The sequence below is a fragment of the Lonchura striata genome, chromosome 9 (genome assembly GCF_050655825.1).
Source record: "Lonchura striata isolate lonStrDom1 chromosome 9, ASM5065582v1, whole genome shotgun sequence".
NCBI classification, from domain to species: Eukaryota; Metazoa; Chordata; class Aves; order Passeriformes; family Estrildidae; genus Lonchura; species Lonchura striata.
In genome coordinates this window covers 3867076-4155433 of record NC_140711.1, presented here as the reverse complement: position 1 = coordinate 4155433, position 288358 = coordinate 3867076, and the positions used below count along the sequence as shown (strand labels likewise).

Here is a 288358-nt window from a genome sequence, read left to right as displayed (position 1 = left end):
CGAGTCCCTTTGTCACCCTCAGAGAGGGAGCAGAGCAGGGAGGGGGTCTTGCTCAGGATGTGGCAAGCAGGTGACAACAGCAGGAATCTGAATTCTGGCCCCTGGAATTGACTGGGTCACAGGTGCCTCAGCCCTGGGGACAGATCCAGATCTGTGCCCTGTGTGCTGCAGGCACACCCTGGGGCAAAGGGGGATAATGAACTGAGCAGGAGGCTCCAGCAGATGGGAACAGGGGATTCCTTAGACTTTGGTTTTCTGCCTTCACCTGAGTGCCAGTGTGATGCCTTGTTGGGCTACCTAAAAGCAGAGGCCAGACAAAATTAAAGGAACAAAAAGCAGTTCTATTTACTGAGGGGCCTTCAGGTACATTTAGGGCAGACAAAGCCCCCCAGGGGCTGCACCCAAAAATGGACCACGGCTCACAGGTTTTCACACTTTTATAAATTTGGCCCATTTGCATATTGAGGGTTCATCTTCCAATTCCAGCTTCAGGCAATGAAGTATTTTATCCCCAGACTGTTCCCCCAGCTCACTTTTGTTTCCATCTCTCTGGCCTGAGGCAGTGAGGTGTCCTTGACTGCCAGGCCTGGAGAGGAATTGCTGTGTCTGCCCAAAATGGGAAAGCAGCAGCTCACACTGTGTGTGGAGTTTAGAGTTATACACGAAAGAACTGCAGGGTTACAAATACATGGAAAATAAGAGCTAAAATCCTAAGGCAGCAGTTGCTAGGAGGGCTACATTTCCAGCCTGGAAAGGCTAGGGGCTCTCAGCTTGCTTTGGTTGCTGCATGTTTTATCCCACTGTCTGCACAGGGTGTTGGAAAATCCTTGCAGCATACAGGAAGTCATGCTGAAGACTGTATTTATTATAATATTGGTTACTTTATGCCTCCTCCATTGTCAGATGGAATGTTTCTGTTCAGAGGAATTCTTGACATTGTGTTACATATTATCTCCCAGTGCTGTTTTTGTTCCAGAAGGAAGCTGTGGAAGGTGCTGATTTTGGTAATTGCACTTAGATCTTTGAGGTAGAGATTATTCCTAGAGGAAGACGGGCTTCTGTGGACATCAGCCTGGAGTGAGCACTCAGACTGGAACAAACCAGCAGGGCTGAAAGCCATGGGGCCCTGCTGCTGTATTGCTTTGAGGTGCCTCCCTGCTCACATTTAATGCTGCACTGGTGGGGTTTGCATATGGACACCCAGAAATTCCACGCAAGGACAGAGGAAGCAGCAGGACCAAGCTGTCTCACACACAACTCAAAGTAGGAAAGGCTGTGTGTGTTCCTGTTCTGCCAGTTGTTCTGATAGAAGTAGTTTCCCCAGGCTAAAACCCCCTTCATCTATGTCTCCTGGAGTCTACTGTTTTGTTTGTGCTCTTTATCTTATGTTTCTTGAGACTTTTTCTATGATCCAATTAGAAATTCCTCAGCGAGCAAAATAATATGTTTTAAGAATTACTTTCAACCTATATTCATTGGTTGCTGGATGGGTTCTTAAAATACTTTTTCTTTCTCTGGTTTTGTTTCCAAGTGTTTTAAACAAAGATTAGAGCCTCTTTCATGTGAGAAATGCTTTTCTGCTGTGAAAACTTGCACAATATTTGCTCTGAGTAGAGGTGAAGGAAGTGCCCTGGATAGTCAGTGCACCCTGGCAAGCCACTGCTCTGTAGGAGGATGAACTTTTGGCTCTGTGTGGCATCAAGTAGCAGTCAATGGCTGTGTTGCTTTCTATTTAAAAGGAAGGTAAATGAATGTTGCAAATTATTGTTTAAAAATCTGGCTTTCACATCAAGGAGCCAAGGTAAAAAGGGGATTTTATTAATATTTTATGTTGGTAGATATTAGCCAAGTGTCAGAACTACCTCTCCAGAGCTTCTTTGTATGCTAAATAACTGCAATGCCAGATTGGGCATGGAAAATTGTCTTTCGAGACAGCCATTTGAAGCAGTAGTAAAGTAGCACTGACCACACCTGAACCTCAACCTGTTCACAACCTGTAAACCTGAGCAAATAATTAGTCTCTGCAGAATTCCAGGAAGAGAAAGAAAGCTCAGATAGGGAGAAAGCATTTGGTGAGCTAGACTGTGCTTTCAGTGTGGTTACACCAGTCAGCTGAACTTTGAAATGCTCAGAGAAATATTTGCCCTGGAGTATGATACAGCTGATCTGACACAGGAAAGGGTGTCTGGAATAGGGCCAGTGACTGATTGGAAATCTCTCAATAAAGATGAGGGAGAAGGAAAGTTGCAAATCATGGGATTGTTCCACATAAAATAAGATTTTATTTATTAAGTGAAAGTTGGGAAAACTCAGCTGAGACTTTGAAGCTGGGAAATGGCTTAGTGGTAGGTATTGGATTGCTAATGAGCTATGAACTCTACTGAACACAATGTATTGATTAAGGTAGTGTTTTCCTAATCTTGTTCTTAACACTTATTTATCCTTCCTTAAACTTAAGAGAAAGTATTGCTGTAGATACATGTTTATTGGGTCTCAGAGTAGCTACATCTTCCTACTGGCCACTCCTTTTTTACTCAAACCAAGTAAAAACACATTCAGTGGTGCAGGCAGGTGTGTAAAGCCAGCTGGTGTTGTGAAGAGCCTCAAGTCTGGAGGCTGATTTATTTATTAAATATAAATCAGTATTTATTAAATACTGATTTATTTGGATGTAATGCTGGGGTTACATTAAAAAAATCAGTATTCTGTGCACATCTCCCAGAACATTGCAGCATGGAACTGAAATGGAATTTATTGCTGCTGCCTGTGGAATGGGCAGAGCTTGTCTGCCCAAAGCCTGCAGGTGCAGATGGGGTGACTGTGCTCACCAGTCCCTCTAAAGGTGCTGCAGCACAAGGTGGGAATTGCATTGTGTTCAAGCTTTAATTGATAGGGCCTCAGAAATATAAAAAAAGAAATGTTTTCCCCTGGCTAAACAGGCTGCTCTGCTGGATTGGTCTTAACCAGCAATGCCAGCAGAGCACACAGGCCCATGTGCTGTAGTCCTTAGCTCAGTGCTGCTCTGTGAAATCAGGTGTATTTCATGGGCCTTTTTTATTCCATTTGTTCTGGAAATATCAGAGTAACAGTCTCCTTGTGTTAACATGGTCCTTTTCTTTTAATCTTTTCTAAAATGCAGGCAAAACCAAAGGAGAAAAGACAGATGTTAACTAAGGATCATTTCCAAGATACTGGTTTAAGTACAGTTCTTTTGGACAAATTGACTCCTCTTTGCAGTTCTTCTGGGGTTTTGAGGTCTTCTTTTTTAAAAAAAAAAACTTCTTCCAGGATTTTTTCATCTTTCTTTCCCCTAAAAGATACTTCTTCCCTGGTTGTAAAGCCATTCCTAAGTCCTTACCTCACAGCTCAAAGAAGGAAGCAGGGGCAGGAATCAATGTCTGAATGTGCTCAAGCCTAACACTCATACCTGCATAAGGTGTTTTGCAGTATTACTTGTTTTATTTTACAATTGTCTTTTTTTTCCCCTTTCACTTGGAAAGTATTCACAGTAAAAACTTTTATTGCAACATCATAGGTTCTGGAAACATGATTAATAAAGAGCTTTCAGGAATTGAATTATCAAGGAAGAAATTGCTTGTATTGATTTACTCTATATACTAATATATGAAAAATTTCTTTTGTGACATGACTTCTCCTCTCTCCACAATTCCTGGCAGCAAGAAGAAAGCAAATTTCTACCAGATGGTATGAAGGCAGTTCAGACTCTGCTGTGAGGTGATGGCACAGGTGTGGGGCTGTAAGACCACCAAAGGACTCACTGATAAAAGCCAGTGTATTGCAAATTATGGCCAGGAACAGGAACTGACTCTTCCTTGGACTGCTACTGACACTGGAATTACTAAAAGCAGTTTTGGAGTATATTCTGTTGCTGACAGCTGTGCAACAGCAGTACAGCCTCTAAACCATGTCAGTAATGGACATAGAGAGCTTTCCTGAAAATCTTTAAAAGTAAAACTGTGATCACAAAGAAAGTTTTCTTTTATTAACTTGCCTTCCCTGACTGTGGGATTGTGAATAGCACAGTATAAACTGTGGGAAAGCTGCTCAGCAGCACAGGTCTGCAGCTTGCCAAACCCAGGCTGGACCCACTCAAACTTCCCCTCCTCTCAGGGAATGTGAGGCTGGCCTTGGGCTCACAGTGAGAGCTGCTGCAAGCAGAGAAGGTTTGCTGTGCAGTTTTGCAGAACTGATCCTGCGAATGATCTTCACTTATTTCATAGAGGAGCAGTGTCAGAACGTGGGCTAAATATACAGGGCTGCTTTTTGGACACGCATGAATTTTCACTGATTGTTTGTCTGCATGCATTCCTGCCTGATGATTTAAACTTCATGTGGCAAATGTAATGGAGGATGTAAATCTTCATCTTGCTTCTCAACTAAACCATAAAAATAAGATAATCTGGTTCATCCTATAGCTCATGCTAAAATGAGTCATATGCATGTGTATACACTTTACAGGGGTCATTACTGAAATTCCTTCTGGTAATAGGTTCAAGAAAAATCCTTCCAAGGGAAATAAGCCAAATAGCTTTGCTCTATCATCACTCCTACAGAGGCAACCACTGGGTCCCAGCAGGGATGTCAGCATCGACCAATCTGTGTTTTGAGTGAGGCACCAGGAAGCACAGCTTTCTGGGCCAGTATTTCAGGAAAACATATGGCACTGTCTGCTGCTCATGAATCAGGGCTTTCCCACTGCACAGACTGAGGGGGATCCAGTCTTCCCCACACTGGATTTTGGTGCAAAGCTGTTTTGCATTTCCTACAGTAGCCCTAGTAGAAACTTGTTTACAGCTAACCCGTGCAGGATCTGCACTCCTGAGCAACAGCATGGAAGTATTCAGGCTAACAACACCCAAGCCACCAGCCAGCCTAAGGAATAAATAAGTGGGTTTCTTGCACAAGGAACATGCCTTCTATTGTAAGCTGTATTTTAATTTCAGTGTTGTAACACACACCACATTGGATGGAGTTACTAGAGGGTGAGCACTGCTGCTCCTGATATCCTGTTAGGATGAGGAATGGGCTAACATTGCAGGAAAGGGCAGTACCCACTGTTCTGGCTTTACTGTTTGAACTGGCATTGAAGTTGGTTTTGGTTTGCCTGACCCAGCTTTGGAAACTGCTGCCTCATTGCTGTTGCCCTGAACACACTGAGCTTGTTTATAATGGACTGTTGAATTAGTAGGTGCAAATGGACCTCTAGACTTTTAGATTAAAATTAGAAGTATATAAGTTACACTAGTTGTATCAGTTATATTAGTTATACTGTGATACAGTCATGTTTCTCTGCTTGACAGGATAAATAATTTGGTCTTCTGAGAATCTCTTGATTGTATTCTTTTTCTGAAACTGGCATTATTGACATGGCTTCTAGGGACAGAGCATTCTGACTTCTTTGAGATCCTGAGCAGTTTGAGCATCAGGGGACTGTAGGACAGCAGGAACTCTACCATTAAGCACCTACCAGAATGCTATCTGATCTAGTTATTTTTCTGTCATTTGGGACCCAGTAGAAAAGCAGATTTCCCCTTTAGTGTAGAATGACTTTGTTAGGTAAGGTAATTCTTTTCTTCCTTTCATTTCAAATGAGGTTTGTGTTTTTCCAGTCTATACCCGAAGTATCAGCATGGTGTCAGCTGTAGGTGGGATTATAAGCGAGACTTGCCAAAGCATATAAAGTATGGATACCCACACAGTCAGATGTTGCATGGGGGTTCTCATCATTAAAGTACTGTATTAGTAGCTTCCATTATGTTGCTCTCCTGTGGTGCAGCATTCTGGATCAGAAGAGACCTGCTATTTCACATGCACTCCAGCTGTTCCCTTCACCCACCACAGTCAAACCTCATATTTTCTTATTTTTAATGAGTTACGTGTGTGGAAAGCCAAAGAAGAAAGAACCAAAAATGTAGCAGAGGGAGATGGTTAAGATTGTTTGCTGCATGAAGAAGCTGAGTGAGATTACCGAGGATCCAAGAAAGTTTTTCACAGCCATGTGAAATGCAGAGCTATGAGACTGACTCACTTCCTTGACCACTGTCCAAACAGACCAGCACCAGGGTGGTTGCCTTTGTCCCTGGTGCTTTTGTTTCTGGGAGCACTGATGATTTCTGTTTTCTAGTCTCCTTTTGTTCTTGCTCTTCTGTGCTCTTCACTCATTATTATTCTGTTTTGATCTTGATTTTACTGGCCATCAGGGATATTTCCCGTCCCCTTATGTCTCATCTTAAACTACATGTGGTTCAGAGCTCTGACTGAAGGCCCCAGGATGCCTGGTTGTGGCTTTGATGAATGTCATAGTCCAGGAAACTGAAATCCCAACACAAATCACCATACAACCTGACACAACTCTTTCATTTGTGAGGAAAAGCTGTGCCCAGCAAAGTCAAAGCAACAATGAGAACTGTGTCCCTCCCTCAGGAGCCCCCCCAGGACAGCACAAACTGCCTGCATGTGCCTCACCTGCCTCTGCAGCTCCAGAGGCCCCTCCTGTGTCAGTGGCACACCTGTAGCTTTTGCACACCTTCAGCTTTTGCACCTCATCTCCTGCCAGGGTAGATCGCTCCTGTAGGATGCCCCATCACTGGGGGTGATCTGTGGGTGTCACACTGATGTTCAGAACTTTCTTGGTGGTCTTTGGATCCTCTCAGCCCCTGCTGTAGCTGAGTATGCTACTCTGAAAACAAACCAGTGGGAGATTCCAAGTCAGTATAATTTGATAGAAAAATTAAAATAAAGACAGAAAACACTGGCTTAAACTGACAGAGTCAGGATACAACCTGGCACCCTGTTGGTCAGGGTGGTGGCAGCAGTCCCATTAAATGGTGGCTGCAGTCCTGTTGGAGGGGTAGATGTGGTCCTGTTGAAGTGGTGATCCTGTAGAAGGGTCTGGTCTTCCTCTGAAGGTCCAGTGGTGGTTATGTAGCTCTTGCTCCCTGGGAATGCAGTAGGTGAGGCTGGCTGTGGTGTTCCCAACCTCAGTTTATATCCAGGTAGGAATGCTTGGTTCCTTCCCCTGGTTGGAGAGTCTCCCAGTGCGATGATGGAATTTTATCAGTCATGCAATGAGACTTGATGGCCTGGTAGCAGAAGATATCCCCCTGGAAGGAAGCATCAGGGATGAGTCATGGAAGAGATCAATAACACTGCCCCACCTGGTTTTAACAGCTTAGGGAGATGGTGACAGAATCCAGACTTTTGGTTGTCTTACATTGTAACCTACCACTCGAAGGCAGGCAGGGACTTGCAGAGCAGGACTCCTACTCTCTTTTGAAAGCCTGCCCCATCATCTACAAAGAACTGACATAACCACGGCCACAGACCCGACCACTGAGCTAGTCCTGGTGCTTCACGTGCCTTGTGAATTCAAGTAGTTGCACGGCAATTTGCAGAAAGCTTGCTGACAACAACACAAACACTGGCTGGCCTCTGCAGAGGAATATCACAGCTCTTGGCATGCAACGAACACAGCACATAAGCTTCTGTCTCCTCTTTCTTTGAACCATCTTTCTGCCTCAAATAACCTTCAGAAAAAAAGGATTTAAAACCTCAGTATCAAAGTCATATACCCAGTGGTCATAAAGAACTGCAGAACAAACAAGATTTGTCTCATAGCAGAGCTGAGGGGAGGGAGTGGGTGCTGTTGCCTGTCATATTCCTGTGATGGAGCAGGGCCTGGGAAAGTGGCCCTCAGCTGGTATAGGTTAATCAGAGTGGCATTGTAAGGTCCCTACCCCCTAGCTACACTTGAGGAGCTTTTACAACATTACTTGCTTCTGTACTGCTTCAATCCCTTCTGCAAGAGACTAATCCAGCCCCTGCAGTATCTTTTGGAAAGAGGGCAGTGTTGCAGCTCTGCTGGTTTGAGAGTGGACCACCAGTACTTAAAATCTGAGAACTCTGTATAGTCTGGAGGCCTTTATAGCTCTGGTGAACTACCACTGGTCTAAAATATTGCCAGAATGCATCACTTGTGTCTGAAAGGCATTTGTTTTCATTCACTGCACAAAGTAAAACAGGCCCAGGGCTACAGACTCGGTCTGTTCTGGGGCTGTAATTCTGCTGCACTGGTAAAGGCCACCCTCACTTACCAGTGCCACTGTCTGCCACTGACATAGCACAGTAGTTCAGGTAGCTTCTCCGGAGTGGTGGCACAGCACAGGTGCTGGTGTTGCTGATTCTAGGAGCTCTTTAAACACAGACAGAGCTCTCTTACTGTGAAGATGATTAAATCCTGAAGTAGGATTGCCTAGAGAGGTTGTAGAGTCTCCAGCTTCAAATATTCAAAACTGAATGGCCACAGTCCTGAGGAACCTGCTTTAATTGACCCTGCTTTGACCCAGATGATCTCCAGGGGTGCCTTCCAACGTCAGCCCTTCACTGATTCCCTGACAAGGGGTTCAGTGCAGGCACAGGAGTTTGAGCACTGTCTTTAGCACAACAACAGAACTCCTCTCTGCTCCCATTCCAAGATGCCTATCAGCAATCTAACTTTAAAATCTGCATTTCCTGGCTTATGAGATCACCCGTGGAGGTAGATTCTCATTTCCTGAAATGATAAGAGCTCAACAGATAAGCAAAGGGCAAGAGCTCCTCAATCTGTTAGTTATATAAGCACATAAATATAACAGTCACTTTTCTTAGCATCAGGTACTTAGTCTGTAATTGGTACCACTTAATGTAAAGCGTTGTTCTCGATTTAAAGGCTGATGTAATTGCAGTTTTGCAGCCCTTGGTAGCATACCAATGCAATCACTTCTGTGCAAACTAAAGCATTTGGTGTGCTGTTCATGATATGTCAGTGTAAGACTCAGATGTCACAGAAATAGGACCAGATTTTGGATGCAGACAGCTGGTTTAATACATTAGTAGTAGTAGTAGTAGTAGTAGTAGTAGTAGTAGCAGTAGTAGTAGTAATAGTAGTAGTAGTAGTAGTTAGTTATTATTTATTATTATTATTATTATTATTATTATTATTATTATTATTATTATTATTTTCTACATTAATTACAGGTTTTATTTCAGATACAGCAATTGCTGCATTATTAACCCAACTACCTAAATTTTCTTATAGAATAGGTAGAAAATTCCACTATAAAGAGAACCTCTGCAGAGAGTGGGATGCAGAAAGGTTTCAAACTAATTCATACATTTTGTAAAACCATGACTGCGAGGTGCATGTGTCAGGGGCTTGAGCCAGCACTTGAGCTCTAGTTGTAGAGCTTGTGGAAAGTATCTGGTTTCCTTGAACATGCTCACCTGTGTCATACCTGATTCAGACATCTGTTCCACCAAACTTTGGGGCTGCTCCTGCCTCTGTTTTATTCAGGGTGGGAAATGAGCTATTTTATATAAATAGCAATCTTACTACTACTGACTCTGCAAGATTAAAATTGCTCCCTCTTCTGAGGTGCTGGCTGTAGTCCCTGGCAGCTTGCAGTGCTCTGCTGTTTCACATAAGTGCATTAAAATCTCATCTTTGTCTACTTTTTACTGAAGAGTGGCATTTCCAGTTCTGGAGTGTGAGGAAAGGAAAGGAAAGAAATTGCTGTATTCATGGTAATTTCTCAGCAGAAGAGTGAAGGGTTCTGCTTGGAAATGCAGGCAAGGTCCTCATGAGAGCTGTCCTTTGAGAACAATCCACAGAAAAATTAATCTGCTCTGGTCTGAATATTAATATGATTTGTTTTAGTAAACAAAGTAGGCTTTCATCTGCAGTGAGTTCTCAACTAAAATGCTCTTGCCAGTGCTTATACAAGCGATATTTGGAACCTCACAGTTGCTTCAGTGCTGGGACAGACACTTCCCTTCCCTGGAATTGCTTCACCATGTCTCATTTACTCAGGTTTACTGGGATGATGCCTTGGAGTGGCTTCCTAGAACAGAGGCCAGAGAAGATTAAGAAAATAAAGTGGGTATTTATTAAAGGTCTTCAAACAGGTTCACCCTGGGCAGTCAGAAACCTCTCAGAGGCTACATCCAAGGTGGACAATGGGCACCAGTTTTACAGACAATTCTAAGTTTAGTCCACTTACATATCAGGGGTTAATCCTCCAATTACAGCTTCAGCTAATGAAGTCATTTACCCCCAGTTTGCTCCCCCAACTCACTTTTGTTTTTGCTTTTGATGCCTGAGCTGTAGGGTGTCCTTAAGCTTCAGGCCTAGAGGGGTTGTTTTGTTTGACCAAAATGTGAAGACAGTTAACAATTTTAGATAGTTTTAGAATTATACACTTGAAATATACAAAAGCTAAAATCCCAAGGCATCAGGAATATGACCACAACCAAGATCTCTCCTCTCTCCTTCCTGCCCACAGTGTCTGTAACAGAGACAATCTACCACAGCTTTGAACTTCTCCCTTTCCCCCTGTGCCACTAAAATATGGTGCAGTGTGCTGCAACATCTGTGGGTGTTTCTGTGCATGCAGGAGTATATTGATACCTCTGCAAAACACAAGATTGGGTCACTTCTGAAGCATTTGGTAATAATTCTGATGAAGGGAGGAGACTGCTTTGTTAATGGCACAGGAATTTCCTTAACTTAAAATGGCTTTTTGGGAGTCTTCATTAACTGTAAAACCAGGGAGCAGGCTGGCATATGGGTTCATTAGTGTTCTGCTTATTTGTACTGGTGAAGATTTTGGCCTCTTTTGCACCATGTATTGACAAATCCAGCATTTTCAAGAGTTACCCCCACTTCCTCCACAAATTATTACTGTATTCTTGGGAGCTTTGTGTTTTTAGAAAACTGTTATCCTGTCCAACAACAAAAGAATTTCAGGATGCACAGTACATGCCACTCAAGTCAATGCAGTTATTTCCATGCCTACAATTTAGCACACAGACAGAGATGAAATAATGGAAATATTTCTGGATTTTGTTTTTGTGGCGAGGACAAAGAAAGCACCAAAAAATTATTTTTCTGCTAAACTGAAATATACCCATCCCCGTGTTTTGCATGCATGGGTTGAATGTGAGGTTTTCTATTGCAATTACATAAGGAAAACACATCTTAGCCTGACTGAGCATAAGTGCATAGCTTTATCAGCAATTAGTTCCACTGGTAGGTTATCTGAACAGCTGTCAGAGGTATCGATCAGCACAAAACCTGATTTGGAACAGTGACATCTGAAACAATTGGTTTTAAAACAGTCAGAAATACAGCTATTGATTGCACTCAAGAGAATTCTTCTGGTCTTTATGTGTACAGTTTTGCTTTAACTCAGCAGGATGCTGTGGTGTGAACTTTGGGAATAATCTTTCAAGAAAGTTTTGGGGAAAAAAATAATGTTGGGTTGATGGAATATCTTTCAGAAAAGTTATGGAGGAGTTTAGGAAGTCAGGGCTCTTTTCCTGATTATTTCTCAGCCATCTGAATCTGAAATTGAAAGTATTGCCTAAATTTAATGAGGAAGATGTAAAAAGGGCCAGAATAAGTCTGGAAAGGCCGTACACACATCATATTCCTGGGAACGGGGACTTTTTTGGGACTGAGAGATGGCTAAGTCACATCTACAAACTGAGGCACACAGAAATTGCAAGTGGTTTGTGATGCTGAGCAGCTGATTGAGAAATCATGACTAGGATTTGTTCCAGATCCAGGCAAACAGTCCTATGCTGGTAGGAGGGATCTTTTCCTGGATGTGTTTTCTTCAGGCCTCTCATCACCCTGCACATGCAGGTTGAGAACAATCCACATGCCATCCCATGGCATTATACTGAACTTGCACATCAGGAGAAATTTCTGGTAGTGAAATGGCGACCTCATTATTTTCCAGGGTAGTTAAAGAACAACTGTGTCTCCCTTTTCCCCCTTGTCAGCCAGTCATTGCAAAAGCACATAAAGTACTGGAAAGACTCAAGTTCCAGACAATCAATTAATGTACTCAGAATCATGCAAGGTCTGATGTGCACAACACAATTGCATCTCCATCTGCTGCGCTCGGCAGCGGTTTGAAAGATGGCAATGTAAGTGAAATGCTGATGTTGCTTATGCTGCTGTGAATTGAAGGGAAACACTTTCTAAATTGATCCTTCCTGTCTAGATAGCTAAAGTGAGCTTGAAACATAGATTGAAATTTAGCATTTCCTTTTAAAATATCTATCTAAGAACAATTCTGTTTCTTTACTTTTCCTCCCCCACTTTGGAATAATGCTCAGTCTGGCTGGCCCTGTCTGCCTGCATCAGGGGGAGACTGTGCACCATGGACCATAATGGGGCTTGGGATTCTGAGTTTCCTGCAAGTGCTGCAAGGTGATGTAACTGAGCCTGCTTTAGATCAGGAAGGGTTAAAATCTCTTCCAGCCCTCATGTCATATATTCTGTGTGTAAAAAAGCATGGGCTGTTCTTGAATTGCCAGCCCTTGCCCTAGTATTCTAGGCTGTTTCTAATTCAAACACTGTTAATTGTTGTTCTTTATGATCATATCAAAGGCCTCTGAAAATGTCAGCCCAGGCTGATATCACTGTGTCCTCAGTACCTGCACAGAGTGGAACAGCTTACAGCTTTTCGTGAACTTGTCTGTTCCTTTTGCATCGCTGTGTCTCTTTTGGGAAAGTGAGAAGTGAGATGTGACAGGGTAAAGTGGCTCTTCCCAACATCGCACAAACTGCCTGTGACAGAGCTGGGAAAACTGACCCAGAGCATCCTAATCCCAGGCCAGGGCTCCTAACCCACCTTCTTCTGTTAAAGCACAGGCAGGGAAAAGCCAGATTCCCCATCGTCAATCACCAGCTTTCGTTCACCTCCTGCGCTCTGCCAGCAGCCCCTGCCAGGCTGCTCGAGGCCTGCCTGCACCTACCAGCGCCACGGGGCTGCTCCTGTTTGGGGCTGCTCCTGTTTTTTAGGGGGCTGTTCCTGTTTGGGGGCTGCTCCTGTGTATTTGGGGGCTGCTCCTATTTTTGGGGGGCTGCTCCTGTTTAGGAGCTGCTCCTCTTTGGGGGCTGCTCTTGTTTTTTAGGGAGCTGCTTTTATTTGGGGGCTGCTCCTCCTTTTTGGGGGGCTGCTTCTGTTTTTTGGGAGGCTGCTCCTGTTTTATTTGGGGCTGCTCCTGCTTTTTGGGGGGCTGCTCTGTTTTTTGGGGGGCTCCTCCTGTTTTTTGGGGGGCTCCTCCTGTTTTTTGGGGAACTGGTCCTGTTTTTTGGGGGGCTCCTCCTGTTTTTTGGGGGGCTGTTCCTGTTTTTTTGGGGGCTGCTCCTGTTTTTGGGGGGCTCCTCCTGTTTTTTGGGGGCCTGCTCCTGCTTTTTGGGGGGCTGCTCTGTTTTTTGGGGGGCTGCTCCTGCTTTTTGGGGGGCTGCTCTGTTTTTTGGGGGGCTGCTTCTGTTTTTTGGGAGGCTGCTCCTGTTTTTTGGGAGGCTGCTCCTGTTTTTTGGGGGGCTGCTCCTGTTTAGGGGCTGCTCTGGGCGGCTCGGACCTGTCATCTGCTGGCCTGGCAGAACAGGCAGGACAGCCCAAGTACCCCTGCACCTCCAGCGAGAGAAAAACGCCATCACTTTATCATAAACAGCTCTTCAGCTGAAGCAGCTGGGGACTTTAGCATGGAAATCTGGCATGGAAATGCCGTTCATTGCACTCGTGTGCCTGAGCGTTGCCACGAAAAGCTGCTTTTGATGAAGGCCGCGCCGCGCTGCGGCGCCGGGCGGGCCGGGGCCGCCATCGCCGGGGCCGCAGCGCCACCTACGGGCGGAGCCGCGCGAGGCCGCGCTCGCACAGCCCCGGCTCTCCGCCGCCCCGCGGCGTCCCACTGTCCGGTGAACCTTTCGGAAATAAACTCCTCCAATGTCCAACCTGAGCCTCCAGCCATGTCCTCTCACGCTGTGCTGTTCCCTGAGAGCAGGGCCGGCCCCAGCTGGCTGCAGCCTCCTGGTCAGGAGCTGTGCAGAGCCGTGAGCCCCCTGAGCCTCCTTTGCTCAGGCTGGACACCCCCAGCTCCCCCAGCTGCTCCTCGCAGCACTTGTGCTCAGCCCCTTCCCCGGCTCCATTCCCCTCTCTACACTGGTCACAGCATTTCGGTGCTGAATTCTGGGGCTCAGAGCGGGACGCAGCACACGAGGTGTGGCCTCATCACTGCCCTGGTCCTGCTGGCCACACCATTGCTGACACAGGCCAGGTGCCTTTGGCCGTCTTGGCCACCTGGGCTCATTCAGCCACTACTGACCAGCACCCCCAGGACCTTTTCCTCTGGGCCAATTTCCAGCCTCCCTGTGCCCAGCCTGTAGTGCTGCAGGGGGTAAGAGCAGAACTTGGCACTTCACCTTATTGAACCTCATACAGCTGGCCTCAGTTGATGGATCTAAGCTGCCCAGATCCTTCTGCAGAACCTTCCTGCCCTCCAGCAGATCTACAGTCCCAACCAGCTTGGTGTCATCCATGAGCTCAGGAAGGGTAGACTCAGTTAGGAACAGGGCTTTCCGCTGGCCTCCAAACCTGGGAGGTGGCTGTGGCCTGCCCAGCTGGGAGCACCCAGGGGCACAGCTGATGGATGGCAGGAGATGCAGCCACTGCTTAGGATAAACTCACCTCAGCCCCACGCACCTGGCCCCACAAAGCTCAGGGGGCTTATCAGGAGTCACTCTTTTTGACTTTGCCTGTCATAATTTGCAAAATGCATGGCTAGTTTTGGTACACAAAGTACACAGATGATTGGGTAGACTGACTATCCACCACAGTCAGATTAAGCTCAGTATTGTTGCTCTGAAACTTTCCCAGTCTGCACCTTAAAAATCATCACATGGCTCTTAAACTTGAAATTATTAATGCAGATACACTGGAGTTTTTATGTGCCCTGTGAGTCCTGAAGCCTTTTAGAGATACATCAAAAACTCTGAAATCCAGTGAGATGCTCTGTGGCACCTGTGAGGCTCCAAACCAGCTGGGTCTGTGACAGCCAGCTGGGACCAGCTCTGGTTTGTGGTTAGTGACTGCTCACAGCATACACGGTGTGGGGACACTCTCAGCTCCACCGAAATTCAGGGAACACTGAGCTCACTGCAATGCAGTGCAGTAGAACTGCAACAGGAGAGAGGGACAAATACAGGTACTTTTAGGAATACAACTCGAGTTAATTATGGCAGTCGCATTTTACAACCACAAAAAGGAGAAGGAATAAACTGTTGGAAGCTCAGGAAGGTGTGGAGCTGCTAAGCCTGGCACAGCAAATCTAGTTCCCTGACTTGTTCTGGTGCAGAGAATTTTAGTAAAAGTGAGCTTGGGCAGGTAGGGTTCAGTATACGTGATGTCCTGCTTAGTCTAGTAAATCCATCACATGGAACTGCTGACTGGCAAAACAGGCACAGTCAGCATAGTGTGCTTGGGAGAAAAGCAATGCATACTCTGACACTAGCTGATGGGTTGAAATAGCAGTTTTGTTTTCATTCCTTCCCCGGTCTGGAGGCTAAAAACCCACTACCCCTCAGCAGTAAAAACTATATGGGCACAAAGCAGGGATACTGTTTTACAAAATGTACTGTGGTCCTTTGGACTAGGAAGTTTAATTCCCTGCAAATATGCAAGATTGTCTGCCTTTAGGAGGCAGAGCTAGCTGTGGTCATTTAGTGTCTTTGTCAAAACAAACTTATTGATTGTACCCAACTGGTCTTAGCAATTCATAAACAGGAAATACCAGTAAAGCAACCAGTAGCATTTTGCTCAGAGCAACATCTGTGCTCCAAGCAGCTTAGTCTTACACTAAACAGTACAAATCTGATGATAACACAATGTAAAATAGTAAATCTGGATCAGTGTTGCATATATCCAAGATTAAGCACTTCTGAGTCAAAGCCTTCAACTCCATTAGAAAGAAATAAGTCTTAATTCTAATCTTGGTATAGTGGTGTTAGTGTGGAGTTGCTTTGCTGATTTCACAGACCTTACATCACACTTATTAAATGGTAACTGAGATGCTCAAGGTATGTCAGCCTGAGCTGTCTACACTCCAGCTAAATGAGAAGTGTTGAATAAAGGCTAGCAAACATGTCAAGACAAAATAATTACACTAAATATGAATTTTATTGCTATGGTTATTTTGCTATAAATGAATAAGGAGAATGAGGACATACAGTAAAAGCTACAGTAAAGACAGGGAGTGCACAAGAACATAAAGGTTCTGGAGGAGAAATTTGTTGCATGCTACCCTCCATGACTTACACAGTCTTATGCTGAGGAGGAAAACCACAAACACATCTGAGGAACACGCGTGTGAATTTTCTCCTCCACTCCACTTGTGTAGCTGGTTCCATCACCTACTGAATCTTCACTGAAGAACAAAGTAAGCCAGGGCTGGATGACATGCAGGGTAGCTCCATCTGGACACTGCTCAGAATGTGCTCCAGCACTGGGGAATATGTGTCTTTGCTGGAAGTCAGTGCAGTTGTTCTGTACAGAAACACTGCCCACCCCTCCTCCCTAGTCCATAAGCCTGTACCCACTCACTAGAAGAGACTGGCTTTCTCTGAAATTCATGCAAAAGGAGCCAACAGCTTTGTCTTCACATGTAACTAAGAATAACCACCAATAACCCTGGTTGATCTCTTTAATGTGGTCAGACTTACCAGAAGGCTGAGCATTCCTACCCCACTCTGAGGAAGCCTGGCTCTGTCCAGCTGTCCACAACTGCAAGCCCAAAAATAACAAGTCCCAGACAAACATGTGGACTTGTGACCTCCTCAATTCTGAACAGACTGGCACTGCTGTATAACAGATTTATCCTTCCCTGACAGTGTGCACTGCACAAAAACAGGGCCATTGTGCTACTTGTGAACCTCCCATTGCTTTAGGGGGCTTAAGCGTTGGGCCCAAAGCAGGAATGTGTGCTTGAGTACAAAGCAAACATTTGTACTCAATGTATTGTTATTACAATACATTGTAATAACAATGGAATTATAGTCATGAATAGCACTGTTCAGAAACAAACTATCATTTCAATCTGCTTGGAAAATGATCTTGCAACACCTGCTGCCTCTTCCCATCACTATGGTATCAGTGGTCTGCAGAACCTGGCATGGCTGTCCCTCCAAGCCCCAGAAGCCATCTCCTTCAGCTCACAGCAGCCTCCACACCAACTGCAGGTACATTAAATGCAGAGCTGGGCAGAGAAAGGCTATTGAGTCACGACTGTGCATCCAGCCAGACATTCCTGTGGATCTGACCAAAGCTCTGCTGTTTCTGAGCAACAGGAGACACAGGCACATCTTCAGGAAGCAAGTCTGAGCTTCAACAACCAGGGACTTCAGGTGGCAATGCCCATGCTGCTGCTTTGTGCACTAGGATGTTGCTACTTCTGTCTCTGCAGTGAGATCAGAAAAGCTACAAGCACCTACAGGAAGATAACTGTGCTCTTGATTTCAGGCTCTAGCACAAGTTTGTACACTTGCTTTCTAGGTTCTAAATGCCTGTGCTTCTGAGATGGAAGACAGTTCATCATTTTTGTATAAAAGCAGCCTATTGTTTCCAAGACAAAACTACGATCTTTGGCTTCAATTTGTAGTGTATTTTTCCATTGAGAAGTGTAAGGTTATTTTCTTAATGAAGAATTATTTCCATTTGAACTTTTTAAAAGATCATTTCTTTTTAATTACAACCCAGGAATGTTTTGCAATCAACAATCTTTATTTTATAGCCTTCACTTGAAGATACTAGGGACCTAGACAGAGTTATCTCCTGAAAACACAAAAGACATGTTCCCCTGCTATGACTAACAGTTCTTCTGAAAAAATAAAAAAGCCCAAACCAAAACAAAAAACCCAGCTGATTTACCTTTTGTTATCCTTTCCCAATCATTAGGAAATTTAAAAAAAACCATGCAATGCCTAGTGGTTTTATTCTCCCCTACTCCTTACAAGTTAAGAATCATAGAGGAAGAAGAGGAGATGGATGCATTCTGCAGAACTCACTATTGCACAGCACAAACCAAACAGCAGCATAGACCTGTATTCAAATTCACCTTTTAGAGGGCTTTTAAAAAGGGCAGACACGTTTGTTCACTTACATTCCATCCCTTTCTGACCCCAAGGTCTCTAAGAGAGCTTCAGTAATTTCAGTAATTCAGCTTCTGCAATTTATTTTGGTTTGGACTAGCAACAGGAAACTTTCACTGTAGTCCTCTTTTGCACTTCCAGAATGTCCTTCCTGACTGGCAGAACATGTGCAGCTTGTGTTAACCTGTGACAGGACATGCTGGCAACATTGGTGTACAGCTCAGAGCCAGCTTCCTGAAAGCAGTTTACCTTCCCTGGATTAGGCCACTCTTAGTAAAGCAGCCACAATTCCATCTGTCTGTTTACTTCCAGTGATTCCACTTGGTTGAGTTATTCCTAAGGCTCATGAAAGCCTTGTGCTTCCCCTGGCTGCTCCCAAAACTCCTGTCCAGGACCTGTATTGCTTAAATACATAGGACAGAGCCAGGAGAATTTTAGGATGAAATGGAGAAGATTGGGGCTTCAGCTAAATTTATATAGGTTCAAGTTCTCATCTGTTTTCATCTTTCCTGACATGAAACTCTGTGAACCATAAGGAAATTAACCTTCTTCTAAATGGAAGCATAATGGAAGCATAAGTAAGACTTAACATTAAAACAGTATGCAAATACAGGAAGCTAAAAGTGGAAGTATAAAAATAAGTCCTCTTACTATAAGAACTCAACTTATGCACCCTGCCTCATTTACCTGAACAAGAAAGCCCTTGCATTTCTTCAGAGCTTGCTTTCTGTGCCAAGCACAGCTCAGCATGGATTAGAACAGGCCACGTAACACACAGAACAGCTGCACTCCAGGGCACAGCACACTCTAGAGAAACCACGCATACAAGCAAAAACACTTGGAGTGTTTTTCTCAACAAGTCATGGAGGGAAAGGGAAACCTGCTGAATGTGAGGGGGAAATGTACATGCAACAAACCCAGCCTCAGCTGTGCTCAAAATTAGTTGCAAATAAGGAACCTGGCTCAGAAAACCTTGGTGGCTAAGAGGCAGGCATCTTATCCTAGCCCTGGCAAGGCAGCTGATACCAAAGTGCCTGTGTGCAAGGTCTGCTTGTGTTGCTCATCTCTCCCCTCCTGTTCCTGCCTGCAGAGGGGCTGGAGGCCCAACAGAGCAAGGGCTGTTCAACTTCCTTCTCCTCCTGCAGCCTCTGCAGAGCCATGGCAGTAAGGAGCAGAGACAATGGCTGGTTCCTAACAATGCAGCTGCTGCACTGTCTGAGGCTGCTGTTCTGCAGACACCTGCAAAGCTAAAAATCCAGTACTTCCATCTGACCAGAGAAGAGTCATCCAGGATAAAGAGGGAGCTAGAACAACAAACACTGCTCTTCCTTGCCACTGGTCATTCACATTCTGGGAGAATAAAAGAATTGAGGAGTGCTGCTGCTTCTAGTGTTTGCTCATACATTCTCAGACAGCTCACCTGGATGGTGTGTGAGGCAGGTACAGGGCTCCACCTAAGAAAACACACTACCATCTACAGGCAAGTTTGAAAACAAAAAAAAACTCAAGCATGGCAGACTGCCTAATGCCAAGGAATCTCTGCTGAGCTCTATATTTTTCCAGGGAATGTTTAAAAGCCAGTAGTATGTGTATACTAATGCAGGACTCCTGTTAATCTCTTATTTGAACTAGATCTTAGACCCTTCCCCCCAAAAAAAAATCTTTTTTTCCTATGGTGTTTATAGTAACAGTCTGTTCATAAAGCAGGTAACTGCTACCAAGTGACACTGGTGCTCATATTGATCCTTATAATTCTGAACATCAGACCAGAATTCAAGAGCAGCACATGCCATTTCAAACCACTTAACTAAATGGTGCCTTTAAACTCTCATTAAGACAGTTAAGAATCAGTTATTAAGATGTCACTACTGAAAAATAACTATTGCATTTTTCAAAGTTTAACAGTAAACAACATTGCCAATATATTATTGCACACAATAAAGGGGTTTGGAACTACAGAGATAAGGAAAGGGTAATCTAGAAGACCCAAAAGAGTGATCCCAGAGCCATTCCAGTTGCTGCTCCAGCCAGCATGCCCAGTGCCAGATCTCCATCGCTGTCACGGTAACGCTCTCGAATGATGACATGGTTTGCAGGGGGCTGGCCATAAGGTCCTAGGAAATAAGAGGTTGTTGGGAGGAGGGCAAAAGAAATGTGCATCTTAATACCATACTCTGCAATTTCAAAACAGGCCGTTCTTTCACCTTTTTCCTTCAAATGAATACTAATACTTTGTCAGCTGCACAGGTAGAATACATTTCTGCTTTGGACTCAGCCTCCACATTAATTAAATCCAAGGGCAATCCTAACAACACTTCTAGCCTTGTAACAATTTAACATCTGTGAGGAAAACTCATCACAAATGTAAAAGTGAACATTGTTCTGCAAAGAACTTATGAATTACTTGTATTCACTTTGTGGATTTAATGTAAGAAACGGGTCTAAAAATTGATTCAGCCTTAAAGTTAAGGCAAATAGTTTAGTTCTTCCCCCTTATCCCCTCCCCATGAAAAAATCTTCAGCAGGTCTCAAGCCAGTCATTTGTCTGAAACTGTGCATCAGTTATTTACATTTACTGTCTACTGCAATTCTGCCTTCACATCTTGATCTGTGGGGTGGTGACAGGTGCTACATTTCTGTTCAAATGAAAATTGGCCAGCAGTAATAAATTAACCTTAGACTCAAGAGGCCACTGACTGACCCTTGCTCTGTAACAGACTTGTACCAGCTTCACCTGTCATGTTTTCTGATTAGCTCCTAGCTGCAAAGCAAACGTAACAGTACTCATTTCCCTTCCAGACATTTCAGGGAGATTAAATATTCTTGAAAATCCCACAATGGTGTTTTGTAACAGATTCTTAGGTAATGCAACTAAATACAGCTAGCAAAGGCTTTCACTGACTCTCAGCAATGCACTCTCCCCCCTGAGAAGGACTATGTCACTGCAGAGAAGGGGCAATGGAGCTGAAGGTAGAGGGGTTAAGTGAGAAGCTGTGGTGAATCTGAACCCTAAGGTTTAGCTGCAGTGACTCTGCTGAAGGAAAACATTGAGCCTTGGCTACTATGCCCAACCAGTAACCAGCATCTTAACACACTGACTTGCAAACTGCTCAGGGGAGTTACTGTCTGATGCTGCATTGTTGTCATATGGGTTTGGCTTGAGTTCCAGGGCCTGCTGGAATGTTTTAAAAATAGTTCTTGGGTTTTTAAAAAGCTACTGCTTTTCAGAACCAACATAACACACATTTCTCTGTGTTTGGATGTGTATCATTTGTATCTTAGGACTTCAGTAACTTATATGAAGAAAACTTAAAAAGCTTTAAAGGCTTATAACAAAAAATGGAAAGGGCAAGTGAAATAACCTAAAAAATGTCAAATGGAAAACAAAATCTCCCTCAAAACTGAAATAAAAAATTCTCAGTAGAGATTCTTGTTTGCAGAGCTAGATCATAAACAATTAGTTTTCTCATTTTTCTTATCATACAAATCTAAAGCCCCAGTTCTGTAGCACTGAGGCTCTGTGCAAAACTAACTTTAAATTAAGGTGACTGTGATCAAAAGCACACCCTACAATTTTACTCTTTGCTTCCTGTTTTTGAGACTGAAAGCTATATAAACCTGAACAGAGCAACAGATTTTATGTGGCTAAAATGCTACCTTACAGCAATTCCAGCACACAGGGAAGGAACCACCTACAGCCTTGTTCTGGGAGTGGATTTACCTTTGAAACTTGCATTTAAATAATTAAACTAGGTTTAAGAGCAGCAGATGAATGAACAGCTCAATCAATGTCCAATATGAAATACTGAATCACAAAATTCCATCTTCTTCTGGCTGTTGTACCTTTCCTTAGAAAACAGGCTGTAGATAGAGTTCTGTATGGTTCAAAAGGAGTTCATTAAGCAATGTAACCATGCTGAGATCACATTGGGAAGGTTAAATCCCTTAATATCAATTTCACTTCAGTCCCCTTTTTTGTGAAAGGGTGAGTGGACTGGGTTCCAGTTACAGGTCAGGTTTCTTTCTCTGTGTGCAGGAGTGGTGGCTGGTAAAGGATGGTGATGAATAGAGCTAAAGCCAGAAAGATTGACTCAAATAGCTTCTGTGGGAATGTGGAGGATGTGGCTGATTACCTTGGTATGGATACTGATAGGGCAGAGCATAAGCTTGTCCATTGGAGGCATAGAAGACCTGAGGGCCCACTGGGGGGTATGCACCATTGTACTGGTCATAGCCATAGCCATAAACCTGGGGAGATTAAAAAGCTCTGTTACACAAGTACACTTTGCTATGCATCCAGTCAAGCACACTGTTCAATTTGCCTTCATTTCTAATGTAATTAAAGTTTCACTGAAGTATCCAGGATGTCCTGCTATAGCCAATCTACTTTCTGGAATGGATTCAGAACAGCTGCTTGGAAAAAAGGGCACTCCTAAGCAGCATCTGCTCTCTTCTTTTCCTGGATAGGCAATGGCAGAGGCAGGGCCTGGATCATCAGGCTGAGGCACAGCAGCCCTGCCAGCTTCTATTCTCTGCCCTCATGCCAACAACAGCTCTCTGGGGAGCTCAGAAGCGCCAGGAAGGCAGCAGCTGATCCCAAAAATCTCCAGCCAGCCCTCCAAGAGGGTATGCTGCAAGCAAATATCAGATTAAAGACAAATTATCTACAGCTGTATGTTTTAGAATTTTTTTTTTTCTCCAAAAGAGGAGGCTGTACAGAGGAAGATTCCAGCAGCACAACTCTTTCTTAACAAGAGTGAGAGTCTGGAGCAGATAGTGCAACAAGCAATAGTGCTCCAAACTATCCTCTCACATATCACTGCACACCACTAAGCACATCCAGAAATCCCCAACATATCCTGGTTTGGTCCCAAAGCTGCTCCTTCACTGCAAAAAAACTGTGCATCCAGGAACTAGAGTTATTGTGTTGCTGTGACCTCTTGGTACAACAAAATCATTATTTGTTAGAAGTGTGTCAAAAGTCACTACACCCTATTTCAAACACTCCTGATCTTACATCTTTCCAGTGCTTGCACAACATGGAAGTGTAGTTACACCTCCTTATGTTAGAAGCTGCATGACCAATATATTTGAGGATCAACCAAATAAATTCTGCCCTGTCTCTCAGAACCTTTATTTTTCAAGTTCACTGAGCAGCCACCCTTTATACACCTCCAAACCAAATATGCCTCATCCCTTTCAAATGAAATCCATCTCAAATAAGAGCAGCAACAGACTGCTAGTGCCTTACTCTCTGCTAAAAAAGCTTTAAAGCTCAGTACAAGAGTACAATGCAGCACTCTGTGAGTGCTTGAAGGAGGCTGTTCCTGCTGCCTGGTTCATGTTGATGCTTCCTGACTGCAACTCTTACCTCAGGTGATGGTGTGGCATAAGCTGTGTAGGGAGGAGGGGCCGAGGAAATGGCTGTCTCATCATACATCACATCCGATCCCACATAGCCCTAAACACCAAGGATAAAGAGCAGTTATCACCTGTTCCTATAGACAGACAGAGCAGTCTAAGGATTAAAACATAACGACCCCAAAGAAAAAGTAACCTTTAGCCACACTGGGTGTTAAGAAAGCAGTGAGTACCTTGTGAAGTCTGCAGAAAGAAAGTACCTGGAGACTAGACCTGGGAGAATACAAATTCCTCATCAGCCACAGAAAGAAGACATCAAATTTTTCCCTGTGTGTGTGCCACAGATAGGGAAATGTGTATGTGCAAGCACCCTGGCTCCTTCCACCATTCCAGAGCCTCAGATATAGAAATTACCCTCCTGCTCATTTTCTGTCTTCAGTTTAAGAAATCTTCACAACTAAGCTGGCTGCTTCCTGGCCCCCTAGAGTGGTATCACCAAGTTCTGCAGAAGTGGGTAAAGGAAACAAATGCAGTAGCCAAAACTAGTACCCGAGTCCATTTAGAGTAAGTTCCCAAAGACAATTAAGATTTCTTACACTACCTTTGTATTCTTGCCCATAATATCCAACATCTACAGCGATGCTCTTATTCCTTTTTCCAAGGCGAAAGCCAGTTCCCATTCTTTAATTCACAAGGGAACATTTTAATAAATGAACAGCAAATGTTGTATTATCTCTTGGACTGATGAAATCATGGCATCTGAGGACATAATACGGCTATATCCCAAGTCAAACTCATGGTGAAGGAGGATTGCTTGAAACACTGTTAAAATACTATATGAAGTGGTATTTCCATCACCTGAGAAATCTGCTCACATCTCAGCAGTAAATGTGTTCTGCCCTGCCACAGGGATCTCAGAACAAGCAATGCACAAGCCTACAAACACCTGTAAATGATACAGTTCTCAAAGCTAAGGAGATCATCCTACTATTCCAGTGAAGTTAGGAGGCACTGCTGGATGCTTGAATTTTTGAAAAGTGTGTCACACATGTACAGACTCAAACCCACTTCCTCAGTTAGTCCAAGTTAGCTATTAAAGGTGTCATTGGACACCTTTAATAGCTTTGGAAAATGTTAATTTATGCATCTACTTGTGTAGAGTGCTACCTGCTCTACTTTGAGTAGCCTTGGGGTCTGTCTTGGCTGACCAAGGTCAGCACTGCCACGTTCTGAGCCATCTATCAAGGCTGGCAGCAGTGTCAGAAGCATGAAAACAGCAGTTCCCATTTCCTGAAACCAGGAGTCACCATCTCACACACAGGCAGGGTAAATCCCCTAAAACTAGAGCAGACAGACCATGAGTGCTGTGTCCTCTGCATGAGGACAAATCCTTCACTTCTCATTTAAGGCCACAGGCAGTGTAGCATGGCTGCAGTCAGAGGCAGTCATGTCTGGGGTAGTTTTGCCATGACAAGTGTTTGCTTTGGGTATCTACAAATCTAAGTTATATCATCTGACAGATGCCCCAGTACAGTGGTAATGTTAATGTGACCCATCAGAAACTGAGATAAGCTTCTACAAAACACAGCATTTCCCCTGGACAGAAACACCTCGGGTTGCTTCAGCCTAGTCATCCAAGGAAAGCTAGTGCTGCAGAGTTGTCTGGAAAGCAGTCTAAAGGAAAAACAAATTGCAGAAAATGCAGAGGCAATACACTCCTCCTCAGCATGCCTGCACTCCCCTCCAAGCATCTCACTCTTCCCCATGTCTCTGCCAAGAAGCATCCCACAGTGGGATGGATCTACATTAACAAACAGCTGCTGTGTAGTAAGCTTCCTTTAGCACTGCACCCACCTGGGGCAACAAACACTAGGAGTGAAAAGTTCATTTCTGCTGGTTGCAGAAGATTTGCTTGTTGCCCACAGCCTCAGTGCCCAGAGACCAGCTTTCCAAACATTCCCTTCCACCCAGTGAAATGATTCCTTAAAATCATTATTTTCCACACAGTATGTATTTGCCTGGACTTGGCTGCAAGGATGTGTTTGTGATCCAGAGAATCATTCTTCTCCCCACCCACAAGCTTTACTATCATGCTCATGACCCTGTTTTTCTCTAGCAGAGAAGGATGGAACACGATTTCAGAACTAAACTGCTGGACTACCCAGAACACTGATGTGCTGCTTCTCTATCAGTATAAAGTCTAGGTAGGACACTCACTGTGTTTGTTCTGGCATCCTGGAGAGCAATTTTCCATGCCCTGCAAAAAAACCCCATCGGTTAGTGGAACACGGATAAAAATTAATGGCACATTTTTCTTTCAGGTCAATGAAACAAACAAGGTTAGCAACGAGAGGCACTGCAGGAGCAGAGTTTAATATACTGCATGTGTCAAAGCAGAATGAGACGCTCAAATGCACAAGTGTTATACCAAGTCTAAGAAATAATTACTTTCTTTGTAGAGCTGAGAAAGAACAAGGAGGAACAAGAGGAGGAATGGATGCAGTTTTGGAGGTCCTTGCTGCAAGCACAACAGGTAGGAAATATGCAGTCATGCTTAGGATGAGGTAATGGGAAGATATGCACCCCAGCAGAAAAGCTCATCTGTGCTGATTACAGCAAGGGCCTTGGTGCTACTGCACCTCCCAGGAGGGAGGTACACCTCACCCAGCTCCTCCCCTGCCACGGGGCTGGGAGCATGCTCCCTGGAACACACGTCTTGGCAAACAGTGATCACACAAGTTATCTAATTCTACAGCCCAGCTCAGCTCAGAGTTCACAATAATGCAATATTCCTCCTACTGCCACTGGGGTGTCCTTGGGCTCATGCCACATCATGTGCTATTGAAGAATTGCAAAAGTTTTAAAAAATCTGTTTAAGAAAGTCTTGCATTGATCATGTTAGTCAGATTCTTCTACTCCTCCTCACCCTTGAGTGTTTTCAGTGACTTAACTTGCAGTTAGTTTGCATGAGCTAGACAACTTCTAGGAAAGATATTGGTTTTTTGCCACTGCAAACCTGCTTTTATTTGCTTGAAAACTTTCTTAAAATGTATCTCTGAAAGTTAGAAGGAAGGAAAATAACTAGGGAGAGGGATAAAAGAGGAAGAAGCAGCAAAACCGTTATTCTCTGGCTTTCTTACAGGCAGTCATCTGCACTCTCTGCACAGAGGTTGACTGTCTTCCCATCACGGCAAACAATCTGCAGTAAACAGTCTCTCTGCTTCCCCTCTGGAGGCTGGAAATCTGAGTGAGAAAAACAAGAGTTGAGTTATGAGTATAAACAGCATTACACAAGCACATCTACAAGAAGGGAGTCAGTTTATGCAAGTCTGGACAAAATAAACAAGGGCCAGTTGTAGCTGCCTTCCATGGCATCAGAACGAGTCCCAGAAGGAAATAACCTGTTCTTAATCTTCAGAGTATCCTGAAAGTAAGCAGCTTTGAACACCTTTTCTACAAAATCCAAGTGTCTCACAGCAGAACCAATCCATACTTAGCAATGGTACTGTCCAGCACTTGTGTCCTTCCCTTGTGTCAGCAGCAAGTGGAGCACTAACAAATGCCAGAGGTGAACTTAGGAAAAACATCTGCTGAGGTTTCCCATTTCTAGCCGTGCCTCTCTGTCCAGCCAGCACTGTGGTTACACCAGGAACGCTCTGACTGGGACACACAGTCCTGCTGGGAACATCCCATCCTCCTGCATGCATTGTACACTGTTCTGAGTTTTAACAGGAAGTATCAAACCTAACCTAACCTATCACATGGTGATACCACACCCTGAGTGTCTCCAAAGCAATTTAGGAGTTGGTGGGGTTGGGTTTTTTTTGGAAGGTGGGGGATTCAAGAACAGTGAAGTTGCACACACTTTGGACACGTTTAAATCTTCAGGAGTACTGTATGTGCTATGCTGGGCAGGCACTGAAGTTGTAAAGAATCTCTGGATACACAAATCCTGAAGGTTTCATGATTACCTCGACATTCATTCCCCACTCTGAGGTTGATGCAGTGGATTCGCATGTGGATTTTATCTTCTAGGTCATGGCGATTTTGATCATCATAGAATATTAAGCGGCCATCAGACCATAGATCAAACCAGTTCTTCTTCCAGCGTCGTAAAATAGTACCTTAAAAATCAGACAATCACTTTTGAGGACACATATCGGGAAATATTTCTGTCCTAAAGTTAATAAAAAATAAACCAAGAAATCCTTCACAGTTGCCTCAAACAACATTCCAAAGTGCCAAGCAAAATCCTGTATTACAACATCCCCACTTGGGAACATTAGAGAATTGGGTGCCATATTTCATCTAGAATTCAAAGCAAAACTGGTTTTATTTTAAGTGCATGACCTGATGCTTGTGTTATAGCTTGCTGCAGGAACAAGCAGAGGACATGATTAACTGAAAGACACTAAGTTGAGGTGTCAGGTAAAGTTTCCAAGACCCCACTTATACAGCACTAATTACAGAGCAGCATCTGAAGCTGAATGCCAGTCAGACATCTCAGATATGTTTATATCCTGTTTCCCATTAGAGTACCCAAAGGTCATGTGGGAATGCCATCACAACACGTCATTATGTGACGTGTCCTAAAAGTAAAAAGGAAAAAACCCAACAAAAACAACCCACAGAACTACTTGTTTTAAGAAAACCTGGGAATTACTCAGCTGCTCTGATGTTTTCTGAGGAAATCCCAGTGAACAGGGAGAGAAGGAAAAGAGACCCATGACTTACTTTGCCGGAGCAGCCATCCGCTCTTCACAAATGCCATTGTTGCTTAATCTCGTGAGCTGAAGAGGAAGGGGGAGGAGGGAGAAAAGCAGCTGTCAGTATTTCACAATAATAAATTAGAAATATGCATCTCAGTACCATCTATTAGAGCTGCATGTACCCAGCTCATGTGTCAGACGCAGCAGATCCCAGCTGAAGATACCCAGTAAGCACAACTGGTGGTGTAGGACAGAACAAATGTGCAACTGCTGCGATCCAGCACGACTGTCAGAGACCACCTTGATGATGAACTGGCAAACAAAACCCTACAGCTACTGCTCTTACAAAATGGGGAACAGACTGCAATGACTGCTTCCTGACTCACCACCAGTTCCTTAAAGTCCTTCTCTCTGCATACGTGTACATCCTGTATTCTGCAGTCTCAAGTTACCAAGCAGCCTCACTTCTACCTGCCTCTCTTTTTTTTTTTTCTGTACTTCCTCTTCTGTGTTTTTCATTCACTGGCTCAAAGTCCAGTCAAAACAAAAGCTGAAACAGTTTAATCTTAAACAGGAAGGAGAAAGCTGTTTTTATTACTTGTATTTCTTTCTTTCAAATCATCACTAGCTCACTCTAAGGATTAAAGTAAGTAAAAGATGAGCCTATAAAGTAAGATTCTGAGTTCTCCTCAGCTTTTAAATGAAGCTTGAAATAGCATAGCAAGGACTCTGTGTTAAATTCAAGTTATCACACGTGACATTAAGTACTCGGCCACTGCATTCTGGTTTATGAGCATGCTGAAAAAAGACATCAAAGGTGGGATATATTGGAAAATTAGGTTTTATTTTATAGCCTAATGGTGTTCTGATTATTATTTTAAAAGAGATTATAAAAACTCAACTATCCAGATGCAATTGAACTAGAAGAGGAAGAACAGAAGCATTTTAAGCCTCCCCTGAGAAGGCTGCTTTTTAGAAATTATTTGTGGGGCCTGTAAGCCAATGGGAGAGACAGACACGATACTGAAACCTAACAAATAACATTCTATTTGTAGCAGCATAAAGGGGTGGGAGGGCATGGAGGGGTGAAAGGTGCAATAGAAGATTTGATAGACAGAGGAACTCCTCCCCAGCAAACCTCAGCAGAATGTGTTTAAAGCTGAGAAGGGAGAAAAAGAAGAGTTTTGTAATCTTCTAGTAAAATATGAAGTTACTAAGGATCCATGTGTTTCCTGACCTAAGGGGTATTACTTGTAACTGTGTCCTCTTCAGACAACTGAACAAATACTGTAGCACACAAGATTTATAACCATCAGGATTTCATATTTAAGGAATGCCACATCCTGTACAGGCTTGGATATGATGGTGAGAACCACCTGCAGGTAAAGTCTGAACTCCAGCATAAACCCCATTTTTGACTTTTGTACCAGCTTGCAGGGAAAAGAAAGATTCTGCTGAGAGCCCACTTCTGAAAGGGAGCACCAGATTCCTGTTCTGCTTTAATTGTTGTCATCTGGTCCTGCTCTGGGGTCTGAGAATGCTCTTGTCACCCTACACAGACAGAGAGCTCCAGAAAGAGAGGCCAATTAATTCTTCCAGAATAACAAAGTACAAAGGACCTGAGGCTCATTCTGCCACCACCCCAACACAGGCTTCTTCCCCTTGATTCTCCTTTACAAGGAAACAGCCTATTTGCTCTTCATTTTCACAGGAATGAGCATCTCTAATGGTGCTTCCATGCCTTCCAGTTTGCCCAATAATGTGAAATCACTCTTTCTGGAGGCTGTTTCATAGTCTACAAGCCAGAAAAGAATTTGCATGAACTTCAGTTCTGCTGCAAGTGTTAGACAAGGCCATGGAATGTTGTTGCTACCTTTAAACCGACTCTGTTACACAATAGCATAATTAGATTTAACTTAGACACAAAAGGGGAAGAACCAAAGAAGAAAACCTCTCTCTTGACAAATTGAGTTTTGCCTGTGATTATGGACAGCTCACAAAGTCTCAGAGCTGTCTAAAGCTACAAGAGCAAATGGGGCTTCAGCAGCTGTACAGCACCTTGCACGTAACCTCAGAGGCAGCAAATACTCCTTTCCCAATTGAGTTTAAGTGCCCAAAACTTCAGCTCTGGAGTGAGAGCAAGGAATCACACAGAAAAATCTGCCAGCACTTAAAGTAGGAGGTGCAAAAAGAATTAGATATTCTTCCTTGTCCTTTTTAAGCACAGGGCTCATTTGAAGTCCTATACAGTATTCACACTCCCCCTACATGATGTTTAAAAGCATATTTGCAGAGCTAGGAGACAGCCTAGCAAGATCAGCTGCATCTGAATAGTATTTGCTTGTTAAACCATGAGACTTAACCAAAGCTAAATTAATTTATAACGAATATGAACAAAAGTGTTTTGGAGACTGAAATCTAAAAGTAGTAGCACTCTAAAGTGAACTCGAGTTAGGGGTAGATGCAGTAAAGGAGTGGGACGACTCCTTTCTGCTCCCTAGAACAGCAGTTTTCTGTACGGAATATAACGCGGAGTATCCAACAGTCTGTTCCAGTCCCTTTCTTGATAAAGCACACTTTTAAACAAATCAAGCGTTTCTCCCTGCAGCTTGCAATCACTAGAGCAATTCCGCTCAGAGCAGTTGGGCCCGGTCCTGCAGTCGGTGTAGATGGAGAGGGCGGACAGCAGCCGCAGCCGCGGCGCGGAGCCGGCGGAGAGCAGCAGCGCCCGCAGACACGGTCCCTTCGCACGGAACCGCGCTCAGACGTGACCCCACCCGCCCCTCCCGCTCCCTACAGCGCACGTTTTCTATTTCTGGAGCTCCCTGGCTCTGGCCCAGCTGCGCAGGCCCTTTCCCCGTGGGCCAGCTCCCAGCCTCTGCCGGCGGTGCTCGCTCGCACCGGGACAGCCCCACGGCAGCCCCCGGCCCTCCGCGGCGGCGGCTCCGCCCCGTGCCCGCCAGCAGCGGCCTGGCCTGGGCCGCCCCGAGAGCCGCTCTCGCCCTCCCCGCCGCCGGCAGCCGGCTCCCGGCCGGGTGTGCGCCCCGCGGGCCTCGGCGGGGCTGGCGGCTCCCCGGAGCGGCCCCCAAGCCCAGCCCAGCCCAGCCCCGCCCCGGCCGTACCTGCCGCGCCCGCGCCGCCGCCGCCCGGCCCGGCCCGGCCCGGCCCGGCCCGGCCCCTCCTGACGTCAGGCGCCGCCCGGCCCGCGGGAGCGGGGCGCGCCGCCGCCGCCTTCCCGGGGCTGTAACGCACCGCCTCCGCCCGGGCCGCGGCTCTCGGCGGTCACGCTTTGTCTTTTCTTCCGCAGCTTCTGACCTCACGCCGTGGAACCGCAACGGAGAGTAGCAGGCGCTTTGTTCAGCAGTCCCGCAAGTACGGGAGGCAGGAAAGGCCGCTGGTCTGTGACCTGTTACATAAGGCAGCCGCAGCGCCGCCCGGGCCATGCCTGCAGGAGCGCCCTGCGCTCTGCCCGGGTCGGTGCTGCCCGCTCTGCCGGGGTCGGTGCTGCCCGTCCTGCCCGGGGTCGGTGCTGCCCGCTCTGCCCGGGTCGGTGCTGCCCGCACTGCCCGGGGTCGGTCCTGCCCGGGGTCGGTGCTGCCCGTCCTGCCCGGGTCGGTGCTGCCCGCTCTGCCCGGGTCGGTGCTGCCCGTCCTGCCCGGGCTCGGTGCTGCCCGTCCTGCCCGGGGTCGGTGCTGCCCGTCCTGCCCGGGTCGGTGCTGCCCGCACACCGCTCTGCCGGGGTCGGTGCTGCCCGCACTGCCGGGGTCGGTGCTGCCCGTCCTGCCCGGGTCGGTGCTGCCCGTCCTGCCCGGGTCGGTGCTGCCCGCACACCGCTCTGCCGGGCTCGGTGCTGCCCGTCCTGCCCGGGCTCGGTGCTGCCCGTCCTGCCCGGGCTCGGTGCTGCCCGTCCTGCCCGGGGTCGGTGCTGCCCGCACACCGGCACCGGCGGGGGCACCGTCTCACTGCCTCATTAGCTCCGTCAAATTGTGTTTCCACTTCTAACGCAAAATATGTGAGATAGCTACTCTAGAAAATGAGAATAACCTCTTATGGAGATGTACTATTTCCCCTGATTGATGGGATTTCCTATTAGAACTTTCCCCAGGCTCGTTCTGGCAGCCTAGGAGGGAATACCACTATTATAACAACAAGTAAAAAGAAAAAAAAAAAATCATTAATTTGTTTGCTTCAACCTCTTTAAGCCTAGGTAATACAGAAATAATATTCATCATAGTTACAATTTGACTTAATCTGTCAACAAGCTCCTCAACTTTCTCCTACCCATCTATTATCTCTTTTTGAGCACAACAGCAGTTTTAACTAGAAATAACATAGAACGCCTGTGGCCCTGTAATTTAAGACTGTAGTGTAGCTTTTGTTTTCATGTCTCTCTGAAGGACCAGAAAAGTGGTGTAGGTAGAACAGGGGAGATAAAAAGAGATCATCTATCTGTGAACAGGACAGGTTTCAGAAAACACCAGTAAACAAGATTTGTGTAGGTCAAATTCTACTTATGTAGGAGTCCTTTCTCTAAGGCTAAACCTGTCACCATTGCTGAAAAAGTATTTTCAGAAACAGAGGTATTTGGTGGTGGAAGGCAAGCCAACCTTTACACCGGGGGAGGGAGCAGTTTTCTTCTGGAATCAAAAATACTTCTCTGGAGGATTTGGGAATTCAGCAGATCCTGCCCTGGGTGAAGAGTCACGAGGGGACAGCTGCCTTTTGGGCACGTGTCCAAAGCATTGGCTGTCTCTGTTGATGTAAAACTTTCATTTTTACATTAGGTTTAAAACCATTTTAAACTGTCAGGTGTTTCCTGGATGAATTATCTCCATGGGTGCAGAGCATCAGGACTTTGTTTTGGAGCTGTCTGGGACTCTGTTCTGTCCTGTACCCACTCTGGAAGGTCGGGCAGGGCTGTGAACCCAGCCACATAAACCTGCCCTGGATAATTCATCCAGGAAGTGAGTGCCACACAAATCCCATCTCAGGGAGCAGGACAGAGGCACAGATCCAGGAAAGATTAGATCTTCATTCTGCCAGCAATCCAAGCATATGCTGGAAGCACATGCAAACATCTCTTAGGCTTATCATTCTGAAATCTTTTGAATTAAACATGTTGGGCTCCTCTTTAGCTGAGGAAACTTTGATCAGCGAGTTTCTAATTAGCTGTGCTGCAGAGCTGAAGGCCTGAGTATTAATACCCTGAGCAAAAGAACTAGAATATTTAGGTGAATACTATTGCAACTGGGGATTTCTTTTCAAGCCATTTGCCAGTGAAGTGTGAAAGTGAAAGCTTTTGTTCAAATGTTCAGCCTGTTCATAATTGCACTGTCAGTCTGGTAACTTTCAAAGCATGATGTAAGATTCATCCCTCACTAATAATTTTTAAAAAATATTTGGAATGTTAAAGACTTACCAAACCCTGAGGTTTTTACTCCCATTCTTGTCCTGAATCAAAGCAACCAATGCTGAAGCTCAATTTCCCCATTGTAGTTACAACATACCAGTTAAAATTTGAATTGGCAAATTAAATTTCTAAACACCTTAAAAACTGCTATTTGGGAAAATGAATTTGGAAAAATTGAGCCATATGTGACTTCTAATTCTTTGTCATAATGCAGCTGACATAATACATCTCTTCGATATTTGCTAAATTTTGATTACCACCAACATAAGCATTTGAATTTTCACAGTCATTTGAGGGTCTTCAGCTGAAATTTGAATTTCAAATTTCATACTTTGACTCATAATATATAATTAGACTCTAAACCAAGCAGAATATACATTTGCATTAAGAAAAAGCATTTCAAACAAAATGCATGCCAGCATTTTAAGTATTATAATTAATGCCATTAATATTACTGCAACTAATACATGCTCAATCAGGCTTTTTTTTTTTTTTTTTTTTCAGAATCAGCATTGCTTACAAGGTAATGAAATTAAAAGTAGTAAAATTAAGAAAACTATTATTCAACTGAAGATCCCTGCTTGCAACAGAAAGATCAGGATAGCTGCTGCTGAATAACGAATTCAAAGGACTAGGACTCCAGAAGGGTTTGTGGTTATTATTTATTAGTGTTTCAAAGCTTAAATATGAAGGTTATGGGCAACTTGAAAGTAGTTAGGCATTAGGTGAGAATAGCAGAACAGAAAATAGGTCCAGAAATAAGGCAAGCTTGATTAATTGTTTGGGAAACGAAGCCAGGTTGCAATAGTTTGTACATAGCTTATAAAGCTTCCCTGACGAAAGAGAGATGGAAAATAACATATTTCTGTTTTTCCAGAAGTTTGTATTGTTTTAGCCATGTGTATAACAGTCCTGAGCAGAAAGGTGAATCATAGACTTGGAAACATCTTTCTGCAGACTGCCTTAACACACTTCCATGTCTCCAGTAGAAAAGACTCTTGGCTATAGTTCCTGCTATTTCTATGGGTAATTCACCTGCACTCATGATCAAAATTCCTTGGAAGATTTTACCCTCAAGAAATGACCCAGTGTGATCAGTTTGTGTTGTGCTGTCACATGAGAGGCGTGTCCCCAGCTGAAGGGGTTCCTGTGGAGGTGCTGGACATGATGCAGAGCACAGCTTTCCCTCCTGAGAACTCCAGGCAGGTCTCCTAGCAAGACTATTGTCTTACACATGAGGAGCTGAAGTGAAGGGTGGGGATTTTTAAATTGCTTTGGGTTTTGTTCTGCTCATATCTGCAAAATATAATGTATCCATGTAGCAAAACATAACACAGAACTGCCAAGCACAGCATGTGTATAAAGCACATGGAATGAACAATGTGTTTGCAGGCTACACAAATGCTCTGCTCCAGCTGAGCCTGCCCAGTGCTCAGACCTCAGCACCACAGACTGTAGCACGTGCTAATAATCTGGGCACTGTGATGCCTTAGGAATTTAGCTTTTATATTTTCCATGTATTTGTAACCCTGCAGTTCTTTAGTGTATAACTCTAAACTGCACACACAGTGTGAGCTGCTGCTTTCCCATTTTGGGCAGACACAGCAATTCCTCTCCAGGCCTGGCAGTCAAGGACACCTCACTGCCTCAGGCCCCCAGAGATGGAAACAAAAGTTGCGGGGAGCAAACTTGGGGTAAATTACTTCATTACTTGAAGCTGTAGTTGGAAGATTAACCTCCAATATGCAAATTATGCAAATGGACCAAATTTGTAAAAGTGTGTAAACGTGACCTGTCCTCCAGGGCTTTGTCTGCCCAAAATGCACCTGAAGGTCCTTCAATAAATAGAACTGCTTTTTCTTCCCTTAATTTTGTCTGGCCTCTGTTTTTGGTAGCCCAACAAGGCATCAACTGGAGCATCTCTCTTACATGGAAAGTTTGAAGAAGTTGGGCCTGTTCAGCCTCGAGAAGAGACCCCTGAGAGAGAACCTCATTATTGTGCATAAACTTTTAAAGGGGGGTGCCAAGAATATGGAACGAGGCTCTTCTCAGTGGTGCCAAGCCATAGGACAAGAGGCAATGGGCAGAAAAGGATGCCCAGGATGTTCTACCTGAACATGAGGAAGTGCTGGGCTGTGCAGTGCTGGCTCACGGGAACAGATTGCCCAGAGCTGGTGCAGATTCTCCCTCCCTGGGGATAATCCAGACCCCTCTGGACAAAATCTCATGCCACATGCTCTGGGATGACCCTGCTTGAACAGGGATCATGGAGGCACACAGTGACTGCAGACACACTGGAAGGGCTCTGCCTCTTCCCAGCTGCCATTAACCTTAAGAACTGGATTTTGCTAAAGGTGATGTGAGCAACAGATATGTTGACAGAATAAAGAAACAGTTTCAGAGCAATTCAAGAACTCAAATGCCTTAGGAAAAGTGTATTTTCTTAGAAAAATCTGTGAGCTAAGGCTTGAGAAGGATTAGCTCTTGAATACTGACAGCAGGAGTGAGAGACTTGCCCAAGGGCATGAGAAGGCTGTGGCAAAGGTAGAGGAGCTCCTCCTTGACCTCTAACTGATACCATGCTTTGCCTCCTCCTGGCCTGCAGTTTGTGGAGCACTCCAGACACCTCATTTCTGTAATTAAGTGATCTCTTCAGACACTTGTTACAGAGGAAACAGCACAGAGAGGTACATTCAAATAACAGGCATCTGCAGCTTCCTGGTGGCCAGTGTAGCTCTCTGGAAGCAGACTGCAGAGTACACTGAGAACAACAGACAAACAAAAAGGCCAGCCAAAAGCTGAGGAACTTTCTGGGTGAGACTCTGGGATTTCATTGTCAGATTCCATTGTTCAGATCTGATTAAAAACAAACTGGCAGGAGAAAGACCACATGCTTATCAGACATCCCTGCAGGTCACACCACTAGAAAGGCATTTCACTGTCACTGATGTGGTCTGTTTGGCAGGAAAAGAGTTTTGGATCTTGCTTTTATTCGTTGGCAGTTTTGAAAGGCATGGGATTACCAGGGATGGGTTATATCCTTTGCAACTTGCAGAAAAATTCCTGTCTTTTTGCAGCCATTCTGAAGAGGAAAAGAAAAACCTAGCACAAAACATTTCTGTTTCCATTAATAACTGTGTTTGGGCCTGCCAGCCAGCATCAGTGGGAGAATTTTCTCTGAATTACATAAGCTTTGACTCTCTACTTTACATTGGCTGTACTATTCCATTAGCATTTAAAGAGTGCTACATACACAAAGGAGATCTACAGTCATAGCCAAAAGACATGGCAAGGAAAGGAGATCAAAAGAATAATTACATTTCATTTTCACTGAGGGACTAAAGCACAGGGGCAGTAAGAATTAGATGCAGTCACCTGGAAAATCTGTGCCACTGTGATGAAATAGATTTACACCTCCCCTTGCCAAACTGTCAAATATTTGTGTTCCCTCATCAGACTGCTACAGGCCAATGGCCACCAGCAGAGAAACTCCCAATCTATATTTTGGTCTAGGACTATTTTTTAATCTTCTCTTCAGTTACATGCTCCTTGTGATTTGGACTTTGGAAGAACTGTTGGTGAGGAGGCATCTGTTTTGCCTAATTTTGTTATTTTGAAGTTTGCTGGAACTGGTAAGTTAAAAGTCAGTTCCTTCCTCTTACTCTGAAGTCCTTGTTCTATTTGTCTACAAATGCATATTGAATTCTGAACTCTTAAACCCAACCTGCCAAACATTGGAATCAGTAGAAATCACCATGTCTTCAGAGGCTTTTGCATTAGGGCCCATATTTTTTCCCTTCTCTTCCAGTAGTCAGACATTAAAACACTGACACAAAGTAAAAAATAAATATCCATTGCCTCTTGGGAATTAGCATGCTGTGTTGCATTGACATGTGTGGGACATGCTTGTGTTTGATTTCTGCTTTTCCTAGGGACAGGCTCCAATTCCTGCCTCTCCCAGAAGCCTCTTCATGCCTTTTGATTAAACAGCAGGAGAGCTGCTTGACTGATGGTTTTATATTTTACAGCTGAGAACTGCTGAGGTATTTTGGTTTTTTCCAAGTGACCATAGGAAATCCCACAGTTATTTTTCAGAACCAGGGCCCTGTAAGAGGGCCAGTGCATTCCACATACCCAAACCCAGGTACTCAGAATTCTTTGGTAAGAATAATTTCTGCCAAGCTGTGTGCTCCCACTGAGGTCCTCTGACCACATTGCAGCATAGTGCCAGTTGTTGCTAAGTCAAGCCAGGAGCAAATTATCTCCTGCCAGACAAGGAAAGAGCCAGCATGGAAATGTGTCTCACAAGTGTCTCTCTTCATCTACCCCTTTGTATTTATGTCTTCTGAATGATCATTCTCATTTATTCTTGTTCTTTTTGAACTTCCACTCTGTCACTTCTTGGACTGGACATTCTGCACATACACAGGTATTGAAGCAAAGACCTTCCAGACCTGTGGGCTGCAAGAGTTAGAACAGAGAATTCAACACAGCCCCAGCGTTCAGCTGGGGGGAGTTAGGAGGAGATGGGCACCTGAGGAAACAATCAGGAGAATTCACTCATCTGAGCATGACTACAGATTGCATATCAAGCTGCAATGTTCCATACATAAATCTGACTGCATGGTAATTCCCTTCCAGCCTGCACCTAGGTTTGCCTTTTCTAGAAAGGCACAAAGGATGGAGACTCAGCTAAGAAACATCCCTTCTCTTCCTCACCACTAACATGACAGCACAGTGTCTGGAAGTCTAAAATTTGCTAAGACTGGATTTGAATCAGAGCAGAAATGTTCTCTCTTTCTTCCTTAATGTGTCAGGTCTGGAAATGTTTGCAGGTAATTGTAAAATGCAAGCAAAATGAAGATTGAGATTTCCATTTGAAGCACATGAAGGTATTTCCCCTATGTTAATATGTCAGACCAGCACTAGAATGTAGTGAAAAACACTACAGAATGCCTGTTTCTACAGAAGTTTGTAAATCTAGGAGGATAATAGTCTCCATATCATATGTTCTTTGTATATACAAAAGCTTTGGAGACAATCACTTGACAATTCCTATGTACCTTGCAGAAAGCATTCACCAGAAAACAGTGATGGGAACAATTAAGCTCCAGGCTCAGAGCCAATATGCAGCTGATTTTAACAGTGTGTGGATCAATTGCTGAAAACCTCATCTGTATAGAAGTATAGAAAAGGCTTCTGAGCACACACTGAAAGCTCTTTACATGACTTGACCCATGATCTAACAACAACCAGAAATGGAAAGTTCTGCTGTTGTTTGTGTCACAGTAAGGACAGAGGCTTGGGCATGTCTGTGTGTGTGCACAGAGAGGCTGCCCTTCCTCCAGTCACTTATTTAACAGATCTGTACAAAAAAGGGTTAATGCAACCAATCTCTGACACCAGCTCACCAGATAAGGTGCTGTTTATTTACTTTGAACAGGTTAATAAGTTGGCTCCAAAGCAGAAAGTTGTGTTCCAAAACCATTCAAGTCAGAAAAGCAGATAGTCATTTCAGGGATTGTGGTTTCACTGTGGTTTTATTGTCAGCTGTGTCTGTATTTCAAGTGCACTGTCTGGTTTCCAACCACCATAACATTCAGGCAACACCCATGTCTTCAAAGAAATTATTTCAGCTAGACACATAAGAATGAAGGGCATATTTCAAATATTCTTTGTTCAAGTGTCACTCGACTCTAAAAAAGTTACAAACCTCCAGAAAAATGTAAAATCTGTGGGACTTGAATTTTTTCTGCTGTGTTGAGGCACTTTTCAAAGTCTTACATGGTATGAATTCATCCTATGTAACTTCAGACACTTCATTTAGGCGCTGGGACAGAGTACTTTTTTAGATTCCATCTAGAACAGAAAGGCCTTTCCAGAGATTGCTTCTACTCATCTCAGTTTCAGTTCTTTAGGAGTGTCTTGTTTTCAATTTCACTTTTTAGGGGTGCCATTGAATAAACAGAAACCCTAAAGTGATCCTTCTCCTAATGTAGGTATGTGAGGAGTTTACCACTGAGTAGAAACATCCTGGAATGTTTAGAAGTATGTGGTTCAAAATGATTGCTGAACATGGGGGTTCATGCAGTCACTCTGACTCAAAGATAGCTTTGGCTTCAACCTGGACTGTGCCTCCAGCCCTCAACACTGTGTCATTTCTCCAAAGCTTGGTTAAAGATCTGCCTGCTCATTCCTTGGGGAAGAAGGAAGGGTTGAGAACTATGTATAATACTCATTCATATTGTATTGCTTTGCAGTAACACAGAGCTCTGCCCAATAACCTAAATAATGCTTGTCCCAGGAAGAGCCTAGGTACATTAAAAAATGCTGGAAGGCTTTAATATTTGTATTACCCTTTAAATGTTCATAATCATCTTTGAGTCTCACGTGCTTTCCTTTTGCTGAGTTGATTTCCCTAGCATTTGGCATTGTAATCATCATTCCTGGAGACTTCCGTCTGAGGGCTGGCTGCTGCCATTGCCCAGCTGAGTGCCAAGTGCTTTTCTTCCTCCTTCTGTTTGTACCAGTCGACCCTCTGCATGGCATTAATGCTCTCACCTCTGTGGCATTAATGCTTTCACCCCCAGCCCTTGTGCTCTGCATGCAAGAGGCAATGATGACAGAAGGAGCAGCTTAGAGGAGCCACGGCAAAGCCCTTTCCTTATGAGAAAATATAAAGCATTCCCAACAATTTACTTAGGAACTTGACAGTTTTCCTTTGTGTTTCATTCATGAAGCTTGTGTGGGAATAAAACACATCATCTCCACAACTAACACAACTGTAACAGAAATCCAGCACAGACAACCCCATTAATTGCAAGTGGATTTTTTCTGTTGGCCTCCATGCACTTTGCTCTCATCAGAAACCTTCATTGACCTCCTGGGAGCTCTTTGGTTTCACATAAAATGGAGGCAAAAATGATGCCAAGTTGTAATAGGACTCCCATTTGTTCTTGGATCAAAAGACTGCCAGACAGGGAAGAAGGGAGTATCTGGTTCCTGGTGTCACTCTTTATACCACCAAGCTAAAGGAAACAACATCACTGCTGGAATCATCTCTGCCAGCCTCAGCTGACAGGACTGGCACGGAGCGAGGTACACGCTGCAGGGATGGAGACAGTAACCTAATTATTCTCATGTCCATGATACACTGAGTGCACTCAGTTTACCAGGGGATAAAACAGAGCTTTCAGGGGGATGGGGACAGCTGAGGAGAATTCTCTTTTGATTTACATCCTCCAGCACTCGTCACATGCAGTGCTATGAAAACAGCATGGATATGGAAGATACTTGCTGCAGCTGAGAAGACATTCCTGGTTCCTTTAAAAACTCAGTTTCCCAGGAAGAACAGATCCAGTCTGACAGAGCCCATCACGACTCGTTTGTGCAGAGAAAGGCTCTCACTGCTGGAGCTGTCAATGTGCTGAGACGTGGCTGTTACGAGCCAGCAAGACTTCAAAAGTGCCTGACTGCCTATATAAATAGAAAACTTGTGGAAACACAGCCCCCAGAGGATATGCAGCATACCAGTACGTGCTTATCAGTAGCTTGTCCATATTTACTATGGGCTTCTTTTAAAGTTATGGTTTAGGGGGATAATTGACTATTTAGCCTTGTATTTTGGTTGACTTTAAAACCTGTAACTTCTTCAGGCTCTGGTTTATTAAAGTCCTGCAAGATAAGGTACCTGTAGCATCAGGGTATTTTTGTTCTCTTTTCACCCTGCACCCCTCAATGGCTGCATCAGTTTGTGCCCTGCCATGGCCTGGAGCTGCCTCTCAGAGCTGCAGATGTGGGCACAGGAGTGCAGTTGCTGGCTGCAAAACAGGGGCTGGATTGAAGCACCAACCAAGGGCTTCAGCCACTCTGTCTGTCATGAGGATCTCACTTTTGAAGGGTTTGTTTTGTTCTTAATCTTTGCTGTGGAAAGCTTCTGCACTGGCAGAGAAAAAACCCTGTGATGCTGAGGTCAGCCAGCTGAACTGGGAGGAAAGTGCAGGGGAAATTCCATGGAACTGATCAGACTTGCACCACAAGGTCACAAACCCAGAGCTTGTTTAGAAAGGGTGTATCTGGTATTTTCTGGATACTTACAGAAAAGTAGAGAGGGAGCTCATGATACTCAGCGTTATTAATTTTCTCTGTTTATTTTATTTTCTTCCTCTTCAAACAAAATTGAAGTTTCTCAGAGATGTTTCAGAGATTTGTCCTATGTCCCATCTCAGGTATGGGTTGCATGAGGGAAGAAGGATGTTAGAAAGAGTACCAGACATAGTCCAGTTTAGAAGAGCTTTATATAGTCATTAAGAAACACCAAGTAACACAGATTCCACTCCAAACATTGTCCCTGTGCCCAAATGCAAGACTCTGAAGGGCAAGGCAATAGAGAGTTCTGAATAGCTTATTGTATCCATTTTCATTGGACTGACTGCCTTCAATTTCTTAGAAAACTGTTTACAGAAGTTTAGTGATATTTGTAAGTCACACTCCATCAATATGTGGTGTTACAGAATTGTCTTTATTTGATTATTTTTCTGTCTATCAAAAGAAATTTAATTCTTACTGTTGTATGATGAAGTTAATATTTGTAATATTTTTTGTGCCTAGATACCTTCTTAGACTGATAGCAGGAAAAGCAAGTGAAATATGTTCATCTAAAATTCAGCATCCAACCTTAAAATTTTAGAAAGCTGATTTTCTAGGAAAGGAGCAGCTGTTAAATTCTGTAAACTACCTATGCTGAAAAATAAAATTTTATTAGAGACAGGCAGGGTTGAACACATACCATTAGCCCACCAGCAAAGCAATTCTGATACTGCCACCGAAGAGTCGCCTAGTCCAGAATTCAATTTATGGAAGTCAGGTACTACTTTTATGCCAAGACCAATTTACAAAGTCTGGATATCCCAGAAAAAAAAACACGAGTATCAGAAAGTCAGAAAGAATTCAAGGTCAAGGCCCCCACAGAAAGCAGCACTTACAAACAGTGTTAAACTTGATGAGAGCACCCAGCATTTGCACACAAGTGTGAAGGATTACACCTTCTGCAGAAGTGTGCTGAAACCAGCAGCATGAGGGGAAAGGGAAAGGGAAAGGGAAAGGGAAAGGGAAAGGGAAAGGGAAAGGGAAAGGGAAAGGGAAAGGGAAAGGCTGATATCAGCATTACCTACTCCAGAGGTTTGAAAAGGTATAAAAACCCTTGGTTGATACAGAAGCTTTCTTGTTGTAATTGCAGACCTTACACATTAGTTATTCACATGAAGCCTCTGGAAAAGCAGGAATGTTCTGTTTTTATCTTGAAATGTGACATATTTTACTTGGTATGATGATTGTACTCTAGGCACTAGTGAGCTCCATAGCTGTAGGAAGAGTTTCTGCTTGAGATGTTTAACATATCTGCTAGCAAGTTCAGAAACTGGAGTGTAAAATCCAAGGCACCATGAAGACTTGAAATAGTCTTTGTTCTGTGTGGTAGTTTAACATTAAGTATCAAAGAATGCAGTTTAAATATTGCTTATATCAAGACAAGCAACACAGTATTTTTATGTAATTAATGTCTTATGGATCAGTCTCAATGAAGTGTCCCTCTCTGCTTATTCACTAAACAATGCAAAATAGCACATGGTAAACAAAGACATCAACTGAGAACTGCATTTTTCTGTAGTAGAGGGCTAGGAAACACGAGCTATTTCATTAAGAGTAGCCTAACTTCATCATAAAAAATTGTTTTCTGGACCTGAATAAATAATGAAAAATATCCCTACTGAATGGAGTTACAATATCTAGTACTTTCCTGGATATTGCTCAACAGTAAGAAAACAGCAATGCAGAATGTGGTGTGGGGAATATGCTCATCTGATAAAGGCTCCATTTAGATTGGGCAACATGAGAATAGTAATTAAAAATGAGAGGAAGGTCACTAATTTGGTGGCTCAGGCTTTGCACTGAGAAGGGAAATATATTCAATATTGCCTAAGGCAGGTTCAGTTTCCCTGTGCTTGCTTAGATCTCTGCCCTGGGGCCAATGCCCAGCCATTACCTGCTCCCTGCTGCTGGGAATGGTGTTACAGGAACAGAGGCTTGTCCCTGCATGCCACCAGGCCTGGCAGCACTGGGGACCAAAGAAAGTTTTAGGTACAAGGTTGAGAGAGATGGAAAACAAGGAAGAGCTGTTCAGCCATTTTAGTGTCAGTCATGTTCTCCTAATTCTAATAAAGTTCTGGCAGGAGTTTTGGAAGAAAACAGTTCTCTGTAGGGCCTTATTACTGTCATGGAAGTGTCAGCACTTAAGTGGATTGCCTGAACTTTCCAAGTGGAGTATATTGATCAGCAAATGGAAATCACTGCACAGAGGAGGTGGAAAGAACACTGAATGTTCACTTTCTCTTGAAAATGTCATGGAAATGTCTGGCAGATAATTGTAATTTGCTTTTCTACAATGACTACTCAAGACTTCCATCTCTCCCATTATAAGCACTTGGACTAGAAACTCACAAGCTGAGTTTATTAATCTTAGTGGATGTTTCTTCTTCAAAGTGCTTCAAATGTGTATTGGAGTGAGACAGGTACCCATCAGAGCAGAAGTGTACAATCATTGCCATTTGAAAGTGTCTCACAGTTGTTAATTTTAATATTTTGGAAGAACTCTAAAAACACTGTGAAAAGTGAAAAAGCCAAAGGAGTTCACTTGTCAAATAGCACAGCTTTTGGAAAGGAGTTCATCCCCCAAAAGAAGAAAAATACAAGTTCAACAGTTCTGCAAATATTGTTTCTTTGTAGCAAGAACAACACTTACAATTAAATAGGCAAGAATTGCAAGTGATGTAAATCTAATGATTCTGAACTGGCCTGTAAGCTGGTGTAGATAATAAAAGGAACAAACTTAGTGTATAAAAAAGAAAAGGTAATATCAGAGGAATTGAAAAACTAATCCTAAAGTTTCAGTGTCCCTGCATGTGCCTGCAGCTCTTGGTCTGCTGCCCTTCTTTAAATCCCTTTTTTAATGGCACTTCCAACCTCTGGTAACCAGCCCTGGTACTGGGTGATTTCCATGTGAGGCACACTGAACATCCCAGCTCCACTGTGTGCAGACACCTGGCTACACTCACATCCACACAGCACTGCCAGGTGCAGCAGGAGTGTCTGTCAGCAAACACTAGCCTGGCTCTGAGCATCTGGCTCAGAAGGGCTTTTTCAGCACCAGGATGATTCCCAAGAGACAGGCAGATGGTACCATCTGTGCAGTCTTCTGACTTCCAGCCTTAGTGCTCACTGCCATCTCACTGGGTACAAATTTTATTTAGGAATAACCTGTTCAGTTATTGTTATGTATATTATTTTATTAGCCAGCAATTGATTCACATTTAGAATTGTCCTAAAAATGTCCAGGGCCAGTTGCCATCTCCCTGTCTCTTTCGTGGTTCTCAGGAAGCTCATTTTGATGGAAATGAGTCACATCCTTAGAGCATGCTTCACTCATTATCTTGTCAAAGCAGAAACACAGATAATGAGAAAATGTACTTAGGGAGAATTACCAGGCCATGGACTTAGATGGGACCCAAAATCACTTGAAGTAGTCTTAGAAGAGAAAATGTTGAACAGCGAGTGTTTCAGTAAATAGAGCAGGAAAAAGAATAAATCACACTGTGCTGTGATTCCAATGACAGATGTGTCTCTTATCGGAGCCTTATCTTCTGTTGGCTGCAGGTTTAAAACTTTGTATAGTAGCTAAAAATACAGAAAAACATGCTGTACATTCTTCAAGAGGGGCGATTAGCCTCCTGCTGGAGGAATGTCAGCTATTGTTCTCCTCCCAATCAGGGCAGTTTCAAGATGAAGCTAAAGTCACTTTTTATTTTCCATCTCAAGTTTCCATGGTAACAGTATGTAATCATCATATTTGTAAATAGCAGCTACCCATTTAACTTCACAGCCACTCTGAACATTTTTTGCTACAATTTTAACATCCTTGAAATGTCCAACTCTTGTCTTCTTACAACCTTTCTGTCAGTACAGATAATTATTTGGGGATATTTCTGTTTAAGAAATTTTCAGTGATGCAGTATCACTGTAGTACATCTGTATATAATACAGATGTATATAATACAGTGTGGGGGTCTGTACATGCACAGACACATAATGAACATTCTCTGGCAATGGCACATCCCAGTATAAATCTTTATTTTTCAACTTCTTACATTGCCAAGTCCAGGCCACTCAGATTGAATGCCATTTGGCCCATTTCACATTCCAGAGATTTCTTTTGGAGTTTCAACAAACGTTTTCAGTTGTGGCCAAAAATGTGGCTATGGAAGAAAAGAACAGTTTGTCTTTACGGACTGGATCCTTACAGCTTTTTCAGCAAGTCTGGGAACAGGGCATGGCTGGCACCTTGCTGTCACAGACAGAGATTTTTCTTGTCCTACTAAGAATTATCCTGAATTGGGCCAACTTTTAATCTTCTGAGAACTTTTATCTCTCATAGACACAATCTAGATTTCCTACAATTCATAGCTGGAATTTGCTGGGGTTTCTATCTGCACTAAGCACAGTTTGGTCCATGAGAACTCCTATGTGCTGCTCCAGTGTGGAATGACACTTGATGCCTTCCTGCCTCTGCTTGGCTCCAGGGCAGACTGGGGACAAGTGATGGGGACAGACCAGAGAGCAAGAGAGCAACAGGAGGACTCTCCTGTGAGACCTGCACATCTGGTTAGCTTTAAACAGGTATTTACAGGCTTTCCAGAGTAAGGACACAGAGCATCTTTATCAAAACCATTTCCCTGAATATCTTAAATCTCATCCCTTGCAAACTTAGGCCTCTTTCCCATTCCTACCCCATCCACCTTACGTCCCCAGAACACCTCTTCCTGTGGAATTAAACATCAAGAATACAGCTTTTGGGTTTGATCGGGTCTGTACTGGAATCTTGTCAGTTGTTTTCCATTAGGAGAAATGGAGAACGAAGTGGGGAATTACTTTGATGTAGCCGTTTTCTTTTCCAAAGAAAACACCAAGGTCCATTTCCTTGGGCACAGGAGGAATTAAACAGAGTTGCTTTACTCAGCATCTAGCCCCTCCCAATTTGCACTTGGCCAGAGAAGTTCATTCTGGCCACAATCCTAAAGCTATTCCACAGAAAAACCTGTCTTTCCTACATTTCTTCTGCCTAAAAGGTCACTGGTTATACCCATGAATTCTGGAACATAGCCCTCACTCACAACTTTTTTTAAAGGACATACATTTTAAAGAAAAAATATCAACAGAAAAGTCCTTGAAGGTTTGTTTAACCCAAGTTAAATGGTTCCATTGTGCAAAAATGAATGCACTATTATTGAGAAATACCAGTTATTTGAAACATGCTTAAAATTTAGAAATACTAGACAAATATTCATATTTTCTTTTTTCCCTTCCACGTTCTAGGAAATAATCCTAATTTTTGCAGATAGACATCTGAAGAGAAGCACATTAATTTTGGGTGATTCCTGCAGGAGTCCTGTTACCTGGTTCCCAGAGGGCTGGAATACAGACAATAGAAGCTGGGATCTGTCTGCAGCAGATTCTGTAATGTTCCTAACTTCCTCCTGCTTTAAGTCATTTTTTGTTGAGGTGTCTGGAGAAATACACAGAAAAGAGGCTTGGTTACTTGAATAGTAAGTAAGATCAAATATACTCATCCACTTTAGTAGTGAACAAATGAAAAAGGAAGCATAAATTATAGATTTTTGTTTGTTTGTTTGTTTAATAGATGAAAATTATAACATTATTTTTCTTCAGAGCACTGAATTAACCTCACTTCTCTTGTCTCTTGCAAAGTGTTGGCATCAAATAAACAGCAATGAGTCTGTGACAGGGAATACAAATTAGCTTCCTTTTCTAAGTGCTATGGTTCTTACTCCTGATTCTGGCAAATACAGGAGAAAATTGAAGGTAGTATTCCATAACACTCTCTGGGAATTGTCAAATATTCTACTGATACCAGACTGAATGATGTTAAACGTTTATCTGTTGCAGTTAACTTATCTTCTGGGGGGTGGAGCTAACTAGTTTTATGTTGGAATTTTATTGTTCAATTCTAAGAAAAGGATTTGCCAGTTTTGTTTGCAGAGGCTCGTAGTGGCTCAGAGCTCTATAAAAACAGAGCAGGTGTTCACTCTGCCAGAACTGCTGATGGCCTGCAGGTCTGGGAAGGGTCTCTCTTCTGCTTTTGAAAATAATGGAGATTATTACAGTGCTGTCAACAATACTCAGCAAAGATGTAGCTGAAGATTTGCATCATTCAAATAAGTCACAACAGTAACAAACATTTGTAAAACCTCACTAAATGCCACAAGGCATTGTCCTTATAGTAAGCTCTCACAAGAGAAACATAGGAAATAACTCCTTATTATTTCCTCAACCTTTAAGCAGCCATATAGTTAGTCTGCAAAAGTTGACCACACATTTATCAATAAGACACAAGGGTTTAAAATCTGTCTCCAATTAGGGCAAAAGAAATCTAACCAGGAAATCAAGGATTTTACCTTATTGATTCATTTGTCTGTATAATAACAGAGTAGAGTTGAGCTATTTATGATACAGTGATATTTACATACACTCCAAAATCTGTTTAATTTTCTGTCTTTAATTTTGTAATTCCTGGCTTTTGGATGTTAGGGATCATTACAAAGTTCTTACCAGGTTTTCTGTCGCACATTTTCAATCCTCAGAATGATGGAACTAGTATTTTGTCTGGTGAATTAACTCCACGTATGACTTACTTTTACCATGTGTTTTGGAATTAAGAGCCAGGCTGAGTGCCTGTTAACAGCCCCTGTGCATGAAGGAGGTATGCTGAGTGAAAATACTTCTGATGCCCATAAAATAGAATCAAAAGAAATGGTTCTGTTGAGTAATAAATCATGTCTGATGTGAGTTAGAATTGTGCCACAGCTGGTGTCCACATGGACTGCTATTTTCAGAGGCTTTTGTGTACCTAACAAAGGCACCTGTGAGGACTTTACATTAGAGGAAAGTACGTGTCCCATACAGAAATTAAACTTGTATAAAAAGGGAATGTGCCCACTCCTGAGAAAGGGCAAGTTTGAGCGATAATAACACCCTGAGGCATCTTCATATGGCTGATGGGTCAGTGAGATTCTCAAAAAATCAGAACGAGTTTGCACATTTCTTTTCTATATGTCATCCTTGGAAATGTGTTTGCCACCTAAAGTGTTTGATCAAAATAAGTATTTTTGAAGATTTTTAATGAAGGAGAATGATAAAGCCTAAAGAGATGGCATTTTGAGCTTGTGGAAAAAATAAGAAGGGAAAGCATGGAAACTCCTGGGTGGTGAAGAAAGGGGTGGGAATGGGAGAAGCTAAAAATGAGAAATGCTTGTGAATATTTTTATAGCATTCACCAGTCTTATTGAGTACAATCTAAACTGCCTAAAATGTACTTTTCAATTACCTTTTTGTCAGTTCTTAGGGAAATTTTTAAAATACAGGGCCACTTGAGAGTGCTGAACAACAAGCAATGAAAATGTACCCTGAGTTAACATGACCCTCCACACATCTCCATTCCAGGTTCTTAACTGCAGGTTTTGCTTCCTTTCAAGTTTGTATCATGGGTTTGAAATACACAGACAGTACAATTTAAAACTGTTATAGATACGTGTTATAATAATATATAATATGTATTATAATATTGGCTTTTCGCAAATATTAAAAGATTCTATGAAATGTTAATGTAACTTTATTTATGTAGTGTAATGTTAAAATAACTTTATTATACAAATATAGTTTTTATTTCTATTGTTAATTAAACTTAATAAAATAGCTGATACAAGTGTACTTATATTAAAATACCTACTTAAATGAAATAACATCCAGTAAACATATAAAGAAAACACCTACTACAGATATACCAACTATCAACACTCACTGTCTAAAAGCAGTGTAGACCAAGACCCAAAAACTAGAAGTGATAAAAAATAAACTAAAACCATAACCAAAGAATGCTCTAAGAAAATAAAACCCTTTATTAAAACCCTTTATTTCTGTCTCCTACTGTCCTTTATTAAGCTTTTTAAATTTTCACAAGAAAGTAAAGTGTTTTTCACAAAAATCACCAAAAAACATGACACAAAGTACTAAGAAGACAGTAAGGATCTATTTGTTTCATGCAAGACTGTTACCTGGATAAAAATGTCCGAGTGTTGCAGTTGGTTTTATTGGCACTGGGTGGGGGATCCATGGCAGGGATCTGCCTCTTCAGGCAGCCCCCAGGGGACTGGAGATGCACAGGTTTCCAGAGCAGTCCAAGCAATTCCAAGTGAGCCAGACTCCCAGCAGTGCACAACACTGGGATGTTGGGGCTTGAAATGCTCTGGAAAATCCCACAAAACACAGGGAATCATTTTGGAGCAAGTGTCATCTCAGTGTAGATGGCACAGTTCCCTGCAGTGCCTTTGTTTTCACATCCTCATTACTGCAAATTGAGTCCCCCCAACAGACAGACTGCAGGGCCCACAGCCACACCTTTGCAAGCAGGTTTTTGGTGCCACTACAGCAGTGAGGACCTCTCATCCCCCAGGCAGGTCTCTCTCCTCTTCCACAAACAAATCACACCCAGAAGGGTTGCATGGCAGTACTGGACACTGTCTGAGCCACCCTCCTGCTCACTCCTGCTGAGGTAGTAATGGAACCATTCTTCTTGTCCTGTAGCTGCCATTTATTGCAAGATTCCTCTGCAAGTGATCAGCATGAGGGATGAATGCCAGCTCACATTTCTAGAAAGTGTATTACAATAAGAGGGAGACATTTGAGGATAATTAGAAAAGTGCAAGCTGCCCTACCTGTCATAAATGTCAGCAAGCTGAGAATCAATTTGCATTTGTCCTACTGAGAACATTATCACTTCTACATTGTACTACTGAAAACATGACACTACACAAGGGAAGTATCAGGTCTCCTGTTTTATTCATTTTTAACCATAATACCCATTTTACTGTGATTTTTTCCAACCACACCTATATGTGTGTGTTTGCCTGGTTGACAGGGGTTGGGCACCATAAAACTGATCTATAGTTAATAGATTGGACTAAAAATTGCACAAACCAGCAGAGATTGCCTTCTGAATGTGCTGCCAGGGTGTAAGAGTTCAGAGTGCTGCTTTGTCATTTCTCTGGTATCAGGTTTTTGTTTGGGCTGAAATATTTCCTGTCATGATGTAGGGAATTACACCAGGAGACAAGTTGAATTTACAGTTGAACTTACAATATTTTACAGAATTCTGTCTGGCACAAAGACCAGCACCCTGTGGTTTTAACAGTGATGCACAGTGGGATAACTCATGGGGGTGTTAATGGTGTTGCACACCCCTAAGTGAGGGAAACACCAGCGAAGCCTGAGCTCCCCTGATTTCTGAAACCCTGTAACCTCAGGGGTGTCACAGCCCTCAGGATGCCAGGCTCATCTGTGTGGGCTGTGGGCTGCCCAGGGCTCCACTGGCTGTACTGGGGACCTCCTGTAAGCAAAGCATGACCTGGCATCTTTCCCTGTCTCCCCTTGGGGTTGAAGGTGTTGATTTATCCACATCTGTTTGCTCCAGCAGCCCAGGGACATCAGCAGGGACAGGGCACAGGCCACTCAGCTCCCAGCTGTGCCTGATGGCAGTGTGACTCTCCCTGGTTTGTATTCTTGTGCAGCCCAACACCAACAATGCTGGATTTGCTGAGCTGCCAGCAGCCCCTCTTTGGTGGTTTCAGTTGTGCTGCTTGTCAGGAGCACGCCAGAACCAGCAGTGCTGTTTGCACCGACTTCTCAGGACAAATCCCCTCTGTCCAGACATTACAAATTCCTGTTTCCCCACCTGTTGTTGGGCACTGTGAGCATTGGCTTGGTTGGGCCTTTCCCACAGGTGTGTGCAGCTCCAGGTGTGTGTTTTTGAGGGGCAGCAATGTCAATCCTGCTCAGCTGTCCCTCGGCTCTTTTGTGCTGACATGTTCAGTGATGCCCACGGGCTCTGGGCTAAATTCACACTGCTGCCTTGGCCCATCCTCAGCAGGGACTTAAAAGGCCAATTTTAGATCTCTTGAGATGGGAATGCTGAGTGCTTTGACTGAGGATCACACATTGCCAGAGCCAGGCAGGTGTAACACTTGTAGGGTTGGCTTACATCCATCAACTGGAGAATGCAGAATTAGTTAGAAAACTCTCTTAAAAATCCTATCTGTTTTAATTGGCTCTGCTCTTCTGCTTCAGTTTTGTACCTACCTTGGTACAGCTCAAACCTCTAGAAAAGCTTCCTGGGTTTGCCTGCTGAGCAAACAAAAACTGCTGGGAAAGCAGGGATTTTAAGGAGGTGTCCCCACAGTGGCAGTGATTTGTGGAAAGAAACTCCACACTCATAGAACTCGTGAAGTGTGCCCAGTAAGGCAGTGACCCCATGTCTCAGCAGGAGTGCCTTACCGGGCTGCTGGCACCCTTGGAGGGGCTGGGTAATCCTGGTTTCAGGGTTAAACCCTCTTTTCCCTGTGTTTCAGCTCACACAGACCTGCAGGCTCCGGCTCTGTCTGTTTCCCCGGCAGAGGCTCCCTGACCCTCGCAGGAAGGGCGCTGCACCCCTGAAGGGGCGGCCCAAAAAGCTCTGTACAGCCCCCGAACGCCTTCGCCATAGGACTTGCAGAAGCTCTCATGGAAGCGGGATTTTTCTTTCAGAAAATAATGTGAAAACTCTATAGATGGCACTTCCAGCTTCAGTATCTGCACTGTAAAGCTGTCGTGCCACAGGGCAATGGGGTTTATGCATCTGACTGCAAGGCTGGGGATGATTTATTAAAAAATATGGATATCGATCTAGTACTGCTATCCAACTGTGAGGGACAAAAACTCTAACAGTTTAAAGTTAGAAAGTGTGTGTTTATTTGACGCCGGGCAGTGTGTGGGATAGCTCCCAAATCCACACCGGACCTTCCAGGTGATTACAGAGTCTTTTTATCCATACAAGTATTGAATACCCAAAATACAAATACATATTCATCATTTTGGTACATCCCATTTTCTGCTTCGTATGCTAATCACTCCAAAAGCCATTCAGCATGCGTGGTTTGAGCCTTGAAATGGGTTGGTGTCCCTTTCATGGGGAGGGGTCACAAAATGAGGAAGTAAATGAAGTCTTCCTCCTTCTGACCTTTCTACCTTTTCAATGCAAATATGACAAATGAACTCTTGGTAGAACTCCCCATTTCTTGTCTTCAATTGGTCTCAGAAGAGGGGAGGCCCATGACTACCTTATGTTCCTAAAAGCTATTTGTCAGTTTCTATATTCTTCATTATAAACCCAGCTAACTAAACATTGTGCTGACAAGCAACCAATTATTGGTTAACTGCTAACTCTTAACTTCATCAAGGCCTACTCACTTATTTTAATTATCTCTAGTAAGGCTTATCTCTAGCTAAAATCTTAGCTCCTCTACAATCTCTAAGTTCCTTAAAATTTACGTTTCAGGGAAGGTGACAGCGAGCTGTGCTGCCAGGCGCTCTGACGGGATTATGCAGCAGGCCACCGAGGCTGCGTGGGACACAGGTGCCGTCGGGACACCGCGCGGGCCCGTGGCTGCCCGGGGCAGCGCCTGGGCTCTCCCCGCGGCACACGAGCGGCTCTGAGGGGCCGGGCCCGCCATGGCGCCGGCCCGCGCGGTCACGTGCCCCGCCTTCCGCGCACGCGCGCGCCTCCCCGCCGCGGCCGGGCGGAAGTGACGTCAGGGCGGTCGGTGCGCAGTTGTGCGGTGCGGCCGGCGCGGAGCGGCCGCCCCCTCCCGTCCCGGCCCGTCCCGCGCCCGCGGGGCCGCGCACGCCCCCACGCACGCAACGCGCGGGCACCCGCACGCACGGCTCAGCCAGCGCCCGCCGCGCCGCCCGCACGCAGCGCCGCCGCTCACGGTGAGTGCGGGCCCGGGGCCGCGGGGGCGGGCAGGGCCGCCGGGACAGGTGCGGGCCGCGGGCCCGCCGCGCTGCGGCCCGGCCGGCGGAGCGGGACCGCGGGGCTCCGGCCGCAGCAGGTACCTGCGCAGGGCCCGCGGCCTCCCCGCCGCGGCCGCGCTCGGGGCTCGGCGCCGCTCGCTGCCGCAGCGCAGCATCGCCCGGTGCGAGCCCGCTGCGAATTGAGGCTGGCGTGTGAGGGTCCGCGCTCCCGCACGGCGGGCGGGCTGCAGTGCGTGCGGGGCACTCACGGTGCGTGCCCCGCACCTTTGTGAGCGCAGGCAGCGATCCAGGCTCGGCCCGCGGTGCTCTGCTGAGGCGGAAAGGGAGAAGCTACGAGCGGGGCTTGCGGTGCTTTTCTGCATCGTTTGGAGCCCTGTAAACACCTATCAAATAGTGAAATCGCTGCTCTGAGAAAGGTAAAAAGTCAGGGATTCGGTGAAGGCAGACACTCAGCGCTCAGGGCCAGGACGGCATTCGGTAGGTCTCATTCTGTTTCTGCACAGCTGTGAAAATCAGGAGTTAGAAAATACATGTGTTGCAAAGGAACGCGCAGTTTGTCTCACACTGATCTGTGGGGTTTTGCATTCATCTCTGTGGAACTTGATTTCTTCTTGGATGTTGAATCTCGGTGTGCATGTTCCCTCGTGTGACCAGACTTTCTGTCTGCTCTGATGTGATTTTGCTGCAGGATGTGTAATTGTCAGTGTCCTAAACCTTCCACGCTGGTAGAACGCACCCTTTCCTGCATCTTTGGGGTGGTAATTACACACCCTAACTCTGAGGTTGGAAAGGCGGAGGGCTCAGGAAGCTTTTGGAAATTCTGTGTTCGTTGTGGTTTGTGACAGTTTCATGTTATTTCAGAAAGCAGTAGGGAAAAAATTGAAAATTAATTTAATTTAAAAATGCTTTATAGGATTTTAGGAAGAAGCAGAGGTCTGGGACTTACCTAAAGAGTTCTAAATACAATTCCTTTATGTAGTGAAGTTACACTCTTCCAATTTGATTTTCTTCTCTGTTTCTCATAGTTGATTAACTTCCCCTAAATTTGGCAATAGACAGGTTTCTATGATTCTTACAGTGAGGGCTTGGTGATTTGAGGACTTGTTTGAGATGAGAATGCACACAAATTCAAAGTTACACGGGAGATGTGGGGATTGGAGCTGGCAGCTTCTCTCCTCTTACGCCATAACAACAACAGAAATTGTAGACTTTAAGAAATATTGTGCAGTTTGTTTAATGTTTCCATAAGTTAGAAGGAGGTTTTTTTTTAAGAAAATAAGGTTTTGGTAATGTTCTGGGATATTTCGAAGACTGGAGCAATGCCGCAATGTACAAATGAAGTTGGATCACAAGCAGGATCTTAATTTTGTGGGCTTTGTGTAGGTTTTCTTTTTGTGAAAGACGTGTGAAACTGTTGAGTCTTTCACATCTAATCATGTTGTCTGTCCTTACCGACACTGAGTGCAAGTAGTGTTGGTGTTAATGTAGGTGTTACATAAGAAAAAGCCCCTAACAAACCCTTGGTAAATCAGTCTTGCAGGTGAAAGTTGTGTTCACTAGAAAGGATTAAAAAGCCTGAACTGCTCCATTCCTTTTTCTAGCCTTAGGAAAAAAGAAGACATTCAAACAAAACATAGAGTGTTTGGAGGTGTCTTATTCATTCTCTGTGACAACATCCTGTAACTCAAGCAGGGGAGGAAGACTTGCATGGGAATGAGAGTTCCAGCTTTGTATTTTACTTTATGTGTGAGCTTTGAGCAAAGATGTTCACTGTCCTTTTCTAGGCTGTCATTCTGCAGCCTCAGTCTGTCCTGTCACTGTCTAGTCCTTCTCCTTCCTTGGCTGGAACTGGTCTTGGCCATTTGGGGATGTGTCACAGTTCTCTCAAGCTGATAGATGGAAAACCAGCAATCCTTTATCCAAAATTCCTCCAGCAGAGCCCAGAATCCTGGCAGCCAGCTTATCTGCTCCAGCCTAGTGAGGGGTCCCAGTGCAGGGATTGCTTGCCAGCTGCATGGCAGCTCTATGAGCTCTGATTGCAGCTGCCTGCAGTCCTGGGCTGCCATAAACCTCTGCTCTCCCCTGAACAGGCTTCTCCTCCTTCCTGGGAAAATTAAGTGACTTTTTTTTGAGGTCTTTGGATGAATGGAATGAATTAAGTACTACGTGCCAGTACCAGGACAGCATGGGATGCCTTGTCTTAGTCTTTATAGTATTATATCTCTTTTTTAAAACTAATTGTGAGAAAAGTGCCTGTTACTTGGCCTTAGATTTGCATCAAATGGTGGCTGAAGGTTTAACAGAACACAGTGTAACTGAGACTTCAATTGTCAGTTATTTGAAGAGCTGAAGTGTCATGAACTAGTTTCTTTGTTACTTAGCAGTGGAAATTACTTCTTTTGCATTACCAGGCACTTATGTATTGTATTATGCTTTGACTGGAAGTCAAATGGGTAAAATGCAGAGTGTTATTAAGATGGTAAGTAACTTAGCAAGTGCAGACTGGGTCATTTGTACAATATCATGGCAAATGGCATTCTGAAAGTGTTCCAGAATGGATCGGTGTTAAACACTGTAATGACTTAGTGTGTGTGAGTCTGCTTTAGATCCTAGAAGGGAAGTGTTACTGCACCGCAGGAGTGTGCTTTAGCCAAAGTATTTGGAGATTCCTCCCCAACTCTTGTGATGGAATTGTCATCAAAAGATCATTAAATGGCATTCGGTAGATTTATTCTGGTAGTGTGAAAATCAGGAGTGAGAAAATACATATGTTGCAAAGGAATGTGACAGTGTTTGCATTGATCTGTGGGTTCTTACATTCATCTCTGTGAAAAGATTTTTAAAAGCAGAGCTTCCTAGAAACATGCTTGTCCTGAGTGTAGCAGGAAAAGCTGTGTGCAGAAGAGATCCAATTGGGAGTGCTGGAGCTTCAGCATTAGCAGTGGTTTGCCTTTGTGCTCAGCTTCCCAAAACCTGGGTGGTTGTCCTGGTATCTGTACCAGGATGAGATCTCACAGGCCTGATGAGAGCTGAGCTTGATTGCCTGGCTTCAGCCAGAGTGGAAGGTGAAGGTTTGCACTTCCCAGCATCCTTGTGCAGTCTTTAATCAGAGCATCTTTAATAAGTATGATTGCCTTCATTTCAGCTGAAAGAGTCATTGGTATACAGTTAGCTCTGTGCAATTTATATACAGATGATGCGCTGTAGACACTTATTTGCATATTCATTAGCATGAGAATGCTTTGGAGGGAATGCCAACAAAGCAGTTGAAAGACAGGGATTCTTTGGGCTCCCTTTATACCAGTCCTCCCCAGTGTTTGATGTGGACTTGGAGCATTCCAGGGAAGTGGACTGCAAGGTTCCACATCTCAGTATAAGAGATACCCTTCCAAGTAAAATTATGGTTAGAGTGGGATGATTGCAACCACTGGGTAATACTGCATAATTATACTTACACATGTTGGGTCCTTCAGAGGAGACCTGAAAATAATTATTTTTAATTAGAAGTGGTCTGACATTTAGTCTGCATTACAGACTGTGAGCATTTTGTGTAGGCTGGTAGTTCTGACTTGTCTGTCAGTGGTGAAAGTACATCCTTGTCCCACCAAAGTTGAATTAATTTGTGTGTGTGTCCACTTGTGAAGTTGAAAGCATGGATTCATTTGAAGTGGAAGTGAACAGCTTTAGGCTACCAGTGTCACTAGGGGGTTTTTCCCCCCTTCCTTAAGTGGAGTTCCTCTCTCAGTCTGTACTTCCTTTGAGATCAAGTATGTGTTGGCTGACATTTTCTATCCATTTCGTCTACCTCTTCATTTTTGTGTGGCTTCTGTTTAAGCCATCTCCAACAGTGTATGTCCATGTGTTGTTCTGCAGTCATTGTCTACTAATATTTCTAATAGTTGGGATTATTTTGGGGTTTTGTTTTTTTTTTTTTGCCTAAATATTCACAGGAAATCTTGCTGGTTTTCCACCTGACAGTTCTCTTTTTGTTCATTGCCATTCAGAATGGTGAGAAGGTTCCATAGTCTTTTCTCCTAATTGCTGTAGGGACTGCAGGGAGGAGCAGCACATTTGTAGGATATGAGGGTGTGGGAGAGCACTGTGTTATTGGAGTGGAAAGGTTTATCCATCTCCTTAAGACTTTAACCCTATAACTGGGAAATGCTGAAACCAAAGTGAAGCTTGAGCCCCTAAGGATTTTGTAAATTTAGAGACAAAATGTGGCAAAATCAACATGGAAGAGGAGCAGAAATGCACATGAGAAGAAAGTGCAGAGAGATATAAAGGGAACAGACTGAAAGTTTTCAAGTAAGTGAGACTCATACTTTAGAGAGAAGGATGCACTGAAGTAAGTATGGGAGAAAAGAGCAGCCTTGCTAAAAGAAAATGCTGGTCCAGCAAAATACACCTGTTGATTATGGCACAGAGTTAATGCTGCTAAAACTCCACAGGGCTTCAGTGGAATATTGCACTTTATCCTTGAAGTACAGCTTGCTGTGGAAGATTTCCAAAGAGATTTGTTTCAAATGGTGCTTGATGTGGGTCAGGTGCTTAAAACATGCTGCTCTGGGGAACTTTATTCATCCTAAGTGATGTAAATGGCAGCTTGTTTAGTTTGTAACCCAGTGGACTCTGTTTTCTTGATGTGTAATATGGATCTGAATGAAAAAGGCAAGTTAGTATTGCTGGAAAGTGAGGGGAGAAAGCCCAAGAAACTGATGAATCTTGTAATTATCTTATATTGACTTGGAGTGTTTTGTGAAACCTGATTATAAACTTTCTGACAGCACTTACTGATTCCTAATTTTGCACAAATGGCAGTTTTATGTCTGTTGTGTACCAGGTGCTGCTAATTCTCTTGGCACAGAGCTGGTTTTAGTTCCTTTAAAAAGCAAACTTTATGCTTTATAGAGTCGCTTACCGTAGGTTTATCAGTGCAGCTATACTGATAAACTCCACTTGGATTCCTGCCATAACGTGTCCTGTAACTAAGGTAGTGCATGTGTAATTAAACTTCCTTGTTTCATACATTTTATTTACAAAATTTCCTTAAACTGTGTTTAACTGCTTAACACCCAGTTGATTTAAGTAAGACAGCATCTCGAGATGTAGAAGAGGAAGTTCAAGTATCAGCTATTAGCAGCTAATAAGAAAGTCTGGTTTCATAGACTGCCCGTAGAGTGTCTTGGGTGCTTGCAGGAAAAATTATAGAATGTCCTGCGTTGGAAGGGACACACAGGGACAATCAGTCCAGCTCCTGGCCCTGCACAGCACCCCAAGAATTCCACCATGTCCTGAGAGTACTGTCCAAACATTCCTTGAGCTGGGTCAGGCCTGGTGCTGTGAGCACTGCCCTGGGGAGCCTGTTCAGTGCCCAGCCACCCTGAGGGGGAAGAACCTTTTTCAAATATCCAGTGTAACCCTCCCCTGTGAAGTGGAAGATCTGTGTATGTATATCTGTCTATCTATCTGTGCAGAAAATCAGATGATTGAAGATACTGAGCTTTAAATACGAAGATTTTTTTTTCTAAAGTACTGGAATAGTAGTTGTGAACAGTATTCCTGTATGAGGCACTTGAGAAGCATCCTCAATGCAATTTTATTTTCCTTGTGTTTGCATACAAGGTTATTTTTAAAATGGGACTTAGTTTAATTGCTGTGGGTGATGCTGGCTGTAGGAGCCTGGTTTTTGTGTGAATGCATCATTCAGAAATGACTGGACACAACTGTCAGCTTGTCATAGGCTCTGAAGAACTTGGCAGGAAGTAAACAAAGACAGAGATGTGGGCTGGCTGTCTAAATGCACAGAGTCTTTTGCCACTTGCTTCTGTAGTAGTTGGATGTTTGATGATTTAATGCTGGTAAAGGACTGGAATGCCAGGTTCCAATGCCAGTAAGAATGGACCATGAGTGTTTGCATCCCTTGGCTAGAGGCTTCAGGAAAGAACTGGGAGGAAAGCAAGGCTGGTAGGTGGCAGAGAGATGCTGAGTGATTGATAAATGGTAGAGAGGTGCTGAGTGACTGACAGGTGGCAGGAGAAGTCCAGCACAGGAGAACCCCTGCAGTGGGTTTGGATCTGCACACCACAGGGGAGCTCTGGGCTATGGAAATATTTTGAAAGCGTGCTCTGCAACAGGGAATGTTTCATTCCTGAGACATTCCCTAGCTGATTGAGGGTTGGGATGCTTTGAAACTTCTTCCTGCAGTGATTCTTTCCTGCCTGTAGCTACAGCTTTCATGTTGAGAAGTAGTGGAATTGCTGCTCTTCCCTTTGTAACATTTTCTTCCAATATGTTTCCTTAGTTTCCAGTTTCACCTTAGTTGTTGTGATTTCAAGCTTTCCCTATATTTAAGTAAATACTGGTTTTCTTTTTCTCTATTTCCTGATTTAGTTACTGAAATCATGAATCCTGTGTATAGCCCTGGATCTTCTGGGGTTCCCTATGCAAATGCCAAAGGAATTGGTTATCCAGGTAAGCAGCTCTGTTTTCTGACAAGTTTCAGTTACACTGCTCTTTGCTCATGGTCAAGAAGAAATAGTCAGTTATGAATGCCTTCATGTAAATCTGCTTTGGGATTGGGATGAGGTTGCTTTTAAATTTAAAAAGTGACATTTCAAGAGCGATGTTATTTCTGTTATATTTCTAACTTCAGTATCTCTTCCAATGTAGCTTATTTTAGGAGTTCTAATAATTACGCCCTGCAAGAAGAGGAGGCAATCTATTTCTGCTGCCAGTTGACTGGCACTGTTAACCTTTCTATCCTCTAATTTTTGATCATGCTGTTTGTTCTCTGGCTGCCCAAAGCATGGCATCAAAGGTGGCACCAAGAAAATGGACAAAAATGTTTTTGAAACGGAAATACATTTAATTTCTTGTTTTATCTGCTTCTCATTGACTTAGTTTTTCATGAGGTTCCCACCCAATCTCCTAGTGTATGTGCAAGGAGGCTTCATTTCTGATGTCTCTATAGTCTAAAAGGCAAAATTAGATTTGGACAGAGCTTTCCAGGGAGACATTTCAAGCAGCATGTCTTGATACTGTCTTTTTTTATTATTATTTGTTATCTTTGACAGAAGGGATTTTCCATCCTGTGAGAGGCTGCAGGGGCTTTTCTGCTCAGCTTTGTATTTCATAAGAAGTTAAACTTCTTTAGCTTTTACAGGGAGGCAGTTTGGTGATTTAGTTGGTAGCTGTGTTGGGAGGCAGAAATTATTCTGTGCTGGTACTGTTTATATTCTTGGTAGCTGTTCTATATTTTCCTACTGGTATTTGCCATTCTTAAATCTGTTTTTCACCTTGGGTATTGCACTAGAATTCCTGTTTTCCTGTTCCACTTTTCTCTGTTCCTCCTTCTAAATAGTAGTGCATGAATGAATTCTCTTTATTGTCTTGATTGTCTCAAAAGCATTTTAATTTTTTTTTGCTTTTCATGTTCCTCAAACTAGTGTACTTTCCTTGATTTCTGCAGTATTTATAAGGGAAATGCAAAACATGTTTAATGGCTTTAGGTCTGTTGAGTGACTGGAATGGTGCAGTAATAAATTGTAAAGCTGACACTATGTAACCATAAGTCCTGCAGGATGATTTTACTCTCTGAGTTACAAAGGCTATAGTAATCTTATAAAAAGACAAGCAGCAGAGGCTTACTAATTAATATAATGTATGGGTCAGTTATTTCTGTATTTATAATAGATGGCTTTTTCCAGCTTTTCTTTTGCTTTAGATAAAGATTATTATGGATTATTTGAATATAACTTTATATATTTAACTCTATTCATTTTCTAAATTCAGATTTATATTAACCAGGTTTTGATTTGTACTTATAAGCATCTACATACTGCATTGAGGCTTTTGTCTATACTAAACTAAGTTGTACCTTAATTTATTTAGGAAAAAATACTATTGTAAATTCATAAATAGCAGTTTAAACAACATTACAATCTCTAACTTTTTATCTACTATTATTTATACTAGACTATATATTTAATTATGTAAGTACTTTGCTTGCCAGTTTGCATAACTAAAATACATGAAATTGAAATAGAATTGTTGCAGAAGTGCCTTAAATGTCATGCTACAATGTAGTTATTTAGAACTCTCCCTTGCAGCAGTTGGTTGGTCAGTTCATGCAATTTTGACCCCTAATTTCAGTTTAGTCAATAATGTGTTACACCATTAGTTTGATGAGCTGCCTGGTCCAGGCTTTAATATTGTGGGATAAATACAAAGCACATTCTCTTAAATTCAAACTAGACTTGCATTTTAGGAGTTTTTTAAAATGTTGCATGACTAAGAACCCCTTCTTTGCTTCTCCTAATTTAAAAGCTGCAGATTCTCCACTCGGAATCATTGCATTTACATGGGTTGCATGGTAATAGAAAGTGGAGAACACAGCAGTAGGTGGAATGCATACTGAAAGGCAATGTGTTTCTAAAGCTGTTGCATATTTAATAACTGTTTATATTATACTACACCTATTTTAGGCTGTTGGATAGTTTTACAGTAGCAAGAAATCAATATTCAAATGTTCTCATGTGGATGGAAGTTCCTTGTGGAAGCTAAAACTGCTGCTTGTTGTAGTTATCTTTTACACTAATGACCTGTTTCTTGAGTAACTTGGAGTGCTCCACAGTCAGCTAAAGCTGTGAAGAAATAAAGGACTGAAAATGTTTCCTACACCCACTGTTGCAGATCTGTAGTGTGTTTGAGTAAGGTAAAGCTGTACTAAAGCTTTCCACCAGCAGCTTGTGAGTTTGAAAACTGAAGAGCTATTTACACTCTGAAAAGTTGTTACGACTTGGATATGTTATTTTTAACTTTGATTTTTAAGCCTAAGGCTTTTCTTAGTCTTCTCCATGCTGACCACCTCATAGTAGTGCCAAGTGTATGTCACTTGATATGTTTACAGAGTGCTTTACAAAACTGGGTTAGCATATATAGTCCTGAGCTGAGTAATTCTCATTGTTGGGAGTAATTGCTGAGGACTCTGGGATTTATAGTGAAATAAAAACCCTTCAAATTTGAACAGCAGTTTAAAACTAAGCTCTGAGTCTGAAAGTGGATATGCAAGTATTAATTACCTTTTATCTGAAGGAGCTGAGACCTAAGTAGAGAGCAGAATGTGGTAGTAACTCCATCTTTCTGAATACAGACATTACTTGGTTTTACAGATCTGAGTAATGTAAATAGGTTCTTGGGAAAACTAATAGCTATGAGTAATTCAAAAATTTTACTTAATCTGAACAAGCTTTGTGTCTTTCAGGTAACAAGCTTTTGCTAATGCTGTGTTGTGTCTTACACAGGAGTATATCACAGTGTTCTCTGGTGCAGAAGTATTTCACTGTAATTTTGCCAGTACCTCTGTGAATCGCTCATTATTGTTGTCACAGTGTCTGAAACTGGGGAGCTTGTTTGATGCCAGTGTAGTAGTAAATATGTGTCAAATTCAGTAAACAATTTGGGCTGCTACTGCGTTGTACTTTATACTTGAGATGCCTCTGATCTGGAGAGTCAGAGTCACTCTAACTTCTAGGGATTTATTTCTGTGAAAAAGTCCATTCAGATTAGTGTTGTGTGTGAGGCCTTTTTGGGAGCTGCCTAAAAACAGAAGCCAGACTGTTAAGGCAATAAAAAGCAGTTTGATTTATTGAAGGGCCTTCAGGTACATTCAGGGCAGACAGGCCTCCCAGGGGCTACACCCAGAAATGGACTATGGGTCACAGGTTTTCACACTTTTATAAGTTTGTGCCATTTGCATATTGGGGGTTCATCTTCCATTCCAGCTTCAGGTAATGAAGTCATCTCCCCCCAGTTTGCTCCCCCCAACTCACTTTTGTTTCCATCTCTGGGGGCCTGAGGCAGTGAGGTGTCCTTGACTGCCAGGCCTGGAGAGGAATTGTTTTTTCTGATACAAATATGAGGACAGTAGCTAACACTGTATATGGAGCTTAGAGTTAGACAGTAAAGAATTGCAAGATTGGAAATATATGAAAAATACAGAAGCTAAAATCCTAAGGCATCTTTCTTATATCAGACCAGGGGGAGGAGTGCAGGACAGTTACACAAATCTTTTTTTTCCAACTAACTTAAGAGTTACTTTGCCAACAGAGATGGCTGGAAGAGGGGTGTAAGAGAGAATGGACTTGTGAAACCATAGCTGTTCTCTTCACTTAGCATTACTCTTCAGGGGGCTTTGGAGAGGAGGATTGCAGTGTGTTTTTGAGGAGGTGTGATTGAAGGCTGTTTGCTTGCCTCAGTTGAAGCATACGCAATGAGGACTTTGAGAATAAAGTCAGTTTAGAAAATAACTGTGGTGTGTTCTTTCTCCCAGCTGGCTTCCCAATGGGCTATGCAGCGGCTGCTCCTGCCTATTCCCCCAACATGTATCCTGGAGCAAATCCCACCTTCCAAACAGGTATGTGGAACTGGGGTGTCAGAGCAGGATCCTGGCCTTTGCAAGTGGTTAGAAGCAAGAACGAGGAAAAGCTGTAGGGGCTCACAATAACACTTGTATTGTGGGATAAGTTTTGTATTACCTCGAACATGACTCATAAGGAATCATCTGCTAAATTCTGAAGTATTATAATCTTAAGTGATAATGCATGCACCTTTCAAGAAGTGAACAAGTGAGGTTTTAGCTTTTTTTTCTGTATTTCCAGATTATCCTTGAGGTTTGCATTGCATTTCTCTTCACTGTTTTCTTCATGGCTCTGCTTGCTTTGCATCTTTCTAGTAATTTCCAGATTCCTGTTTTTTCTTCTGTCTATTATCCTCAAAATTATTCTTTTTCATCCCTTTCTTAAATTGTATCTTTCCAAGTTCAGCTTGATGGCTTCTCTCTGCCCTTAGGGTTGTCTTGCACAAGCTGATGGTCTGGAAAGCCTGGTTGCTGGGTAAAGCTGATTCACCATTGTGGGTGCAGGACAAGGACTTAGGTTACTGCACTTTCATGTATGTCATTTAAGGAAAGGAATGGGATGAGCCTAGGAAAAAGGGGGGGTGGGAAAACAGACATCAAAAACAAGGCACTCACCAAAGTTATTTTTGTTTAGTTCTACTTTCACTAGTAGAACACGATTTTAATGTGCTAATACTTGAAACAAAGCAGAAGCTGGTAGTGCTTAATTTCCACATAAAGCAGAATACAAGAGTACTCTCCCTATGGCTATTTTGTATAGGAAGGAATTCCTTACACTGCTTTGTTAATGTAGAGCTGGGCACCCTCAGAACTCTTCCACTTTCATGTATTATGCCAGCTTTCCAGAGATGCATTTTGCACATAACCAAGTTTGTCCCTGAATGCCCTTGTGTAATTTATGGCAGTAGGAAGGGATACTGCTTGAAATTGGGAAGCTTATACTGTAGAAGCTTGCTTGGTATTGAAGCTCAGTGTTTGTAATGGATGGACTTCATTAACTACCAGGAGGCTCTTCAGGGTGTGGCAGCAATTACTGAGACAAAAGACTCATCTAAAATGTTTGCCTGCAAAACATGTTAAAAGTATGTAACTTTCCTTGAAACGCTGTGGGATTCTGGTTGCTACAGCCTCTGTCACTGTTCAGTTTGCTGCTTAGAGGCAGAGGGCAGACTCACACTTGGTCTTGTCTTTGGCCTTGGAGAAACAGATTAATGTCAGAGGTTCCAGAAACTAAAAAAAAAAATCACTCTGGGTGATCAGTGGCTGGGTATTGCCACTGTGCCAGTATCATATCTGGGGATGCCAGCTTGCATCTGCACTGGATTTTTCCAGAATTTACCCTGAGAGTCATGTTCAAGGGAGAGCAGTTCCTATCAGGGTAGAGTTCTTGGCTCGGGCAGCACAGCCCCATGTGGGCTTTTATTATTGGCTTTATGGCTGTCAGGCCCTTCAGTTGCACTGCCTTCTGTGCTGCCCTGCATTTATCCTGCAGCTGTGCTGAGGAGAAGCTGTAGGCTTTGATCCTAGGAGCAGGTAACTGAAGGTAGCTCCAGTTTTAGTACAGGTTGATGTTTGCAAATCCTGCTGCAGGAAGCTGAGGATAAGCTGCGTGGAATCAATTTAACAAATCATGGGAATTTTGGCAAAGATTCTTGACCTGTTAGACTTAATCATGTTGTAATATTAGTTTACATTGATTAATCTTGGAATATATCTCATGCTATATAGCAAATTCAAAGAAAGAACCTTTTCACTTCTAAGAAAAAGCAATAAAGAAGCATAAAAATCATATACTGTCATTGAATGTCATTAATTTTTTAAGAACTAGTACTGTTAGTCTTTATTGCTGTTGAATAGGAAGTATACTTTTATTTCAGAACTAAGAATAGCTTTAATTTTTAGCTGCACTTCAAGCTGTGAAGAAAAGTTCAGAATGTACAGACCTCTAATTCAGGCAGATAACAACTTGGAGTGCTTTGTCCTAGCAGCTGGGGTGTTTTTATATATTTTTTTAACCTTTCTGATGTAACAGCTTGTTTGTAGAATCAAAGCTTTTGTAAATCCATAATACACAGCAGTATTTGAATGTGCTGTGCCACTGCTGTTACAAAAGGGTGCTTTTTTACAGGTAACTGTCTTAAATGGATGTGGTTTTGACTTACCCTGTCATTTACTGTTAAGGTCTTTGCTCCATATTGTGGAGAAAAAGAAATGAATAGAATGGCAGAATACCTCTTGTGCAGATTTACCACTCTGCAAGAATGAAAGAGAAATTCTGCAGCTGCATCAGTGGGTTTTTAGAATGAAAGTGGGCTTCACTGAGGACATGGTTGTAGTGATTCTTCATGTTCAGCATTTTGTAGCTGAGGTTTTCAACACAAATAGCTCTCAATACTAATAGAAGTTACTTCCTCAGCATGCTGGATCTGTGAAATACTTAGGATCTCTAAAAGCAGTTCAGAGTAAGTGCTGTGGTACAGCTTTTTTAAAGGTAAAAATTCTATTAAAAAGAAACAGCAAACTTATTTTGTTGTTAGCTAAACAACTTTTAGTTTGAAGGGTGTAATGAAATTGCAAAGAAGCCCAGACTTCTTCAAGAAGAATCAAGGTCATGTGTACTCATCATGCTGTTTGCACAGACCAATTTTTGACAGCACAAATGCAACAAATTCTGTCTGCTATACAACTTCAGATCTGTTTTCTGTATTGAAGTCAGCCCATTCCAGGCAGTTCTTAAAATCAGTCTAATCTCTACTCTTAATAGTATTTTTTTTTTCTATAATTACCAAATGTCTGTTTTTTCTTGCACTGCCCTAGTACTAGTTTATTAAATTCCAACTAACTACAAATTGTACCTGTGGATGTTGTATCTCCCAGTGTGGTAGACCTGCATGAGATCCAAGATCTTTTCACAGCAGCACAGGCAAGGGCCTTGATGCTTTCTCCAGAGTAGCCATGCCTGTTGTTTGCTACCCTGAATGTTGCTGCTCTTGGATGCTGCTGCTGAGTTGTTTGTATTCCCACTCTGGCCATAGAACAATCCCTGGGAGTGTAGCATGCAGAAACATTATATATATTATAGAAAAAATATATTTAAACATTTTAGATAGATATTTATCAATATATCACAATCTCCTCCATACCTCTTCAAGCCCTTTTTCTGACCCTGAGACCTTGCCTGATGAGGGCTGGAGAAATTATGGAAAAGCTGTCTTTTCAGGGCATGAACCAGCAGTTGCCAGTTATCCCTCCAAAAATTCCACAGTTCCAAACATTTACAAAGGCATTTTGGGCCCTTGTAACAGGAATGCCAACCACTTTCTGATGACATCTGAAGTCTTACTGTAGTATAAAAACAATTCTTAAGTGATGTTTAAGGATATGTCTACATATATAATATTCAAAAAGAAGATTTAAGGATCTTAAAGTGCCTTCCAAGTCGAATTTGCAGTTGCACTGAACTTTGCAGTGTTTGTGTTTTAAAGGTACAGCATTTTATGTTTATTTTAGCCAGTTCAGAAAATGCCAGAAAACAAATAGAAATAAAGATAAGTTGAAGTAGAGGTTGCAGATTTTGTCTCTGTTCTCCGAAAATCCATCATGAGGTCTTTAGGTGATTCTAGCTTTTGAAATTCTTGTGCTATATGATCCACTGCAGCAGGTTAGTTGACTGCTACTGTGTTTTGGCAGTATGATTTGGAGGTGTGTGGAGAATTGACTGACACATATGCCAAGTCCCCCTATGTAGGGGTGCTGGCAAATTGCCACATCCTGGTATTTAATGTGTTATTATGAAGATGTGCTTTTTGCCCCATATCCATAGACTTGAAAAATAAATTGTGCAAGTATACAGTTACCTTTTCAGGCTTAGTTGACACAGCCTAATACTATTTCCAGGCTGTTGCCAGTATTAGGTAAATGACAGACCTTGTGCTTGGATATTGGGACTAATTTACCAAGTACTCACATGAAGCTTATGGAGTTGGGGAATATGAAAATCATTGCACCTGCCTTTGGGAAGCAGGGTGCTGCTGAGTGTGTTAATGCAGATTTCCTTTTGTTGCAGGTTACACGCCAGGCACCCCGTACAAAGTGTCCTGTTCACCCACCAGTGGGGCAGTGCCGCCGTACTCGTCCTCACCCAACCCCTACCAGACTGCTGTGTACCCAGTCCGAAGTGCCTACCCCCAGCAGAACCCATATGCACAGGTGCGTGGGCAGAGCCACAAAGTGCCTCTGTGGGCACCTCTGTGGTCCCTGTAATATCTCTGTGAACGCTTAACTTCTCATCTCATTCACTTCTTTGTGCGCTGAGAGACTTTTTAGCTGCGTGCAGTAGGAATTCTTATTACAGTGATTTAGTTTGTGCTGGATTTTATGTCCTCTCTTGTGTGACAGTTACTCAGCACTTACTGGTAGTGTGTTCAACTCTTTGAAGAGACATTAAATTCAGCAGTTATTAAAACATGCTGCATCCTGTACCTACCAGTATCCTGATCTTTTCTTTTGTCAAAAATTGTCCTAATTTTTACTATGCAGTTTCTCTTGTATATTCATGGATTTACCAAGTCTCATGCTAGGGAAGCTGTTGAAAACTATTACAAAGGATAGAATTAAGACACTTCAGTAAATAGGATATTTTAGGGAAAAGTTGTCCTTCTTTGTGTTGTGGGAAGTCACCTGGCACGTAAGTAGCTGAAGAGGATTAATAAGCATGTAACAAGTTTTATTCAGTCTGCTTAGTGTACTTGGATTTGCCAAAAACACTGGATTATTTTACTAAAAGCGACTGAATAAAAAGTTGTGAAATAATGAGAAGTTCTGTCATGGATTAGTATATGAAAGGGATCAAAAGGAAGGGAATGAATGATGCATGAATCTTTATTGTTGAACTACTGAGGTCCCTACTTCCCGTGTTATCCTGAATGCCTTAAAAAGGGTTAAAATGTTAAATTGCAAGTGAAACACAATTGTAATAGTTACAGTAAATGTTTCAGCTTCTGCTCCATAAATTCTTTGCATTTAGAGTAATACTTTTATGATACAGTTGCTAAAGAAGCTATCATTTATCTTCCCCAGCAGATACACTGTAATTACTTCATGTACTGTTTTTTCTCCTACAGCAAGGCACTTACTACACACAGCCTTTGTATGCAGCACCACCCCACGTAATCCACCACACCACAGTCGTGCAGCCCAATGGAATGCCAGCAACCATGTACCCTGCTCCGATCCCGCCGCCCCGAGGGAACGGGGTCACCATGGGCATGGTGGCTGGGACCACCATGGCAATGTCAGCAGGTGGGTGTGCTCACACCATGGCTCTTCTCAGTGGGATCTCCTTGGAGCCAGCAGGGAGCACGGCTGCCTTACAAAATGTGATGCCACAGGTGCACTTGACAGATTCGTGCTAATGTCAGTTCAGAAGGACTTGTGCAAGTCGTGTGTCTTCACAGAATCACCAGGCTGGAAGAAACCTTCAAGATCATCGAGTCCAACCCAGCCCCAACACCTCAACTAAACCCTGGCACCCAGTGCCACATCCAGGCTTTGTTAAACAAACCCAGGGATGGTGACTCCACCACCTCCCCTGGCGGCCGTTCCAGAGCTTTATCACTCTTTCCATAAGAATCTTTTCCTTAACATCCAACCCAATTTTACCTTGGCACAGCTTGAGGCTGTGTGCTTTGGTTCTGTCAGTGCTGCCTGGAGAAAGAGCCCAGCCCCACCTGGCCACAGACACCTTTCAGAAGCTGTGGAGAGTGATAAGGTCACCCCTGATCTCCTTTTCTCCAGGCTGAGCACCCCCAGCTCCCTCAGTGGTTCCTCACAGGGTTTGTGTTCCCAGCCCCTCCCCAGCCTCGGTTCCTCCTCTGGATGTGCTCAAGAGTCTCAACATCCTTCCCAAACTGAGGGGCCAAAGCTGGGCACAGCACTCGAGGTGCAGCCTCATCAGTGCACTTCTGAGTGAGTCCAGCTAAGTCAGGGTTTGTTCTTGTTCAGCAGTGCCTTGATCACCTCTGAGGATGGAGGTACCACATCCTTTTCCCAGAGTTAGTATTACAGGGACAGCAGTTTTTCTTCATATCTCTGTAGAATATTACTTACTCTTGCACCCTTTGTTTCTCCTCATACCAGCGTCAAGAGTGTGACTTACTTTTCCCACTGCATTTCTCTTTGCAAGTTGAAAGCAGCAGGCTCTTAGAGCTGAGGAAAATGCAGTGTTCTGTTCTCACCCCTCGTATCACAGACCTTCCTTGTCTTGAGATACAACACTTCATGTGTTTGTACTATCTGAAGGTCCCCTGTGTCATGGGAAATGATTGGGGATATCTTCTTCCTATTGCCACAGTATTTTAGTGATAGTGTTTTGGAGAGAATGGTGTTTAATCAATAATTCAGTCTCATCTCTGAGTGTTTGCTGAGGGGGCGTCATGCTTTGTTACTCACTGGGTTTTAACTCATAAAGAAAACTCCACATTCACTCAAAGGATGATAATTAAAAAAATCTAATAAACAAGAGCCGTAAGTTTGTTTTGAGATTCTGGTTTCTGTCCTGTCAAAGTTATAATTTAATTTGAGAAACTTCTAAACTAGAGGCATTAGGTGTCACAAACTGAGCTAAGAGAGCTTTACTTGTAGGGAAAAAGCCTATCTGTAATAATGCAAACAAGAACTTATTTATTCTGATTTATCAGTCAAGTTATCTCTACCATCAAATATTCTTAATGGTATGTAAAGCCTGCTGTGGGGAGAGTTGCTTATGTGGCAGGGTTTCTGCTAGAGCTATTTTTGAGTAATGAATATCTTTGTATGCACTGGCTTAAACATCCACTGGGCTAAAATGGCCCCCTGGTATAAAGATTTGAAGAACATTGGGACTGGAATGCAAAATGATACTAGTACTTTTGAAAATGAGTAAGTTGTAATTGTCTTTAAAATTACTTCAATTTTTCTCCCCTCTCCCTTTTTTTTTTTTTTTTTAATTTATTTCCTTTTTTTTTTCCCTCTCTACTAGATTTTTTACTTACTGAAAAACTGTTCTCTTCATTTCAGGTACTTTGTTGACAACTCATTCCCCAACTCCAGTAGCCCCTCATCCAGTTACTATGCCCACGTATCGGGCTCCAGGAACACCAACCTATAGTTATGTGCCCCCACAGTGGTGATCATCCTGGCAGTCAGTGTAAGTTGCATTGAAAGCAGTTAATCTTTCTTACAAACAACAGCATTTCAGGTTCTTTGGGGGACATTTTTGCAGATGGTAAGCATTGGGGGGTGCTTCTGCAGTATTCTAATTGAGCAGGAATACTCAAAAATCCTGCTGGAGTTTCTTGAGTGATGTGTGTCTTCACAAGTCGTGAATCATTTTCACGATGTGTAATTGTCAAATATGAAAGAATGAGCCTTAAGTTGGCCTTATTAAAATACATCTGGAATTAAATATATGCAGTATTTTGGAATCATTGGTAATTGTTACATTCAATTCAGGAATCACAGTACTGCTGAGTTTATTTGACTTTGTAGTTGAATTATCTGTGATTGGATAAAGGAAAGGTGTTTTGCCTTGCTCTGAGGGTGAATATTTCTCACAAGCTGCTGAAACAGATAACCTTGAGGTAATTTCATATATTCACTCTGTTTCAGGTAAGTATCAGTTTGTACTTCATGCAGTCAGCATGGAAAAAGCAATTTTGTGTGAACCAAAATTTAGATCGTGGGTTTCAAGAAAAGGAGTTTCATTTTGAAATCTGTTATAAAGTGGGATGGATTTTGGGGGTGTAATCTGTGTCAAACTGACACAAGGACTAATGTTTTTGTGATACCCACCTCATTTCTAGTTTGTTTGGTTATTTTTAGTATAAGTTGAAAACAGCTTCATTTGAATTAATGACTTGTCAAACCAAATTAACTTGAATTTTTCATTTTCAGTCTATTTAGTTTATGACAAAAGTTTCAGCAGTTAGAAGAACAGAGTTCTGAGATTGCATGTGACCATTCCCTTTGAGTTAGTAATGTAGCAGCCATTTCTCATTTTGCTGTGATGGTACACAGCTCTCTGCAGATCTGAAATGCTTCTCATGAAGTATTTCAGCCAAGAGTCTCACACTACACATATATAAGAAGTGAAAATTAAGCTGCTAATAAACTCATGACTGCTGGTAATTAAATTTAACACAAAGTACCTTCTTAATATTCCATCTTCTGCCTTAAAAACAACGGTGGTGCTGACAGAAAGCTGGACTGGACATGACCAGAGCAAGTCCATGTAGTGTGTTCTTGCCTCAAAATGTGGCAGGATAAGTTGCTAGGGCAACATTATTTAACACTTGGCATTTGTTGGTGTATGTGGTGCATGCAATGTTAATGTGTTCTGCCACACTCAAATAGTATTTCACCTAATTGAGAGTATTTCCCACTTTTTTTCCCCTCTTAATGTAGGTTTAAAGATGGGAGATATGCAATCAAGAAATTGAGGTTTAAAAGTTGGTGCTGAAGCTCTCATGCCTCCAACCAGGACTTTCCTTCTGAATGCTTTCAACACTTGGCTAAACACTACTAATTCCTGATCACTGAAGATTTTCCAGTGCTGCATATCTTACATCTTGGAACTCCAGCAGTTAGTCTTAAAGCAAATCCTGTTTTGTGGACTGTCTTGCAATTTTTTAGCTAATTATAATGATAAAAAGGGAGTATAAATTTATTCTGATCCATATCTAGTTGAATGCATGTTAAAACACAAAAACAAAGCTTGCTCAATCTACCTGCAGTGACTGATGCAAAAATCATCATATGCAAATCCAAAGGAACCGAAAAGTATTTTACAACTTGTATCACTAATGCACTGTTGTAATGTATGCAGGGTCTGACAAGGTAGAATCATGAAAGTGAGTTTCTTTCTAGAATGCCATAACATACATTAGATGAGTACTTCAGCCTGGTTCAGGTTGATGGAGTTGCCAGTTTAAAAGGGGCATATTTTTGTTTAAGTGATGTGTTCTTTTCAAATTCAGCTAATAAATTGGAGTGATTGGAAAATGAGTCAGACAAGCTGTAGACATCCTGCACACCATTAGTTTACTTCATACCTTTTCCTTTTCATTGTATGGAATCAGTGTTATACAGATGTTCTTAAGGATCAGAATTAAATGACAAAGGTAGTGCTGTGTGTGCCAGTAAATGAGGCAAATTTCCTTGAGGCAAAACTGGCTCTTAGGAATAGTAGGAGGTGGTATCACCTGCAGAGTGAATAGCACGTCCTGGGGAGATTTCTATCCAGTACTATCTTTCAGATAATGCAAGATGTGTTAAAAGTGAGACTGCCACACAGACTGATAGAAAAACACTTCCTTTTAGTGCTCAGGTGAGCAAATTCGTGCTGTTTTTCCTAAAGAATGTTGTAGTCAGTTGAAAACATATGTGCAGTTGATCCAGCTTGCTTTCCAGAAACTTAAGAAGTGCAAGGGCTTTCTGCAACAGAGTTCAGCTGCATGTTATTCTGAGGAAAGCTTGTGTGCCTGATGAGTATGTTAAAGGGGAACAAATCATTTTAACACAATTTCCTTATTATTTACTTGCAGTATGGACTATGGATACTCTGTAGTAGGGCTGCCAGAATATAGAGGGTTTAAATAGCAGTTTCATTTTGGTTTCTTTCATGAAAATATTTGTAATTGAAGTAGGAGTCATTTGTTGGTTACAGCCTTTTGATGTGTTTTCTTAGTATTTTCTTTTTTTTACTTCCTAAATTGCACTTGGAAGCACGTAAAATAAGACTTGACTGCAGATTAGCATTTCATTGCAATGAGTCATTTGTGATATTCTTTCTTGCAACTTCAATTTTTAAAGTACCTCAAAGCAAATGCTGTGGGGATAAAGGGCTAGCCTTGGAACCCATTTGTATACCAAAATTGTTATGGGGGAGATTTTAAATTTTTAAATTTGAATATTGCACATTAAAACCGAGGTTCTTCTTAAGCCTATTTGATTTACAATTCCAGAAAGATGCAAATTTTTTTTTTTATACATTCTGCCTGCAATAAATTATGCAGTAAATGGATATAAAATGTTGTTCCCTTTTAAGCATTTACACTGAGGTATACCAGGCTGTCTTGTTCTCATAGGTTAACTTCAATTCAGAATTAAATTTTTTGACGTTGTGTATCTTAGTTAAGCTTTGTTTTGGGGTGTTCTCCTGTACAGGCTTGGCAGCTGATTTGGGATAGCATCAGTGCTGATTTAGTGCTGCCATCCCAGTACTCTGCCCTGGTGAGAGGCTTGTGTAGCTTCATACCCCATTGGTGGTTAGAGCCTTCAGTAACTTTATTTTTTACAGTAAGCACTCACTGTATTTTGTACCCTTTTTTTTTTTTTTAAATAAAGTTTAGGTTTATTTTGCATGAATCACTGTCAGTGGATGACCCCCTTATTTCTAATGCCTTGAACATAACTATGTTGTTGGAATAAGTACTTTCAACCTTACTCATGAGCACTTACTGCAGCTTAGGGATTTCCATATGTTTTTATATGGAGCAGAAAATGATCCAAGACAAACTTAGTTGAATCTGTCCTGCTTTGTTCAGTCTGTGTAACAATTCCATTTGTGTGTTAGATTTGCAGCTGTGATCAGTCAGGTGTGGCAGAGCACAGTGAGCACCAATGCAGGGCGTGGTTCGCAGGAGCTGAGGGCTGGAGCAGTGCTGTGTTGGGGAGGAGCTGTGAGGGCCAGGCTCCAAGGTTTGCTGTCTCCTGCCTCATCACCCCGAACTAAAGTCATAGGAGAGAACTTCTGCGAATGCTGCAATAGAGAAATAGTTAAGGAATTAATATAACTTCCTATATATTTGCTCTAACTTCAGATTCCTAAATGTCATCTTGGAATTGGTCTCCGTGTAGTATTCCATAACACTTAGGCAGTCTCACTTACTTGAGCACTTTTTTTTTTTAAAGTTGCATTATGGGATTCATCCAGGAGGGAGAAACTGTACCTTTTTCAAAGGTATTGCACCTTCCAGTCCTGAGCGATTCTGATCCTACTGGGAGGCTGGAGTTGTCTCCAGGAGTTCTTCTGAAAAGTAACCAAAAGCACAGTGCAGGGGGACGGGGGAATATGTGTATATATAACTATCTCAGTGGTATTTTGTTGCAAATAGTAGAAAGCATGGATATAAAACTGCAGTGGGGGAAACTGTACATCATTAAATAGGCGTTTACACAGTGAGGGTCTTATGAAACATTCTCTCCTGCTTTTTATATAACATTCCCTATTTAGAATTCCTTTATAAATGAAAACACAGTATGTGTTTGCACTAAAGCTCCTCAGCAAATTAAAAGAGCTAGTGCAGTAGATACATTTCAGATCAAGCTTCTCTTTAAAAAAAGAAAACTTTTATGGCAGCTTTATATGATTAAAAAAAAAAAGTACTACTATAAACCTGGAACTGAAAATAACTGTTGCAGCAATAACAATGAGAAGTCCAAGAATTTTTTTTTATTCAAATTTCAAGTGTTGCATCTAGATAAAATATTTTTTAAAACCAAGGTATTCCCTATGTCAGTAACAGCTGATGAAAATGTGTTTTAAATGTAGCAGCAGCAAAAGAAAAATGGCTAATTGGCACCAAAAACACATTGCCCTAGTCAGTGTGGTGGTGGTTAACTAAACACCAGGAAGGAAAAGAGACAACCTACTGCTAGATGTTGCTTATGCTTGTTGTAACCCTCTCCTTTTTGGAGTTTCTTGGAGACATGCAGGAATGCTGCTCAAGAAAGCTTCATTTTGAGTGTACTATGCAAGTTAAATGCTTAGATGCAGCTGTAGGTGGAGAAGGTCCTTTATTTTCGTTGAAGTTCTTCCTTCGCTCCATCCACTGATAAAGCTGACCAAACAACAGAAGCAGACCACCACCCGTCAGTACCACCGTGTGGGGTGGTGTCAGGAGAGCTGATGGCACAGGGCTGTGCTCCAGGGTACTCAGCAGGGCTGCTCTGTGCAGTGCCCTGCCTTCCCTGCTCCTTGGCTGGCAAGGCAAGAGCATTTCCTGCAGTCACTGCCCAGTGCTTCAGCACACTGCTCATTTGGGTTTTGATCAAATAGGTAAGCACACCAGTGACGCCACCACCTCGCTCTAGGGTCAAGCTCATACCAGGGTGGTAACTCCGTGTGTGTGACACCTCCCATCTTAGGAACGTGAGCAGTAGCGATGCTGGAGCTGGAGGCACGGATGGAGCTGTGGCTGTGCTGCTCCCTGGCTGCCTGGGCTGTGTTTGTGCCATGTTCTCAGGACACAGCCCCAGCCTGCTCCAGCTCCAGTCAGTCCAGGCAGGTTCCTCAGCCCTGCTTTGGGAAGGCTGTAAAAGACGTGGCCATTTCAGCTCCCTCGCACTGTTCTCATGAAGAAGTGCCAGTTTCTAGTCCTGTGTTGTGTCAGCTCTGGGCTTCCTGCAGAGCCCCTCACACAAGGAGGTGAAATGCAGCAGGGCAGGAGCACCTGCAGCAGGGTCGGGCAGTTTGTGCAGGGCTGGCCCAGGGCTGGTTCCCTTCTGCTGGGGGGACTCTGGGCACTCTGGAGCTTCTGCCCAGGGTGCTGAGGGCAGGCAAGGTATCCTGTAGGCAACAGAGGGAAGAGGAGCAGTGGGGACAAGAATCCTTGTGCAGGTTGCATATAACACTGAAACATCTGAATTTCACACTTAGTAAGGGTCCATTTGTGACTTATATCTGGACAATTTATGGGCCCTGAAGTTCCAACATCAAGAAAATGAACATGACTTTTCTAAACTGATTATGACTTTTGGGCACTTAGCAGGCAAACTGGGAAAGCTTTTTTTAGCTGGCTGCTGTACAGACTTGTTTTAAGTAGAAGGGATTTGTTAGTGGATTTTTTAAATTGTAATGCTATTATTGGCTGCCCTCCTGTCTTAAGATCTAAAAAAGTGAGTGCATGCAATGGAAGTACAAGAGGCCCCAGTAATAGTTCTCCATGTTTGTTATGAAATAGACACAGGTTTCCTTCTTATGACTTTTTTTTAAACTGTCTTAGGAACAGTTGTATTGGTACTTTTTCTTTAAGTTTAGGTCAATGTTGTCTTCCAGAATAAGTTTTAAGGTGTCACTCACTCCTGCATAGAACTATCGCATCAACACAAAGAGTGGAGATTCCATTCTGAGCCAGTTCAATTGTGAAAATTCATACTTTTTTTATTTTTTATGCAATTCAATGAGTAGATGAGCTCAAGTTTAAATTCTTAAAAGCACGTTTATTGTAACAAGAATTGTTATGTATTAATACTTCAGTTTTCAATAAAGATTGACTTGTGTTGCTTATTGTGGTTTCTTTCCTACTGTCTTTGGTGAAATCCTTCTAGAAAACATTCTGTGCTGGAGGAAGAGTATGATGCATTTAAACTCTTCAAGCTGATGGAATCTGGTGATTGATGGAAGCCAAGTGTTGAAATGGGATGAGTGACTGTGCTCAGTAAGGTTTCCTGATGCCTAACAGCACAGTGGCAAAGGCTCCCCAGTGGGGGATTAAGCTGCCCTAAGTTGTCCTGTCTGAGAGTACAGTAAAGGTGTTCAACCCTGCCTTGTTCCCTTTTGAGACGTTTCTGGGGTTTGAGAGGTTTTATTTTATAGCTTAAAACAAAGGAAATGGAACAGGTGTAAAATCTGACATTACTTGAGCATTTGCTTCATACCAAAGCCATGCTGTTTGATTGGAGAGGTGACAGCCCTGAGCAGAAAACTGTTAGAAATCAGTGTCTTGAGTGTTTCCCAGAAGGAAAAGAGTGGAGTAGGTGTGAAGTGTGGGTAATTATCCTATTTCTTTAGTGTGTGGGTGGTTGTAAAGCTCTGGGGGAACAACTAAGCTGCTTGAACTAACTGGCTATTTTCATTTATTGTAGGTCTCCAAAAATAACAATAACTTACCTGGTAACCTTCTGGAAAAAAAGCTACACGTGGAAGAGGAAGGTGCAACGTGACTGCATCAATCTGCAGGAATAGTGTTTCATTGTCAGGATTATTGCTGCAGGTAGTTTTGGGTAGTTCAGCTTCTAAACTTGTAGCTGAGCATAAGGGATGCCATGGAGAGAATTTTTTTTTTTTTTCTCCGTGTGTTTTCCTCAAGCTAATTTTTGGTCAGTTATCCTGGGATTGCTTTCATGTTGCAGGTAGATAAGTTTGGGAGTGTTTTTTGCAGAGCACTGCAGCTGATGAAAATTCATAATCAACCAGTGGGTTGCTGAAATCTGGGATGCTATAAAGGGAAAAAAGCTGTTCTTCAGAATGGTGCTGATCACTCTCAGGCTGGAAGGATTCTGATGTAGCTGTTCTCCTGGGAGTCTGCTGCTGTGAAACCTGACCTTGTACTCTATTCAACACCTGTAAGGACATGCTACTGAACTCTTAAGTCTCTAGATAGAGTTTCTCTCTTGGTGTTCTAAATGTATCCATGGAACTGCCAAAATGGTGGGTCAGTAATGGTTTGACTTTTCCCTCTTGCCAGACTGATTTTGCAGTGGCAGTGTAATTAATATGTGTTACCTTCCCCTCACTGACAAGTGGCTCCACTTGCTGTGGAGGCAAGAACTCCCTCATTTAGGGGCAGCTCTGAACACCTGAGAACAGCCAGAGCCCCTTCCAGTAAAGTATCTGCTCAGTTAGTGATTGGTAGAAATCAGGCAAGAAATTTTGAGTTTGAAGTTTTCCTGTAACTAATAATAGGCAGAACCAAAACTTGCTGTTTCTAACATCTTGCTTTAGAGTCTAAACTCCATGGCTTGTTGTAAACAAAGTCAGGTAACAGAAAGTTTCATTGGTGAGCTCCCTTGGAATCAGGAATGATGTACTTATTATTATTTAGATGGGATTTTTTTTGTGTAGGAAATGTCAGTGTTGCTGAATTGCATGGATAAAATGTCCGAGTCATGTGTAGGAGGCTAAGTGCACTCCAGGATTTTATTTTAGTATCCATCAGGCTATTAGCTATTCTGTCTTAATCATCCCGAATAGAATGGAGGCCGTGTGATGACTTTAGTTTTTTAATGCTTATTTTAAACAGCAGCCAGAAGTCTTTGGCAGCTGTGGGAAGTTGGGTTGTGTCACAGGGAGAATTGCAGTTGTAGAGGGGAGTGGGTACAGGGAACCCCAGTTGTAGTCCTTGGTGGGCTAAGAGATCCTTCCAATAAAAATGTGACAAAGAACTTGACAATGAGCAGCTCAGCTGTCATCTTAAATTGCCATAGCTGGACCTTCATTTTTAATCTGTAGTAATCTACTTTGTGGTGTTTTACAATGCCTTTTTATTTTCTGTGGTAAAATATATGGGCAAATTGATGCTTTGGAAAGGGGAAGGGGAACACACCTTCCCCAAGTTTTGCTTTTGCCAGCTTTGTAAGAATTGTAATCATGTGAAGTTGCCAGCTGAGCTCAAATGCAGTTCCCTCTGCCTCTGTGAGCACATGGCTGTATCTGGGGGTAAGGTTTTTGTTGATGGTGTGATTTAGATAGCAAGTTTATTATTTCAGGTAACTAGAGGTTAAAGAAAAAAGCCATAAATTATTATCAAGCCTGGGTAATGAGTGGATGCTACTTAGGAAAAAAGGGAAAGAAGTAGGTGTGGAAGGATAGAAGGAACCTGTAAGCAGAATGCTGTTACATAGCTGCTCTATAGTCAGTAGTTAATGCTTTCTGGGGGAATTACAGAAGGATCCAAGACTGAAAGTCAATAGCTTGTTTATTTCCCATCTCACAACTGTAAATGTAGGCAGTCACACACAAAGGTACACAGCTCTGGGGTAAGTACCACAGGTATTTCATTTGCACAGGCAGTGAAACAGGGAGCTGCTTTGGTAGCAAACTTGTGCAAAAGAGAAGCTCAGGACGTGCAGAGAGGAGGGGTGTAGTTGCAGGGGGAAAGAAGACAGGAGTGTTAAGCAAAAAGAAGCAGCCTGCATTTTTCCTAGAAGTGCCAGCACTGCCAAAGCCATGGGATTTTAGTCATGTAGCTCATTAAGGACATGTGTGAGACACAGGAGAAATAAGGTGTGAGGTGTTGATGGCAAGGCAGGGCGAGCTGGGATTGCTGTGTGGTTGGGAAGGAGCAGCCTTTGGCTTCTGCAGAGCCTGCAGCTGTGTGCCTGGGAGTGGAAAGGAGAGGACTCCACTGCTGCCTGGAGCTGTGGTCCCCTGGAGGCATTTCTGTCTGGTGCCAGGTCACACTGCTGGCTGCACCTTGTCCACTCTGACATCAGCTGCACTGATGGGTCACTGCAGCCTGGGTTGATTCCCTCCCCATACTGTCCAACTGAAAGAGCACCACTGTGTCTTCAGGGGGTTAAAATCAGCTGAAGATGCTACCTTTTTTTTTTTTTTCAGTTAATTTTTATGCACTATCAGAATTTTTACTCTTTAACTCATTACTTACCTGAAGACCTGACCTTTGCTTAGGCTGGGAGCTCTGGCACAGGGAGTTTCTGCTGGTAGGCTGGTACAGGACATTCTATTGATATTTTGGGTTGTACCAGTGTGGTGCTGCTGATGTCAGTAGCAGGATGAGTCTTCCCCCTTTGGTAGAGAATGAGAGCAGCAGCAGGCACAGGCTGAGGCTCCAGCACTTGAATAAGGTGTGAGTAGTTCCCTCCTTAAAGCTTGAGTTGCTGTTGTACCATATTCACTGTCCAGATGGGCTTTGCAATGCCCATAACCTCATGAGCAGGTACGTGGTGGAACTTGACAGGAGGATTAAAACAACTGAAGTAATAACAGTAAAGAAGAAATCATCACTTGCTGGGTGCTGTGGCACCTGCCAGGCACTGACAGCTCCAGAGGCTGGGAGGTGAGTGGTGCAGTACTTCTTCAAAAGACTGATGGTTGCACAGAGACTTCTTGAATGATGCTGTTACTTGAACATGTGCTTCCACTACAGTAAATCTGGAGGAGCACAGCCTGATATTTTGACACATCAGGGGAAAGGCCTTTTTATTAAAAAGAAGCTACTTTCTGTCATTCTGGCATCCCAAGCAATGAAGTGTTCTCAGTGTGAAGCCGAGATTCTTTTGCTACTCACAGGTGCCTCAGTTCTGAGTTCTCCCTGTTGGTGACAGGCCTGGTTTTCAGGTGCTTTTGGGAAGCTGTTGGGACACCCAGGTGCAGATGTTGGCACATGGTTGGCTCTGGGATGACAGCTGTGCTGGCTCTGCAGAGCAGTGTCCTGCACAGTGGGAATCTCCTGCAGGGGACTTGGTGAGCTGAGGACTCTGCTGGACACAGGTGGGGTTCCTCCCCAGCTGACACCCTACTGTCCTTCAGGGAATGGACAAAACAGCAGAGATGTTAAAGGCTGCTTTGGGGAACTCTTCTCTCCATGGGAACTGACCTAGTTCTTACTTTGAGTTAGCACAAAGGCAGTTCGTGCTGGATTTGATGCTATTAGAACTTGAACAGTGTATACACCCACAGTGTCTGAATCAGATATTCTAAACTAATAGTTTAAAGTGATATTTTTTTCCCTTTTTTTTTTTTTTTTTTGGTCAGAGCAGAGATTGTTATTTAGTAGCCACTGGTTCTCTTCACTTTACTGGTAGTTTCAGGAAATCATTCTTTCATTTGATTCACATCCTTTACTGAATTCTGTGTTTCATTTGACCAAATGAAATCTGGGCAGATATAGGTCATTAAGAATCATGGCTGTTTTTACAAGAAGTTTCCTAAATGGATGTCTACAGAAGGAGAGGAACAGATAGAACCAACACCCCTAAAGAAACCCCAAACCACCCCTGACTCAATTTCTTTGTCCTCTTTATGTAACTCAAGGCAGAATTGTTTTTCTGAGTAGTTAGCTGGTTCTACCCTAAAATCCAGAAGGACTGGTGTTGTTCAGACTCACATCAGGAGCTTCAGTTTGTTTTGTATGCAAAACTGCATTTCTGGCCCCTGTTGAAGGTTCAGCTCCAGAGAAAAGGTTGCTGATATCTCACAGCTCTGATTCTTCTTTTCAAATGGACACTTGTGGAACTGGCGTGAAGGTCTTGTCCATGTAGCCCAGAGAGCTTGTCAGAGGCTGTTCTTGACTAGCCAGAAACTCTGTTCTCACAAGCTGAGCTGATGCCCTTGCAATCTGCTCACTGTGCACACCCCCAGTCTGGCCTGCACACGTTCACCCCAGTTCTGTCCATTGGCAGAATAATGGGAGCCACTCCAGCCCAAATGCAGATGCCAGGGGGGCAGCGGGGAAATCTGGGCTTGGTTAATCTGTTACCATCTCACACACAGGTACACTTTACTATTTAATGAGTAACTTGGGGGATGAGATGACTTTGAGTGTCTAATCACTTAAACCAAAGGAGGTTACACCTGATTTGTGACAGTTTTGGTGTTCAGGAAACACAAGGTTATGGTGAGAGCTGGGAGGTGGTGGTGGCTGTTAAACAAAGGATGTATTTTGTGATGAAATCCTCTTCAGAGCAGTCTGTGGGTCGGGCGTGTTGAGCACAATGGGATTATGGGTTTGACTGTACCTGTTTTCTGTGTTGCTGCTGTAACTCCACCACTTGGTGTGATCAGTTTTTTACCCGATCTCAGTCTTGCATAGGGAATTGGATCCTAGCTCCAAATGTGGTGTACAAGACTAGAATCCCAACTGAGGACACTTCTTAGAAAGAGTACTGATAGTCAAGTGGAGAGTAGAATTCTTCCAGAAGTAATTAACTGTCCATTGACTGGGATGCTGTCTGGCCAGAGGAGTCTGGTTTGGCACTTCAGAAATTTCTGTAAAAAAAAGTGTCTCTGTAAATCCTTTGTACACACTGGTCAGAGATGCAGCCAGTTCTGGAAGAGCTGATAAATTATGTGATTATTTTAACCACTGGATGCATATTTACTGTTGAGAGTATTGCTACACAGGTAATTAATAATAGCCAATTCTTGTGTTTGTTTCAGGGGGAGGAAGGGCAGGGTTGTTGCACTTCACAGCCACTGCACTCCGGGGTCCTGTGCCATGGTCACCCCATTTCCCTTGGGAGATGAGGTGAGGATTTCTACCAGAGTGACTTCGTTATAGATGTAAAGCTGAGTATATTAAGCAACATTCTGCCTAAAACCAGATCAGACATTGCAGCAAGGGAGCTTTGAATAGATGTCAGCACTTCCATCACACTGGGGAAAGAGTGGTTTTAAGCAGAGATATAAAGAGGTTTTAGGAGAATCTCCATCCTTGAGTGAACCCCCATAGCAACTGGACAAGACTATGAGCAACCTGATGCATTGTCACAGCTGGCCATGCTCAGCGTGGGGGTGTGGGGTGTGATCCTGTACCCGTGTTGGGGAGGGCATGGTCCTCTGCCCCTCTATCCCCCTCCACTTACTACAAAAGCTGATGATAAGCTCAGAAAAGATCATTTTAGTGCCAACAAGTTTTCTTCCTGGCCAATCAAAACAAACACGCCATGGATAAGGAAAGGAGGGTGCAGACACTTAGGGTAAACACAGAAATGACAATTGCCTTGTGTTGCTGAGTGGTGCTGGCTGCAGCTGTCTGACATACCTGTGTGTGTGTGTCAGGGTCTCTTGGTCACCATTTCCCCCCATGGGTGTCTGTACACACCTGGCAGTGCCTCAGTGTGCCTGCTGGGCCACCTTTGTCTGGGTGTCTTTCAGTGTCCCCATGTCTGCGTCTCTTGGTGTCTGTGTATGTTGTGCTAATACTGCTGTAGCTGCCTGATCTCAGGGGCTTCTTGGAGAATGTTTTCTTGTTTGCTTTTTTTTTCCTTTTGCCCCCCACTCCCACCCAGCATTTGACCCAGTGTCCTCCCCAGAGCAGAGTGACCCCTCTGGTCAGGTCCCTGGGATGGCTTCTCTGAGGTCACCTTCTGGCATGGCCCCTGTGGCTGAGCAGCCCTGGTGGAGCTGCAAGAGCACAATCCCCACAGTGACTTTGGAAAGAAAGCTTCACACAGATAGACAGGCTGAAGACAAACACAGGCTGAGAGTCACTTTTACAAGTTTCTTTATGAAATTAAATGTTGCCCCTGGTCTGGGGGGAAGATATAGTGCAAGAAGGACTTTGTACATGCTACTGAATTCAGATATCCCTGGATGACCAGACTTTGGTCAGCTACAGCATCAACAAACACTGGATTTCTGAGCTCTGCAGACAGTTAGTGCTCACTCACACTTGAACTGGAATGAGCCTGTGTGTCTTCCTTCCACTGTCCCAGGATGTCTCCTAATCTAGGGAATTCAGTCAGTATGGCTTCTAACTCTTGCTATGGTAAGGCAAATCTTTCTTTTTGCTAACCAAGATTTAAATTAATTCTTTTTGGCCACCATTTGAAACTTGGGTACTTAAAGTGAGGCTCTTTATGCCAAATGTAGGCCTTTATCAAGCGGTTTTCCATTTTTAAAAGTGTCAGTAACACTCCTTGAATTTGAGGGTCTATGGGAGTTTGCATAACAATGACGTTGCAGAGTTGAACAGCAGACTCTGACTTCTGGGAGCTAGGTTTGCAAATATTGACCTTTCTTTAAAAAAAAAAAAAAAGAAAGATTAAACAGACAAAACAAGCATCAAGTTAACAACATCTGACAAGAACAATTACAGACTTACAAAATACACAGTTCTGATTTTTACCATAAATAAACACATTACAAACAATGAGCATTTTCATTGGCCAGGAAATATGGCAGAATGATGGAGAGATGAGAATCTAAAGAATTGAATATGGTATTAATTAGGCACATTTTTTTCTAACTTATGTAACTCAAACCAACTAGAGAAATTCTTTGACTTGACTCATGCTGCAGGTTGGCACAGTTTAATGTAGGACACCTTTCACGGGTGCTGTTGGAATAAAGGGAGGGAGGAGGTCACAGTGCAGTGCTCACTGTGCTCTGAGTGCCTGCAGAGGCTGCTGAGTTAGTTGGACACGTGGAGGAGGATCACAGCTCTGAGAAATGCAGGGCATGGGGTGGGCAGAGCAGAAGGGTTCATCCCTCCTCATCACGGACTCTGAACTGTTGTTCCGAGCACGGCGGTGGCCGCGGGGCCAGCGGGTCCATCGGCTGCCGTCCCCGGTGGCAGCTGCCAGCCAGCAGGGGCGGGCACAGCGAAGGAGCGAGTCCAAGTACAGCTGGCAGGGTAAATCTCTCGGGCTGCAGCCTGCCCAGCTCCCTGCTGCGCGCTCCTGGAGCTCTGCCCGCTGGGCAGTGCGGGGCTGGCTCCGTGGCACCGCTGCCCGCGGTGTGCCAGCGCCCACGCGGCCGCACCTGGGAGCCAGCGGGGCAGCCGGGCTGCCAAATAAATAGGGAAGGCAGGAGCACAGGTGCCATCCTCTGTGAGCACAGGGCTGGAGGAACCCGGCTCCGCCTGCCAGCACTGAGGGCTAAAGTGCTTTCTCAGAAGGGGTTCAGGCACAAACGGGCTGTCCCTATTTCCGGAAGGGCGTCAGCCGGCTGATGTTCTGCCAGAAGTTCGAGGGCTTGCGCTTGGGCTCTGCCAGCATGAAGACCTGCTGCTGAGGGAGCGTGCTGGGCAGCGTGGGGTGCTTCTGCCGCATCAGGAAGTCGTAGTAGGGCCTGGTGACAGCTGGGACAGGAGGAGGAGATGGGAAGCACGTTAGTTGAACACAGCTCCTTTCCCCCCCCCGCTCTGCCACTTCCCCCAGTCCCTGTTAAAGCTGCAGGGCTGTGAATTGGGTTTGTCTAACTGTTACCCTTCCTTTCATTTATCCTTACTTTCAGCAGTGCCTTTTAGGATTAGAGCTCATGTGGAAGGCCCAGAAATGTGCTGCACAACTGTCAGGTGTTCTGCCAGCACAACAGCAGGGCTAGAGAGCTGCAGCTCATGCCTGGTGACAAACTTAGCTGGTGCTTTTGGCTGTGCTGGGAGAAGCAGCTGCTGTGCAAGTGCTGCTGGTGCCTGTTACAACCTCCTGGGCTGGATTTCTGACTAGGAATGGTCAGTGCCTGCATGGAGGATGAGGCTGGTCTGTGCAGTCTCCTCTAGTGCTGTGTCCCAAGGGCTTTGCTTTGTTGGCATGGTCTGGCCTCCTTCCAAACTTTCCCCTGTTTACAGCCAAATCTAATTTCTGACCCTTTTTGACATTTAGCCAAGCTTTCTTTCAGGAGATGTGGCTGGTACCACCAAGAGGAAGTGGTTGCCTCTGTGGGTTCAGAGGAACCAAGCAACATCTCTTCCTCTGAACAGAGAGAAGGGGAAGGTGGCATCAACAGGGCTGCCTTCAGCCAACAGTGCTGTGGGCACAGGAACCTTTATTTTGCTTGACTTCACTCTCCCTGGCTGCTGCTAATGGTCCTGGTCTCTGGCAGGTTGAATGAAGAGCTCTGCTCAAGCATGGTACCTACCCCTGGCACCCTGCCCAAGGTTCAGGTTTCAGAGCATCTTCCATGGGCACAACTGCCCACCAGGAACAGTCCCTGCTGCAGAGACCTCTGTGGCCCTCTGTGCACCATGGGGATACTACAAACCCTGCCTTTAGCCAAAGGGAATGCCAGACTGCTGGGAAAGCCTGGCTCCTGGGGAGAGGCTGTGCACTGCCCCTGGAGCAGAAGCTGCTGGGTTTTGGCAGAGTGCTGAGTATGTGCAAAGTGGCTCTCCTGGAGACAGGAATAGTCTCCTGACTCCAACCATCTGAATCTACCAGGAATTGCAGTGCAAATTGTCACCATCTGGCGTTCTCAAGAGTTTGTTACTGCCACTTCATTGAAACCTCTCCCATGTAGTAAATCCAGAGCCACCTCCCATTGTCACAGTGTTCCCGTGTTCAGGTGTGACTCACCCTTGGGCTTCCCAGCGTGGTGCTGCTTGCTGGCATTCAGCATTGCCTGCTTTTTCTGCACCTCTGTGATGGAAAAACCTGGAAGATAAAGCAGATTTCTGTCAGCAGCAGGTCATCATTTGGTACCTCAGGAGAAGACAGGGAGAGGCCACAGTTACTGCCAAGGCTGGGGGGCACAGCCTGGGCTGGGCTGCACAAACCCCCATGCAGGGTTTGCTGCCTGCCCCTCAGCCCATGCTGCACTGGGGGGAGAAGCCAGTCCAGGCCAGTGCTGGCTGAAATCTTTCAGATCACACTAGGCTGAATCAAGAAGGATTTGGACAAAACAACACAAACCCTCTTGTACAGTGAGAGCCCTTGAACAGGTTCCTGTTCTATACTGTTCTGGACCCTGTATGTAATGTATTGACTCTTTTGTCAGCCCTGCTTGAATCCTTAAGACAAATCAGCCTCCCTGAGGACAAACTGCAGTGATGGGTTATGGTGGTTTGCAGTTTTTAACGGCACAGATTCATTCAGAATGTGTAATTCAGCAGCCCAGAGCTGCCCTGGAGCATGGGCTGGCTCCCCCACCCCTTCACTCCTCAGGCATTAGCCAATGGGTAAAAAAAAGATAAAATAATAATGATTAGAAGAAAATCAGTCTCCCAGCACTGCTCTTTCCATACCTGTCTCCTGGTCAAGCTGCACCTGCCTCCTTTCATTCTCAAACGCCTTCAGCCAGCGCTGTTTCTGCTCAGGCTTTTTTGCACAGAATAAATGGACTTCCTCAGTGTCCCTGCAGTGCAGCTTAAATGCATTTTTCACACTGATATTGAAGTCCTTGTCCTTGCCATCTTCTACATCCAGTATTTCCATGTCATCCATGTTGATCCGACTCTTGTAGTACAGGATGTCCCTGCGCAGGAGGTCCTGTAAGAGAGATCACAACACATGTTGCTGTTTCTTGGATGTGATGGAGAATTTAACCTTCCTGGTATCATTACAGTCCTGTAAAATAAATGAATACTGGATTTGAGTCTGTGGAACTGCAGAATGCTGAGTTGCTGTAGGGAACCACATGGCTTGTTCTGGCAGTGGGGTCAGGACAGGCTGGTGTCCGTGTTGGGGCCGATCTGCTGCCCTGAAGCTTGGATGTGACACATGATCCCAAATCCTCATTAAGCCTCTGACAAAAAGCACTATTTGAATCCTTCAGTTCCAGTTAAAAAGCAAAAATAATACTAATTATCTCTTGGGTTTTTGTTGACAATGAAAAGTAACTTTGAGATCAGTGATTTTCACACCTAAGTTACATGGAGCTACCTGCATGCCATGGAATATGCAAAAAATAATTGGCACATCCAGTTCTGAAATTCCAGAGGAAGGTACCGTTCACTGGCTCCAAGATGGAAGATTTCTTTTATTACTCAGCTTATGAAAACAGCATGAGCTGTACTTTCAGGCTTACATTTGCTGTTAGCATGGCCTTACTGACTGCCAAGGCCCACAGCTGTTCATCAAACCTGCAGTTTTTTCTGAATACAACACTAAGCTGGAAGTTCAGATGAATAACAAGGTAGTTAAAAGAACTTGTGTGACAATACTCATAGCTGAATTGTATAGAATAACCCCACACTAACCCCAGAAGCAGTGCAGTGCTTTCCTTGTTTGCTGTGAGAATTAGGCCAGTAGCTGATTGCTGTGCTCAGGTGCACAGAACACCCCAGGACCTCAGAGAAAAGAATGCACAGAGAAGGCTCAGTGCCAGGAGCACATGAGGCCAGGAGAGGGTGGAGAGGGAGTTCACTTAAATCCATCAGCACAGCAGTAGCCAGCTTTCATGGGTTACCTTCTTGCAGCAGACAAGCTGGTGATCGAAGAGGAAGAACATCCTCTGTTGGCTCTTGGCTTGAGGGTGGGAGATTTTGGCCAATTCCCCAGAATAGATGAGTTCTGAGCTTCGGACTAGGACATCTTCTCCCTGAGAACAGCAGAAAGAACAGGTTGGTCTCAGCCTCATGTGAAAGTGGGAGCTTGAATTCCTGCTGGCAGAACTCGTGTGGGAATGAGAGAGAGGCTTCTGTGCTGGAGGACAGTCCTTGGCACATCAGGGAGTGGGAGCTAAATTTGATTTGAACAATAGCTTGTTAAATTTTTAAAAATCTCCTTTTCCAGAGAGTCTGCTCAGGAAAGCTGCTCCATCCCAGACATAAAGGAGGCACAGAAGGAGGGAACTAAGAATTTAGCCTGACATCCTTGGGTGGGGAGACAGTGTGGGTTTATTGAGTCTAGGATTTAGAAAATTAGTATTTTTTTTTTATTATTTTTTTTAGTGATTTTTTTAAATGAGTCTACAGGGAGCCTTGGGTTCCTCTGTAACTACGCCAGACCTTGCCATTCTGCAACAATAATCTGGCTTGTTAAGAATTAAGGAGCAATTCTGGTCATTTGAGAGTTTGAAGTCACTCAAGATAAAATGGGGGGCAAGAGAAAAATAATAGAATTTCACTAACCTACATGCTGATTTCGTTCTGCAAGGAAAAACAGGGAAACAAAGATCCCAGGGAACATGCAAAGGCAGCTGGTCTAGCTGAGTTATATGCCAGACCTAAAAGATCATAACTGTTTAAACAAAAATCATCCTCTCCACAAAGATGGGCAGAGAGCTGAAGTGGGGCTGGACAGTGAGATATCGCTGTAGAGAGAAGCTGTTGGAAGAGCAGAAGAGGAACAAGGTGGAATTCCTTGGGCAGGGAAGTCCCCTACCTCCCAGTCCTCGATGGAGCTCTGCCACTGAGCGATTTTGTCGATGTTCTCCAGCCGCCGCTTCCTCTCGTTGATGAGCCGAGCCACGTTCTTCATGGCGTTCAAGGCAGCCTCCACATCCTTGAAATCCCTGGGGAGGGACAGAGGCTTTAGGCTTGGCAGAATGGCACGTGGGTGTTGTACCTGCACTCCAGAGGAGAGCAGCCTGGCTCAGAGCTGGGGATGGAACCAGGAGTTCCACCTGCGATCTCTCACAGCTGTTCTGTGCTGGAATCAGAGACCTGCTCCTGTGGCAGCTTCTCAGACTCTCCGTGGTTTTCAGGCACAGATTAGATATTCATTAGAACAACAGTGTGTTAAATTTTTAAAAATCTCCTTTTCCAGGGAGTTTGCTCAGGAAAGCTGCCCCATCCCAGACATCCCAGCCCTTTATGTGTAAAGGAGGCAGAGAAGCAGGGAGCTAAGAATTTAGCCTGACATTCTCGGGCAGGGAGACAGTGTGGGTTTATTGAATCTGGTAACAAATTTAGGTCACTTCTGGGGAAGGGAAGGGAAGGGAGAAAGTAATCAAATTTAGCTACAGAGGTGTAAATAGAAATTGCTGGAAGAACCTCCAGGTTCTCATTTTCTTTCTGCAACATAATACAGAACTATATATATATACAACATATTCACAATGGGCTCTGTGCCCATGCAGGGACTGGTCTGTGGTGCAGAGGTGAAGCAGTTCAACAGTAAGTGGCTTCTTTCAAACATGAGCTGGCAGGGTAGGACAGAGGCTGATCTGCCCTCCCCCACACACCATCTGTGGCCACCAGCTACTTCTGCTGAGTTCAGAGCGGCTGGGAAGGAGCTGAGCTGCACAACTTGGCTCTAAGGCAACTCTTAAAACATCTGTGCACTTTCTTAAGGAACAAGACATGCTTTAAAACACTCTGGGAAATATCAGGGCTGCAATTAGGAAGTTGAAATTAAGTTAAACCACAATGGACCAATATCAACACTTTCATACAGATTTTTCACGTTTTCAGGTACTTAATTAAGTGACAGTTATTTGAGCCAAAGGCAGTGCCTTCACCCTGAAAGTGAGCAATGGATTTGGAGGCTTTGGAGCTGGCACTGACAAGGCACCAAGTCTGTGTGGCTTGGCTGCTGCAAGGCACAACTTCCCACTGGTGAAGTGTGGCTGTATCAACATGTTGGGATATATTCAACCAATGCTTTTGGAGGCAAAGTTCTCAACACCAGCACCAGAAACATGTAGCTCCAAAGCTTGCATGTGCTGGTATCACACATATATGAGCCAAATAAAACATGAAAAGTGCCATTATAAAGTGGACCTTGTAACTCTAGATCTGTGACAGGAAAGCTCAGTGCTAACGTAGTGGAAAATTATGTAAATACACTTTTATTATATACTTATAATAAATTATAAGTTATTGTTGTTATAAGTTATATACTTATATAATATTACACGTTATATATAACTTATATTATGTAAATATACTTTATAAAATTATATAAATACACTTCTTTCCTGGCTTCTCTGAGGTAAACTGTAAGAACTCTGGTGTTGGCTGCAGTTAGCACTGCCCTCCATGCAGGATTCAGCACGAGCCCATTTCCATGGGAGCAGCCTGGCTCCCTCCCTCCCCACTCACCTGTGCTGGGGGTTGGTGTACTTGAGCAGCTCGGCCAGCTGCAGGGGGTATTTGCAGATTTTCTGCACGGGGGTGAGCAGGAAGCCATCCAGGGAGATGTCAATCATCTTCTGCAGCAGGCGGCAGGCCTCGAAGAAGTAAACGTACTTGTTCACCTTGGTGAGGCGCGACAGCTCCAGGCAGGCGTTGGGGTGGTTGTTGCAGTACTCGGAGTAGATCTGAAACTCTGTTTGCTGCAAGGCACAGGGAGGGATTTACTGCCCGTGGCCCCCAGGCCATGCCCTAGCTCAGACTCCTGTGCCTGTTTGGTGATTTGTCTCCTCTAACTGGAGCTGTTTGGTGATTTCTGTCCTCCCCAGGCTCTCTGGGGTCTGGTAGGATGCATCACGGCTTCAGCACCTGCAGCTCATCTGAGAGACCCAGACATTCCCACATATCCTGGTCTGGGCTCAGCTGAATGCTTTTAGTGCCCCCACCAACCACAGCTGATCCTTCACTGACCTGAAAATACCATTACTGTAAACTCAGTCCCGCTCGAGATTTTGGAGTCTTCCTACATTTTTCCTAAAGTATCAAGGTCTGGCAGGGATTGTAGTGTTCAGAAGATAAGGTGCTTTGAAAACGCTCTTTCCACAGCCACAAGAGCTACAGGGTATTTCTTTGGGAAGTGGTTAAAAAGGGCTGGGACAGAGGGTGGTGGCATTTATTTTGGTTGGATGGGTCTTTTTAAAGAAAGCTTCAGTTCTATCAGAATTTCTAAATCCTCTGGCTTAATCCATGCTCAGCTACCCCTTTCCCATGAAGTCAAATTTACTTACATATTCCAAGAAGCATGAGCCAACCTCACTCAAGTGGGGGTGGTCTTTGTTAAATTTCTTCTCTAGTGCTTTAACAAATTTCTTCTGGCACCTGTAGATGTCCTCAATATTTCCAAAGATTGTCTTCAGCTGTTCTTCTGTAAACATGTCTGCTCTCTTGCGGCACTGCTTAATGTAACCCTAGGAGAAAACCAAATTGGAAAGCTTCCTGGGCATCTGCTCTGTGGCAACAGAAAGCCTCAAGGACTGCACTCAGGTGTTCCTGTACTCCCTTTCTGCAGATCTGCACCCATCTGTAACTATTACTTCCTGTCATGTTACCCTAAACATGGTAGAAATAGAAGCTGCCACAAACTCATGGCAGCCCTGGGCAGTGCCGCAGCTCACACCTGAAGGAGTCACAGATCTGCTTTCTCTCTTGCTGAATGAAAAAGCCTTTCTGTGTCTGCAGGCAATGCTCTGACCCAGCACTGGTAGATTCAGACCAGTTTAGTCCAGTTGTGGACCTGGTTTGGTGCCTGTGTGAGGAGCTGCCCGACTGACTCCAGGCAGAGGAGAGCTCCGAGGGGCAGGGGGACACTGCAGCAGCAGAGGCTTGTTTGTGAGTGCCCTTTGCCCCAGCTGCCTCTGCTGGGAGCCACTTCTGTACCATGGCAGTGGAGAATTCTGTTCCTGCAAAAATTCCAACTGCCTCCACTCCCACAGTGTACACGATGGATCTCTTTTAGAAGAGGTGTCACAATATTCAGCATATTTGACAGTAAAGGATCCAATTGGCTGAGCATCCCCCAGTTGTTTTGATCTGAGCATGACTTGCCTGAAGGCTGGAGCTGCTGATTATATTACCCCAGAACATATATTAGAGTGGACAGCAGTGCTGGACATTTACTTTTCTCTGGCTTGGGAAATTCAATTAATTCCATTTAATCAGAGCACAAGTGAGTGCTCCAAATGCAGAGGCATTTGGGATTTTGCTGCAATGAATTGTCTTCTGTTTTCTGAGCATATAATGGCATTCAGCAGAACTTTTGAAAATCCAGTCTCATTTTCAGAAAAGTTATCTGCTTAGGGTCTCTTTCTAGGTAAGCATGGGACACTTCAGAGAAGTTCTTACAGTCCCTTCCCCCTTTATTCCTTACCTCACAAATGTCCTTCAGGTGCTTGATGTAGTCTCGCTCTGTGCTTATGATCTCATTGATGACATTGGTCCTCATTTGGTCTTTGGTGGTCTGGCCCATCCCAAAGCGTCGGGAGTCGTCCTCTTTGCCCCCCTCCACCTTCAGGGGATAATCTTCCATGGGCTCATCCTGGTTCACTCGCAGCTGTGAGGCACACACACAGGATGTTCACTGTCCCTGCTGCTAAACAGCTCTGCCAAGGCAGGGAGTGGATGGCAGACACAGGCTGAGCCGGGACAGGTGAGAGGAGGGTGTGTGTATTGCCTGCAAACGTTTTCCCCTCGGGGGGCTGAGGCCAGACAGTCACTTTGGGGGGGGCACTGGCAGCTGCTCCCACCGTGGCATGGGTGGTTTGAGGCAGGCATTTCTTGTGGACAGAAGTTACAGGAATAATATGGAGCCCTTCAGGAATAATACATATAAAATCAGGACCAAAATGGTTTATCGAGTGAAATTTTCTTAAATATTTGAAGGAACACTTCAGGAGGGAGGGGAGAACCAGCAAATGGCTGGGGTGTTATCTAATTTATTGTTCTCGTAGTGTGTGTGACAGATGGCCGCTCGGTCTCTGCTTCCCCAGGATTATTTAGAGACTGCATTGCTAAGGTAAAAGCAGCCCGGCTGGCAGTGGCGCTGAGGTGGGAAGGCAGGAAGGAAGGCAGGAGGGCAGATGGGAAGGGCAGGCAGGCGCTGCCCGGCCGGCCGGGCTCTCGCTCCCCATCAGGTGGCAGCACAGCACGGGCCCAGCAGCGGCCGCAGGAGCGCTCCCAGCCCCGCCGCTCGGTGCCCGTGGGAGCGCTCTGTACATGACCCAAAGGATCCAGCACAGAAAGGAATGAAAGATAGGAAGGTAAACCACACAAGATTATAGGAATTTTTAGTACAATGACACATAACTGCTTTAAACTTTTAATGTAGTTTCTTCTAGGCTCTATGACTTACCACTTGTTACAAATACACCTACATATAAAAAGGAGTGCATAACCCTCGTTTGTCAACACAGACACAGGTTATATTTACTCACTGCTGAAGCCCTCAAGATGTGCAATCCTGGTTCTCCTCCAGTGTGAGCAGGACATCGGCAGCTCTTAGTCTCAAACCTCATCCAGAAACTCATGTGGAGTGACAGAGTCCTGCACTCTGAGCCCAGCCTCCAGACAAACCAGCTCTCCCTGCAGTGAGCTTTAGAGCCAGTGGTAATTAGCAGGAACTTTTCAGCTGGATGCTTGAATAAGTGTTGTGATTCCTCTGTTAAAAGAATTTCTTACTCTGCATCCCTAAAGCCTAGTACTAGTCTGCTTTACTCTAAGATGACAAATTTTTGCCAGCCGGGACAATTCAACTTTTAAGTAACATGAAAGAAAAAAATTCTGTGTTTTCATTGAAAGAAAAATAAGTGCTGAGGTCTTGATAATCTTATTTGCATAACATTCCACTGTTTGTATTAATTATGCAGCTGAGACTATCTCCTACTACCTATAACAAAGCATTTCAAAACTGCCCCACTTCTCCAAGGACTTTTGCTATAGACACCGGCTGACCTGGTGTCACCTCCTTTCATGCTTCACCTGGTTTTGGGTCACTTGTGATCTGAAGTGACCTGGATAAAGAGCTAAAGGGCTGAGAATCTCTGCCCTTAGGCACCCCAGTGCCTTTGCAGCACTGAGGAGCCTGCCCGAGGTGCTGAGAGCTGTCAGGCACCCGCACTGACATCAGTCAGGAGAAAGGAAAAAAGCCTTTCTCCTCACAGCAGGACAGCGGAGCACAGCAGTTTCCACCCTCCCACACTCCTGGTTTCCCCCCTGCTTGCCCTGAGAGTTCAGATGTGTTTCAGAAAGCTCTGTTGGAAATGAAGCCTCTGCAGGGTGCAGTTCTGACTGTCTGGGCTGGTCTGCACAGCTCTTCTGGGTGGGTTTTGAAGCTGGCACCGGGGACAGCCTTGGCCCACAAGCACCGAGTGTCTCAGCTTGCCCCAGATGACTGCTGAGATATTTCTTGTGTTTTTCTCCTCCGCTTTTTAGTGCCTGGCACGCAGTGCTGTGTGGCAGCCCAGCAGCCCAGGGGCCGGGGCGGTGCCCGAGTCCATCCTTTGGCCGAGGCACTGCCCCGCCCCAGCACCAGCTGCAGAGAGGTGCCTTTGGTGCCATGCTCATCTCTGTTGTCCCACTGGCACTGGAATGAGGACCTCTGCCAGCTGCCTCAGGGATTCCTCCAGGAGAACGCTGCTCGCTCCTGGAAGTGGATGCCATGTGCTTGGGCACAAATCAGCCAATGTACAGATTGGTTAGCAGGAGCCAGCCTGCAAACCACCAAACAGGGCAGCCCCCCAGCTGGCACAGCTCTGCTCTGCTCCAGTCTAGAGCTGAACCTTTTGCCCTTTTACTCATGTAGAGGGAGTTCTCCACACTGATGGCTGCTCAGCCAGGAGGGCACCCTGTACTGTAGCCCCTTGTAGAGGAATACTAACAAGACATGCTGAGCCATCTCTAGCAGTGAAAGTCTTTGGAGTCACCACAGAACATTAAACATGGAGGAGAAGAACAAACACACCTGGTGCTAATGGAAAGGGCACAAAGAAACAGGAAGATCTTACCCGAACAAAGCTGGCTGGAAACCAGCCTTCACTGTCCAGAATCCTCCCCCACCACCACTCCTTGTTGGTGGCATCCATCACTTCGATGACATCGCCGGCCTTGAATCCCAGCTCCTGGTCGTCCATGGTGACGTGGTCCCAGAGGGCTTCTGCGTACACCACGCTGCCATCGCTGATGAGCTGTGGGCAGAGCAGGCACACTGTCATCCCTCCACGCCAGCAGCACCTGTGCCAGCCTGGCTGCAGCCCTGGGGCTCGTGCTGCTCACTCTGTACCCCCGTGAGCAATGAGGAGTTGCTGCAAGGCTGGCAGTTGCTTTTGCCCTGCTCTCAACAGCATTTATCCAGAATCACTTGCACACACTACGTTTACTACCATAAAAACATAAATTCTGGTATTTCATACTGCTGGCTTTGCCTCAGCCAGTAAACAAGGCTCAGTGGTACCTTGTTTGTGGAGGATGCTCTGCTGCTGCCAGTGCAGATCTGCTTTGGAAAGCCTTGAAATAAAACCTTGAGCATCAATATTTAGAGACATACTTCAGAGCAAAAAGTTCTGGAATGGTCTCTGCCCAGGGAGGTGGTGGAGTCACCATCTCTGGATGTGTTTAAAAAAAGATTGGATGTGGCACTCAGTGCCATGGTAAATTGAGGTGTTGGGACTGGGTTAGACTCAATGATCTTGAAGGTCTCTTCCAGCCCAGTGATTGTGTGAATTCTGTGAGAAAACATTCAGAGGCCTCAGATCTCCTCTGGAATGGGCAGAGCCTGAAGCCTGTAAGATGGTTAAACATAGCACTTAAGATGCTTAAAATAAGACTCCTGGAGAGCTTTAAGCATTTATACTGAGGAACAGAACTTATTTACTGCATGCCCTATAGAGGCCCCACTCTAGGAAAAACAGGACCTCCAACAACTTAAAAAACCCAAACCAAAACTGAATCCCATGTGGCTGTAAGCTGCAATTGGGCTCCTGAGCATAGTGATGCTGTGCCTGGAGCCATTGCTGACCCTTCCCACCTCAGCTGTGGGGTGGCCAGGTAACACTGGGTGCTGCTGCAGTGGTGTCTCTGTGGGCTGGTCCTGCTGGCCACCACAGCAGGAGTGCCTGACGCCACTGGTTTATCAGTCAGGGTCTCCTTTGGATTTCAACAACTCCAGAGCACACTCAAGGAGTTCCCTGGGCCTGAGTGTACCTGGGACTGTCTGAACAACACAGGTTTTCCCAAGAAGATGGAGTGCATACTGAGTTCTGGTAAAAGGACTTGGCCATTGTGGAGTGGCAGGAAAATGGTGCAATGATGAATTATGGGAAGACAGCAGGAAGACAATATGCCAGGCACATGGGAGAAAGAGAAAAGCTGTGGGAAAGCCACTGTAGGTCCCTGGTAGGTGTCCCAGCAGTGCAGCAGTGTCACCACAGCACACAGGGCACGGGCCACACACGCCCCTTGGGCATGGGTCACCCAGAGTCATCCCCTGCTCTGGGTTACTGCTGCTGCCTCTCCACAAAGGAGAGATCCACACTGGGAAAGAACGTCAGCATAATCAACTGGGTAAATCAGAAGAGGGTTAACGAGGCATTTGAAAGAAAATTGAAATGCAGTCTGCCTTTGGATAGCAAATGCCCCTTCAGTGAACCAGAAACAGCTTAATGCAGTGTTTCCATTCTGACAGAAATAATGGGATGATGGGGAAGGAGAGGGTGAGAGGTTCCCACTTATCTACACAGCCAGTGTGTAGCCACAGCTAGGTGGGATGCAATGCAGTGATGCTATGTGTATCTCCGTGAAAGTAGGGGATGGATCCATGTGGCAGCAAAAACAAAAGGGTTATTGATGTATTAAAAACAACAGAAGTGCCTCAGAATGGTCATGTAGAAATTAGAGCCTCTCCTCCCTCAAAAGGTGCTGGGATCAGCCCAACTGAAGTGCATCCACACTAATGCACACAGGATGGGAAACAAACAGGAGGAGCCCAAGGCTATGGTGTGGAAGGAAAGCTGGGATACAGCTGCCACCACAGCAGCGTGGTGGGATGGTTCCCACAAGTGGAGTGCTGCAGCAGGTGGCCATAAATCCTTCAGAAGGAGCAGGCGTGGAAGGAGAGGCAGTGGGGGATATCATCCCTGTATGTGAGGGGCGTTTTGATGATGGTGATGACAGGGTTGAGTGTTCCCCCTCTCCTTGGGGGGAGCAGAGGAGCAGGCTCTGCTCTCTGGTGCCCAGTGACAGGAGCCACAGGAACAGCCTGGAGCCGTGGCAGGGCAGGTTTAGGTTAGGTTAGGCAGGAAAATGTTCTTCCCCCAGAGGGTGGTGGGGCACTGAACAGCTCCCCAGGATCACAGCCCCAAGGCTGCCAGAGCTCAAGGAATGTTTGGACAACTTTCAGACACAGGGTGGAATTCCTGGGGTGTCTGTGCAGGGCCAGGAGTTGGACTTTGATGATCCTTGTGTGTCCCTTCCAACTCAGGATTCTCTATGATTCTCTAAATATATTCATCCATGATTTGGATGAGGGGATTGAGTGCACCCTCAGTAATTTAGAGGTTTTAGCTTTTTAGCATAAAGCAGTGACAACTAGAGTAGGAAAGAGAGTGGATGTAAAAGCGTATTTTCCCAGACTTGGCTATCAGATTTCAGCTCCAGAAAAGCAGCTGGGCCGTGGGTGAGGGCAGGTGTAGCCACTCTCACAGAGCTCTGCTGCTGCTTTGGGACTGCAGGGACTGGTGCCTGTGCAGGCCACAAGCTGCAGGGAGGGAGAGCAGAGGGTGAGGGGTGGCTGGAGCCCAGCACCTGGGCAGCCCTACGGAGGGGAGCTGATGTCACCCAGAGCTGGGACAGCCGGGGACAGCAGCAGTGCCATGCCCTGCTGAGTTACACATGGCTGTTGCTCAGGATATGGGCAGAAGCTGCAAAGCCTTCAGAAGAGTGGCACCCAGCAGGCTTTTCAACAACCAAACTGTGACCAGCACATAGAGAACATGGCTGTTTCTCAGACAAAATACCTTCTCTGTGTGTTTAAATACACCAGCCTGGATCCAGGTGTGATGTGCAGGCTGGCACACACCGTGGCCATTTCCAGAGGGAGGCTAAGTGGACTTCCTCTAGCACTGAGGTGGTCACACAAACAGAGCACTGATGATGGGAAGACATTAATACCATACAGCAGCACGCTGTCACACCTTGGTAACGTGGTGAGAAGACAGGAGACCAAGCCTGACCCAGCATTCACAGCACACAGGGCTGACACACTCAGCTCACAGAGCCACATGGTTCTACTCAGAGTCACTGAAAGCCACGGGGCTGAGAAGAGAATCCTCAGCTGGTATTTTAATCCAGCAATTAATATTAATACCTTCCATTTTCTCTATTCAACAACAGCCATACTGTAGGTATGGTCTGGAAAATACAGGAAGTCACAACTGTGGGATCACCAGCCTGGCCAAATAGGCAGGCAAGACACTGCCAGTTCTCATGCAAAGGAATAAATAAAATAGACCTGAACAACTGGCCAGGATTTGTTTAACTGACAAGAAACAACATGTTTCTGGGGAGGAATGATCCATATGGAATAAATTATGAAATAAAGAGCAAAAAATTATTTCATCTGTTCTTGGGATCATTTCAGTTAATGTAATACAGCAGGACTCAATGCACCTTCATGTGTTCAGGCTGACAGGCTCTGCCTGGCCCCCTCCCTGCCCCACCTCCTCCTGTGCTGGCACCCCAGGGTGGGCAGGGGCAGACCTGGGTGCTGAGCACTGCTCAGTGAACAGGGCTCTGTCCCCAGCTCAGGCTGTGCCTTATACTTTTATTTTCCACTGTATCCAGCCCAACCCCTAGGCTGACACAGAAGTACCCAGTCCAAGAGCCCCTTTCCCAGAGCAGGTATAGGTGGGCAGCTCAGAGCCAGGACTGGCATTTCCATGGCACAGGAGCACCCACGGTGCCACATGTCACTGCAGCAAGGAGAGCTGCCCCATCCTCCCCCAGGGCAACCTGCCACAGGCAAAGAGGGGCAGGACTCTGGTGCAGTAAGGTAGAAAAATCACAGAGAAAGGCTTCATAAAATCAGGCCTGCTCTCCTGGAATCAGTGGCTGGCCTTGTCAAAGCCAGCATTTTGCAAGTTCCCACGTGAAAGCAATCCTGGTGTGAGCAGTTCATTAACATAACAATCTATTCCTGGGTAAAATAAACCAGCTTGCACCTGTACAAACTGGTTTTGCACCATTAGATAGAAAAATGAAAACTATCTCTCACAAACAACTTTCCTGAGAGTTTGAGTGAGCAATCAATACAAAATAACAACTTGTTAATAACCAATAAAATAACTGGAAAGAAAACTACTGACCAATTGGAGTCCCACACGAGGTCTGTAACACTGTATAAAAGGAATTATGTGAATAAAGAATGGGCTTTTTAACCCTGAAGAAACTGGAGTCTGTGTGATTTATTCCCATAGGACTCTCCTACCCCAGGAAGGATAAAACACACAGCAGGTAAAAGGGTTTTGGCAAAATGTGTTTGGGGTGGTGCCACCCAGCAGCTCCGCTGAGGGAGCTCCTGGCTCCCAGGGGAGCATGCATGGAAGGGGATGCTCACCCTGCCAAGCACCTCCTTGGCTCAAAAGGCTCAGCTCACCACACTTTGATCTCTGCAATTAAAGCAAGGTTTGGAAAACAACTACCAATTTCATATGAAACAACATTTATGTGCTGGCTTTGTAATGTCAAGGACAACTCGGTACATGTTCTTGAAAAGGCCCAAACAAGTGTATAGCAAAGTTAGAGAGAATGCAAACCAGCCAGCCCACAGCTGCTCTGGCTCCTGCAGCTGGAAGCAGGGAAAACAACCAGAAATCAACTTTTCTTTGTTTATAAAAACATCTAACTTTGTAGACAGCAGCATTCCCAACCCAAAGGCAGCACAAGCCCAGATGCTTGAATCTGTAAATCGAGGGCAGCTCTGTTACTGCCCTGGCCTTTCTGTGTCCCCATTGCAGCCCCAGGCTCCTGTTCCAGCCCTCCCTGCTACAAGGGAAGGCACTGGAGCTGATGCCTTGGAGGGGCTGTAAAACAGAGAGGCTGGACAAGATTCAGAGAATAAAGTGGGTATTTATTGAAGGCCTTCAATAGCCACACCTTGGGCAGCCAAAGCCTCCCAGAGGCTGCACCCAAGGTGGACAATGGGCACCAGTTTTACAGACAATTGTAAGTTTGGTCCATTTGCATATCAGGGTTTAATCCTCCAATTACAGCTTAAGCTAATTAAGTCATTTACCCCCAGTTTGCTCCTCCCAATTCACTTTTGTTTGTACTTTTTGGGGCCTGAGGCTGTGGGGTGTCCTTGGATCTCAGGCCCAGAGGGATTGTTTTGTCTGACCAAAATGTGAAGGCAGTAATGAACACTGTATGGAGTTTGGAGTTGTGCACTAATGCAGTACAGTCTGGAAAATATAAAAGTTAAAATCCCAAGGCATCAGGGCAACTCCTCCCATGGCACAGATGGAGGGGAAGATTGATGGATGGCTCCTCTGAGCAGTGTCTGCAGAGGCTGCCAAGGAGGAGACACAGCCAGGGCTGGTGCACAGAGCTGCCCCAAATTAAGTCCATTACATGTGAGCAAGCAGACCTGGCATGCCAAGGCCCGTGGCTTGTTGGCATTGCAGCTCTCAGTCCCTGTCTGTCTCAGGCTGGACACCTTGACATAATTACCTTGTATGTCCTGGTCTTGTTTGGACAGGACCTCCAGGCAATATTAACAGAGATAAAAGATCTCAGCAATTTACAGAATGAGGGATGAAGATGCCCTTAGGAAATATTTATCTTTGAGCTACTTGTTTCTATTTGAATAAAATTTGAATAGCTTTCTCTTGACAACGCCAAGTACACTGGATCATGCAGAGACAAAAAATAAACCCAGGAGCATCAAAAGAACTGGGAAAAGGAAAGATCAGGGACAAGGTAGCAATAGAATGGAATTTATCTTTCAGCTCTGTGACCCTCAAATGGACATGTTCCACAAAGAGCACCTGAACCCAGCCCTTCCTGGTGAGCTGAAACTGTTACATGAAGCCTGTGCTCACTGCCTGCCTCCCCAAATTTGTGTGTAACGGACTGAAGTTGAACTGGTCCTGCACACCAAACATTTAAGCCCTGCAGCAGTCCTGACCCCAGAGGCAAAGCCCTCCCACAGCACCAGTTCCTTCAGCAGTCACTTGGCTTCCAGAGCTTCTCCTCTGCCTCTTTCATGCAAGCTGCTGCAGAGAAGTGGAAAAAAAAAATTACCTACATACATGCCCCAAATTTGTGCTTCATTCACACAAATACTTATTTTCTCTGAATATGAGCAGAAGCCAAAACTGGCCTCTGCCTTGAACTGAACCCATGGGATAGTTTTGAAATTGTCACAGAATTCACCAGGTTGGAAGAGACCTTCAAGATCATCGAGTCTAATCCAGCCCCAACACCTCAACCAAACCCTGGCACCCAGTGCCACATTCAGTCTTTGTTTAAACGTATCCAGGGATGGTGACTCCACCACCTCCCCAGGCCATTCCAGAACTTTATCACTCTTTCCATTAAAATCTTTTTCCTAACATCCAATCTATATTTCCCTTGGCACAGCTTGAGGCTGTGTCCTGGTTCTGTCAGTGCTGCCTGGAGAAAGAGCCCAGCCCCACCTGGCCACAGCCACCTTTCAGGAGCTGTGCAGAGTGATGGGTCACCCCTGATCTCCTTTTCTCCAGGCTGAGCACCCCCAGCTCCCTCAGGGGTTCCTCACAGGGTTTGTGTTCCCAGCCCCTCCCCAGCCTCGGTTCCTCCTCTGGATGTGCTCCAGAGTCTCAAAGCCCTTCCCAAACTGAGGGGCCAGAGCTGGGCACACCAGGACTCCACAGACTCGAGGTGTGGCCTCAGCAGTGCCCAGCACAGGGGAGGAATGACCTCCCTGCTCCTGCTGGCCACCCTATTCCTGATCCAGGCCAGGATGCCATTGGTCTTCTTAGCCACCAGGGCACACTGCTGTCCTGAGAGCTTGCTCTTGCTTCCTCTCAAAACTTTTAGCTTCACTGTCTAATGATGGGCAACAGAGATGCAATTTATCTCAGGGAGCTTTTGTCATCTGAGCAGCAGGCACTGAGTCTGAATGAATTATCTGGATTGGCTTTTCAGAGCATCTCCCCTCGTGGGCAGACAGACACCCCAGGGAAGGGCTCATCTTCAGCATCTCTCTCAGCACGATGAGCTAACCAAGCCCCTGGGCTTCCTGTCTCCCCTCACTGCCAGGCAGGAATTTGGGCTGCCTCTGCTAGACTGGACTTGCTGCTGCCTGGCTGCAGGGTGCCAGAAGCACCAACTCAGCTCTGCAGGCACAGCCAACACTTCAGTGCCTCTGCTGCTGCCCTGGCCACGCGGGCCAGGGTGACAGGAGCCCTCCCTGGCAGCGTGGCAGGGCACGTGTCCCCAGTGGGCAGTGCTCGTGCCACTGCTTCATTCACAGGCCCACTCACCCTGCCCCCTGACAAGCCATGCCCTTGGCATTTGTTGCCCTTTTGCCTGCACTGTAAGCTGCATATTTTTCAGCAGAGATTTTTGAGACTGATTAAGGGTAGTGGAGGACTCTCAGGCATTTACCAAGCACTGCAGATCTTCATTCAAAATATTTTAATTTGACAGTGATTCTCCTTAACAAATCTAAAATGTCAGTCAACAAAGATCTTAATCCAGCTAAGTGTGCTCCACTGATATTCTACAGTGCTGCTTTTTTAATCAGTGCCTGTAGTTAAACCCCTCATGTGACATCTAGTACAGCTGCCTCCATTTACCAAACATTCAACATTTGTCATCACATTTATTTGGTAAGAACTATTTTCCACAAAACCATTATGACTGGCATTAATTACATTATTCCCTTTTATTTATATCATCTGAGTCCTGATTGCCCCTCAGAAGTGATTTAAGCAGATGGGAAGAGGAGGAGGGTCCCCCTGCAGCAGGCAAGGAGAGGCTTTGAAAAGTGCCTTGATGCAGTGCTGCAGGGCAGGGAAGCAGCCCCTGTGGGAAGTGCAGGGGGCAGAGCTGTGCCCCATGTTGGGTGAACCTGTGTGTGAAGAGTTTGGCCTGAGATGCACATCCCCTGGCTGCCATTAAATGGGATCCTTCAAACCTCACGGTGATGCAAGAACCTCCAGATTCCTCACCTAAAATTGTTACAATGATTGTTACAATGCAAAAGAAAACAAGTTGAAAATTGCTTTCAGCCATTTTGCTTTTGGCTGAAATAACTCAGGAAAGTTCTTGTGAAGGAGAGAGGACAGTCACCTGCAGCTGAGGAGGAGACCTAAATTACCTGGCAGTGCCCTCAGGACTCCAGCCATCACTGTCCCATGGCCTGTCTGTCGAGGGAGCCTGCTCACTTGGGGAACTATGATCCCTAAGTTTTGGCATAAGGAAAAACCAGGAGCAAAGCCCTTCTCGAGCCTTTAGGTAACTCTGCAACAGGTTCTCTGTGTGTCACATTCTATAGCTGCACATTGCAGTAGCTGGTAACATTTACAGCAAGTAAAGCTGAAAAGCAGCTTCCATTTTAACCTATCAAACAATTTTCCAGAAGACATTTGTTGAAAATATATCACACATTTATTTTCTGGTATAAGTGAAACGTATTTTCACTCTTTCTGAACAAGTAGATAGAACGCTGAGTGACAGGGTGACAAATGGCAACAGAAATCCAAATGTAACAGGAACAATATCTAACACAAGTGACTGACTAAATCACCTGCTCCTCAGGAAGGTCTTTGCAGACCCATTTAGGAAAACACCCGCCCTCTCCATCAGGGTCAGAAGCCCAAATATCAGGAATGACTCAGAAAGAGAGGGGAGAAAGAAGCAGGCAAGGCACAAAGAACAGCATGAATCAAATGTGGGAAGAGTTTCTAGGCCAGCACAAGCTAAACAGACCTTGAAGCTGCAGCAGAGACAGGTGGATGGAGGGTGGCCATGAGCTGAGGTTATTTCTAAAAAGGTTATTTCTAATCCAGGCTGCTGGATGCCCAGACAAGAAGCCTGGGACAAAAGCAGAACATTTTCCCTGTGGTGCAGAATTAAGCTGTGGCACAGGAAGCCCCACAGCCCAAGCCAGAGATGATTTTTAAAAAGATTAAGTAAATGTAAGTCCTTCAAGGACATTTAAACACATCCTGTCTGGATACAGCCCACCAAGGACCTTAAACACACCTGGGAAGGCACACAAGGCAAAGAGCCAGGCCACGCTTGCATCTACTCCTGAGCAGATACCCAAGTCACAGGTAAAGGTGTCACAGGTAAAAGTGTCACAGGTAAAAGTGTCACTGGCTGGCTCTACAGAGCTGGGCATTAGGGTGGTAACATTTATCTCACACAGCATTAGGACATGAGGGTAGTGACAAGCACAGAAGGAAAGAAATGCTGATTATTTGTATTACCCATGGATATTTCTTAAAACCAGCAAGCCCTGGAGCTGTTAACCTGGCAGGCACAGCTACATCCCAGGAGCTACAGCAACACTGGCATTCAGGTGGAAAATCAGCAGCTGCCAGCACAGTAATTACAGGGACATTAGGATGTCCCCTGGGGCAGGGCTCTTCCTCTCCTGCCTGAGACTCCTCAGCAGTTCCACACATTCAATAGAACAGATCCCACACACTCCATCCTACACCAGCAACCTCACCAGGGACACCCATCCGGAGCAGCCATCCACTCCTACACATGGATGTCTAATTCCTGGCATGCTTTTCTTTCCTCCAGAAGGGAGGATGAAAGTGTAGCCAGGGAAATCTGGATGTCCAGATTCTGCCTGGGAGAGAGTGTCCCTGCACACAGGTCACAGGAGCAGGCACGTGCCACATCCTCACTCAAAATGTCCAGAAAGCCCTTTGCAATTAAGAGCTCAAAGGACCTCAAAACCTCCTTAAAGACACAAAACTTAAGTCATTCCAAAGCTCTAAATCAGCTTAAACAGCTTAAACTCATCTAAGGCCCTACAGTGTTTTAAGCATTTTAAACCCATCTAAAGCCTTAAAGTGGCTTAAGGAGCTTGAAATACTCTAAGGCTTAAAAGTGGTTTAAGATCTCTAACTTTTGGCTCAGCCACTCCTCTCCCACCTCTCACTCCTCACCCCAGCCACCCAGTCCCAGCTACCCCAACCAGCCCAGATGCTGCCAGAGCAGCACCTGGAAATTGTCCATGTACCCTTCTCCTACTTTCTTTGGCTTCAAAGGCTGCAAAGGTGCAAGGCCTGAGGTTGAACTCTCAGGTTGGAACAAGACTCTGACCTAGGGCTCACACATCTACAAAGTTTGTAGTTTCTGGTTCCAGTTTGGCTGTCATGAAAATTGTCTCAGACTGCCTGACTCCCCACTTGACCTCACCAAGAGTTTTGAAGTCTACACTCACTGCAGAGGATGAAGCAAAGCTAGTTACCACAATATTCTTCTGATGCTCTGATTTTAACTGTGCAACCTGGGAATGGAAATAGTCCAGGATGTTTCTGTTTGGCTGTTCACACATTTAAGAATGATTGCTGTTGCATCTTTTTTACACTGCCATTTCTCAGACACCCCAGTAAAAACTATTTTCATCAGAAAATTATATTTAATGCTACATTAACACATTTCTCTGTCACTTGTGCTTTCCCCATTTTCCTCTTGCTGCAGCTGCAGGACTACCCTTCCTCTGTGCACTCTCTGGAATATTTCCTCTCCTTTTCCCTCGCTGCAGGACAGCTCCTGCTTCTACACTTTTCTCATGACTTAATTCTGGAATTTTTCCTATCCACCTCTCTTTTGCTTTCTCTTTCATCATTATTTCTTTGCACAAATGAGGATTATACTCCACAGATCCCTCAGGATAATGTATCCAAACCAGTTCAGCTGTAGCTATTCTGCCATACAGATTTATTGAGGATAAATGCTGCATCCTGGCTCCTTGAAGAAGGAAAGGAAAAGGAGCCATGCAGGTCACAGGCTCTCTGCCTGATAATGACTCTTCCCCCAAAAGATACAGCAAGATATGGAATCACTTATAGCTTGAAGGCAAATTAACCTAAATTTGTTTTACAAATAAGGTTAAAGAAAACATTTAAAAGCAGATACAAATTGCATTGCTAACAAACCCTTCTGAATCATCCAAATGTCAGCATCAAGGCCCAAACACATGGCTTTCCTTTTCATGTGTGTGCATGAGGTAATTGCAATGGAACACACTGCAAAAAACATGCTGAAATCATTTTTATTGCTCCTATCTCCTGTCAAAACATCTCCCTTGCATTAAACTGTGCCAAGGTCTGTACAGCACTGGCAGGTGCTGCCAGGGGTCCTGGGCCAGCACAGATTGCTTATCAATTTCCATGACGTGGCTCTAAGATGTTCTCCCTGCCTCAAAAGAACCATGCACAGTTTAGTATCCATTTTCTTTCTTATTTTTTTCCTGAGAGAGAAACCCTGCAGGGACATAAAACTTATAACTTCCACCACTACCACCACCACCTATCCCCTGCCTGGGGATCTCTTTCCCATGGTACACACACAGGGCTAGATCCTTTCTTCATAGAACTAAGAACTGCTGTTTGTCCTATTGTTTGAAAATGGGACAGAAGAAAATCTGAATAACAGAGAAGAACAAAAAAGAGACCTTGCTAATGTCTCACCGTCAGGCAAAGGAGTCTGCCTAAGCCTTTGTTTTTGGTTAGTATCTGTAAATATAAAAATGAGTAATTTCTTTTGTAGTCACTGCAGAAGGTTCTTCCAGTTATGTACACCCTAGGGAAAAAACACCTTTTCCTACTGGAAGTGTCCTGTGCTAGGTAAAGGAGACATTCAGGAAGCAGCAGCTTCCTGGGACCTTCTGAGGCCCTGTACTATTCTGCTTTTGAATATATCCATTTTCTTCATTTGTCTCACATCCACATCATCTGGATGAGGAGATTCAATGGCCTAAACAAAGCTAAGGCCAAACCAGAACCACACTCCTGTTTCCAAGACCACATTGCAAACAAGTCCTCTAAGTACAGGAGAACAAAGCAGCTGCTGCTCCTCCTGCCTTTGGTGCACGTAGGAAATCCCACAGCTCCTGCTGTGCACCAGTGCTCATTCCTGTCCCCCTGACTCCCTGCACAGCCCTGGCACCAAGAGTCAAGCCTGGAGTCACCCTGGCCACAATTTCCAGCAGGACACAGTGGTTTTGCAGAGACAGCTGAATTTCAGCTGAGCACATTCTGGTAGGGCAGGCAGCAATGGGCTCCTGCCATTGCCAGCACTCCTCTCTTGGCATCCAGGGCAGTTCTTCTCACTTTGTAATTAGATTATGCTTATTATAACGAGTGCTGGCTCCTGGGCACTACAGGTGTGAACTGGGATGCTAAAAATATCAAGCCAGGACTCCTTAGCAGCCTGTCTTTCCCTAATCTCCTGCTGGAACCATTTCATCTGCTGAGGTGAGGAAAGCTGAGTTGGGCTGCTGCCGAGAGATCCCGGTGTAGCTGCTTGGATTCACCCAATGCTTACACCCAGTGTTTTTATTTCCATCTAACATTTTCCACATCACTGCAGATACTCAACATGCCAGGAAGGGACCAGATCATGGTTGAGAACAAGCACAAGCAGTGGAGCCCTGCTGTACCTGTGCTGCTTGGAGCTGTAGCACCACAAAAACTCTCAAGTACTGCCCCTGCACAGTGGCCACTGCAAACCAGCCCAGCCTAGCAGGAGACAGCAACTGATCCCATTCCTGAGCTGATATCCCAGCACTGGACAAAGACAAGGTTTTCAGGTGTGGCCCTGTGCTGTTTGCTCCATGCCCTTGGCTTTGCCCAGCTCAGGGCAGGAGGGGCTGCAGCAAGGACAGAGGGGCTGAAGGCTGCCCTTGTTGCCCCAGCTGGAGGAGGATCTACCTGCTGTGCCACCAAAGGAGAGCAGAGATGAAGGTGTCCAGTGTGAAACTGGTGCTCTCTGGAGGGGGAAGCACGCTGGAAGGAGCTGTGCTAGGGTCTTCTGCAGGGAGGGAGAAGGGGAAGGGGACAGCACCTCTGTGCTGCAGCAGGATGGATGGGACCAGAGCCCAGTACCAGCCCCTTGGTCAAGAGGGGTCTGGCAAGGGAGAGCAAACTCCCCAGTTTCCCTCTCTGTGGTCCTTCACACCTGGCTAACTCCTCTGCTGAAAGGCTGACCAACACCCTCTTGGTACTTTGGGAGAAATTTTTCTTTTAGCACCTCCAACACAGGCGAGCTATCACATTTATCAATACAAATGCAGAAAGCTTGCATGCACATCACAGGACAGGGAAAGCCACTGTGGTGTGACAGGTCCACACCACCTCTTTGAGTTCCAGTTCTGTCACTGCCAAATGCAGACACAGAGTGGGTGCACTCTATGTGACACCAAGAGTCATGCCTGGAGTAATCCTGGCCAAAGAACATATACAAAGATTCGTACAAGACATAATTTTATTCCAGTTTGCAATACACTCTGTAGTTAACAAGGCCAGTGACACAGCATCAATAACAAGTACTCTCCCTCTAGAAATCTTTCTTTAACCTGTGTAATGTGGCTTCTTTTGTCGTGTGCTAATTCTTTATTTTAAATCAAAACACTGGAAGGAGTAATTAAAAGTAATTGTTGATGGTATCATCCTAAGTGCTTACCGTGTTTCTTATCTGGCCAGCTCATGCCTTGGATTCCAAGAATAAATCACAAAGACAGCAGATACCACATATCACCACATAAATGAGTTTAGCCTGGGAGAACAAATTAAGCAAAGATACAATCTAAAGCCCAGATCTCCCTTTGGAAATGATGTCTGGGTCTTGCTCCTGTTCACAGATTCTCTTTGCTCTCACAAGGCTCAAAGCAGAGCAGTAGCAGAGCTCTTGCCTGTCAAATGTTCTGGTGGACTTGTCCCATGCAGGGGGCACAGCAGGTCCCTGTCCCTGCAGGGCTCAGCATGTCCCTGTCTCACAGAGCATGGGAAGAGTGCAGGCACAGCCTCACCCTGCACCCAGAGAAGAGGAGGAAGAGGAGGAGGAGGAGGAAGAGGAGGAGGAGGAGGAGGAGGAGATGTCCAGTGGCCACACAAAGGCCTGGCTGCCATGCCCTGCTCCACAGCAGGAGCAGGGAGCCATGGGCACCAGGGAGCCATGGGCACCAGGGAGCCATGGGCACCAGGGCAGGGGACACCAGTGGGCACAGGGCTCCCCAGCTGCCTTGCCCCCTGCCCTGGCAGTGCTGCTCCCTCCCGGGGCTGTGGCCCCAGTGCCAGGGCAGGGCCTGGTGTTCAGGTGACAGCAGGGAAGGCAGCCCCAGCCCTTCTGCAGAGCACCCAGATCTCCTGGCAAGTAAGTGCATTGAGAGCAAACTGAAAACCCACCAGAAATGTCAGAGCCTCTTCCCACCCCCCAGAGCTCTCCTTCCCCACTGTATTTCTATCACCATCTACAGCTTCTGCAAACAGTTCAGGGATCCTTCACCAGCTCTATTTTTCCTGGGCTTTATTGGCTATTGCAGCTTCTTCAGCCAAGATGTGAGGCAGGACTGAATGAGCCACAACTAACACCAGACTGATTAACAGTGGCCAACTGCAGCTTCCAGATGAATGTATACAGCTGTAGGGGAAGCTGAGGAAGGAGGAAAGCACTGATGTCTCCATAACAAAACTTGACACAGATATTTCAGCATTAGTTAGGTATTGAGAATCTAGACAAGCATTGGAAAGAGGAAATTAAAATTCACCACACATTAAGTGGAAAAGTGTTCCCAGGTTCATAGCAACCTAAGTAACACCTGTGGCAGGCAGGCAGCATTGGAACCCATATTTCCAAAGGGTTCTCTGTAATCTCGATATTTTTCTTTCCAGAATTTTTAAATGCAAGAACAGTTCTACTTTTTTGTTTTGCTCCCAACAGTTCTGGTACAAAATTGTCCTAAGCAGGAGTAATGCAAATTGCCCCAAGCAGGGAAGGGAAAGGCAATTTCACCAGAGGGCACATTACCCATTCCTATCACCTACTTTTCTTCCTCATTGTCCTGCACTCCCCAAAGCCCTTGGAAGAAACAAATCTTCCCTTTAGTTCTCTAGCAGCAAGCAGGTCTTCTCCTGCTGGGGAAAGCTTGGGCACCTTCCATCAGCAACTGCAGTGCTTCCTGCAGGAAGCAGCATGGCAGCTCTGCAATCCAGAGGCACCAACTGCCCAAACTCACAGCATTCCTAGGCTTTCCCAGGTTTGATATTCCCAACCTAGCAGAGCCCTCCAGCAAGCAGCAGGAGTAAGATATCCCCAAACTGAACATGCAGCAGTAGCAGAGGGCAAATTGCTCCAACACCACAAGACCAACTCCAGGCTAACAAATTTTACAGGACACTTAATAAAAAGAAGTTCCTGGAAAACTTCCCTGAAGTCCCTTCCCAGGCAGAGTGGAACAGGAAGCTACAGTCTCCAGTTCTATGACAAAAGGCACCCAAGGGACATTTCAGGGACATGGCACCGAGCTGAACAAGAGCATGAGTCACTTGGTGAATGCAGGCTCAGCCTAGGCTGGCAGATACGTGTGCTCAGCTTCCCAGCTGCCCCACACGGCCTCCACACACTGAGCCAAACCCTGGGATTATGAATGGAGCCCATCTCCAGCTCCTCTTCAGAGCTACACGTGCATGCAGGCCCTGTGAATAACTGCTCTTCTCATCTAACACCAGGGGTTTTGCAGTATTTCAAGATACAGAGCAGGCACGACAGCAATAACTGGCAGTCCAAACTCGGTGCAGGGGCTGCCACGATGCTGAGGCCTCTGACTGCTCCCACTGACAAGGGGTGGGAGCTTCTGAACCTCAAGCACTTTCTAAACCTGCTCAAACCTTGCATTGGATTTGCCTGCATAGGCAGCTGCCAAAAGCTTTCTGTCACTGACACCTGTGAGCCCAAAGCTGTACTCTAGTCCCTCATGTGCCATTTGAAGACTGAGGCATACATTCCCTTCACTCACTTGGCCTTTCCAAGAAAAAAATCCTTTTTCCACCTTATGCCATTTGGTTCTGATTCCAGGTGAAACTAAGACCTCAGTAAAGTTTAGAGGCAAGACAAAAGAGATTTGTTTTAAAGCCAAGTTGTAAGCTATAGTTAGCTTTTGGTTTTTTTAATAGCAACTTCAGAAAACGACATAGACTGGATGGTTTTGGTGGCTGTTATCACGATGGCCAGATAATAGAATTTGTAGCCTAGTTTGAGATTTTTAATAATTCAAAACTGTTCATTTGCATAAGAGATTCCCAGATAATTGCAGGGGGCTGGGGCCTGCTGCTGCCCCACACCCAGAACTGCAAGAGAGAGTCCTCTCTCAGGGAAAAGATGTTCTGCACCTCAGCTGTAACAGAAAGGAGCTCCACAGGTAAAAATTCCATTCTTTGCATGCTAAAGTGATGTGGTTTTGTATAACACTAATGTATTACACAATCACATAAATAACTGATACAGAGTACATCACTCATGATGACAGAGACAACAGCACCATCCAGCCTTTCTCAACACCAGATCAGACTCCAGGAGCCATAAATATTCAGATCTGAAAGAACTGCAGTAGCCTCAACCATTACTGCCAGCAAACACACTGCCCTTGTGAAAGCTGTACTTAAATTGCAGATTACCTAACACACAAAATGAAGGATCCTGCTGAATTTTAAGGGTTTGCATCTTTTGCAGTCTTCTGCACAAAAGCAAGCAGTGTCATTAAGAACAGTGCACCGTGCCTTCCTTTGCAGTCTGTCTTCCTCCAGGGACCGGTCTCCTCCAATGCCATCCAGCTGAGGGTTGTTCCACGGGGGTGCCAGTGCCAGGTGTGGATGTGGTGGGATTCGCAGGGCTGCTGATCACATCAGGGAGGTGAGCAGGCCTGCATGGGGCGGGCAGAGCAGGCCTGTGTGGGGCAGGCTGCCCCGCTGCCCTGCCCTGCCAGCCTTGCAGGAGCGCTGCTGGAGCCGCTGCCCCGCTGGGCACGGCTGCCCCACTGGCCTGCGCTCAGCGTCCTGCGCCGAGGCTGTGCCAGCCATTTTGATACATACAGCTGATAAGCACTGAGGTATCATAAAGGAAATGGGATTAAAGCCAACAAAACCCTTCTTCCACACTGCTGCAGCGTTTATTCAGCCTGAATTCCTGATGGACTCTATTAATCAACCTCTTTGGCTAATTGGGCATTACTCATGCCACAGCACAGCTCAATGCTCACAGTGACAGAGCAGCGGAGGCGTTACAGGCTTCAGCTTTTACAGCAGGTGTTTACATGTAGCTGGTCCTTGTGTAAGGGCTCCTTACAGGATGACTGTCCCTCTGCAAACAAAGCAGCATCACTTGGGCTTCTCCAGGGCTGAGAAGTGCTACGTGCAGGCACGGAATCGTCATGGCTCGGAATCAAGGCTGATTAGTGCCACGGAGAGCGGTTAGGATCGAGCAGGTTGGCTCCGTTACCTCTCTCCCTTTCTCTTGTTTACCTGGGATCCAAAGCGCAAGGCACGAGTGATGACAGGAGGAGAGCGAGGGGAGCAGGGTGGGGAAGGAGCTGACGACTGAAAAACACGGGAGCAATACTCTGAGACACACAGTCACCGTAACAGCAGACAAGCAGACCAGAGGCAGACAACGACAAGCTGACCTGCTGATTTGTTGCCCAGTCCTGGAAAGCCCCATGCACCACACCACTACCGGCAGTCCTCCTTCAGTGAAAAGCCAAAAGAAACATCAGCACCACGTTGACGATGATGAGGAAGAGCAGGATGACAAAGACCACTATCCGCTGGGTCTCCGGGTTCATGTTGCAGCGGAGGAAAGTGTGAAGCGCGCTCCATTTGTGCCTGCTTCTTTCGGGGACCTTTGCCATGGCTTCAGCCCCCAGGAGGAAAAAAAAAAAAAAAAAAAAAAAAAAGGAATAAAAAAGCCTAAGTGCCTGCCGGGGCAGGACGGGCAGAGGGCTGTGAACAAAAGCTGTCTGAAGCTCGCAAAAGCGGAAGCCTAAAGGGCTCGCAGAGCCGCAGCACGTGTGCCAGACGCCGCCTCGGCTCAGGGCGAGCTCGGCAGCAGATCCCCGCGGCTCCGCGTCTGCTGTGCCCAGGGAGCCGTGGCCACGCTCCGGCAGGCGAGGACAGCGGGTTCCCGGTGGCGGAGCTCCGCAATGCCCGCGATGTCGGCTCCCAGAGAGCGGCGCCGCGATTTGCTGCGCTCCGTCTCCAGGATACACCGGGCCTTAGCAACCCCAGCGCAGCCCGCCGAGCCTCTTAAGGAGGGTCAGCACGGGATTAGGCTGCTTTGCTAAATCCTTCTCTCGCTGCAGGCGAGTCCTGCCGGAAGGGCAGTGCCCCCTGGGCTGCGGCCGGCCCTGCGCGGGGAGGGCACGGCCGGCTCCCGCACACCTGAGCGAGCAACAGGTGCGGGTCCGGCCCCTGCCCTGCCCTGCCCTGCCCTGCCCGGGACACAGCAGCAGCAGCAGCTGCTGGACTCTGCCGTTCGCTTCCTGGCAGCATCCTGGAGCCAGAAAAGGACTTGGCTCCCTCTGCCAACTCTCCGTGGGCCTGAGTCACTGCAAATCTCCATATCTCTGCAATCAGAAAATCTCTATTCAGTGCTGCAGAGCCCTAAACCTGCTTTTATAGATTGAACTTTTGCTGCTGGACTGCAAAGTTCACCGAGCACCAAGCTGCCCTGCCTCAGGTGCACTCACAGATGCCCCGGCTAAGCATAACTCCCACCTGTGCTGGGTCAGGAACAGAAGGAAAAGGCACTCCTCCTTGGAAGGATTAGGGATAGAGCATGGAGAACACCCAGCACAGGCTTTTCCACTGCAGCCTTTTTGTTTCCTCTAGCCAGAAAAGCAGAGCCCACCTCTTACTCCACGGCCAGCAGCAATCACTTCCCAGGAGAGGAGGAGGAGGAGGACTCAGGCTCAGTATTCAGATCCTTCATTGACAGGAAGCAGCTTCACATCTTCCAGTTCTCATTTAGACTACACATTCCCCCTCAGAAACTGAGGGATACAAATCCAGCAATCCTGATACCGAAATGGGCTCAATCCAGACCTTGGATTTAGAGCTGAGTGAGTCTGGAGCTGATGGAGGATGGAGTGATCCAAGAGGATGACTCTGCACTTTACACAGACGTTTCCAACATGGCCACACACATTTCTAGGAGCAGGAACCAGAACACAAGGTTGTCCCCCTTAAACACCCCACCTGCTAAACACCTCTGGTAGCCTCCATCTCTGGGAAGGGCCATGGGGGAGCAGCCACATGATGTGGGTACAAATGGAACACTCTCACCTTCTCTCACAGCTGAGAAATAAACTAACAAAAACCCTGGGGTTTTTTCAGGTGTTAGCACATCAATGCCCATGATGTTTGTTTGGGATCTGTACAGCTCCTGGAAAGCAGCAGGTAAGATATTTAAATGGGGAAAGATTTAAGAGTTATGGGTACCAGTACTTTAATTTTGGAGAGTTTTTCCACAAATTGCACCAGCCTCAGCAGGGGCCATACAGAAACGCCAGTCAAAACTTCCACTGTCTCCTTATGCTTCTGCAATGTCTAAGATAGCTGTCTTTCTTAGTCATAATAAAATCAAATCAAGAACTATTTCAGTTTCTTGATTCTGAACACAAAGATTCTGCAGATCTCCTTGTCTTTAGCCTAAATTTAGAATAAGGAGAATGATGTGTAGGATAAGGTCTTGTGCTCTCAATGCAGCTTCAAGACCTGTGGGAAAACCCCACAAACTGCAAGCTGCTGGGATCCACAGGCTGCCCAAGCTCACTGTGCTTGAGTTTTTGGCCTGCAATGACTGATAACCAGCTTTAAAGCTGATAAGCTTTAAAAAACTATTTCTCCCTGCCATGTGCACCACAGCAGAACACTTCAAAGCTTGCAGACTTCAATTTACTGAAAGTTCTTCAAGTCCACAGTGGACTTGCATCATTGCATTGTTCAGCTCCTGGGCTTTCTGTAAATCTTGTCTGGCTCTGAAGGCTTTTTGTGCCTGATTGAGTTTGGACATAAGCCACCAAGCAGGATTTGGGTGGGATGTAGATTTTCAGGAGAAGCTAATTATGGTGAATGGAGAGCATGATCCCACCCACTTCTCTGAAACCTGCACAGCAACTACTATCTTCTGTAAGCACATAGTTACACTGAAAAGAAAGGGATAAACCCCAGTGATTCAACAAGGCTGGCAGAGCTTCACTGTTGGTATTGCAGGATATGGGGTAGTTCCTAAAATCCATGATCTAATTCTCCACTAGTGTCCTGGAATCTTTGCCAGTTATAAACATGCTAAAACATTGGGAGGTGAAAGCACAGAAAGTTTGTCTGAAGACATCTGAAAGGGGAAAGCAGTTCACTTATTGGACACTGCTCTGAGCCCCCTGGAAAAAGAAGTCCAGGGGAAACTGATGGCAAAAGAAATTGCAGGGGGAAAAAAGGTAAAAAATTATAGTGGAAGGTACATTTTCATCTAACTCTGTGGTGTCTAAGAAACAGCCCAAGTCCCAGCTATGTTCCTTTGCTCTTCTGATGTGCAGACCCAAGTGCCCCCCTGCACTGCATTGCCTGGGCACAAATAACATATATGCCTCATATACATCTTGGGGCATTGCACAGTTACTGTTGAGTGGCATTCACCCTTCTGGCCCCTCAGCCAAGAGAAACTGGACAAGGACAAAAGCTGCAGAGTGACTCTAGCTGTGACCTGGCTTTTGTTTCCCCCACACACAGTGAATCCCCTCACAAGGTCTGGGGCAGAGACTGCCTGAGGAAGTCACTTCCATGGTAGCTTCAAGTGTTTTCTGAAGTTTTACCTCGTGTCTCGTAATACAGCAGAGCTCACTTTGTATAACTATCACTGAGGGAGCATATTTCAAATAATTGTTGCACAATCTCCACTGGAATCTAATCTGCAATTGTAATAATTTCCTTTGACTCCTTCTTCTAAGAGCCATCCTCAGCCAGGACTGCAGCATGGGAATAATGCTGCCACTCAAACAGAGAAAAAGTGAGCACACCCCAGCCTCAAAGGCCTGGGCACACACAAAGCCCTGCTGCAGTCCCAGAAGCTGCTCAGTGACCAAGGCTTCAGGGAATGAGCTATTCAAGAACCCCCCAGTCTAATATTAGATAAAATAGAAAACAAAAACATGCCTTCATTTTTCATCAAAATGATACTAAATATTGCCCAGTCCTTACTCATCACCATGCAGCACATGAGGCCTAAGCTTTTGAAGAGTGCTTTAGGTGTGATTTTTAGGAGGCCAGGAGTACACAGACAAACCCACTGTTTACCAGTGAAAAAGGTGTTTCAATACTGTAACAGCTGAGCTGGGAACTGAAAGGCACACACACAAAAATGTGAAGAAAGAAGAACTGTAATAAGAGGACAGATGTGCCAGTAGAACAGGAATAAATAACTGAGGAGACAAGCAGGGAAGCTGGATCCATCTCACTGGGAAAGCAAAGAGCTCGTGTCCCACAGCAAGAGTAGAGCTGTGGGGGACCAGCCCCACCTTCAGCACCTTTCTCCTCTCTCCTGCTGGGCCCACTTGGAAAGCAAAGCTCCAAGTAGAACACTGCATACCATGCTGGAGCACATTTCCATTTCCTATTCTTGGCTTGTCACAAATAGGAATGTGTTTGCTACAAGTACCAAAAACAGCACAATTCAAGTCCTCTTAAAGGCAAGGATACATTAGTATTGTAGGCACTAGTAAACCATGCTCAGAAAAAGAGCTCTTATTGGGTCATTTATCAACACTCTCCCTCCAACAATGTGAAAAGGATATTATCTAAATATAAACAGAGACAGAAGTGCTAGAACTGAGCCTGGATTGGGCCCAGCTGACACACAGACAGCTCCCGCCCCAGCTGCCTGCTCAGGGCAGAGCTCATGGACACACCAGGCAGGCAGCTCCAGGGTTTGCTGGTTCTGTGTGTGTGCAAATCACAGCAAATGTGAACTCCTTTACAAGTTCCCCTAAGGTATTGCTACAGAGGATACCTTCTGAGGCAGCTTCCCTCTCTCTTGTTGCACCACTGAAGGCACAGACACAAATGTGAATTCCCTGTCCCTCTGAGTGGCATCACTGGCTGTTGGAATGCTGGGTATAAAACTGCAGAGGAAGAGAACACATTCAGCACATCCAGAAACATTTAATGTTGCAACAGCCCCATTCACCTGGGTCCACGTGACTGGATTTTTTTTTCCCCTTCAACTTCTCTTTGACATAAAAATCACCTAATTATTACTGCCCTTTCCATTATACAGAGCTGTTGAAGAACATCTTAGGGAAGAAGCTTCTGTTGATTTTTTTTTTAACTGGGTGATAAAAATACTTCTATCTATAACACTGGTGAGATGAACCATTTCAAATGCATCTTTTAAAAAAGAATCCAGGATGAGTGGATGTTCAGTGGATGACAGCTCAGCAGCTGAAAAGGCTGACAATTAAACTGTGAGAGGGGCAAGCATTTGTACCTGCAAATCATTCCAAGGAAACCAAGTTTCCCTAACTCCCACAATTACACTTTTCTCAGCATCCAAACGAAGCAACTCTCAACCCTGCTATGCATTGAGCTAACTATCAGGAACACTGCAGATAACACCTCCCAAAAGGACAGCACTTTTTTGAGCCACGGCCAGAAAACATCAGAATAAGTATAGCTTTTTCAGCTGCATATGATCATGTACTTCTAAAGTGGAAAACAGTCTGTCAGAGTTTGCTTTGAATTTTTACAGTGTGTAACACTGTGTTACTAGAGCACAGTTACTCCCACTGCATCTTTCTCTAGCTCTGCATGGCTTAAGCCCACTCAGCTTTTACAGCCAGTACTTCCCTGGGCAGATTCCTCATGCAGTGCTGCCAAAACTTTACAAGCTGTTCTTGTGCTTGAGTACCACGACTCACGAGATAACTCTGAATGGAAAGAAAATAGGCCTGAGCATTTTTATGCAAGAAAAGCAGCCATTCATTCTGGACAACCCTGACAAAAATTTAATATTAAATTACAAGTAATTAAATATTTAAAAAAAAAAGACAATCTGCTTAGCAACCAGTCTTTTGCTTTCAGACATTACTAAACCTAGAAAATCTTCCAAATTTTCCTAAAGCAAGTTTTATTTTCAAGAGTAGCAACAACAACTGTTTAGATGTTTGAAACATCTGAGAATTACCAGCATGACCTGGAGCTCCAGTGCCAAGGGAAGGTGTTGCTGCCATGAGCCACGTGCTGACACAACACATCCCACACACCCTGGGAGCTGAGGAGAGCTCCAGAGTGTGCTGGGATGGAGCTGGGCATGCTTTGGGGATTTTGGGGTGGCAGAGGGGGATACAGACTGCAATGGCCTGGGAAACAAAACCAAGCATGTTAGGATAGATGTGGCAGAGCAAGGAACAAGCAGGGAGAAGCAAATACAGGCTGGCACAACCCATGCAGTGGCCTAGGAAATGGATATTTTCAGTAAAAATTTGACACAGAACAAAGGGTATTATAATAATAATGCTCTGAAATAAACACAAGCTGAATGGGGTTTGTAGTAAGGCAGGTGGAAAGAAAGGAAATGCTGCATCTTGGAGACCAGCAAGATTAAGCTTGAATGCAATATCTAGAAAGGGCTCAGAACAGAAAATGACCACACCACTCTTGTTACAGGGCTGAGGAACAGACATGCTGGCAATGACATTCTTGGTGACTGAGAGAGGAGGTGTTTGGGCTCCTGAAATTACTCAAATGCTTTTTGGTTTCGTGGTATCCTGTTTTTGAGCTGAAATTTTGACAGCCATGAAAAACACAGAATGACAAGGAATGGTGATTTGGGCACTATGCGGGCTGGAACAGGGCAATAAGGGAAAAACAGTCAGAGAAACCCTCCTAGAAAAGTCAAGGAAAGAAGAGAGGAGACAGGCACAGCTAGAGTTGTGGGACCTGAAGCAGGTGAGGTCAGAGGAAGCTGCATGAAGCCAGTGAAACAGATGAGGTGGATGAGAAGGGGATGAGTAACAGTACAAGGTGAGTGACAAGGTGAGAACATGGAGTAAAGGAAGATGCCTATGTACAAAGCTGGAAAAACATTAACAGATAATTCCTGCAAAAGGTTCTACAAGAGATGGCTGGAGAGGAGAGGGGGAACAGGGCCAAGCTTTATTTTTTTGAGTGTTTCTAGACCACTAGTCCCCCTTCTTTCTGGCTGTACATGGGTTTACAAGAAAGCAATGTAGCTTTGGGCTTTCTCAGATGTTCTGTTCAGCCCACACACATTATAAAATTACAAGTACAGCATTCCTTTACCTGCTACCTTTAAAATAATGCATTTAGTTGCAGAGCAGTTTTCTGACCTTTCTCTTACTGCTCAGCATCTTCACCTCTTACAGAATATACCAGTCTTGAGGTGGCAGAAAACAGGAAAACTGCTTTCAAGTGACAGGTCTCTAAAGTTCAAAACCAGAAAAATTGTTTTCAAGTGACAGGTTTCTAAAAGTTCTTCCAGGCTGGTCTGTAGTATTGTTAATTTGGGAGTTCACCTTCATTGCCTGCTGATGTAACTAAAGAAGCCATAGGAGGGCTGGAGAAAAGAATAAGCTCCACAGATGAGAACAAGTTCCATGAGAATGAGAAAAGGAGGATAAAAGACATACATAAGCTGTGTATAAGAATTGGGCTAGGCATTCCTATGTCCTACATGACAAAAAAGCAGGGCAGAAATTTTAATTGATCAAGCAGCCTTCTGAGGTGACATTTCCCCTGGTACCTCTGTTTTAGCCAGAAGGCTGAAAAAATGCAGCAGAACAATACACTTTGAAGATCAAACCTTGATGGGCTGTTCTCCAAAAGCTGCCCCCAAAATTAGTAAGAATCTAAAACACAGCTCAGAAACAAACCTGGTAAGTGGTTGTTAAGACAATCAGAAAGGTATGAGTTATCAAGCCCCAGCAGTAAATGAACAAGGTGTCCCTCTGCTTTACTAGTAAAGCATCCATCAGGGACAAAGGAATGTGGAAAAAACAGGACATTCAGTCTGTACTGGATAGCTCACACACCCTGCCTTCATTCCGTAAAACCTGTTGACACGAAGCCTTGCCAGTGGAACAGCCAGAAACAGGATCTTCTCTGGAGATCACAGATAACATCAGTAGAAACACAACTGAAAAACACAACCCCCACAACACCTTTCTAGGTCACTGTTCCCCGTAATGCAAAACTTGAAGAAGCTGAGCTCGATGTCCCCTGAGGCCTGGGACAGCCTGAGCAGCCCTGGCACAGGAGGTGTGTGGGCCAGCCCCACTGCTGGGGACAGAGGCTGCTCTGTGCCCTGCCCGTGGAGCTTCCCGGTGGGAGCAACGGGGTCACTGCAGGAACATTCCCTCACTTTGCTGCAAGGAGGGGCTGAGTGACCTGCCTGTCCCAGGGCACCGAGGAGGGCTGGCCCCAAGTGCCCCAGAGGGAGGGGGAGCCTTCCCACGAGGAGGGCTGGCACTTGGGTATTGTTGTTGATCTTTCTGCTTTCTCCACAGCGGGAAAATAAAACTGCAAGGAAAATGGCAGTGCCTTCACTCTGTTAAACCGTGGCCAAACTTTTTGCTAACTCAGCCCTCAGCTTACCAAATGTAGGACAGGGGGCCTTGGTCCCCTACTTGATGGGAAAGATCTCTTGAGGGATTAACAGCGCTCTTTGAAGGGGCATAAGAGTCAGGAGGGATTTCATTTTTCCACCACTGGGATCAATTGTCTTTGGAGAATTAGGAAAATTCTCTGCAGAGAAAAGCTGCTCCAAAACAGGACTTGGAGAAGAGAACAAATCCAAGAAATATTCTGATATCAAAACCATGCTGAGAGGAACCTGAGACAAGTATGGTATAAAATGAGAGATATTCACTTCCCTGTCTCCATGCAAACACTTAAGCCTGGAATAACCTCTGCAATAAATTCTACACTACCAGCATTCCTACTCTCTCACATTCCTTCTTTATCCCCTGCTCTCAGTAGGTCTTTGTACTCCAATATCCACTTGGTTATTGTGCTGTTATCCTTCCCAGGTGTTTCTTGAACTGGCAAACTGGGGTATGGACATCCCCAAACCTATTTTTAAAATAAAGACATTGGCAGATCAAATCACAACACCAAGATTCTGCAAAACAGACCTGTCTTTGCACACTGTCAGGCTCCCATTTCAAGCAGTGGTAACAGCAGTTTATTACAATTCTGAACTAAAATCTTTGTAGGGCTGCAAATACTGCAGTGCTTCTAATGCTCTTCCTCCCATAAAACTGCACTGGAGGGTCAAGAGCCCTGAAAGCCAAACAGGGAGCTCCTGAGGACAGGGTAAATTCCTTCTTTGTATCAGAGAGAGGGCAGGTTTGAAAGGTTTCCTCTTTACACATGGATGGTGAAATCACTCCCCTTCACCTGCACATTTCCTTGGCTTCATGGCACAGTCCCTGATTAGCTGCAGGTGAGAGCTCTTAGCAGGTAGAACCATGAGGACCTTGAGGGGTTAGAGCCTGCCTTGCCCCATGGGAGGACCTGAAGATCTCAGTGGCACTGTGGTAAATGGCCCTCAGGAGCTAAAAGTGGCAGGCAGGAAGCCAAGACCTTCTGCAATACAGCCCTTATCCCTACAGGACACAGTGCCACTGCTACAGGTTAAAGGAGCCCTTTTAATGGGATGACAAAGCATTTATCTTCAGGACAAAGAGACCTCCTGTAAACACAACATGCTGTCTTTTAAATGGTGGGGAGCATCAGGCAGAGCTCTGGGAACCCATGGACATGCTGGATAAAATGCAGGCAGTCTTTGAGGTGATTTGGTACAAGTTACTTCAGGAGTTAAACATTCTTGGATCATTTTTTCACCAAAGGGAATACTATTTGTGGAGCCAAACCCCTCTTCATGGCCCAGTAACTGGGAACACATTTAATGCAGACAAAACCCAGACATTTTATGGAGTCCCCTAATACTCACAAGAGATCATTAACAAGCGTTAACAGAAGCTGTTAGTCTTTACAATCTAACAGCTGGCAGGGCTGATGTAAGAACTCCAAAGCCACCACACTGTCTCCAGTTATCTCCTCTGAGTGATGTATTTAGCTCTGTTTTACAGCCAGGGATGAAAGTTTGGGCAGTGCCTCCCACTCTTCAAACACGTCTGTGTGCATGTGGGGGCAAAGAGGTGGAAGCCAGAGGCTGCCTCTCCTGTTCTGCTGCTCCAGCTTGGCTCCTGGAAGGAGGAGTTAGATTCCCTGAGAGACTGAGCCCATACCCACTCACAAAATTTACAGAATTCACAGAATCACCAGGTTGGAAGAGACCTTCAAGATCATTGAGTCCAACCCAACCCCAACACCTCAACCAAACCCTGGCACCCAGTGCCACATCCAGGCTTTGTTAAACACACCCAGGGATGGTGACTCCACCACCTCCCCAGGCCATTCCAGAACTTTATCACCCTCTCAGTAAAAAACTTTTTCCTAACATCCAACCTATATTTCCCTTGGCACAGCTTGAGGCTGTGTCCTCTGGTTCTGTCAGTGCTGCCTGGAGAAAGAAGTACATTCACTAATGTACCTGCAGCACTGTCACACCACAGAGTTTTGGTTTGGGAGTTAGAACTCCAAAAGCCTCCCATTATTCTTATCCCAAAATCCAAGCTAAGCCTGGAGGATTTTTATTCGTTCCTAATGTGTATCAATTAATTGGGGTGTTCAGAAAAAGCATAGTCCAGCAAAACCAAAAAAAATTATGGAAATGCTTCTATGTGGAGTGAACTCCTAGTAGGGGAGCTACCTGCCCTCATCTCCCATGGCTGAGAACAAGCATTTGCATGGATAAGGACTCACTGCATGAGTGCAGGTGTGAAAGCACATCCCATTTCTCCCACCTTTCCAAAAAACCCCAACATTCACTCACAAGACAGCCTTTCCTCAGTGCTGAGCGAGCTACACTGGCTTCCATCACACTCTCTGCATCCTCAGCCTGCTGAGGGAGGATCCCTTGCTCAGGGGATGCCCAAGCCCCAGTGCTAAGGAGGATGTGAGAAAAGAGCTCAAACAGCCCCAGCTGCACATGGTAGAAGGCAAAAATATTGCTCTGGAAACCCCTGGGACCACTTAGCTGCTGATCCTGATGTGTGATGAGACATAATTGCTATAGAGCATTTGAATATAGTGATTTCTTTTAAATCCATTGCAAAAAGCCCTCTGAAACAACCTTCAAAGTCTTCAGACCAGAAAACTCTAAAAACTAAATCCACCAGGCAGTAAAAGAAGTTACAATTCCGACTCCATACTCTGAACATTCACATTTAAGCCCCACAAAAAGTTAAGCAAGCACTTGGGACCAAGACCCAGGATCCAGTAAAGATTTATATCCACAGGGGAACATTATTTCTTGTCCTTGACAGCACTGAGCTTTATACTGTATCCTGCAAATAAATCATATCTGCTGCTTCTGGAGCACAGCTGTCAGCCTTGGCTGCAGGAATATGTGGGACACAAAAGCAGGAATTAGGCCCTCCAGAAGGGGAAAAAAGCTCCAACAACTCAATGGGTGCTAGCAGGTGTTTGTTGACTGGTTTCTGTTTGCTTTAGCAATATACTCACATTAAGATACAAAAGTGATAATAGATCTCCCAGATTACACAAGAATGTTATATATTACTTCCATATGATCAATAATTCTAATTGGGATTTCAATCTGGAAATCTGTTGTGACCACAATCTATTGCAATCTATTCTGCACTCTTTTAAAGAAAAGGAATGGCAATATTTTGTGGCACTATATTAAAATGTTTCTGTCTTATGAAATTTGCCCTCATATAGTACACAAGAGATTTCTATTCATTAGAATAAAGATAAATGAAGTGAAAAAGACTATGAAGGGTATTATTCATGTTTAACAAAATAAAAATCAGTTGTTCTGATTTCATCTGTTTTAACATTTTATGAGTTTGGGGGTTTGATTTGGTTTTTCTGTTTTGTTTTGTTTTTTTCTTTAAAAACCCCAACAGTTCATAAGTCTGTCTTGTTTAAAATTGACTGGTCTGGGTGAGGCACTGGGTGAGCCCAGCACAGATCAAAGAGCTCAGCACCAGTCACTCAGGAAGATGGAGAGAGTACTGCCACAGTGTCTGCTGCCCTGGGTATGTGGCAGATGCAGTTTTGTGCCACTTTGAACACTTTTCTGGATTAATTACTGTGTTAAATCAGAAACATATATGATGGAACCAATTAGCTTAATTGCATCTTGTCAACAACCACGGGTTAGCTCTAACATCTGTAGGACACTATGATATTGTCACTTTAAAACACAAGGCAGCAGTGGCTACGTGTCTTAGATAAAACCCTGGCCTGCTGAAGCAATAAATTGTGCCTTTTCACATACCAAATTCCAGACTTATCAGGCACAGAGCCATAAGAGATAAGGAAAGATTGGGAGTTTTGCTGTTATTTTCTGAACACTCAGAGCTTTGGTTTCACAAGATGGGCACGGTGCTGCTCATGGAGGGCTGCAAGGGCCATGCTGAGATGCAATTGCATTTCTTGCAAGGCACAGAGCTGCACAGGCCCTTCCCACAGCAGGACACAACAAACCCTCAGGACACCTCAGATATTACCAAGCAAAGAGGTCCAAGCTTCCTCACCCAGGCCAGTTGCTTAGTGGGGAAAAGTAGACAGCTTATCATCACCTTGGCCACTCCAGAGCCAGGTTTTTGTATGCCTAATCCCTCCTGCTCTCCACTTCAGACCACATGCAACACATTTAATGAATCTTGAAGCTGGATCTGTCCTATAAATAACATGTATGGAGAACTGGAGGACAGAACCACAATGCATTTGTAGTACAAGATTTTTCTCTTGCTGTATTTTCACCCAGTGATTCCCTGGACACAATAAAATACAAGGACAGGGTCTTTATCTAGAGCAAACAGAAAGTCAACTCTACCAAGTACAATCTAAACACAGAAGTCTCTTTTTCTGAGCATCAAGAAAGCATTTGAAAGAATGTCAAACAGATGCCCTAAGAAAATTACTTCCCCTGCCTCTTTTCTCATCCCAAAATCTTATTATTACTTTTTGATTCATTTTTTTTGGCTCTTACACACTCTCATGCTGATCTTCTTAGGTGGGCTCTGTACAACTTTCCTAGTTTTCTTTCATCCCTCTAGTGTTCTTGCCAATAAATTATTCTGGTTCTATGAAAGGTTTCTTTTTTATTTCATAATAATTTTCTCTTGTTCCAAAATGAACTAAAACTCAGTGGTTGGGTGTTTTGTTCTTTAATGCAACACTTGGTCTGCCAACAGCCTTGAAAATGTATTTCAGCCTTCTCTGTTTATTTGAAAGCTGTTTCTTCCAAGAAGGCTAAGAATAATGTGGTTACCATAGTTTCCTTATCCACAACCAATAAAATGCAACTTGGAATACAATAAAACAAAGCTGAGACTACTCACAAAATGTGACTGAGGGAGCACTGAAATCTTCACCCTGCATCACTCCTAGCACTATGGAAAACACCCAGAATAATCAATAGCCACCTTTTGGTCCAGCAGGGAAGATGAGGATAAGCCTGTCCAGCTACCAGCTATTTGAGATATTTCAATTCCAACACTTAAGATGTCTGTTGCTTTGGAATTCCCATCTCACAGATTTAGTGTTTCACTGCAGAGATTTTGTACTTTTCTGTAATCTCTTGTTCCAGAAAGCTTTGCTAAGGCTCACTGGAACCAAGTGATGGATTAATTACTGCTAGGAACCAGTTGACAAAGTAAATAATGAACTGTTTGTTCTTGCAGTCTTGTTGGCTCCTGAACAGGCAAGATTCTAGGGAACAAGCCAAAAATAATCTTTTTTCTTTCAAGTTAACTGGCCAACAAAACCCCACATACGCTTCATAGATTACACAAATTACACCTGCTTTGGACACATCCATTTGCTTTCCTGATTACAAGTGAGGGGATTTTACTCTAATAAAATTAACTTTCAAGAAATGAAAGAAAAGCACATGTTCTCAATAATAATGAATAAAGAAAGAAACATCCACCACATGCACAATGGTCAACCTGCTGGCAAGTTTATTTCTTTCCTGATTTTATAAACGGGAAGGGAAGGGAAGGGAAGGGAAGGGAAGGGAAGGGAAGGGAAGGGAAGGGAAGGGAAGGGAAGGGAAGGGAAGGGAAGGGAAGGGAAGGGAAGGGAAGGGAAGGGAAGGGAAGGGAAGGGAAGGGAAGGGAAGGGAAGGTACAGAGGATATGCTATTTGATGCAAGCACCTGAGTGGGAGGGAAGCAGAATCCTCCTCCTACAGACTCAGTGCATGCTTTGGGACTGACCCCTGTAGTGCCTGGGACTCATAAACACAATCAGATAAACGTGGAAGAACACAACTCAAGATTTTCTGATGTTCTGCTCATGTTTTCTTGCCAGTGACAACAGCCCAAGACTGCTGCGTTTAAATTTAAAAGCTCTGCCCATGGTTTGATAACCCCTGGGTGTAAGCAATAGGAAAAGAAAATAAAGCAACTCCCTTCCTTAGCCCAGGCACCCAGGGCTGTAGGTGAGGATTCTGAGCAGTGGGAGCAGGAGAACTGCAGGAAGAGCATTTGCTGTTGTTGTTTTTGAAGAAAAGCTGTTACCCTCACTGTGTAGCTTTCAGGAGCATTTTCAGACCCCAGAAGCACCATCACTGGGTGTATCAAACACACACACTGAGAGCCACATAGTTTCAGTTATAGCTTAGCAAAAGAAAACATCATACTTCTTTCATCCCTGCCTTCTCCTCTTGGGAAGGTCATGTATAGGTAACAGAGTAGAAGAAAGAGAGAAACAAGGTGTAGGAGTTCAAGAGACCACTTATGTGGTGAACATGCTCCACTCTTTCAAGTTCACCTCACAGAAAAAGCATTCTGTGTGTAGCAGGATGCCAGTTCTACTGCACAAGATTAAAAAATTGTACTTTTTCAGGAAGAACATCTTAGATCAGTTAGTGTGGTGCTCATGGCATTGCTTAAAGCAAGTAGTACGTTTTTAAACTGCTGATGTCAACTTAATCAGGATCAGCACTATAAAAGAAAATAGCTAAAAACAGTGACTAAAAAGACAAGTGTTGCAGTAAGATAGAAAAATTATAAAAGGAAGGCCTCATAAAATCAGGCCTGCTCTGTTAAATGGATAGCTAGCCTGTCATTTCTTCTAAATGAAGCTACCACTTTACAAATTCCCATGTGAGAACAATCCTGGTGTGAACAGTTCCTTAACACAAGAGTCTATTTCTGGGTGAAAAACAACTAGCAGCTACAACTAGGACATTAAATCTATCCCATGAGAACCAGTGAAGAAAATATGTAAACAACTGACGAATGAAGAGATTTGATGAACAAGTAAAATACCTTTTACTAACCAATAAGGTAATTAGCAAGAAAGCTACCGACCAATTGGAGTCACACATGAGGTCTGTAAAACTGTATAAAAAGGAGTTATGTGAATAAAGAATGGACTTTTCCCACCATGAAGAAAATGGAGTCTATGTGATTTATTTTGATAGACAGGTCTTTCACCTCAGTATACTGGGGAACAGGAAGAAACAGCAAAGACCAAACATGTATTGAAGCCTTCTTACCTATGAATAAAGAAACAGGTAGATCAGGGATTTTTTCAACATTTCCCTTATGCCTTCAGTACAACACACACCAAATCTGAAGTTGTTAATTAATGTTTTTAACAAGTTCATTAATGTTTTTAAACTTTTCAATCAAAAACACCCAAGAGGAGAGACCCTGTGGCTCGGCATTGCCTGGGGGACAAGGCAACAGCCCCCGTTGTCACCTGGCTGTAAATGATGCCCACAGAAAATGACATTTAAAACCTCATTGCTGTGCCATGACCGGCTGGGCTGTGGTTCCAGAACCAGCAGCTGGGCTGGGATTACAGAACCAGCAGCCGGGCTGGGATTACAGAACCAGCCGCCGGGCTGTGGTTCCAGAACCAGCAGCCGGGCTGGGATTACAGAACCAGCAGCCGGGCTGGGATTACAGAACCAGCAGCCGGGCTGGGATTTCAGAACCAGCAGCTGGGCTGTGGTTACAGAACCAGCCGGGCTGTGGTTCCAGAACCAGCAGCCGGGCTGGGATTACAGAACCAGCAGCCGGGCTGGGATTTCAGAACCAGCAGCCGGGCTGTCATTCCAGAACCAGCCGGGCTGTGTTTCCAGAACCAGCCGGGCTGTGGTTCCAGAACCAGCCGGGCTGTGGTTCCAGAACCAGCCAGGCTGTGGCTCCAGAACCAGCCGGGCTGTCGTTCCAGAACCAGCCGGGCTGTGGTTCCAGAACCAGCCGGGCTGTCATTCCAGAACCAGCCGGGCTGTGTTTCCAGAACCAGCCGGGCTGTGGTTCCGGAACCAGCCAGGCTGTGGCTCCAGAACCAGCCGGGCTGTGGTTCCGGAACCAGCCAGGCTGTGGCTCCAGAACCAGTCGGGCTGTGTTTCCAGAACCAGCCGGGCTGTGGTTCCAGAACCAGCCAGGCTGTGGCTCCAGAACCAGCCGGGCTGTCATTCCGGAACCAGCTGGGCTGTGGTTCCAGAACCAGCCAGGCTGTGGTTCCAGAACCAGCCAGGCTGCGGTTCCAGAACCAGCCGGGCTGTGGTTCCCAAACCAGCCGGGCTGTGGTTCCAGAACCAGCCGGGCTGCGGTTCCAGAACCAGCCGGGCTGTGGTTCCAGAACCAGCCGGGGCAGCACGCACCTCGTTGATGGCCAGCTGCTCGCCGCCGCCCCCGGGGTGGCCGTAGCGGTGCGTGGAGCTGCGGAAGTCCTCGTACAGATCCTCCTCGCTCCCCACATCGTCCGTCAGGGCTGTCTTGTCCAGGGCTCCATCAGTGATCACTGCAACAGCGAAATGCACGCATTGGCACACAGCACATTGTTTTTTAAAAAATCTATCAATAAAAAAATATTTCTCCAGTCACCCTATATATAAATTCCAATCTTTTTCATATAATAACACTTCTAAAATTTAATCTACCTTTAATTCTGTTTCTCTTCAATTACCACAAAAAGTTTTTTCATTCGCAAAAACAAAACATAATCTATTATTCCATCAAACATTAAAAATAATCCATACAATTTGGAAGAACTTACATTATTAACTCCTAATATTAAAATAATTACCCATAGAAAACACGCAAAAAGAAATAATTGATGAATCAATATAAATTAAAATATAAAAATACCTTTAAACCTTAAAACTTAAAAAAAAAAAAAAATAAGTGTTGCTGAAGCAGCACTGAACCAGGTTGGGAGCTCAGTGGGGCAAGGGGCACCATAATGCAACACAAAGGAAACTGGAGAAGATTTTGGGTCAGAATTCCACCCTCATGCATGATTGTTCTTCAGAGAATTTTTCTCCACTCATGTTTTACCCCCATAAATGATTGTGTCTTTTTCTAGATTGGAAAATATGATTTAAAAACTTTTGACAAGTGCTGCATGTTGCAAAGAAAAGACCAAGCAAGAATAGTAAAAAAAAGGTCTGAAAAAAGGCACAGGGCAATGATGGCACAAATGTGATTTTATTAGGACCTTGCTGTGTCGACAGGAAACTGGACCAGGCAAGCAGCTCAAGTCTGCCACTTCATACCTTGAGGATTATCATTCACCAAATCCTACCAGGCCAAAGGAAGTCTCAGCCTTTGGGAAAAACCTTTACCTTCTGTTCACACACTTATTTGAGAATCCTTTTTGATTCCTAAAAGGGTGTTTGCTCCAGAATTATCCATTATTACCACAGGAGGCCATTCTGCTCAGCACAGCCCCAAACAAGCTACAGATAATGAAGGTTCACAGTCTGCAGCTACAACAAACACTGAAATCACAACCCTGAGGGAAATAAAAATGTGGCATTTATACTCCTTGCACAGAAGAAAGTGTCACTTCATCAGTTTCATGGGTAGGATCTTTTTCCAAAAGTCTCCTTGAGGTATTAGCAAATACCCTTCAGTGGCATGTAGTGTCATTCATCCCATCCCTGTACTGGTTACCTTCTGTTCTCAAATCTGTGAAAAATGACAGTGATTGAAGAAACCACTTGCTGACATATTCATCTGGATTAGCCACTGCTAGGGCAACAGTTTCCATGACACAGCAGCGGGATTCACAAAGATTTGTGTGCATGAAGCAGGTACCTACACAGACATGGTGCAGAGAACAGCTGATATAAATTGTAATTTTAGTAAATGACATGGCTACAGGAGTAAAACTGAATGAAAACACAGACATTACTATCAGCACTCCTGGCAACAGTCCTGGCTGTGCAAGTTACGTGATGTTATCCTCCAAATTTTTGCAGAACAGGTGAAAAAAAAAAATCTTTTGATCTTGACCTTGTAGAACTTTAATAGGGAGAGACTCACAAACCTGGTCTTGAGCCCTCCTTTCCCTTCATAATGCAAGTGCATCTTATGCACCTCATTGTGCCATTAGGTCAAAAAAAGCAAACCATGATTAATTAGCTTATTATTATTACCTGAAAGCAAAGCTGCACCACATTAGCACTGAATAAAGTGCTGACAGAGGTGGCAGCCAGACCTGCAGAGTTTGTCCTCATCAACACTTTCAGTACATGGGATGGTTTGTTAAGGCTGCACCACCTGATCTCTGCTAGTAACAGTGAGGTGCAAATTCAGTGTAGCAGCCATCAGTTCAATGCAGTGACCTGACATCAAAATGACGAGTATGAGCTATTTTTAAACTAAATACTTGCTTGTTTATGCTTTGAATTCAATAAATAGGCACAACACAGCAAAGATTGTCTGAACCTGGGACTGCACTTGGTATTGATGGCAATTCAGGACACAGAGGTGCAGATGAGCTTATGATTAAAGCAGAATTTTTTGAGCAAGTATGGAACTACCCAACCATTCAACTTTAAGTGACATTTCACAAAAAAATCAAGCATTCCCCTAGCTTTGCTCTGACACCTCACATCGTTCATTATACAGAAATTCTGCACTGAATATGTGCCAGTAGCATAGATTGCATACAAAGCAATTCTGGGGTTAAGACCTAGTCCATTAATATAAAACTCAAAACCAGCTGGAATACCACTGATATTATAATTTCATGCAGAGTTACTGTGTCTGGAACTTCTAAAACTAAATTCAAGGGCATTAAAGGTATCACTTTTTGCTCATACACTCTCTGAAAAACCTTTGTCTGATAATAATTAAGAACTTCCAGTGAGTTAGGGTAGCACAGAAACAAATTAGAAATGTTTTTCAAGAACAAATAAAAATAAATCATTTATAAGAATCAAATCAGCAGTCACTTGATTCAAAACTCTTCTGCAGCCCTCTGATCACATTCTTTTCCCTTATTTTACACATGGCTTCATTGTTTCCCCTTACACATCTTCTGCTATTTTCACTGCTAAAAGTAACCTTCAACTTGAAAAATGTTTATTGGCATCTTTAAAGCTTTTGGTTTTTGCTCCCACATTTTCCTATTTGTTCTCTGATCTGTGCTTAGATGAAAAAGCAAAAGCTCCAGGGAGGTATTTATCTATGTTACTTAAAATGCTCTCTACCTCTGCTAAGTGCCTTGAAAGCTGTGCTTGCTTTTACTAGAGATCTGGTTTTCCTCTCTGATCTTACCAAGCTCATCAATTCTCTGCTGTCTCAAGACCTGCTACTGCATTTGGGATTAATTTTCCTGGGGAAAAAAAAAAAAATCCTTATAGACATAGTGCACCAAAACTACACTTCACAAGCATAAGAAATTTCTCAGTCCTTGAGGAAGAATGGCCCAAGATAGCCATTGCATATCTTCCCAAACTAATGCTGCAGGGAAGAATTAAATTAATGAAAAATAAGAATTTGCTCTGAAACAGATTAGACGAAAGACACGACCACAAATAAATAAATAAAATAGTAGCCTGGAATGGTGACCCAATGCACTAGAAAGCCATCAAGGAAGTAGGAGAATGAAGGCTTTTAGTGTAGGAACTGACTTAATGCGCAAAGCATAAACTAGGTCAAGTAGAAAAGAAGCAAGCACTATATAAAAATCTTAGAAGACAAGTTAGAGATTGCTGAAACAGTCTATGAGCCTGCCCAGAGCACAGCACTGGCTGGACAGCCACTATGAAACTGCACAGGGGCTAATTCAGATGCTTCATTCCTGCCATCTCCAAGTGCTCATCTCTGTCTAACGCTGAAATTCAGTGGCACAGTCGTGCCTGGCTCTCTGAAACACTGAGCTGACCTGGCCCTCCCTGGCAGTCAGGTCACACCAAGGAACAATGCTCTGTCAGAAAGTAAAGCAAACTCAAGAAGATTTCTTCATATTTATACCTCTGTCCTGATAAATTTTACTAAATATGGCAACAAATCCCACACACAGGATCAGAGGGAGGGGAAGTAACCAACATTTAGTACTACAGCCAATATGTGCTAGAACTAAAACTCTGTTTCACGCTGCTGTTAGTCCTAGCCCAAGCTTGTGATTTATGTCATTACAGTACAAAAGCAGATGGATAATGTTAGCAAGAGCAGCTCACAAAAGAATGCTACACAAACTCTTTTTAAATGCATCCATACAGATAAAATGTCAAAAACCTGTCTCCATGAAGAATTATCTCAAGGATGTGAAGCTTCAAAACTCATACAAAAGATGTCACTGGAACCAGTGAGTGGCACAGGTGGTCTGTGTGCCCGAGCAGGCAGCACTTGGGCTGCATTCAGGGACAAAAGAGAAGGGTTCTGTGCAAATCAAGTGAAGCTTGATCAAGATGGTCCATGGGAAGGGCTCACCCTGCTTACACCTCCCACAGAGTTTGGAATGCAGGTGTAAGCAGGCAGTAGTGGGAAGGGTCCTGGCTGGGCTCTGCTTGTGCCCCTACCTTGCTGAAAGATGATGCCAAGCAACTCCAGGAGGTGCTGGTACACAGTTCCAGAGCTCTCCATGTCACCAGAAAGCCTCTGGAGCTGTTACCAGCTCTGTGGCTTCACAGGGAAGAGCACTCAGTGCCCAAAGGGAGAGACAAGCCACGGCTAAAGAATTTATTGCCACGCTGTCAGGGCAGCTGCATCCTGCTCAGGGGTACATTGGGGTAACTGGGATCAGCTGCCTGCATGCTGGCATTTTCACAGTCAAGCCCAGGTGACACTGGAGAACAAACCAGCAGGGCTGCACTGGGACAGCCCTGATCTTCACCACCAACAGGGATGGCAGGGAGGGGGAAACAGAGAAAAGGTTCTGTGTTGTTCATCAAACTGGTGGGAAGATGCAGTTGGAATTATATGATCTGTTGGAGGTCTCAGAAAACAAATGCTAACTGCTGTCCAGAGTTCAGTTTAGACTAATGGCACCTAGTACAGGTCATGCAGTTCCACACTTCTGTGCTCTGCTCCTCCCTCAAAGGCTAGACCTGCTTCATACATTCCAAGTCCAGGAATTAGTGAACACAAGGTGCGATCAAACAATCAAAAAATAAAAAGCTCAAACAAAAACCCAAACCAAAATAATGCTCCAAAAACTACATACACCTACCATCATAAAAAAAATAAAATTAAAGGAATGTAATCCTACCGTCTCACTGGAAAATGATTCTCACAGAATAAATTTCTAGAATAGTTTCCTTGGAGGAGCTGGACACTACAGCCCCAAATTTAGCACAGCCTCTTAGCAGAGCTCTCTCAAACTCACAAAGGTTTATGTCTCAGCTGGAATAAACCCCAGCATCTCCCCAGTGGCAAGGAGCTCCAGACGTGTGTCTGGGTCACAAGCCTGAACAATGACCCAGGACTGAAGGAAAATGGGCTAGAGGCATTTTCCCAAAATGTTGGTTATCTGTTTTCACTTGACTTACAGTCTACAGCTTTTAGGGGTAAGGCTGGGACAGGAATCCATGATGATTACAGACAGCTTGGAAAGCCAAGAGCATCCATAGTTTATTAAAAGCATATTATATTGACAAAGGGAACCATTTTTCCTGTATTTGAATTCTCTCTTTCAAGTGTGCTTTTTCTACATCCACCCATTTCATTTGTCTCTGTAGCATTTAAATTTACATTTAAAATAATTCACCAAAACAACAGTAGGAGGCTGATTTACACTCACAGAGCAAATTAATTCAGAGCTAACAACATCATCCCCTCTGCCTCACTGAGCAGAGATTGCTGTGGTTGTGTGCAGCCCACAGGAAAGCGCAGCGCAGCTGCTGCAGGAAGCACTTCAAGAGATTTAAGGTGATAAACAAGTGAAGCATGGGGCTGGGAACCAAACCCAGACTACACGGCCCAGGTGAGAAGAGCCCCTCTACCTCCTCTTCACCCATTTGGGATTGCTAAACCCTTGTCTCCTTGGAAATAGTGCTGCAGCCTCCCTCAGTCCTGCTCTCAATGATGTGCTTCATTTATCAGCTGTGCACGGAGGTCCCTCTGCAGCTGCCACAGTGACATCCATCGGTGATGTCATCCCATGCTGCCCCAGCAGTGCAATTCTGCAGCTCTTACTGCGCTGATGGACCCTCTCTCACCATCCTGCTCGTGCTTGTGGGCCAGTTTAACAGGAAGAGGCAAGTCAGGCTGGGAATTAGCAACAAGGGAACAATGACCAGTTAGGATCAGCTTCATTAGGAGAAAAAACCAAAACTAAACAAAGCACCAAAACAAACCAGAAAGTCACCAGGAATGTGGTTCTTCAAAACCAAGCCTAGAGAGATGAGGTCATTAGGATGACATTTCTGAGTAGAAAACTATGTTGGGCTAAACTTTGAAGGAGAAATCACAGACTGGGAAGGAAAGACAGAAAATATTTAAGTGGAGAAAGCAAGCTTCATCCTCTCCATTTTGAAGAAACATTAAGAAGGGAAAGGATTCAACATAACAAAATAGAATTAACATTTTGGTCTAGTGCCACAAACAGAATTTCTTTTGTGAATGAAGCCAGTTCCTAATTAGCTGAGGTAAAGAGCAAATCTGTGCTTAAAAAAAAAAAAAAAGACAGCTCTTCACTGGAAAACCAAGCACAGATCCTCTGTGGGTCTGCTGGGCACATCACCCAGGGTACCATTCATCAGCAATAATGCACTGAGCCACCCACTCAGGTTTCAAGAGTTTTTAAATCCCAATTAGAATCTAAATGACTTGCAGGGAGGCTTAAGGGAGTTCTCAACTCTCTCGGGTGGCAGAGATAATTATGGGGAAGAGAGACGTGGATTATGAATGGCTCTGCAGCTCTGGCTCCCACGTCACCACTTGCTATGCACTTGCAGCTTGGGCCCCTTTGCCCTGGCACACAGAGGGCACAGAGCTGCCCCCAGCCCCCTCCTGGCTTGTTGGGTGGTGGCACAACTGGGAGTGGGGCAGTGATTTAACTAGTTTTGAAGAAGAGTGGACACAGTGGGAAAAACAGATAGGAAATCACATAAATATGCTTTCTTCATCCAAAGCCTGATCCTTTGTTGAAAAGTGTCTCTGTTGTACTGCACACAAACTATTAATTCACTGGCCTTGTTCCCATCACAGCTACTGACTTGGAAAAAAGCAGGCACGTCCTCCTCCTCCTCCATGTATTTGTTGTTTGTTTGCTCAGGTCTGATTACTCATCCATAGTGACTGCTCTGGTTTTGCAGATGAACATCTCTGGAAATGCTATTTACTTTATGTCTGGACAGCCCTGAAGTTCAGTCCTCTAAGCCCTATCACAATCTGAGCATGAAGTCAATGGCAGCAATCAAAGCAAGCAGACAAATCCTTTCCAGTATCCAGGCACATTCTTTACCATATCCCTGGTAGGGTGTGCAGGTTGGAATAAATACCTGGCATGTCACTTAGTGCCCCAAAAAGGAGTTTTATTCATTGAAGTGGCTGCAGCTTAAAGAAGTTTGGATGTGTGTGTCTAGGTGAGACAATCTACCATCATTTTTTGAACATTTCCTCTGTGAAAGACTGAAATGATTGCTTTTCTCATTTCTAACAGGTAACAAGTACTGACACTCCAAACTCACGTGGAATTCTCACCTGTCCATTCCACTCTGCTGCTTAGCTCTGTGCCTGCTACGTTTGAGTAGAAATCAACCCCAGACCAAACTGCTCTCCCTTGGTGCAAAAACCACCAGCAGCACCAAAGCTGCACCTTCTTCAGAGCACTGCATCCAAAGCCCTGCAGGGCTGCAGCCTGGGGAGCAGCACGTCTGCCTCTGCCTGCTGGAGCGTGACCAGGCTCAGCTCAGCTCAGCACAGTCCTCAGGGAGCCACCAGCTCACCTGCAAAGTTGAAAATGCTCTGTCCTTCTATCCATATCCACGCATTCTTATCCAGAAGTGTAACAAAAACTGAGGAAATTCAAACAAACGGGCCAGGAAACCAGAACAATAGTTATTTACAGCAGGCAAAACCTACTGCAGCAAACATGGGAGGTGGTAAAAGCAGCATCAAAGAGTGTTAGTACAGCTGACAAGCCTGACAAAAATGGACTGGAAGAGATTTTGTCAATAAGATTCCAGGAATTTATTTGTTTTTTATCTGTTTATTTTTAGAAGAGCATCAACTCCAGATTTTCAAAACCTTATAGGCACATCCCATAAGTTGGAGGATCAGCAATCTCAAAAAGAGACACACTGTTTATTTAAAAGATTATTCCCACAGACTGCCCTATATGATCTCAACACTTGCCACTATTTCAGTGCATGGTTACTGTGGCATCATCCCTAGAATCACCTTTGGGCTTCTCTCAGCTTCTGTTTGCACAAATATATGAAACTTGCCTGTGGGAATGTGCAAAGGAGCCACACTTATCTTACTGCTACTGAGTCTTATTGCTCTGCCTTCACTTAATCTGAGTTCATCTGAACCAAAGCCCTGGTGCATATCAAGCATTCCAAAAATCTTTAATTTTTTTTTTTTCTCTTCCAGAATGCAAATGAAAGACCCTTAAACAACTGAGACAGAACCAATATTTCTAGTCATCACTAGCCCTCAAATAAAGACCTTGAATAGAAAATCCTCCCCCATTCTCTCAGGAATTGTTGTCCCTCCTGCCTCTGCAGCTGCTTTCCAAAGACTTAATTGGTGATTTCTTCATGCAAGTGCTGTTATGTCCCAAATCTCCCACTGTCCTTGTTTATTTTAATTCTATTGATTTAGAGATTATTTGCTTCACCTCTAAAACAACTTCCTCCGAGCACTCACAGGATCATGGTAGGAACCCAGCTATCCTGGGCTCTCACACAGCCTCCTTTCTTGTACCTGTTGCTTTATTAAACAAAGGAAAGACTGCAAACCCACTGTAGAAAATTCTGGTTGACTTTGATTTCCTGGAGGTCTCAGAAAACAAATGTTAACTGCTATCCAGAGTTCAGTTTAGACTAATGTCACCTAGTACAGGTCCTGCAGTTCCACACATCTGTGCTCTGCTCCTCTCTCACAGGATGGACCTGCCTCATACATTCCAAATCCAGGAATTAGTGAACACAAATTGCTGTTAAACAATGAAAAAATAAAAAGCTAAACAATCAAAAAATAAGTATTTCCATAGATTCTGCATTTTTATGCTGTCTCTACATTCAAGCACACCCTCAAAAGACCAAGAGCTTGGAAGCTAAGTCTTTGCTAAAGATTGTATTGCCAAAAACTAAAAAATTTTCTTCAGTCTGAAGTCACAGTCTAGAAACAAGAAAATTCCATTACACACAAAGGTTCAGTTACTGGCTTGAAAAAACACACTAAAGAATGGCTAAGATATTTTTTAGGAAGAATTTCCACTAGGATGCAAAAAAATTCATATCACAATAGACTCTACAAGATTCCACTTGGTCATGCCAACTTTGCATGGAAACAAAACAGACACAGCTCTTTCTTATAATGGCATCATCCACATTATAACCTGAACCATTCAAAATGAAGAATTGCTTTCATAAGAATTTAAAGCCTTGGCAATGTGGCTGCTTTGGTTAAGGCAAAACGAGCACCTGGAGGAGGTGTGCAAGGGCCAGGCTGGGCTGTGAGTGAGCCAGGCCCTGGGCAGGGGCTGTGGCAGCACAAAGAGCCTCTGCTGGCACTTGTGGGGGGCAGGCTGTTTATCCAAGTGTCTGACGACGGGTTTGAGAGGCTAACTTGGAACACTTCAATTTGAAAAATGTGACCTTTGGTTTTTCCCAGAATTCTGCATAAATGCCATAAATTTAGTCTTTATCTTGGTGAAGCTATCCAGGCTGACAAGTGGCTTATATCTATGACCTTGGACCACAGAAGTAATTAAAAATGAATGCCATGAGAAGAGTTTCAATTGCTCTTGTGCATTATCAAGTGTAAGTCTCAAGGGGCAGCAAGATTGTTTTGTTGACATTATTTTGCATGACCAGTCTTCTGCTGGTTTCATTCTGGGGATACAATATTTTCATTAAAAATACTTTTAAAACTGCTTTACCTATAGGAAATCCCTCTGTCCCAGTTTATATTTTAATCTGAGTTCTAAGAAAATCCTTGAGATCAAGCTATCAAATATTTCTGAGGGAAAAATAGAAAATCAAGGATTAATATTATTTAACTACAACTGCCACAATAGCTAAGGGATCAGACATTTTGCAGCATACCTTTAAATCACACAATGCTCCACAAAGGAGTCAAAGCCAGGCTCTGAATTAGTCAGGGGAATTCTTTGGTGTTATTTAGAACAGATTTGGGAGATCAGCTGTGGGTAAGCTACAGGACAGATGCCAAACATGGCCAAATGTAATCCAGTTTTTATCTTTGAGTAGAAAAAGCCACAAGAGCATTGGCACTGGAAGATGGGTGCAGAATAGCAGGGCACCACATCAGCTCAGGGACCTGATGGACAGAGACAAGGTAGAAATTCAAACCCACTCAGACATGGCACATTTACACTTTTGTGCTGCCAGAGCACAGGACTGACTGGTTTAATCATCAATACCTGTGCTGAAGAGCAGGTGTACCAACCAGGGGAAGAAGGTTGGAGCCCAGAGGTGCTCTGGATGAGTCTCCTGCCCGTGGGGCTTGGCTGGGTGTGCCCTTCACACCAGATCCAGCTGCACCCCACATCTGTCAGCCCCCAGCACCTCTCCTCCCCACGGACTCCAGACTTCCCTGCCAGTCATACCTGTGAAAGTGAAAGACTGCACCAAAATAATATCAAACTGTACATGGACAGTGATATTCTTACTAAGTACATTGAAGAACTCAAGGACAGGCCTTACAGCCTTCTGCATTTGAAACTGTTCTTATGAGCTACCCACTGTGAAGTACTTGTTCCCTGAGAGTCTGGGGATGCAGATGTGATAGATTATCGCAAATCAGATTTAAAGAATTATCCTCAAGATACTGAACCTACTGATTGATGCATCTCAATAAGCTTTCTAATATCATAGGAACAAAAGGAAGCTTTACTTTCAATAAAATTAAGCTTCCTAGGAAGCTGGTGTGAGAAGGTGCCTCATTTCAGAGTTCTTCCACAACATTCAGCTCCAGGTCTGAACTGTGGCTGGATGTGTCAGATCCAATCTCAGCCTATAGCAAGAAAACTCTTTCAAGGAAAACATTATTCCTCTTGAAATACATTAAGTATTCCATTCAAAGCCAATATATAAAAATAATTAAAATCCCCTTTAAAAGGAAAAAACTGTCAAGGTCATATTGGCCAGGGTGCCTTTCATAGCTAAATTCATCACTTAGGATGTTTACTGTGGGCCTGGAGAAGGAAATCAGAAGAGCAGGATTGGGCAGATCAGCATTTCAGCAAATTGCGAGCCTGAGATGCTAAGCATGCATTTTGAACTGTGAATTCCAAATGACACATTACCACTTCCAGATCACTGCATGCAACACAGAATATTTCGGAGCTTTGGAAAGTTGAACTCATCCCCAGCTGGAGATGGCAAAAATGAAGTACAGCCAAAGGCAGCTGTATGCAAGGCACTGGCCAGAAAAGGGACATTTTCCTGGAGATGTGGCTGCAGCAGTCAGAGCCAGCCTTGCAAATCTGACACCAGTGGGGAGCTTGCTTGCAAAATACACCCAGGCTAAAACAAGCATGTCCCTTCAAAGCAAGCTTCTGTGTTCTAATGCACTGCCCTGGTTAACAAACCTGCAATTCTTTATCAATTGTTTGGATTTATGAAACAAGCACAATGATCCTTTCACTCAAGGGTAGGTATGTCAAATGTGATCTTTCCTGTGTTTAGCCAGATTTTAAAACATTGAATTCCACAGTGCCACTGCTATTGGATGCTATCTGTGTTTTAAACTGGCTGGACACATGGCCTGGAAGAAATGTAAACACAAAATCTGTCAGTTTAGATTGTATTTCTGTAAGACCAAGCTCCTGGCTAATTTTCATATTCATCATGAATTGTTCTGTGCAGAAACATCTTCCTTTAAGTTAAGGTATAGCTGTCTCTGTCTCATAAATTCAAATAATTATTTTTCTGTTCAGCTTTGGTGGTATTCCCCCGCACCAAAGCCCAACTTCATAATTTCTGAGTGACAGCCTATGTAATGCAGGATTATTACATGAAAGGACAACACTTGAAGTATCAATAAAGGAAAGTGGCCCTCAGGAGACTACTGTCAAAAGATATAAATTTCTTCCTCTGATATGAAAAAAAACCTACCCAACCTCTAAAACAAATTCCCAGATGATGTCCATCCATCCTGGAAAGCCATCCATCTTTGCTGTGACAGTGACCACTGCTCTCAGCACCAAAAACATTTGTTTTACTTGACAAGTAAGGGGTGTGAGGAGTGAGCTGGAGTGCCTGACAGGAGGGAAAGAGCAGCAGGACAAGGCTCACCCTGCACGGTGCTGCTGTGCAGGGCCAGGGCTGCACTGCCTCATCACAACAGCCAGAGTTTCCCCCAAAAGCAGCTATAGGAGATACTGATCTGCTGCTCCTCAGTTTCTGTAAAATCCAATCTTCAGGGACAGGTGAGAACAGTGAGTGTTGTTGATTTATACTAAAGGAGCTTTAAAAGAGATTTATTCTAGTGATTAAAATCAGTGAGTGAGGCACATAGCATGTAGTGGGGACTACGGAAGATTAGCATGCTGTAAAATCCATGAAAAAATTGAGGATGTTTTCTTAGTCTGATGCCTTGTCAAGGCTGACCTAGAACAGAGACTGGGCAGAGCTAAAGAATAAAGCAGGGATTTATTAAAAGGCCTCCATGGATCCACCTTGGGCAGCACCAGAGCCCAGCCAGGGCTGCACCCAAGATGACCCAAAATGGTCACAAAATGCACGACTGCTCACGGGGTCTCTCACTTTGATCACTTCTGCTCCATTTGCATATTGGAGTTCATTGTCCAGTTCCAGCTTTAGCCCAGGCAGTCCCATCCTGCTTGTTTTTCTCTCTCCAGCCCATGTTGTTTGTGCTCTTGGGCCTGAGATTTGGATGATTTGTCCTTGGTGCCCAGCTGGAGAAGGAATTGTTTTGTCTCCCTGCTCTGCACAGAGGGCTCACCATCCCCTGATATGAAACCCAGACGCACACACTAAAGCAGCCCAGAATGTGAAAAATATAAAAGCTAAAACCTGAGGCATCAAGTCCACGAGGCCATTTGGGTGCAGCCATGCCAGCTATCCCACAGCCATGCCTGTGCTGTCTGCATGCTGCATTCTGAGCTGCAGCTCTCCTGCCAGGCTGCCCTCGGGGGATGCTGCAGTGATCCTGGGAGCAGACAGTGATGAACAGACCTGTCCCTCTCTCTGCCTGGAGAGAGCCAGCACTGCCACCAGCTGCAGTCCTGCACAGCACCGTGGCACACAGAGAGGACACTCACGCTCTTCAGCCATTCACAAACTGTCCCAAAGCAAACTCGCAAATCTTTACAAATTAGCTTTTTGCTTGTATCAATAAAGTGCATTGACCACTTCTGCTCCCCTTTTTTCTCCTGAATAAAATCAAAAGATGGGTAATAGGGACCTGAATCACCCTGTAGCAACCTCCCCACCCCCAGCACTCTCAGCATGGTAGAGCTCTAAATCCCACCCCACTAGACAGCAGCCCCTCCAAGGAGCCAATCATGCAGCTGACAGAGCCATTATACATATAGATGAGGGATATAAATCTCTTCACAATCCTGTTTCCTCAAACCTTGATTAATTACTCTTCTGTCTGTCTTCTTTCCTTTCAAACACAAATGCAAAGGCCAGGCTCCAAAAGTGGGACATTCTTCCCCTCAAGTCCGTGTCTGAACTCAGCAGGTGCAGTTCCACTGAGGGCAGGAAACTGCCATTTCTAGACCATGTTCCTGGCGTCTGCTTATCTTTCCTGCTGGGAACGTAGCAAAAGTCATCAAAGTGTATCAGAAATTAAACAAGCCCCTTGACTCCAGTATCCCTCTGCTGTAAATACAGTCTGAGCTTGTTTGAACTGGAAATCGTTGTTCTTGGGAATAATTGCTTTGTACACAGCACTGCCTCCAGTCAATACCAAGGCACGTTTTCTGAGCTGTATGAGTTTTCATTACTAACCTCAGAGTAACCTTAAACGTTTGGGTTCATTCTTTTCACCACACTGCACAGAACCTTCTTTGCATAATCTCAAAAATGTCAATGGCAAAACAATCAGCAGGCACAACGGTGCTTGCCTGGTTTCAGTGCAGAACAGCATTTCCAGTCTCATAAAGGCTGGAGAGCTCTCTCAGAGGTGAGAGAAAAATGCACATATCCCTTTTAATGGGGAACAGAATGATCCTAAATGGGAGGGACAAAAGAACAGATGAATTCACAACAAGGTAGTAGCAGAGTGATGATAAAAGGTACAATTAATATCTCCATTCTAGTTAGCACTCCCAGTTTAAAGCAACAAAACAGCATCCTTTGATGTCAGCCTCCTCGATACTGTAGGCACAACAGACAAGTTTTCACCTGTAACCATAATTTTTCCTCATGTTCTGCAGTGGCTGGGATCACCACAGGTTTGAGCTGTCACATTGGAGAGGGCCTGGGCACTGACAGCTGGAATGGCTGGCACTCAGTCATGGATCATCACAGTTCCAATGACTCCACCACTAAATCTACAGCTTCACATTTCAGCCAGCTCCAGTCACATCCAGCTTTTGGTGGGGAGAGAAACACATTGTGAAGATGTTAAACTTCTGAGGAATGGGGTCTGGGACACAAAAAAGGGACTGGGGCTGGTGAAGAAATCAGTGGGTTTTATCAGTTTCAAAATGGTGACAGCTGAAGAACTGATCTGGAAATCATGAGGAGAAGGTTTCTACTCTCTGGTGACAACACTGCAGCATCACTGTGTACAGAACACATTGGATTCCTGTGGCCTTGGCTATTGCCATAACCACTGAAATGTGTCACACCCAAGGGAGAGCTGAGTTTGGTCTGTGTGAAGGCAGCTTCTGGACTTGACAAGTATTTTCCTCCTCCATTTGGGGAATGGCAATAGTGTGTACTCAATCTCACTGCAACTGATGCTACTTCCTCAACTAAGCATCCACTTTGTTCTTTAGAAAAAACTCAGATCTCCCTTTGGGGAAAAAAAATGCAGGAAAGGGAGAAATTTGCACTTACTTCAGTCTCCTGACAGTATTTTGCTAGACACAAAAATCAGTATCTTCATCATGCTCACAGAAATGGTTATGTGGGAATAGGAGCTTTAGGCACAAAAAAATCTCACATTAAAATTCCAGATATTTCCACAAATAGTCAAAAAGACAACAAATCACAAAATTATACATTGTTTATTGAACAGTTAATTTTTTTAATCCCAAAATTATACAGCAAAGAGAGACCAGAGCAAACACTATTCCTAAGGTACCATAAAGGTACCTGAGATTACACCAGGAGTCAACAGGAAGAGAAGAAAGCCTGCTCAGTGGGCTCAGCTGAGCACCTCATCTTCCAGCAGAACATGAGCAGCAAGAGCTTTATGTAACATTAGCAAAGGGAAGGGAGGGAGCAGGCTGCTTCATCTCATTAACAGATCTATCTTGCCCAAAAAAGACCCATGATGCAAAACATTTTTCCCCCCCAGTTATTAATTTATACTTCTGACATCAGTGAGTGAAGCTGTTATTACCCACACACTCAAATAACCCCACGTTCCTGTGTGATGTGGAAAAAGCTGAGCAAGAGCAGGATGGGTAGGAGGACAAGCAATGCAAACAGAGAGCCCTGTACAAGGTGATGCCAGTGAGACACTCTGCTTGTTTTCCTACCCTTATTCCAAGAAGGGAACACATCCCCAGCCCCAGAGCCATCAGAGATTGTGTAGAAGGGGCAGATTCCCTCTTGTTGCCACTCAACCTCATAGATATTCATCCCCACTGTAGCATAAGAGAGGATTTGGACTTTAAAAACAACATATGAAAGCACATAAATATGTTTCACAAACAGGTTGAAACAATTAGACCAGTGGAAAAAGCCTCTTCAGCCTCTAACTAATGGATTGCATTTATCCAGCAAGGAGTGACAGGCAAATTTGGGCTTGAGAGAACAACTTGTAAATTGTATTCCCATGCTGGGAATACAAACATCCTATGCTGGGTTCTGATGAGAAAGATGTTGAAAGACTGCTTCAATTTTCTCTTGGTCCAGCATTTGATTTACATCTCCTTCAATCCCTCCCCAGTTATCTTTGCTCTAAGATGACCAAGGGTGAAGCAAATGCAGCTACTTAGAGCTAACAAGGACATGGAGGTGGCCCCGGAGGCATCACAGCAGAATCTGGAATTCTCATTCCCAGTGGGTACACAACACCATTTTTAGTAGTTGCTGACCTGTGTTAGCAAAAGAATGGGGTCAGAAAGGCAAGAGAACACAGATGCAGCACAGCATTGCAGAAGACAGAATGTGAGACAACCCCCAAAACCTGCACGTACCATTGAGTCCTGAGCCTGAATTCTGCACATTGCTGCTGAAAGCACTCCCTGATAACATCTGGCATCTGCATGCTGTGCCTCACAAACCAGGAACTGACAGTGTCAGTAAAACACTTAAACACCATCATATCTAAATGATTCTTAGGTGATGTTTTTTGCTCATTTTTGGAACAGAATGGAGAGTCACCACAAATAAGTTCTCCAGGATGGGGGCACTCAGCTGCCTAGAACATCAAACTTGATCTAATACTTCCTACATGACTCACATAGTTTGAATTACCTATGGGACCTCCCAGACCCTACTGAGTCTACAACAGTCACAACTCAAAACACCTACACAAAATGGCACAGAAAAGTGGAAAGAGGGGGTCTGTGAAGTCATCTTCATTCTATACAAATACACAGGAGGCTTTTAAATACATAAAGTAGTAGGGAATAAATATCTTGAAAACATAAGTGTGCTCCTAACTGCACAGAAAAGATTTAATCCAACTTTTACTAGAGTAAAAGAATATTGGAATGGAACCAAAGTGATTTACTGTTCAGTAATGAAATAAAAAGATCAGTGAAGCCAATTACTTGAATTGCAGGTCAAAGCATAGGTGGTAGCCCAGTGTTCATCCTGATCTTGTCTACACAAGGGAAGACTGGAAGGGACCCTCACCAAATCTTCTTGCCAGTTCATCTGCTCTGAACCTGACTCAACAGCAGTAGTAGTTTCTGAGAAAGGTTTCCCCAATCTCCTGCTCGAGACCTTTACTGACTGAGACTTCACAGTCTCTCCAGTTAATCTTTTTCCAGGGCTTCTCCTAGCATCCAATCAGAAACATCTTTGTCACAGATTTCCCAACCCCTTCTCCCCCCTCACTATCCCCAACATATAAACAAGTATCAAATTCAGGACAGCCTGTACAGGCATTTCAGATTCATGTCTTCCTCCATTCTCCTCCACTGCACACACCTAAAATCATCCAAACTTCTTCTGTAGATCACGTGCCCTGAATTACTCTCATTACTTTCTTCTGGATCCTCTCCAACTCATCCCACAGCACTCTCATTGTGGTGCCCAAAAATATGCTCTGTATCTCCTTTAAACCACTACACATACACTTAACAAGTCAGCCTACACACTGTTTCATGCTTCAAGATAAGCATATTCAACTGACATTGTTAGGAGTTCAAGAACAGCTTTATTATAAATTATAGAGTAGATTGATGTAGTGCATTTTAGACCAGACTGGGCAACAAGAGTGCATCTGCCACGAACTCACTGAAATCCAGTTAAATTGAGGGCAGTGTGTTTCTGGGCCCCAGTAGCTGTTGCTGTCTTCACCCCAGCTCAGTGCTACTCCAGGAGAAAGGTGCCAGACAGTTCCCTGCTCTGCAAAGGCAGCACACTGATTTGGAAGCCCTCTTCACTCACTGAGCACAGAAAGCAGTCTCTGGTACCCATTTTGCTCTGAACTTTGAGCACCTCTCCCGAGAGCTCTGCTCAACCTGGATGTCTCTCGTTTTCTTTTATTTACTGCAGCTCAGCCAGATCCTGGAAAGAGACCTGTCAGTTCTTGTTGTGTGCAGCTCAGTGACCTTCAGGAAACACTCTTGCTGCTGAGCATTTTGTTCAGCAGAGAACTGAGAAAAACAGCACAGAGCCAGGTCCCTGTCTTGCAAGAGCCACAGTGCCCAGTGATCTGCTCTCCCTAATGCAAAAGGGCAGAGTATTCCCTCCCCTGTTTTCTACCCCGTTAGCCTGACTATAAATGTGATTGCACTGATAAACATCCACAGCAAGAGATCATTTGCCCAAACTAATTAACTGCTGCCACCAAATCACCACGTAATATTTTCACTAGAAAAGTGCAGCCTACACTGCTGTGTGACATTTAGCTTTTAATTGCCCTCAGTCACCAGCAACAAAATTTCAGATGTTATTATTTGTGTTGGTGAAAGTTCCCCCTCTAGATAAAACATGAGGCCTGTCAAACACCATCACAGGAGCATTAATGCTCTGGGTTAAGCTGCAGCAGAGGCTGTCAGGGAGCTGCCCAGCCCCCAAAGGGAAGAGGACATGGGAAGAAGGGGATTAGGACAATCTGATGCAGCACAGCAGCACTGGGGCACAGCAGGGAGGGAGGAATGCTCAGGGCAGGAATTCATGCTGAGCAGAATACTCCCACTCAGCCTGCCTCCAGCCAAGGGGAACAGGGAGCAGCTCACTTGGAGGGAGCAGAACACCACACTCCCAAGCCTGCTGCTCTCACTGGATTTTGAAAGACTTTGGCCAACCAGGTTTGCTCTGAGTGGTTTTCATCTGTGCAAACAAGGACAGAACAGCTGCACTGGGAAATTCTGTCTTGCTCCAATTAGCTTGTGGCTGCTCACCAGCCAACTGTCCTGAGAGCTGCCCTTTGCAGTCAGAGCATGACTTCCAACCTCACTTCAAGCACCATTAGGAAATTGCTCTTTAAAAACTGCATTTTTAATTTTAATCTCTCAATAAACCTGCCTGCTGATTTTGCTCTGACAGCACCATGTCTGTAGAGACCAGAGAAGAGACTGAAGCCACTTCTATACAAGCCACTCAGCTGATGCTGATAATTGGGACCAGTTAGGAGTTCAGTTGGGCATGCACACATTTTAATGTTCTTCTTAATTCCAGGATGGGCAGAGCACACAGGCAGCAAATAAAATGCCTTTTGGGGTTGTATCACACCAAATATCTTGTGGCCAGCAGAACAGAAGATGCCAGGGCCAGGAGCAAAGCTGTTAATTCAGGGGAGAGGCTCACCTTACAGTCACAGAATATGCATCAGGAAGCACAAGGGGATTTTAAAATTTTAATTCAAGGCTGGAGGGATCAATATCCAAATTAGCCCACAATGACCTAGCTCCAGAAGGAGCAAGGATACATCAATTGAGTGCTTCAGCCAGGTTGATTAGCCAGGCTATGACAGGTCCCTGTTACAACCTGGCTGTGAAGATCTAACCCACCCAGGCATCTCTGCTCATGTGTAAATACCTTAGAAGTCTCTCACAGTGCTCAGTTTTGACAGGTAGAAGCTAATTTCTGAGCTTTCCATCCACAGATTTTTCCAGGAAAAAAATGCCAGATTCCATTTAAAGTTCTTGTAAATCAGGGCCCAGAACAAACCAAAATTGAATGTCAAAGGCTAAACTGTGAATCCTTTGCTCACCTTAGTATATAAAACTTCTCTGCAGTTGTGTGTTATAAACCAGTGGCTTGTCACACGTGAGTATGAGCTCAGCAGCCCAAGTAAGTGGATCCCAGCTCTTACTGTGCCACAGCACAGCCAGGACAAAATCCAGCCTGCCTGCCAGCCCCAGCTCCTGGAAGCACAACCTCAGCTGCCCTCTTTTGCTATCTGCCCTGAAATTTACTCCCATTTCCACTATGGCTGTGTAACCAAGCACAGCAAGTGGGGATGTCATCTTGGAAGATGTAGTTTACAGTATTTTGCTTCTGCTTAAGCAAGCTATGTTTTGAAAGAATGGGAGTTACATGCCAGAAAAGGCTGCAGACTAATTTTTAAAAAGAATTGAGGAAGATAGTCTTCTACTTGTTCATATGATTTATGTCATTACTGCCATTTTGTCTCTTCCACAAAGTCTTTAATGAGGAGTAAGACAAGTGATCAGCAGCACAAGAACTCAGATGCTTCCTAGAATTGTTGGGTTTTAATGTAAATGCATAAAATCCAGGCATCACAGAGCTTTTTGCAATATAATCCCAAAGCTGCTTAGAGGCCAACTCAAGATAAAAATTTTTGTGCCTGTCTGGTTACACTGAAAATGCAATAACCTCTCAGAGGCTGGTGCCAGAGGCTATGAATCTACCTCAAGGTATGTGTTTTATATGCAGCAATATGTGGTCATTAAAACAAAGCTCCACAGAAGTCACATCTTAGTCATTGTCTATAATCTGCCCTTGGAAACAATTTTACTGTCTGCTTTCTCCAAGAATACAATTACTTTTTGCTGCACAAGGTGCTCAGTATGAGCATGTACCAAAACTGTAACAGGAATTTTATGGGCTTTTTTTCGCCCAAAAAAAAGCTGTGACTAGCTCCTTGTGTTACTAGCATGCAAAGACACTGATCACACCACCACTGTGCCAGGCATTTTAGGGACACAGACTCTGCTAGGTGGGAGTGCACAAGGGAACCAGCTGCTGTACAAGGCTGACAGCAGAGACAGGCAAAGCCATTTGCTGGTAATCTCCAGCAAATGAAACGGAAGGAAAATCTCCTCATTCTTACTTTTGCAGGTTTTGCTGCACCACTAACTCACCCATGTCATTACCTGCAATCACACCCAAATAGGACTAAATATTAATTTCTGCCAATTCCCCTGCTGTACTCCACAGTAAAATAACTCCTGGAGCTCTTACCATTGGAAAGAAGGCACAATAGCATACATAGCTTTTGTAAACAGTCCTGGAAGCTCCCTGGGTTTTGTAATCATCTTACACAACTGCTATCAGCCATGACAGCATCCTTTCAGATTATAATGTCCTGAGACATGCAGATAGCAAAGACTTGCCTAAGGCTACTCTTCTTCTGCTTGTAAAACTATTAATAAAAATACCTAGGCAAAGACTTGACTTTATTGCTATAGATGAAATGAAAAGGCAGCTGTGAAAGAAGTCTGGCCAGAAGGATTACATTATTATTGATCTGGTTATTGTCTGATCAGGTCAGCAGCAGGTCAGCAGCAGGACTCACATTCCTGCTATGCAGCCCAACTATTTAGAGATTTGTCCTCTCAGGGCAGACTTTCTTCAGCTGCCTGCACTGCATAGGCTGGAGTAGAGCTGTGGATTGGCAGGACTCCACTGCTACTGCAATACAGCAATTGCAATGGACTAAAATTTGCTATTTTGGCTGCACTTTTTCAAGCTGCAGAAGGAAGCCCCCATGGGGGATTATCCATATATGTGGTATGCCCCAATGAAAGGGTGCAGCAAACCCCTGAATTTCAGCTTTGCAGAAATAAAGCAAAATCTGTGCTTGCAACATTTGGTGGTCCTTCCATAGCTGGGCATACTTCAGCTTTGCTTTCTTGTTAATAATCACCATCAGCCACCCAGAATGGCTGCCTGCCCCACGATCTGCACAGGAAGTGGGCATGGCACCAAAGCCAGCAAGCTGGGTCCCATTCCCAGCAGTAATTACAATGCAGAAAGAAAATAGCAGGGGAAGAAGACAATACCCAAAATCAAGTGGCGGGATGACAGAAGAACACACATTTGCGCTTCAAAATACCCACGGAATCAACTCTCTGTAATTCAGTCTGCACGTTATTCCTTCAGCCCATACTCAAACCAGGATACTGCTCTGGGTTTGCTGGGGAGCACGAGGGTCTTGCCAACAGCCACGTTCAGGACGTGCATCAGCAGCTTCCTAATGCACACCAGGCATGCTGCTGCACCAGCAGCAGGCCAGGATGTTATTGTTCTCGTGGACTCGTGCTGGCAAGAAGTCCTCTCTCCACCCAAACCCACAGAAAGCTCTCCAAGTTGGAATCTCATCTTTCCCAGTTTGCAAATCCTTCCATCCTGGAGGCCTCACAGATGCTGAACAAGCATCAGACCCTAACAGGGCCCTCTGTGATCCCATGCTCAGCTATGGATTGACTGGGGGGGAGCTCCAAATGCTTTCAGCATCTCTGAGCTTGTGCTGTCCACATTTCCAGCTATTTAGGCAACTTTGGATAAATCAGAAAACAAAACATAAAAGAGAAAAAAATAATTCTGGAGAACACTTTTCCAGATTTAGTAAATGCATCAAGAGACTGTAGAAGCAGTCAAGTTCGGAGTAACAGAAAAGAATGGAAGTCTTACTTTAAAGGATTTTATTATGCTCTTCTGGAACAAATATTTTTAAGTCTCACCTATGGGTTTTTGGGAAGTGGAGGCAACAAAAGAAACTCAACATTTATCTTAGAAAGTCTGGTCTTAAAGCTCCCTCACCCTAGATGTGCAAAGATTTGGGCTCACACCAGAGGCCTCCAAGGCAACTTAACAGACTGTTTTTCCTGTGGCAATCCTTGGTGTATGTAAAACAGAAACCTTATACCTGTTGTGAATATATAACTTTATTGCACACATGAGGAGGAGACACCACCTGTGTTTGCTACTGAAAGGAGCAGTGCCTCTTCTGCAAACCAAGGGTGGGGAAAGAGCCTGAAAATCAGAAACAGAGCAAGCACTTGAGAGCAGCAGTGGCAGAAAGCTCCAGGCTGGGGCCATCACTGAGGTTAGGATGATTTTTAGCTTGTGCTTTCTGTTTTTCTGACATTGCTTCAGATCTTCAGTATCCCAGCTATAAAAACATTCCTCTTAGGAGGAACACGGGAGTGAGAACAAAGAGAGAGTTCCTTCAATAGCATACACACACTAAGGAAATTCAAAACAAAGGAGCCAAACCTTGTTATTTTATAGAGCCTGGAACATTCATGTTACAGTTAATGTCACGTTAACCTGAAGACACCATAGACTTGCTTTACATTTCAGCTGAACCTCAAGTTTTTTAGCAAATTGCAAATCAGTTTGTCTCAAGAGAGGAATCTGTCCACAAAACCTAGGACCCTGTAAATCTACCTGTTATCTGACAGGAATACAAACATATTAGCCAACAATTAGTTCAATATCCCAATCTTGCTAAGGGGGATTTCCTGCTTCAACTATGGTACACATAATAATATTTTTTTCAAAATCAAAGCAAAAATTATATCCAAGTGTTCAAATAAATAACCTAAACATTATGGCTGAAACAATAATAAGCAAAATCTCGATCACTGAGTAAGAATTATTTTTTCTAAACTGACTTCCTATGCAAGGTTAATCTCATGCTGATCTCAGCACAAGTAACCAAAGACCTGCCTAGGAAGGGTGGATTTCAGTTTTCTCCTTGTACAGCAGAAGCTACAATACAGTCTCTTTAATCATCAACTCTGTTTGGCCTCCATAGATATAAACAAATTTAAAGGAATGTAAAGAATTAGACAGGGCCATTAATGCAGGGCCCAGAAACTTCAGATCTTCAATTTGACATTAACTGTCCGAAAAGCAGGCAAGATAGAGCATGCCAGATATTTTAACACAAATATCTCATTTGTGCACAGTATTTCTGGAATTTGTGCTTGTGATATAAATGCAATGGTAAGAGTCTTTTCAGGGCAGAAGGATCACTAAATGGTGGCAGTTCTAATTATTGCTTGACTGGGACATCCCCAACCCTCTGCCTCTCAAGGCTTTTCTCGCTTAGAAACATCTGGTTTGTGTGTTACCTGAGTATTCTCTGCTACACAAACACTGTCAGGAGTCTGAGAATTGCCACATGGAAGATTTTTACTTTAGAAGGACATAGGCTGTGAGGAGAATTCCCATGGGCCAGAGGGAGCTGAGGTTCCTTTCACCTGCAGGCATAAAATTCACAAAGCACAAGCATCCTTCTTTGAGGGAATAACCTTTAAGGACAAAGCCCAGCTCTCCTGGCCCACTGTGATAAGCAAAGTAATAGGGGTTTCTTGAAGAGAAACACCTACACAACTGGGTCATGGGGAGGGAGAAGCTTTTCAAGTGGAAGGACAACTCTGGCACAAGGACAAACATGTACAAACTTGCTATAAGGGAATTAAGACTGGGGAGACATTTTCATTGGAGGAGGCTTGTAACTCTCAGAGCAGTAAGCTCCTGGAACAGCCTCCTAAACAGGACTGACAAAAGCACAACAATCTAGTTAATTTAGAGACACTGCTGGAAAATAAGTTATAGAATTGCCTCAGAACAGAACCAGCTATAAGAGAAAAAGGACTGTTCTTACTGGAGACTCTAAGACTCAGCAAGTCTCTGATGGTCCTGTATTTTATTTTCAAATTAACTAAAGATGACAAATTGAGGATCAGTCAGCACTGAAAAAAACTAAACAAGAAAAACCCTTCATGAATAAAGAACTCAGGTTGGACACCTGTGCTGAACACTGTGAGGAGATGGGTTCTGCTCTGCTGCATGTTCCAAACCTTGCACAGTCCTGTCATGATGTTAACTCTGATGCCTTGTGAAAGCTCTTCTCTAGAGCAGAGGCTAGAATGAGTTAAAGAATAAAGCAGGGATTTATTAGAAGGCCTCCATGGATCCACCTTGGGCAGCACCAGAGCCCAGCCAGGGCTGCACCCAAGATGACCCAAAATGGTCACAAAATGCACGACTGCTCACGGGGTCTCTCACTTTGATCACTTCTGCTCCATTTGCATATTGGAGTTAATTGTTCAATTCTAGCTTTAGCCCATGAAGTCCCATCCTGCTTGTTTTTCTCTCTTCAGCCCACATTGTTTGTGCTCCTGGGCTGAGATTTGGATGATTTGTCCTTGGTGCCCAGCTAGAGAAAGAATTGTTTTGTCTCTCTGCTCTGTGCAGAGAGCTCAGCATCCCCTGATATGAAACCCAGACCCACACACTAAAGCAGCCCAGAATGGGAAACATTTAAAAGCTAAACCTGAGGCAGCAACTCTACATGCACAGGAAGAAATGTTGAGGAACCAAGCGAGCAGGCAGGGGGTTCCAATAGTACTCTGTGCTCAGCTGTGCCTGGGCTGCCTTTCTGGCTCTGAGACATTCAAATGCCTGTCTTGGCACGCCCAAATAACAGGCATGCAAACTCCTTTATCATTCAGGGGTTATTGGGCAGTGTACAGCAAAGCTTCATTAAATTGTAGGGGAATCTGGATACCCCCAAATGCCAGAGTAGGGCTCCGGATTTTTTAAAAGTAATATTTTTAACTACTTTGCATACAATGCAATAAAATGTTACAATCACTTAAGTCTTGTAAGGAAATATACTCTAGAATTTAATAAGGATGAAAGAAGTAAAAGCTTCTTGCCATTTTATTTCTCTAGCCTGAATTGAATTTCCTTTCTGCAAACCCTTCACCCATCCAGGAGGAAGTTACAGGAAGGGCTGTAATTCCTGCCTGCACAGCTCTGTCCTTTAACATGTCCCAGGATACAATATTTCTACCTGACTAAGGGATGTAAGACTGGAATCTTTCTTAGTTTTTCACCCAAGTTCATGAGGCATTTCCTACACTACAACATTTTTTCAAAATGGTTTTGCTGCAACCATTCCATGGTTTGATTCAAACCCAGAAGTTCTGTCTTGCTTCCTTCAAAGAAACTGGATGAGTTCCACCTTGTAAAGGATAGGAGGGGGAAAAGTCCCAATCATCTGTTGTTATAGAATCATAGAATAGCCTGAGTTGGAAGGGACCCACAAGAAGTCCACCTCCTGGTCTCACACAGGATACCCCAAGAGTCCATGTGGCCCTGAGTGCTGTCCAAACACTCCTTGGCTGTGTCAGGCTTGGTGCTGTGAGCACTGCCCTGGGAGCCTGTTCTAGTGCCCAGACACTCTCAGGCTTTTTCTAATATCCTATCTAAATCTCCCCTGACAGCTCCATGCTGTTCACTCAGGTCCTGCTGATGGTCACCAGAGAGAAGAAATCTGTGTCTGCCCCTCCTTTTCCCCTCAAGAGGAAATTGTAGATTGCAATGAGGTTCCCCCTCACTCTTCTCCAGGCTGAAGAAGCCAAGTGACCTCAGCTGCTCCTTGTATGGCTTCTGCTCAAGGTCCTTCAGCATCTTCATGGCTTCCTTTGGACATTCTCTAATAGCTCCAGATCCTCCTTCTGTTGTGGCACCCACAAGAGCTCACAGCACTCAAGGTGAGGCTGCAACAGCAGAGTGGAACAATTCATCTTTCCGTCCTCCTCCCATTGCTGTCCCTTGTGCAAGGCTTTCCCAGCTCTACCTGAAGGCTCCTTTGGGGTCGGTGGCCTTTAGCTGTGAGGCTCCTGGCTGAGGAACACAGCTCGCCCCAGAGGGCAGAGCAGAAAGTGAGGAGACCTTTCCTAAACTCTACAAGAGGCATGACTTGCTTGCCTCCAAAGCCTGCGTGGGGGCACTGGCAGACAGAAGCACACTTGGGCTGTTTGGGCCTCCCACTTGGGGGCTGCAGCAACGCCCTGTGAGCTCGGGAACAATGGAGCCTCAATTGCTGCAGCTGGGCAGCCACAGGGGCTGGAGTTGGAGAGCAGCTGATAAGCATCTGGATAACAGAGTGATGAACAGAGCTAACCAAGGGCTGTACCAAACCCTCCCAACTACTGCAGGCAGCCTGGAAAGTGTCCAAATATGGTCTCAAAAATGTACAGCAGAAACACAACACAGAGCTAAAGACTGGAGCTTCATCTATCCAGTAACAAATTCCAATGAGCACAGCAGTGATTGATTACAGTGGGAAATATGAAGAGAAGAACTGACAATATGAATATAAAGGAAAACCAAAGCTTCACTTTGGGCTACTGAAGAGTTTTGCTATGCATCATTTGGTCAAGAGCACAGCATAATCTTTTAGCACCGTGCTACCCTGAATAGCAAACCCATGCAATGCTGAGTTTTGGGGGAGCACAAAGTCATACCCAGAACTTTGGGCCAGCCAACTACAGCCAGCAGGCAACAGACACCACTCCGGGATTTCAACAATGAACAGGAGGAAGCAGGAGAGCCAGACACACAAAGAGGTGGCTACTAAAGATTTAATGTCTGTAGTCTGATGATAGTTTTCTCCCCCTAATAGTGTGAAAGCAATAGGCAGAACTGAGGAGGGGGTGGAGAATATATTCAGAATTTCCCCTCCTGAAACTGAACCCACAGTGTTACACAGGTGTTGTTAGGAAACAGCTGAAGAGATCTTTCTGCCCCATCCATACAGGTGATAAACAGCCCAGCTCTGAAACCAGGAGAAAAATCCTCCTGTTCACTTAAAGACCAGCCCTGTGAAACAGCTTCTTGCCTCTCTTCCTGTCTCAGGAGAACCATCACCTGTCTGCCAGGATCCTCCTGTTGGGCTCATGTGGAACAGTGCTGGTGAGAAGATGCTTTTCAGGAACTTCCCATGCATATGAAATGTGCAGAGGTCTTTGAGTCCTTTCCATGAAACAAAGCAGCTGTGATACCTTCATGATAGAGGCTGGACACACAAACCTATTTTTCAAGGATCTGAGATTTCCTTTTTGAATAGGGTGAGCATTTACTGAATTAATGGAGTTAATGGAAGACTAAACAACATTTTGCCTGAAAATATTTGAAACTTGCTTGGAAAAAAATATGGCTACACGTTACATCTTTAGGTATGTTATATATCAGAAAAAAATCTGACTACACATTACTTACTTAGGTATGTTATATAGCCTTGATTAATCAGTATCCTTGTTCACAGGGAAATTTTTGTCCCAAATTTACAAAAAAAATTCACAGCTTTAGTTTTTTAGGCTGGCAATTTGGAATTTATTGCAAACCCTATGTTGAATTTTCTTTGGTCAGCTTGTTTTTTATTCATATGTTATTAGCACTGGTTAACCTTGTGATCTCAGTATAATAAACTCACTGAACAGCTCCTCATGCTAAGGATTTTAAGGCTTTTTTTTTTTTAAACAGAGAATTTTAATTCACGGCATTTTTAATCTACATTATGTTTTGTTTCAATATCCCATTGTAGGCATTTTCATATCTTGGTAAGTCTTGTAAAAGGAAAGCACAATTTAGTGTTGTGACTGCAGCTTCCTATACTATGAAGAATTCCAGTATCTGATTAGGTGTTTGTAACAATCTCAGATGTGCATTTCAGTCTGGCAAGGAGAGATACCAATATCTTTCAAAGAGTGAAAGTAACAAGAAAAGAAAACAAGAAAACAAGAAAATCCCAATGTTATCCCAAATTAAAAATTACAAAAAAAACCCCTCAAATAATGAATTTGGGAGAGAAAAGATAGTATTAAATATAATTTTAATTTTCAATTAAAACCAATATTAATTAATATGCTTCTCATATACTGATAGTAAATATGTTACAAATGTAAGGGTTAAAACAAAGTAGGCCACAAATCTGTGAGAATCCTTTTGTGCTAACCAAATTTCAAATCCCCCTGATATGCTTTAAATTGTGATTTGGACCAGGAGGTCACACGCACACCACACCCTTGATATGCTTCAGCTGGAAAATCCTACCCACACAACTTGCTAGATGAGCTTTACATTTCCAGGAAAAATAGATCTAGATCAGAACAAGAGGACATGGAAAGTTAAATGGTTTTGTGGGGATTTTTCTTGGTAGAAAAGATTACCATCTCACAGATAGCATATCAGCTCTTTAGGTAAAATGGTGAATGCAAGAACAAATTTTGATCAATATCTGAACAGCTTAGCTAGCAAAAATGCAAGCGTGTTGCAGTTTCTGTTCAACAGGGCTTTGGAATTCAACACTTGGAAGGTGGGAAATCAAAGTTAACTCCTTGCTCACTGAGCCCTGTGTTTGTCTTCTCACTTCCCCAACACAGCCTTCCTGTGGTGCTCAGGAGGACGTGGAGCAGTCAGAGATCACAAAAGCCTTACTCTCTCTGAAGCACAGAAACATCAGTTTTTCTTAAATGTTCTCTTTCACAAGGGAATAAGCTGAGAAGGCAGTGGCACAGAAATATTGTGCTATAGTTTCCTAGCAATAGGCCAGCAAGGAGTATGGAAGGGAGTTCCCAACTTAAAGCTACAAAGAACCCCACAACAGGGTGCAAATCCTCTCCCACTGCACCTCAGCCAACAGTCAGTAGCTAACTTCACCAAGATGACACAAAACTGTTCTTCTGGAACTTTCTTTTTCTTTAGCATATTTTTATCATCAAAAAGGAGAGTCAAATGACAGAACAAGACTCCTCCATCTTCATGTAACTTCAAGTAAAGCAAACAGCAAACTGGGTCATACTGATGGGTTATCAAGGCTGAGCCAGAACAGAGGCTAGAATGAGTTAAAGAATAAAGCAGGGATTTATTAAAAGGCCTCCATGGATCCACCTTGGGCAGCACCAGAGCCCAGCCAGGGCTGCACCCAAGATGACCCAAAATGGTCACAAAATGCACAACTGCTCACGGGGTCTCTCACTTTGATCACTTCTGCTCCATTTGCATATTGGAGTTCATTGTTCAATTCCAGCTTTAGCCCATGAAGTCCCATCCTGCTTGTTTTTCTCTCTTCAGCCCACGTTGTTTGTGCTCCTGGGCTGAGATTTGGATGATTTGTCCTTGGTGCCCAGCTGGAGAAGGAATTGTTTTGTCTCCCTGCTCTGTACAGAGAGCTCACCATCCCCTCATATGAAGCCCAGACCCACACACTAAAGCAGCCCAGAATGTGAAAAATATAAAAGCTAAAACCTGAGGCATCAATACAGTGAAGTAAACCATCATCTCTCCACAATGAGGTCAGAGAAATGAGGCTGTGTCTGGAGAGAATGAAGCACTTTGTAAGGTACCTTTAGCTTAAATAAGTTTCACAAGAAAAAAACATCAAAGTTCAGCAGATTTGTAGAACTGGGACAGTGTTTATGATTACAGAGATGCTACTGCTAGTAACTTCTTGCCCTTGCCTTCAGTTTCCACACTATGGCCAGCAGTGCCTTCAGGACAGAACTGCATTACATACTTGACTGATTAAGAGCCCACAAACCAAGTCAAAAGGCACTGCAGGGCTGAACTCTCGCCTTGAAAAAGGATGAGATAAACAATTCTAAAATTAAAAGAAAAAGAGGGAGAGATCCACTGTAACAGACAGGTAGTCAAATAAAATGTGACATGTCATCCCTAGAGGAAGGGAAACTGGCAGCTTGGCTGGATTTTCCTCATGACAACCCCAGGATATATGACTATCTTGGCAGAGAATAGAAAGAGGTCCTTTACTTGTCTGTATCACTGCAGCTCAATTTAATTAGCAGCCTGCTAAAGAGCTAAATTTCCTAATTAATAGTGATTCAAGGAGGCCAACAGCACAACAGAAGTGAATTTGCAGTGTTCTTCCAGAAATAGCTGAGTAATCCACTTTGGGGATCATTTTAATGTACATTTCCAACAAACGTTTCTGGCTTCTAAAGTTTCCAAAAATATGGGAGGCAGCAAGGAAAATATTTGGTATTCATTTCTGCCTGCTGACCAACCTGCTCTTCAAGTTTCTTTTCCAACCTGCTATCAGATTAGGCATCTTATTTGCACAAAATGCTCATATCAGTTACAGATGAACTATTAAATTGTTCCCTGTGGACATCTTGGATACCACCACCTAGGGGAAGAGGAAATAAGTTTGATTCAAAATTGTTTCACTGTGGTAGCAGTGTTTCCCCACCAGCTATTGCCCTGATATGCTCTGTGGGACACTACCCTACTCTTGCTGAAACCAACAGGTTTTTGATGGATCCATAATTCAGGAATAAAGGTATGCCAGTACCAAACACTAAACCAAAGCCTAATTTGATCATGTAGCATAAAAGCCTTGATTAGTTGAGGAAGAAATGCAATCTGGCCCAGGGCCAGACCATATCTAGGTTCCCTTTTCAGATGATGAATTCCAGGGTGAGGTAGCTGTGACATATTAAAAGGACAAACCCTGAATTTAGCTGTCTGGCACGGGGCTTGTCTTCACATTATGAATTGGCTCTTTACTAGCTACTAATACCTCAAAGCAAGCTCTCTCTCAATTTATTTTTTAAAAAAAGTTTACACTGTCTAAATCTTTATAATTGTTTTCATTAGGTAAAACTTAACATTTTCTTATAGAGTTTGACAGTGTTTCTTGTTTTAATACATTTTCTTTTTTTTTCTTCTTCTTTCTATTTCAAGGTAACAGGTGCTCAAGTTGAGCTGAAAGGCTGTTAACAAGTTTTCAGATTTATGTCAGGAGACTTGTTAGTTCCCTAAACCAAACCAATCAGCACAGAGCTATTCTGAAACAGAAGAGGGGTACTTCTACCCCCCACCCCATGAGCTGGGTACAGCCTTGCAAAGACTCTGGATTCTGTACTGCTACAGTGACACTGAGATTTGCCATGAAGCCAGCACAGACACTGATGCAGAACTTCTAATTGCCAGTTACTCACACACACAACCCAGCTGGCAAAGGAGATCAACCTGCAAGAGCATTTCAGTCTCATAAAGCACAGCATTTCTCCAATTACTGAAGCAGTCTGTTGCTGTGATGCAGGCACAAGTGTGGGAAAGCAGCCACACAAATATTCACTTGAAATTGTTTAAATTAATTTTTAACCTCTAAGACAGCCCAAACCCAATTTTTTGCTGTTAGATCAGCACAGAAAATGACAGATTCATGGCCAATGTGTGGAAATCAGCTAGTGAAGCTGAGGTATTGTTTAGTGCAAGAAAAGGAAAGGACTGAAGTGAAACTATCTTTTAGACTGTATAGACAACAGAACATTTTCCCTTCCCACCATCAGTCTTATTAACATGCAGGAGTGGGTCAGACACCACTTCCAAAAACCTGGATTTGTTTGAAGTAGAGCAGAGACACCACTGCCAACAGAGTCACAGCAGCCATTTGCACAAGCATGACTTCTCCCTGCTAACAGTATTATAAAATAGAAAAGCTGTTCTTTTCCAGAGAATCAAAACACAAAGCCAGCCTAGTTCAAAAGTCTCCTTCTGAGCAGCTCCCCTCAGACTTCCCTTTTCTGCAGTACTAATTAGCATGCTCAGCCTGAAGGTCTGTCCCAGAGGAAGCTCATATCCCACAAATTCCCTTTAGCATCTGACAGGCAAACAAGGGATGTGCAGTCAGCTTCTGGAACTGTGTTTTTAGTGATGTGTGCAGGAAAAACACTCGAGGTATTGGTTCAGGCCAGTTGTGCTGGGGATGGAGAGAAGGGTACCCAAGCACACACAGCCACACTGTCCCAAAAGCAGCCCTAAATCTGCCTGCTCAGCATCCAGCCTCCCATAGAAGCACTCATTCCATTCATGGCAACTGTGAGCAGACGTGCTTCCACCACTAGAAGGACCTTGTTAAAAGATGGATACCAGACCCAAGCTTGGTTTTTCAGAATAAGACCACTGGAAAACTCTATGTGCTGCTTCCAGAGTCACTACAAAATCCAGAACCCAAAGCTCACAAATGTCTGGACAGACTTGAAAGTTATTCCCCAGTAACTTCTCTTCCAAGAAAAAGCAGTGATTTTAGCCTCAGTGTTTCCCAGAACTCTGTTTCAGCTCCAAGTCAGCACTGGTTTGACCAGCCTATAACAGCCACCCGAAATCTCAGTTTTGTGAGACCCCTCTCCCTATTCTATTTGCCACTGACAACCATTCTATGCATCAAACTAATTTTTTTTCTTTTTTTACTTCGAGAGAAGTGGCAGGGAAGGACATTGTCCTTGCTTTACCAGAGTCTATGCTATTAATGGATTTTTGTTCAAGACTTGGTGATGAAGCAGTCTGTCTGGGAAACTGATTCAAATTACTCCAATTCAAAATCACTTCAGTGATTAACAACCTAATCAATTTAACTCAATCTGTGGTGAGAAGCCCATGTTACTTACAAGTGAAAAAAAAAAGAAAAGTAGGAGTGCTTGTAACTAAGGGATGGGAGTTATGGAACTCACACATCACCTTAATTGATTTTTGATAAGTTACAGTCAACAATTCCATGTAGCAGAAAGCCTCAGCCACTAAGGCAGAAACAAACCATCAGAAAATTATACAAACACTCCACACTTGCTTTTCTTTTTAAGGCAAGATACAAGTTTATATTTAAGACAATAAACCCTCCAGCTACCTTTGACAGTGGATTTCCTAGTCTGTGTTGTCTTTTTCCCCAAAAGGAGGACACCAGCATCATGTGAAAGATGCCTGTGCATCTTCCTAGACTGTGTTCCGTGGAGCAGAGCTGTCATCTCTGCATTTTACAGCACTTGGCAGCAAACCCACATTCCTTGTGCATCACAGACTTCCCCCAAGGCCATCAAGTGTATTGGGTATGGACAGCAGAGGGTCAGGGCTTCCCACTATAAACCCCAATCTCCTCACACCTTGTGTGCATGAGAGCTGCAGATCCCACAGGCACGTACAGGGTAGATCACTTCTGCACACCTACAGCACCAGGGGACCCTCACTGCTTCTGCAAGACTTTTAACCCTTTTTTTTTTCTCTGCAAAATCATGACCTACATTCCATGTGTAATTTCCAGAGTAACAAAAATACCTCAAAACCTCACTGTAAATGTGATTGTGTGCCTTACAGAGCTACCTCATCTGGTGAGTCCCAAGGAAAACATGCCAAGCAGCACCATGAGTTTGGACTGGACTTGCTGACCAGCTCAGGAGGCACAGACAGTGCCTGGGTTTGGACACACAGGGGTGAACTTGGTTTCTAAAGCACTTCTCTCAATAAATTCAGCAAGAACCACCTGTCACCCAGCAGAGGATGAAAACCTGGCTACAAAACAACACTGCAGATTGAAACTGTCAAAGGTAAGAGCCAAAGCATACATTCCAAGGCAAAAAAAAAAGCAGCAAGTGACTCAAGAGGTAAAATACCATCTCATGGAAAAAACTGTGCAGTAAAGGGTTGCTCACTAGATTAAAGATTGGTACTAAGCAAAGACTGATGAGACAATGTGTTTTTCTTTGGCACATCTGAAATGTGCCAAGGAACTGGTCTTGGCAAATGGATTTCAAACATGATCAACTAATAGGTTTTCTGGAGGGGGAAAAAAAAAGAACAAAATAAGAAAGCGAAACATTTACTGAATGTTCAGAAAATAAGATATGGTCTCAAACACCATATGCTGCTTCTCTCTGTTTCCGTGCCTCATCAAAAGATCAGGGCCAGGGGAAACACAGACACAATGGGGGACATGACACAAAAAGTAGAAAATGATCACAGCATAGTTCTATAATCTTCTCCCTCATTATTGAAAGAGAGCAGGTACAATTCTTGAAAGCTTGAGGAATTAGTGCAGGGATCAGAATCCAGTTTAAAATGGCTGGTTGCTTTCTTCCTCAAACACATATTATAGTATACCTACAGGTGTTAAAATACAAATTATGATTTCACTCCAGGATTCCAGTAGAATTGCCATAAATATGATTATATTTTATTTATACTGTATTTGTCAACACAGTTTCTTGCTCTCTGCACATCACCCAGGACATAAGAACAGATTTTGGTAGTTTTGGACAATACACATGTATGCAGCATGATCCAAGTTTCAAATGCACCCTCTTACTCTCAAGTTCCCCAGATAACTTCTTCTCAGCACTGATCCATAAATAGCAAGTGATTTCTAGGTGGCTGGAGAATGAAAGGGGCAAAGAACTGTGGGAATTTCTGATAGGACTTATCTCTGGCTAGTAGACAGTGAAAGAAGCTGAGAAGCCAAAAAGAGGTCAGTTAAAAAAAGAGGTCAGTTAAAAGAAGAGGTATTCCTCACTCCATTATGCAAACTGAATTTATTCATGTAGAAAAATTCTCAGAAAAAAACCACATTCCTATCAGGGCTTCTGTTGCTCTGAACTGTGACCACTGGGAATTTCATTCTGCTTCACAATAAAACCATGAATACCTGGTGCCACTGAATCATATGTTGTTCAGCAAATGCTCACTCATGCTACACAATACTTCATTTTTTCTTTCTCTCCTCTCCTAAAAGGTTGGTTATGCCCACCTCTTTCATCAGAGAGGCCTTTTTTTCTCTTTCAGAAATCAAAACCAACATACTTAACAATGAAAGAGGGTGAATCTGGATGAAAAGATAAAAGACAAGACAGGAAACAGAGCCAACAAGCTGCTGCCTAGCCATAGGCACAGGGAATTCACACAGAACACAAAGACGCAAAGTGAGTTAGTTCATGTTCCTGCTGTGATCACTTCAATTCAAGGTTAGTAAGAGCATGTCCCTACACAGCACCTTCAGCTTCAATGGGAAGTGAGCACTTGAGAAACATTGATAGGCTGCCAAATCCTTTAAAGTGTTCATCATCTATTTTGAGAGCAGGTGGAGCAAAAGCAGAAGCCATCTGAGCTGTCTACAGGAGCTCGAGGCTCTTTAGTCCTATTTAGGAAGGAACCTCTTGGGAAGAACTGAAAAATGTCCTCTGGAGTCTGACAAGAAGAACCCCCCCCTTTTGTGTTTATCTTGATGTGGACACTTGCTCCTGAGGGTAGGGCTGACAGTGAGCAGGCTCCACAAAAATGACTAAATAAAGCTTCCTTATCCACCTGAACAACAGAGCCAAGTGACTGTTCCATAAATGGTACCAGGCCCAGCTGGGACCTGCAGCAGTCACAGGGACAAAACCACCTGCTCTTGCTCTGCCTCCAACAGCTGCATCCTTGTAGCCCTTCCAGTGAAAAAGGTCTGATCTTTTTTAATTAGCAGATAATATTCTCCTGGTTAATTGTACAGACCTAACGCTGTCACGGGATGGGGACATGCTGCTGATTAATTCATATTACACATGAAGAAATCTACTAATTTTTTCAGCAGATGATCACATACCAAATCTTCACTGCCACCTCAAACACTGGAAGTTACCTTTGTTTAATCATTTTGAAACCCTGCTGTAAAACCACTTACAAGCACCAAATTCTCCCAATATTTATTCAGGCCAGATTATTTTTAATTTTGGTCAGTGGTAATGTTACAATGCCTGGATATATCAATTATACTCTGTAGTTGTAACACACAAGCAACTGATACAGTATTTTAGCCTAAAACTGAGTGCAGTGCTGTCTTCTTTCAGTTATCCAACATTGTTAGGAATGAAAATTTGGTGATCACTGACTCAAAGAAGATAAAAACTGTCCTTTATCCTGAAACATGGCACTGAGAGGTGTTTCAGGCTCATGGGTAAAATACAAACACGAGAATCTTGTCTTTTTATTTAAAGGCATTTGAGTTAAGAACCAACCTGAAGCTTTCTGTGGTGATGTGTTCTGCACAAACAGAATCCAAGTGTATATTTCTCTGCTCCCAGTGAAGCTGGCCAGAGCCAAGAACAGATGGGAGCAGGACAGAACTTGGAACAATTTTTGTGCAATCCAAGCAAACCTACCAAATAACCAAAACCAAAAATGCAGAAGTAGTTTACACAGCTTGTCCAATTTCTAAATTTAAAGTAACTCCCTCTGTGATGTACAAATTGGGTCCAGAACTTCTCATGTTCTTGTGCCCTTAACTCTTCTTAGGTCGCAGTAGAACATGTAATGAAAAATGAAGAGCTTTCATAGCAATCAGTTTCTTCAAAACAGTGGGGAAAACAGAAGTGGTATTTTTCACCTTGGGCTACATAGATTCTTTATGTAGTAATGAAATTTCCTCAAAGTAAGACCCTTTTATTTATATTACACTTCCTGAAATGTTTGAACGATGCAGTTGCTCTGTAGTATTTGCTCAAAAATATTAATTCAGGTTTGAGTTAACTTATTAATTTTTACTTCATTATAGCTATTTCTTCCTCATTATACTTTGCATCAAGATTCCTATGCTCCCTATTTTTTCAGAATCAAGTAGTAAATTAGCTTGCCAGGTGCCAAACTGCAACTGCTGCAGCCAGAGTTCTGGAGGTCTGTGTACCATGACATCTGGACAAAAGAGCTGAGTAGCTCAATTCTACTGCTGAAAACTGGCATGGTAAGATGTCTCTCAGGACTTCCTCCTTCCATAAATTATGCCACTCTCTAGATCAGTCGTCTAGATTTTTCTTTTGTTGTTAATACAACCAAATTCCATAGTGGTAAGGAAAATAGTATGGCTGAACTCAGAACATATATTAGTCTCAGAAAATGAGCAAACTGAGCAAGTACATCTTTGTTGCTAAAGTAAACATTAATAAAATAGAAAAAGCTGTCACACAGGCTTAGGAGACTAATGCTTCCAGCTTCTTTCATCTCTGCTCTGGGCTCAGGAATTACAGCCCTTTTCTGCATTCTGTATTAGGCATCAAGCTAAGATTTTAGAGATGCTCTAAATTCAGTTCCTCAGGTAAGAGTCATTATCATTAAACATTCCTATTCTCCTGAATGGAGAACTGCACAGAATTATTCAAGAGTTCAGCTGGCATCTATAAAAAGAGTCATCAAAGATTGTTTGCTTAGACAAAAGACCCCATTTGCAACCAAAGTTCTGCTGCCCATTTCAATTGGCCAAGTGCCCTTTGCAGTCCTCCTGTCTGTCTCCCTCTCCTTCCAGGGATGAGCCCATGGTCTCAAAGAGAGCATGAACACAACCAAGTGCTGATGTCTGATGTGTTGAGCACACACAGAAGGCAAGGCACTCCATATGCTCTCAGTCACAGATGGAATAGATTGCACTCCAAACACGGGCTCCCCTCAGCAGCTAGAGCCCCACTTCTGTTCCTGACAAGCATCACAGGAAAGGTTACACATCTGCAGGTGGGTTTACATCTCCCACCAACCAAGGTCACACAACACAGCCAGTGAGAGTGACAGATCCTCCTCCCAGCACAGAGATCCACCATCCTAGCAAGAGCACCAGCATTCTTTTAGTCCCCAGATTGCTGGAACCTGTGGAAGACCACGCATGGAAAATAACAGGCTTCAATCTCTTTCAGTATTAATGAGCAAGACATCAGCCTTAGCACGCACAGTAACTAAAGCTGCCAAACCACAGATGAAAACATTGAGGTAAACAGGGATTAGGGCCCAGATTCATTCTAACTTCACTCTACTTAAAGCCCCTGAGCTATCTAGCTCACAGCCTTCACTAGTAGCCAGCTGCCAGAGGATTTTCCATGGCAAGTGGTAGTCTTTGTGATCTAGCTGAAGTGCGCCCAAGACATCCATCCACTGGCTCATGACCCCAGGGGCTGAACTGTGTCCTTCCTCTGGCAACATGAAAAGCTAATAAGTAGTTAATTCCATCATTTGTAAGGGCTAATTGACAATTTTGAAGCAATTACATTAAACACCACATTAAAAGTCTTATCTTTTCAGACAAAAAAAATTCCCAAAACCAAACCCCATATTTTTCTCCATCTCGCAGTCTCTGTTGCTGAGAGAATGCACAAAATGTGGAAGCCCAGTGCATCAATCTCCTGTTATCACTAATAAACCTCCAATTATTCAACCCATAAGTGGATGCTTCATTTTAGACATGAGATAGAGTTTTTGTCTGACATCAGAAAATAGCATCAATATAAATGAAGCACGGGCCCCCTCAGGAACTTACAGCTTTGTGTGCTGCCTCCCGTATTTATTGCCTGGTCAGGTGTGAAATGGATACCCACCACTCCCTGAATTCCTTTCTGCATGAGCACTGCCAGAAGTGAAATGTCTCTGCCTGCAAGACTGTAGGAGGGCTAGAGGCAGCTTTGCCAGCCTGGCAGCGAGCATGTCCACTCAACCTGGGGCACAGGATGGAGAGACACTTCCAGTGATGGAGAGCCATTCCCATCCTAGTCACAGAACCCTTCCTGGGTCACACAAACCTCCTGCCTGTCTTGGTTTGTCCTCACTTGACCCGGTCTCTCAAGCAACAGCTGGCACACAGCAGAGGTAAGATTATTTTAAGTCGTAAATTGGCATTAACTGCAAAAATACTGATTGTCTATCAAATCTATGTATTACAAAATTCTTTACTGGAAGCAGGCCAAGCTGTGCTGCAGGTATAGCCTAGCTAACATTGCAGTTTCCTCCCTAGTGGAAAAGTGCTCTACTGGAAATTTTCTTCTGCATGTTTGCGTCTTCTTTATACATTCCAATTAGGAGCTCCCTCTACCCCTGACCAATTAGTTCATGCCTATTTGCATTAAAATAACACTGAGAAGCTGCCCACTGTAAACCACTGGTATTTCCTGTTGATGCCACAGAAAGTCTTCATTTCTGTGCACTGAAATGCAGCTAATTTATCTTCCTGATAGCTCACATTAATTACTTGTTCACAGAGCAAGTCACCATTTTCAAATTCTTTTCCTTGAAATCCAGGAGATCCATAGGAGATCCATACACCAAACAGCTAAATTGGGTCTACTTCCTGTGGTTTTAAGTCTAAATAAAGGCAAAGACATTAAAATTAGATTCCAAGTGGAATATCAAAGATAGCATGAATTGTTTTATGAAAGTAACAGTGCATATAGAAGAGAATGCAGATAAGAGACACACAGCTTATGTTGTCTGTATCACAACTGCTACTTATCAACAACTGTATTCAGCAGCTGAAGGAGGAAAACTGAATCATAAGAAGAGCTAATTACACAGCCCCCTTCCAGAGCATGAGGCTCTCAGAATGCAACTGAGACACCTGATGTGAAAATCACTATTTCAGATAGTTTTAAGAGTTGAGCAGAGCAAGGTCTAGTGAGTCAGAGCTAACTTTGAAGGCAAATTAGCTTTTAATTTTCAATGTCACTTTATATTATGCAACTGTTTTGGAAACTTTCCTTGAGATAACATCTTCTCACCTGCACACTGTTCTTTCCTGCAGGAGGTGATTTCAGTTCATGGCAATACAAGCAGAATAAGACCCACTGGAATACCTACATTTTAATTCCAGGGACACTTCTAAGTTTCCCTTTGGAAAAGCAAAAGCTAATTGAAGTCAGCTAGGAGCAGGTTACCCTGAAAGCTGTAAAACACAAGGATTGGATGTTCTTTGAGCACACAACACCTTTGTGCTGACAACAGGTGTGATTTCCATCCAGCAAACCTCAGTTCTACTTTACTGACAATTCAGTTACACCTGAATCTGCAGCAGCTGCACAGACACAGAGGGTACAGCCTTGGGCTGTTTATGGAGCAGAGGCCAGTGGCAGAGTGCTGAAGGGTGATCCAAGCCCAAATTCTGCAGCCAAGCCATAGGTTTATTATAGGATTACCCATACAGAGTTTCAGGTGTCTCCAACAGAGGTGGAGGTTTCTGGAGACCAGGGAGAATGTCAAAAGCTTTCAGGAGTCCTGTAAAATTTGAGGATTTCTTCCCACATACCTTAAAAAATCAAACCAAAATGACAGGTTGAATTAGGAGCACATGAAATGGTGCTTAGAAATAGGAAAGTAATAATAGAGAAAGTTTGGGAGGGGAATAGAGCTGATTGCAGCTGGTGATGTATGGGTGGCAGGATGAAGAAATCATTGTGTTTAAGAAGCTGGGTTCACTCCTGCAAATCCACTCACTGGAGAGTGGCTGTGCAAGCAGAAAAGGTGGGAGTACAGGTGAAGGAGTAGAATTTGGATAGTGCAGGGGAGAACACGACACTGACAAAGATACAGAACATGTTACTGTTACACACCCAGAGCACCTACCTGAAAACACCAACACCTTCAGTATTTGCTACCATCATCTGCACATTTAACTTCTCAATCAGAAATACCAACCAGACACCAAATCCCATTCTCTCACTCATGTCACAAGCTGTGGGCACTGCAGAATATGTCAATTTATTACTCAGAAACCAGGGGACAGGGAGGTCACACCAAAACAAGGCAATAAAACATCTGCTCTTAGTTAGTTTTAACTAACTTTTAATTAGTTCTGTTTTAACCAGAACGAATTGCTTATGTGAATCTGATTACAAAGCTTTCTATTGCTCCTCATGAACAGGCTGCCCAACCCTGAAATTCTGGCTGATGGAAATGTTTCTACACAACTCAGGATGTCCACCATAGCTGCAGCCATCCAACACCTGCCAGCTGGATACACCTGTGGAGCACACTGTGTGGAACTGGGGACTGCAATATGGAACTCAGCTGGTTTTGCCTGGACAAAGTAGTTTGTGTGTCAAACACCTCATGCTGCTAAATAACAGAGTTGGACTTCCTGCATTAGGCAAGTTGGCATCCTACAATAGGGATGATGACATTTTTGCATTTGGCATTTTCTGCTTCTGCACCACATCAAATTTTCCACTATGGTGTCAGGAGAGATTTCTCTCTACTTCCACTGGAAGAAGCCAGATAAGGACGGCAGTTCTACACCTTTGCTATCTTTATAAAAAGGTTAGCTTGCCAACTGCCTTCATTTTTTTACCAAAGGCAATGTACAGCTCAACAGAATATATATCAAAGTTTCCAGTGATTCCTTCATTTTTTCTGCCATGCTGTCGCTTGACATTTGCCTCAGAGGTGGTCCCAGTTAAAAAAGAACACTTTTGTTTTCTCTATATTGCCCCTCTGAGAGAGAAAAAGTTCACCAGAGAGATGATCTGAAAGCAACCAACTCTTCTTCCCTGGCTGAAGTTCCGTGATCTGGAAAGATTACCTCAGGTTAGGGTTATCTGCAAAAGTCCCTTTGCTCCAAGAAAATGTATGTTAAAATGGCTTTTAAAGGAAAATATTTCTTCTTAAGGTCTTCCCCAGTTTCTAAAATGAAAAACTACCTGGGAACTAATTATACTCCATATTTTGTTTATTCCATTATTCAACCATGACCACATCCTGCAGACAAAAGCCATCCAAGGCTTTCACCCACTGTGCCCAGAGCAGCAATACAGATATGCTATCACTCATCAAGAGAACTCCTTTCCTGGGAAAGAGAAGAAATTAGGATGCACTTTATCTAACAAGTGGTATCTAATCATAAATCATGTCATCTAATACCAATTAGATAATGGCATCTGATAATAAATCTTGACCCTCTTTCTTTTCACTTGCCACAATTAAAGGCCAAGTTTAGGGAATATTTTTCAGTATTTGGCTTTATCAGAGATAAACAGTAAGTTACCAATTGCTGCTGATGATGCTTCTGCTTTGAATACCAGCAATAGTACACGTTCTGTAATTCTAATCTCTAGTATTTGCAGGGTGACCAGTTTGTGCTAGGGCCACAGAACCCTGAAGGGAGCAACAGCTTTCTCAGGCAGAACAGCTGGCACAGATATAAGCAGATAAAATATTAAGATGATGTTCTTAACAATGCAAATTTCTACAGAAAATGAAAATCCTTCCCATCTGGTTCACTTCTTATATATACAAAATAAAAGCACCAGGAAGCAGATGCTTGCATCAAACCTTAAATAAAGAAAATCAACCATTTTTGTTTTGCTTACCTGTATTTTTAAAATTCAAACATGCAATGGACAATTAGAAAGTTGGAGTTTGGGAGGCACTAATTACAAATACATTTATGGCCCTTACATGTATTGCTCATATACAACAGTATCTGGGAAGTGGATAAACAAATAAACATTCCTGAAATCTCAAAATACTAAATCCAGCAAAGATCCTAAAAGTAGTGGATTCTGGGCAAGTCCTGCTGTGCCTTCCTCCAGGGGGATCTGGAGTGCATGGTTCAGTTGTGGTGCAGGGACGGGAGCTCCCTTTACTTGCACTCTGTCTCATCTGTCCAGCCAATGTGAGAAGTGCAGCTTTTTGTCAATGCAACCAGAAAAGCCCTTCCTTCTGTGCTGTGGAATCCTTCCCCCTCAGGGAAATCCCCAGGGCATGGCCTTGGAAGAATTTACCATAGAGTTCTCCCCACCTGGGCAGCCAGAAAGGACTTCCCATGAAAGTCTCTCAGAACGCTATGAACCACTCCTGTTCCCTTCCCCAGATGTCCCAACTTCCCCTGGTTTCTCCTTTCCCTGTTCAGTTGTGATGCCTGGTGGCCAGCCCTGTCTTCCCTGTAGGGCAGTGCCCTTTGCCCTGCCCTTTGTGCCCTCCTTAACCCGGTGCACAGCACAAGGTTTCATCTTTTGTCCCTGGTTTCCCTTCAGCCTGCTGAATAAACCTTGCTGGAACTGACCATATAAAGCCCTTCTGCCTCTCTTGGCTGAGCTAGCCATGGTGAGTGTGGTGTGTGTGGGCTTGACTGCCTTGCCTGAATGCTCACCCAAGTGGCCTTTCCACAGGAGATGTTCTTTGGGGAATAAGAGCAGCAGCCACCATCTAACCCCACGCTGCTACAGTGCAGGGACAGGAGCTCCCTTTACTTGCATTCTGTCTCATCTGTCCAGCCATTGTGAGAAGTGCAGCTTTTTGTCCATGCAACCAGAGAAGACCTTCCTTCTCTGCAGTCAGACTGGGGGGATTTTTAGGTCATGCTGGATACAGACTGCACTAGAAACAGCGTGGCTTTTACTAAGCACGTACCAGCCTCTATTTGCACGTTTAACAGAGAAATAAAACCCACCAAATGTCTGATGAAATGCACTGAAATAACCTCCCACCACGTTCAAGATGCACAGGAGGGGGAGGAACTCCTCCCACAGATCCAGGCACTAGAGGAAAGAACCCTGCCGAGCTCAGTTCCGAGATGCAAGATGTGGCTTCCCTCGCTGCTCTGAAGTTCCTTATCTTCTGACTCTTCTTGGCATGAAGCTGAGAAGCTCCCTGAAGCAACAGGCTGTGAAAAACACTCTGATCTGAAGCAAATAGATCCAACATTCTTTCTTCTTTCTTCTATCCTTTCCCCTTCTCACAGCAGAGGACCTATCCTGGGGAAAATGAAGGGTGGCCTGGCAGCAGCAGAAAGGACACTAGGAGTGCAATCTGCCAATATTACTCACTTCTTCTCTCTAAGTTCATCTTCATTAACTCTTCAAATACTCCTCTTTTCCCTGTGATAGGTGGGAAATATCTGGCTTCGATCCCTGACATTTCCAGCTACAATGTTAAAATGGGTGTCTTCTTTCCTACCATTTTCAAAATAGCAGCTACACACAAGATCTCCCACGAACTAGAAATACGGAGTAAAAAGGACTGGGCAGGGATGTTACTGCTCTGCACTGGTGCTGATCAGTAGCACACAGCTATATAGGAGGCAGCTATTGGAGCTGGGGATCCTATCTTTTGTGATGTTCAGTACTGCTCTGTGTCCAACCATTGGGTATTGTCCTACACAATCCTTTCCATATTGGCTCAGAACAACTCTTTCAACAGCTTTGTGCCTTCCAACTAGAGTGAAGAAGCTGAAGGACAAATATGTCTGAGTGCTGAGAAGAGGCCTCTTCCTTTCTAACCCATCGTCCTGATCCTTCAATACAGAACAAAGCTGCTCTGCCGTGGATGTGTCAATACAACCATTTCCATGACAACAGCCTAGGATGTGCCAAATATAGACATTTGACTTCAACAAACAGAGAAGGAAGAGACACATGACTAGAGGGTGTTCTGCTGCACTGCATTTAAACCCAATTCCTTCCTGATGGCTGTGGGTAAACACTCAGAGAAGAATTAACGGGGGCCCTTTGGGATAGCAGAGGTGTCTCAATCTCATTTCTGCCCCCCGTGCTCTCTCCTGCTGCAGAAGGCAGGGAACCAGCTGCCTGGCTTCACCCTAAGTTCTCCAACACAGAGCCAAACAGCTGAGCTGTTCTTCAGCATTATCTGCTGATGAAGAAAGGTTTAAATTTTGTTTCCCACCCTCATTTTTAAAGATCTGAGGTTCATACACTCATTTTATTTCACCAACCCTGCTTCACAGATAGAAGACTGCCATAAACAGACAACCTCTTATGTCGCTTCAGAAGGTTTCACCAGCATTTTTTTTCTCCTAGCCAAGTGAGGTTCTTACAGCAAGGAGGACTCCTGTAGAGCACTGCAAGCAGCTTCACTCACTGCAGAAACCCCATCAGGGTGCAGAACATGACCTGAGGTCCTTGTGCCAGCTGCTGCCTTACCATAGAATCATCACAGAATGGGTTGGGATGGAAAGGACCTTAAAGCTCCCCCAGCTTCAACCTCCTGCCACCAGTTAGGTCAGGCTGCCCAGGACCCCATCCAGCCTGGCCTGGAACACACTCCCTGTTATAAGACAAACCCTTACTCTTGCTGCACTGTAGCATCATTTCAGCACAGTGATGATATAGAACCACACAGTTCTTGTGTGAACTGCCCAGGATTTTAACATCAATTCATTTAAAATAGTGAGTTAGTGAAAGACACACTAAAACACTTCCAGCACAGGGCTCAGGGATCCTGAATCAGAGCTATGTAGGGAGCAGGAAATTCCAACCTGCAGCAAAGTTCAAACTCTTTCTGTGGCCCTTGTAAGGTACTTGAAGCAATGTTTTGGTCTATGGCCCAGCTCTGTTTGCCTTTTGATTATCTTTCAGACAGCACTTAGCAACCCACACAATCCCCTTGTATTTAGATTTTATAGGAGAGGAGAACAGGAATGTAGGTAATGTGCCTGCCTGCCACAGAGGGCACACAGAGTGAGTGACTGCCAAAACCCCTTTCCTCACAGCATTCCTGTCTACTTCCAGAGTCTGTGTCAAGGAGCTCCCAAAGCCTTACTACCTCAGTGTTTCCAGGAGAAAGCCCTGTTTTAATGGCAATGCTTTAAATTGTCCAAGAAAATTGTTAGATCAAAACCCTTTGAGCACAACAGGCTGAGCAATGAGAAAAGATCTTCACAACCAAGGGATGTTGTGTTTAAATGAGGTTATCCAGGGAATTTACTCACAAGGGCTCATTCTAACAAGCACAATGGCCTCTCACAGATTTCTGGGATTAATAATTAGAGTACTGCAGCACAAACTGTAGGCTGTTGTGCCCAATATGGCAGGTCCCTGCTATGCTATGACTTGTTACTCTTGGAGTGCTATAAATAGTGGGACTGAATGAGACTGTACATGGTACAGAAACCACATACAAAGCTTGATAGAAGAGTACACAGCCTCTGTGCTTTCTAAGGATCCTTCAGACAAGGCTCCACCTTTGCATAAACTATTTGTACAACCAGATCCCTCCCACATGTGGGCCAGAGTCTGGCCTCACATATGCCTGAGGCCATGGTCCAGCTGGTATCTGACATGACTCTCAGAAAAACAAAAGCAGCACTGATCAGATGCTCACACCCCACATCCCACTGGAATGCTTTGCAAGTGCAGAAACATGCAGCAAGAGGCTATAAAACCCCACCACAAACATACAAAATATCCTACACCATTAAATTCATACCCTAAAATAATTAAATGCTGTTTCAGAGATTTAGGCACCAAACACTGTCTGTACAGGCACGTGTCACTAATGAACCACCAGCTATAATATCTGCTGCAATCAAGCAACTCTGACCTGCCTTGGTTTCTCAGAGCTTCCTCTCCAGCTATGTGCTCAGCTGATCAATAGGAAGCACCTTGTGAATCCTGCAATGATCCAACTGTCAGCAAACCCTCAGGATTAAGGCAGGAAAAATTTGCTTCTGCTTTGTGTTTTCAGAAAATTTTATTTCCCTACCTGCCTTACCAAAGAAAGCACTTAACAGATAAAGCTTCAGATGTGATACCAGCTGATCATTAAGGTGGTTAGGAGTCCAAAAAACACACCACATTAAACTCAGTGCAACCATGACGCCAGTGCAAATGAGACTGCAAGGAACACATGGATGTTCCTGGAGTGGGTCCAGCTAAAGGTCAGGTGTGTTTAAGGCACTGGAGCACCTGACATACACAGAGAGGCTGAGAGAGCTTGGGCTCTTCAGCCTGGGGAACAGAAGGCTCAGGGAGACCTGAACAATGTGCATCTGGTGGCCAATAAAAGGACAAGAATAAATAGACATAAACCAAAGTACGGTAAATTCTATTCCAATATAAACTTTTTACACTAAGGGTAGCCACAGCCTGAAAGAGCTTGCTGTTTCCATTCCTGGAGATATTCAAACTTGACTGCTCATGCAGGTGACCCTGGTTAGAGCATTGGAGTAGGACTAGACAGCCTCCAGAGGTGCCTAAAGCATTCTGAGATTCAGGCTGTTTAGAAGCCATCAAGCAAACCTAGGAACTTCCACAGCAGGTAAAATTTTCAGGAGTAGCCCATGACACAGGATGCTTCAGCTCTCCAGAGTTTGAACTCTGGAAATTCAAACATGATTAAAGAAAATCAGTGTCAATCATGCAATTCAGCTTCCTTGCAAAGTAGAGTCATGCAGGGGGAAACTTCCATCCTTCCTGCTGCCTGATCAGAGAAGGAAAAGGATCAATGCTCCAGCCAGCACAGCAAACCACACAAGCCAAGGTACCATTAAAAACACGCGTCACAAGTTTGGGAAGGAACAGAAAGAAGTTACTCCTGCTCTCATCTGCTCCCAGTCTGTACCTAGCCAAGACTCCTCTTCCTCTGAGCACTCAGGAATTGCTGGACTGCCCCTTCTTTGCTGAGTATGATAAAGGAATTGGGTCACAGTCAGCTGTAAAGTCAAAGCAGTGGTGCCACTGCAAGTCAGTGAACACCTCAAGAGAAGTGTAAAGCAGAAGAATGGGTGCCTGGTCCTCTGACAAGTGGGCAGAATGGTTCTCCTCTTCCCTATATTAAAAAAAAAATCATAAATCACCCTCTGTTTTTCATTATTAGAACTGGAAAAGTCTTTGCAATCAAGGTGCCTTTTTCAAAAATGAAAACTGAAAGAAAGAAAGGTAGCACCTGAGAGGAAGGCAGAATACCAGGTTACAGGTGCCCACCTTTATTCAGGAAAAAACCTATGCATTTGGCCAAGCAGCCTTTCAGGACTTGGACGCAGCAGTGCTCACACTCATCTACATTTGTGATTTCAGAGACATCAAGAGTAATTCAGATGAATCAAGACTAATGACCTGGCCATAATTAATTCAGTGTATTTTTAAATAATTCTGTTCAAGTGTCAAGTCACAGGTTTGAAACACTGTGACATTTCTTTGTCTTATCCTTGGAAGTACTTTTTTTCCTTCTGAAAGCTAAGTTCTCCAGATCAGAAGAGTTATCTGGATTAGACAATCACAAGTGGCTGCCTAGAAGATGCATAAGCTGTCCTACATACTATTACTTTGGAGATTTCCTCCAGTGGCTCAAAGATGATGGTCAAGTGGCATTTGGGGGCCAAGCAGAAGTCCCAGCTATACAGTGTGTGCTCTCAAGTGAGCCAGAAAAAGCAGCATGAACACAGGTGAGCATTATGCCACCAGCTGTGACTACAGATTCACAGAAGAAAACTTGACCAACCCCCAGAATTCAGCCTGTGCAGAGAACTGACAGTAAGGCAGCATGAAATAGGACTGCCAGGCCCTAAATTTATGACAGCATAGAGATTGTGGTGAAGTTCGGAATTGGGACCAAAAATAGCCCAAATTAAATTATTTTGTGCTTTCCAAAGAGAAATGACATATCCAATCAACAAGTTTCTTTACAGATGGGTTCTGCATATTTTTAATTTATTCAGGCTTTTAAGGCTGATAAGAATGCCACATTTCAAATTGATCCAAATCCACTGTTTTGGGGGTATTAGTAACGCTGTGTTTTCATAATAAACTCTCTTAAAAGGTTTATTGTCAAAGCTTTTTTCAGGCATGCAGAGTAGTTTTTTGCCCTGAGCAGGATGTACCATCAGTGACCTCGAGCTGACACACAGCTCTGCTTAGGGAGAGCGCCCTGAGAGAGTCAGCAGGAGCTGAGCCAACCCAATGCTTCAAACAACAGCTCCAACATCCAGACTGATATTCTCCTATCCAGGGCACTCTGGATTGTCAGAAACTGTGACAGTTTCCACACAGCCACACAGCAGGGTCTGCACAGGAGCCCCACGAGCAGCTTGGCTGGTGTAGGGCTGGGAGCAGCCCAGTGCCTCACTCTGGGATCGCTCACCAGCCTGCAGCTCCTGCTGTCACCTCCCAGCTGGGACCAGCTCACCTCTCAACACTGCACGAGTGTATTTTTTGGACAAACCCTGACCTGGCCACTTGAGCACACAGGGCTGCTGGCTCATGTGATTCTCCAGAGCTGCACTGTGTCCCAGACCAGGGACAGTGTCACAGAGTGTGGTCACTTCCTTTGATGTCTTAAGGAGCTGGAGCAGAGGCTAGAGGAGATCAGAGGAATAAAGTGGAGATTTATTAAAGAGCTTTCAAAGGCCACACCCCAGCAGGACTGGAGCCACAGTTGTGGCTCTGCCCAGATGGCTCCAAGGTGGGAGCAAAAGAGGGCTTGGACATGAGATCTCACATATTTATGGTTTTAGTCCATTTGCATATAGGAGTTAACTGTCCAATTAATAGCTTCAAATTATGAAGTTTCATACTCCTTGCTTGCTTGCTCATCCTCCTCTTTTCATGTTGTTCATGCTTTGGGCTTGAAGTTTGAAGAGATTTTCCATGAGTGTCCAGCTAGAATAGGATTGTTTTGTCTCTACCACCCTGTGAAAGGATCCAAATAACACTTAATATAAAGCTAAAAGCTGCACAACAAAATAGAACAGAAAAACTTAAAACCCAAGGTATCACCCTAAGGGCCAGCAAGGGAAGTCACAGCACAGGAACAGCTCCAGCAGCCCTTGGGTTCAGCAGGTGAGACTGATTCTCACTGCCTGCTGCACCTTCCTGCTACAGCTGAGCCTTCAGTTCCCAAATAGTTCAGGTTGGGTTTGTTTAGATTCAGTGATTATGCAGACAGCTTCTCCTCCTTTGAACACATATGTGCCTTGACACTTGTAAAGATCCCTGCAAAGGGAGCAGAATAACATTACAGGGAGGAGAGTACTGTTAATGAACAGCTCCAAGAGCAGGGAGCTGTGGCCAGAAGGTGCACAGGGCCTGCTTGTGGTGTTCCTTTGCCTCTTAGAACACTCCATGAGCTGCAGTTTCCAAATGCCAAGTCTGTCTCTTTGCACATAGACCCCAGTAGTGATCGTGGTTCATAACGAGCTGAGCACTTTTCACACCTGGCCTGGAAAGGTTCCACTGGCCAAGGAAGAGCAGAGTAGCTGAATCCCACCCATTCCAACAGATCATTTTGTGTTAACACTGAATCTCCTAGGTCCTTTTTTCTGCCTTTTTAGGGACACTTCAATTAAAAAAAAAAACAAACCAAAAAAAACAACAACAAAAAACTAACTCATGGAAACTATTTCCATTAGCCAAAAGGGAAACTCTTGCAATTTCACTCCCACATAGAAATAAATCTCTGCCAGCTGTTTTGAACACATCATTAGTCTTATCTTCCTTTATTCTCAACATGAAGCACTCCAATGCCATTATAATTATTTTTTTTTTAAAGAAAATAAATTTGTTAAAAAAAATCAGTGTTCTGCATTTACCTCATGTTCCTGACACAAACACTTCTTTTTCAAGTTATTTTATAAATACTCATATATAATTTACCTTCCAAAGCAAGAGGATGGTACCATATACCTTAACAGTATACTTGAAATGGATTTCAAATTATTACTTAGGCATTTATCAAATCCTTTAAGAAGGGTACTGAAAGAAATCTTACCCATTTGTAGACAAAAAAAAAATGTAGAGCCAACACCTAGAAATGCTTGGTTTTGAGAAACCTCACTAAAGAATGTTCTAAACTTAATTAATTAATAGCCTTGTGTGTGTATGCATATATTTATATCTGTGCATGTACGTATGTATATATATATATATATATATATATATATATGTATACATTCAGTTAAACATGAGGTAAAATATAATTCAACAGAGTATATTCAAGGAGGATATTCCAAACAATTGTGTACTCCTCTGCCTTTAGCACTTGATTTCCCTCCTATTCTACAGCCACTTGCCAGCCTTCACCCTGCTGGAGACACAGAACACAGGAATCAGCTGCACTTGAGGTGATGCATTAGAGCATCCATAAGCACTCCCTGGGATACAGCACAACTTGGAAATGGTTCAATTACTCCAGCAAAGCAATTCCTCTGTACTCCATGGCAAAAATTAAAAAAATAATGTTTATTTGAGCCCTTCTGAGCCAACATCATAGTCTAGGGAATATCTTGCTCCTTGACTAGCAGGGACTGAGAATAACAGCAGCAAAGCTCTCTACCTGTTTAGGCAAATACACCCCGAGGGATATTTGTAGTAAGAGCTGCCAACACTTGGATGTTCACACAATGTAATCCAAGACAGTTAACCAGGGGCAAAGCATGTTCCTATCAGCTTACACCCAGGCTACTGTCTCGCTTTCATGTGCAGACACACCAGTTGTAGGAGCAGTTTTTTAGAGTGGCACAGCCACTGAAGGCACTCAGTATCCAAGAAGACAGCTCATCTTGAGACTCTGGGCTGCTCAGACCAATGTCCTGTGCAGTCCAGCACACTCAGCTCATCCCTGGCACTTTTAAGCAAATCACTGAACTAGTTAGTTGGTTTAGCAAACATCAGGCCAAAAAAGGATTGTGAGATGAGACAGGATTCTAATTAAATTAGAAGCCTCCACAGATAATTACTGACACTCAGAAGAAGGCTATATTTCTCTAATCCTTCAAAGACACTTCTCATGATCCAGAAGAATTGGAGAACAAGATCTTAGTAGGGAATAAGCTTAGTTACAGACAAGTGTAGTAATTTAAAGGCTACATCCCAATGGCAGAGGACAGGCAGAATTGTTTTCTACATTTTTTAACCCAACTAACTGCTGAGCAGCCATGGCAAAGTTGCATCTTGTGTAGGCAGCAAATACACATTCTCTGTGACCACTGGGCACAGACACTATTTGCCAGCACATGCTTTAATCTAATTTTGCTGCTTTTTTTACCTACATGAACTAGACCCAGATGACACAAATGAAAAGGTATGGTCAAGTTTCTGCCAGCCTTTGGGTGTTTGCCTAAAGGTAGAGAAGAAAGGAAGGGTCAGGCAAGCTTCCATGGCACCACCTCATTCCCCTTTCCTTTACTCTCTTGGACTATGCTAGTTTCCTGCTGCAAGAGCTGTGAGGCTGCCAGTATTGAAATCAGGTGGCTTAAAGCTGTTTCACATCCATGCAGAAAAATAACAGCAATTGAAGCTGGGATATGTCCCAGAGAAGTGCTGGTCTGAAAGACTACTCTAAAGGTAAAAATCTTTGAGAAAATACAGCCTTAGAAGTTGTCATATTCCTCAGCAAAGGGAATAGTGGTCACAATCTAAATGTTCTTCATGGGAGTTGTTTTGAAAGCAGAGAAGGCAAAAGATGAAGATGGTGTACCTGTGACACCTGGGGAAGTATCACAGGCAGTGTTCTAAAGATTTATCTTTCCCTGCTGCAAACACAGCATCAGCAAAGATGGGAATGTTTATTTCTGATAGTCACAGGTGCTAATCTGTGCCTCACAGGGACATGAGAATAAACATTTACTCCTTTTCAAACAACACAAAAAAATCTTAAGGGAAAATCAACTAGAACCACCCCCAATACATTAACATGTAATTAGAACTCCAAAGTAGCTGAACTTACAAAATCTGGTTCTGCTGCAAACAGAGGTACAGAAACATGATTAGACATCCTACCTATATTAACACTATTTTTATTCCCTTTAATGGAAAAGCGTGATACTAGAGGATACTTTTCACTGAAAAAAAAAAACATTTCTGTAAGCGTACTATATGTGTTAGGTGGCCAAGTTTACACACATTTAGCATTGACTGAGATTCCCTTTACTGGAATGAACTCGACCACTTAATATAGATGCCCTCACTATTTGAATGGGATGCCAAATCACAGTTCAGCAGCACTCAACACTATTTGGAGGATGTCTTTTCAACTAAGTATTTACTTATGCTTTAGGGCAGCTCACTAGCTTGACTAAGAGATGTTCATCTTGTAATTCATCCTCAAAAGTTCAGGATTGCCCTTAGGTTTAACCTTACCATACCAGTCACCATTACAGAGTAATCTACACAGAGAGAAAAACCCAAGTTAATTTAGCATGGATTATTGTTTGTTTGTTCTTAAATCCATTGCTTATTTGCTCTGAAGATGAGTGGAAGTTATTCTGGCAGGTGACACGGGATATATGAGGGAACACATAGGACATGTTAGAGCGCAAGCAATGAATCCAGCTGAAATATCCTAGCTCAGGATTTGCCAAGGTAAGGGTGCAACACAACCTCGGGATGCTGCACTGGATGCTCTGAGGCACTCACTTTTTTCCTCCCTACTCTCCTTTGGATGCATTCTGAAGCAATTTGAACCTTAAATCAATCTCCCTTTGTGTGACCTCTAACTCTTGCTGACTGAGTGACCCTAGAGAAAGAAGGATAAGTGGAATTATGCACTGCAGTCCATGAACACAACTGAAGACATCAGTACCAAAAAGACAGGGCTAGGGGAAGGAAAAGGAAAAAGAAAAGGATCAAAAGAAAATCTCTTGCCAAACAAGAAAGACGCAAAGCATTCGCCACAGCTCTATTAGTGGCTCTCTCATCAACCACAACAATGAAATGAATGACTTGGAAAAAACCTTCCTAAAAAAAACTATTTTCTTTTTAAGCTCTGAATGAGGAAAAAAAAACCTCCACACCCATGCTTCATGTTTTCTTGTTTGTTTAAAGGCCACATTCCCAAGGGCAGTAGATGAGCATATCTGCATATTAGGAGCCACAAATCTGTGCAGAGGCGCACTGAAGTGGAGCCTGTACAATTAAATTGCTACATATGCACAAGTACACAGAGGATCCCAGGGAAACTATGGCAACCACTAGTCCTCCAGGTTGTCATTCCCCCTTTGTCCCTACCTTTCTTTGCTCTTCCAGTCCTTCCCAACTTGGACAAGAAAAAGAATAAACAGAAGTGTTAATGAGGTTGGGATTGGATCTGCAACAAAGGAGTTGGAAAGGCAAAGAGAGCTGAATCTGGAAACATCCTAAAGGAAAAACTTTTCAGTAGAGTTGTACAGCAGTGATGAATGGGATGCAGGCAGCCCTGAGGTACAAAGTCCTGCCTAGGAAACCAGGGTTAGAGCACCCAGAGTGCCACTGAATCACTTGCTAGAATAGTCACAATGACTTTTAATCTGGATGCCTTATGGGGTTTTGGCCAGCTGAGATACTGACAGCCTGATTTTCAGAATTGCTGAGACACCCCAGCTCCCAGTCCTTCTTTCACAGGAAACCTGGCAAACACTGCTCGTAAGTATTTAAAAATAGCAAGGACACTGTCCAAGTATCAAACTATACCTTTTTATCTATCCTAAATCATGCTTTGAAAGTCTTTTGGGCCCTCTGTGAGGGTTACTGATGCTTGCAAAGTCCTCTGGCATTCTCAAATGGAGAGCCTGGTAGAAGAGTAAAGCATTCCTTATTTTCATGTTTATATTTAGCTTCAGGGAGAAGCGCCTTCTCATGTAAGGTAGTGTTTACTGACATTCAGACCAGAAATGCCACCGATACTAAAAAATGGTAGATTTTTTTTCACTTCTTACAAGCCTTACATGTGGGTTTTTTGTAGTTGTATTTCAAGCAGCATTTGCACAAAAGTTTATGCTGTAACAACAGGTCTTTTCTCTTTCAACTGTCACATTTAGCTTCCCCTCTTGATCAATATATTACAACAAGGTCAACTCCAAAAAAAGGAATTGTATACTTCATTACTGATTACAGAAGAAGATAACAAACCAAAGACAGTTTTTGCTTCTGTGAACCTCAGAAAACTCTGTATTTTCTACATGGGATGTCAATTTGTATTTCTGAAATCACACGCTGTCAAACGTATGCATACATAAACACACATCTCTGTCTTTTCACTTCCTTGGAATCTAAATTATCTAAAAGGAAAACTCCAGTGGATGCATTCCATACCTCCCACCTTCTTCTCACCTCCACATTTCAGTCATTTAAATCTGTCTTATTTCTCATCTTCCTTGAAGTCTTGGACAGCAACAGACTTAGTATAAAGATCCCTACAGAATAGGTGATGTACACACAGGGAAAAAAGCAAAACCCTCTCTGCCAAGTCCACCTATGCAGCCTTAAGGAAATGCAGAATCCCTTTCAAACAGGGAAAGGGGCTGGCTCATCCCTCAGACCTTTTTTAATGTAACTTCATAGTGTTGCCATACAGCCTGTACTCTTTTTTTCCCCCCCAACTCCTTGATGTATCACACAGAAAGATGCTGGAGGCTCCCTGCTCCTCTGAGGAGAGGACATTGCCACATATTTTAGCTATTGCTTCTCTCATGCATTGCCAGCTGCTACTGCTCCTGCTGGGTTTTTTTTTCTTGGGTTTGCTGTTTGGGATTTTGTGGTTGGTTTAAACAGTGTATTAAATTTTACCATTAAAAATTTTTAGCACAAGCTTTAAAGAAATCCTGCCTCATTCCTCAGACAGGCAATTGACAGTGGTGGAGAGGAGCAGTTCTGCCACAACTTCCTAAATTTAAGCCAAAGAAGAATTCAAACAGAGAAGAACCAAAACAAAATAAATTTCTCCTAGTGATCCATTTCTCTCAAAGTTTAATCCTAATTCTGACCTCAAGTGTGTTACTAGTTAGAGACAAACAGCTCAGAAATCCTTTGCATGTGAAAAGACACCTACCACAGAGGCAGCAAGGAGTCCGAAATGAAGTGATCTGCTTTTATTATTCTATTTATCTATCAATACTGTAATTATGAAACTTAATTTGGTTTTTCCCTGTCCTCAGTCTGGCTCCATACCATTTTCTGTTCCATTTCTTCACATCTCTGTATTTCCTGCTAAATGCATGTAGCATCCACAAAATGACACCATGCTCACAGCCTTGGGAGCTAGACTATTGTGAAAATGAAAGAGCATTTAGAAAAACAGACTTAATGTCAGACCTGCCTTTGCTATCAACCTCACTTCTTTTGTATCACTGTACAGCACTTGTTTCAAGTGACCTGATTAAGCCCAAGAATGCTTCCAGGGAGGGCAGCTGACAGCAAACCCTGTGACACCGAGGGGATGGAGCCACTGCTGCAACCCCCACTCTGAGCAGGAGTTTGCAGAACCACCCTGTGCCAGACTTACTCCATGCCAACGCCAGAGCATGCTGGGGTTAACTTGCACTCCCAGTTACAAGAGAAAACAGCCAGCAAATGCTACTGAGAATGCAAAAGCACACCATCTTATACTTGCAGCCCAGGTCTTTCCCCAAAACACAACACTACTGGTTTTTTTTCTTCCTGTCCCTGGACTCTCAGGTTGTCCTGTAGATGGTTAGTGCTTCTGGCCACCTAGAAGGTGTGCTGTGCAGGGTGGAACATCAGGGAGACTGGCCACCCTGCTGTAGCCCTTCCCTGTATGGTTGTGCAGTTAGTCACACTTCAGCAGAGACTCCAGAGCTGCAATGAAGAATTTATTAAACAGCTCCGAATCTACAGTAGCAGATGGAATGATAAAACCTTTCAATAATTAAAAGTACACACGACTAAAGCAGATTACACAGAACTGAATTCTTCCCAAACCTTGATTCTAGCTGGTAGCACTGGGTATTCTTACTAAGGAAATGGTAGTCACTGGTGGCCTTGAAGGCACTTGTCTGAATTTATCTAAGAGAGGAACTAATTTACTGCAGCTCTATTAAAAATCTCTCTAAACAGCAACAGCTGAACAGCTCAGCAGTCATTGGCCATTAACATCACTGCCAGGATCCTTTGCTAGGATCAGTTGGGAATGAGAAAGCTTCTTTACTATGCTTGCAGTTCAAACATTCAAACCCTAACCAGGCTCATCAGTAACTAAAAACCAGAATGCCAAATCCAGACAGGTCCATGCTACATGAGCACACCTCCAAACTCTCTGGTTCAGAAAGACATTAAATAATGGATGGGAAAGCAAAAACCAAACTTGAGCAGCTGGCTCAGGAACTGCCTTTCCCTCCTTCAGTGCACAGCAGTGCAACCCTACCTAGCTCTCATCTGCTGCACAGCACTCGCCTGGGTATTTTCTAGAGGCAGTGATACTCTCTCCACTGGAATTTACACAGAGAAATATCAACTCTAACATTCAGCTCTATGTGATTAAGCTGAAATGAGAAATGTTCCAATAGGCAAGGACAGCTTTAATCAGGTAGAAGCCTACACCCTGTTTCCAAAGCCATTAAAAACCTATTTCTTCCCTCCTGACTTAAGAAGTCTATTACGGGTCTGTGTTGTTTTGGTTTAGGTTTAAGTCTGCAGAGCGTATAGCTAGCAAATGCTGAATTCTTTGGTTATCTCTCCAGACTAAGATGCTCCATTTCCAAATTATATACTTTTTCCAGAAGGTTTGGTTTGGTTTCTCAAGGTCAGTGCAATATCATAGAGCAGATTAAAAAAATTAAAAAAAAAAAAAAAAAAAAAGGAGGGGGAAAGGAAAAGGAAGAGAAGAGCCCCTTACCTGTGGCAGAGTGCAGACTCTCCAAGCTCCAGTACCTGGACAGGACTCCTCTCATGCCACCACCACCACACACCACCCCGCTGCTGTCTGAGTCGGAGCCCGGGGAGAGCCCGGAGCTGCCGCTGCTGCTGCAGTTCTCGGCACTGTGTGCCCCGCTGGACTCACTGGGGCACTGCTGGGTCCTCATGCGGGCAGGCGAGAGGGGGAGCCGGGGGCTCTGCGGGGCAGCGGTGGGGCAGCGCTCTGCGGAGCTCTCGCAGGGCAGCGGGACCTGGCAGCGCCGGCTGAGCACTGGGCTGGATCCCGAGGCTCCTCTCCGCTCGCCTCGATGCATCCTGACATCATAGGGGTCCGCCAAGGAGGCTCCCTCCCTCTGTGGCAGCTCCGCCGCTCTCAGCCGCAGCTCCCAGCAGCTGATTTTTATTAAAGCCGATTTCAAGGCATTAAGGAAGCAAGGGGTGAGACAGAGATCTCTCCTCCTAATTTAGCAGAACTGTCAGATTAAAAATAAATAAGTGGAAATAGTAGAATTTCATGCATTTTAAAAATGCCCGAGCGAGAGAGACCTTGTGTCATCTGCTTCCCCTGAGAACTCAGAAAGGATTTAACATATAAACTAATCATGTTTAGAACTGGCTGTGGCTGCTGCTATTAAAAAACTATTTTTGTAAGTACTTGGAAAAATAATTCAAAATGAAATTAAAGCCAGAAAAACACAGATTGAGATGTGGGGAGATTGCAGCTGGGAGTTTTGAAAAATCATTTAGCATCCACTCCCAGACTGCCGACCTGGTATGATCCCTATTTCCATGTGTAACCTCTGTAAGAAACCTCAGTCCCAACTGAAACAGCATCACTGACTCATTTACTAGAAAGTTTTATATTCTCATTACCTAACAGGAGATTACCTATAAGAAGGATCCTGAAAAAACACCAGTTTCCTGGGAATGCAGAAATACCTGTGTACTTTAACAACAGCTTTGAGGCACCACAGAGATTTTGTAATAAAGGACATTCCTGGGCTGCCACTATGCTCAAAGACCTTGCAGATAGCAGATTTGTCAAGCTATCAAAATAATTTATGAGTAGCCACATGGTTCATACCCGGTGCAGCAGAAAAGAATGTAAGAACAGAACTAGCTTGATTCAGTGTGGAATTACCCAGGCCAGGTGAAAGTTTGGCCAGGTGAAAATTCAGCCAGGTGAGACTGCAAATAGGGGCTGGACCAAAGCAAAGGAGGAGATCAGCTCTCTCAGCACATCTGGGAGAGGGACAGACACCCACATGTGGGCCACAAAGGAAAACCCCACACTGCTCCTGTCGCAGAGAGAGTGAACATGGCTGCAGACACCCAACTCCAAACCCAGGAGCCCAATTTCACACAAGAATGGAAAATGCTCATTTTACAATTTGTATGTAAGGTGGCTCTTTGCAAAGTAAATAAGGCTATCACAGCTTGTTCCAATACAGACCCCTTTGAGTTTGCCTCACTATCCATCGTGCAGTAGCAGAGTAACTTCAGTTCAATAAGACTTCTGGTTTACTGAGTATTTCCTAAAAGCAAAAACAATGTTGCACTCCATCACTGGAAAATATCACAAAGCATCCAATAATGCTGAACCAACTTAAATATTTCAGCTATTCTTGAAAAGAACAGTCTCTGTAGCAGTAAAAAAAAAAAAACAACCAAAACAAAACAAAACAAACAAAAAAAAAAAAAACCCAAAAAAAAAAAACCAAAAACAAAAAGAAAAACAAAACAAACAACAAACCCATTTCTAGTAATCTGCAACAAAATAATTCCTTCAATTATCTTCTGAATGAACCAAAATGTCTAACACTTCCTAACTTCCTAACAGAGAAATGGAAATATGTTCTCAATTTGACTGCAGTAGACTTTTCTGCATTGATCTGATTCTTCTAGAACTGCCTGCATTCAAGTATGACTGGAGAGAAACTCCTCTTGATCACAATAATGAGGGGAAGATAAATTAAACATTGACAAGAAAGGTGAATGCAGCTGTTCTGTGGATTTGGAGAACAGGGCATTGAGAAGAAGTCAGTACAGCTCTTCAGACAGCAAAGGTGCTAAAGAGAGGTTACAATTCCTAGTTATCCTTATGTATGTATGTGTTGTAGGTATGCACTGGAGAAGAATTTTCTAATAGAATGGAAAGAAGAAAAATTCTACACAGCCAAATTGTGGAAAGCAAAATTTTGTTAGAGTTCAAGACTGCAACCCATCATAGAGGGGTTCCACTGACTACAGATTTTTTTGTTGTTGTTGTAAAATCTACATGGAGATTTTCCTCTGTGACATTAGAGAGAGAAGTTATCAGAAGTTGAAGCAGCAGTAACTGACTCCAACTAAAAGTTAAGAATCTCACTGCAGAGCTTGTAAAGATAGTCAATCTAGCCTTGAACAACTTGATCCTAAATATCTGCTGGATTTTTTAGCCTCTGTTGAGTTCTCCTGTAATCTTGTAGCTTTGAACAGTGATTACCAGAATCATTCAGGATTTCCTAGGACTTTCTTCTCTCTTTGCCCCACAGAAGGTTTTTATTGGTATGCTAAATCTTTCACCTCAGTAGCTAATACACACAATCCCACTCAACTTGCTAAAACAAATTTCCATGAACTCAGCCACTACCAGGCCTTGCTTTTAAGACTGGATGAAACCCTTTGGGTGATCATATTATCAAAGACCTCACAGAGGGCAAATGTTTGTGGCTGTGGTTAAACAGAACGAAGACTGACATAGTGGGTCTAATCTTTCTGTGATTAAGAGACAAAGTGAAAAGTGTACAGCAGGCAACGTGATTATTTTTTAGCCACTTAAATTCAGTTATACTCTTCTAGTAAATGGGGATGGAACAGACATTTCATGGTACAGCTACCATGATACACTTCTGGGAACTTGCCTACCACTTTCTGCAAGAGCTAAAATGACAAAAATGGAATAAATAACTCAGCTTGCTATTTTGCTGAACTACAGGACTGCTAAATATTTATAAGACATAAAGAAGTCCTGTTATTGAGCTAATATTTTCCCTCTTGAACAGATTTCTCCAGTGGCTGTCAAACATCTTCACATTAACTGTTGCCAAGTGTGAGTTTAACAGCACATCTATAGCTGGGAAAAGAAGATGAAAGTTGTCCACATGATGTTGAGTAAACAAACAGTCCCTTTGCCTCTGAGAAATACTTTCCACTACACCAGGGAGGCCAGAGGATAATTCAGTATCACTAAGTGGTCACTGTTTTCCAGACTATCCACAAAAGATTTAGCTCTTGAGAACTTGGCTCGCCTATTCTTGTTGCAGGATTTCCAAGGCCACCAGTGTGTTCCTCATCAGCACACATCAGTCACAGGGAATTCATGCCTCTCTGCTTGGCACAACCAACCACAGCTCTGTGGTCTAACTCCAGGGCATCTCTTGTAGACATCTGATAGCAGAAAATTCAAAGATCTGAGGCTGTTCTAATCTGACAAAACACATGGAAAGTTGCCAAAAAGATTTGGTCTGCATTTAGATAATGATTTAAAATAATACAGATATGAGATTGGTTCTAGCACAGCTACAAACCTATCTTATAATACACAGGTTGCAGGCTCCTCCCTCTATGAGGATATGACAAACCCTGGAGGTTTATGATCATGTGTGTGTCCCTGTCCCAGTCCAAAAGTTTCAGAGTCTCTGAGAAGCAGACTGAGGGGAACATCTCAGGAAGGGTAGCAAGCTGGCACAAGAAAGAAAAGTGTCTGCCTGTGAGGCATGGATAGCAGTTAAAGCAGGGATGTCAAGAAACTCCAGTTCTCAGACAATTACCTGTGTCTGTCTGTCATTGTGTTACCTTGTGATTGTCTCCTGCTGGAAAATCCCTAAGGAAAAGCTCAGAAATGGCAGCATATGCCCTAAATGTTCCTTCTGCTCTAGTCCCATGGGCTGGTAGCTCTCACAGCCAGAACTGCCCCTCTTCTGGCTTCAGCCTTGTTGCAGCTACATTCTCACAGCTGTAGTCACTGTCCAAACAGCTTCCCAGCAGCATCCCCAACTATAGGCAGTCTTCAGTTTATAAATAAACAAATATCAGACTCAGAAGAGATGGGGAAGGAGAAGACAGGTCTCAAAGCCTAAAAGACAAACATGCTGGTCCACTGTTTTAATCCAAAACCTCGTTATCCTGCTACTGCTCTCTCCAGTGCATATTAGACCCTTCCTTCCCACCCCTTTCCTAGAGTGTCACAAGGTATTGCACCAGGTATTCAGAGGCTGCTAAAAAGCAGGAAAGCATTTGCATATCTACTTTAGGAAGTGTTGTGCTTTCTAAACTGGCAGTAAGGAACAGACTGAACGGTACAAATGAAGACATGGGAGTACCCAGACAATCAGAAAAGGAGGAGGCTGAGGGGGGACCTCATTGCAGTGAGACCTGCTCACACAGGGAAGCAGAGGGACAATGATCTCTTCTCTCTGACAGCTCGCAACATGACCCAAGGGAATGGCCTGAATTTGTGTCAGGGGAGGTTTAGGTTAGATATTAGGAAAAGTTTTTCTCACTCAGAGGGTAGCTGGGCACCTGGGCAGTGGTCCCAGTGCCAAGCCAGCCAGAGTCCAAGAAGCATTTGGACAAGGCACATGGTGTAGCTCCTGGGGATGGCCAAGAGATGGACCTGATGATCCTTTTATGTCCCTTCCAAATCAAAATATTCAGTGAACTAAAGGGAAAGACACTAGATATTCACCAACACTCCCTGCTGAAGGGCGTGTGCAGCCAAGAAACCTGTTACAAACTGTTCGGCGCTCCCCATGTCTGAAGAGAACGGCGCAGTTCACTGCCCTGGGGTGCTGGAGGGGCTCACCCATCCCTGCCTGCCAGGGGCTCTGCGCTGGGCCTGGCCCGGGGACAGCCCAGCCCAGCCCAGCCCAGCCCAGCCCAGCCCAGCCCAGCCCAGCCCAGCCCAGCCCGGCCCGGCCCGGCCCAGCCCAGCCCGGCGGTCAGAGCCGCCGGCCGGTGCCGCAGGCTCGGCTCGGGCCGCCCGGCCCCGCTGCGGGCACAGCGGGCACAGCGCGCAGCCCGCCCGCTCCTGCCAGCGGGGCAAAGAGGGGAGCGAGGGCTCCAACCGCGGAGCGCAGCTGGCACAGCGTTGAAATGAATCCTCTCTGCACTCGTTCTGTTCCAGCGAAATGCTCGCAGCCCGGCCTAGGATAGCCAGGCTGTCCCCAGCCCTTGTCCCCAGCCCCTGGGGAGGTGCATGACAGCGTGTCGGGAGTTGTGCATGGCACCTCTTGGGCTGGGACCATCCCAGCCAGCATTTCACACTTGCAGAACTACAGAGGCCTCCATCCTCCATCCCTCACAGTCTCTGCAGCATTCCCTGCAAAAGGGGATGAGGTGCAGACTTTGGGAGTGGGAAATTTATCCATATTTTCAACATGGAAGTATCTAGTACCATTGGATATACTTTTATATCCAGTGTCTTTTATGACTAAAGCATAGACTGGGATCATTAATAGAAGCAGCTGCAGCTTTGGTGTTAGAAATCTTAAAACTAGATTTAACTAATTGACAATTTATTTTATATTTATTTTACATGCCCTTCAGCTTTGTCAAAAGCAACAGGTATCACAACAAAGCTGTGCAAGAATCAAAGAGGATGTTCTGCTGGACTACTGTTGCCTCAATCTTAAAACTGACCCATCAGCTTCAGAATATGACTTCAATAACTTGCAGTTTTCTTCTCATGCGCATCCTACCACAGGCAGGACACGTGTCCACATTCATCTCCCCTAAAATGCTTCAAATGAAGCCCACATGCAGAAGCTAATAGAGATGGCTATGGTAGAAGAACCTCTGTTTCCTCTCTCCATCAGTTTCCTTTCCCAGGAGCATGGATTTGGTGGTGGAAAAATGATTCTGCTCTATTTCATTTGTTGTGCTACATTCACTCAGAAATTCTTGAGGTCCGGGCTTAGGTCGTGGTATGAAATTCACTTGTACCTATCTCAGGAATATTGTGTGAATCACAGATGATTCAGGTTGCAGGCCCCATTTCTAGATGGCATATAAACACCTACAGCACTGCCAGCTGGTCAGTCTGCATACATTTACTTCCCCTATTCACCCTCAGAAATTCATACATATCTTTTAACTCCCACGTGTCCCAGTTGGGAACAACCATGAAATTTGTCTCAGCTGTGACTCAGAATGTACTTCTATGACAGCAGTGCTCAGGGATTTCAGCTGATGTCAGAGATGCACAGACAGCTTGACAATGATGGGTTTCCTCCTGGGATTTCCAAGGAGTAAAGCTACAGCTTTTTTAATGCAGCCAGGGAGCTGGTCCTAAGCACTGGGGCAGCACCAGATGCTTGGGATAGCGAGTGATCAAAACCCTTAGTGCTGAGAGAGCAAAGGCAAGGCTCTCAACACCACAACAATAAATAGTTTTCTTATTTCCAGATCAAGCCTCATGACTCTGTGTGTGAGCTGCACAAAGCATCAGAAAACAAACCAGTTTTGCTTGACAAAATACTATGATCATTCAACTCTGATGTAATTAGTTCAATGTTATTGTCCCTTAATTAGGTAACTCCAGCAGGGTTTAATCGATGGTACAGAGACCTTCTGAGGCAGAAATGGCAGTTTGGCACCCAACTGTGGCTGGCTTTTCCTGGCTAGGTTCCTAACTGCCAACAAATCCTCTGCATTCTGTTTTCCTTACTCCAGCCCAAAGTGCTGTGATAGAGATATCTGCAGTGTTTGGGCAGGCGCTGTCAGATGGAGAATTTAAAAACCTGGCAAAGATACATCTCACAGTTTAATAATCTGTGCAACTTACATTTTAATTCTGAGAAAGTGTCAGTCATCGGAAATGAAGCAGACATGATACTTCATGTGCATTCCTCATGAAAACACAGCATACTTGTTCTTTAGGGGGATTTAAAGTACAGGAAGCTTCTATCTTTAGAGGCTCACTTAGTTGCTTTAGTGCCTAATTAGCAACCTGAGAGGAACCTCACCATACCCACTGTAGTGCTCTCCAGCAAACACAAGGCTGAGCCTATTTCCTCTGCAGAAACCTAATTCAAGAGTATAATAGAGATGACATCATCATAGGTGAGACAAAGTTCTCATGAGAAAACACAATGTTTCTACATCAAGCATACCATCATTGCAAAGTGATCTCTTGTTCACTAAAATCTGACCATGCCTTTAAACAGCACCCTGCTCATCCACTCAGGGAGAAAAGAAACCCGAATGTGAAAAGCACGTGAAAAATTCAACTCTAAAGCAGATTTCTGCTAAGACATGGGTGCAGCAATCATCATGAACAGGTTAGAATGCTTATCACATAGTTTCCACATTCAATAAACCAGAGCTTAAGTCTGTCCTCGTTCCCACCCACCAGGCCAGCGTACACACCGGGAGCGGAGATGCGCCGTTTCCAGCCCACGCAGTCCAGGCCTGTCGGGGTGCTCTGGGAAAACAGATGCAGCTTCAGTGGCAGGATATCAAAGGCAACAGGAGATGTGATGGATGGACTTATTCCAGCCTGCAACAGGACAGGGAAAACAAAGGCAACAAACATTAAGTTTAGATGCCCTGTAGGACAAAATACAGCATTCATCCCACAGGACCTCTTCCCAGGTCTGATACCTGCCCATGTAAGTAAGCAGTATGTTAGTGGACACACGTGGATGATTATGGCTAGAAACATTAGAAAACAGTGAGAAGGCAAGGAAAACTGCAAGGTGATAAGAACAGAAGTGGACAAGCACGTACTGGATTCATACTTCACATACACACACACACACCTCCATTCAGAGAAAGTTTCACTCCTCTCTAGTGGAGGGGGTTTCATATCACTACAAGGAGTCATCCCCTCAGCTACAAAACTATTCCTGAAGCCTTGTGACTAATAGGTCCTCTTCTGGTATTTAACATGAAAATAAAGCTTTTCCCTTCAAAGATTTATTGGTACTAGTCCCCAGCCATATAGAATGTGGATAACAACATTTTTCTCTTCAGCTAAAGGTACAAGTAAGAATTCGCACACTCTCCTCTACCTGGCTGATTGACTTAATAAAACTTATAGAACTTAATAAAACTTTGAAAACTCTATACCACTGCCAGATCACATTGAATTACTAACTTTTGCTGGTTTAAAGGGGAAAACATAGAGGTACATACACAAAACTCATGACCTCTTATACCGAATGTAGTAATTAAGGCATGCTGCAGATATACTTTTATCCCTTTTTCCTTTTCTCTCTTTTCTCTCCTGTGGCTGCCACATGCAGAAAACATCAGTGGCTGAGAGATCAGCTGGTCAGTAAGCACAGACAGTTTTTCATCTCTATCACCATTGTCCCTTTCCTTTTGCCAATGACATTCCATTACAACATATCCACCTTTCCCTGAGCCAGGAACCTGGCACATTGAGGACTCTCCCTCTCCTCACCAGCCCACAGCATGAAAGTCTGCTGACCAGCCTTGATGCTGAAACCTCTCCTGTAAAAGGCCATTAGCCAAACCCTCCTTTCCAGCACACAGCGCTCACACAGCTGAGAGTGCTGCTGCTCCATGCCTGGTTTGGTTTTCTATTCCTGGACTTAACTTTCCTGAAACAAAGAGAACACTGCCAATACTTTGGCACAAATCACCATCTCTTGAGGGATAGCATGAACCCTGTTCAAATTAACCTGAGCAGTGCCTGTTTTTCTAGAAAAGTCACAGCAAAGATCCAGTGGGAACACACACTCTTCTGGTGACAGTGAAAATCAAGCTTACTGGGCCACAGCTCTGAAAATGTCAAAGGTAAAGTCTAGGTTATTTACATGAAAGGTGATAGAAAGCATTATTGTTCTGTTTAAGACTAGACAGCAGAACCCTGGCCTAAGGCTGTTACAACTGCAGGCTTCATTGTTATTAATTCCTGGGACATCAGAGCAAATTTTGGTACAGGCATCATTTGAATCCTATAGCATGGAAGCTTGTACAACCCTAACTCGGGAGAAGAAGCATTTTCAGCAGTGTTAGCAACATGTGGGCAGGGATTTTACAACCTACAAGGGAGAGGATGAGAAATGAGGGAGCAGACCATAGTAAAGGTCCTCTCTCCTGTATTTTCTACCAGAGGTTATTTCTATGCTCTTGTGCACAGCAGTTCAGCCCCAGGCATAGACTGGGTCTCTGTTGTATATCCATGCCTTGTCAGGTGCACACTGGGGGGAGATGTTTCTCATTAAATCTCCTTTTCAAAGCATATTCATTTCCCTCTTATCAAGTCTATCTGAGTTGTCCACAGTGCTCAAAGCATGGTACTACACAACAAAACTCCATTTGCTCTTATTTTGGATGGGGTAAAATCAGATTTGTAGAACTAACACTCAGGGCAATGAGCTAAAGATCTATTTTTCACTGCTTCTCCTTTCTCTTTCAAAATAAAAGAGCTTTTTCTGCACGATACCCCCTCTGGGTATAGCCCCCTGATGGGCCTTTTAGGAATCTCTCTAATTTGGCAGTGCACAAACTGTGCTCAAACAAATGCACGTAGAAGCCATGTCTGTGCTTCTATTGCTGTGCACTCAAGAAGCATCAAGATTAAGAGCCAGAGTTTAAGTTTTTGTCAAAACAGGAAAGTACTGCATGGCAATAGACAGGCAGTTCAGAGCAAGAATAATTCCCAAAAGAGAGCCCGTTGCCATTACAGCATTCCATATGTCAGTGGTTTGGGGCATTGTCTCTGCTCCAGTTAGGGAACTTCTCCTGCATTAAAAACAAGGAAAAGGCCCCAGGCTACAGCCTGAAACACATCACCATGTGAAGGGCATAGCCTATGGACAAGCAAAAGAATATAGATTCATCCACAGCTATGTTTCTCTTCTTCCCCTTGGGGTGGGCAACATGGGGGGTGTTGTATTAAGACTTTAAGGCCCAACATCAGAAGCTGCTCAGCTTGTTACTGGCAGCATCTCATTATAAGAGACGGCTGGGTCAAGCTTTGAGTTTGACTGGGAAATTACACAAGCTGTACTCATTTAAGGAAGCAGAGCAGCTTACTGGACCTAAGCAAAAAAAAAAAAATTACAATATATAGAATTGTTTGGAGCTGCCATTTTAAATGTTTTTAATGTTTTTGGGTTTGTTGGTTTTTTTTTTTTTGTTTAGCTTATAGGTAGTTTCTTGATTGTCCATTTTTCCCTGTCCCAACTGTCAGCCCTCAGAGTAATCTTATATTTCCATTATGCTCCTCTCTGTACATTGATCTGAATGATAGTGGGATCAGAAATCAGCACTTGAATAAGCAAGAATTCCTCTCTGCTCTGCCCCATTTAGTTATTTCCCCAATATTGCAGCATTACATCACCTTGTGGGCTGACCTGATCTTAAAACAATGTGACTTGTCACAACAAAAGCCACTCATCCCAAGGCAGCTGTGTCAGAGAACATCAGACTTGTAATTTCAGCTCTCCAAAGCCCCATACAGTCCCCTTGTTGCAGTCACAAAACCACAACAGACAATGAACATCTTACAGAGCTTATTTTGGGATAACTTGTTCCTTCTTATCAAAAGGGATTTAGCATCCTTCTAAAACTGCCCTCAAACACTTCAGCTTGTGACAGCACTCCCAAGACACTTGGGAGTATGAATAAACCAGCACTATTACAGGACTAGAGCACTGCAAAGAATAAAATACTATGAAAATGACACTGTGTGGTTACCATTATAAATAAAAAGCACAGGCCAAGAAATTCAGTTATATGGGCATAAAAGAGAGACTTTGAATCCCCTCAGTCCTCTCATTTTGCAACAAGCATTTTGCTTTCTTGGCCTGCCTACAAAGATTAATGTGTCAATAACCTACATAACACAAATGGACAAAATCAGTAAACCCCAAACCTACCTACACACTTCTACCCAGAGAGGAATGAACCAGAAAACCAACTGAGGCCCAAGAGCCCCCTGGGCAGGCAATATTCAGAGAGGCCTCGTGGGCACAGGGGCAGCTGCGCATCATCTTGCAGCTGATTGCAATTTAGAGGTAAGTTTGCACCAGAAAATAAGGGTGGAAATGCTTAAAGGAGAAGCTGTTTTCTGGCAGCCTCCAAATGTGCAGTCAATCAGCAGAGCAAACATCATTCAAGCTGTGTAATCTGATGGCTCCAGGGGAAGCTATTGAGGGAGCTGGTCCCTCCTCTTAGCAGCCTCAATGCTCTCAGTGCTGGCCCACATGCCCTGCAGCATGGGCTAGATTTCCATCACTACCCATGCTTGTCGAGGAATTGTGAGAAATATTTTTAGTACGTTTCACTGATTTCTGTTAATCCCTGACCCTGTGTAAGCCAGGCATTCACTTTTACTAGCCCACCTCATCCCTGCACAGCAAGAGCACTCAGAACTTCAGCCAAGGTAGAGAAGTAACCTAAGTCATTCAGTTTTTAAATTTTTTTTGTCCTAACACACATAAACTTCAAGAGCAATACTCATTGTCTCCATCACATAGGTAGTAGGGAGCTGAGCCAGGGGAGCATCCTCATTGAACTGAGAGTGGGAAGCACACCAGAGAATCATATCCAGCACTCATCCACGCAGCAACTGGCAACACTTTGTGTTGAAGAGCCCAAAACATACAAAATAGCACAGATTTTTAATCTCTTTCCTTGAGAAGAAGAGAATGGGGGGCAGTTTTCAGAAGCCCTGTTTCTGGGATTGCCCTGGCTCACTGTCCCAGGTGTCTGTCAGTTTGATGGGAGCTCTCCCAGGTGGACAGGTTTTCCCTGGGCAAGCCAAAGTTTCCCCTTCACCATTCACAGAACTATCTGTGCACATAAGCTCAAGCATATTCTCAAGTGGTGACAGGACTACTGAGGCCTCATCTCCTCTCCAAAATTGTAATAACATTAATGTAATAACAACAAGAGACAGGCAACCAGGAGAACAAAGAGAATGGGAAACCAATACAGATAACAGACCAAAACAGAAACCCCTGAGGTAAGCTTTTATTTGAGTAGCTGCTACGTGATTTCAAGCTTGATCAGAAACTTTCTCAATATTATTGTGAGAGGCTTCATAGAGCATCCCTTGATCTCATGTCTTTTTTCCCCAGAAGTATTAGGGAAGTATTCTTTTGTATGTATTAAGGCTAATTTTGGCTCTTGGACAGAGATTTGTGACTCTCCCTGAAGGGAACAGACCTTAGCTCTGACTCCAAAAGTAACAGATGCCATCAGTGTGAGTCACAACAGCCACAAAGTTTTTCACAAGCAATCATAATGCTGAACTGAAGGTCTCCCTCAGTGGAGAGGAGAATATTAATAGCTACAAATCCAATGGCAATGTTCTCTTGAGTGTTTCACAGCAGGAATTTGCTTCAGTAGGAGTTGTGGAGTTGGCCTCAGATACAAGGGAAGTCTAATTTAGAAGTCTGTTATTAAAGTTATAATAGGGCAACACCACAGGGCACAGAAGGAGATTTCATCAGTTTAATTTATATTGATTTAAGGAAACTTTGATTTGCTCTTTGCCTTCCCCATCACTCAGCTCACAAAGCAACCTGATTCTCTTGCATTCTATTTCCAACATCTCGCAAGGCACGAACTGTTTGATTTCAGAAGCTGAGAAACCCACCACCTTCAGAGGTTATCACTCAAGGGCCAGTTTAGTGTTTCTGCAGTCTCCACAGAGTACCAGGCCCACAGAAACACTGACAGAAGTGGTACCAGACAAAGGGTAAGGACAGGAATATGATGACAGCAAAGAAAGGCAGGCGGAGCAGAGAGGAAGACAATGCCAGGGAACAAGAAGGTCGGTGCACGGCTTCTTACTTGTGAGGGGTCCTGTGGGAGATGCTGCAATTGAACCCCTCCCTCTGGCTGTGTCTCCTTCTCTAGCTTCCTTTTTTGATTCCTCTCCATCCAAACATCATCGAAGCTGAAGCACTTATAGAGGGGTTTGGGTCTCTTCCTCCTCCTCTCTGGAATCTCCTTGGCTTTCTCATCTGGAGCAAGGAAGGAGAGCCTGCGGGCTCTGCTCTCCAGGGTGGAGACAGGGCATGGTGGGACCCGGGGGGGCCTCCTTTTGCGATGGGGAACCCATTTCTTATTTGGCCTCTTTCCAGGTGCTGTTTGACATGGCTGTTTAGACTCCTGTTTTACACACTGCAGGTGAAAACACAGGGTTTGTTGGATGGAAATTTTGTTTGCTTCAAGTCAGTTTGAACAGAAGATGGCAAAGCCCTGTTACTCAGCCACAGAACTAGTCAGAAGAAAACACTTAGGAGCACTCCACCCTGAAGCAGCAGCTCTGCCATCCTTTGAGGGTGCAATAAACACTCCCTGTGCTCAGGACGGTGCCCTGTTCACCCTCATTTTAGATGGCATATCACACTGACATTCCAGCAGGATTTAGGTCACTCTGTCTGTATAATATTGTTTACAAAGACAGACCATGTCTCTGAAAATAGAAAAATGATCTCTTGTCTGTCTCTGGTTTTCCAACTGTACTTCAGTTGTACAATGTGAAAAGGCTTTGTAGGTCTGATATATTAAGCCCTGTGCTTCCTGATGTGCTCTTTACACTTTCCATTTTATTTGTTTGATGCTGGGCCAAAAGTAAGGAATTTCACAGCTTTGTCCTTCACCCCCATTTGAGTGGTTGCACAAAATTACAGTTTTTATACTAGAACAACTTGAAATCAAGTGTTCCCTCAGGCAACCAGCTACTACTCCAGGTAGCATCAGTGTGATACTCAATAATATTTCAGGTAGGAGATAACAACACTGGGGAATGAGTGAACTCGGGAGTCTCATGACAAAAAAAATCCTGTGTCCTGACAATAGTATCCATCCAGATTCTCACAGATCACTTGAAGAACCCAAATAAAACAACCCTCAAACCATCACAGGCACTTCCTATCTATTTTCAACTAAGCAACAATTCCAGGTCAATTCTTCTTTGCCCCTTGTAAGACATGCCACAGTCTAGAAAGAATAGATTGTGTGGAAAAGGTGTTTTGTGCCTAACCTCACCTCACTGGACAGGAGCAAAGAGAAGAACACGTGAATTCCAAACATGGGACATTTTAGGACAGTTTGCTCTTGTCTGCTGAGTAACACAATTATGCAAGTAAAATTGTGCCATGAACAGATTAATTAAACATGTAGTGAAGAGCCTGGCAGATGGGCAAACTGGTAATGGTTCTGTTTTGCTGTTTTCAGCATAAAATCTTTGTTCTGGAGGAAACAGAGAGAATGTTAACCATTAGCAAAAATGAGAGAGGGGCTGGTGTGTGCTCCACCAGGCTCGGATGAGTTACTTACCTGAGTGGCAGCCAGACTGTCCAGGGTGAGCTGATCCAGTGCAGTTTGGCACAACACTAACACAGATAATTCTGACACTGCCATAAAAATACCTGCCTGGGGCTGGAGAATAAATACAAATCCCCATCTTGGAGGGCACAATGGGAAGTGAGCTCAAGAGCTTCACTATTACAGATACGTTTTGCACTAATGTCTTCACTCATGTGGAACAGAAAAAGACTTTTCTTCAAATTCACCAATAAACTGAATTTTATGATCTCTTTAGAAAGCAGCTACTACATTTCACAACAGCATGAAAAGGGAAATAATTCAATCTCTATCTATTTTAATATATTTGATGTTGTGTTTTGAAAGCTGGGACATTTGCATTAATTTCTAGATTCCAGCTCCATTTGTCCAAATTCAGATATCATACTCTGCAGCCTCCAGAAAAATCAGGAAAATGAAACTGGTTTTATATGTCTTAGATGCCATTTAAATTTTTTATGGTTTTCTTTGAATAATTTAATCTACAATCAATTTAAGTAATTATTTATTTGCTCCTAATGCTTACATTATAGCATGTAGACTTGCCTTTTCAAGGCTTTACACATGCCTCATCTCTACATTCTTTTCTAGATGTTCTTTTGAGCTGTAATTTACAGGTCAATGATTTTATTCATCCTCTGAGAGGCTTCATCTGTTGACAGTGTGTATAGTCCAAATCTCTTGCTTTTTCCTAGGCTGCAGTCTCTTGTTTGGAATGCAGTGTGCAGTATTAAGTTTGTAGGTTAAGCTGATGCCCATGGAACAAAAGATTTTCAAATAAAGCTAAGCACAGTAGGGAATAAAGCTAATTCTCTTCCCCTTTCCCCCCCCTGGAATTCTGATACTACAGCTCTCACTTCTCATACTGACACCCAAACACTTCTTTGGATTCCAGACAGCTTTAGAGAAAAACCCCAAACCAATCAACCAAAACACTTTCATTTGGGAATATGAGGAGAGGTTGAGAGAGCTGGGTTTATTCAAGCTGATAAGAGGGCACTAAAGGCAGTGTAAGAGTAGTCATCAATAATTTTGTATTTGTGTGGATAATGGAACCAAGCTCTTCTTAATAGTGCCAGAGAACACCACAAGAGAGTGGCCAGAAACTTCAGTTTGGAAAGTTCTTGTTGGGCATTAGGAAAAAAAAAATTCTCAAGGACTATGTTTCCCAGAGAGGCAGTGAAACCTTCAGCTATGGAGGTTTTCAAGACTTGGCTGATAAAGCAATGGTTCTGCCTATCTTAGTTTGTTTCTATACAAAAAACAGGGAGTTTCTGTAAAAATGTATGGGGAAAGGGCAGGATAAGACCATCTTGGAGGGTACCTTAAAGGTTTAATGGAAGCTGAAATGTGAGAGGCAAAAGGCCACAGCAGCAAAAGCTCTGTGAGGCTCATTTGCTCATTGGAGTTGAACACAAGCAGCTCTCAGCTGTTATTAATTGATCAAGTGGTTCCAGATTAATGAACCCTCTGAAAATTGTCTGCTTCGGGTATGCAAAACTTCATGCACTCTCTCAAGTGCCACTTTTGACAATCTGCTCAAAAAAATTATTCTCCCATTTCTTAATGTCAAAACTTATCAGTAATAATGCTGAAAAAGTAGCATGGTCAAGGCATGTTCTGGGGTCTCAGTTACAGCTCAGTCTCAGTCACTCTGGGGGGTTGTGCTTAGCCACTGAAAGAGATTCCTAAGCTCCTAGCCACTTACAACTTGGGAAATCCTCTCTGGGATTAAAAGCCTACTGATGGAGGAAGTCTCTGCTTTTAGAGGTCTCTGCCAATCATTAAATCCCTACTGAAGATCCAATCTGTTCCATGAGATTCAGCCTGTGCAAAAGATTTAATGTGTTACCTGGATTAGAACAAAATACGACATGGAAATGAGACCCTGAGCCTACAGTTTGGGGCTTTTTTCTGTCTGCCATAGAAAAGGCAAAAGCAGACTTCTAGTAGCAACCAAAAGGTACTTGTGGTGACTGCAAAAGACACATGGTACTTCAAAAGATAGCTACTCATTGTCTAAAGAAAGTGATTTTACTTCTTAAAAAGTGACTGCTAGCCATAGGACTTGATATCTTTGCTGCCTTTCACAATGAGAAACTTACTTACTATACACCAGTTACAAGGCTCAATTCTGCCTTAAGAGGGCTAAAACTCAGCTTAACACTGGAGATGAACACAGGATGATGTCTGTACAATCTTTAATGGTGTTGTAATTGCTCCATTCCTTCAGGTTTTTGTAGCAAATCCTCCCTTTAAGAGCTCATCAATTCATACAGTCTTGAACAGAAACAGAAAGATAGTAGTGCCACCTATCTTAGACCAAGAGGAATATTTATGCACTCATCTAACCAACAAGCCATTGAGCCATTGAAGAGTTTCACTGGAATTCCTAAACCATAGTAAAGCAAAAGACAGCAAACCCAACCACTCCCTGATCATTCCATGACAAAACTCACCTCATCTCGGAGCATGTCACTAATGGAAGAAGCTGTGTTTAAGCTGATCTGGGATTGACTGCTTATGCCACTGTCATCCCTCTGGAAGTCATCCAAAGAGTGTAAGAGACTTCCTCTGGGTTTCAGAGTCTTCGGTCTCTCAGGAGCCTCCAGACTGCTTTCCACTGCAGAGCTGCTCCCAAGAGAGATCATGGAAGCGGCACATACTCGCCCAGGATAACGGAAGTTCTTGTGCTGGGAAGTGGATCGTGAACTCTGAGGTTTGGGACTCATGGGCCTACAAGGCATGTCTTTACCATCAGAACTGGAGAGCTGGGGACATGATGGACTTGACTGACTAAATGCCAGCTGCAAGTCAGTGGGGCTAAATGGAGATTTCATCCAGTATTCCTCTAGAGAAGTATTTAAACTGTTGCTCAGAACCTCCTGCTGTTCATCACAGTCTGAACTCTGTGAGTATCTGATACCCAAGTCATGGGACTGTATTCGTCTTCTCCACACACGCACAGGTAAAGAGACATCAACAGGCTCCACAGAGCTGTCAAAATAGTTGGAGTTTGTTAAGGAGCCATTATCTGTTTCTGTTTTTAAAAAAGTGGAACTATGCTGTCGCTCCTCTGGTGTTAACACGTGGCCACCAGTTGCATTAAGACTCTCCTGTGTGGATGATAAACTTACTAATACAGGTCTTTTTAGTCCATCTGCCTCCTTGCTTTTTAGTAAAGCTTTCCAGGTGCTATGGCGAAGTTTGGCTTTCTCCTTTTCATTTTTCACTGATGCTTTTGAGCTTTGCTCAGTGTTTTCCTTTTCTGGACATCTAGACTCAAATAAGCTTGAGAGGGATTTGTGTGCCAAGGCCAACCTCGTCCTGAATTTCTTACCCTCAGGGGTTTTGTTTCTTTTGTGTTCATTTTCAGGGAATGATTTTTTAATCCCTGAATGCTCCACAGTTTCACTGTCATTGTTTTCAGATGAACCTGAAACTTGTCGATCTACATCTTCCATCAGTATCCGACCAGAGCCAGAGGCCTTCCTCAGGCTTAATCTGTTGAAAAATCCTGCAGGTTTCTCATAAAATAAATCATCATCATCTGAGTACTCAGAGGTGTAGCTTTCCTTCCTGTGGAAGACTAAACCAGAAGAACAACTTCTGAAAGACAATAAACTTGCAGTGTCTTCATCATCTTTCCCAACATCCAGCTCTTCCATCTTTGCCTTGCTTCCAAAGATATTGCTGCTTCCTTGATTTTCCCATGAGGCAGGCTTAGTTTTCTTGAAAGATGTCATTTTTGGGAATACTAAAAACCTGGAAACTTTCCCACTATTCTCATTCTTTGATGGCTTTTGTACAACTTTATGAAGACTGCTGTTACTCCCCAGGATGTGGGATGAGTTCTCATCCAGTTCCTCGCTGTTGGTGCTGCAGGTGCTTACACTGTCAAGGCCCAGCATGAAAGTGCTGTGGGTCTCCCTGTTGAGAGACTCATCAAAGACATCAGACACATCCAGACTCAGTGCACTGTCTTTGCTGGGGCTAGAGGTGTCTCCTGCAGGAGAGCCCTCCTTTCCTTCCCTAGGAGAGGGTTCTTCACAAATACCTGTTTCTTCCTTTGAGCCATTAGAGATTTCCTTTCCTTGCCTGCCTACTGCTTGTTTAGAGACCATGCTGGGCCCTTGAAGGCTGACACCAGCACCATCTCCCTGCCACACACTGCTTACACTGCTGCTCATTTCCACTGTCACTGCCCTGGTAATATTCAAACCTTCCTCTGTGCTTCGATGTGCTTTGAATTCCTCTTCCTTAGACACCTGATCATTGCTTCCTCCAGGGTTTCTAAAGCCTGACTTTCCTAACTGTTCTGTCCTGAATTCAAAACCCCTCTTTGTTCTGCAGGGCTCTTCCTCAAAGGCCATCACACCACTTCTCCCCTGTGATTTTACAGGGCTGGTCCTTTCAAGGCTGACACCAGCACCATGTCCCTGGCACACACTGCTTACACTGCTGCTGGCTTCAAGTGTCACTGCATCAGTCACCAGTGCCCTTGCCCTGCAGGGCTCATCCTCAGAGAGCCTCACACCACCTCCTCTGGGGGATTTTATGAGTGATTTTTCACATGGATCTGTCTGAATTTCTGCAAGAAGTGTATCACTACCTAGTGTTACAGCAACATTCCTGAATTCCAATTTTGTACTTGCTACTGCAGAATTACTACAGGTGAACCCTAAGGATGAAACTGATTCTGTTTTCCCTCTTTTCTCTTCTGAAATTTCTGGTTTTACTTCAGCTGCATCCCTACCAGAGAGTACCTCTGCACTGCCAGGAATGGGGTGGGTGGCCAGAATTAGTTCTTCACACTTCCAGCTTTCACTCAGAACTCTTTCTGGCTCGCCATGAGCTTTACTGACAGTATGAGGAGGAGACAGCAAATCCTTGCTCATTCCATTTCCCAATGTTTCAGCTACCACTTTAGTAGGAAGGTTATCATTCAGTGTTTTGGACTGTAATCCTTTCTCCTCTACAGAGACTATAATTGGGGCAGGCTTTAATTCTGGAGTAGCCATTAAATCCCTTCCCTGCCTTATATAATCTGATCTGGGAGTCCTGTCAACAGCAAAGACACTCTCTTCATCCTTTTCTTTATGAATAGGATGTTCATTTGTTCCTAGCTCTGAGTGGCTCCTTAAGGCACCGGTTTTGCAACTTGCATTTTGTTGCACTGACTCTCCATGCTCTGCCCCTCTGTCACTGCCATCTGGTTGTGTTGCAGTATCCAGGACTTTCCAACCAAAGCCAAGACCAGAAGAATCATCTGCCCATCTTTCTCCTGCCACAATCTCCATATCTGACAGCTCAGATTCAAGGCCATTCTCCTTCAAATGTTTGTGCTGTATTGCACTACTGGAAACACAGTTTACACAACAATCACAGTCTCTGCTTTCCACACCAGCAGGAACACCTGCATGTGAAGCTGCAGGGCTCTCAGTGTCACCAGTGTCTAATTCAACATCAGTATCACATGAGAACCTGTTTGCTTCCAGATCTCTTTCAGCTTTGTGCTCGTTTTTTGTCAGTTCCTCAGCACTTATTGTCCCTGGACCACAATCCAGGGAAGAGGATTTTTCCTTTTGCTTTGGATTGTCCTCACAAGCATCACTCCATGTTAAGCTGTCAGCACAAGTACCAGCTGGCTGTGGGCTAAGGCCACATGTCTCTGATTTAGAGTGCAAATTATCAATGCACTGGGGAGCTGCTGGTGGTTGGGAAACCTGACACACCTTTGAGTCTGTGTCAGTATCAAGAAGAGATCTTTTTATGCCAAACTGGCCCTCTATTTCTATAGCCTTTTCAGGGCTTACAGTTACCCTTCCTAAGTTTTTCCAAGTGTATTCAAAATCCAGCTCTTGAAGATGTAATGTGGAACATGACCATCTAAATTTGTGTGTTGGGTGAATACAGCTCACCACACATTCTGTTTCCCTTTGAGCATTGATATTTTCAGGTGCACTGTGCCATGTTTTACTTTCTGTAATCTCTGACCTTGTGCATGGTAGCTGAGGTTTTGGGTTGAAGCAACTCTGGTAGAAGAGCGAATCTGATGTCAGCATGGTCTCTGTACTTCCATGTTTTATCCTTTTATCTGAAGTGTCCTCACTGTCAGCTGAATTCCTCCTGCTGCATTTTATACTGGACATAGACTCTAATTCACACTTACAGTCAGATGTCTCAGTGTCACTTTTACAGTTAGGCCCATTTGTTTCAAAATGAAGATTAGGCAAACTACAGCTTGGTGCTGCATCTGACCGGAAGGAAAACTGCTGTACCCCAGGAAAAATCAAACAACTTTCTGAGTTTGCTTTGAAGCAGGCAATGCTAAATGCTGCAGGATGTTCCTTCAGTCTTGTAGCATTGTTTTCTGTAAATACTGAATTGGTAGAGGACTGCACTTCCCTGCTTTCTAACTCTGCCTTACTCTGCAGTGCTGTTCCAGACTTTCTCTTTGCCTGTGATAAAATGCTCTCTTCATAGCCTTGGCTCTCTGTGATGGAATTATCACTGGATAACGTTAGCTCTTCATCACCCAGTTCTTCACCCTCTAACTCTGCAAACTGGATGCCAAATTCAGTTTTGCTTGGTGCTTCTTTTATTTTGGAGGACAATTCTAGCTGTACATGCTGGGTGAACTCTGGTTGCCTGGAGCTCTTCAGTTCATGGAAGGTTTCTGCCTTTTCTTTGGGAAGATTGCAGCACAGGGGGTTTTTTTCAGTAAACAGGCAGTTTGAATCTGAGCAAGCATTCCCAGTTATGTCACTGGAAAGGGATTCTGTGTCTGATGCACTCTCATAAGGCTCAGTTTTTACATCTGACAAAGATCCACTCTGATGTGACACGGTTTCAAAATAATCTTCATCTGTTTCTTGGCTGGATCCACGGACCTCCAGCTCCGTCGTGCTTGGGGTAGAAGAACTCAGATCGTCTTCAAACTCTCCTTCACTGATGTAGTTTTCAACTGGCTGCGGGGTCTGTGAATAAACAAAAAAGAATGATTTAGCAATGACATCCCACAGCAGCAGGATAACATGAACTATTATTAGAAAAAGGACTTCAAAACACAATTAATTCAATACATACTGATGTCTTTGCAAGTTATACTCAATGTCTTACTTCTTGGCGGTCCTGGGGTCTTTCTATTTCTTGCTTCTTTTTTTTTCTTTAATGTTTCTTAATTAACCCTTTTTTAAATTTTCATATGTAATTATGCAGAGGCCAAATTTTACTTTTGGCCATATCTTTCACTACCTATTACCAAAACACTTTTCACATTCAAATACATCAAATTTAAATCATCCCTTGCCAGTAGATGTAGAAGCTCCAGTGAACACACCCTCAAATCTGGGAAGGATGTTTTTATGAAAAACCTGGGAAGTAATTCCCAGAGCTTGCATTACAGAAATGTGGCATAAATATATACAGAATAACTGCACTTGAGTAATCAGATATTACCCGTACCAAAACTTGAACCAAAGGTGAAAAAGCTCTTAAATCTCATTTTTCAGAAGGCTTATACCAGGAGCACTAAATGGATCAGTTATCAGAGCACATCCAAATCATTGGCTCTGAGCAGAAAGATTAAAACCACACTGTTAGTATTAGGAAATAGTTTTGTCACAGACAGCTGACCCTGGGACAGCCTCAGTCTTCTTTTCTTCAACAGAAGTCTGGACATTTCTCAACTTTGAAGCAGAAACTGAAGTCACAGCAAAGTGTCTTCAAAGTTTCCTGAGGTAAAAATAGTACTTGCTGTCTGTCAGCTTCAGGCTCAGCTATTGTCAGAACTTCTACAAATGCACCCAACTGAGATACTTGGCTGATTTCAGCTTCAGTCCATTCATATCTAGAATGAGATGCCACATAAATATAGATGGCAGCCTTTAACCCTAATGCTGGATGCCTCTTTACCCAGGTTTTGGTGAAAATTCTCACAAGAATGATTAGCATATTTTAAAATCTAAAAATTGATATAATGAACAATGAAAGACTTTTATTAAAAAAAAAAAAAAGGCTAAGAAAAGCAAAGCAAACAAAAAACCCAAAAAACACCACAAGTGAATGGCATCCATCAAACTAGAGCACAAGAGCCTTTAGCCTGAGTTGCACGTCACATTCACCAGGGTGCTTTGTCACAGAGGAAGTGTCAGTCCTCAGAGGGGAAGACAAATTGCAAATCACATCAAAGAACATTTCACAGTTTCTGATTTTAGACTCCAAAACATAGCATCTAAATTGGAAAAAGAAAGACACAAGAATTATTTCCAAATGAGAATTTCTCAATAAGAAGAATTTTCTCTTGGCAGAAGAAGGAAAATAGAAATTGAATGGAGGAGGCAAGGGAGAGAATTCAGTACTTCAAAACAAGTCCAAAAAGCACTTCTGAACCTGATCAAATTACGCTGCAGTGGCAACACAAGTCACATAACCATCAGAGCAATGTGTCCTCTACTGTGTGCAGTCAGTGACACATGTAATTGAGGTCCTCCAATAATGGCAAATGCCAGTGTCCCCAGGACAGCGGTGAGCAGCAGTGAGCAGCACGGACCAGCATATCCCAGTGGGAGCAGTTGGCTCACACAGCAGTGAGTGCAGCAGCAGCTGCTCAGCTGTACCAGCTCTGGCTCCTCACCACTGCTCTGAACACAGATGTACAGACAGCAAGAAACTAAGATAAAAACTATTCAGGCAAGTAGAAGCAAAGTAATGAAGGTGGCCAACTGTACTCAAGGATAATTATGAATTAAATTGCAAAAAAATTAGGGCAGAAATCTCTTATGCTCCATCTATAATTCCAAAACATAGCTATGTCAGGATATTCATGCTGTGACCCCTCCCAAATTCATTATTTTTAATGGGTATAATACAAAATTATGCATTTAAAGCAGAAACAGAGGCCCCACAATTGCTTCCACAACTTGTGGAAAATAAGGAAACAACTTATAGGGATGAAGGGCACCAAGTAATGCCAACCAGCAGTCTTGCACTGAGCCCAGGACTGAACACAAGCCCCAGTGCTGCTGAGGATGGAACCAGTGCCAGGATGAGCCTGGCAGGGCCAAGTCTACCAGATGGAGCCTGGGATGGAGCTCCCCTGAGGAGCAAGAGGATGTGGAAGTTTCAGTTTCCACCAAGTCTAGCCAAGACTAGCCTAGAGCTCCCCTTTGTTAAATCTGACATTCATGAGCTCACTGAACTTGCCCTAATGCCCAGGGAAGGAATCCCTACAGCGCCAACAACCTGCATTTTGTACCTTCTGCAGGTCTCTCAGTGCCTGTGGGAGCCCAGACTTTGCTCTGACCATGTGCTCTGTCACAGGTGGTTTAATTTTCTCCCAACCTGTAGTGTGTGTATTTCATTAGGGTTTCTGGGACTACTTCTCACGGTGTTTTTCTGGGACTTTCCTGTAGAAATTGAGTTCAAAGGACTCACTTAGAGCAGAAGGGGAGGTTTACAATGGCCCTGTGCTCCCAACACAATCACAGGCTTGGGAACTGAATATTTGTGCCGCAGTGATTCTCAGCAAGGCTGCCCATTAGACAACAGCCCTTGTGCCTTTAATTTCCATGAGATTACACTGAGAATATCAAAAGACCAATTATGGCTCTTTCTTGGGAAGAATTCTTGAGAAAGCCCTCATCACCCATGGACAGAGTTGCTTGTTTATACATCTCTTCAATCTCAGAGAAGATAAACATTTGGAAGACAAGGGCCTGGAATAAATGTGAAAAATGAGTACTGAAATAAGGCTTTCACACTTCACAAACAATGCACAAAACACAGCAAACCTCCTCTGACTGCTTTTCTCTTGAATGTCTCTTACCATCTCTGAAATGTGGATGAAAAATAGAAATAGGAAATAGAAAAATAGAAATAGAAAAAAATAAAATAGAATAGAAAAGAAAAAGAAAATAGGATTAAACTGAAGTTACAGATCTGTCTTGCTGTTATTACATGTAGCCATATATAATCATGTCAAACTAAAGTCACCAGAAAAAATAACCTAGTGACTTTGATGTGTGAAGACCTTTATCTCCATCAAATAAGATACCTTCCATCCAGGTTGCCCTCATATGTGACATTTGCTCCCATGGGGCAAGTCACTCTTGTCTTCTGAACATTTTTTCATTTGGTGGGAAAGTCAGGTATCATTTTTTTCTGTAGATCAGATTTGATATTTGAATATTTTTCTCACACAATATTATATTGCACCAATAGTGAGTTTCTCAGATATTGTGTCTCCCTAATTTTCTCTGCCTAACACTTGGCAGAAGAGGTTAAATGTATTGCTTCAACTCATCTGTCAATGAAGAATTTTATCCTTAATTTTCACAACCACAAAAACAATCTGACCATTTGCTTTTATTTGGATGCAAGTTCCCTAAGCAAGTCTGACTTGCTTTCCCACTAACTTGGACCTGACACTACTTATCACCTCATTTCCAGCTCAAGGAACATCAGAACAGTTTTTCCCTGAAGTCAAGACAACATGAAAGCATTTTCACTTGATATTTCAGTTGATATTTCAAGATCCAGACAATTCTTTTCTCCACAGGTGCTGGTAACAACTCTTGATTTGCTATCAATATACATTTCCTAAATCTCCATTCACACCTTGTTTGACTCAAAGGCAAGCCAGTATCTTTGATTTGCAATGGGAGGAGACTAAAATGCATCTCCCCTTCACAGGTGAGAGAAAGCCACTATTCCTCTGTGCTTGCACATCAGGGAAAGGAAATACGCAATTCCCAGGACAGGGAGGAGGAATCATCCACAGGAGGTCTCATCCTGCAGAGTGCTGTGTGCTCTGAACTCTGCCACTTAAAAAGCAGGGAAGGAAAGAAAGAAAAACTAGTGAATTAAAGTGTTCCCTTCACTGCAGTATAAGGTTGCTAGTACAGCTGCTTCAGGTTTCAGCTGTAATGTTGTGTAGGGTCACTTGTATTGGTTTGATTTGTGTCATGTATGTTTGAAAAATAAGCTGAATGGAATTACTGAAATGACCGAGTCTCTGAAACTCCTCCTTGGCTTCCCAGGGATCCTGATTCAGTTAAATTCTTAACTTTCCATGATATCTAAACAGTTAATATTGTAACATGGTAGCATGAAACTCATCCAGCCTCTGTGTAATGAGAGCTGTGAAAAGCTGAGATTTTTCTACAACCTTGTAGGGACTTAAGTGGCCTTGAAAAGTGCTGGTCACAGAACTGTTATTGTCATTATGGATAGTCTGAGCTGAGGGCACAGAGGAAAAAAGCAAAGGTGTGTTCAGTACCAGGACAGAAACAGCATTTGAAATACCCAGTTTCTCCTTTTTGTGACTTTGATACACCTCTGTTCAGGAAGGGACAGTCTTGGAGAGAGAGGGAGTCGTCTGGCCTCAGGGCCATGGTCTCTCCAGCTGGGCTGGCAAAGGCTGCCCAAGATAATGTTACTTCTAGGATGTTACTTGGATGCTCACCAGTTGGAAATGCCTCAAAAGATCTAAGACCATCAAGCCTTTCCAGAAGAACAGTCACAGAAATGGCTTTTCATGAACTAAATTATGTTCTTGGATTTAAAGCAAACATGGCACAAAAAGTGTTCCCTTCACACAAAGTTTTGTCACAGAGGTCAGAAGTGGTTCTGAGCAATGATGGAACTGCCATCCCAAGGAACCAGTCACACCACCTCAATCACCACAGAGCTATAACAGAAAAGCCTTGCAAGCGTATTTGGGAAAGAGATACATACCCAGAATTAATGGTCTCAATTTACCTACACTTTTCCACACTTAAGTAAATGCAAAGCCTGTCCAGAAATCCTTAAAGCAAATTGGATGCTAGTCAGGGGTTGGATTATACATGGTAAAAAGAGACATAGACTTACCTGAGGGGAACTTTGTGTGGCAAATGAATTTGCATGTAAAGATTTAAATTATGGACAGTAAACAATATTCTTTGGGGGAGAGCCCTCCCACATGCCCAGAGTTGTGTTTTTCAGGCTTCACATAACACAGAAGCACAGAACTTGAGAAATGCTCTTAAATTAATGATGACACAACCACCCCTCAAAAAACTGCCTCTGGGAGACAAGATGACAATGCTGGGTACAGTGCAGTAGCTGCAACCCACCCCAAATCCCTCTGCACTGATCAACCGTGGCTGGAAAAATGACCTAGCAGAGTTTCAAATTGAAACTACACAGAAAACACCGTGTCAAATAGTCACAGAAGTTCCCTGAGGCTTCAAATTATCTTCCTGATCAAATCCAGATACCCAAGCTCTTTTGTTAAATTGCCTTTATTTACTGCTGCCTTGTAAAAACAAACCTTGTTACACTTAATGAGAAAGAAGTAGATTGAAAGACATTAACTTCAAACAAAAGTTTTGTTTCTTAGTCAGCAGAAAACCCTTTTTCTGAATTGCCTGTCATTTCAGTGCATATTACAGGTGCTACAGATGTTTATAAAGAGCAAGCCAGCATGAAGAAGAGCAGATGCAGCACTGTGCCTTGATGAGGACTGCTGAGCAGGGTTGCTGTTGTCAGCAGAGGTTCTGAACCTTCAGACTGATTCTGCTCTGTGCATAAATGGCAATTTGACAGGCACACTGAAAGGCACTAGAAATGAAAGCCTCTGCAGGTACTGGGGAAAGTGCTCTATAATCACTGAATGATGGCATTTTCCTTGCAAAACATATTCAGATTTTGATGCAGGACACGAACATTTGCATCTTAACTGCACAAGAGGAAACAAAATTCACAGATGGATGAGAAAAACAACTTCCCAGGAGGTTCTTGCTCCAGTGCAGATATGTATAGGCATCCAAAAGTAATTTTGGCACTAAGCAGTTGGGTGACACAGATGTTTTGTTAATCATCTATGCACAGCAGTAGCACTGTTTGTAGGGCTCTCAATCTAAAGTGGCAGCATTTTTATATACAGAACCTTTTATATATGAAGTCAATAAAACAACATATCTTCCTTTTCCACAAAAGATGGGTTTTTCATTATTCCCTGTGGGAATTCAGGGCATCCCTCTGGCTGCCCTGGAAGGTCTGGGACCCCCCTGGACAGAGCCCCCAGAGACACTGTCTCTGATCTCTGTCCATGGAAACGAGTTTTCAATCTTACAAGATGAATTACAAGCTCCGAGTGTTTGATATAAGTAATAATTAGTGTGACATGGGTGCAAAAGTAAAATTTTAGTATTCTAGATCAGCGGTTCAAAGGGGACAAGATGGAGGAAATTGGGTGTGCCTTGTCCTTTTTCTCCTTCTTCATGCCCTCCATGTCTCACTGTGGTGTTGGCATTTTCCTGTTGGTTCAGGCTGGGGACACACTGTCCAACGTAGGTGACAGATATTGGCACGTTCTTGTAAATCCAGCCCAGGGAGTTTCTGGTATTTAATGTTTGTAACATCCCACTGAGGGCAGAGCCCCACACGCTGCCCTGCAGGACAGAGCTGGGCAGGGCAGCAGAACATGTGAGAGATAAACAGAATAAACAACCTGGAAACCAGCACAGACCAATTATGGCTTCTGCTTTGGCAGCGGGGCTGAGAGACAGAGACTTTCTACAATCTTGGGATCATTTAAATATCACAGATCCTGACAGTTCCCGAGAGGTGCAGTTAAAAAATCTCTCAAAGCCAGTTGTGTAGATTTGTGAGAACTTGCACTATGCTAATGACTCCTGGCATGAGAGAACACGTGGACATCTACTGCATGTCCTGCTCTAGCTGTATTTAGTGCCTTCACTGGGAAGCCTCCAAATGGTGAAGCAAGTCCAAAATCAGCAGGACTGGGTGAGCAAGGCTCTGTCAGCTACCATCACTCAAGCTGGTGGTGCCAGATGAAGGGAGGAAGGGAAGACTTGGATCCAATGGCAAAACAAGGCACAGAATCAGTGAAATATCTGAACATCATAACAGCACCATAACTCCAAAATTTCTCAGTGTTCCCACCACCAGCTGGAGTGCTCTGTTTCTGCTCAGAGCCCTGACTAACCTGGCCCCAGAGTGGGCCTCCACCACAGTGTTGTCATACAACACTTGATCAGTGCAGGACTGCAAGCGCAGGCAAACACCCCAGGCAGGGGGGCTGCTACACTTCACAGCTTCTCCAGCTCTGTTCAACAAGCCAATCCAGAAATAAAGTTGGGAAAACTATAAAAGCATTTTTATGGTGTTCTTATAAAAAAGCTACTTTTATAGCCCAAAGCCAAAAGCGGCATCTCCCCTTTAACACTGCCACTCCTGCTGGCACACAGAGCTTAGCAGAAATACAGAAATGTTGGCCAAGGTGTGGGGGATTCCAGAGTGTGGGATCTGGGAGCCATCTAGAGGTGCAGTGGCGCCTGGGCAGAGCACTTTGCACAGACAAACACACACTGCCCCTAATATACACAGGCTGCATTCCAGTGCCTCATTCAAATCCCTCAGCTTTAGTTCCAGACAGGTAGGACTACCCAGCAGATGAAGAGGTGAGGCAGTGAGGAGGCATAAAGGTTTCCTGCAGAAGATAAGTGTGCAAAGTAGGTTATTTGTACAAAATGATCGCACAACACTGAAAAATTCATGGCTCTCTGTGTCTTGTACCTGTGGTTTATTTCTTCCATTCGATTTTACAAGCTGAAGTTTGCATCAGAAATACATTTTTTTCATCAGTGCAGCAATATGAGACATAACTATAATGAAAGTATTTGTAGATTTAGTCTCACAAATTGACAGCTGATCTGTACCAAAAGAAACCCTACATTTTAGCCACAGCACTATGTAGTGTCATTTCACTCTTGAAATGTAAAGTATCGACTGTATCAATAATTAATATTGTTACTGTTCTGAAATATAAAAAGATCCTTTTTTGGTCAATATGGCAATATAGTATGTCAAATAAAATTTGGAACACAGACAGCTAAAATTCAGAGTCCAGCAGTTTCCCTGCTCTAGGACACAATCTGTGACCATTGCACTGCAACACTCCCTCTGCTGGCAAATCTCAAGGGAAGATACTGCTTATTGCCTCATTGTGCTTCTGCCTCCAACACATGGAAAGCTTATATTGTTATATGGCTGGTCATCTTTTCATGAAAATTGGGATATATTTTGCTTACCTTATAAAATCAGGTCAACTTTCCTCCTCACTCACTCCCTTTCTCTATTTTTATTTTAATAGGAAAAAGCTCAGTACTGTCCCAGCAAAAGATAATCACAAATTTATATAGAAGATAGAGTGTAAAGATATGAGCAGATAACACGGCTGCTCCCATGAAATGTGGGACTAAGCCTCACTTTTTCTACTAAAAAGGAAATCTAACACACCTGGCCACAGGGAAGGTCATGGAACAAATGTCCATCTGCCTCTGTGAATTTTACCATGAACCTTTCTGCAAGGCAGGTGCACTTACAGGAGGTTGAAGCTGTCTGGCAGAGGCACCCCTCAGCTGTGCACACACCAAAAGTCCTACCTAGAAACTGTGTGAATCCTCCTCCAAAGACAGGGCCCATGCTCAGCTCTGCAGCTCAGGACATCCATCAAACAGTGGAAGTTTGTATACTCTCTAAAAGGTCATTCTGACCTGCTCCTCTGCACTAAATGAACACAATACCCACAGTTAGCTTCCCTTCAGAGTGTTTAAAGGCTTGGCCCCTTAGCTGAGTGGGAATCTGAAGGATTCCTGGTGAAAAGAAATGGAGACTTCTGCTCTAGAGGACCAGGCAGCAAGTGCTATGGTGGTGTGTCTTTCCATGGTAACTCTGCTGCAACTACGTTTTTGTGACTACACTTTAGCACAAAAATATTTACCTTTTTCAAACTCAATTCTTTCTTTTTTTTCAGAGTGCTGTTGAGAAATTATAGAAGAAATACTGACTTGAAGGAGTATAAAGACAGCAAATATTTTATAGACAGGTAAACTCCTCTAAAGAAAAAAGCTATTGGAAAATAAAAGACTCCACTAAAGACAAAGAGTGGCTCAAGAAATCCCAAGTGTATGTGTGCATATAGATGTAGCCACAAGGCATCCACTGATATTCCCTCAGTTATCATCAATTCAGTGTTCAATAATGGGACTGCAGTGATATAGGAAGCTGAAGGTCATGAGATATATGGCTTGTTTATCTTAAAACCACGCTAACCACTCAGTCCACTTTTAGAACCAGTCTTTCTTTGTTTAGTCAAGATTTCAATCTGCAAAATTGTAATTCAGAGTGTTAATTAAAAGAGGACTCTGAAGGAAAGGACCTACATGAACCCCAGGAAATGCAAGGCAGTGATTGATACAAAATCCTGCCTTTCTTGACTTCTTCCTGCCATCACTGGACACATCACCACAAATTGCCCAAAACACTCAGCTACTGCAGCTCCCTCTTCATTATGTTGTTTGCTTTTAAACTAATGTTTCTGTGGTCATGCTTATCCTTTTTATCAGCCCTGCTGCAATATGATTACTCCAAACACCTTTCCTCTGGCACATCCTGCTGAATTCCTAGATGCTGCATGACCCAATAGTACTGCATAAACATGGTGACAGTGTCTGCACCATGGTGTTTAATTATGTAAGATAGAGGGAGGGAAATGGGGAGAGGGAGGAAGGACTATGTTCATTAACTGGTTCAGGGTAAATGACTCGCTCTAGACATACCAGAGCACCTGCAGCAGAGCCAGTCATTCAACCACCTCAGTCCCTGCTCATTAATTTTATCTTTTAATTTCTCTGTTGGGTCTAATCACTCTCTGAAGGTTTGAGATCTCCCCACACAGAATACTGTGTAAACGGGAGAAAACCTCAAGGGCAGTAAGGAAAGAAATGTGGCTAAAAGCTATGTGTATATACATCAGCTGGAGCCTCTCTGGATTGCCAGCATAAAAATGCACCTAACACAATTGAAGACTCTTTTCTATGCTATGGCATTTTAAGGCGGCATGATGTCAAAGTGGAGGCAGCAGAGATGAGCATCAATGGGAAAAATTAAGTAAAAAGAAAGACCAAATAGGGAGGAAAAGTATAGTATCATATTTTGCATTGCTGGGGTGGGGCTCCAAGTGAAACATGCACCTCCCATGAGTTACCAATAACAGAAGCCTTATTTTTTCATATGTCTCAGTCTAAGACATGTGTCATTACTGCATGTTCTTGATAGATTTAAGTAAGAGCTTTGCTAAGAAAGTCAGCCTGGGGTTTGATAGTCAAATAAAGCTTTTTCCTCCTTTTGTTGTCATGTGCTTCATCTTCAGTTAGACTCCTGGTCTGAATCACTCCATGTGCATAAAACAGACAAAGTTTCCCCTCCTCAGCTGCCCCTACTGATCTTCAGTGGTTGTTTCTTACAGACATGCCCTGCATTTGGCTCTGGACTCCTGCAAGTGTTACACAAACAAAAACTCAGAAAACAGGCTTAGCAGCCAAAGGCAGCTCCCAAAAATTGGCAATTTGAGATCTAGAGCCAGCAGAAAAATGAAGAAGGGAAGAAGGATGATTTTCAGACATGGGAGAAGAACAGGCTAGGTCCTGCTCATGAATTCAGGAAGTGAATTGAATCCAGCACAATTTTGCATCCTCATACCTTATTTGAGTTTAGCCTAGCTGGGTGACATGAGATATTCCAATGCCAACAGTCTGCTCACTCCCTTCCTCTTCTCTCCAAAGTGGTAGGGAAATCTTCTCAATGAGCTTTTCAAAGCAGAAGAGATCAAATAACATGCCAGCTTATACAAAATTACAACTTTCAAGGAAAACTTAGCTAGCAACACTGCAGAGCATGAATTCTGAAGCTGTCTGAAGATGTGTCATTTGCAAAGACCTTTTTTGCCCACTGTTTCCACTTCTTTCCCCACATGACAGCAAGTAAAAGGGCTGTTTGCAGGTATTTTAATCAGGCACAAGAACTGCATCAGCAGCAGGCCTGAACTGCAGCTGTTGTTTGTGGGGTCAGGGTGCCCTGGTCCTGCTCAGGGCAGAGCCCTTTCTATGCCCACGTGGCACACTGCAGGGCAGAGCAAGCCTTTGGTGCCAGGCTGGCAGCCACACACGGAGGCTGAAGCGTGCTGCACACTGTGCATGTGGGACCAAGCCCTTCAGCTGCTGGGGCTCAGCGAGTGCCTGACATGCCTTTTTCTGGTGCAGCTGCTCAGTGTCCAGCTTAATGCCTTCTCCTTTGATCTTGGATACCTGATTTCACCTCTGTTCCTTCTCTGTGTAACAATAGCAACACCTCCAGACCTCTCAGCTACACTGTAATACCAGATTAAGAGGCACAGGGAATGAAATCTCCTGACTCATGAGATGAACTGAGGTCACATAAGCTTGACCTTATTTCTCAAAATCCACAAGAGTTGCATGAGTCTGTGACCAAAATCCCCCCTTCTCTCTCCAAGATCCTGCCTTTTCTCAGGAACCTTTTATCCCAGTGCTGACTTCATGTCAGGTCCCTTGGTTTGATTTCGATTGGATATAGTGACTCCAGTGTATTTACCAGCTGTGCTTTTGCCACAAGACTCCTGTCTCCTTCATGTGAACAGCTTCCAGGGGTCTTCTGACACTTCCAACAATGGAGGTGGCTAAAACAATAGCTAGAGTAGTTACAGGGGCATGGGGAACCTGAGCTTGGCACAGAGGAGGTCTCAGCTGGAACCTTCAAGACAGCTTGACATGCATCCTATATCAGGGTACATGGAGCAAGTGTCAGTAGTCCAAATAAGAACAAGGATTATTTAGGATGAACTCAGGAGAGACTGAGAGTACAGTGTGCATCCCAGAGAGAGAGTACAGTGTGAAAACAGTCTTTAACTGCTGATTCAAGGAAGGAAGCAATCTTCTCTCTGACAGATAAAACAAGATTTAATGGATTTAAATTGAAGCAGATAAGACTGAAGTTAAACAAAATCAATAAATCACCAAGAGTATGGATAATAAAAAACTGGGACAGGTTGCCTAGAGGATAGCATGGAACCATCACTTTCTGTGTTTAAGCACAGATTAGACACACCTGACAGGAGTGACTCAGGGAGGGCTGATCTCCAGTGGTAGAACAGGAGAGAAGATATTTTTTGACTCCTTGTAACCTCCTAATTCAGTAATTAGTGTCTTATATGTGCTTATTAATCTATTTTACCACAATACACAGGCCAGGGAGGGATGCACTGTTGTAACAGATATGACATGGAAGAGCAGTCATGAGCAAGGAACTCCTGCAGCAATCCAGATTTACAGGCAACCCACATACATGTATCAAGTGCAGAGCTCAGAAAGGGCCCCAGAATGTTCACTGATGAGAGGAGAGGTCTAGAAAAGGTGCCATGAGAAAAGACTGAACCCCTGTTGCAAAGCCAAGAGAAAACCTCACAGTGCAAAATGGCACATCCCACCCAGTCCTCATAACTTAAGCTGTTTATTTCAAGGCTTAAAACTGCAGTGTGATAAAAAAGGTATCCAAAGGGACAGAAATTGTCTGCATCCTAAGTCCTTTGGCACAATCTACCTAGGCACATCTGCCCTACACTCTGAGTTGTGCCTCTGGGTCACAGAAAATTTATATTATGGTGGAGATTCTTCCACTGACAGAAAGCAATTCATATCCCTCACCAGAAACACAAACTATTTCCTCAGGAGGGGAAACTTCTCATTGGCCAATGCACCAACAAGGGAGATTCTAGGATTGCAAGAAGTGTTCATTTTGGCTTCCCTACACTTTATCAATGAAGCAATAATTTATTTTTTTGAAATGCAAGGAGCTGCCCCTGGAAAGGTTAACTACAAGAGCATGTCATTCCTTGGTTCAGTAGGAAGGACCTGGCTTCCCACATTGTAAAATTAGAGAGATGGCTGGAAGATGTGAGAGAAGCTCTAATAAATTGGGACACACAATTTCTCCAACTTGGCAACATTTGGAAAGAACAAAAAGGTCTTGCAGATGAAAATCCAGGGCAGCAAGGTCATGAGCAGAGTGGGTATGGTTATACCAGGTCATTCATTCCTTGGCTGCTCCCAGGCCCCCAAAGTGCCCTGTGTATCTCCCCAGGTATCAGCAAATTACTTCACATGGAAAGGAATGCAGAGTGAGATGTGAGCAAGATTCAGTCACTCAATCCACACCACAATTCTTCACCTAGCCAGTGCCAACTTGAATGCACAGAAAGATCTGAAAGCTTATCAGATCAGAGAAATATGCCTTTTAAGCCAAAATCCACCTTTCAGCACCACAGAATCAGGAATACAGTAACTATAGCCTCCTACCTAATGATTTTTCTTGGCACAGCACTGGCTTAAAACCATCACAGGATCAGAAAAAAATCTTGCAGAAGTTGTGTCTCATTTCATACTATCTTAAGGTCAGTTCAAGAAAAATGGCACAGAGACCTGCATGAACATCCAAAAAGCTGTAAACTTTGGTTAACAAAACAGAGCTCGGTTTTGCTCTTAACCACAAAGATCAAGTGACATTTAAAAGGAAACAAAAAGATGCAAATCATACATTTTCAAGTCTTTGAAGATCCTGCTGGCACTGCCTCAGGTCAGAGTACTTCTCCCTACAGCTCATTTCCCTTCAGTCAGCCTTTTCACTGCTTCAATGCTGAATACACAGAGTACCAGACATTTTTAGCCTCAATAATGATTTCATTACCTGTCAGGAATAGCCCTAATAATGGGCATTAGAGGTACAACATTCAGTTGTTCAGGACAATCTAAACATTTAATTACATTTATGGTAGCTAATCACAAATAATTGCCTTAGGGAAGGCAGGGCAGCTGTGAGGGGATGCAGTTTGTTCAGCTCCTGACAGAATTCAGCAAGGACAAAGAAAGAAGCACTGGGAGAAATATCTTCAAACCAAACACAAATATTTCCTGTTAGTCTGTTACAGAGGAACTACTTCAGCTTGCTTCTGTGCAGCCCAGAGATTATCACCTTCTTTGAAAAGAGCCTAATTCCACATCACCTGTGCTTTTTATTCTCTTATTTTACTACAATTTCTGCTCACATTTGTCCTTTTATTGGGTGTGGCTCCCTTTCTTCCTAACCCTGTTACATTATCTCACACAAATGGTTAGTTTCACTGATCTACCAAAGAGAAATCAAATAGAGGGTGATTATCAGAACTAAAGATGATGAAAATAATTTCTTTAACAAAAAAGAAAGAAAGAAAACCAACCAACCAAGCCAACACATTAAAAAAAAAAAAAAAAAAAAAAAAGTTAGAAAGGAAACAATTTCTTTAATAAAAAAGAAAGAAAACCAACCAACCAAGACAAGCAGACACATTAAAAGAAAAAAAGTTAGAGAGGAAATAAGATAATTAGGAACTGATCTTGCTTTCATCTGCCACTATATAGAAGTAGGAAGTATAGGCTAAAATAGAGCACAATATAGAGAGAGAGATGTTACAGCAGAATTTCTTTGATTCTTTGATTTAATCTTATTTGACAGGTACCTCAGATATAGATACAATTCTATGATGCCCATTGGCCTATCCCCTTCCTATTTATCATTTTTTATGATCTTTACTTACAGATATCTGTATAAATCTGATGTTCCATTACACAACCATTTCAAAGCACAATGCCTGTGGAGCAATGAAGATTTCTACAAATCTAAGCTCTTACAGAAGTTCTATTCCTATGTGTTATAAAGAGTTATGAAGATTTCCTTCAGGCAGTGGAGAGCCTCCTTTAGTCTGAAAACTCCATTTATAACATTACTTCTCTGCCAGGTCCTTTAGGAGAAGCCTCCAGCCAGCACATCAATACACCAAACCCAGGCAGACACTGCTCTTACAATTAACACCTCACAAAAGCCTTCATGCAAGATTGAAGTTCTTGCAAAAGAGAAGAAGCAAAAGTCAAGCACGTAAAAGTGTTCAAGTATTGCAGTATAACCTGGAGGACTGCAGCTTAGCTGAGAGTTAGGGTTCTGCATAAACAGCAGAGCCACAGTTTGAATGGCCAGGTCCCTGGAGCCCTGTCTAGTTTTCTGTACCTGTCCCCAGCCCTTTGCAGTCAGCAGCCTACCTGCATGTTCCTGACTCTCCTGGGGGTTCTATTTGTCATGGCAGGACATCTCACTTGCCAGCCCAGGTGCTGTCTCCTCATAACTGGTACAGATGACATTGGGCTGTGACAAAATGGGATGAAGTGATTTTGCTTCTCTTGATCATATTTTGTTGTGAGGGCAGGAGGTTTTCTCTGTCTCCAGCAGTACCACTGATTACAGCAATTATAACTTCTTATCTTCCAAATTTTATTAGTGCTGCTGCAGTTTTCCCACTGCTTTGTCAGAACTGAAATAAACCCAGGGCAATTTTCCTGCAACACTCTCTCCATCTGTGATCGCAGCTCTGCTGCCTGGGCCAGATTCAAGCTATCAAGTTCCATCAAGAGCTGCTCCTGAACTCTCCGATCTGCTGCTTTGTCCATCAGCTGATGCAGGATCTGCTCTTCTTGCCAACAGCCAAAAGCACAGGCTGATGCCAGTTCTTGCAGTGCTGAAGCAAAAGTTGTAAGAGTTTCACCTGGCGTTTGTTCCCGCTGCCGGAACTGGAACCTCTGTGAAACAACACTCTGTCTGGGCTTAATGTGCCCTGAAATCTTCTTCATTTTTTCTTCAAAGGAGGTAGCTGAAATCAAGGTTGTAAAAATCCTCTGAGCTTTCGCATCCAAAGTGATAGAACAGTTCTCAGAGAACCTTCAGGTTTCAATCATCTATATCAGTCAAATCTTACCACTGACATGAGGAACCTGAGAGATTTCACAGTTCCAGGACTTAAAACTGCCAGCAAGATGCAATGGGATTGCCCAGTCTTCAATGCCACAGCTGCATAAGTTCCACTGGTATTCCCACTGCCTCTGAACTTGCCACCCAAAAGACTCCTGCCTTCCAGCCCAGGTTGTCTGGCAGGGCAGGAAATACAGTGCTCCTCCCATGCAGGCAGCAAGGGTAGGGGCAGGTGAGTAAAAGAGAAAATTAAATGGGAAGGAAATAAGATTATATGGAAAGTCTGTCTCCCCTGCTAGGAAGTGTTTGCTGAATACTCTAAAACTAAAGTTTGTCAAATATTTACTAAATATTTCCAAATATTTTGGAAATCAAACACAACCCCCAGGTTTATTGGTTTTACACACATTGCTTGCAACAATTAACAGCACAGTGTTCACAGCAAAACAATCCCTCCATGTCACCAGGACAGAAGTGGAGAGTGTGCAGGACCAGAGCAGCAATGACAGGCAGCAGTCCCACAGAAAGAGCAGCACAGCCCTAGAAGGACATTTGTATGAGCCACTCTTTCTTGGGATGGAGTCTGCAGCTGCCTACATTTTGCAGCTTTTTTCAGAAAACACACAGGAGGTACAACTGGAAACATTGCAACTGTTAAGTATGTATTTCAGAAAAGATCATGAGAAAGAAGAAGATGGCCTCATTACCCTGCTTGTTTGTGAATACGTGTGACACTACAAAATTATTTTTAGGCTTCTTTCATATTTTTTTGGGTGTCTGGTGTATCCCAGCCAAAGAGACCTGAGGGGTCTGTGCACCCCATCCTGCAATCAGGGAGAAGTAAATGGTTCTCTGCAGCAAATCCCTACACAGGCCAAGCTGATCACAGTTTTTAGATAACCTTTCTCAATGAACCAGCCAACTCCATTAGTTAAGTCAGGAGCACTGATCAATTTTGTAACAATGGCAACATTTAAAAATGAATTTGGCTAAAAAATTATTCCTGAGCAACACTGGAGAAGCTCACAAATTTATTTATACCTGCCCACTGCCTCACCATGCCCTTTAGCAGGAACATACTAGCTTTTCCAGTAAAGTCTTGGTCACACAATGAGCTTAGGTGGAGGTGGAATGCTGAAATACTTAAAAGCTTTTGCATTTTTTAAAGACTTGAACTTTAAGAGGTTTAAAAAGTATAGTCCCAGCAATTTATTAAAGGAGGATTTAAGTTCAAATTAATCTGGGGAGTCTCAGACCCATTTTTAGCAATAAGATTTACTGTACAGGGATTAATTGTGACTGGAGGATGGTGCTATGCAGGGCCAGGAGTTGGACCCCAAAGTTGAGGGTCCCTTCCAACTCAGTTTATTTTGTGATTCTGTAATTACACAGATGTTGGTTATTTTCATAAGAGAATCCTACACTTTACCCCATGGGCATAACTTTCTGCTACTCAGAATTTTCAGTGTCCTCTGTTTTTATGGGGTCAGCTGACTTGAAGGCAGTAAGCTAAATGAAAAAAGGAGATGAAGGTAAACATCCCAAAATGCTAAAAACTTAAAATACCAGAGTGCCTTAATGTCTTTTCTCAGAATACTCCAGGGTACAGTTCTGTTGTAGTCACAGGAATTTTGTCTGAAATCCTATGAAGTAGAACTCTTAGTAGCTCTTTATTAGAGCTGGACAAAACTATCAGTTAAATACACTGATATTATCAGATAATATCAATATTCTACAATAATAATATTAATGGTATATTAATAGTAATAATAAACTATTAGTAATAGTATAGTGAAATTTCAACAACCTCATATATTTTTAGGGATTTTCTTTCAGTGGAAACTGCTGTTCATGCCCATTGGAGGAATATGAAGACAAGTCTCCTTTCCTAAAAGATTTGATTACCTAGAAGAATAATTGTGTAGAGGGGAGGCAGAGGGGATAGACTCTGAATTCTACTGTTAGAGATCTATTTCTGAACTGAATACATTCTTTAACAAATAAAGCATCTTCACACCATGCTTCATTCCACCCTAGGTCAGTACTCCCCTTTTCATACAGAGAAAAGGAGCCAGAGACAAAATGGGATCTGCTTTTGACAATAAATGAGACAAGGCCAGGATAGGAAATTAGGGACTCAGCATCCCATGCTCCTTTCTCCAGCAGCTCACCAAGCCAATTCCCTTCTCCCACTTCTGCTTCTGAAAACAAACATTCTAGTCCAAAGGCAATCCAAAGCTATTGCCATCCCAACTCTTGACAGCCAGCCTTACATTTAATAACAACCATGTTAAAAAGGCCTCTCTGACTGAAGAGGAGCAGACAGAATGCTCAGGAGAAGCTTCACAATATGTTTGCTATCATTTTATACCTTTTCCTGGACAGGATATTGAGCTAACTGGAACACACTACAGATCCATCTGTCCACTGCAGCTGCTTTTTTCTAACTTCACAAAGGAGGAAACAAGTTCAAATAGGATGATGCCAAAAAGCAACTTCCTTTATGAAATTTAAGGACATATTTTTAAACATGGAGACCTGAATCTTGGTGCCTCCTTTGGAAAACTTGCTTGCAAAAATGAATATTCAGAATTTTTACTGTGGACTATGAAAGTCAAGTAAAGTTATCAGGTTGGGTTAAGAGGAAATACAAAAAATTGCAGAGAGACCTTGTGTGAACAACATCAGCTCTTCAAAGCAAGAGCTTTCACCCTCTGCACTGCAGTGGGTCATGTGCAATCTGACCTGGGTCTGACTCAAATCCCTGGACATCCTGGTGATGTGATCAACCCCATTGGAACAAGTGCTAGCAGTGCCCACAATTCACCAGGCTGTCACTGCCAAGAGCTCCCCAGTGTCAGGAGCAGCACTGGGAGCCAGGAGGGATGGCACTGACATTTGGGGTTCACTGACAGTACAGCACTGACCAGTTATAAAGGGCTGGCTACACCCTCAGCCTCACTTGCTCTGACCTCACTGTTAAAACATTGCTAAACCACCTCATGCCTCTGCATAGTAAGAATCCTGATGGGACAGACATATGCAAAAGCTTTGGGTGAGATTAGAAAGACTGCCCTGCTGCCTTTCTCATACTTCTCATCTACAAACCAGGATGCCACAAGACAAACCCAAGCAAGCAGATGAGATGTTCCTGCTTTCCATCATACCCTGAACTCTGTTGACTTGGAAATACAAACAAACACATTACAAAGAAGGAAAAAACCCATCTTGAATTACAACATGGTATTTTAGTCAAGTTTCTTTCTGTAACCATTACTTTGCCCTGCACTGGTGCGACTGAACATGAAGTTTTCAACATTAATTACAGCTGCCCTGCAGAAAGAGGTATTTTATCTGTCATTGCTGACCCAGTTCTGTTCCTGTTCCAAGAGTGACTCCACACTTGCTCACCTCCCAGGAGACATCACACTTGGATTAGAGAAACCAAAAACACACAGTGCATTCCTTCTGCTGACACTGATTATGACCGAGAACATGGCTCTTTCTTTGCCCTCCCTGGAAATAAGGTGCTAGGATTTTACAAGTTTGGAAAGAAAATTGAACAAGACCTTTCCTTTTAAAGATTTCCAGCTATGTGGTGTCTGACTATACTAAACAAGGCTCATGACTATAACATGATCAGGCAAGGGCAAGTCATACAGATTGGATGTCACAAATTGGATGTCAGATTGTCACTGACTGGATGTAAGCCAAATTGGAAATTTGGCTGAAAATCCTGCACTAGCTTGTACATCTACAGGACTTCCTGGACACGAAAATTTCCACATGGATTGGTTTATCACAGAACATTTCACTAAAAAATCTGCACTTACTTATTAATTGATTTGTTTCTGTCCTCTTTCATCGTCCTCTTTATTTCATCCGCTTTCCCCATTTCATCCAATTAGTTTTGGGAAGTGAATTTAAATGCCATTGGAGTTGCCACAGGATGTATGTGCAGTCCCTTTGGTTATAAATTGCACATTTCCACAGGCTGGTAGTAGTGTTAGCAGCATTTCTCCAGTTCTGGCCAAGTAATGCCAGGTATTTCATGCAGCCTCACCACTGCAGGAGCCTGTCCTTCAAGTAGTTTGGCTGTGGAGAATGCTCTTCACTTTGCCAACAACTGAAGGACATTTGGATCTCGATGGGTTAGCAATGCACCACTGAAACAATCCTGACCACATCCCCCTGGCTTTTTGTCTTCTGCAGGACAGGCTCTGAGCCATTTTCCATCTTAACTTGCTACATTACCTACTCAATAATTATAGAAGCCTGAATATGGTTTCACATCAGCTAAGCCTATTATTTTAAGAAATTTCTCAGTGCCTCTGCTCCCAGTCTTGGGTAGCCTCAGGCAAGACAGATTTGGTACCAAATGCTACCACATCCAACCAGTACTCATGCACATTTCAGAGCAATTGAGAAAGGGATTGTGCTCTCCTGGGTTTTTTTCCAAGACACAGCACATGAGTAGTATTTGCAAGATCATTGCCCTTATGATCCATTCCCAGCCAACTCTGTTGATATGTATTCCTGCTCAGGAATTAAACAACAGTGTTAGGATTCCATGTGACTTGTAATAGCAGCAGAGCTTTCTCAGTCAAGAAGTCTCAGACTGAAATTAAGAGTCTGATTTGCCATGAGGCCAAATCCCCTCTTTATTGGACATTAGCTGAAAGAATTACTACCCTGCAGTTTATTGTGGCTCCTAGTAACATTCCAGATGGCAGAGAGCTGGGCCATCTGTTGTACCAATTTATACCAGGATCTACAATTAGATAAACTTTTTCTCTAAGTGCAACTTTGAGACCAAGCACTTTGAGAGTACCAAAAAAAGCTCTGCCCAGGCCAAAGTTTGTTTCTGTACTGGCTAATTTCATAGCTTAACAAAAAACTCCCTTGTATTGGTGGGATGTGGAAAAATGCATAAGGCTTCTCTTGGACGCCATACCAAAATTATTACAAATATTCCCCTGTGACAGATTTAATCCTTCAGAAATAGAGTTGTTGGTTTTCAGAGATCCTCTTTCCTAGATTCTCAGCAAGCAGATCTCTCCTTCCAAAGTACTTAATTCTCTAAGAAGCACTGCAGTCTCTGTGGTAAAAGGATGACACAATATCTACAGACTAGTATCAAGGTTTTCTTAATTTTAAATAGTATTAAAAAATCTCTGAGGTATGTAACTCCTCTTCTTGTGGCACACATGAATTTTTCACTGTCTGGTTTTCCCAATTATTGCCCATCTGAATTCAACAGTCAAGGAGTGATGTACTTGTCAGACTTTGAGAATGCAGCATTTATCCAGTCCTTTCAGGTTTAATCAGGTACAGAGGTATTGGGTTACCTGAGCCAGCCATGACACACATCTACCTGCAGGTTTCCTTAAGAAAGACACTCTGGTGTAAAGTGTGAGACCTCAGTGGTATTGGAATATAAACCAGAAAAAACAATTACTTAAAGCCAAGAAAACTCAGGTTAGCCACAAAAACAGACAAACTCAAAGGGATTGTAGATGAAGTTTCCAATGCCCAGTATTCTTGAAGAACAAGTCCTGCTTTGCCGAGATGCACAATTTATGTTTTGAAATTAGAAATATACATATAACTCTCTATAAGTACACATATACCACCCTAGATCTTGTCAGGACCTCCCTTTTTAAATCCCACTGTTTTCAGCAGGAGCTGAACTTTGTTCCTAGTGAGCTGTAGTCACCAATACAAAGGATTGATAAAATGCAGACTATAGAGTTGGTCTCTGTGAGCTTGACAGGTGTTTATTTATTCCAGCTCTCATTGTTTGAGATCCAGGTACAGTGGCAGCCTTCTCCAAATGTGCTCCTATTAATTTTATGCAAAATTAATTTTTTATCACAAAATTATTTTAATCACAAAGTGATTGTGATATTTACTAGAGGAACAGTAACACTAAGAACATGACACCACAGTAGGGTGTGTTACTGCAGTCCCATAAAGCTTTTCTTATAATGTATCAAAGCATTTAATATTAATGATCTAAAATTCCTGGAAGGAACAATTGCCACAGCTGTCATGGTTTCATCCCAGCTGGCAATCAAGCACAGCCCAAGAGGAGGTCAGTTCTGTTGGTTACAGTTTAGAAATGCCTGCCTTGCTGTAAATGCAGGAGCTGTACAGCACCATATAAATTCAACAGTCTGAACTGGAAACCTGCTTCAACTATTTTGTGATTGCAGGAATTCCTTAAGTTTTAAGGCCGTAAATACATGGAGCTGGCTCCCAGGAGTGTTCTATTGCCATGAAGATCTGTATCTGTTAAATGACTTATTTACCTAAAGCAGTAATTCAGTCTGATGTCACTTCATCAAACAAAGGGGACAAGAGCCACCCTTCTCATGCAATCCACTTTCCTCTTGCCCTTTGCTAACAGTCAGCAAATAATGGATCAGGCCCAGTCAGCATGAGAGCTGATACCACTAATTACTGCTGAGGAGTTGTATTAATTCTATTTCTACCTACCTCCTTGATAAAGAAGATTATTGTCCCAGTTCTTCAGTGGCTGCTGGGCCCAGTGTGCCAAGTGCTCATTAGACACCTCAGAGAGACAGACAGCATGGCAAACTGGATGTAAATGAGTGCCCTAGTGAAACAGTCCTCAGTCACCAGCTGGGTTTCACTGAGCTATCACCATGAGCATGCTGCTCACTAGAAAGGCTCTTTGATGAGGCAGGCAGATTGTGGCTCCAACAGTCCTGCCTAGAAGCTTTGAGAAAATCCTGCTCGTTACTCATCAGGAGTTTCTGAAGTGAGTACACCTTACAAGAAAGGTGAGTCTGCAGTGCTGAAAGACCTCCTGGGCTGGGAGAAGACCCTCCTTTTACTTCTACAATACCAAGGAAGGACTGTGAGGAAATTGCTTGAGGCCTGTTTTTACCAAGGACCCTTGCACAATTTTATGGAGTGTTCAATTGAAATGTACATAGTGTTAAGAATATAATCACAAATTCAGGTAAGGCAAATGTTCAGTTTGTTGCTATACAGTGAAATTTGCACCAAGCTTGCAGCACTAAACTAGGTACAAATGAAGACTCACACCCTGAAATGAGACACACATTTTCCCATGTCCTAATTGCTACTTTTACCCCTGCCCTCTTTGGTTTTCATTAGTCACTGGAATATATGGCTTATTTCCAAAGCAGAATGCTCTGTCTGCTTCACTGCTCAACTCTCTGTACAAAGCTGAGATAAACAATGTTCTGATTTAACCTCTCCTCTGGGACCCAAGGCAATTTAAAGAACACAAATTCAGCTGGACTTGGCCAGATTTCCAGCGTTACCTTGGCTTGCTACATGTTATGCCATAATGCTTCTATCTGTAACACAAACACAGAGTGAGTGCAAATCCACTGGTATTCACTGTCCTTTGAAATAAGAGGATAACAGAAATAGAATTCCTTTTTTAAAGACATAACCATTACTGGATATGCTCCTGGATATCTTTGTCTCCTTCTTCCATTGTACATATGTACATATTTCTCCTATATTACTTTAAGTGTCAAGAAGCTGAAAAAAGCCCTGACCATGAAGGAATGGTAGCTGCCCTCATAGCAGCTAGAGTAAGGCTGCAATACTGGAATATTAAGGGATAAGATTTTAACATTCAAATGCCAAAAGGTGCTCATAGAAGGAAAATATTTTAGATGTGCTTGTGCTGGTATTTTGATGAATGGTAGTGGTTTAGGGGCAAACCTGAAGCTCTTCCTGGTTTTTTTTTTTTTTTCATTAGGTAACATAAAGACAAAAGAGCATCACTGTTCAGCATTATTGGGCGTCCCATTATAGAAAACAGAAAAACCAGTATTGCTTTCACACTCTACAGGCCAAAAATTTATTAAATGTTTTCCCAGGAAAAAAACATGCATTGTCAAAAGAGAGAGAAAGAAAAAGAGAATGAGAAAAATTAAAAAATATAAGAGGGAGAGGGTAAGGTATATAGCTAGGAGATATTCTCTAGGCTATAGTGTGCGAGACAAAAGTTAAAATAGAATTATATTAATATGGAAATTAATATAAAAATTAACAAGATCAATGGCAAGATCAGCAGCTACTTGAACCCAGTTGGTCCCTAGTGCAGGACTGATTCTGAGATCAGTGTGGTCAAATGTACATTGGACTCCCACCTTATCTAAGACATAACTGCATAATTTGTGCTGTCAGCTTTATCTAATGTGCTGTAAAACAAGCATGAGGAATTAAGATAAAAGTGAAACTTGAAAGTGTTCGCTTCCACAGAGGTTGGATTTTTGAATGAGACCTTGGCTGTAAAGTTCTTGCTAGAACTCACAGAAGATAACAAGATATGACATGTATTCTGCAACATTTATTCTCAAATTTCTGGTATCAGAAGTTTCACATATCTGAAATGTATGGGGTCATTCTTTTCATTTGAGGAAAAAAAATCTTAGCTGTGCACCAAGCCAACAGTTGGAGAGATGAAACACATTTCCTGTAGAGCATCAGATCCAAGTACATTCCTTCTATTCCCAAACCAAGAGAAGTCAGAGGCCAGGGGCAGTTTTTAGGTTTGGAAAAGGCTGATGACTGATGTGTACATGGGGATTTGTGTCTCCACAGTGATCAGGATACCTTTCCTTTCCCTCTTCATCACTAACAATGCCATTGTGCAAGAGTGAGAAGCCCAGGGATTAAGGCTGACTCTCTCAGTAACCACACTTGAGAACCTGGTTAACCTCTCTGGCTGGGGCAAGGCTAGAAAGGCTTCAAGAACATTTCCAGAGTATTGAGAAGATTAAAGTCAAGATTGTGTTTTTCAGAAACCTTAGTGGTAAGTGCCAAAATGTTTCCTGCTGCTAGGGAGGTCATGGCCCAGGAATAGCAGTCAATTGGACCCTCACAGACTGGGAGCTGAACAGAATTACCTTTCTCAAACAGCCTTAAAAACTCCACCAAAATAAGTATGGCAAGACAGGACTGTGCTTTAAATTGTGTCTCCTTGGGAAAAAAGCCCTTGAGAATCATGAGTGTGAGAGCTTTCCCACCCCAGTGAGTAACCATGTAACTATTATTTCTTTTCTTTCCTATAAAAGCAAGAGAAGCCCAGCACAACTTTATAAAGGCAGAATGAAAACATGTGCTGACTTGGCATCTAGTTGTGTCATACAAATTTTAAGCCTCAACAATGCAAACACAAGGAAAATTGGATAGTAGTCAGCAATAACAGGAAATATTGCCAAATCAATTACTGCTCTACTAATTATTAATTAGGACAGCTCATTGAGGGAAGCACATCTTATTTATAACCCTTGTATAGTAATCCAAGGTGAATTACCACAATGAATCCACAATACTAACCAAACACAACATGAACTTTATAAATCATGCCACAGTATACTTTTAGACATATTCACATATGGAAATTTACTTAAATCAATATATACTTAAATCAGTATTAAGTATATATTTACTTAAGGATTTGTTTACAGAAATATTAATTTTTTAGCACTACAGATACTTCTTAATCTCCTCAAAAGCATTTTATTCCAACATGGATGCTAACATTTGAATCCTTGTCAAAAAAAAAAAAAAGAAATTAAAATAACTTCCCCTTTTCAAAAGATGATTGATGAGTCTTTGTTAGCTCTCCTTAGTTGTTTTTGTGTTGTTGTTTTTTTTCTGTAAAGTCCTTGTATTTTAGACTTTTCAGGTTGAAGTCTACAATGTAAAATGCAGCTTCCAATTTTGATAGCATCATTGAAAAATGAATTTGAGTGCATTTATACATCTTGGTTTCTCTTCTGCTAGAATAGTGACTTACCCTTACTGCATAAGACATAATTTTTAAAGGATTTTCAGACACAATGGTTGTTGTCAGACAGAAATAGTTTCAAGAAACCTCAGATATATACTTCAGTCCTGAGCATAAGTGTGGGAGGCTTGGAGTGCATCTTTCTGGCACACAACATTACTTGTAAAAGTGCCTCTACATTCTTGCTGCCACTACCTTAAATAAAGGCACACTAATCTATATTTTTTTGCTACTACAAATTTCCATGCCTCTCTGAAAACTGAACATCTAAACCTGTGTCCAATCCATTGCCTTCAGGCAGCTTTATCCACATTCCATATGCAAAGCCACCCATTTTCTACAAACACCACACAAATGCATGGAGCCTACAAATGCTGTCCCCAGAGTCTCTGCCTCTCAGTCACTCATGCACGTAGCCCTGAATCACAGGAAGTGCCCTCCAGGAGTTTCATCATGCAATTTCCAGTCATAAACAGCAGAGCTTCTGAACCAGGGATTGTTCATTGGAAGACGTATGATTAATGGAAGATTTAATGCTAAAAGAGAAAATCCTACATTTTTACCTCATGTTTACATGCAGAGGGGTTGCTCCATGGTCATTTTGAAGTAGGTATGTGCTGTGTAGGAAATTAAGGGGGTTCTTTGCAGGCGAACCCTTCAGAGATGGCAAGGAGGAAGGTGATAAGGGTGAGGAGAGGACAGAAACTAGCAGCTGGTGACAACTGCTAGAAGATGAACAGCAGTAGCTAAAAAGCAACCAGAGAGAAAGGCAAACAACTTCTTATCTTCAAATTGAGCTTCTGTACAAAGGACTATCTTTAGCCTACAACAAAAAGCAGTGATGAATCAGAGGAAACTGCTTAGACACAGACTCATCACTTGGCATGGTACAAGAGGCTACATGCTCTAAACTCAGTCCTGCTTTGCCCCATGGGGCTGTTCAGTGAGCTGGCACCCCTGGAGGAGGCTCATGGCATCTTCCTGCTCCCTTCCCTCTGGAATGAGGCCTGCCAGGAACTAGTTTTGGCCCTGGGGAACTGTATCCACAGACCAGATCTACATTCATCCAACTGAACCAGCAAGGCCAACACCCCTGCAGTTTGATTTACCCCTGCTTAATACAGATACACATCCTCAAGAAACAGAAGAGTAATCTGCTCTATTCACAGCAGCAGTTTCCATGGAAAGTTTGTCTCCAAATGGGGCTTTTGCAAGTTCTCAAGGCTGGTGAGAAGGAACACTGTCCTCTCCACATTTATGGACTGCTCTCTTTGTTACTCTTTGATCTTGGCCACCTCTGTGTTCCTAACTAGGAAGTGAGCAAAAGCAAACTGCAGCTGCCTGGTCTCTGGAGGACATCCTTCAGCTCTCATCATCCACAACTGCAGCTGTGACTTTACTTTTGAGCTGAGCTAAAGGTACGTACCCAAAGACATTTGCCCAGTTCCTTGGAAACCTCAGAAGTTTGGGATTATATGAAAATGCAACAATAACTCATAATTCCTGTGGTTAATAAACTCCCAACATGGGTTTTTGCAAAGCTGCTGTTTGCATAACTTCTTTATGCAAAGCTAGGTTTCTGAAAGTTAGGTTTTCTTAGGTGACAGAATTACACTGGCAAGGGTTCAAAATTAATAGAAACACAGCTTTGCTGGTCAAGGACAAGAAGCAATTCTAGTCCCAACTGTGATTTATTTAAAAATTATAATAATTAATTGTCCATATTCATTTATTCAGGGAACAAAACCAAATTTTAAAACCACTTGAATAGAAATATTTGTTTAGACTGGAGAGTATAAAATAAATGGTATAGGTTCAGCTGAGATATGGAAACATAAGATGAGTGCAGGAGGAAAGAAAACCAAATTCCTTCTGTGGTATAGTGTTTGATCAGCTGCACCACCATTCCCAACAGGATGCTACAGTGCTCAGGCTGACCCAGATTCCCCTTTCCTCTTGGAGACATGGACAAGGGATAAGATTATCTGTCTGAACTCAGGGCAATTTCAGGAGATAACGAGAAGGTCTAAAGAGGATTTGCTGAAGCACCAAAAGATAAAAGAGAAAAAGGAAGATTCTCAAATAAATTCCCAAATAAAGACTAAAGCTTAGGGGTGGGACTGATGCACTTCACAACCAGAACCACTCATTCACCCCAGGCTCTCAGCTGCAGGGACAGCTTTCACTGTAGCACTTGGTCACTGCAGAGACTGGAGTGCACTGTGACAGCACAGGAGACAGAGGAAAAGCCCTTTAACCAGGATCAAGTGGCTCATACTTCAGAAAGCAGAAGAATAAAAAAGGGACTGAGAACAGACAGTAGTAAGAAAACAAGAATATTTATGGCTTGCCATTCTGCCTGCCATATCCTAATTCTCAACACTGGAATGTGTTATTTGGTTGGTACAAAATACATGAGGCAATGGGTATTCACTTTCCTTAATGAACATAAGTCGACTCCATTGATAGATATATTCAGCCTTTCCACTTCCCATATATTCTGTTTTGGGAGTGGAGGGGAAGAGAAGGGATGTTCCTTTTCAAAAACAATATTTGAGGATGTTGTGTACTTCAGAGTTTCATGCACCAGCTTTTCCTTTGTTAAAAGTTGGATTCAAAGCTCAAGTTCATCTCAAAGAAAACAAAATGTGAGCATTTCAGCCTGCTCACCAGTAACCCTCAAGAAAGGAGCCAAGAACTGCACTGAAGGAGAAATTTCTGCCCAAACAAGTCCCAGAACTGGAAGAACAAGTGTGAGTTCTTTGAAAATATTTCAGTTCTGAGCTATATGTGAAGTCCAGCCAGCACCTAGCTCTGTATACAGCCCAGTCTGCTATCATTAAATACTCTGCTTATGATTAAAAGCACAATATAGCATAATAAAGAAAACTGAATGAGGGAGGGAGAGAATAAAATTGCTTATGCTGCCACTTTGTGGTCTGAAATAGCATTTATTGCTCAATGAATCAATCTAGTTTACACAGTTTCCAGACTCTGATAATCCAGAGTCCTGATACTCCATGCAGAGACAGCAGAAAAAGAGTTGATAAGAAATCAAAATGGAAAGCCCATCTCATGTAAGTAGTCACAAAGCCTGAACTGTAATTCATGCTTCATTGAGTTCCCTAAGAAGGAGTAATAGTTAACAATTAAGGACAGTTTTCGTTTTTGTCGAAATCCCACTAGCACAAGAATTATTAATTTTACCTGTTTTCCTCTTTAGCATGTCTCTTGCTCAGCACTGAAGAATACTTGCAGTGAACTAGAGCAGTATTAAGACCAATGTTATTTAACAACACTAATTAAAACCACCGACCCCAAAAATGTAACTCTGATGACTGACTGCAAACAACCAAAGCTTGGGCAGTGTTCAGGAGCAGGAACTTGACTTCGTACAAATACAGCTGACAACTGATGTGGAGAAAACACTGCACACTTACATCACGCACACGAGGGAGAACCCTAAAGCAAGTTCGGGGACAGGAAGGCCACAGTTTTCCTTTCTGCCGTGTTTTTTCCTTAGTGCACAAAGAGCGGCACGACAGGCGCGGTGAGCGGGGCTGCGGGGCTGCACCGTGCAGGGAGCCCCGAGCAGCAGCAGGTGGAGCCCGGCCACAGCTCCCGCCCGGGAAATGATGCTCTTCCCCCTACACTCCCTCTTACAGATGATTTTGACAAGCAGAAGTGGAGAATTGGATTGTTCTGACACAGTAAAATTGTATTCACTTGTCCTCGAACTGTGTGGTACCGAGAAGGAAAAATCCAGTAGCCAGCTTCAGATACGCCACAAATCTCACTCCCAAATTCAACAGCTTTGCAACTCCAGCCCAACAATCCTGACATAAGAACTTCAGACTACTTAGATAAGAATTTCCCAGCAGCTATAAACACAATTGAAACGCATAGGACAGAACCTCTGGAGAACATTTCAGACCTAATATCATGCAAACTGTATTTCCCTCCTGAAAGACTTCCTCTCCCCTACCTGAGCTCTACTACCAAAGAGGAAAAGGAAGCCAACACTGACCGAAAAGTGCTTGGTACTTCTCACACCTTGTGCTCAGCTGTGTCCCCTTGCTGGGGTCTCTCCAGCACTGGATGGCTCTCCCACCTGACAACCTGATGATGCATGGAAAAGCTCAAGAGTCAATCCTATCTCAGCCTACCCTGGCTTCCACCAGATGGAACCTCCAGAGTGGAAAACCTGTTCATTTAGGCTATTAAACATAGTTCAACCTGCTCTTTTTTCCCTTCTCAGGGGAAAGCACAAGCTTTCTACAGCCAGCCATCCCCCCACAGAGACAGAGCTGCTCTCCAGGGTATGAGAAGACATACAGAAGGAAAAAGGCACCTCCTGTTACACCAGACACTCAATCCTTTCTCTATCCTCCTTTCCCCCCAGCTAGGGAGGAGCTGCTCTAGGCTCTCTGGACCTCACCTCACCTGTTCTTCCCTGTATGTATCTATTTTCTTTACCCTGCTCTGTCTCATACCAGGCCACCTTAGGCTCCTTTGCTCCCCTTCTGCAGTGAATCAGTGAATCTGCAGCAGTCCCTGTTCAGCTGCCAGGTTAGTGTTCTCCCAGCCTTCTTCATGCTGAGGAGGTGTCAGCTTTTCATCACACTTGGAAGAACTGAGAGGCTTTTACAGAGATATTAGGGCTCTTGGCCTGCCAGAACTTAGGTACTTGAACTTAATCTGTTCTATATTTTGTTTTCTCTGATTAGGCTCAGGTTATTAGAATAGTACTAATCAGTAGTACAACAGATATCCATACACAGAAAGGAACAAATTAATGCAAGCCCTGGTCATAGCAAGTTGGTTTTGAGAACCCCAGAGCAGATTCCAGAAGGCAAAGACAGCAGCATGGTTCCCCCTATACACAGGCAGACAGAACCTTCCTGCACACACAAAAAGGCTCACACTCTATGTGTGGAAAGAAATCAACCCACTGGGGAAAGGGAGCTGTTTTCCCAAATGCAAGAATTTTCTCCCTTCAGGAGGCCAAAGAAAGTAGATAGAGGAACTACAGAATCATCAAAAGGTTTGGGTCAGACCTTAAAGATCATCTAGTTGCAACTTCCCTCTCATGGGTAGGGACGTCACCCACTGGAGCAGGTTGCTCCCAGCCCCATCCTACCTGGCCTTGAACACTTTTGAGAAGGGAACATGCACAGCTTCTCTGGGGAACCTGTGCTAGGGCCTCACCTCCCTCACAGTTGAGAAGAAGTCAGTCACCTCATAAAATTTCCCAGACAAATTTACAGACCTTATGAAACAGGACTGCAACACTCTGATTCTGGAAGAGTCAACAGAGGTCCCTTGTTGGGTTTTCACAGGGAACTGTGACCCCTGTGGTGTGACATCAGATTAGAAGGCTGAGCAGGGACTGCTCCCACACACTCCAATGCTAACTCAGTCCCCAAGAAGTTCATTAGCTCCAAACTGCACCACACTAGAGCTGCCTCCTAGCAGAGGTAAGTGATGAACACATACAGCTTCCAAAGCCAGCCTGGCAGAAACAGCTGCTGCACAGCTTTGCTTTCATGGCAGAGGCATATCCTCAGAATCCCAGTGCTCTCAAATCCTGATGCATATTATTGCTACCTGGGGAATAGATGTAAGGCAAAGGAAGGTGGGCAGCCAGACTTCCCCAATCAGAGCTGACAAAGGGGCTGGGTATCATTTTTTCTCCCCAAATACCCCAGCTGTTTTTTACTGAAATATAATAACTTTCCCTCCAATAGAGTAAAAAAGATGAAGTTTTTTGACATACTGAAGGATGGAGCTTAACAGAAGGGAAACAGCTTTGGACTGGAAATGTGCAAGTCACAAGTCATTTGGCAGAATTTCACTTGCTCAAACATTCAACTCCAGGTGGTGTATTGGGCATAAAGGTGAAATTGAACACAGGGTAATAATCACCTAAAGCATGTTAAAATACAGCATGTAAAAACATGCAAGATTATGCAACAGTACTATAGAAAACATTTCCTCAACTTCTCTGATAGAATCACTTCTTTTGTGGGTCTTCCAAGTAAGAGTCTGCGTAGTCTTTTGTGTCCAGTCATTTATCAGCAGCAGGAATATCCTTTTCTATTACTAGAGAAAAATCCAAACCAAAAACACGCTCATAGACAAGCCCAGCCTTGTTCTTTTCTTGCACTGTGTCCGTTGTACCAGCTGTGAGTGGCAGCAGTAAATCAGGAATAACAGTAAACTTTTCCTCAGGCATCCTGGGGGAATTAGGATCTCCAAGGCACACCATATGCCCAGCAGCTGGGATTGCAGGGCTCCATCACAACCCAAGGGACAACCCTGCAGCCAAAGCCAATTCAGCACCATTTTTACCACTCCAACATTTTTGTCAGTCATCATTCTTCTTGCACAGGTAATCAGACGTTCACACAGAGCTCTCCAGTGCTTTCCTCAGGAATGGGCTGACACACACATCCAAACCACTGTTCTCTGTCACAAGGGAGCCACTGTAACAGTACCTCTTCCTCTGGCTTCAACCCAGACCGGCTAAAGCTGATACTTCCTGTTCCCCTGGATCTCCTCCAAACTATTCCCTTCTTTTGCTTTTACACAGTTTCTCTAAGCTCCAAAACAAAACTCAAAGTTTTAGCCTATTGCTCAAAATATAAAGCCTATTGCTCTGTATCAAATCAGCTGCTTGATCACTATCATGGTCTAATTAGCCATTTGATTAACAATGTCTGGACAGTTGCCATGTGGGACACTCTTCCATCAGAATTTAAGACTAAATTCCTATATATTTCCTTGACTGGCAGAAATGGGCTGTCCATCAAGTTTTTCTGCAGGTAGGGTGGCTTTGCTATGCAGGAGTTCCAGAAGCGCAGCTATGCCAACACGTTACCTGCTTTTACTGTATTTACCAAACCAGAAAGGAAGCATGTGCCTGTCTTCTCTATTGTGTTTGCAAAAGATCAGACTAAACAAAAACACCCCATAGGGTTATTTTTGGCCTCTAGTCTATCCTTTCGCAAAAAGTCTGACACCTCCACAACCCTATGAGAGCCAAGAATCACTTCCCATCCAATATTTACCACTATGTCAGTACTGAAATAGCTAACTTTTGTTGCAACAAATCAATTCCCCAGCAGCTAAAACCTTATTATACTTGGACACTTATCCATCCTTTTCCTCTTTCACCATCCCACTTCACAAAACCCCCAGAATAGACATAGGGAGCTGTCCATAACTGGAGGGGCCACACTGAGAACACCTCGCTGTGCTAAAAGATCTCCGCAATATCCCTGACAACAGGAATAGAGCAAGGAAGATGACTGCAAAAGGATAAAATTAAGAATTCTACCCAAAGGACACAGGCAGCTGATACACTCCAATAGGAAACCACCTCCCACTGAAGGTTTTGCTCTGGCAGCTGTGCCGGTACTGCTTTGGTTTTGACTGTAAAATCCAAAAAGTTCAAGGAGTAATCTAAAAATAAAAATCCCAACGTCACATTATTCCACTGTTTTCTTCCGTTTCAAAGTGGAGGGAAGAGGGATTTCAGATACAAGTCCTGTCAGTGCTTTCTGTTAGTTAGCTTACGTTTCTGTACCAAACTTCATAGGATGAACTCCATGTTCATCTCCATGTGTTGTCTGTGCCAATAGCTGTGCATCACTTGTCTTGTGTTACAGTCAGGACACACTAGTTCAGATTCATCTTTATGGCAGCACCTCTGTGGAGATTCCCTGACAGAAATGTGTCACACACTTCCAGCTCACAGATCTGCAAAACTGAGGCCAAGGTTGTCTGTGGGACTCTGAAAAGCATGAACAAGACATACAAATTGGTACATCAAACTCCAGCACATGTGCACTGTGTCCTCTAAAGACCTGTCTTTAAGATATCTGGATTAGGAGCCAGAGTTTAATACACTGTTCTTGGCAGAATTAATTGAGGATCTTTAAGTCAGAGGACGAACAGAGAACTATTTTTCTGCAACAGCATAAAAGGCACTGAGAGCATATTGGAGCTTCTCACTTTGAGCAATGATCGAGACATAAAACAAATACAACCGTTACTCTTCAAGTAGAACTCTTTACCAACCCTGTAATGTTTTAAGCCACAGGGACTTCATATAGGTGAAAAGCTTTACAGGCACCTCCTGGAGAGATATGATTGATAACAAGCGGCATGCAAAAGTTGTCTTTGATAAAGCTGTTTGTCTATGCAGCAAGAAGAGAAAGATGATCTAAAAGCCAGGTACCTGAAGAGCATGATCTGCTATTGAAACACCTAGATCATGAAACATTTGTAGTCAGAGCTTCCACCTAGATCATGAAACATTTGTAGTCAGAGCTTCCTTCATATTATTCAAAAGCAGCAGTAGATTGTGTCCTCTGCTGCTCAAAACATGAGAGCCTATTTTACATTTACTCTATTTATAATTATCTCAGTGACCATCAAAGTCAGAACTGGCACAGTGGTTTCTATCCATGCAGGAAAAGGCTGGCTGGAGTATCAAGGCCTGTGCCATGATTCAGCAAGAACACAGAGGGCACAGTCACTGCAGAGTCTTGGCTGGCAGCAGAATGTACAGAAGCAAAGCAGCTCTTTGTAAAGGCATTCCCAACACCTTTTCTCCCTTTGGTGCTGCCAAGGAGACTAAGTCTTTCAAGGAGGGTGAACTCACTGGGTTCATGTTTGCAAGCATAAATTGGAAATCCCAAAGGGGCAGAGAACCAACACCACACTTTATCAGAGCAACTTCTGTCTTAGGGATAGACACCAATAAACTGGTAACAAACCAGTACAACATACACTCAAGCCAGCACAGGGAAACAGTTCTAGTAATTTTAAGCAGTTAAATATAGTTTTCTTTTTTATTTCCTTTTCTTCCTACAGATTATTACAGTTTTGATGTTTTCCTTTCCAGAGTCTGGGAACTTGTTCTCCAAGAGCATGGTAAAAATAACCCTACTGAAAGCAACTTGAATTTACAATGTACACATTGTATAATGTATATGTTGTACAACAAGCCCTAAATATTTACAAATAATTTTAAAATAATGTTATACCTCTGTATCAAAGGCTGAAAGTGACTAAGAGCAAGATCTGAAAAGGTTCAGTTGTTTCCAAGGCGGAATTCTTGCTTCAGTGGGGTTTAATAGTATCCCACTTGCAAGAATACAGCCTTGTGTTTTGTTCCCCTTACTTTTGGGGCAAAAAAGGTCCCTATTGATTCAGAATTAAAAGTCTTATTTCTTCTTTCTTGAAAGCTTCATTTATGAGAACGACTGGAATAGGATGAATACTGTTCTCAGAGAGCAAAGGTTATTCTACTTCCATGATTAAAATTCTCTTTCAGAATAAATAGTGGGATAGAGAAATTCTCTTGTTCAGTGTCAAACTTTTCCATAAATATTACCTGTGAAAACCTGCAAATAAGCTGCCATTTTAAAGAAGATAAATACATTTTTAAATGTCAATAATAATATCACTTAGATATAGCAGTTCTGTACAAGAATGCATAAGAAAAAGGTATTTTCCTTCAAAGACCTTTTGCTCAATGGTCTCTGCTCCAGATGCCCATATTCTGTGCTCCCATATTCAGGTGGCCCGTGTAGCCCAGAGCAGCAGCCACTGCCAAGGGTCTCATCCAGCTCCTCCCTGTCCCCAGGGGAGGAGGGTGTCACGGGATTCAGGTTATCTGAGGACCTGTCTGCAAGCACAGGTTATTGTGAAGGGTGAGGTAATATGTCAGATGCCAGACCTGCAGAAAACAATCATTCATGCTGATACTGAATGCTCCACAACTTTTGTTTTTGCTGTTGTGTCATGATTAATGCCAAAGCTTTTTATATTTAAATAATTTAGGTATTGTAAATGCAGGCAAACCTGGTAGGAAGAAATTATGATGTCTGACTCCAGTTCAGAAGGCTGAATGACTCCTTTTTTATAACTATATTATAATACATTAATATACCATTTAAAGGAGATACTAAAACTACATACCTACTTTTTCTAACTACCATATCTAACTAACAACTTGTGACCCTTTCTGAGAGCCCAGCCACAGGTGGGTTGGATTGGCCATCAGGCCCAAATAATCTTCACCAGAATCCAATCAAGCACTCACCCCAGGTAAACAATTCTCCAAGCACATTCCACGTGAGAAAACAAGGAGCAGAAATAGAAATTCTCTCTTTCTTTCCTATGTGCTCCTCTATGAAAAATCCTGAAACAAAGAAGAATGTGCTTGCTGCATTTAGGCTGTTCATAAGTTCACACTGAGAATGAACCAAGCATAGAAATGAACCCTGTTTGTCCCCCACCACTGAAAATAGTCTCTTTTGAAAATAATATGTAACTTTTCTAAATATTTCTGCAGGAGAAATTGTTCTTTCTTAACAAACTTTGGGTCAAATTTCATACCAGCAAGATATTTGTGCCTACAGATGCTTTCTTTACTTCAATGTCGCATTAGTTCTTCATGCCCAAAACAGTATATTTACTCTTGTTCAAGAAACTGGTCAGATTGAAGAAAAGGTTCCTGTAAAAGGAAGCAGGACACATTCCAAAAGTCTAAAATGTTTGAAGATGGAGGATTTATATATCGCTCATCATACGAAAAGGCAGAATAAGCACACCCATCTACAAAATGAGGAAAAGTCTCTCTTCTAACTAAGGAGTTCTGATGCAGGACTTCTAACTCTGTAAAATTTCCAGTACAAAATATTGGGAATGAGCTCTCCATAACAGTAGTGGACATAATTTTGTCAACAAAAAATATTTCCTGCATATTTCTTACTCAGAAAGCAATTTCTGCACTTGCACAGCAATCTCAGCTCAAGTGGTTCTTTGCACAAATGCACTGATGTCTATTCCTTTGAAACACCAAATTCCTAGAGTCAAAAACGTGGGAAGTTTGTCCTTAAAACAGCAGAGATGTATCAAAATCAAAACAGAAAGTATGAGGGAGGGAACAGGAGGAGGATAGTCACTGGAACTGTGAAGCAAAAGTAGAATTCATGTAGTTTCAAGTGACACCTCACAGAGTATCAGCCCAGACCCAGTGTCACAAACCCAGAACAAACACAACTGACTGATAGACCATATGCCACCATTTGCATTGGAGTTTCACAAGTGAGGTTTAAGATAAATGAGGGGTTAAATTCCCTCTAAGATAATTGTATTCTGCACTGACATCTAATTCTCTTGGCAAGCCATACAAATATTTAGCTGGCTAGTTAGGGATTTTAGAGGTATTGCTTAGGCAACTAGAGCACAGCAAAGAATGAGACAGGCTGGAGCACAGCCCATCCAAGGTGCAGCTGGAAGTAAAAGCAGCTTTGTTGTTGCCCTGCCCTGGGGTGGGTACAGGTTTGGGTGCTGATTAGCCCTGCTCTCTCTCTAGTATTGCAGCTGTTCTTCATGGCATCGACCCTGCAGCCACAATGGCATCCCACGGGAATCAGTCCCCTCCCAGTGGCTGGCACAGGGAACAAAACCCAGGGCTAGAACAGTTTCTGGAGTGGGGCTTCACCTGGCCCTGCAGGATACAATCCAGCTGTGCTCATCTGCAGAAAAGACAGCCCTGGATACTCCTCAGTTGCTCTCTGGTAGTGTCTAAATACTGATACAAAGAAGAAGTGACTGAATGTGATGTATTAAAAAACAGATGCTGAGCATTTGGCAAGTTTGCTATAGTTAATGACATGATTCTCCATGGATTTCTCACAGTCCCATTCCCTACTGCCTTGCAGGCCAGCTCCACATTATTACCATTCTGCCCAATGCACTGCCCCATGATGACATATGCTGCATCAGCTAATTTTCAGCTTACAAATGCAGGTTTCCTCCTAAATGTGGGTGGTCTTGGCTTATGTCTCAGCTTTGAAGGGCCTGCTCCTCATTCGTAGGGCACCACAGTACTTGGCACTGTTCATGCAAATCAGATGCAGCACTGCATGGCTGCAGGGAGACCATGTGGAAAAGTGTTTAATCAGTCAGGTCTTGCTTATTGCTTGCAAGCCTAGTGAGAAAGCCTGCCCTTTTAAAGGAAGGATAAAATTAATCTATTCAGGAGAGATTTTTTTTCAGATCTTTTTAAGACTGGCATTTTGCCAAAGGGTTTATGACAAATAAAATGCAGCTCAACCTATTGTGAGCACATCACCAGGTACCTGCTGGCTTGCTGAAAGATGCAGCCAAACCAACAAGTCTAGAACTCAACGTCAGCAGTAAAAAGGATTTCACTTGTGCAAATGCTTTGCCCAATAAGGAGGTACACAAGTCAAGATGAAGCAAAGCCTTTTGCTGAAGGTAATTCCTGAGTAGTCACTGGAGTGCTGCTCCACTCTTACATAGCCCTGCAGTTTTCACTGGGAGAATTTTCTCATAGCTTAACGTGGGATTGGCATAACCACAAGAGCTGCCAAAAAGTACTTCACTGATTCAGAAAGGTAAGGCACAGACAGAAAGGAAGATCAAACCCAAAGCTTAAGACATTCTTATTTGTTTGGTTGAGTTTTGATTCAGAAAGACAAGAAAGAATGGACAAAAACCTAATATTCTCTTGTGATAGAAGCACACCATCTTTGATTTCATCTAAAACCCCCTCTGCTAAAATTCTTTGTTTTAGGAAACAAAATGAGTTTCAGTTTGGTCACATATCTGAGTAAAATCAATTGTAAAGCATCAGATTGTCCTTGACTCACCCTCACAAAAAAACAAAAAAAAAAAACCAAAAACAAAAAAAAAAAACAACCAACAAATAGGCTCCCATTCAGGCAAATGTCACTCAAGAGAGTTTGAAACACACAGCAGATGTTGCCCAAGCACAGTTGATCATAAAAGTCCTTAAGAATAAGGAAGCTTTGATCCTTGTCTTCCCTTTTCCCATGAATTGAAAATAACAGCCTTGTCAGCAACTTCACAGTTGAGAAAAGTTTAAATATGAAATTAAGCACTTGTTTCTTAGTACTGAAAGCAATTCAAATTCCAGCCTGTTTTTGAACTTCCAATGATACCTTTTAATAATATAGCACATAAGGATTATGTGCTATATGTGTTATTATATAACATGTGTTACTATATAACATAAGCATTATGCTACGCTGTGTTATGACACCTTTTTCTATTATTAGCAATCTATCTTCATGCATTTCAACTAAATACCTTTGTTTTAATATAATTTACCTGTAGATCTAGAATGTTCTGCAGGTAATTTAAAGTTAGCAAAAGTTTAAAAGTGTGGCTTCCTTCTATGTCCTTCAAACAGAAGAGGCTGTGGAACTCTCACCTACCAAGGACAGGTAAACAAATGAGCAAGTGGACAAATGCAAGAACTGGAAAAATAAAAACTGTCTGAAAGTTGTCACCCCTAATGGTCATCCAAGTCTGGCTGTAAATGAGAACAGATTGCCTGTGGCATCTCTGTGACAAGACCCAGTCTCCAAAACAAGATCGAGAGATTATCTGCATCACAAAACAAGATGTACTTGAGTCTTACACTCCATAAGAAAAGCTAATCTTTATTAATTAGTTGTCATGGAGACTCAGCTTTAGGAAAGCTATGAATGATACACCAGGATCAGATACAAATTGCTTTTACAAAAGCGTTCGTCAGGATTTGGATAAACAAACAGTAAGCAAGGTAAAATTTGGCCTATTTCAGATGTCCTGCTGAGAAACAAATGCCACAGGGATTTAAAAACAAATGGACAAAAAAAAAAAAGGAAATTAATTAGAGAAAGTTTAAGATACTGCAAATAACAACTATTACGGTTCTTTCAGGCTTTCTGGCAGAGACTTGTTTATTACCTTATGGTGCCTGAATGATGGGCAGCCGAAAGTCTCAAAGCAGCAAGAGCAGGAAGGGAACAGCATTCCAAACACAGGGGTGAAGGGCCCGCTCTTACCGCCTGCCGCGCGGTGCACCACCAGAGAGAGCCCAGATGCAGGGCAGAAGGCCAAGCAACAGCCTTTAATTATTTCTTCACCTAAAGTAAGCCTTGTAGGAGTACAAGCTGACTTTGGCTTCTTTCCCCTTTCAGAGCAGCGCAGGTTCCAGGAGTTCCAGCGCGGAGGCGGGAGAAGGAAGATGCGCGGCCGATGTCCGCGGCACAGAGCCCCCGTGGGATCAGCAGGATGGAGCTGACAGAGCCCAGGGACAGCCCCGAGCCCCCCGGATCCGGCTGAACCTGCCGAGCTGGCACAATGCAGCGAGCAGCGCTGAGCTCTCCCCAGACACATGAAAAAGAGCTGAAGAAGCAAATCATCTGATTTCTACATGGGGCTCTCTTCTCCACGTGCTGCTGCATTTGGAGGCCAAGCAAAGGAAGAAGAGGGAGAGGCACAAAAACGTTCAGGCATCTGGCTGATTCCTCTAACACGGTGTTTTCAGCTCTGTTTTACTGGCAGTAAACCCAGAAAGAAAATCCCAGCCTGTGGAGTACAGCAAGGCCATGACTGCTCATCTCCACAGCAACAGCTGCCCGTGTGGGGCTGCAGGGCCCCTTCTCTGGCTTTTCCCACAGGATTTGTTCTTTTAACTTTAGTTGGATGCAGTGGTTGATTACAGCAATGTAGGAGTGCATACATTATGTATATTACATATTTACACACATTGTTATGTGTATATTGTTATAGCAGCCCAAAATGACCAGCTTTGCTATAAACTTATAAAGGGGATTTTACAAGTAATTTCCATGTTCATTCGGGAGCCACATAGCATTACCTGTAGGATTATTAAATGTTCTATTGTGGATCAGATAACGATTTCATTTTATAAATGAGTGAAAAGTAATCAAATAGTTTGATTCTTCCAAAGGTAATAAAAATTGAAATAAGGTAGCATTTACATGTCTTCTCAAATAAACCAGCCAGCTGTCCAGAAATTAAATGAAATTAAATGAAATTAAATTAAATGAATCAAATCAAATCCCCACAGCTGATTCAGGGGAGTTAATTTCAAAATTCAGACTAATTTTACTTGTGCCAATTGCAGACACAAGCCATAAGCAGGGTGGCAGCAGGGTGGGAGAACAGGCATGGCAGCAGTGGCTCCATGCAGGCTCAGTTCCCTTGTTCACCCCGGCACAGGAGCAGCTTTTGCTGGGCCATCAATCCCTGAGCTGTCCCACTCTCCCGCAGTGTGGGCAGGAGAGGTGGCTGGGTGATACTGCAGGGTCTGCACCTCCTGAACACACACTCCCTCTGAAGAGAGCATTGTCTCCGTTGTAATTGGCCACAAATATGTAAATCCACCTGTCTCAAAAGAGTCTCCTGAAGCTAGAATGAATCTTTTTATCATGGGATGTCTGCTAAGATTCTACTGCCATGGCATTATGGCATTTGATTGACTGAAATCGAGAATAAAGAAAATAACAGAGGGATCCTATTTATTAGACTGCACAAAAGATTGACTATGAAAAGATATTATTACCCTTACACTTGACTCAAACTATTTCAGTACCTTTCAATGATTTTATACAATTAAAACTATAGAGGTCTCTAAGACTTTCAACTAATGGAACTTAATTCTCATGAAAATACATAAAAAATATCCCAAATACCATATAATTACATATGTTTACCATTTCAATGTCATAGAAAAAATTGGACTATATCTATATCTATATCTATATCTATATCTATATCTATATCTATATCTAAGCTAGGATTTGAGAAGCAAACAAGAATTCAATCCTTCTGTATACTGCAGAAGCTTACCTTCACTATAGGACACACTGTGAAGGGAAAGAATTTCTTCCTGTCCCAGAACTGCAGAAATATCCATTTCTAACCCAATATTAATTTGTTAATTTCTGAATAGTCATCTGAAAATACATCAAATTATTTTTGTAGTTGTTGTTGCTGCTTCTCAAAATATGTTTATTAAAACTTTGGTTTCTTTATACTATTGTTTATTTGCTTCTTAAATTATTATACTTGACCTCTTTAATAAGCCACAGGGATTACAGAGGGCTTGATGCTCACTTGCTATAAAGAGACTTGTTGAAGTTTTACTGAATCTGGCCACATCCCAAATTTGATCAGAAAGTTGTCTATTGAAAATGCTAAATCTCAGCCAGTAGAGAGAGCCACGGTCTGCAATCAAGGCTTGGCTGAGGCCCTCCATGACCACAAAACTCTTTCAAAAGGAGAATTTGTTGGTACCAGGAAGCAAAGATGCTTATGTGAGTGTACTGAAGAGGAAGAGTGTGGATGTTAAAGCCTGGTCAGAGAGTGAGAAAACAAGATTCATTTTCTCACAGTGGACTTGTGAGACTTTTTAGGGGGTTGTAGAGAAATGTTGATAACTCGTTAGTATAAACAACCTGCAGGTGGTGTTTTCCTACTCTGTTTTTCTGTTCTTCTCAAGGACTGTTTGTGAGAAAGATGTTTTTGTTAATTAGCCAGTCAAGTAGAATGTGTCAAAACTGTCTGTAAAATAGGAGAGTTTTTCATATTAAAGCTGCTGTTGTGCAAACCAGCCCTCTGATGAACCTGTGTCATTTCTTGCCCAACAGCGACAGAAAAGCACCTGCTCTGTTTTACAGAAATGTCACATATATGACCAGGTAGCATTTCACTCAGAGTTAAGCACTGTCCTCAACTTGCCAAGTGTGTCTGTGGCATGGGTGATTTCAAAGAGTAACAGATTGCTCATTAGCCCCTACCTATCTAGCATCAGTGTAGAAAATTGGCTCAGTAGAGGTGTTCAGCACAGAGAAGTGTTAGAAGAAGGAGGAGGAGTCATTCATTGCTGGAGCAAGGCTTGCCTGAATTTCGACCTTCAATCTTGGCAAGAGAGAAGTCTGAAGAGAGAATCACTATTTCACCTTAGTTTTATGTGTAATCTGAAAGATGCTGCTTCAGCTGTGAAGCAGCTCAGCTAATTACCTAAAATGCCTCCAAAGGCTCCAGCTCCAGCTGGCTGAGGTGCCAGGAAGAAGACTGACCTTGCCAAGGAGCGCTTGAGTGTTGCAAGGCATTATGCATTATTTTAATCTTCTTGCATTTTGCATAAAACCACAAAAACATTGTCATTGACAATTAATCTGATGCAAATTCCTGCCTTGTCTCCTGGGATTTTCATTCAGGCAATAACTCTTGTGGGGTCAAAAGTTGAACCTAAGGCTATGTATAGGTTCTGGTAATGTTTAACTTTGTGGTGTGGTTTAATCATACAGATCCACATTCTTCATGTATAGGCTGTGTACAGGGTGAAATCCTTTTCTTAAGGAACACTATTTAAGTGCTGCTAGATTGCAATCATGTTAATTGAAACTCTGTTTATCTAAGTAATTACATACTCATCTGTATGACCTCAATAATGTTACTAGAAGTTTCTCAGCCACAAGACCTACTCTAGCTGTGCAGGATTCCATCTCTGAAGGCAAAAAAAAATTGTGACTGCCAAGAAGCCTGAATTCTTTGGAACACAGCCAACAATGTCATCATTCTGGTGATCTGGGAAACCGTACCAATGGCCAAAAGGTACCAAAGGCTACCTTGAATGAAATCTTGATATCAGCATAACACAAGCTTTGATTACACAAAAGCTGACCAGGACTTTCAGGACCTTGCCTGCACTTTTACCTCTAGGCAAACCATTCTTCTCTCTTGGATATCATTTTCACATGTACTCTCTTAATGGGCCAATGTTGTTGGTTGGTTATTTGGTTTTTGGGTTTGGAGGTATTTTTCTGAGTTGGACTTGATGATCCTTGTGGAGGCTACAAACAATGTGTGTTGTCATATGCAGAGGTGCAAAATGCAACTGATCTTAGTGTCCAAGAAGTCAATGATTCCCAGTTAAAGGTCTGAACAAATAGATATATTTGTTTATTCCTGTCAATGGATGCATTATAATTGTAACCATTGTTACATTTTTAACCACTGTTATATTTTAGTGGCTATTCTCTGCAATGTAAGTCATGGATCAGTTTTGCCTTAAAGTTGACAGTCATTAAAATATACTGATATAAGTATTAATTGCAAATGTTAGTTATTTGGATACAGGATTTGCTTCCACTCTCCTAGACTGATAAAAGCACTTTTGTATTGAGGATGAAGACAACCCAGCTCCTGCAGCAGTGAGGAAGAATGTGTGCGCATCACCTCCTTTAATGTACATACATGAAGGCAGGTTAATCAGGAATTACCTGGCTGCCCTAAATTCCAGTTTCTATTACTGTCAGAGATGCATTAGTGCTTCAGAGACTGTCTTCTCATTATTCAGGTAGTTTGCATACAAAGCAATACTAGCTTTCCCTTTATATGACCTGAAGCCTCTTCCAGGCAAAATGCATTCCTTCTTTAAAACAGTCAGAGCTCATCTGACATCTTGTTTGCTGACCCAGTAACTACAATTGATCCAAACTTTATCCATTTTTTCAGTCAATAGTCTTTCCAGGCTAATTTTAATCTTCTGATATTCACTATGATACACTGATGTCCACTATGATATGTGAACTCTTAGGTAAATCTCACCAAATGATTTGCTTTTGATACAGAAGGGCATATCTCCTGTACCCTCATCTGGTATCACATTCTTTCCCATATTACAGCATTCTTTTTCGCATGAAGACTGCCCATTGCCATGCAATGTTCAGCATTTTTGGTTTAAGAAAGTAGAACATAACTGTTTGGGATGAGGAATTCCCAATCCTGATGATTTGCCATGAACTCTGCCCCTTAATTCAGTTCTGGGATGCAACGGTTTTTAGAGGGAAGTCATTGCAAGGATAAAATGTATGAATTTCCATTCTTCCTTGTATCAAAGGTATTACTTGAAAATTTAACTCTGGCCATCATACTGCTTGTCTCAGTGGAAAACTCATTTCAGGTCAAGACATGCTACTTCCTTTGGACAAAATTTAGAGTTTGTGGTTACCTCAGCTGAAAAGTATTTGTCTACAGCTGCTTCAGTCCCCCTGAAAGCAAGACCTTAACAGAGGCATTTTATACATGAACCTATGCTGCTAAAACAGCTGTCTTTCTAAAATCACTTAAAAACTCCAGTAAAATTCATCTTGTATTTTTGCAAGAAAAAATACTCACCACATTGACTGCAATACCCATTCTACATGCCAATATAAACCCAAAGGTTCTTACAACCATATCTGCAATCATTCAAATTTGTTGTTTTGCATACTAAATGAGACACTAGCAACCCTCTTTAAGTTTTCAATGAAGAGGTGTGTAGTCTGGTATTACTTGCAGAGTTGTTGCTCAGGTAGTATGAGTTGCTGCAGACATTATTTTAAGATCTAAGCTGACATTCTGGGATTGTCACTTTAGCTCCAGCTCAATGCTCTCTTGGTTTAATTTATGCTACAAGAAGTTCCTTAACTAAACACAGACAGTCTTCTTCAGCCAGTTTTGCAAGAAAGCAGTTCCCAGCCAGCTGAAACGTTCTGTTTGTTCCTGAGACTTTTTGTTGCTATTTAGAAAGCTGCAGCATCAGTGCACAGAAATCCCAGAGTACAGGGTGACCTCGCTGGCCAGGAGATTGGAACCTCCATGCACTCACAGGGTGCCAAAGATCAGGTTAAGATACCTGTGTGGCATCTGCCTGCCTGTCAGCTGAGCATGCTTGAAGAGCACATTCATACACCACATACAGATTAGATGAAAACCAACTGATAAGCACGTGTTTAGAACAGCTCCATGTTACACTCATACCTAAATTGTAGGCAAAACCTAAATTATCCACATTAAACCTAAAATACCCACAGTTATTGTTCAGCTAAATATGTTGCAGTCAAGACATGGCCCCAACACAGAAGCAATGTTACAACTGCACACAACAGAACCAAAGCTTCTGCAGATAACAAGGCACATTTTCAATGAGAAACATTCTGACTTTCCAAGGGCATGTCCACTCAGCAGGGTCCCTTGTCTCTGTTAAATGTCTGGCACAGATCCAACCAAAATCAGGACTGGTTTTTCAGAAATCTCTGCTCTTTCACTTGAAGGGGAAAAGGATCTGGCCTTCAGAGCAGATTAACAAGACAGAATTTTAGTGCTCATTTCACAGGTATCTTACAGGTGCCAAGGCTGAGACTAATAAAGATTAGCCCAGGAAAAATACTGGTGGTCACAAAAAAGGAACTAAACCACAAAGCTTAGATGGGAACCTAAAGTTTCAGGATAGATGAATATCCAGTGAAACGCATGCAAGACCTAAAACTAGTACTAATGCAGTCCTTGATTTCTTAAGTCAGAACTAAAGTTCCTTCAGAGAAACACATAAATTGTGAACAAACTCTTCAGTTCAATTCGTGAGTTTGGTCCAAAGTCAAAGCTGGATGGGCTGCAAATCTAAGCAGGAAGATGACACAGATTTCTGAGCAGAATTAAATTAATTTTATGGCCAAGGGGAGAGAAATGTACAACACTTTGAATGTGAAATCTTATAGAAATTTAGGATGTTCCACAGCTGTGCAATGCTGCTTCCTATGACAGCAGCAGCAGCAGGCTTCCCAAAATCTCTGTCTGCCACTGGTGACACTGCTCAGGCATCCACTGGCCTTTTAAAGTGACCAGGAACTGTTTAGCTGGTATTAGTGGTGTGGAGCTTTGGTTCAGAGAGAACAATAGGTGTACTATTTTAGAGGCATTAAAGGTATTAGTGGCAAATCTGCATCGTGCCTTGTTTACTGCAGTACCAGTGGCATTAGAGAGGAATTGGAAATGACTGCAACAGGCTGCCTGTTTTGAAATGCTCCATGCCAAATGAAAACATGATTCTTATTGTGGCTACCATGATAAAAAATCAGCAGTATTAATCAGTATTTTCTAATTCTAAAATTAAAGGAAGAAAGAAGTTGTTTCCATAAACTTTGTTGTCATACTTCTCAAAAATCCAGTTATGGCTCATGTGAGCCATTTATTTGGCTTTTCATTCAGTAAGGAATTACACTTCAATTTCTGCATATTTTCAGTTAAAACCAAATATTTTCGTACCAAGTGAATAATCGCATGAAATATTTTAATTAGAGAATTATTTAAATATGTGAGAAAAACCAGCAGCTCAGCCTCATGCAGTCACACATTGACAACAACTCCAAGACCTGTTTCTATTTCACTTGGGAGAATCAAAGAATAAAAATATGAGGCCTTTAAATTGATTATTATGGGAGACAAAAAACTTGATTGGCCAAGATGCAACAATCAACCTCCTAAGATGAGATGTGCATGCAATTTTGTGTCTGCTTGAAAGGCACCATGATGGAGTTGTGTGCTGCTAACTCAGTCCTGTGCTAGGAAAGCCTTGAACCAGAAAAAAACAGGGGCAGGCAGAGGGTCCTGAGCTCCTTCCTACCAGCTCTGCCCCACAGTCTTGCCCCCAGCTCTAGGGACTTTATGCTATTGTTTTGTAATTGTTTTTCTAATTTACAGGTTTATGCTATTTCCACTTCCTCCTGCTCCTCCTATCAGCAAAATGCTGTTACAATTCCAGAGGAAGACAAGAGGCACCACAGTAACTCTCCCATAGCAGCATTTATCCCAAAGCCAAGGGCAGGTTTATTGCTATATGGCCCAGCCTACTTTTTTTTTTTTTTTTTCAGTCAGATGAGGGTGATACTTCTAAAGTTCCCAGGCAAGGACACAGGGATTTTAGTAGCTAAAATCCTGATGAGAAACATAGCTGAGGCCTCAGAGTGCATTTCAAACTACTTGGGTCATTCTGCCACGTCACAAGAACATCAGAGTGCAGCATGGTGTGCACAGGGCCTCTAAAATACGGCTCTAGATATACTGTATTTCCACCAGCTTTCAATTAAAAGCTTTCTATTTCAAGAAAACCTAACAGAAAACAATGAAGAAACTGGCATTAGAGTGGTATTCATTTTTCCTCCTTTCCATTCCTTTCCATTCCATTTTCCTCCTTCCTTTCCTTTCCATTTCAGACATAGTTTGACCTACTTAGCTGACTGATAGATTTAAATCAATGAATGCAGAATGAAATTCACAGACAGGAACTGTCCTTTCTCAAACTGAAACAAACAGAAATGGCACAAAGCTGTTGCATTAAAATGATTCCGGATGAATCCAGTAATCATCATAACACAGCTGACAGCTAACTGTTCTACTCAGTCCTGTTTTTCTCAAACTGATGACTGTAGATGACTGGTCTTTATAGAAAAATATACTCTTGTAAGTGCTGAGAAGAAAATATTCTCCCGTGTGAAGGAGGATATTTACATACACTTTATCAGCATGATTTATGCTAAATTTTTTGAAAGTCAAGGCTTGTCATGTGATAAAACAGCAAATATGCAACTATGATGAGTCAGTAGCCATATCCCAGTAACAGAGAAAACCCTTCCCATTGTATTTTCCCCTCACTTTTACCTCTCAAACAATGCAGTGTTTAGAGTAACACTGTAATTCAGAAAAAACAAAGAAGATATTTTCAACCCAAATGTAAGCAATTTTTTTAAGATCAGTTCAAAAAAATGTTCCCAAGAAAGGCTGCTAAAAATAGGGTTCACCTCCTTAGAAGTGCTACATGTTTCCCATGAGCAATCAGGTGGTTGCAGGTGTTAATTGTAGCTATATATCTTAGGACCAAAATTATAGTTTTCTTGTATTTATTTCCAACAGCAGTTGCTCTCCACAGAGCAATTCTGTGTTGAGATTCACTTTGGCTTTCCACTGCAGCTGCAGTTCTGCAACTTACTTTATCAAAAAGCAGTTTGGCATGCAAATGTGCAAGTGACAACATAATGAGAATCTGGAGTTCGTCTCACTACAGTTACTCTGTTCCTTAAGCATTTTTCTTCTAAGTTAGCGTAATTCTCTATTGAGCTTAAAATTCTAACATTTTAGATCTCAGAATAATCCAATATTCTCTAATCTGATTAAACTTTCATTCCTTTGACCCACACTTCTCCAAATCACCTCTGCATTTCCCAGTGCACAGTCCTACCAAAACCTGCAGTACAAATTCTGAGCAGGGTGACAGGCACAGCTGGGGCTCAGATCTCACACAGCTACTGCAACCCAACAGCAGGCAGCAGCACTTACTTAGGCTCACAAAAAAAAAAGAAACTGTCCTCCCCAGAGAGTTGCATACCCACCACTGAATATTAGATTTTTGGTCTGGTTGTTTCATATGAACTTACACTACAATAATTTATAATGGATTTTGTACCTAAAATATTTTTAATTATGTTAGTATTCAATTGCTCAATTTGGCACATTTAAAATACAACAAACAATTCAGGAAGTCCTAATAAAATCAGATGTTAAGATCTGGGTTTGTCTCATAAAATGCATCTTTCACTGCTAACAACTCCCATTTGATGGATGTAGCTTACACCATAAATTTAATGGTTTCCATCATATAAGGATCTCTCAAATCCACAACAAGTGTTTCTCTTTTATGGTAGCTGCAAACAAGCACCGTCTACAAATCAGATGTTAACACAACAAAGTAAATTGCAAACCTGGTGAGTGTGTTTGCTTACTGGACATCAGTTCTCAAGAAAACTACTTTCTACACTCTTGCACAAAGTCTTCAAATCCAAGTTTCTCTCTCATCATCCTCCCGTCAAAACAAAACTAAACCAAACAAACAGGAAAAGTTTGAAAGTGCTTACCTTGAAGAAGCTCCGAAGAAAATACATTATGCTTAGCATTTCGGAGGGTTTGAAATGAAGAATTGTTCAATCTTTAGAACATCCAAGGCCTGGGTGAATTCCTACACTCCTGCTGTGTCTTTAGTTACATGCTTTCTTGTTGCTATTTTGGACAGTCTTAGTACAAGGGAAGCATATGAGCCATGCCAGGAGCTTATGCTAAGGAGTTGCATAACAATTAGGGCTTATCTGTGCTGCGCTGTGCAGTGCAGCAATGCAAACAGGTTTGTTCACAGTTTACTAGCCCCAGAACACTTCCACTAGGCATGCCCAGAATGATGCCATTGTATTTGCTAAAGAAACTAAAGCTATTTGTGAGTGCTTCTAAAAGAACTGGAACTACAAAGGGCAGCACATGTTCCCGTACATCCCCCCCAGCTTTTGCTTTTGCCAACTCCAAGTTCACCCAGTGAGTATTACGCTTGCTGCAGCATTTAAAAGCAAAGGCTTCCACACTGGGAGCTTTCTAGTTGCTATCTTTAAAGGTAAAGAAAATTGCAGAACAAGTCTTTTGAAGTGCAGAAAAGTAAATGTAATTTCACTTTCATCTTTTTTCTCACTTAACATTAAAGTCCCTTAAAATTTACTTGTGCTTCAGTAACATTAAGCAGCACAGAGATGCAACTTATGTCACGTAGCAAAGAATCCATAGATACTTAGTGGCCAGGACTGAGAGTTATGAAAGCCTCCTCACACGGTGCACTGAGAATTAAAGACAACTCCAGAGTGCAAGCAAGTTCTCACAGGGGGATATACTGCAGTACAGCAACTCTCAGGCATGGCCTGACACTGAAAGCCTTCACTTATTTTTAATCTAGATATGGCCTGTATGTGAACTACCAAAATCCTGCCACCAGGAAGAGGGGTTTTAAGGAGTATTTCCAGAGGAGCTTCTGATGCTCCACACTGCTGGCACAGGGAAGAGAAACAGAGAAATGTGCAGTGCCCCCAGCACAGCAAGGTGGGAAGGGGACACCGTCCCCCAGCGTGGCTGATGCCCCAGCACATATCCACAGCTAACACCAGCTCTGAGGCTGAATTTGCTCTTTGACTTGTCCTGTGCAATGCAGGATCTCTGGGCCATCACCCCCTGAGCACAGCCCCACTTTGGGTTTGCTGTGCTGCAAACCCCACTGTAGCCCCAAGCAGCCACTCTTCTGGTTAGTCCACCGCACACAGTTATGCTGATGTTTGGGTAGCACATGTAAATCAGATTTTGCCATGCAAAAATCAAATATTTTACAGCAGGAAGCCATAATTGGCCACATGCACAGTTTTTCTGCCATTGTGGGAATTGCATGAGTTAAGCATCCACAGTCATACAGAATGGCACACCTCACTTGTTAGAAACCAGGCCAATAATTTCTAAATTGCAACACAAGGCAGAAATGCAGTATCATCTGCAGTTTGATCTGCCAAATAGCAATACTGTTTCAGTGAAGTTTGGTCCCATCAACTCTTATGATTTCATGGACAAAAGGAGTTTTTAACCCTAAATTTTCACTCTAAAATATAGGCATATATCAATATTATAGACCCACAGCAATCTTTGTAAGTAAATTTTTGACCCAGATTATGGAAGGAAAACTCCAGATAAAAATTCTAAAAAGTCTCAAAACAACTAAAAATCCAATGTTAGTTTTCAAAAATTCTCCTTGAAGGAAAATGGGCCAGGGTCATGATTTTTCAATGCTTTTATTTTTTAATACTTAAGTTTAAATAATTTTGCAAGGCTACTTTTTAAATTATTTATTCTGAAATTACTCTCACTCTTTTAAAACCTGCTCATTCGAGAAGTGGCAGGCACACTTCTATTTCCTGCATGCCTCTCCTGGTATTGACTTAGCAGGTTGTGCTCACAAGGTTCAGGTGAAATATTCTTTGCCCAAGCCCTGACATCAGACTCTGAGCAGAAGGAAATGCCCACTGAGAAAAGTCCAGCTCCACAGTGCCTTGGCATTTATTTTTGCCAAATGAAATGGAAACTAAAGCTTTACTCATATTTGAATTAGGGGTTTTAAATAAGAATCTATATATGTTGAAAGACAAGTTTTTTTCTGCCTGATTTTTATCTACAAGTATTTCTAATTTACACAGAAATGTCTCTTACAAACAACATGCTGAAGCAGGCCATTGTTCAAAGGACATCACTCCCCTTTCAATTGATTATCATTTCTGAAATTAAAGTTCAGCTGCTTATCTTCACCTTATTCTTCCATGCTTTGCTTATTCATGGGCTAGCAATAAGGATGCTCCTTCTGAAAATCAGCTGGGACCATTCCCTCAGACTGGTACATTTATTGGGCTGATTCCATTCACTACACAGGATGTGCAAATTGCACAGTATTCCCTTTACCTGCAATTCCTTGAAGACAATTTGAACTCTGCTGGTCAAAACTCCAGGAAAATTGCAATAAGCTTTCTAACAACCAGCTTGTGTGATTCTGCATTTTAGCAGGTCATTATGGAGCTACCTAAATCCTTTTACAGCTCTGGAAAACAGTGGCTGGCCCAGGTGCCCTGGTATTGGGTGGTGGTGGGGTCTCTGAGGGGAAGGGGCTGCTCTGTGCTGGGCACAAGCCCCGGTCCCAATTCCCTCAGGCCAGTCAGGGGAGAGCTGGGGAAGCCAGGAGTGAAGGAGGAATTATCAGCCTTGGGGGGAACAAGGGAGAGGTGGGGGAAGGAGTTTACACTTTGTTTTTGTTTCTTATCATATCTCACCATTTTCCCCAAAGTTGAGTCTGTTTTGCCCATAACTGTATTTGTTAAGTGTCTTTATCTCAGCCCATGAGCATTCTTATTTTCTCCCCTTTCCTGTTAAGGTGGGGGAGATAGAGGGTGGCACGGGGGGCAGCTGGCAGCTGGCCCATGTCAAACCCACCATGCACTGTGACTACACACAAACCTCAAAGCATTGGAGAGTACCTGCAACCTTATTTAATCTGAGTTACAACATGTGCAAACACTTAAAAGATCTTCTTTCCCCCTTAATCCTCTATATAATGAGGTACTTGATAGTATCTTTGATTTGTAAATCTATAAAAATCTTTCAGATGCCCAAAACTTTACATTTTCCAGAATGTCAGCCTACTGCTGATAGACTGGCTTTTTTCCTAGCTAGCTTCTCACACTTTTTTCCCCTCTCTTTAAAAATCAAACAATCTGGACTTCATTACTAGCAAGTCTGTTTTCAGAGTGCAGAGTTTATCACTCACCATGAACTTCACTTGCAAAACTGTGGCAATCATTTTTCAGTGTATGATTCTGAGGTTTCATTTGGTCAGTGAGGATTTCTTCTCTTTGGGACAGGCACAGGGTTGTTAATCCTCAAGTGCCCAAGGCCAGCTACTGTTGACGTTTTCCTTACTGATACACTATCTAAATCCACATGCTTTTTCTGCTGTATGCAGAACAACAGCTGAAAACTATCACTGGCTCAGAACAAAATATCCTTTTTGCTTCTTGCCACCACATCCAAAGTTACTATTTAAAGTGACACTGCCTTCAGCAGAGCAGCACTATGGAGTGCCTGAACCAACAAATACCTGTCTAAACCTTGTAGAACACTGAAACTAGGATCCTCTGGGGCAGACGAGTGACACTGAAAATCCACTACTGCACTAGTGGAAGGCTTTTCTTCCTCTCATTTCAACTATTTGATTACTTCATGTACCATTCACTTAATTTGACATAGTTGAGTATTCTGTAGATTGTGTCAGGATGCCTTCCAAACTAAGTGCTGGAAACTATGTTGAAGTCATTTCAGCTTTATTGCTACAAAGGTCAAATGTGACAAGGCTTATGTACATTGTGCAAGGCTTAAAGTGAGGATGAAGACTGGGCCTACCTTCTTACTTCTTCTCAGAGCATCATATCCTCTGCAAAATTCCTTCAAGGAACAACAATTTTGCTCTATGTTGCTTTTCCCTTGGAAGACAAAGCTTAGAGATTTCAGTGTTTTTATGCCACTAAAGACATAAGCATTCTCTATTAAATAAGGCATTAAAAATGGTTCAGTGGAACGTTAATTTATATCCACAGACTCTCAGGTTTTGAAATACTGCAATCTGAAATCAAAAGCTCCAAGAGTGAAAATTTTAAGCTGTCACCCTGACCTGGGCAGAAGGGACATGCTGCAGGCAACCATCATAAGTGTTTTCACTTGATGATTTAAGTGACCAAACAGGTATTCTAATTTCTGAAGGATCATGGCAGACACTTTCATCTCCACTGTAATTGCTTATTTTACCTCAGGCAGTTCATTTGATTACCATTATCATAAAAATATACCTCTTGATGCAGCCTAACATGTTGGTTCAAGGACTCTTCAAATCCTTCTGAATTTCCCTCCTGTAATCAAAGCATTTAAGTTTTCTGTCTTCATAGAAGGTAAGAGATTCTGGGTTTATAATGTGGAACTGAGCTTTTGGGAGCTGAGACAGCAGTTTACGTGTTTTACCACATCCTCAGCTCTCAGCTGGATGAACATTCATGCTGCTAAATGAAATCCCTGGACACCAACACTGGCCACCATTGCCCAACAAAATCCCATTTCTTATGGAAATCAGCTACTAACTTAGAACTCCTCAGACAATGCTCTAAATGATAGAACAGTTTAAAAGTGGGTTTGAATTAGAAGCTTCTGAAGAAAAACAAGAAAGGAAATCTTAGCATGCAAAAATCAAATATTTCATGCAAAAATAAAATATTTTTATGCAAAAATCAGCAGTCATGGATCAAAGCCTGACTGGAATTTGTTCTGCCAAGGTATGTATGGGGAGTTGCTGGTGCTGCCACAAGGAGGACTCACTGCTGTCTCTGCCTCCTCAGGCCCCTACCCCAGGGGGTATAAAGATGAAGATATTTTTATTCCAGTTTGATACTTCCACTCAAGACTGACCCAGACTGTGAGACCCAGGAGCCTTGCTATGAATCTTGCAAGGTTAATTCAGAGTTGGTTGGATCTCTGAAGTTCTTTTCTAAACTAGAGGCATGGGTAACACAGAATTAGATGCCTCTTAGTCTAGTCCAGTAGGGAGCTCTTATTATGGGTTTAGAAAATATCTTATTCATATCCATTTTGAAATCCCTTGCAGAAAAGAGCTAAAATGAGCCACTGGTCAAGAGTTGCCTTTGGCCTTAATAAAGCCAGCAAGATGAATTCCAAACAGATTTTCTAGAAGAATTGGCCAAGTTCAGAGGAGGTCCAGAGTAGAAGTACTGAGGCCTCAAATAATTATTCTGCCCTAAATACACTCTGAACAAGTCAAACAAATGGAGAGCTAAATCCAGTGTAGAAGTAGGCTTCTGTGATTTTTCCTGTGCCTGGAGAGAAGTCCTGCTGGTAGTCAGCTAGCAAGAAGCTGCATGAGTGCCTTCTCCACCCACCATTCTCCAGCATGTCCCAGCCAGGTGAATGGCAGAGGGGTGTTTATCACATGAAGGTGATGAAAATGACAGGGCATAATGAAGCAGAGTTCCAGTGTTTTTATTCTTGGAGTTATTCAGGAACTGTCAACTGTCTCAGAGTTATAATATTATATCAGACTCAAGTGTGCCATTAAAACTTTCTCTTCTTGGATGGAAGTATTACTATCATACAAATGAGTATCCCAGCCGTCACCCCAAATCTACCCTACATGGAACATTAAATCCATTTTTGTGTCTTTGCATCCCCCCAGGTACAGAGGAAGTGCTGGCACCCACAGAAAGGTGAGAGGCAGTGACACAGCAGTCATAACTCTGCAATGTCAAATATCAGGACATCGGGAACATGGACACAGTGAGACATAACCCAGCAGTGGGTATTATCAGTCTGATGGGAGAAGGAAAACCAAGCCAGCCAATCTCAGCCTTGAGGCTGCTAAAAGATTGCTTTCAGATCAGAGTCCTTGTCCTGTTTTGAGGGCCGGACTGTTCTGAAGTTGATCAAAGAAAGCCTCTAGGGAGATTTGATAAGACAGGGAATGAGACAATATTCTGTTATTAGGTGATATATTCTGGTTAGGACAATGTTACTATTTCAAAGGCTCATAATATTTAGATTTCTAATCCAGAAAGGTTAAGAAGTGAGGCAGAGGCAGAGTACATATGGAGAGGTTTGTCTGTAGGAAAAGCACTTTGGCAACCATTCCAGGAATAGACAGTGCACACACAACAGAGAATTCCCACAAACTGCTGTCTCTCTGATGAGATCCCACAGCTGACCAGTGTTGGGTGAGAAAGTCTAGAGCTTTCTTCCTGAGTGGGTGACATCACAAGGTTAGTTATTCAAGATGGAGTCAGTTCTTCAGTCAAGAAATACTTCAAAACTGAGAAAAAAACCCTGAAGAACTTGTACTGTTGGCACAATTATTCCTTTGATTAACATATAAATGCTGTTCTTGCTAACCAGTATATTTTCAACCAAGGTGTCAACACTTACATACATCAGTATGCTTTCACACCTAGCCCAAGTAATTAGATCGTGTATACACAGTCAATAGCTACACAACACAGAATATTACATTATTGTCATCTATTGCTACCTTTTTCAGTGAAAATATAAATGCAGATCAAGACTTTGAGCCTGTAAGCACAGTGTGTTGTGAATACAGGCATAAGAAACAATAGTGCTCTGTATTCCTTTAATAGAGACTGATGACCAACTTGCTTTCCTGCTTCCCGCTTTGTTGATATGGCCCCAGTCTTCAAAGAAATCACAGTATATATTTCCTAGACTAAATTCAATATTAATTCACTGGATCTGCCCTCTTGCATGTGTTCTTCCTGCAGAATTATATCATCCAGATGATTCCCTGGCTCTTCTGATTTTTACTTCTTCATTATAGATTTAGCTCTTTTTAGTAGGTAGTTTTTTCACAAATATCTTTACAATTCTGCCTTGCAATCAGTTTGTTTTATAAAGAGAACTCAGCAGTTTGTTCTATTGACAGAGAAACTAAGCAATACATGTTTCCACCCTTCCACAGAAATAGCTGCATACTCCAGTCCCTGGCTGCATACTCCTTGGCTGGCATTGGCACTTACCCACCACTGCAGAACCCAGGTGTTGCTCAGCCTCTCTTTTCCTGTAAATTCCCCAGACACAAACAATCCTATACAGGTGAGAAAGTGGCAGATTAAAACAAGAAATATGCATCTCTTTAGTAGCATGGCATGTCATTTGACAAGAATTAAAGACAAATAGTTCTAGTATTAATTCCTTCCAGCAACTTAGTCCAGCTGTTATTACAAGCCAAGACCTGATATTTGAGTCATCCTACAAATGGCAAAATGCAACACCTCCATGGGCAGGTGTCAAAAGCTCCCAAAACCACACTAACTTGAGCATCTCAGAATTCTGAATGGGTCAGGCATCAGAACAGTCCCAGGCAGCCCTCACTAGGTCATGTCACAGAACTGTAATGTGACCTGTTCAGTGCAAATGTCAGGCAGCAGGCAGGCAGGTGACAGCTGGAACATCAGGGGCTGCTGCAGGCTGGGTCTGCAGAGTGCAGAAAAAGGGGAGGAGGAAGCTCACAGACTGCCAGCCTCACTTGCTCCTGTAGCCATCAGTTCCTCAGTTCTGCTTTCAAGACCAAGTTAATGAATTTGTGAAACAAATATAAATCCCTATGAATGGATTAGGCTGAACAGTTGCAGTTACAGCTGCAGAACTGATACTTCACCACATTATGTATTGGGAACTATGGCTCAGGCTCCAAACCTTCATGCTTTTTATTTTTGAGCTGTTCCAAGTTGCCATCATATATTTAATATGTGTTCCAAGGATTAACTGTGTGTGTATTGATGAGGCAGCTGATATCAATTACATTAATACCTAAGAATTCACCTTTAGCCCCTGAGCAGTACCACACACTTGCAATGTATTTCTTAGTGGGAGAAATAACTGCTCTTGGAGGTGCATCTCTGCTGCTGATTTTCTGCCTGCTGTGCCCTAAAGCATTTGTGCATCCACTGGAGTGATGGGGTTGGAGATTACCAAAGTCCATGTGCACTCAATATTAACAAGCCTCACACGTGTAGAATGGAAAGAGATTAATCATAACCATGTCCTGCTGCTAATTTTCAATCCCACCAGGAATTTCACTCTTTCTCCATCTCCTCTCTGAGACAGGTTTATTATTTTCAGTTTAGTAAAGCATTTTCAAGCTTGGGTGAACAGAAACAGTTTGGGTGATCATAAGAGCTCATGACCTGTCAATTGACTCTAATATCTTTTCAGACCCATGCATCTGAGGTATTTTGGATAGGAATTTTTTACATATGCCATGGGTCAAGTTAGAGATCCATGTTCATTAATGGATATATAGAGCTACATATGAAGCTGTTCAAATTTTAACATCTCCCCCAACCCTTGAAAGCTTCTAAAGCTTTCCTCACTACCTTGAATAGAGACATTTACTACACCCAGAGGGCCAGAAACATTCATTCTTTCCTCTGGGTGTTGTGGAACTCCTACTATTTGCTCACTCTTCAATGACAAGACAGAGTAAGGTACAATTTATGTCAACTGCCATGCTGTGTTCTCAACACCCTGAACAATTTGTCCAGAAGAGCCCAATGGCAGGGTGTCCCAACAAACAGTGAGGGACAATTGAAAAGGGATATCATAACCATTTCTGTTCTTTCTTTGAGATAAGCAGTTCTACAATAATAGTTTCAGCATAGTAGTGGAGAAAAAACAGCCCAGTAATTTGCTAAGTTAACCAACTAATTGTTCTCACTGAGACTCATGAATGACAGAATTTAATTTACAGTGTCTTAACTTTTCTAAGAACAGAGTCCTTGAGCTTGAAGAATTCAAGAGTAACCCAGGGAATTGTTTTAAACAATAAAACCTAAACCACAAATTTCATTTTTCAACCTACAAAACCCTTCATGTTTTGGTTTCCCAAAGCAGCTACAATAATTGTGTTGTCATTATGAAAACTTTTCATAGCAACCTTCCATAAAAAGAAATGAAAAATCTGTGAGAAGTTGACACTGAGATAAAACTAAAATAATTACCACATCTCCAGAGAAGAAAACTAGAACTGGACAACCTCAGCAATTGAGAAAGTCAGAGATGCAGAGCATTATACACATGAATGAATGCAAATTTACCAGCTATTTTGTCTGCACATCCCAGAGAACCCAAACACCAATGTCAGTAAAAAAATGGAGGATGAGGCTCTCTGGCTAGACCCTTGGTGTTTTCTTACAAAAATAAGCTGAAAATCTGGAAAATCTATATTCTAAAATGAGCTGAATGTAGAGCATTCATCACGTTTTACTTTTAGAAACACTGTTATTGAATATTTTAGATCCCTTTGAGAGTTCAAGGCATAAGAAAAAAAAAAAATCAACCATGAAGAATAGTTTAAAACATTTTTACAATAATAGGCCTAATTTTCCCTAGTATGTATATCAAACAATGAAAATATTTTGGTTTGCCTTTGCTTATGCACCAAGGCAGTTCTAAGCAAGCTCAAGCTTGTACATGTTCATCTGTCAGCACTAAACCTGCTTTGATCATTACTTCTCCTGTCCACTGCACCGAGTCTGTCTTGCAGAAGTAACCTGCAAAAATCTCTTTCCAACCAGCAGTAAAAGCAGGGCAGATCAGGATTAGGGAGAATGCTGTCCCAAAAAGTGCAGTTCAAGCAAGAAATGTAAATGATTCAAACTGGGAAGGTGTCACTGCATCCCAAGCTCTATGTTATTTGTGTGTGCCTGGCATTAGTTATTGGAGTTGATTGTCTATGATCTAGCTTTAAGTCAAGGCAGGACACAAAGCTTTCTTCTGAGTCATTAAGGGTTAGCTACCAGTTTCATAGCCTGCCAGATGCTCCCTTTGGCTCACCACAAACCCAGTTTTTTCCTACAGAGTGTGATACAGATTGAAAGTGGTTCCAAGAAAACAGCAATATGCTTGTGGAATATATCAAATTAAAAAAGCTGTTTTTCTCAGGCTCTAAGCTATGGACGAGACCACACTGGAGAGTCCACTGACTTATAGGGTGTCCTCATTCCTCACATCCTCTCAATCCTTGCTGTTTAACCACAGTCTTTAACCAAATCACACATACTAAAGCTCAGGTGAGTCACAACATCAAGAAAAACAAGATTAAGCCTGTTTATCCCATCTGCTCCATGCACAGAAAACCAGTTGCACAGCCCCAGGACAGTGAAAGCTGTAGAGTGCCGTGGAAAGCAGCCAACTTCCTTTTTGCTGTGTTCTCCATCTGCCATCTTGCCTTCACTGCAAATGGATGTTAACAGTTTATTATTAATTTTTTCTCATCTGAGCTATGTGCTGGTTTCTAGGAAAATCTCACCCCAACAATCTTTCCTACATACAAAAGTCCATTTTAGTTCACACTCCTAGGACAGTGTTGACAGACCAGGAAAGTAGTATGCTGCTTCATATCTTGAAACACTATTGAAATAAGAATACGTAACACTCTTGTCCCAACTATTGTACTGAAGTACTGTGTACTAGAAAATAAAGGCTTCCATATATTTGATCTAAGTCATTCAGGTTTAAATGAATTCTAGATATTTCCAGTTCACACGGGGAAAATTAATTTCTGATTTTCTAATTGACTATGGTCCTACATCCACACAGAGATATATCTATGTCTCATGTTTCTTTAAATTAAATAGCCTCCAATCATGTTATGCTGGGACCCTTCCTCAGGTAAATAATTTTAGCCTTGGACAACTCTTTCCTTGCTTAAATCTGCTCATTTGTTTTGAAATCTTCAAGAAGCTGTATCTCCATTTAGATACTATCTCCAAGTAAGCAATTTCTAATTAAGGTATCATTAATGCTGTCTGTATTACACATTTTTAAACCCTGATGATTTTCATGTCAGCAGCTGCAGCGCAGCTCTTTATATGGATCATTATTCTCCTACTAGTACTTCAAACCACAAACAAGAGTGGTTTAGTTCCATTTAAACTCTATGTAATTCTTATATTAAGTAATAGCATTTTTGTTTCTGCTTCTAAGGATCCCAGGTTTTGTAGGTAACATCCACTTGAACAATAGCTAGGAAAAGGAGGATTGAAAAACAATCTGAATTTCTCCACAGCTTTTTCCTTTATTACATAAGTCTATATGTCTCATCTCTGAGTTACTGCTGAAGCCCTTTCCTTCTATTTCCTGCAAATCAATTAAAGGGATAGGAGGATATGAGATATGATTTCAGGAGACATGAGTTTTCCTATAAGTTCCACTGATTATCTGCATTACTCCAGGAAAATTTGCTTGCTTAGGGAGCCCTAAACATAAATGAAAGCAATGAGTCCTAACTTTGCTAAACCATAAATGCTCATAGTAGGTTTGAATCAAGAATTAATTTCATTTTGTGGAGAGAGGACCTGTAGAGACTGTAAGCCTAATCCAAAATTTTGAAACAGGACCACTAGAGACAGGCTCTTTAATCTCTATGAAGTGGCTGGTAAGCTCAGCTGTCATTTTCCAGATTTTTTTTAGGACCCCTATTTTCAAACAGGGGTCAGGGCTCATAAACTGTTTAGGTTTAAAATATGATGTGCAGCTTTCACCAGAAGCAGTGTTCTTCTCCACTCTTGACATGCTAGAAATGTGAATATTCCTTTTGAGCTCAAGGGATCCTCAGTGCTGTTTGCAAGGTCTGCACTTGCTTGTAAATCAGCACCTTCTGGATCAGGTAAAGGAAGTGAGCTGAAGCTGCTCAATTACTGAAACACTGAGGCCCTCACCTTCCCAAACACTTGCTACACCTTTCCAAGAGGAAAGGATCATCAGCTCTCTCTCATGTCAAAAGCATACAGAAATTACTTCATTATGTGAAAATACCCAATATTTTAAGACTGTTTATGTGTAGGTAACTCACTTCTGTAACTGGTTTCACATCCACACTAGCTTGTTTTACTACTTACTTTCCCAGGGAGCAGCAGAAACATTTAAAATCCAGGATGTTTGAAGAGTATTTTCTCAGACAGGAATTCTATGAAACCAGTTTTACCATTCTGCCTTTTCAAAGGTAAGTATGTCCTGGGTGTTGTCTGATGCTCTGGTTCTTGTGAGGACAACACAGGAAAGTAGACAAATTTATGCATCTGCACAAGAAAATTCCTGAGTTTAGGAGAACATTCACAGGTATCAAACTGACAGAGAAAACTGCTGTTTAAATTTCACTCAAAAGAAGAGACTGCATATTAATAACTTTGAATTGGTGCTTGCTAGGAAAGGCCATAAGCAGGCCAACAGACCACTGGCAGCACTGGCTGACAAGCTTTCTTCTTAGTCTTACCCAGAATTCAGTGAACAGGCTTTATCTTCTTTTTTTTTTATGTTCTAAATTTGACTTCTCAATTTAAGTCTCCCACCAAGACTCCCTGAGAGAACTGCACAAAAGTGCAGGCACAGCCCTTTGACTTCCTCTTCCCCAGTCTGAGAATTTGCCTTTTGAGCTGAGTTGGTTTTAGCTACAGAGAGTGTGAACTCTTCCATGGGCAGGAAGGGAACATGGCACAAAGGAGCTTCCCTGGCCAGATGCTTTTATGGTCCCACTTGCATCACCACATTCATTTTCTGTGCTGTAAAGTCCATTTATTTCAAATTAGAGGAACAATACATAAGATGTTCTTGTAAGCATCCTTTATACCTCAGACACTTTGCTCTAGTTTATACACCACACATTTGGCAGCAGAGACAAAAGCCAAATTAGAGAAAGCAGGAAAGATACACATAAGGAAACTGAAGTACTTTATGGCTTTGGGAAGAACACAGATGTAGTAAATAAGAAACAGAGAAGAAGCAAAATGAAAGAACTGGACCAAGCTTATAAATAGAACAATTATGTGAAAAGACAGAGCAGAGACAATCTGTATCATAGATGTTGCACCTCCCTTCAATTTCTACCCAAGGATAATTGTGCCTCCCTGAATTACTGTAATGGAACAGCAAACACAAAGAATGGAAGGCACTTATATCCTATGACAGGCACACAAATTACACAGAAAGGTGTGACTGCTCTGGGACCATTATGAACCTTCATAAAACAGGGCTACATAATGCCACCAAAATTAATGAAATGAACTGGTAAAACTAGCATCAAACAGGGCTTGAGACACTGACTTATCCAATTAAATTTAGTATGAAAAAAAGTATTCAGTTCTGGAATCTCATAGTTTGACAGATGCAAAGAACAGCTAATTCTCCATAGCTCATAATCATGCAAAATCATGCAAAAAATATTTCTGCTGCTGCTTTGAGCTTTTGAGCTGTAGTTTTTGTACCTATGTGGGAGACAATCCTAGGAAGGGCTTTATGTTGCATTGTCTTCAGATGAATCAATAAAGAAGCTTTTGTTACACGGTACATAAAATCTATTGTACCATCATATAATTAAAAACCTATCATAATTCAATATCATAATACGTATGAGGAGTGAGTGAACTTTTGGTATTGTCAGAGCTTGAAAGAAAAATTATGCTATAAAATTAGTTTTCCACTTAAGGATATTCCAAAATTTCTTTAAAGACAGCTGGCAGCTTTTAAAGCTGGTATGGATCATGTTGAAATAGATTTTTTTTTCTGAACATTTTATTGTGATGCTCAAATACCCCCATGTAAAGGAGTCAGAATTTGCTTTAAGATGCTTGAACACAGATTATTACAGTCCCTGAAAAGAGCTGTTCTGGATATACCACGAAAGAAAGCACAATCCCAACTGAAACAGAAGAGGCTCTGACCTCAGTGTGGCACTGTGTCTTTTCAGAAGTACTCTCTTCTGTTTCTCCAGCAGTCCTTCTTACAGCACTTCTTTGGCATTCCTGTGCAGAGATACAGGAAGAAATTTTAAAAGTCAGTTTGACCTTGAGAAAACAAGGAGATCCATACAATTGCTTTCAGTCCACCTGCCCATGGGGGGGAAAAAAATGTTGTCTTGTTTTAACTGAAAGCTCTTTGTGGAAAATAGGGCTAAAGGAACATCACTCTGGTTGCAAAATGAGGCTCTCAGACACTAAGAATCACCAGAATGAAGGTGACTTGTGTGACACTCTGTATTTGAGTAGAGTCCTTAACTACATAACATAAACGGGTTTTCACAAGTCCCACGCTTCACTTAACACAGGGATGGACAGAACTCACTTAAGACTTGAGTTTATTATTGTCTTTGGGTTACAAAGAAGAGGGAATAAGCAACTGTGTTAGGCACCAAAAGAGCCCTGTGTCCATGGAGCACTGAAGGCAGGATGGTGGGGAATTGCACAGTCCATGCTCCCCTGCCAGCAGCCAGCCAGCCATTGCAGAACCTAGGGCCTCATTTGGGTACCACTATGGATTTCTAGGAGGAAAGACTCTTCTGCTGTTTCTCAGTCTGGCAAACAGGAACTCAGTTCCTCACTTCTGCATGCCTTTGAGGTTAACTGGTCTTTCTTTTATGTTTCTATCCCCTAGTATTTCCAAATCCATCTATATCCAACCTATTTTCATCTGGAGATGATGTTCCTGCAAGTTGTCTTCTGTGTTTGCCCTGATCATCAGACACCAGTCACACAAATTAGGAGGCAGCAGAGGTATGTAAATGTCAAGCTCCCAGTTAAACCTAAAGAGAAGGCAACAAGTGGCAGAATGTCTTCAGCTCTGGTCTCAGTTCAATCCAAAGCCTTCATTAAAACTTTGTAAATATCAGACATTCAAGTTTAACATGGGTGGTATGTCTGGAGGGAGAGAAATTTGTCATAACTAAGAGGTTTTTGTTACCTTTGTGACAGATAAATACAGTGATATAACTTCTCATTTACAACATGAGACATGAAAACCTTGAAATAATATTTCAATTGTCAGCATCATCTAGCTCCAGCTTCTCTGAAGTCCAATTCACTTCCACAGTAAGAATTGCTATTAGTATAGTAGAGATCTCATTGACTTAAGCTGAAATCAGCCTCAACATGAGATGGAGGAGCACATCTCTCTCTCCAGAGAAAGTAACAGTATAAATGAAAGGGACACTAAATGAGAGAAATTGCAAAAAGAAAGTATGAAAAGAAAAAAAACACAATTAGACTGAGATTAGTCATTAGGGGGTGGTCAGAGCTGCTACTTATTACTGTTTGAAAAACACTGAATCTTTTGTTTCAGTCTTCAGTGATTATCTGCAACATGTAAAAGCAAAAGCACACATCATGGCCACAGGGAGTGTGGGATATGGTAGTGCAGATAGATACCAAGTCTCATAGCTGAGTAGCTTCTTTCACAAGGAAAGGCAAAATAAGTACTTAGCACAAGTAGTTTTGCTCCATTCCCTATATTCTTAATGTATGACTACTCCAGGAAGCAGCTGTCACTTATTTTCACTTGTGATTCTACATAATTTTTCACCCTAGGCTTTTTATATCTACAAGTGGCTCCAAAGTGGGTCCACATAATTCATAAAGAGAGGAGATGCCATGCTGAAGTAAAAAGTTGCTGACTCCTCTGCTCTTCTCACCTTAGACTGCACAAAGCATACCAGATCTGCAATTAATGGAGCTCAGGGATAAACTGATTGCAAACACATCATTCAGAGGCATTATTGGATTTTTAAAGCTTAGTCTTTTGCTCATTCAGAAACACAAATAACTAATTGTACTGTGTCTAACGCAGATTACATCTGAGAATGGATCTTGGGGCAATTGGGAAAGAACGCTGCCTTTGCTTTTATTGTGGGAAGCATTCCCTAAGCATAATGCCATTGGAAATGGCTGAAGGGGATTGCATCTGGTTAGGGAGGAAGTAACAAGCATAATAATTAGCATCGAATTAGCTGCTCTCATCCTGAGCCAGGCCAGCCCATCACATTCCTTTCCCCAGCTGCCCTCTGGTGGAAGGTTCTGCAGAACACCCCTGAGCAGGAAAATCTTTTTCTGGTCGTGTATGGTTAACTTGCGACTTAAGCTGGGAAGAACCAAATTAAGATCAACAAACCCGGAGCAGATGCCCCCTGCCCAGAGGCAGGAGAGCTTTTTGAAGCTGTGCTAGAGTAACTGACACCCCTTTAGCACAGCAGCTCTCTTTATGTGTCAGACACCAAATTTCTGACAAGCGTGTTTCAGCACTTGCTGTATTTATGTTCAGTACTTCTAAAACTGACCAGGATCCTGTTTGCAATAGCTTAAAGTAAGGTCTCCATGTTAATCAAAGAGGGGCTAATTATTTGTAATAATTAAATAGATTTTTTTCTTATTGCCTTCTCTCTGAGTTTGGCTACATGCTGGTACTCTTTCAACTCCAGAGAGACCAATGGAATCTTTATTTGACTTATTAATTCATGTTTGGTGCCCTACACTCGAGTCACTCACCAGTCCATCCCCAACTTCTGCACACATGTGATGGCTGTGAGGTCATGTTTTAGGAAGACCACAAGAGCTCAATCCACAACTGAGGAAATTATAAAAACCAGGATAGAAACCTTGTCTGGCCCGTGCCAGGTCTGCAGGCAAAACTCATGGTCACGCAAGGTGAAGGGATGAGTGTTCAGGATAGCAAAGACAGGAACAGGCTCAAATTTAGCACTCAAATATTTGAGGGGCTGGCCTGTGGGGCAGGATGTCATTTCCTGTCACCTCATTTTATCATTCTACACATTTTCACTCCACTAGCAAGATGAGAGAAAAACACCAACAAAACCTCCTTTTCCTCACCCCCAAAGAAAGAAAGAGCCACGACCAAGCAAGACAGAGGAAAACACCCAGCAGTGAGGGGGCAGCTCAAGTGGCACTCAGCATGGCAGCAGGAATCAGAGACTCACTGTGAGAAGGGATCCCTCAGTGGAATCCCTCTGTTCCAAGTCCCCTGCCCACCATCACATCCCGATGGAACCAGGATGAATCCTGGTGCACCCTCCCAGGGTGGACCTAGCCAGAGCAGCCCATTGGCAGGGTCTCCCCTACTCTTCTACTTCTCTGGTGAAACACCCAAGAGATTGGTGGGAACTAGGTGCCTTGTTTTTGCTATCAAAGCAAAAGGAAAAAAAGTGACACTGCTGGCCTGTCTCAGGATGTGGCTCCGTCTTGGTTCTTTAACTGCTGTGGATGGGAGAACATTGTAAGCCGGGGTAAGGGTGTGGGAATGGTCTTGGGGCGCTCAGTGAGGAGCTGTTACTTTTGGGTTCTACCATGGTTCTGCCAGAGGTGCTGTGCTCCTGGAGAATCTGCTGGGGCCAAGACCTGGACCAGGTTTTAGTGCCTGTGGCTTTGCAGCAGCAGGGATACAGGCTTGGGCCAGAGTTTTATCCAAAGAATGAGATTTGCATCTGTGATCTCATATCCAGTCTTCCTCCTGCTTAGCCAAGGGACAGGCTGTTGGGGGCTTCTAGTATGTCTTTTATCATTGCTGCATCTTAAAAATGGGACATTATGCTTTATGTGTTTATTGGGGGACAGAAAGACTGCCAGAATAAAGAGGCAGGTCACTGTTTAGTTTTGAAGATGGAGAGCCTGGCTTGCACTGCTGTCATCTGTCAGCAGCAGCACAAAAGCTCCTGTCCTGTGTCGTGGTGCCCTGTCCCCCTGCACCACCACAAAGCCCTGAACTGTGCTGGGAACCGGGGTCCTAAAGCTCCCTTGGATACTACACCAAAAATGTATATAAAAGGAGCACTGCATCTCCTCTCTTTATGAATGCTATGGAGCCACTTTGGCATCAAGACATAAAATGCTTGCAGTGGAAAAGAAAACTATTGAGGATCACCAGTAAAAAGTCACACAGTCCTTATGTGTTCACACAGTTCTGTACAACTGGGTGGGTGGAGCCTCCCTTGGCAGGAGCCACTTGTGTCACCTGTGCTCTGGATCAGCAGGGGCACTCCCTGCACTTGGCCTGCTTGGCTTTAACAGAGGAGAAGAGCGATTTCCAAGCCATATTCCTGGGGCCTTCTCTCAACTGAAAACAAGCAGCTCCACACTGACCTGGCCCCTCCACCCAACAGCACCAGTGCTTAACAGTCTCTGGACCTTTAATAATTCCCTGGGTGCTTCCACACTCACCTCCCCAGACACATGGAGCCTGGCTGAGGATGTGGGTAGGGCTTTGTTTTCTTGCCCACGTGGTTGACAGAGCTGCCTTTCTTTGCTCCTTTGCATTTGCAAGCACTGGGCATCCTTGGGGTTATGAGTGGTGTGGGAGTTTCAATGAAAAAGATTTATTGTAGAGAGATGAAAGAATCCTGTTTGACATCACAGACTGATGATGATTTTCAGTAGTATTTCTTCATTATTTAAATTGTACTTAGGCATTTTCTCTAAGAATGATTTCTAGTCCATTACTTTTATAAAGGATTTCAAGAAATCTGTTTTGAGATGTAAAACACATATGGAAATTTATCAGTGAAGATGTAGATTCTATATTTAGCCACCATGCCTTCTCCCCAACTAGAGGTGGGATGAGGATGTCAGATTTTGGTTCTTTAGAAAGCATTTAAACTACACTATGAAGTGATAAAGACATCTAGTGGTTTGCTTTATTTCAGTTTTTCATATTGGTATTTTATATGGAGAGGTTTCAGGTAAGCTGTACCTAGGCACTGACACAAGAATTTTTAAATCTACACACATAATTCTGTAGCATATCAAGAAAATTCCCAGATATGTAAAGCCTTTAGACCATAAGCAAGGCAAGAGCACTAAGAAAGAAAAGCATATTTTTCACCACATGTTTTCAGCAGAATCAAAGGGCATGACTCAGTTTCCCTTTAGTCCTTGGGAGCACAAAGGACCCTGGTTTGCAAGTTGAGCAATAAAACAGCCTCCAGCCCCATACTCACAGCACCACCACAATGAGCCCTTCATTAGTCGCCACTTCCCGTCAAACTGTTAAAGGGGACACAGGTTTACCAAACAGCTAATCCTTGATAATGAAAGGTTTCCAACAAAGCTGCCTTTCCAGGGAGTCTGGGCACTTTCACATTAGCAAGAAGTGAATAGACAAAGTGGTTCAGGAAACATGCCAAACAGTAGCTCATGCATTGAAACACAAAGGGCTGCAGTCTTCAGGGGGCTAAAGAAAAATTACAGTAGTGTTTTGCGTTCTTTCTCATCATCATAATTACTTTCTCCTTCACTTTCTTTCATATTATTTAATCAATAGTCTTCCAACTAGAGAATATATACACACTTCTCTCTTAAATTTCTTTTGCAAATACAAATCAGTTTCTGCAGTACCTTATCCTGCTCTCCATGTGAGCCAGGTTCCCTCTTTTTTGCTGTAGGCCTCTTCTGGATGTATGCCACTTTTCTAACTATCAGTCCCTAAGCAACTGTAACATCATTGACTGCCACCCCTTCATTTCTTCAGGGTTTTGTTTTAATTTGGTATTTAACAAGTCAACAATTGGATCCTTTCCTCCTGGGGTTTATTTTAAGGCGGCCTTGTTTAGTCAGATGCAATTAGGCATTTAAGATCCAAGATAAGTATTTTTCCTTTAAAATTGTAAAAGCAATGCATATTTGGATTTAGGTAAAGAATGTCAGGATTAACATCAAAGCATGTAATATAAGGGTTATAGAAACAGCTTTTTTTTTTTTTTTTTTTGACAGAAGGTCATGGCAAAACAAATTTGAGGCAGCTGAAGAACCAGTCCACAAGGACAGAGGAGCTGTAGGGTGGACAAGTTTGAGTATGGAAGCACAATCTGTACATAATCCTCAGTGCACAGTGTAGCCCTGGGAGGGACTCTGCCACCCTTGGTCACCTTCCCTGCTACTGATCAATGTAGCAGGAGGAGAGCACAGCTTGTGTGCATTGTATCATCTCATAAAAGACAGCCAGATGCAGGAAGCAGTACTGGCCATTCCTGACTTACCCACCTATCCCTTCATTTCTTTTCTCCAAGGGAATATTGAGGTGCTGTTGACTTACTGGGAGCACATTCTTGTGTGCATGGTGGGGCAGAGAAAGGGAGCTTCTTGGAAAGGAGATAACTGGTGTAACTCAGCACTGAAAATCCTTGAGGCAGAACTAGGCTGACATCTGATGGTTCAAGTTCAAGTCAGAGGATGATTATGCTCAGCCAGCTCATGCTGGCTGCTGACAGACAACTCCACTTCCCATAGCAGCCACTTTAAAGAAGGGGCTTTCATGTTGACACCCATCTGGGTATAACCAGTTTATACTCCAGCAGAATTAGGCAGATCACTAGTTGAGCTCCCAAAGTCCCTGTCTGGAGTTCCTTCTGACGCCTGGGTGCCAGCAGCCAGCAGAGGGCAAGCTGCCCCCACTTCATTTCCTTCAAAAATATCTGAGCATTTTTGGAGCTAGGTCTGGGGGAAGACATTAACCCACCAGTGTTGGGAAAGAAAGATGAACCACAAATCAAGTGTCTCTCCAAATCAGGCTTTTGGAATAACTATTTCAACCCAAATAGTCCTTTATCTTTCAAAAAAAACCATTCTTGTTGGACAAAGGTAACAAAACTTACTCTTTATTTTCTAAACAAAATCCTGAAGTGAAAGGATGCTGATGAAACCTGCTTGAAGCTACAGGTACTGGAGGTCTGTGCTCTCTGTATGATGCATGAGGTTTTTGTGCTGAGTGACCAGCCATAACGTGGTGCTGGTGAGGACGTGAAGCTTTGCCAGAAAGCACAGATGCTTTGCCAAGAAAGCTCCAGTTTGAGGGGCAGGTCACTCAGGTGAGAGCCTGCTTTTATAGCAGTTTGTTGACCTCTGGGCTGAATTGGACCCACTGCCTGTAGGTGCACAGGCAGTCTGCCAGCTCAATCCCCACAGTGACATGGAGCTGCCATCTCTGGACAACAGAGAGCAGCCAGGAGCGTGCACCACCCTGGCATCCAACCTGCTGCTTTGGGGGTGCTCAGCTGTTCTGTACCATGTCCATCTCTGAGCAGGTCAACCTTATCAGTAATCACAAACACATGTCTGCTTCCCCTCAGCCCACCCACCTTTTTCCCAGAGCCTCAGCAGCTCCTCGGGTGACTCTCACACATTTGGCTGAGGTGCAGAGGAGCTGCTGGACCCTTTCCTTGTGGCCTCCTTCTGCAAAGTGCTTGGGACTGACATGCTGGAAACTAGCCAGCACTTTTCAGCTCTACATCCCTTTCACTCCCACCCATGACCAGCATTTGGTAATAGTGGAATGTTTCTACTCCACGACAGAGATGTACAAAACTGCATTAGTGCTTTCCCTGAAAATACAGCAGAGAGAAAATAGGGTCGCTCAGGCTGCTTGACAACACCCTACATTCCAACCAAGATGAATATATCCTTGCCTTAAAAGTCCGAGGCATATAAGTGAGACTTTGGTCTCAATCCTTCTGCAAGATTTTCTACTTGTGGGGGGAGCATATAAATCACTTTGAAGATGTAGGAACTATGTCTGAGCAAATAATGTCAAATAAGGATTACTATCAGAGCAGTGTGACTTCTACAGCTCTTACACTATCTGAATTTGACCATTTGCCATATTGGAGTCCTCTCTTCCTTGTTTATTTGTTACAGTAAAGTAATTGAACCAAAGTTATATAATTTTCTCTTTTGGACTAAATGAATGGATAATCCTCATTTGCATTTTGCAGGCTAACACAGACCATACACAAGACAGAAATTGCATATAATGGTATCTGTTTTGTTCAGCTCCACTGTCCAAATGTAGCTTTAAAAGCAATATATCCTGCACCTTAATTATGAACCTGAATTTTCAGTGAGACACTCCAGTGGCAACTAAGAGTATTAAATTATTAATCAATTTCACCTAACCAAAAAATTTCTGGTATTTGTTTCCTCACTGTTCTGAATGCAACTCCTCTTCCCTGAATGTAAATCACAGACCAATTTTAGTTTTATTCTAGAGGGAAACTGAAGCTAATATTCTTGTGTCACTGGGTCAACAGCTAGAAATTGTAGAACCCATGTACAGTGCAGTCACACTGCTCAGCATCCTGACTTGCCACTTAAATTCAAAACTGGAGGACAAATTCTGATTTGAAATCATACTGGATCAAGTAAAGTAGCTGATAAGAGCACAGCTTCCCCAGGGATCTTTCACTTTGTCACCTGAAGAAAGACAGGAACTGAGTTCAAGCAGAGAGAAAAAATTACTTAGGTGTCCCAGGCTAGGACAGCACTGAAGGGATGAGGGAACTTTAAGCCAAGCACTTTGCCCCCACTGAGGCACACTACAATGGAAAGGTGAACAAGTTGCATCTTCACACTTCTGCTACAAACTCTAGAGAGTGAGAAATCCACCACCATAAGCTGGCATCTCCCAGGAAGAAATCCTCCTTCTGAGCGTCCCAGGGCTCTTTGTATGGTGCCTAGCCCAGCCACATGTGGAAGAGGTTTTACAGTGACTTCTGTGAGCCAGAGAGAAGTTTGATAAGAGGATCCATGTTCACCCCTGAGAGAATTTTCTACTAAGGTCATTGATATAAAAACCAAGAAAGAAAGAAGGATAAATAAGAGAAACCTGCAACTGCCTATTCCAATAAACACTTTGTCTCTCGTGACCAATGAGTAAAGTGTAAACTTATGGGCTTTGTATGAATGTGTAAAAAGCATGCGTGCTAGAATAAAACCAGTTTGAAGCCCTCTGAAAATGGAGTGTGTTGCTTTGTATTGTGTGTCTCAACTAGGACAGCCACAGACAGACATGTCAACACTGGTGTGAAGTGGGGATATTGAAATGCATTCTACTCCCATTCTGAACCAGGAGGAGCTCCTGGGTTCCAGGAGGAGCACCCTGAACAGCAGCTCCTGTTTGCATACATGGTGACAAGGAGGAACAGGTCCCAAATGGCTGCAGGGAGCCAGGGCAACCATGAGGGAAGGAAGCAGTTCTGTGTTGCCCTTGGGCAAACCCCTTGTCCTCACTGGCCACGAGCCCAGCAGTTTACAAGCCAGTTTCTATAGAAAGTGATTCTCTGCACCAGGCAGGCAAAGGGGACACTGCACAGGAACAGTTCTAACAAGAAAGGAGGCAACAGTGATGCAAGCTCAAATGTCATGCTGTAAACAGAGGCTCACTGTTGAACACATCTGCCTTTTATCTACTACTTCCAACGGATGCCAAGGAAAAGCCTGGGTCTGAGTCAATCTAGACTGAGAATAGCTATAGGAAATAATATTGTGGTTTTCTTTGGGTCTTTGGAATCCATTCATTCCTAAAATAAAGGATAGACAATATATGAGTGTTGGGTTATCTGTATTCAGTTCCTTGTTCTGCCTTAGACTTGCTGAATGACCTTGAGCAAATAATTCACTGTATTCAACTCTCACTCTCCTTTCACTGCCTCACAAAAAGATACTGGAAAACTGAATGCATGGAGAAGGCACTCAGACACCATGGTGATAAATTCTATAACCCCACAACTCTATACAAAGAAGTACAGGCATATTTAAAGGAAAAAATAATGCTGTCCTGAACCTCTATAAACCGTGTGATTTCCTAAACATCGTTTGCAGAGAGCTAGGATAACATTATCTTTTGGGTTTTGTTCTTTATCATAAAAAAGTTGCAAAGCAACAAATACTTTTTTATCATTCTCTTTTCATCATTGCAAAGGATGTGGTTAGTCATCTTCTAAGTGCTGCTTTACCTTGAAACTTAAATCAAGTTATCAGAAAGCTAAAAGTGAATTTATTACATACCAATGTCATGTTAAAATTAAATTTGACCAATTAAACAAACTCATAATCCTGACTGCAGAGAAAATACCTGAGAAGTGTAATCATTGCATGGCAACAATTCCACCTGTTGTGAACTGAGATGCACATACCACCTCTGCACTCTTTCTACAACAGTCTTTGAAGTACCAGAATGAAAGCAAGTTCTAATGCAGATAAATGAACCCAGATTCTCCCTTTGTTTGCAGAGCTTGCACTGGCAGCAAACAGAGAATAACCAACACTATACTTCATCAACTCAGGAGAAACCACTTGGCACAACTTCAAAATGGAAGGACCCTACTCTTTAACCCACAGGCTGTCACTGCAGCCCCAAGAGAACTCTGGTTCCCCGAACACCCACTACATCCTAAAGCACAAGCTGAAAGGAGACACAGGATAGATATTTCTGCTACATCAGATAGATTTGCTGGTGATTGGTGTGAACAGTTTGGTCCCAAAATGCTGACTTTGCTCCATCAGCAGCAATAGCTAGAAACATATTCCATTTGGTATTTCCCTCTAGCACTGCAGTGATTGCTACAGCGTCATGTAAATATAAATGGGACAGGAAGGTTCTGCCAAGTAGAGGAATGGGAACTGTAGGCTCTGCTAGGATTTTCTTTGTACTACACTGATAATATTCTCTAACCATGGCATAATAGTAGCCCTTCACCTCATCCTTTAGTTATGTCTCAAGTGTGTTAAAGACAGCTGAAAGACAAATTGGATGGAAACGTCATTGGCTCCAAGCATACTACAAAACCGTGTCTTAGGGATCTTCTCCCTTTAGTAGCAACACAGCCTTTTTACAGACAATAGCCAAAACACTAACTAATGCCAGAGGGCTGACAACACCAAAAAGAAAGTACTTCCTAAGAAAGAGGATGGCATGTGGAGTCACTCTTCTGCTGTGCCAGGGACAGCTCCCTCTTTGTCAGCTGGGGAACTCTCTCTCCCTTGTCCACTTTCACTTTAACCCATTAATTATGATTAAACAAACTTTCTTGGGCAGTCAGGCAGGTCCACTGCATCACATTCCTTGTTCAGGAAGATGGGGAGCTGACAGGAAACCCCTTTGGCTAAACAAACCCCAGCCAGCTTAATGCCAGCTTGCCCTTTTTTCACATCTGTATCATGGTCTCTGGTTTGTATCAGTGGACAGGACCAGCTTGCTGGCAATGGTCACAGTGCTGGCTGCTGGACAAGCCCATGGAGACATGGGCTAAATCATCAGCACCTGACAAAGCACAGCCCTCTGTGAGATGAACAGACACAGCAGGGCAAGGTGCTGACCTGGTGTGGCCTAGGTGTTGTTCCAACAACTGTGAACACTTCCAGCCACTACAGGAGCACTCAGTACAAAGCCAGAAGCAGAGAGCAGCCTACTGCCCATGCAGCAACTGCTCCTCCTTCAGTGCTTAGGGCAGAAGAGGAACAGATGCTCGCCTTCCCTGACTTAGTAACTCCCACTGTGTTTTGACTTGCATTGCTGACTCTACTCCTGTTCAGACAGAGTGTCTGTATTGGATTTTGTGATGCCTCAAATACAAACTGAGAAGAGACAATCAGGATAAAGCTTGAGGGCTATGGACTTTCCATCTTCTTATTACAAACAGGAATCTGGACACTGAATTACTACCCATGAACTGCCAGCTCAGTTCTTCTGCTAATGCAGATAGTTTACAACACAGTGCAGTTGCTGCTCTTTGGAAATGGCACTGACTTGAACGGAGCAGTGTTATAGACATAGGAGTAAAATTCTTTTGTGCCAAAGGACTTTCTTTTACCCTTCTGCCTCTTAGCTGCACCTGTCCACTCCCCTCCTTTGAGACGTCTGACCTTGTCCTTTTTGCCCTGTAATCTCTGCTGTGATTGTTAGTGTTATATTTATAATCAAAGTAACCAAATCAAACTATTCCTTCATTAACTCTTTTGTATCAGTCTATATACCTGAACTCTATTACTCCTAATAATTTCAAGTGTTTAGACTTTCCTATTTATTTCACAGTTCCCTACTGCTGTATTAATAACTGAATGCAGCCTTAAATGGGCAATTCACATTTAAACGGAGAGACTTTGATATGATTTTTACCAAACTCACTTTAGAGTTATGGTCAGGTATTGTGCCACATAAACCTCACTGGCCTCCTTTCTTGTTTTAGAAAAGAGGAGTGGGGTGTGCTTTGAGCTGTGCACACCAACAAATAGGGGTGCATGACATGTTTTTACATTTCCATGAGTCTCCCTGTTCATTTACTCTTGAGTAGCATGGTTTAGGACATCATGGCTCTCCCCTTCCATACAGGAAGTCAGACAGGTCATCTACAGCTGTGCAAAACATGTAGGTTTTTTTCCCTCAGTCACAGCAAACCAAGGCTTAGTGCAACCTGCCTGAGTCAAATATAACTAATGCTTCAAGTGTCACAGCTTGCAGTCATTAAAGGTATCCCAGAAATTAAAAGTACAAAACTGGCATAAACAAAAATCTGGCAGCAAGGAAATCACCTTCTTTTGAAAGACTGTTTTGACATTTGACGACAAATTATTCCAATCCTGAATGGGAACTTCATTTCTATTCCATCATTCTGTCCTCTTGAGAGCCTGGAATGGGGGTGGAGGGGAAGTACAGGCAAGAGACTGAAAAGTGACACCCAGGGGGAGTAACCTTCCAGAGATAATCAATGGCTTTGCAATGAGCAGCCAGCCCTACTGAATATTGATTAGCCAGTGCTGGCAAGCTCTGCTCCGGGGAGGTCAGCACTCCAGCCAGCTGCCTTGTGTGAGCACAAAGGGAGCCTCAGCAAAAGGCAGATTGTAAATGGCAGGATTTATGTGAGAGGCGCCATTCAGGCCCCCAGTAGAAGAAAAAAACCCAAAAGTGTGGTCACTGCATGAGCAGACAGAAGGCAGCAGCAGTCCTGCAAACTTCTGTTATTACACTGTGCAATTCCAGTGACTTACCTGAATAAACCTGTTTTAAAGATAATCCCTTTAAATATTAGCCAATATACATGATACCATGAGTTGCCACAGGTTTCTGTTCCCTTAAGGTTTCACAGACATGTGAAAGGGGTGCTTTCACAGACACCTGCCCTCAGAAGCTTTGCCCCGTGTTACACCTCAGTACATGCCAGGTATGAGTACACATTTCAAGGTGATACCATATCTGGCCTATGCCAGCTCTGAGCACACCTCATGCCCTTGAAGCAGCACAGCTGCTGCTGTGTGTTAGCACTGCATCCCTCTCACAGCACAATCTGTTCTTACTGTCCCATTCAGTAACAAAAATTTTAGCTCTTTAGTATTTTTTTAATATATAAATAGTTAGATGTTAATTTTATTATTACATCCATTGGTCGATATATATAGAATGTATACAGCTGAGGAAATTAGTTATTAGTGACTAAGAGGATATCCTACCTTTTTAGAAGCAGACAGTCTTTTCTCACAGCCTTTCTGTGGAAAGAGAAATTGTGACAGGGAAAGGAGACTGGAAATTGTGTTCTTTAAAACAAAACAAAACAAAATTAAAAAGCCCACAAAAACCACCAAAAAAAAAACCAAACAAACAAAAATTTAAAAAGTAAAATGAAAAGAAGAAAAAAAAAGAAGGAGAAAAGAAAAAAGTTCCAGTTTCTGCCTGGTGTAACTCATCTGACTTCAGTGGGGTTGTCCCAGAGCAGATTCGTCCCTCTGTCTTTGCCAAAAAGAAAACAACAGGAGCCAGCTAAAGGCATCTGCTTTTGCATTTCCTCAGTGAATCCATTCATTATACTCTCCTGATAGAGAAGTTGTAAACAAAGGCACTTCATGATGCTGCATCGTGCTATCCATAATTACACTGTATGTGCTTCATCAGCAGACATGCTTCAGGGCACACTGCAAAAGCTTTTTATGTATTCAGAACTCTTTCTGAGAGGGTGGGTTGAGTGAAGAGAGGGACAAGCTAATAGTTAAAACAGGAAAGGAAAACTTAACCTAAGCAGTTACTTAGAGAGGAGTTCTGTATAAGAGGGAGGAGAGGAAACCATATATACACGCTGGAAAAAAAAGATGGGAGCAGAATTCCTGCCCACTAGTACCCCAATTAGTAGGTGTGCTTTCATATTCTCTCCATTTCTCTTTAAGATCACACACCCTCTAAAACATATGTTTTAATAATCATGTTATGTGGTACTCCCACGTGAAAACCTCATTCTGGATGGGAATTCAAAATAATTTTTAAAATAAAAAGTTCATTTGGAAGCTCTCTGAGGCTAACTTTATATAAATGGCCAACCATGCTCTGACTACACAGTGATATAAGTCAGCTGTAACTCCCTAAATTGTGAGCACTGGAAAACACTCGTGTCAAATCATAAGCCAGTATGAAACATTTTATTGCTTAGCAGATCATCTTAAAGTGCTTGGCAGTACCTGGTGCAAGTAACTCTCTGAGAAAAAATTCTGTTTATCTTTTAAGAATTTACTAATACTGCCTTGGATGTAATTAATTCCAGCAGAATATAACATTTCTGCTGAGAACTTTGCTTTTAGAAGTCCAGAATCTGCCACCAGAGCATATGTAATCCACACCCTGTGTAGAAATATTTGTCTGAGAAGAAGAATTTGGAAAAAGGAAATTCTTTAAGATAATCAACATCCAGGTGGGTAGGGGAGGCAGGCATTCAAGGGCCAGAAGCTGAGACTGGTCTGGAAAGAAAAGCACAGACAGAGGTAGCAAGAAAAGGTGAACACAGGTTGGTGGAGAGACAGAGTGTTGTAGTAAATTCTACCTTGTACTACCTATATGCACATATAACCTGTGCTGCTGCAAAATCAGTCTTAGGTTTGTTTGGGTAGTAAGAATAGAAGTAATTTTTGGAAGTAAAAAGATGTAATAGAAGTTGACCTGTCTCTTTAACAGTGTCAAATTGCTTTGAATGCTAGGTTTCAATGTGGACTATGGAACAAAACACCTTCAAAGTTCATATATCAAGACCACATTGGGATAGTTTTACAGCAAACTGAAAGATTTCTAAACTTTGCAATCCTAATTCTAAAAACTTATTCCATATCCAAACTTTGCCTCTATTATTGACAGTTATGATAGACGTAGAGACCATAAAAGGAAAAATCCAGGCAGCTCTTTGCTGAAATGCTTGTTACATAAAGATTAAAAACTATCAGGCTTGTGTCACTTGAAAAGTGTTCACAGATGAGTAATTACAGCTAAACTAGCACCTGCCTCTAGAAATGGCTGGACATTCACATTTTCTTGGCCACTGCTCAAGGGACAATGGATGCAATATATAAGGGACCAGCCAGTGACAACTGCATACAGGTGACAGGGGAAGTAACCTTCCATTTCTCACTAGAAAAGACAAAAAATCTGCCTCACTTGGGCCCTTGGGGTTTAGCATCTTAGAGCATATCCCAAGAATTCTCTAAGAGGAGCTGGTTCTGAAGAGAGTGATTACATGGCAACTCTTTAAAATCTTGCCATAAGAGCTACAGACTTGCTCCTCATGTTATTATATAAAAGTTGCTGGCATTTATTTCCCAGTCATCTTATTTGTGAGCTTGCCCTTCACAGAGAAGAAAGGAAGCCAGGAAAAGACCTGAACAGACTGAACCATGTCAGAAAACTCTCATCCAAAGCTTAGTCATTCAATACAAATTCAGAAAGACTGGAGACTTTTTTAGCTGGAGTTTCAAGCTTGTTCAGCTCAGTGTACCAAAGAGGAAAGGATACCCAATCACACAAAGTAATGCACTACTACTTGGCAGCAAAATATAGTCATTCCATAATAGCTTTTGTAATAGTCCTCTCAGCATTTATAACAATTAGTTACTGTATTAATAATTGTTAATAGTATCTTATCTAGCTATTCTACTTCACAGATGTTCGAGTCTTTAAACCAGACAGGATCAGCATTTGCTCATTCTGGTTTAACCAAAGGTTTGACCCTACCATCATGGCAGGTATTCATATTGTGGCTACTGGCACAAAGAAATCCCTGAGACCTGCAGGAACCAATTTGTGACTTCTACAAGAAATTTTTTCTAGACCTTGCACTACACAGAATAGAACTGAAAACACTTTTAGACTTCTCTGAAGGAATCTACTGCTACAGGTGAAAAAGTCTTTACAGGTTAATTGTTGAAAAATTCCTAGGAAGAGAACTAATGGGCACCCTTTGGAATTATTTTGGCTTTCACCAGGAAGGAGTCTGTTCTTAAGAAAACTCCCTGTGGAAAACTGGGTGAGATGCACATGTTGCCCCTTCAACTCTGAAGTTTAGACATAGGGATGTCTATAATGGCCCTCTAGCTGAGCTGGAACCCAAGCCACCCATCCAGGACAAGTACACAGTGCTCCCCATTTCTGTGAAAAACCAGTGAGAAGTGCAGTGGGCACCATCCACAGGGCTTTCAGCCACAGCTTCCCACTGGGCAAGCCTAGGTCTGGGCTGCTAAGAAGGCTGAAATACAGAGCTACATGGGGCCAGAAGTGCTGTGGTTCAAGTGGCTTGGCATCAAACCCATCCTGATTTGCACCCAAACCACATACAATTTCAGGCTTGCAACTTAGCCAAGTGTTGCTGAAGGGTTCACAAACTTTAGTGAACTTGGCTTGAACTTTGCATTGGAAAGGAAAAAGTAAAATAAAACTTTCAAGTTGAAGGTTCTGCCTTAAGTCATTTTGCCCATCTCCAATACTGATGCCTGATAAAAACACAATTGATGTTTTATTCTAAATAGTGATCCCAAACCCCATTCCTCATACACATTTTCCCAGGTTTCTTTTTCTGTATGGACCTTTCCCACCTCATGGGTTTCACAGAAAATATGATCTTTAAGATGAGGATGAAGATCCTCAGATACAGTAACACTGTAGGCTATGCATAATCCTTCACTCACGGGAGTAAAACCCCTCCATCTCAAAAAGCTCACTTAAATAGTGGTAACGTGATAACATTCTTTAAGATTTTTCAAGGCAAAATGAAAAGCCTTTCTCTTTTTAAAGAAAGATGGCAAATAATATAATAGAAGAACTTGGAAAATGGATCATGGGCCTGACAGCAGTAGTAAATCCAACCTTAGGGTCACATATTCCATAATGTGACTTTATTTGTTAGTCTGAGATATAGGTATAGATAAATAGATACAGATGTACAGCACGTTGTTGCACACCAAGGTTATGGCAGTTTTGGCTCTTCCTAAAAGCAAGTGCCCCACTCTTTCTCTGGAGAAGTGCATGTTCTCCTCAGCAAGGTCCTTTCCCTCAATTTCAGATTCCATTTTTAACACACAGAAAACCTCTCAGAACAGGCACTACAGGTCTGGGGAGTTTTAGGATAAACTGCAAAGGGGTTCATGAAAAGGAAAAGAAGGGACAGTAAACCATCTGTAACTAAAGGTAACTCTTGAAGCTATACCTGGTAAAATAAATATATTTTAATTTAAAGCAAAATTAGTTTGTCCTGAACAGTGAACTTCCTTGAAATTTGTTCTAAAATAGCTTTCAACACTATCTACTTTTCTCCTTGCTCATTTCTAGCCTGATCTTTCAACATGTTTCTTTTTTGTAAAGAATTACCATTTTTGTAGTGGCATCATTAAAAAAACATCTTCAGAAACCTCACTCTGATATTCTGAAAATTAAACAAACAAAGAAAAAAACACTACTAATGTCTTATAAACTATTTCACATCATCAAGGATCACATATTTGAAAACAAATTAAGTTATCAGATTTCTGAAGAATACATTCTTTATTCTGCACACTTTATCTCT

General features: G+C 43.2%; 3 protein-coding genes across 7 annotated transcripts; 1 reads left to right on the top strand and 2 right to left on the bottom strand.

Annotated features, from left to right (window-relative positions):
- Positions 1 to 16012: 16012 nt before the first annotated feature.
- On the bottom strand, positions 16013 to 31295 carry PLEKHB2 (pleckstrin homology domain containing B2). 3 transcript variants are annotated; one of them, XM_021555808.3, is made up of 8 exons: positions 31191 to 31295; positions 28094 to 28149; positions 27331 to 27483; positions 26500 to 26602; positions 25577 to 25616; positions 23370 to 23459; positions 22132 to 22246; positions 16013 to 20112 (listed from the first exon to the last, which is right to left on the bottom strand). In XM_021555808.3, the coding sequence occupies exons 2-8, from the start codon at positions 28128 to 28130 to the stop codon at positions 19976 to 19978; spliced, it is 675 nt and encodes a 224-aa protein (XP_021411483.1). In that variant the 5' UTR covers positions 28131 to 28149; positions 31191 to 31295; the 3' UTR covers positions 16013 to 19975. The 3 variants fall into 3 exon arrangements, with proteins under 3 accessions (XP_021411483.1, XP_085443671.1, XP_085443672.1); XM_085587545.1 differs by lacking the exon at positions 31191 to 31295 and adding an exon at positions 28251 to 28507; XM_085587546.1 differs by lacking the exon at positions 31191 to 31295 and adding an exon at positions 28455 to 28486.
- Positions 31296 to 53326: 22031 nt separating this feature from the next.
- FAM168B (family with sequence similarity 168 member B) lies at positions 53327 to 77196 on the top strand. 2 transcript variants are annotated; one of them, XM_021555807.4, is made up of 7 exons: positions 53327 to 53407; positions 59843 to 59923; positions 63783 to 63866; positions 67936 to 68078; positions 68993 to 69170; positions 70926 to 71055; positions 72312 to 77196. In XM_021555807.4, the coding sequence occupies exons 2-6, from the start codon at positions 59854 to 59856 to the stop codon at positions 71036 to 71038; spliced, it is 588 nt and encodes a 195-aa protein (XP_021411482.1). In that variant the 5' UTR covers positions 53327 to 53407; positions 59843 to 59853; the 3' UTR covers positions 71039 to 71055; positions 72312 to 77196. The 2 variants fall into 2 exon arrangements, with proteins under 2 accessions (XP_021411482.1, XP_085443127.1); XM_085587001.1 differs by lacking the exon at positions 53327 to 53407 and adding an exon at positions 53680 to 53926.
- A 2392-nt stretch (positions 77197 to 79588) lies between these two features.
- ARHGEF4 (Rho guanine nucleotide exchange factor 4) lies at positions 79589 to 284036 on the bottom strand. 2 transcript variants are annotated; one of them, XM_085586985.1, is made up of 15 exons: positions 284001 to 284036; positions 270669 to 270749; positions 203258 to 207778; positions 199278 to 199610; positions 193872 to 194001; positions 129451 to 129590; positions 95665 to 95844; positions 93033 to 93215; positions 91894 to 92073; positions 91076 to 91308; positions 89415 to 89544; positions 88498 to 88629; positions 87335 to 87578; positions 86667 to 86744; positions 79589 to 85453 (listed from the first exon to the last, which is right to left on the bottom strand). In XM_085586985.1, the coding sequence occupies exons 3-15, from the start codon at positions 206948 to 206950 to the stop codon at positions 85296 to 85298; spliced, it is 5814 nt and encodes a 1937-aa protein (XP_085443111.1). In that variant the 5' UTR covers positions 206951 to 207778; positions 270669 to 270749; positions 284001 to 284036; the 3' UTR covers positions 79589 to 85295. The 2 variants fall into 2 exon arrangements, with proteins under 2 accessions (XP_085443111.1, XP_077641691.2); XM_077785565.2 differs by lacking the exons at positions 193872 to 194001; positions 199278 to 199610; positions 203258 to 207778; positions 270669 to 270749; positions 284001 to 284036 and adding an exon at positions 186442 to 188119.
- Positions 284037 to 288358: the final 4322 nt, after the last annotated feature.

Bases quoted from the DNA above. Each gene is read 5' to 3' on its own strand.
- PLEKHB2 (XM_021555808.3), bottom strand. From the start codon at position 28,130: ATGGCATTTGTGAAGAGCGGATGGCTGCTCCGGCAAA. The intron at 27,484-28,093 runs GTAAGTCATGGG...CTGATTTTTAAG, and splicing joins CGGATGGCTGCTCCGGCAAA to GTACTATTTTACGACGCTGG. The intron at 26,603-27,330 runs GTAATCATGAAA...TTTCTCACTCAG, and splicing joins AGTGGGGAATGAATGTCGAG to ATTTCCAGCCTCCAGAGGGG.
- FAM168B (XM_021555807.4), top strand. From the start codon at position 59,854: ATGAATCCTGTGTATAGCCCTGGATCTTCTGGGGTTCCCTATGCAAAT. The intron at 59,924-63,782 runs GTAAGCAGCTCT...TCTTTCTCCCAG, and splicing joins CAAAGGAATTGGTTATCCAG to CTGGCTTCCCAATGGGCTAT. The intron at 68,079-68,992 runs GTGCGTGGGCAG...TTTCTCCTACAG, and splicing joins AGCAGAACCCATATGCACAG to CAAGGCACTTACTACACACA.
- ARHGEF4 (XM_085586985.1), bottom strand. From the start codon at position 206,950: ATGTCCAGTATAAAATGCAGCAGGAGGAATTCAGCTGACAGTGAGGAC. The intron at 95,845-129,450 runs GTGCGTGCTGCC...CTCTGCCCACAG, and splicing joins AGCAGCTGGCCATCAACGAG to CTCATCAGCGATGGCAGCGT. The intron at 85,454-86,666 runs GTGAGTCACACC...CTCCTGTCCCAG, and splicing joins CCACGCTGGGAAGCCCAAGG to CTGTCACCAGGCCCTACTAC.